The sequence below is a fragment of the Emydura macquarii genome, unplaced genomic scaffold (assembly GCF_026122565.2).
Source record: "Emydura macquarii macquarii isolate MOO-44397 ecotype Brisbane River unplaced genomic scaffold, CSIRO-AGI_Emac_v2 contig_71, whole genome shotgun sequence".
Lineage (NCBI taxonomy): Eukaryota > Metazoa > Chordata > Testudines > Chelidae > Emydura > Emydura macquarii.
Window position 1 is genome coordinate 4,475,204 of NW_027130208.1, and position 232,541 is coordinate 4,707,744.

Genomic DNA, 232,541 nt, shown 5'->3' on the forward strand with positions numbered 1-232,541 from the left:
AAAAAAAGAAAAGTAGGTCACATTTGAGGCTACCTGTCTTGACAGTCCCTTTTAGATTTCAGAGAACAAACGTGGAATGAAAGAGAATGTGACTGTCTGTGTTCCCGGAGTTTACATGGTGCTTGCCCAAACACACTGATCTTGCTTTTTGAATTCTGATATGCAGACCTAACCGAATTTAAATATGGCTGGTGGTCAGTTATATTCCAGTGCCTTTAATGAAGGGATTTGATTAGCAGCAATGCATTGTGTTTCCAGCATTTGGCTTTGCTAAGTGATAATTATACAGTGGTATTGTGATTGCTTGTTTTGAAACTTAGCCCAATTTACTAACAAGAAATAGTAGCATTAATTTTTGCTTTTAAGTAGTCAAGGGGTATTTCTTTAGCTAAATTAGCGAAATTTACTAATTACAGAATGCTCTTGTTTAAAGTACTGGAATGCTATACTCCGGAAACGAATATCGAAAAAGATGTGATTGATCTATTCAAGGGGTTGGCTTTTTAATAGGGAAGAGCAAAGAGATTGAATTAAAAAAAGAAACTGACCTGAAGCTTTGCCCAAAACTGAGCTTCAAGCAAGCCTTCTTTGGATTTTGAAAAATGATTTATTGTGTCACTTTCCACTTCATTTCACCCGAACTGTAAACTGAGGTACCAAAGGAAAACTGATATGGCTATCCTAGGTTTTCCTATGCAGCTGGAAGAAGAAAGGTAGCAGAAATCTGGAGACTATTTATGATGCTGGTGGGCCAGCTGCCAGCTCTTGTCCAGGCTGCAGGTGTGAGCAAAAAACTGACAAACTTATAGCTGCAGACCAGACCAGTTCAGCTATATGTTAGTTTTGTTCAAATGCGGTGTTAGCCTTATAAGAATGTATTTTGTGTTTAGACTCTATGAAATGCTCCAAATTGCTGCATTAATCTCAACTGCAATGTCTGTATTCCATGCTATAAGAAAATATGTAAATTTTGCTGTATAACTTTGAAAATGTTTGCTGAGAGTTTGTGAACCCAGGCGTGGTTCAAATGCTGATTTTACTGCTTGTTTATATTATGGTGCCTAGAGCCTGAGTCATGAACCAGGACCCTTTTGTGATGAGTGCTGTACAAACACAACAAAAAGACAGTCTCTGCTCCAAAGAGCTTACAATCAACTCCTTGTTAACCAAAATAACTCTGTATCCCTTAGGCAAATAGCAAATAATGGCATCTGCCCTCAATTTTAGAAGTGCTTTGGGTATCCTCTTTAGACTCTTGTAACAATGAGATTTGCCTGCATATACATCTTGAAACAGAATGAAGAGACATCTTGTGAAATCTGACTGCCTTGCACTGTTACTTAAAAGAAGATATACTGAATGCAATTTGGAAAATTAAATGCCTTAGTTTCCAGAGCTGCCAGCATCGCAAATGCCACAGGTTAAAGATGCATTTCCCTTCTCTCTTCCAAAACAATTGTCATTTAACCCATTTGAATTCTAACCACTCATTCATGAAATAACTGTTTGTCCTTTTTTCCGACATTTGTCTCTAGATTCCAGCTGTTCCTAGTTCTAAGTTGTAGCTGTCATGCTGCAATACTTTACTTCATCAGGTGCCCTTGCTCTTGAAGGCAGTTAATGTCTCCATTTGACCCCATTTTATATGCATAGAGCACTCTCTTGGAAAACAACACTTTACTGAGAATTATTCAAATGCAGAGATACTTGACTATGTCTGAGCAACGACCCAGCAATGGTTTTCTACCAGATCTGTATTGTGGGTGGTCTTTTGGCTTTATTTTTTGGTTGATTTTGTTTTTTGTAGAGGTATTTCAGCAAGACTGCCTCTGCCTATTTCAATACTTGCAGGATGTCTTTTAGGTATTAGTAAATTTCCTGTTGCAGATTGTCTCCAGGATAGTTGGACACCTTCTATTTTACGCGGGTATGTGCATGTTACACACACTGAATAAAAATGTGTGACTGTTGGCAGCTCATCAAATAATTTTCCAAAAGTCTACTAAGAATGACTCTCTCTGACCTGCCTCAGCCAAGAGTTGCTGCCAAAAGCACTTCCAGTTTTGTATGGAGGTACTTATATTTGGCCTTAGCAATCATGGCATCCAGAGAAAACCCTCTGAAGTTGTTCTGGAGCCATTGTATCTTTACTGATGCTTGAAACAAATACTGGGGCAGCTATTCCTACTTCATACAGTCATGGGTGTTAAGCCCAGGAGAGACATTCTGATCATCGAGGCTGACCTGCGTAACACAGGCCGGAGAACCCCATGCAGCGATTCAGCCATCAAGCCCAACAACTTCTGGTTGAGCTAGAGTGTCTACTCATGTCATGGGGACCTGTACCCTGTTCTCTTTCCTCTCACAGCACGAGGAGGGTCATCCATGAAGAAAGGCTACAGACTAGACCCCCGCCCCCCACGGCTGAGAGTGTCACTTCCACCATCTAACCAGCTCCCACAGAACGAGAGGTCAAAGTCTCTTCCCGTGAGTTTTTCTTGCATTGCAACGAGAGTGCTAGAATCATCGAGGACTTATCCTGCCACCCATCTGAACCATGGGCACGGAGGGCCCAAAGCTGCCTCATTGCACTGCGTGGGGTAGACACAGGAGCTGGGGTGAGGCCCCTCCTTGTCATGAAGCAGAGCTCTATGATGAGGTCAAAGTGAACCACTGAAAGGGTGGGACCACCGGAACTGAAGTCTCCACCAAAGCTCCTCTAACACCTCAGGTGCCTCGTTTGGTTCCTTGAGCAGGAATTCATATTTGCCCCAGAAGCTGATGTTTGCGTGTGGTTGCAGGTAGATTTGGGAATAGACTCGTCAATCGGACAGAACACAGCCATAGAAACAATCCACAAAGACAGTCAGATGGGTGAGTGAGCTAAGTGGCCTCTTTCCAGGAAGTAGGTGAGGGAAGTTTGATGTCCTGGGTTATACAATCCCAATGGTCTGTGCTCGCCTTAGGATCTATGAATCCGTCTCTAGCTCTTGTGGCTCGGACACGGTCGGAAGGTATCTCGTCATTGCTGGGGCATGAGGTGAAGGTTAAGATACGTCTATTGCTGAGGCAGAACATGCCACAGAGAAATATTTTAATCTAATCACTTCTGATCGCTCCTAGACATATAGCTTTTTTTTAAAAAAAACCAACAAAACCCTCATTTCCCTCTTGGGTATCTGCCAAGCGATAATATAATGTGCACAAATTTGATGACTGAGACCCACAAGGGGCAAAATAATCCTCACCAGTACGGATCCTGAAAAGATTGATGAGGGGAGCATGAGACTGAGGCCTAGTCTACAATAGAGCCATCTGGTGTGCTGAGCACCATCCGGCTCCCCAAATGTGCGTGTCAGACCCCATACCCACACACAACTGCCCCCAACACCGTCCTGGTGTCACACCCACCATTAGCTTAAACGTGCTACAAACCATCTGGTCTCCCCCAGTGCCAGTCTCTTGCGGTGCAGTGCTGCTACGGATGGCGATCACTGATGTGATTGCCCCGTCACACAGCAATCAAGCGCGTGTGAACTTTGGGTCATAGATTCAAAACTGGAAACACAAGAATACTGGGAAGGCAAAAAAAAGCAGAAGAGTTACCTCAGGATCATGTAAAATATAGAGGAAAAATATACATACGCTACTTTCAACGTTAGGCCCAAAAATGATGTTTTAATGTTACCAAAATTCCCTTTGGAACGTCAATACAATATAGATCCCCGGTAAAGTACGTTAGAACAAGCCTTTGTCCAGGTTAAGAAAACCTTCTCAGGCTGGTGCACCTCTCTGCCATGTCTCCAGGCTGAAATCGGCCTTTCAGGCTTAGAAAAGGCCTCTGCCTAGGCCAGGTTCTGAAGCTAACTCCAATTCCAGGCGAAGTCTTCTAACGCTGGAGCAGGCCGCTGCCAAAGTTCTGCTCCCACGCTCGACCCAGCCCTGAAAGACTTTAACAGGCCTTTATTCAGGCTCCCGCTATTTCCCTGCCGACTGGCTAACCCTCTCCGTGAGGGACAGTTCTGTCACAAGCCCCAGCGGCCGTCGACGGGAGATCTGCAAGCGACGTGCTGTAGCTTGCGTATCTCCTGTCGACTTACTAACGGTCCCTTACCGCGATGTCACCGCTGTGATGCGTCAACGGGAAACACCCTCCGGTCAATGCAGTGTTACTCTTTTCAGGGGGAGTGTGGATTTATTGTGTGGGCCGGAGAACGCTTCCTGGATCGATTGTGCGGGTTTCCACTGCCCGCTCAATCGATCCGGCTGCATCGATCCATGGAGCCCAATGCAGCTCCGGCAGTGTGGACATACCCTCAGTCTTCTAGTCTTTATAAGCTTCTACCGGCAACACCTGTGTGCCTTGCCTTCCCTTTGCAGCCACCCTAGCGTGCCTCTCTTCTGCATTGCTGAAGAGAAAGGGGTTGCTAGCAATACACACGCCATGGGGGCAGGCAGGGGAAGTCAAGACATGTGGGGATCTAGAACATCTATTCCTGAGGTCAGAGCCGCGCAGAAGTTTTTGAGGGCCCCGAGGCAACGTTTGAAAATGAGGTCCCCTTCCAAAAGAATTACAACTGATGGGAGGCCAGGACTGTTGAAGAGTGAGCCTGCACGTCTCACACCCTGAAGCAGCAGCTGCTGTCCCAGAGAGCTGGGCCTGGCTTCCCACTCTGGGCGTTATGGCCTGGTGGGTGGCGTTGCAGCACCACATAGGTTTGGCTGGGCAGGAGCACCCCTTGGTTTGGTGGCCCCTTTTGCCTCCCTTTCGGGGCAGTCCTATGGAAGAAATAAAGCTGCAGAAGGAAACCATGCCATGGTGGGAATGTGGGAGCCATCCATCACTGAGTGTTGACAAGAGGGGCTCTCTTGACCTGTTTGACCATCTGTTAGATTGTCTAAGAACGGCATTAATCAGGGATGGTCTCCTTCCTGAATCAGTTTTCAGAAATTGGGTTTTCTTCCATCTGACATTCAAGAGGACATGCCTGAGAAGCTCTGTAGATGGGGATGGTCACTATTTTTGCCTACACAAACAAGTCCATGGTTCTTAAGTTGACATGTTTAACTTTTAAAGCTCTCATATTAACATTTCTGCCACTTTGAATGTACCTTGACTTCTTACTCAAAGAAGAAACAGAGATAAGAAAACAATGACCTGATTGTGTTTTTCCATGCCCAGGGGCTGCCACTGGCAGTTTTTACTGCCCTGTTTTGTGGCGGAGTGAGCGAGCGAATTGGTTGAACGAGAAAGGTGGAGAAGGATAATTTTTATCCCGGTATTTGTGAATGTAATCTTTGAGAAGTGTGCGCCACTGTTTTGATGACCTAGTGAAGGTTTCATCCCTATGGAACACTATTTTGACCTCTTTAGTCTCTGTACTATTCATCACAAAGATTTATAATTGCACCTCTTCTGCATTCATTTTGCAAAGCAGAGTCATTACAGGTGTAAAAATGCAGTGGAATATAATTTAGCACAAACCTAATTTTAGTCTTTATATTCTTATTCTCCTCTTCAGTGTTTCCAATTGCAGACCTAGCACATCTGCTTGTTTGAACACAGGCTTGAGAATGTTTTGTGTGTAGTATCAAATGACCTGAGTCTCTGTTTCTTGAACTTGAAGTCATTTGTAGAGTATGATTTAAATGGGGAGCTTCGAAGCCAGGGAGACATTTCTACTACCAAGATGTCTAAGGTTTTGCATGTAAAGGCAGCAGCTGTGAAAGCCAAAAAAAAAAAAAAAAGCATTTGTGCTTCAATATGGCAGAATATGCCAATAGCCAATAAAAGATAGAGCAGACATTGAGCTCTGGATCTAAAACCAGGCTGGTCCATTGGTGCCATGTTTATCTGAGGATTTCCATCCCAGAGAGATCTGAACATGAGATGGCTCAGTGTTGAAATAGCATAAAATTACCATGAACTACAAATGTTATTAGGTGCATCCGCACGGCACAGTAATTTGTATGTCTCTGTGCTTTCGTTGCTTTTCAGCCATACTGAAACTGCCAATAAAGAATGTCCTGTTGTGATGGCGTGGTTTGGCTTAAACCCAGTAATTTATTTCACCCATGCCACCAAACAGCTATCATCTGACATCCCATCACTAGAGCCAGTTGAAAATGCTATATATTTTCCATTAAAAATTTTGAATAAAACAAATTCAGTTTCATTAAAAGATTCTGTGGATTTTCGATTTTTTTATTAAAACTCAAATCTTTTTCAGTTTTTAACCTCTCACACACAGGCTCTCTTCCTTTTTTCCTAGAAAAAAAGAACAGAAGAGGTAAATATATGTCTATATAGATATATAGGCTTTCCACTGTTCATTGAAAAAATGGAAAATTTCAACCCAAATGAAAAGTTTTCATTAAAATTTTAAGTTGGGTGTAAAAATTATTTTGCATTTGAAAAAAAAAATTATGATGATTTTATTTCCCATCTCTCTTGCTTGCTACAGATCCGGATCAGATATAAATCGGTGACCTTTAGAGGAAAGAGTCCATGAAAAATTACCATTAAGCTCTGAGCAATTCCGTTTTCCCTAGTTAAACTGTTCTTGATTCCTAGACTTTACAAAACCATATTTTTAGTGCAATTTCTGTATATATTTTTACAGATCTAGACTGTACAACTATTGTGTATGATTAGTTCCTTCTGTGGAGTAACAGTTTCAGGTATTTCAAAAATGCAAATGTTAGGACCAACAGATGTGCGTAAGGCCCAGATGGAGCAAACACTGAATGTGCTTACCCTCACCATCATGACTAGTGAAACCATTTCTGATAGGAAAATAAAGCATGTGCATCAATGTTTGCTGAATTGGGGCCTAAAGTGGGAAATTCTAGCTGCCTCGCATGTGCGGTTATGTAACAGGATGGTTTTTTTCCCCACACATCTTCTCTTCATCCTTCACTCTTGCAGGACATAATTCCATCACAAAGCTCCCATTGTGATGTTTTGATGTTGGAAGGAAATTAAACTCTGTCCCTGAGAGAGGATGATGTAAATGAGGCAAGACAAAAGGGAAATGCTCTCTGCACAAGGCTATGGCAATGCTATATTAAGAATATGTCACAAAATGATGCCAAAACCATGTCATTGTATGTTAGAAAACACTGTTCTGCTGTCAAGGAAATGTGAGTTTCTGAAACTGGTAGGATGGCATAACATTTCGGTTGCCACATAAACTTATGTTTCAGAGGGTTTAATGTAGAATGTGTTATAGAGTGAGGAATTACCTTGCATCTTATTTTTTAAATGTCAAATGGTGTGTGTTAGGGGAGTAGGTTAGTTGATGATTTTAACACCGATGGAGAGAGATGGTGGAAAAATACTAAATATGTTTTGGGAAAGATTTGGAAACACTTTTTCTTGAAAATTTTCCACACAAAGAATTACATTTTTTCAGATTTTCTCACAAAAATCACTGAAAGATTTCTTTTCACTTGGCTTTTTCTCTCCCTTTTCCCTTCCTCCTCCTCCTCCTTTTACCTCTCTGCCCCCTTTCCCTTTTCTCCCTATGCAAGTAAAAACGCCTGTGCAGCAGACTGAAGGGGGAGGAAAAACAACTGAAGAAACATCTTTTAAAAATGGGAGGGTTGTTTTGCCAAACCAAAAAAATTGGAATATTAAAAATAAAAAAAATCCCTGAAAATGTTTGTGAAAATGTTTGTAAAAAAAAAAAAAAAAAAAAAAAAGAAAGAAAAAAGAATTCTGAATAAAAACTTTCAGCCTGCTCTATGTCTGGGGAATGGTGATTTATGTGGCCATTGAACTCAAGGTGACTAAGCCCACTGTGTTTGCATGACAGGGGTTCCATGTCTTTTTGGCAAACTCCATGGGGTTTAATAGATGGGTCAGTTTGTGATGGGGTTGTTTTTTTTTTTTTTTGAAGCACAGGGGATTGAAAAGGAAGCTCACAAATGTCTCAGAGCTCCAAGGTCCGGCCAGCATCTTCAATGCAGTTTCCCTCTGGGTCCCCTTGAACGTGGCAGCGCTTCACCATCTGACTGGAAGTCTCCTCCGCCCCCCAGATGTCAGAGCCACCAGCGCGTTCGCCCCCTTCCCAGCTCCAGCGTGTGGCCTGAGCCGATGTCAGCTAGTCCCTGCATCCCATCCCCTCATGCCCCAACCTCTAGGGCTCCCCTTAGCCCCTCTGGCCCTGTGGGGGCCTATCCCTGCACCCCACAGACGGCTACATCACCTGGCTCCCTCCCAGCCCGAGCTCACCTCTCCACCCTGACTCCCCTGCTCCCCATCTTGGCTCCTTCACCCCCTCAGCTGCCATGTGAGTTTCTCACTCCCTGACCCCCCATCTCTGCTCCTGGGTCCCCCCTCCCCAGTCTCTGCTCCTCTCCCCCTGAACCCCCATCTCTGCTCCTGGGTCCCCCCGCTCCCCAATCTCTGCTCCTCACCCCCTGACCCCCCATCTCTGCTCCTGGGTCCCCCCCCTCCCCAATCTCTGCTCCTCACCCTCTGACCCCCCATCTCTGCTCCTGGGTCCCCCCGCTCCCCAATCTCTGCTCCTCGCCCCCTGACCCCCCATCTCTGCTCTCTGGGTCCCCCCGCTCCCCAATCTCTGCTCCTCGCCCCCTGAACCCCCCATCTCTGCTCCTGGGTCCACCCCGCTCCCCAATCTCTGCTCCTCGCCCCCTGACCCCCCATCTCTGCTCTCTGGGTCCCCCCCCCAATCTCTGCTCCTCGCCCCTTGACCCCCCATCTCTGCTCCTGGGTCCCCCCCGCTCCCCCATCTCCCCGCGCCGGCCCCTCCTGACCCTGCCTGCCCAGCGCGGGGCGCAGCGGCTCCGGGGCGCGGCGGGCAGGGCGCACGGCGGGCGGGGAGGCGGCAGACGGCGGCGCCTGGCGAGCCCGGCCATCCCCCCGCCCGGGCTCCCTCCTTCCCTCGCCTCCGCCCCGCGCTCCCGGCTCGCCTGTGCCAGCCGCCAGTGCCTGGCGGGGCGCGGCGCTGTGTGCAGGCAGGCAGGGCTGCGCGCAGCGGCCAGCTCCGGCCCCGGCTCCTGGCTGGCTTCCCCCGGGGCGCGCAGCCGGGGCAGCGATGGAGGCGGTGAACCAGGTACCGGGGGCGCAGCGGGGCGCGGGGCTGGGGCTGGGGGGCCGGGGCCGGCTCTGCCCGCTGCATGACCCCCTCTTGTGTCTGCTTCCCCCCCGCAGCTCGCCTCCACCGGCACTTTCCGGGCGGTGAAGGAGCCGCTGGCTTTCCTGCGGGTGCTGGAATGGGTAAGTCGGGGGGCAGCCGGCTGGGGGGGGGGGCGGCCCGGGAGGTCTCGCAGGGGCCCGGCGTCGTGGCTGGCCCGGGGTGGGGGACGGTCCCCTCTGCTGGAGAAGCCCCAGCGCGGCGCAGTGCGCGGCGAGCCGGGTTTGGAGAGCTGGAGACGTGCCCGGGGGGCGGCCGGCTAGCTCCGAGCCCCGCCCGCCCGGAGCGCAATGCCTGGGGGGCTCCGGCTGGTCTGCAGGGCGCGGTGGGGTGCGGGTGCCGCAGCCCTTCTCTCTCGGGGGGACACAGCCTGGGGATCGCCTCCCCCGGTCACCCTGGAGCGCGCAGGGGGCAGGCAGAGCCTCTCCGAGCGTGTAAACACAGGGCACATGCTCGCCCGCCCCTCGCAGCCAGCCCAGGAAAGGGGTGCAAGGGCTGGGTGCAAGGGGGGAGATGGGGGAAGGGGAAAGGGAACAGGGGCCTTCCGCCCTCCCAGCGAGCTTCCCCCGGCCAGCCGGGCTGCAAAGTTTTTGCATTCTAGCCCCCTCCCGTGTGGCTTCCCTCTTTGGCTTCCCAGAGTCTGTTCTCAGATGTCTGGGCACAAATAGGAGGGGGGAGAGAACTGGGTTGTGTTCCTGCCCCGTTCTCGCCTTTAATCATAATAATAAACAAAGCCCTTGTTATGCATTTAGCAAATTGGTCTCTGGGCTGAGCGGCGGCGGAGGCAGATAACGAGTTAACAGCCAGCCGCTGTGTCTGTGATCGTTATTCGGAGTGAAATCTGCAGGTCAAATGACACCCATTGCCAGTAGGTCTGAAGGAGGAGGAGAAACTATCTGAAGGGAAAGTTCAGAGCCTGTCATGTAGGATTAATCACGTTCTCCTAACTCTGAGTGGCTGGTAAATGATGTAAGATCCATCCATACATGTGTGTGTATGTTAACAGGCTGTGTTATGCTGGTCTTGTCGGGAGGGGTCTGTTCTCCTGTCCCATGCGTTTCTATATTCAGATTGAACATTCTGTGTAGCCTCTGTGAGCACAGCATTTTAAAGTATTGTAAGAATAGGGATTCATGTTATTTTGTTCTGCAATGAGTCTACAGAGCAGAGTGTCTCTTACGTGTGGATCTCCTGGTGTTCTGTGGCACTTTTAACACCAGATTTTGCATGGCGGGTGTCGGGGAGTCCTGCCTGCATCAATTGGCTTGTGGCATTTTTAAGGAAAAGGTGTTTTCTCCTGCCCGACGGGTATTCAATGTGATGCAGGGGGTTGTGTGTCACTGTTGTCATGTCACTCCTTCCCCCATTTTGAATACAGCTAATGTGGGCCTGTCAGAGGATAAACAATGCGACGCATTTAGTGCTTTCAACTGTGGTGATGTCTTTTGAAAGCTTCCTGTAGCTGTGACCTGGAAAGGTTGGTCACTTGTAAACCGTAGAGCTTCCCTGGTGGTGGTGACCAAATGACTATCCTCTGGTGGCTGTCGGGAGGCCTGTGGGAAATGAGGTGAGGTTCTTAGTTTAGTTTCTTCTGGACAAGTGTCCACATCACACCTTTCTTGTCAGTCTCTGTAAAGATTCCAAGTAAAGTCCAGCTTGGTCTGGAAACTGGGTCCCCCCAGCGTCAGGAGCTGATTCCTCCCAGACCATTAGACTCTTTGGGCAATGAGTGGAAGCCGGCACTGCTGCTCCGTGTGTTGTATTCGTGCCATGACTAAAGAGTGGACTTGATTTTCTAGGACAAACCAGCCAGCACAGACCTATAAAAGCTCTGGTGCTCATGGGGGTGGAACTCCTTGCCCAGCACCCTGTATACTTGCCAGCTTGTGTGTGTTCTGGAGAGACCCCTCTTGACTCTGTTGAAGCACGTTGAACTAGGGGAACCTTATGCATTGAGAGTGAGCACGCTGTAACTATTTTGCTAAAATGCCAGAGGCGCTGGGAAATGACTGTCCAAAATACGTGTGAGTATGTGAAACTAAAAGTGTCCGATTTCTAAAAGAGCGTGGGAGATTTTAAAAAACCTTGCAGATGTGACCCATTTTTCTGTTTTACCCAGTTCGCCTTTTATTTCTCCCCAACCTTTCTCCTCTCTTCATCTCCCCTTGCCGTCCTTTCGCCCTACTCTCCTTCCAGTGCTTCTGCATTCCCTTTCCCCCCACCTCTTCTGCTCACTCATTTGTTCACCATCTTAATTCAAAAAACAAAACAAAAAAACACTCCTGCAAATCCTGTGACGGCTCGCCAGTTCCTCAGCAGCTACTCAGGCCTTGGTGCACTTGATCAGAACAGTCAAATTACTGCACTAATTGCTGGATTTACAGCTGTTTCATTTTGGGGAGTTAAATGGCCTGTGAGTGATTTTTGTTTTATGCAAAAAGTGCTAACCACAGTGGAATTGATCAAAGCTGCTCTTGTTAGCAGTGATGAGTTTTTCAGGACTTTGTAGTAACAGCCTATAAGGAGGTGTTGTGTGTTACAGATTATGGAATTTTAATGCAATAAATTAAACTTTAAAGTATTTTTTTTTTTTAAGATTTCAGAAGAAAATTTGAAGAATTTTCTGGCGCCTTGTTTTTGCTTGTTTATGATGTATGAATCAGGCCTAAACTTTTTTTTTAAGCAACCACAAAGCTTTTTCCTGTTTTGTGGTTTTTTTTAACCTTAACAATATTAGGAACGTCAAGTCTGTTCTTTCCTGGTTTTGCTAAATCAGACATGTTCAATGTGTGTGGTGAGCTTTCTCACCACTGAATTGAACAGGCCCTTGGAATCTTAGACAAAAACATCCTTTTCTCCCAAATGTTGCTCAGACTAGCTAAGGAGGTGTGTTTTTATTTAAAGAAATAGACTGAAAATAGAGTTTTAAGTCATCTGACCAGCAAATCACAACCCCTGTCATTTGTTCATCTTTTGTGGTATCATAATCCCACTAGTTTTGCAGTCATGAGTAGTGTTCCAAAGTGCTTCCTTAATGTTAGCTAAGTCTGGAAGGATTTCTGCTTTTCCGCTATCATACGCGACAGCACATGCAGAGTTTCACCCTCAAAAGTGAAGTACTTCCTTGACATTTTTATAGATTGGCTCATACTTTTGTTGATAGATCAAAGTATCATTTTTAATATCTACACCCAAAATCCTGGATAAATTGCAGAGATGCAAAACAGTGAAATTGTTGCAGATTTAGCAGCCCAAAGTGCTATGATTGCCTTGGTAACCACATTTATGTTCTTTTTGTTGTTGTTAAAACCTATGTAGTAAACTCTCAAGCCTGGAGAACCAAGTGCCCGGTTGGCCTTGTCGATACTAGGCTTATTTCTGAGTTTTCCCACCAGTTCAGCTTCACCAAGGAGAGCCCTAGTGTAGAGAAAGTGTGAAGTACCTTCCTGATCTGACCAGGATAAAGACAAGACCTGGCTACCTAGAGCTCTTTCTACATGAGTATGTCAACAACAGTGGGGCCATTTTTGGCAAAAAAGCCTGGTGTAAGCAGGTGATGTTTTCCCCAGGGAGGGACTACGTCATTTACACTAAAGGACAAATCATAAGGCTAGATTTCCAAAGTGCTCAGCACATAAACCCACCTCCCCACGATGTCAATGATGCAGCTACGTCAGTGGTGAATTAATTGCTATTTTTACAGCCTGTTAATGAGTGACAGAAAACCCTGCAATGTACACATGAATGGGTATGCATTTGTGACTTTAATCTGCCGGCACTGTAACGTTCTAAAAATTTACCACTAGGTCTTTTTTTTTTTTTTTTGATGAGACAATTTGCATTTGGACATTAGAACGCTTAATGAACTTAAGATCTTTTAATGTTCCACAGTAGTTGGTCTGGTGTTGATGGCTCTTCTCTGTTGGGCAGGACCTAACGCCTTCTGTTGGAAGCCAGCATTTCACACTAATTCATGCCACTTTCCCGTCTGGTGATTTACACCGTTACAGAGGCTTACAGTGCAAATGCTCACATACTACCTTGTAATGTGGGGTACAGATGTCGTAAGTGAGATGAATACAGGAAGCCGTTTACAAGCATTCAATCATGTCTGAACTGAGCACATTTTTATAATTCTAATACCTGTTGTAACAATCCTGGTACGCAGGTGGGCCCAACTGATTCCAATGATGTGTTTGTCAATATCCAAGCGAGGCCTGGGGACCTTGGCATGAGCTGGCTCCTGGTTTTCCAGTGTTACAAAGTGCAGTTTTAAATGTAAATATGAAACCTTGTATGGTCTTTTAATATAACTATGTGACAGTCGCATGACCCACTCTGCCCCTAAACATCCTTAACTGGTTGATTTCTTACAGTCAGCATGCCATCATGCCATGGGGACTGTAAAGCATCAGGAAAAAGTACTGAGAGTTTTATCCAGGCCATTGGTGAATAGAAGCATAGAATGCTTAAATGACTTGACAAAGGTCACACGGAGGGTCACTGGCAGAGCTGTGAACTGAGCCTGATTGTTCTAGTAGTCCTCTGCTGTAGCTATTTAGACAGCACTGTCTTTATGATGTCACCATCTGCAGCGGAAACTCTCAAATCATGAGTTATTTTACAGAAGCTTTATATATACCGTTAAAGGTGAAACGACAAGTCCATTTAACATCAACAGGTTTTAAGCACACTGGACGTCTTGCACCATGCACTCAGCTTCTTGTGGGACCAGGCCCCAAGAACAGACTTAGTCCTGCTATTGGTGCTGTGACTCATGCGTACAACCTCACCTGAAACTTAAACCAGGACCCCAGTGACCTGCAGGTAGAAACTACCACATGCATTCTTTTTATTATTTGAGCAGGGCTAGTAGCCAGATCCTCCATTTAGAATTGGGACCCTATGATACTAGGTGGTGTGAAAATACATAGAAAGACAGTCTACTCCCTGAGGAGTTCAGAATCTAAGTTAACACATGATGCAACAAATTGTTACACAAATAAATTAACACAAGATGCGACAAAATGTTACAATCCATAGACAGGATTGGGGTAAAGGAGGTAAAAGCAATAAGAACACACTGCAGGGTCGCCAACTCTCAGGATATTTAGTGTTTTTCTTAAATCCTCAGCTCCTGGAGTCATGTGATTATATGAGACTCTCAACTTTCAATTAAAAAAAAAAAGTACATTTCTAGCCCTCATGGAGGCAGAGAAAAACTTGAAGACACACACCCTCAAGGCTCAAACACCAGAAGACAAATAAAAGAAGTGCAAATCCATTACTGACATAATCTCTTTTCTATGATAATCTCATGATTTTCGAACATGTGGGGCTGGCAGTACTGTACATGTTGACACAGTCTGTGTATTAACATGAAGCAAAAAAGTGGGACTTTACTCAGACCTGGCCAGTAAAAGCTGTGCTAGTTTTTTCTCGTCTGAAAGTTTCTGTTAAACCTATTTTGTCCAGGCTCATTTTGTAACAGTAACTTTCAGATGCTTTTTTTTATGATGATGACTTAAACAAAATGTGAAGGCATGTGATTTTTGGTCTGAATGGTTGCCTTTTAAGTAATTAATTCAATGCTAAACACAAAATACGGTTGACAGAGACAGTATTGATTTAATTCCTTCAGCGACTTTAAAATTAAAATTCTCTGGATACAGATGCCTTTTCCCTTCACTATTTGCTTTGTTATTTCCTCTGTCTTGAGATGGGAACTTAAAGTGCTTTCATCAGTGGAGAGCACAGTTGTCTACTGTACTTCTCTCTGTCTCAAGCTACAAAATGTTTGGAATGGTTTTTGATAGTGTTCGCCAGAGAGTCAAAATACGACCCTCAGCTTCCAACAGGAAAAAACGTAACGGGAGGACCAAAGACAAACAGTCTGCTAGAGTTTGCTATGTTCTTCTTGCTTTTGTAGATATAACCTGTAGGCAGCAACCATACCTAAGGAAATATTCAGTCAAATAAAGACTAAGGAAGATATGGTGATATACTCTGCATCTAAAAAGAAATGCATCACAGCCGAGAATAAGCATTTCTTCGAATAGCTAACTCCCTGCCTTGAATAACAGAACTAGCCAACCCAGCTATAATAGTGCTTCCTGGTGACTCCTGATAACTTCACAAATAGAGCTGGTGGTGAATTTTTTGAAGGGGCATATCAGTTTTCATCTTCCTCTCAGGTCCAGGATGAAGTATATTTTTGGGGGAGAGTCTTCCACATCTCAGTGTGTGTCATAACCCCAGAGCCAAGAAACTGTGCTGTGCGAAATAGGAAACTCCTTGGAGTTATGTGGTTCCAGCTTCATTCAGTAGGAGTTTGTCTTTGAAACTGGTGAGATCTGTTTTTGGTGAGGTTTCTTTTTGCTGGAAGAAAAGCTGGCATTATCACGATGTGTCTGCGTGAATGTTCCAAGCATTCAAAATAGGGGCTGAGAAGAGAGACTGATTAATGCTAAACGTTTATTATATATGCAAGTCAAGAGTCTGTGAAGGGAAGAACAAAAATGCTTTGACTTTCAAAGGAGCATGAAGAGGCATGGGAACAGAAAGCTGTGCCATTAGGCGTACACTACAGTAATATGTATCAGAAGTAGTCTTGCACATTTATGTCAGGGAGGTACTTCAGCCATTTCTTTCTTGTAAATTTCAGCCACTGCGTAAAAAGCCTTGCAAATTGACATCTGTGACCATGCAGATCCTGCACAAAAGGCGGGGAAGGCTGGGAAGTAAGAGAAGCTTTGCTCACAGAGCAGTCTCCTACTGTTACCAGTAGTATTTGAAACCTGAGTTCTAGATCCCTGACTTGAAGGCCCTGGTAACTTTGGTTATGTTAACATCTTTTGTGCAGTGGCCTAGCAATCCAAAGAGAAGGCATCATTTCCCCAGCCACTGTTTGTACATCTGTCACAGAGAAAGGAACCCTCTAGTCACTTTTTGCTGTAGTAATCACGTGGTGGTGCAAGAAGCACGTGATACTCTCCCAGGTACAGGACTGTGGGAATCCTAACATTCATTTCCACACTTATGCAAATGCAGCTTTTCCCCTTTTGCATCAAACAGAGGCAGTTAAATGTCCTAACAGGACTGCAAAGCAATACATAAAATACGACGCAGCCACCTTCTGTTTGGTCAGTCAAGTAACTGCTAAACAAGGGTGCATACAACTCATATATTTTTATTTTCCAGTAGTCTAAAATTACTGCAAAAAGTACAAAAGTTCACACAACACGCTGTGCGGGTGTGCTGGCTTTTAAGGTGTTTTGTTAAGAATGGCATATGTATTGCAAAATGTGACATAGTTGCTACGGTGACAGCATGGTTTTTTGGGGGGAGAAACGAGAGTATTGAACACAGGCAGACTGGAAGTTGTTGCTTCATTACATCTGCATGATTTACTCTTATGGCCATTCTGGGCACCATTTTGTCAGAAGAAGCTTTTTCACGGTTACAAGATTGTACTTTTCTTAACCAGAATGGCTGGGACCTCCCCCCCACTCCCCCTTCTTTAAGAAAGTGCTGAGAGTGCGTATAATTATGGATTTTTCAATGGCTCTAGTTGTGATGCAAAATATTCTGTTGCAACAAATTTGGCAATAGGCCACATTCAACTAAGGAAGTTGTTCCGGAGAGGTACAAGAGGTATAAATAACGAACTGTATGCTGTTTGTTCATTATCAGCCCATGTATATCTGTGCATGTACAACTGAGTGTCTGAGATGTACACAAATCAGAATCCTAGTTGTGTGCGTGCACAAAGACCCATTTGAGCATGTGCTTGGAGGTGCCTGCACCCTAGCGCACATAGTTTTCCAAGGCAGAGTTTAATAGTTGCGTGCTCACATTGTTCAGTGTACGTGCTGTCCTAGGTACCATATTAAACAAATTGAAGAATAGCAAGCCCACCAGGTACCTGAGAAGGTGCTTATGGTATACTGGTGTAAGTCAATGGTGGAATGTCCAGTGTATGTGAAAGGGGAATTGGGCCCCATATCTCTAGAACAACATGGTCTAATGCTCCAGGTTAAATACCAAAATGTCAGAGCAGAAATCTGTGGAACATAAAGATCTCACTAAATTCATGCACCGTTTCAGAAGACAAAAAGTGTACAATTCCAGAACCAATGTTAGAATAAATTGGAAATGACTGCCCTGAGAAACTGCTGGCCTGTCAACTTAATCTTTATTGCATGAGAAATACCAGAAAGTGCTGCAGACATGCAGGTAGAATATTCATTTAGAAATACATGAAAGCAAAGTATTGAGGTGGGGAGATTCCCCCCAAATTTCACAAAGAGAAGAATCCTGTCTAAAATCCTTGAGATCTTTCATACCTGAGAGGAAGATCTAGAGTGGCACTTCAGTGGATTTTTGAACTTCAAACAAACAAACAAACAAACAAAATTGGTTATATTGTATTGGCCTTCTAGCCTTCGTTTCTGCTAATGTTAATGCTTTGCCTTTATGTGAAATTCCTTGGATGATGCAAATCCAGCATTTCTGTGGTTTGAAATGATAAAATGCAGCTCAGATCTTCTCACACTGCTGTGCAGCAATTGGGTATCTGATGGGACCCAATATTTGTCTGTATGTGTTTGTTACATACTGATTTTTTCCATAGTCTCTTTTTAGTGCCATAAGGCGCTAAAGCAGGCATATAGTTCTTGACTCACAACCGGGATGTAGGAGAGTGCACCCCCTAGCATCCAGGGGAGCAGGCATCTCTGAGCTGGAAGGTAGCAGGAAGACCACTGTTGTCTTGTCCAGTGGAAAGCTAGTCGGGAAACGTGCTGTATCGGAAGATTTGCCAGATGCCTTCACCTTGTCCTTTGCTGTCCTAGCTCAGTCAACTTTGCACCCTGGTATTAACAGCTACATGTAAAGAGCTGCACACTGGGTGCCATTTGGAATGCATCCCTACTATGATTGAGCCTACGAAACCTATGAGCAATGCTGCATATTCTTGAGTGCTTTCTGCTGGCACCTCATCTGTTACCTAATTATCGACATCTACACGGTATCTCTTTTTGTTGTGCACTCTCGTAACGACGTCTGGTGGGATGAGAGATGGTGAGCAGCTTGTGCCGCTACATTCCTGGCTTGAGGTGGGTTTGTGCTCTGGGGAATCTGCATCTACTGTTCTACTGATGGAACCAAGCCTTATCGTGTCTAGCTCACTACAAAATAAATACCCTCCAAGTGTGTTCATCTTCCTTTCCAGTCCACATAGGTCATTAACTTGTGTTATGCCTCCTGGAAACCAATAAGGCAACCTTCCTCTCTGTTGTTTTCTTATGATTGTAGGTGGCTGACAGATGGCACTCTTATTGCCCTAGCTAATTATGCACATGCAGTGGTAGCATACTCTGAGTCCAAGTTGTAATAGTCCAGGAAATGTATTGTGCTTTATGTTCTGACACAGCCAACAACCCTAGTGTTTCCAGGAGCACAGGGCTCAGACAGAGCACGGCCCCTCTGGTGTGACATCTGGCAGTGGCAGCAGAACTGCACATGGGGTATGGAAGTTGGGTGGGAAGACACAGGAGCAGTTCTAGCAGCAGACACTAAATATTATGCATTTCCCCCTCCTCCCAGCCGTATATGATAGAATGCATCAGACAGGTTTAAAACTCTTTGGCTGAAAGGTGAACGGCAAATGAAGTGGGGGGGGTGTGTGTGTGTGTGTGTGTGTGTGTGTGTGTGTGTGTGTGTGTGTGTGTGTGTGTGTGTGTGTGTGTGTGTGTGTGTGTGTGTGTGTGTGTGTGTGTGTGTGTGTGTGTGTGTGTCCGTGTCCGTGTCCTTTTCTGCTCCTTTACAAGTTGGCCTCAAAAGTTCTTTTCCAAAGTTTATTTTCTCCTGGTTTTTAACTTCAGAAATATCTGCGATATTCTGTCCCAGCTTCCTGGTTTTCAGTAGAGGAAAAAAAGGAAATGGAGTGGGCTCATTTCATCTATAGGTATTGAATGGAGCTGCCATTGCCTTCTCAGCCCCCAACTGAGACTGGGCGGCTGCTGAATCATTCAGAGAGAGTTTTTCTCTCAACTGTTTGGGAACTGGAGTTGCTGAGGTCTCTAATTAAAATGCACATTCAAAACAGTGGGTTCCAAACAGTCTGACTACACAACTCCTTGGTTCTAGAGGAGGACTGGGAAATTGTGGTTCAGGTTTCGGTCTGTGGTATCATAGTGTGGTGTTGCACTAAAGGAATGTAGGTTTCTGTCTGTCCCCTTTATTGGCCTGTTCATATCAGAGGGTTAGGAAACTGCTGGTGCTTCTACTGCAGGGAGTGTGTTCTTTAGTTCAAGGGGTAATGGCCTGTGCTTCCAGTACTGAAGGCGCTGGGTTCAAAGTGCACTCTCGGTGTGCAGGGAAGTCACGTGACGTTGCCCTCGTGCCTCCAACCTGCTGAAGCATCCTCTCGCACAACCAAAACTCGGAGATGGAGATCTGATGTTTTGAATATTTTTAAAAAATGGAGAAAATAGAATAGCAAAATAAAAATGTTGAAGTTTTGTTTATGACGGATGCCGTCTTATCCGGGAACAGGGATTGAACCAGGGCCCTCTGCAGCAACGAGCATCAGCTTCTACGGCTGGCGTTTAAGAAGCTGGGGGTGAAAACACACCCACACATCATCTGTACATGGGACTCACTTTGACTGGCCGGTTACACAGTGCTTGATTCATCCTTCGGCTTGGAAATGCTTTACAAAGGACAGAAAGTGCCATTATCTCCATTGTGGTCCGCAGGGTCGCTGTGGCTTTATTGGTCCCAGGATAAGAGAGAGTCAAGGTGGGTGAGGGGATCCCTTTTACTGGACCAACTACTGTTGGTGCGAGACAAGCTTTCGAGCTTGTATGGAGAAGAGCTCTTTGTAAGCTCAAAAACTTCTCTCCCACCAACAGCAGTTGGTCCAATAAAAGATATTCCCTCACTCACCTTGTCTCTTTATTATCCCCATTATACAGTTGGGGCATTGAATGACCGAGACACAAGTGACTAAGCCAAAATCACACAGTAGATCAGTGGCAGAGTAGGGAAGTGTTTAGTGAACCAGGCATCATAAATAAGCACAACAAACAAGGGCATGGACGCACTTTTTCCCTTTGGTTGGTGGTTCCCCATTAGCCAGCTTTAGCCATTAGATGTGGTTTGCTTCAGTGATGGGGCCGTAAATCCATCTGACTCTCCACCCGCGTTTATTCTCCTCTGCACCCAGCAGCACAAGGGTCACTGTTGATTCTTGATGTTTGTTCTTTTGCCTTTGTCTTCGTGTTCGCTTTAATTAAAGTCTATGCCGGACGTGGGGTGGGCTCTTGAACGCAGACAGAAGTCTGGCTAAGACTCTGACGTGACAGTAAAGGCTGTGCAGGCTCGGGGCGCTAATGTGTGAACGTGTTTTTATCACTGTCATTCACACTTCGGAGTGCAGAAATGCTTCCACGGGGTATTGCTTCTCCCACCAACAGCTGACATGAACACGTCCGGGGTGTAAGTGAGAGCAACTTGTGAAGGAAACCTTTACCCCACACACACACTGTACCGGGGCTTTGAGCACTCTTTTGAGGTGCTGAGTGGGTGCCCACAAAGGAACTCACCCTTTGATTCTTGTAGGATGGGGCCCTGGGTGATTAGGAGTCATTCAACTGAGAAGACATCTCCTGTACTGGGCAAAAGGGGAGAAATAACCCACGGTCAATCCTGGCTTTAAGGGGAAAAGGCCTGGAACTAACTCAATACTGCCGTCAGGGATAGTTTCCTGCATTTAGCTGGGTGTTTAGTAGAGATTAAAAGAAAAAGGTACTTGTTTACTCTGGCAGTGAACTAGTGTTGAATCTGAGTGTGTGTTCTACCCTCACGCTCCACCCCGGAGCAAGTGTGATATGTGGTCAGAAGTTTGGACTGTACTGAACCCCCAAGGGAGGATATTAATATCAAGGACACAGAGGAGGCCAATCCTGAGGGAACTACATCCGAAGTTGTGGGGGACAGTTAAATAGAGCAGGGTCACAGCCCCATGTTTTTCCCTTTGGTTGGTGGGTCTCCAGTAGCCGGCTTTAGCCATTAGATGTGGTTTGCTTCAGTGATGGTGCCGTAAATCCATCTGACTCTCCACCAGCGTTTATTCTCCCCTGCACCCAGCAGCACAAGGGCCACTGTTTATTCTTGATGCAAATGCTCTGGGGCAGGGACTGCTTCTGTGTGTTTGTACAGCACCCTGCCCCTTGGGGCATAGATCTTCCTTGGAGGCTTTGGCTGCTGCTACAATATAAATGTCTGTTAATGAATTAATAATGTTTTTAAAATGGCCAGAATCTACAGTCACTATCCGAGGCCTGTAATTTGAATATATCCCTCCAAAATCAAAGGCAAATGTGTGTGTGGTTTGTTTGGGGTTTTTATAAATTAGCTTCTGATAAATCCAGCTAAACCCTCATGATTGTCATCTGCAAGGAGAGCAAAAGCGTATGAGTAGAATTTCTATCCCAGTTTGAAATAAGATGCCTGCCAACAGATTAAACAATAGGCGCCTTCCTGCTTAATTTTAACATTTTAATTAAATTCTTTGCTGCTGTCTCTTTGATCTCAGCGAGCTGATAAATGCAGTGTCTTATTGTGTTAGAACAGTGTTTTATGCTAATCTTGCATAAAGTAGCAGGGATGCATTTGAGTGTGAGTGATTCTTGGGTGCAGAAGATGACTCTGCCATGCATTGACTGTAGCACAAAATGACCTTTCAGACTGACGACTAGAGATGGGTGCATACAGAGAAACTATTCATGAACGTTTTGGAGACTTCTTAAGTAGAAATTTGCTTTGACTGCATCTTCTCCCCTTTTTATTCACTTTTATGAATGTTGCTGAAAGAAAAAGTTCTGTTTATGATGGTTTTATGAAAAGAATTCAGGCCCAGAACTGAGTGGCTCATTTGGGAAACAAAATTCATTTCCAATGGAAGCACTTTATAAAGGTTAGCTCATCCAATCGGGGAACAGAAACAATACCATGTGACTTTGATGTCCACTCATCAAGCTTGTCTATTGACACTCTGAGTGGACAGTTAGAGAGTATTCCACAAGCTGGAATTTGTTCACACAGAAAGATTAATCTGGCTACTTCAAATTGTGAACCAGTTAGTAAAAACCTACATCTGTAGATGGGAAGAAAAGGGCTAATTTCACCAAGTGAAGAGTTGGTACCCTGCTCCCTCAGCTCCATTAATGAGCAGGTTTTGCAAATGAAGGGAGAGAAATAAGCCATCCAGTAACGTGGTAAACTTTAATAGCAAAGGAAAGTATTCTAAGGGGCTTCCCAATTTCCATGAGCTGGGTTGCAGGTGGCTTTGTGGTTTGAGAGAGGCAGGGCAGTGGGGAATGTGGAAACTAAAAGAAAGTTCTTGGGAGTTGGGGTAGGGTAAGGTGGGGTAATATGGGCTGTAACCAGCTTTTAGGGGAATAGACACAGTTGCATGAGGGCTCCAGCTGGATTGAAAAGGAATGTTGGTAAATCTTCCTCCCCCAGCCCGGAAAATTTTAACAAAAACAAACTGAAAAGTAATTCATTTTTTTGTTTAAATTTTCCATAAAAATTTTCAGTTTTTTGGTGAAAATTTGAGTACCAAAATATTTTCACTGGAACAGAATATTTCAGCCAAAACAGAAATATTTCAATATGGGAATACTGCTGTGGGATTTGTCGTTTGGGTATGTCATGCTCTCATTCTCTGTAGGTGGCCTGGTTGGATTACATCTCCCATGATGCACCATGGCTTCCCCTCTTGAGGCGAGGTGGTATATGATGGGAATCCCTGGCCACGGTGCATCATGGGAAATGTAGTCAGGTTACATAGGAGACTGGGAGCATGAAGCTCCCGAACTTCAGCTCCCATAAGACACTATGATCGCATTTCCAAATGGAAATATTTTGTTTTTTGAACATTTGTTTTTTGGTGAAAATGTTGGGATTTTCCATGGAAAGCAGACACCTTATGCTAAAAAGTTCATTTAGTTGAAACCCGAAATGTATGTCAAAACCAGTTGCGCTGGAAAACTTTGCACCAGCCCTAGTTGCTGCTGTGGTCTTGCCACCTTATTCGGCTCTCCCTGTTGTATCCAGCATTGCATTCAGACGCTTTAGCTCTTTGGCTGAAATGTGCGCCCAACCTTTCTGTGGTCAGAGCAGGCGTTTTTCAGAGCATTACGGAACCAGCATAATTCAAAGTTCACCGACGGAGAATAGTAAGTAGCTTTTGTTATGCACTTTGTGGCCTGCTCCCTCAGGTCACTGGGTTTTCTACCTCCAGTGATAGGCTGTCATCCACAGCACATGGTCCAGCACAGAATCTGTGTTTCCAGACTGCTCTAGCCCTGAAAGGCAATAGATGCTGGCTTCAGGGCAGGCCAACATATGCGGGGAAAGCTCAGCTTGCCACATCACAAGAATCCTGCTGCTTAGGAGAGAGACACAGAGCTTGCCAGGGAGAAGAGATGTCATGTAAATGATCCCCAGTCTGCATTCCCCTAGTTGCTAATGCTTATTCTAGGGATGAGTGGACTCCCCTTGGGACAACTGCATGCGATATTTGTTGGGTTTTTGTTTTTTACTATGCTACACGCAGCAGAGCTACAAACAGCAAGACTGTAGCACCTGGAGAATCCCCATATCCTACAACTGCCCACACAATGTTCATAGATTCCAAGGCCAGAAGGGACCATTGTGATCATCTAGTCTGACCTCCTGAAGAACACAGACCAGAGACCTGCCCCAATATAATTCCTAGGGCATATGTTTTAGAAAAACATCCAATCATGATTTTAAAATGGTCAGTAATGAAGACTCCACCAGGGCCTTTGGGAAGTTGTTCCAGTGGTCAGTTTGTCTCACGTGGTCTCTTGTGGTTTCATGTCACTGCTCAAAGCAAGATGTTGCAGGCTCTACCACTGTACAGCTGTAATATCTGAAAATTATCTGATTAAATAAAGAGAGCAATACAGCACCCTGGCTTTCCATTGGTAACTTCTGCACTAATTAACAAAAAAATTGTTGGGTTTTTTTTTCATTTTTTTCTTTACTCGATTTGCAACTTTTACATATTTGTGGGAGGCTCCCCGGTTGCTCATGTGAGCGAGTGAGGTTTTACTGTATCAAATAAATATCCTTTTGTAAAAAGCGCAACCTCCATAACAAGCAACGGTAGTGGCCGTGCCTCCATAGAACAATTGTCACCAGCTGCTGGAATTTCCCACAGCACAATTGTCACCAGCTTTACAAAAGAGGGCACAAAGATGGGCATGGGCAGGAGAAGTACAGCAAGACCAACCCCGCATGTTAAAAATCATGCAGACAGGCATTCAAATCTTGAGGTTAAAACCCCCCAAAAATCTATTTTGCATTCTCTTTATTTGCCGTCTGGGTTGACTCTTCAGAATGTGTTTGGGTGATGTTTTCAAGTTTTCCATCTCAGCCCTGAGTGCTGGAAGAGCAGAAGTGTAAAAGAGAGTTAGAATTCCCACCTAATAATATGCCTTTAAGAATTGGGGCGTTAAGAAAAACACCAGCCATTGTGTGACTCGTGATAGAACTGTGTGAGATGGCAATCTTGGAAGTACAGAGGCTTTTGTTACAAAGCTGCATGCCATAGTCGGTGTTGCTGTATGTTAGAATGAAGATAAAAATCAAATGCATTTAGGGTGAAATTCCTCCTCTTCAAGATGCCCACGTATTCTGGCTGTATGGGGATGGAGAATGGAGGGGCAGGGACATTGAGGTTTTCTGCCTCCATAATCCACGGCCATTGAACATTCTCTGGTTGCTACCATTTGTCAAACTACAGCCCCCCTCTGCATCAGAAGGATCTGGCGCTGGAGCTATTGGCTCTATGTAAAGGTGAATGTTGTGGCCTGTCCCTTGATCTGCTTCCATCTCATCCTTCTTTCAGGATCTCTGAGGGGCTGATAAATTTCTACGGTATATAGGGGTTGTGCAGGCCCATATGCAGGGCTTATGCTGCCTTCTGCAGCCTGGGTGAATTTCACCCTGAGTGCAGTCATTATATTAATGAAACCGGGATGCAGCTAAAGAGACAGCAACATTTCCTAGTTCAGCAGTTGTGTAAGTTCAGTTGTTGTATTCTCCAGTACTACAGCTCTTACTTGTCTGATGGAGGGCAGGAGGACCGTATATCTTCAGTGCCAATAGGCAAAGCAAAATACATGGTATAACTGTGGATTGCATTTAATTTATTTTATGTCCCTGCGACAGTAACTTTATATTTGCTCCCCAGCGTGTTACATGGTTTTAAAATGACATTTTTTGTTAGTAGCAATAAAATATCCAATAACAGGTTGTTCTGATTTGGAAGCAGAACTAAAATTTGCAGGAGTCCCTCGATGTGTTGCTCGACATAAAAGAAAATTAAGGTAGTCTCAAGGTAGCAACAAATCCCAACGAGATGTGTCAGTATCTGGGAAGGAGCTGGGAAAAGGGCGGTAATTGATAGCTGGGTACAGAACAGAAGATGGTCTGTGATGGAATAGTCTCATCATTCCTACATCTGACCATCAGAGCTGACATGAAAATGGCCCAGACCAGCATTGGGTAGCACCTTAGGGATAACCTGAGGGCTGCTCCAAGTTGTGCTGGCTGCAACAGCTCGCAAAGGGCCGTTCGAGCAGCCAAGGACTGCTGGAGCGTAGGGCTCCTTCAGCCATATCTTCTAAAACCAAGCGGGGATTGAGAGGCAGAGGGGCACACAGCTGCTACAGTAACCGTACAGCACCTAGCACAGTGGGCTCCTGCTCTGTGACTAGGGCTCTGAGGCACTACAGGAATAGGAATAATAAAAACTGGAGGATTCACCTACCCAACAGCAATTCTCAGCTGGGCGTGGAAGCCGGCTCTGTCTGTTCTGTGCTGCTGGAGTGTTGCAACCAGGCTTATCGTGGTTTCAAATCCAGCCTGTAAAGTTTCCCCTGTCCACATTTCTGCAGTGCATTGTAATGAGTCACCTTGTCCTGATTAGTATAAAGATTATATAGATCTGACTGAGAAAATGGTCTTTTGAACCTAGGTTCTGAAGTAACGTAGCCATCGGTCAATGGGCGTTGTATCCTCCCTGCCCCAGGAGAGGAGGTGTCTTTTAAAGCCCCTGCAGTGTCGGCTGCTCTAGCTGTGCAGACTCGTATGTTTTAGCTGTGGCGGTTCCTGGTTCAATCCCTGTCAAGATGCCGGTTGTCCCACGTACCAGGCAGCATTGCTGTGAAAAATGAACACACCTTCTGCTTTTAGGCTACACCTGTTCCTAAATAATTTTAAATAATCAGTGTGAAGAAGTTTTGAACCGTCTTTTTTCCAAGTGTATTTTTCCTCATATTGCTTATACGCAAAATAGCTGATCCCATGGTCTCTCTGTTAGTGTAGGCATTTAAACATAGCTGTGATCTTATTGTATATTTAGGCTTTGTTAATCAGCACTTAGCATTACGCATCTCAGTCAAAGTGGTCAAGGAGTTTATAATCTTAATAAGTTAAGGTGCTTAAAACATGCAAAAAAAAAACCCTCTTGATAGCTCCTCCAGATGCTCTGTCAATTGGCACTGATGCTGAAATTAGATCAGTAGCCGAAAGAAAGCCTCCATTTACAATTGCTTTACTTCTCTGGAAATTGCTGCATTATGAGCTTACCAGGCCTCTGTCCCGGAGAGCATTAAAGTCACCCGGCCTGCACAGAAAGTCTCCGCAGACTTTCCCAGCCAAAAAGTGTGACAAAATTAAAGCGAAGCAAAGAAAACGTCATTGTTCCGACACATCCCTTGTGCTCTGTTGCCCAGCGTTCTCTCAATAAACAACTGGAAAAAACCTTCAAACCACCTAGTCTAAAGCATTGCTTCAGCTATGGGCATGAAAGTGTGCTGCGTCGTTTGAAAGAGATTCTAGCGATTTTCACATCCCACCAAGCACTTTGGGATGTTTTCAACGTCTTCTGAACAGTGCTCCAGATGAAGGAAATAAATTATCATAAATTAGAACCGATCACACTCTTCAGCATCGTTACATCTGTCATTATGTTTCTCTAACAGTTCAATTTATTTAACATTTATACACACTTTGACAGCAGTTACTGGTGTGTATGTTATAAATATTGACTAAGCAGCAGAGAGTGATCCAGTTCTAGGTAAATGTTAGCTTCCATTTACTGTTAAATTTGTAGGATGATGTGCGGAGGAGACGTATGAAAGGCACCACTTACAGTATTGCTGGAATGCTGCATTTGCCAGACGCTGGCACGCCCATATGTTACTTGGGAATGGCGTTGCTGAAAAGTACATATGGCTTCAAAAACAAAATGCTTGTTGCAATCTACTCAGTTCTTTAGTTCTCTTCCATTTGGAGTCCATTCCGGACTCTTTGCTTTATTTAGATCCACAGCTAAGAAGTAACTTCTTCTAGCATTTGAACACGTCATGGTGGATTGGCTGGATTTTTTTTTTTCAGAATGCCAGGTAGGGAAAGTTGACCACAGAAGCAATAGTTGTGTGCAGGGGTATATAACAGCAGGAGCGCCTCTTCTAGAGAGAAGTCTCTGCTCCAAAGCAAGGACTAGAACCCTTGTTTTCTAGATAAGTGGCCTCACCAGTGGGCTACCGGCCACTCTAGAGTGCAGGGAGTCAAGCAAGGAAGGTAACTCATGAGCTCCTTTCTTGGCGAGGAGTGTTGTCAGAAAGAGATGGAGAGATCGGAGGATGGCTGTCCAGATTCACCCTCCATTGGCAGCCGTTGCTAAATCTGAAACCAGTGGCTGTTGAAACACACTGACAGCCTTTGACAGCTCTGTTTGGCAGTGGGCAGGCAGATGCAAATCAGGTGCTAGATGTGTGTGTAGTTAACGTTACTTGGGAGCTTTGCACAGCAAAATGGCGTAAGTCACCGTGAAACCTCTGTTAAGTGACGTCTGGTAGGAATAACACCGAATGGTAACGGAGTGGGGAAATGCTCTCAGCACACTTCGAGATGTCGGGGCGGTGTGAGGGGGCACGTTCGCACAGCAGTCAGATTTCACTGCCCTTGCGTTTGTCAGCTGCAGGCCCTTAGCTACTTGACTCTGTCCATGGTGGGACCCTCTCATGGGCCAGTATTTCTCGGCCCTCCCATGCGTCTCTGCTGCGGGCTGGTGTTGCACGTGTCCCAGGAACTAGTCATCAGGGGAAATGCTGAAGCAAAGTGCTTAGCTCGTCCAAAGCATCTCATTCAGCACCTCGGCTGGAAACACACGGCTATGTTTTTATGCTTCTGATTCTAGGCCTGCTTAGCTTGCCGCTGTATAATGTGACACAAAGTGTGTGTGTGTGTGTGTGTGCTCATGAGTAGGACATACTAACGAACGTAAGTAACCAGTAACGTAGGTGATGTCAGCAAGTGGTTGCTTAGCAAGCTGACTGGAAGCGTGGCCTCTGACAGGGATGTGCTCCTCAAACTGTACATTGCTGAAGGACTTTCTGATGCCTCTCTATTGCAAGCTGGGAAGAAAAATCCGACAGTCGTGTAATTTCAAGACCCTTCTCTCAACAGCTGCGGAGGGGAAGCAGAGAGGAATATCTGAATGGAAACTGATTTCAATTCTAGATGGTGCACAGCTCTTGGGTATTGTAAGGAAAACGGAGTGTGGTCTGCATTTTACTTTTTTTCTTTGGAGCGGGAGAGATTTTGGTTTTGGGCAAGTGTGTTTGCAGGATGTTTGCTGATGGGCCTCTGCGTGCTGAAGCGCTGTGTGCCTCCCCCCGCCCCCATCCCCCAGGCTGAAGGAAGGAAATGCTGGACTGGGGAAAGAGGCTTTCGAAGGACCTTTATATTGTGTCACTTGGCTGAATGGGGAAATCAGGATTTTTAGAGTTGGGAAATGAACTAAAATAATCCAATTCAGTGCTGGCTTTGGGGGCTGTTTCAGTTCTCTCTGCCAACTTAAGTCAGATTCTTTAATTTTTCAGTTCAATTAGCTACCTACCACAAAGTCCTGCTTTACTCAGGACTAACCTAAAACTTCTAACAGGATTATGCATTTAACAAACACAACCAATTCAAAAAGATGCATTAAGGTTGGTACACCATAGACTTGATGCATCTTGACAGCAGCCCCAGTCTGAACTATAACCATGTGTTTCTTCCTGCAGTCAATCTATTCCAAAGTTCTCAAGAAGCCAGCCAGACATGAATCAAAATCTTTCCTGAGGTTCAAAGAAGTTCATAACTCTTTTTTTATTTTTTATTTATTTTTTTTTAAATTTGTCTCATAGCTCTACTTCCAGATACATCATGCATGGTGTTGCATGTCTGTCCTCTGTGCTTTCAGATTCAAGTAACTTTCCTGGAGACTTCTAGGAACTTCAGGGGTCCATCCAGCCCCCACTGACTTGAAAGGAGCTGGATCAGGCCCTTATAACCCAAGGAGCTGCCAGAATTTACCCTCTCATTACTGGTCAATCACCCTTTTGTGCCTTTTGAAATCAACGCCAGAAAATAATAATCAAAGAAACACCCCCCTTTTGTGTTTACACAGTTGAAATCAGTGGATCCAGAAGGACAATAAGCCCATCTGTGCTCCTCCCCAGCACCGATGCCATCAATGACATGACAGTTTCTCTTGCCATGGTGGCACTGGCCCAGTCCCCAGCCTCGCCCAGCACTCATGCCCTGGCCAAGGGCATGGAAGCTGCAGAGGGAGAGCATCCTACGGCCTGGTTTTGGCAGTGCCCTTTCAGATAGGGAAAGGGGAACACGCTGCTTGGTTTTCTTCCCTCGTGCTCCGGGCCCCCAGCTGCCCTTTGTGTTGTACAGTGGCTGTGCAGCGTTCGAGTTCTTGAAGGGCAGGAAGCAGGTAAGCGCTGAGGAGATGCTCCATGGAATTGCTTTTCCCCTCTGTACTGCTGTCCCAAAGCAATTTCGTTCCCAATCCACAACCGTGGAAGAGCAACAAGGCCCATCAACGATAAACTGCCAGCATGTGTTTGGTAGTTGATGAGAGAAAAGAGACTGTGAGTGGCTGCCTGTCTAACCATGTTGCATCTTCTTTACTGTGCCCAATCCACAGATAATGCTGAGTCTTTTGGAGACCAGATACAATGCCTGGCACCCCAGCTCATACTGTAGAGACCTCTTGGTTCTGGAGGTCCATTATTTGGTCCCTTGTGTGTTGGACAAAATGATGGCCGTAACACATGGTGGGCAGGCTTTGTTTGTTACGCTGACACGCTGACTTGTTAACGAACTTTGGAATAGATTGACTGCAGGAAGAAACACATGGTTATAGGTCAGACTGGGGCTGCTGTCAAGATGCATCAAGTCTATGGTGTACCAACCTTAATGGCATCTTTTTGAATTGGTTGTGTTTGTTAAATGCATAATCCTGTTAGAAGTTTTAGGTTAGTCCTGAGTAAAGCAGGACTTTGTGGTAGCTAATTGAACTGAAAAATTAAAGAAATTTGAGGTTTAGTTTTTTTGAGGTTTTTAACCTTTTTAAAAATTAAAATTGATCTAGAATTTGACACAAACTTGTTTTGATTCTAAATGTTTCATTTTAAAAATATGGAAATGAAATGCTTCAATTTGTTTCTGATTTCCCTCCCCCCTCCCCCCTTCCACTGTAACAATTTGGCAATTTGACACAAATTAGCAAAATATTTCAGTCGATCTGTATCTGTATTTTACAGCCAAAAAAAAACTGTCTAAAAAATGTTGCTCTGCTCCAGTCCTAAATAACTGCTGAAAAGATAGAATTTTAATTTTGATTAACCCTTTATCTTTTATGGGACAAATTCTCTAGTATATTGTTGCTTGAAACGTTTACTTTAATTTCCTGGAGAAAGTGCCTATATATTCTGTTTGTATAAACCTGCTAAATTTTAGCTTTCACAAACTCCTACAACTAGGTAATAAGGGATAAGGTAGGTGTTTATAAATCTTGCTTCCTTTTATATAATACCTAGAATTCCCCTCTTCTCCGCCCTCCTGGTCCCCCAAGTAAACTTTCAGTAATGGCATTACCTATCTATTACTCCTTTAAATTGTGGGATGTGCTTTCTCTTTTCCTATCAAAAGACCATAGTGTACTGTAGTCTCTTGGTAGGAGGGAAGGCCTGCATGCTTTGTCGACTTAGATCAATGTTAAATCTCAGGATTTAAAAATATCACGTGCGAAACGCGTGCGTGTGACTCATACAAAGCAACTTCACATCCTTTTCGGTCTAAGGAGAATATAGACATTTGTTCCTCAGATGTTTGTTCCTTCCAAGACACATCTAAGATTTCAGTTTAAAGTATTTAATCATAAATGTCAGTTCCTATTGTCCGAGACGCCAGGCGATACAGCGTATGACTACTAAATGCCGCTAGTTAATAGACCATGTAGAAATAAGTAAATGGTAATGGACCAATTTAACTCTGTAAAAAGAAAGAAATTCACTGAAGGCTGAAATTTAGTTGTGGGTGTCCAGGTGCAAACTGTAGCAAATGGTCCTCTTTTTGGCATGGATGTGCCTCATTTTAGACCTAAATACCCATACATCTTGTAGCGGCCCTCTCCAGCCTGTCACCTTCCTTAATGCCAATCTGCTTATAGGTTTTGATTGACAGGCCTGGGATCTTAGGGATCCTGCCACCCACGCAGCAGGTAAATGTAATTGGCGGTGCCTCCACCCCCTCGCTCCTTCCTGGCAGGGCAGCTTGGGATGAAACTTCTAACCACAGGATAACTCTGACTCTGACTGACTTGACTGACAGATAGTTGGAGATTCCCAAGGAATAACGCAAACACGTACACTCTATTCCCCACAGCCATCATATTAAATGGGAGATACGTATAACGTAACAGGGTAAAACACTGTTCTTAGGGTCACCAGTCGCGTGACCTGATGTAGCAATGGTAAAACTAGTGTCCCGTTGGTACGCTTTGATGGGGCCACACTCTCTTCTGGGCAGCGGTTTAGCGGTGTGGCTGACTGGTTTCAGCACAGCCCAACAGGCTCACCATCGGGATAAGGTGGTCAGACCCTCTGCAGGTGTAATGGGCAGCAGATGATCAAAATCCCCAGAATCCTCACCGCCTGGCTTGAGAACGCCGTGCAGGGAGTAGGGGTTCCCCAAACAATTTCCCTGGCTGACTAAAGGATGGTGCACTCACACGCTCCGGGGTTGATCCTCAGGGTCAGAGACGACTCTGGACTCTGCAGTCACTGCAGAGGGGCTGGTCTGTGCTGGCAGGGATCCTCTTCACGCAGGCGTCAGGCTGCTTCTGGTCCCAGGATTTCCCCTCAACGCCAAGGGGTGCAGGGCTCCAGGTGCAGATTACACCAAAAATTCAAACTTCAGCCTTCCACCCATGCGCCCTGGCGCACACACAGCAGGCCGCGGCCCTAGACTAACAGCCGGAGCAGAGTTTGCCATGCCCTGACTCTCCCACCGAGGGAGCTGGGGTCTAACTCAGCCTGCCAGGGGAAGTTTTCCCAACAACACTGTACGACTGGGGAGACACCTTGGAGTGGGAAGGGCTCAAGCAGAGGGATCTTGCTTTCTGGTCCCCAGAGGCCAGTTCTCAGAGGAACTCTGCATGCAGGCTTGGGCTCACCAGCTCCCCGCACAGCCAGTCCTGCTCCTTTTTTCCCCTGGCTCCAGACTGCCCCCACATGGCCTCTCCCCTCTGGGTGGGGCATCTCCATCCCTGTCTCTTACCAAGCTGACTCTGGAACCAGGAAGCTAGGGAGTCTCCTTGAGGGTTACAATCTCATGAATCTGGTACTGTAAATTGTTTCTCACAAATGCAGAATCGTGGAACAATCGGGTAAAGAAATGGATTATATGCAGTGGTGTTAATTCTTGTGGTGGTTTTTTGCTCTTTATTTTGGTTCTTATCCCCTTTGCTCCTGAGCAGGTAGAAAGTTACGATTTTGGGGTCATTGGGGCTGAATGATTAAAACTGTACACTCCTCTTCCAATTCTTAAAGCCCGTGCCCATTAAAATGTATAAGCATCACCGTTTCCCTGTGTTTATACGAGGTTAATATTTTAGAAGGGACTGAAAATTATTTAAATCTGGCACATGCTGCAGAGATCAAAGCGTTGTGATAAACGGGAGAATTAATACAATCACGTCAGGGAATGCTCGTCCGTTTCGAATGGCTAAAAGGTTTTTCTGAGGGATAATTTTGCCCACTTTTACTGTCTTCATTCGCCCCCACTAAAACGATCACATATATTCGGCTGCTGAGCCATCTCCATATTGCTCATCATGCCGGGAAAATGGGCACATATGCACTGGACTGATATCCATCGATTCTATGTACATGCAACCCACAGGTGAGCGTGTGTGCGCCTGATCTGCAGAGGATTCGAGTCTGTTACAGCTCAGGCTAGCGTGCCTTGGTTCTTATACTCAAAGTGGAGCAGCTCGTGCACTGAAGGTCCCCAGTGCATCAGCAAAGATGGTTACATTTAGGCCCCGATCCTGAAATCTAATCCATTCGGGCAGACCACTGCATCTCTGAGAAGCTCCATTGGAGTCAGAGGAACTCTGCCTGGGAGTTAAGGTCCCGCCTGGGCAGATCTGGAGACAGGATCTTTCATGTACAGTTTTGCATTTGTATTGAAACCTTTGATGGTCTTGCTGTATAAAAGGACGCACATCATGGCCAGCCACTGACAATACGCTAGCAAAGCATGTAGTGCTGTTTTCCTGCAATAGCATCCGTGAATTTTAAATGGAAGGATCTGAACCAGAAATAACGCCGCAAACATTTTTTTCATGTGTGGCCTTTAGGATGACTAAAAGCCTGTGCGATGTGACGCGAATTACAATTGTGCCTTAGTTGTTAACTTTTAGAAGCATTCATCTCTCCTTTGAAGCAAGCCTGACGTGAAAGCATACCACAGAAATTCATGCACCAGTCCCACCAAAGAGTTCTCATTTACGTTGCTTTTAAAAATTGCGATCGGCAGAGGATGAAGTGGAAGCAGTGCCAGCTTCTTACAGCCAGAGATTCCTGTTTGATTAATTGTTTTGATAAATATAAAGAACGTGTGTGTGTGTGTGTGTGTGTGTGTTTGCTGCTTAAATCTGCATATGGGTATTAGCTAGAATATATTTGATGGAACAATGCAAAATTAGCTTTTTAAAAAAGATTTCGTTGAAGTTTTCTTAATTATTTCATTATAATGGTAAGGTACAAAGTGGAGGAATCGGTCTGCTTAATTATTACGTCTAAATGCAGAGAAATTAGTCAGTATCTCACTTCTCTGAGGAGGATTAATCTTCCGGTGCTCTATTTCAAATGTCTCCTAAAAAAACCAAAAGGCTTATCATCTAGGAAACATATGGTCTTAATCGCACAGGTCTGGCGCATTCGTGGATTTATGGACGGTGAGTGGACTCTTACTTAGCTGGTCTTTTGTAGCGCAAAAATAGATTGTTTCCTTTTTAACCATTTTACCTTGGTTTTATAGTTGCAAACCTTGAGCCATAAACGTTGGCAGCTCCAGATTGCTCCAAGAACCGGTAAGGAAATAGTTTTGCTGTCTCCTGGAGGCATAGGACATGTGGACATAGCACTGGACTGATATCTAGAAGACGGGCTCTATTTCTGGCTCTGCCACTGGCCTGCTGGGTGACCTTGGGCAAGTCACTTTGCCGCTCTGTGCCTCAGTTTCCCCTCCCAGTGTTTGTGTTGTCTGGACTGTAGTCTAGACGGTAAGCTCTCTGTGCAGGTCTTTAGCTCCATGTGACTCCGGCGGCATGCCTGCAATACAAAAAGAGCAATAATGAATCAATCGAGGGAGACCTGCACTGCCACTGACCTGATTCTCTGGATCACCAGAGGACATGGGGGCTGCAGGGCGGTCACCTGCATAAGTGAGATCAGACTCAGTTCTTTGGGAGTCTTCATGTATGGCGCCTTTGACCTGTTTCTATAACTCTGTCCATACTTATGTCATGATAGTCCTGTGATGTCCAGCCCTTCCCCCTCAGACAATCACCGCTGAGTCCTGCAGGAACCCGAGGCACCAATTCAATGAGCTGCTTGAACTGGTAACTTGAAGCATGTGAGTGTCCTGCTGCAGTCAGTGGTCCTGCCCAGGCACTTAAAAGGACACCTGTTCCTAAGTACCTGGGTGAACCAGGGCCTTTTAGCAGCATTTACCCCAGAACTGTGGTTAATTATTATTCCTTTGGTGTAGCGCCTAGTCCCTACGCGCACTCGTAATCCAGGGTGGCACAGTACACGTGGGCCGGGGCCCAATGTCACACGTACAGTATTCCGTTTTCTATAGCTTCTTGTGCCGCCCTCATCAGGGCAGTATCTGAGCACCTTCCTTCAGCACGTCACGCACGGTGACTCTGCATCTGTCCTATGTTGTGTGTTCGCTCATCTCCTCTGCACAGGAAGAAGTGTGCGCAGTGGAGTGTCTTGTTTCGGGAGTGTTTTAAGGTTGTTCTTGGTGGGTTATTTGGTTTCTTTGTTGTTTGTTGTGAATGCCCGTCCTATTAGAGAAGGCAAGGTCAAACAAACGATCCTCGCACGTGGAGGGGAAAGCAGTGAGGTTTGCAAGAGTTCTTGGTTTCTGGGGTTCATTCCACAGCCTCAGACCAACTCCCAGGAAAGCTGTGTTTTGCAGAGACAAGCTGGACCCCTACGGTAGAGCATTTCATTAGGCCAGCGGAATGAGTTTGTCCCCCAGGGTCTCATCCCGGAGCTTTGGATGGTCTTTTCAATATCCTGGGCCCAGATGCCTGAATTTGAATATTTGTATGTAATATACAGACAGACAGAGCAATACAGTACAGCAATGTATTTACTAATGATAAGCCAGTAACAAGCCTAGTATTTAAAATGGTCACCTCTAACCCAAGTGAATGAGAGGTTTATTGGTTATATAAGAAATTAATCTGGGCTGGGAGAAAACTGAAAAAGAAAAGGCCACAAATATTTTTTCCAGTGTTTCAACAAATCCCCTCCACTTTTTGTGCTTTTTGCATTCCCTCTGTGCATTTAAGTGCATTCCCTCTGCGTTTTTGCATTCCCTCTGTGCATTTTTGTGCTTTTTGCATTCCCTGCTTATTTAAGTACGATTATTTATGCTAAATCATTCAGAGATGGTGATGCTCAACCTGCTTCCTGTGGGACGTGAAAACCAGACCTTATTTTCTTGCACCACAGTGAAACCCCATCATCCTTTGGCTGTGCGTGGTTTTTTTGTGGAGGCGAAGGCTAACTAGCTGGTTGGGGGTGGGGATGGCAGGTGCTCTGGCTGGAGGCAAGTCCTTGTAAAGGGGCTGACTGTATGGTCGGTGAGGACTGAGAGAAGCCAGTGATGGGTGTGAGGAGTTTATTAGTACCACTTACACGCCTTCCTTCGAGGGAAACACTGATGTGTGTGGAACAACAACAAAAATTAACGATGCGGTCCGAAGGGAAAGGTCAGCGTCACCATCTCAGAGCACCTCCTCCTGGCAGGAGCCAGCATTGCAGCCCCGCTGCCCCATGCTACTCCTTCAGACTTTAGTGCTCCGGAAAGCGACCCGGCCTCCAGCCCCGTCCCACCAGAAGTCAGTCCCACCTCTTCCACGCTAAAAGTGTCCGAACTCAAACTTCAGCCCTCTCCTGGGCTCCGCAGAGTTCCGTCTCTCTCTCTGCGCGCTGCGCTCTCCCTGGAGGCCCAGCTTCACTTGACACCCTGGCCCTCAGGGCTTCTTCCCTGGCATCTCTTCTCCACAGCTGCCCCCTCCCTTCAGGGACAGTCCCAGGGTCCCAGCTCCTTCCTGCATTGGTTCCTTTCCCAATGAGAGGAAACTCCTCTTCTCCTGAGTCCCCTGGTTCCATTTTGGCCTGCAGTCCTCCCTCTATAGGACCCGCCTGTCCGCTTTTCCTCAGCTAGGTCTTTCCCCTCATTACCCGGCTTCCTTCCGGGTGCTACAGAACGGGCTACCTGGCTCACGTTAACCCTGTCACTGCCAGTGTGGGGGTGCGCACTGCCCATCACACCACGCTTAGCACATGAAAGTACAGAACTTCATTGCACAGAACTACTTAGGTGTCTGCTTAAGAAGTTCTGGTTTTGGACATTCCCTCCTGTGGTAACAAACCTACAAGGATACATTTGGAAGATAACATGCAGCCTGCGCTTTACTTTCAAGACCCCAATAACAGATGCACTGATTATGAGACTCTGTGTGAAGATGCGTATTACACCAACCGATATTTCTGTGACCAGGGTCTGCCGTTCCCTCCCCCACCTATCGTCTTCTATTGTAACCCGTCTGGAGCAGAGATGATCTTTTCTGCAGTGCATCTCTCCAGCAACGCGGGCTCCCACAGGCACGGCAAACCAGTCTCCCATTCTCTGTGCTCCCTTCCAAATCCTACTGAGGTCTTTTTTTATTGATTGCAACTGGGTTTTGGATCAGGCCTTAAAGCTAAGTTTTTTGCTCTTTCAGCTGCCGAAATTGTACAATTCTGGGCCAGGCGCTAATGAACAGAATTTCAGGCAGCACTTTAAAATGCCCCGGATTCCTTTTCTAAGGACAAACTGGACTTGCATTATTTTGTGCTCACAGTTCACTGGATGACTCCATGGTCTGCCCGAGCACTGGTGCAAAAATCAGATGCTGTAACTGCTAACATTTGTATATGTCATTCCCTTTCACGTCCCCAAAAATCTGAGCACACTGGCAGACACAGATTGCATCCAGGAACTGAAGGGTTGGGCCACTCCTTGGTATATAATAAACACACCAGATAAAACACTGAAGCCCAGATAATGAAGGGCCTTTCTCTTGGGTAACAGTGGGGAAATCCAGCCTTGAGTCTTGCAAAAGAGTGACACTAGCGAAGGGGAAATGCTCGACTTGGATTGTATTACTCATGGCAGTTTTTTAATTAGTTGCTATTTTGTACTTTAGCTCAAAAATAAAACAACCCAAAGAACTCATTATGTATCATTCAGCTCCGGAAAAATCATTCTTCAGATTATGCTGCGTTCAGGTCCCCTTTGGCAATCCAGCTTTTTAAGCAGGGCGACAGTAACTGGAGGGCATGGGATGGGCTACTGATGGATCACCTGATCATGTGGCCAAAGAAAACCCTGAAGTAAATCCTCTGTTATCAGAATAAATTGGGATTTTCTGCCAACTAATGGTGGGTGAAGCTTGCAGCAATCTTAGTTTCTGCTAGTGGATGCACTGTGGAAGCCAATTAGCCTTTGCTGTGATAAAGTAAGCTTTGATTGAGCAGATTCAAGTGCTCAATGTATTACTCATTGGACATGCAAGCATATTTGTTGTGTGGAATTATAAAATACGGTATAGGTGTGACCTCTATAAACAGGATTGTTGTTCTCTGCTATTCCTCAGTTGCCCCCAACAGATGCAGTTGCAAAATCTCATTCAGCAAACGTAATGGACTGGCTTTAGGAGTTAAAATATCTCCGCAAATATTTTATGCTTCAGATGCTGAATATAATGAAGCCTGCTCTGGTGGATGTGGAAGCTGTTTCAAAAGACGTTGTGCTCTGTAACAAATCTTTGGGAGCAGAGGGCTGGTAATACTATGATCCACAGTTTGACTCAGTGGGAGAGTGATCTTGATCTGATAACAAGCTATGACAATGAATTCTTTCTCTGTTGCCATGGGCAGAGAACTCTTATTCTGCTGAATGTGCGACTCGTTCCACTTGAAGGGAATTCATTTATTGATCCAATTAATGCCCAAACTGTTTTCAATGTGATGCGGGCTGGAACGATGTCGTTAGAACTGATTATGACTGCATGTCATGGCTTTAATCCCTTGACATTTGAGATTTGGATTCCGTGGCATATCTTGCACATCTGATAATGGAACCAAGAAGTTTTACCCTCTTTTAAGAAGACATTTGATTATTGCTAAATTGTTTTGTTTTCTCTAAGAAATGTCTATCTTACTGGTAGTTAGTTTAGATATATTACATATACTAACGTAGTTTTGGTTTCTTTACGTCAACATACAAGGGGTTTGATCCTGCCCTTTGAAAATTGGTTAGGCAAAGAAAATTTGCTTACAAGTAGTAATTCCTAGCTAGCCCATATGTTGGATGTAACCAATATGTGGCTCTGGCTGTAGGAGGACTTGTGTGGTGTCTTTTGCAGAGGTCTAAAGCTCAAGAAATGGGGCAGACATCCAGCTATCCATCCCACGAGCACTCTTCCCGGGGCTCTAGTTCAACAAAGTCCTTGAGTATGTGTGTAACTTTAAGCATGTGATTAAGCAGAAAAGCGATCTCACTGACTTCAAGGTATTCAAGTTACACATTTGCTTAAGGACTCTGCTGATGAGGGCTTGGGCATGCCCAGTTCAGGGCTTCTTGGTTAACCAACCTGGCACAATCCCCAGATCGGACTGGAAGGGGAAGGCATGCAGATGAGCAGGAATACACTGTGTTGGCCTGTTTGCATCCCCTGTCTCCCGCTGCTCAGCTTGCGGGGCTGTGAGGTGAAGAGGAGCCTTCTCCCAACCTGAAACAGAAGTGAGTTTATTACGGAAACATAGCTGCTGCTCGCCATTTATGCAGCCAGGGCGGGGCCCATTGCCTCCTATACACACATTCTTCTCCCCACACGTGCCCCCTTGTCATGGTAGCAACTTGGGGATGCATGGGGGAGAGGTTGCACGGTAACTAGGCAGCATCCCCCTCTAATGACTGGGCCACATCCAGGTGAATGAGTGTGCTACAGCTGTGATTCAAAACCTGTGGAAGTCAGTGGCAAATCTCCATTTCCCTTCCATGGGCTTTGACTCAGGCCTGTAGCGCGTGGCTCTTGTGAGAGCGGTCCCAGGTTCAATTCCTGCTCATGACCCCCATTGGGTCATTACTGAGGCACTAGTGCAGGCTGTGCATGGTTGGGAGTTTTGCAACATCAGTCCACAAGGCTAGAGAGAGAGTGTGTGTGTGTGTGTGTTTTTACTGCTTCAATGCTAGGAGCAATTAACCTTTGTATTAGCAAGTGGGTAACTCATTTATGAGATTTTTAGGAGCCTAAATTTTTTCCTATTCTAGGCCACAGCACAGTGTGTACACAGTGGAATACTGGCTGTCTTTGCAGCTTAATGCTCTGGAAGAGGCAGCACAAAGGTATCCAGTGGATGATAGAGAATTGTTGGCATTGTACGGGATCGTGCAAGCAGGAGTTTGCTGCACGTGACATTTTCTTTAGCGTAGGATAGGCTAAGCGATTGTAGGGGTGTTCCATGGCTTTCTTCCCACCTCAGACCCATTCAGTCTTTCACGTTAACCAGGTACTGATCCATCCTTCAAGGTCCTGTATAGGCCCAGTTCTAGGGGCAGATAAGCAGGGTGGTTGCCCTGGTACCAGTTTACAGGGTCATTGTACTGATTAGCCTATTTTTTTTCTCAGCTGCTCTTGGGCGGGGGGAACATTTTCTGCCCTGGGTGGCAAAATGCCTAAGGCTGCTCCTGGTTTTGTGTTCTTGAATCTGCAGAGTAGGATATAGTTCATAGCGCAGTTGGGTACAGAGTCCACAAGCCAGGATAGAAGAATTTGGTTGAGATATTTAACATTTTATTGGGCAAAGAAAAAGAGAGATTAGGCTTAAAAAAATAAAAAGCTAATGTTTATCACCTTTCTTCTACACTCAATTATAATTCATGTACAATCCTAAAAAATATCAGACAGGGCCAAAATTAAGGAACATAAAAGGCACATAGTCTTTGAATCATAGCAAATTAGTAGAAAGGGTGTGACATTGAATTGTGACTTATGATTCATAAACTGATACAATTTGTGTCTGACTTTAATATACATTTTGTATTTCGAGTCTTTTAATACATTCAGTTTCCTTAATCAAATAAGGATGAGGCACTTATTTATTCTGCATGTTTCATAATGAGCAACTAGGGCACAAAAACCATCACTAAGCATCACATCTGAGTTGGCTGAGTCTATGGTCTAGCTGAGGACATGTGTATAGAAGTCGAACAGTTACTTTTCATTGAGTTGAGAACTTTCCACCACATTTCTAGCCCACTTTGATTCTCTTTTTTAAAATCCACTCTGACATGCGTTGCATTTAAGAGTAATTTTTCTTATTTTTTTTGGCTCCTGGCATACTCTTAGAGGTTAAATTTAGAGCTAAGTGAGCTCCTGATTTTGGGCCAAATTCTGCAAAACTCCCATTGACTCATTACTATAAACATCCACTATCCTACGCATTTGATGGGTAAGGTCTTTAGACAAAGTACTAGGTGGCGGTTGGTGACAAAACAGGAGTTGAAATCTTAAACCTTAATTCCTAGATTTTGTCATACACATTTTGGGACTCACGAGTTTGCATATTGGAAATGTTGCTTTCTATCTGAGATCAGGTGCACATTTTTTGAAAAGCACATATGCTGACGTGTACTCCCGTGAATGTAATGCCTAAGATATACATCTGTCTGTCTGAGTTTTAGTCTACACTGAGTTCAGTGTTTTGCAGAAGAATGTATTTCACCTGGGTATAAAGATTTTAAAGTGAACTAAAGTTTTGCTAATTCTAACAGTGTCTTGTAGGTCACTGTCCATGATTAAGTGTAACACATCTTGAATCTTTGTGTTGGAGCAAAATTAACAATTGTGGGGAACATTTCCTTAACAGAAGAATCTGGGCACAGAGATGTGTGGTGTACTGTAATGAAAGAGCAGCAGAGAAGATATACTACAGAAGGATCTTTTACATCTGCTCTCTATAGCAGCCAATGGTTAGAGAACAGCAAGTGTTTCTTTGTATAATGTTTGGCTGTTTTGGGCTCTAAGGCTTAGCTTTTCTACCCCCAAGTTACAGGGGCTGGATAATTGGAAAAATCTGACTTGTAGCTTCAGTAGAATCAGAATGTTTTCTGCTCTTGTTCTGGTTCATAGTAGCTTGGATCAAAATCACTCATGTGCAGGTTCAGCATATAAAAGTGGTGTAATATATTTAAAAACATAAGAACAGCCATACTGGGTCAGATCAATGGTCCATCTTGCCCAGTGTCCTGTCTTCGACAGTGGCCAAAACCAGGTGCTTCAGAGGGAGTGAATAGAACAGGTAATCAACCAGTGATCCATCCCATCCGCCATTCCCAGCCTCTGGCAAACAGCAATCCCTGCCTATCTTGGCTAACAGCTATTGGTGGACCTGTCCTCCATGAATTTATCTAGTTCTTTTTTGAACCCCGTTATAGTCTTGGCCTTCGCAACATCCTCTGGCAAGGAATTCCACAGGTTGACCGTGCATTGTGTGAAGAAATACCTCCTTTAGTTCATTTTAAACCTTCTGCCTATTAATTTCATTGGTTGATCCCTAGTTCTTGTGTTATGAGAAGGAGTAAATAACACTTCCTTTTTTACTTTCTCTGCACCAGTCATGATTTTATAGACCTCTGTCGTATCCCCCTTGGTTGTCTCTTTTCCTCGCTAAAAAGTCCCAATTTTACTAATATCTCCTCATGTGGAAGCTGTTCCAGACCCCTAATAACTTTAGTTGCCCTTTTCTGTACCTTTTCCAATTCCAATATTTTTTTTGAGATGGGGTGACCAGATCTGCTTGCATTATTCAAGATGTGGGCATACCATGGATTTATAATGAGGCAATATGATATTTTATGTCTTATTATCGATCTCTTTCCTAATGATTCCTGACATTGTGTTAGCTTTTTTGACTGCTGCTGCACATTGAGTGAATATTTTCGGTGAACTATTCATGATGACTCCAAGATCTCTTTCTTGAGTGGTAACAGCTAATTAAGACCCATCATTTTATATGTATGGTTGGGATTATGTTTTCCAATGTGCATTGCTTTGCATTTATCAACAATGAATTTCATCTGCCATTTTGTTGCCCAGTCACCCAGTTTTGTGAGATCCCTTTGTAACTCTTCGCAGTCTGCTTTGGACTTGACTATCTTGAGTAGTTTTGTATCATCTGCAAACTTTGCCGCCTCACTGTTTACCCCTTTTTCCAGATCATTTATGAATATGTTGAACAGTACTGATCCCAGTACAGACACCTGGGTGACCCTACTATTAACCTCTCTCCATTCTGAAAACTGGCCATTTATTCTTTCCCTTTGTTTCCTATCTTTTAACCAGTTACTGATCCAGGCGAGAACCTTCCCTTTTATCCCAGGACCGCTTACTCTGCTTAAGAGCCTTTGGTGAGGGACCTCCTCAAAGGCTTTCTGAAAATCTAAGTACACTATATCCACTGGATCACCCTTGTCTACATGCTTGTTGATGTCCTCAAGGAATTCTAGTAGATTGGTGAGGCATGATCCTTTTACAAAAACCATGTTGACTCTTTCCCAACAAATTATATTCACTATGTGTCTGACAATTCTGTTCTTTTCTATAGTTTCAACCAATTTGCCTGGTAATGAAGTTAGGCTTACTGGCCTGTAATTGCCAGGATCGCCTCTGGAGCCTTTTTTAAAAATTGGAGTCACATTATCTATCTTCCAGTCATGTGGTACAGAAGCTGATTTAAATGCTAGTTTACATACAACAGTTAGTAGTTCTGCAATTTCACATTTGAGTGCCTGCAGAACTCTTGGGAGGATACCATCTGGTCCTGGTGACTTATTACTGTTTAATTTATAAGTTTGTTTCAAAACTTCCTCCAGTGACACCTCAATGTGGGACAGTTCCTCAGATTTGTCACCTAAAAAGAATGGCTCAGTTTTCCCTCAGAATCTCCCTCACATCCTCAGCCATGAAGACCGATGCAAAGAATTAATTTAGTTTCTCCACTATAACCTTTATCTGGTTATTTAGCAGGCTTACATTTTTTATTTTTTTGGGGGGGGGGGGGGAGCTGTTACTTTTAGTCTTTTCTAGCTGTTCTTCTTTTTTGGCCTTTTTAATTTTACACTTCACTTGCCAGAGTTTATGCTCCTTTCTATTTTATCAATAGGATTTAACTTCCACTTTTTAAAGGATGCCTTTTTGCCTCTAACTGCTTCTTTTACTTTGTTTCGCTGTGGTGGCACTTTTGGGTCCTCTTGCTGTGTTTTTTTAATTTGGGGTACACATTTAAATTGAGTCTCTATTATGGTGTCTTTAAAAAGTTTCCATGCAGCTTGCAGGAATTTCACTTTTGGCACCTTTCATTGCTGTTTAACTTCCCATATTTGTATAGTTCCCCTTTCTGAAAGTAAATGCCACAGAGGGATGTTAAATTTGATTATGTTATGGTCACTGTTACCAAGCAGTTCAACTATATGTACCTCTTGGACCAGATCCTGTGCTCTGCTCAGGACTAAATCAAGAATTGCCTCTCCTCTTGTGGGTTCCAGGACTAGCTGCTCCAAGAAGCAGTCATTTAAGGTGTCAAGGTATCTTTGCATCCTGTCTTGAGGTGAAATATACCTAGTCAATATAGGGATACTTGAAATCCCCCCTTATCATTGAGTTTTTTATTTTATAGCCTGTCTAATCTCCCTGAGCATTTCACAGTCACTATCACCATCCTGGTCGGAAGTGTAGCCCTACTGCTATGTTGTTATTATTCAAGCATGGAATTACTATCCATAGAGATTCTACGGCACAGTTTGGTTCCTTTAAGATTATTTCATTTGACTCTATGCTTTCTTTCTGCCACTCCTCTACTAGTATGACCTATTCTATCCTTCTGATATATTTTGTATATTGTATATTTTGTATTACTGTGTACCATTGATTATCCTCATTCCACCAAGTTTCTGTGATGCCTGTTATATCAGTATCCTCATTTAATATGAGGCACTCGAGTTCACCCATTAGTATTTAGACTTCTAGCATTTGCATATAGGCACTTACAAAAATGGTCACTTTTTAGCTGTCTGCCATTGTGTGATGTAATTGAATGGGACTCTTTTTCACTTGACTGTTTCTCATCGGATCCTACCCATATTTTATCCTCTTCCATTCCATCCTCTCCTCTTTGCTAGGATATAGAGAATCTCCATTAATAGATCCTCCCCTAAGGGATGTCTGTGTCCGAGCCACGTGTTCCTCCACACCTGTCGGCTTTCCCTCAGCCCTTAGTTTAAAAAATGTTCTACAACCTTTTTAGTTTTACGTGCCAGCAGACCGGTTCCATTTTGGTTTAGGGGGAGCCCATCCTTCCTGTTTATGTTCCTCCTTTCCCAAAAGGTTCCCCAGTTCCTAATAAATCTAAACCCCGCCTCCCTACACCATCGCCTCATCCACGCATTGAGACCCTGCAGTTCTGCCTGTCTAACTGGCCCTGCGCGTGGAACTGGAAGCATTCCAGAGAATGCTACCAGGGAGGTCCTGGACTTCACTTTCTTACCTAGCAGCCTAAATTTGGCCTCCAGGACCTCTCTCCTATCCTTCCCTATGTCATTGGTACTGACATGTACCATGACCACCGGCTCTCCGCCCCCCCCAGCACTACACACGTGTCTGTCTAGATGTCGTGAGAGATCCACAACCTTCGCACCCAGCAGGCAAGTCACCATGTGGTTCTCCCAGTCATCACAAACCCAGCCATTTTTGTTTCTAATGATCCAGTCCCTGTCTCTTCCTAATCACTGGAGTTCCCTCCCCCAGAGAGGTGTCCTCAGTGCGAGAGGATACCCTGACATCATCTGGAAGGAGGGGCCCAACTATGGGATCTTTTCCCTCTGCTCCAGTTTGAGGTTCTCCTTCCCTGAGACTTTCATCCTCCTCATCAGTACAGAGGCGGTCAGACCAGGGGTGGGACCGTTCTACTGTGTCCCGGAAAGTCTCATCTGTGTACGTCTCCGTCTCCTTTAGCTCCTCTAGTTCAGCCACCCTGGTCTCCAAAGCCCGTACGTGGTCTGTGAGGGCCAGGAGCTCCTTGCACTGAATGCACACATACGCCAGCCTTCCACAGGGCAGGTAATCATTCGTGCTGCCTTCAGTGCAATAAACTGGATCGCCCCCACTCTGTTGCTGGACTTCTGCCTGCATTCTCTTTTGACTCCTGCAGCTCTTTCTTTTACTGCTGTTTTTTTTTTAATTGAGGGAGTGTGGCGGGGAGGTTTGTCCTTAGTTTACAGAACGTTAATGAAGTGTATCTAGCCCTCCTCTAAACTGCCTCGCAAAACTCCCCTGTTAGCTGCCCCTGCTCACTAGCTCCTCTGGTTGCTTAGCAGTGGGCTTTTTAAACCTTGGGTCTCCCTGAGTAGCCCTGCCCCCTGGTTCAGGGTTGATGGGTGCTAACGGGGTTGGGGATCAAAGCCTCGTTAAGAAGCTCTCCGCCTTGCCTAGCAGTCTGCTAGGATCAGCACACAGTCCCCCAGACAAACATATGATGATATGCATTGAACCATGGAGATCCTGAGTTCTTCGGCGGCTTGAAGATTTGGAGAAGGGCAAATGTTTTGAGAGCCAAGGGCCATTCACATAATGTGTGGATCAACGGGGTTACGTTCATTTGTAACACAGCATAAAACCGGATTAGCTCCTCAAGCCTTGAATGTTTTTTTTGTTACTGTTCAGTGCTGTGTAGTTTTAAGGTGTAGTTTTTTAGCCTGAGCAGGTGGAATGCAGGAAAAAATGATGCTCTCAAAGAATGCTTAAGTTGGATTTTGCAGAATCTTGGACTGAATTGCAGACAGAATAAACTCCCCATATAGTCCCTTACTGATACTGAATAGTTTAGTCCCATTTCATTCAATGGGAATGAAGTATTATTCAGTCTGATGGTGGCAGAATCTGTCCTCTCATTACTATGGGGGCAGAATTCTGTTTTAAAGCATTTTAAGTGTTTATGAAATTGATCATCCCTATTTACCACCTTTCACCATCATTTGCCCTTAGACCAATTACACTTTTCCCTCCTGCTCTCATTTTCATTATGAGCAGAGTCTTGGTAAAATTCCTGCCTGGCTGTTAATTAGGAGATGTGTATGTTTGCTCATCTCTCTACATGAGGATTTCAGATGTTGTATCCAGGGTCCAAGGATGGATTCAAGTGGATACATATTTTCTTCTCTAATTTGCTGAAAAAAATAAAATTCTCCAGTCATCATTGGATGCTGCACAGATCAGAGGAAATTGGTATTCATTTAGAGGTTGCAATTAAATTGCATGACCCCCTCTAAAATGCTTTAAAAATAGCATGTTTGTTAGACATTTATGCATGCATACACATAATACAAAGCAGAGAAGAACTGTATCATTTTGACGGCACTGACTGTCCTAGAGCTGTTCTGCTAGTGCGTATTTCCACCACATTTCTACATCATTTTCATGCTCTTTTAAAATCCACTCTGACATGTTTTGTGTTTAGGAGTAATTTTTCTTCTATGCTAAATCATTGCCTGTCGTCTAATTTTTTTTTGGCTCATGGCAAACTCTTAGAAGTTAAATGATAAATTCAGGGTAGCTTAGAAGAAATGCATGATCATTCAAACCTTTCTTGACATTGTTCGGTACTGAAAATATTCTCTTATGTCTTTCCATTAGGGAAAAATTATTAATCTTCACAGACATTAATTGTGTAGTTGCAGGAAGGTAAAATATTAACTCGAATGTTTTTATAATTTTATCATGTTGTCTGTTTGGTTTTTTGCCTTCAGGAGTCAAATGAGTCTTTTATATTGTCAGTGTTAGAAGCCTGATACCCGTTTCACTATGCAGCATTCACTAGATATATCACTTCTTGATTATTAGGTTTAAAACGCCAGATTCTTTTACTCAGTATGTGGCCAGATGAATTTAGCAATTTTCTTCCACCCAGCATTCTGAACAGCCTTACAAAAGTAGTGTATCGCTTCGGCTGAAGAAGGTTCTTGGTTAAATATTGGAAAAAGCCACATATAAAGAGAATATCCTTTGAGTGCCACATACAAGATGTGGATTAACTTAATACCCAGTACTAGACAGCAGGATCCTAGAGTAGGACATGGAGTGGTTGTTGCTATCAAAAGCTGACTTAAAAAAAAAAAAATCTATTAAATGATGGTATCTGAGATTGCCACGGTTTTTTCCTCTTTCCTTAAAGGCAGTTCTTTCGTAATGGTGTTGTAATGTTTGGTAAATGTTGACTTTTCAATGGCTGCCACGGTAGTGTCCATAAAGTGAAGGGACGTGCTTTACTCACTGGGCGTGTATGTGTATGTATGCGTCTGTTACAAAAAGGCTACTTGGCAGGTAGCTGTTATGTGAGTGAATTTGGCTGATGAGAATCAGCCTGTTTATGAACCAGCAACTGCTGGGACTGTTGCTGTGCTGATGCGAATGTTTTTGTGTCTAGGGAAAGACGGTCAGTTGGTATGAAAGTAGGGGCTCCTTCTAGCACAGAGGACCCCAAACTGTGTGGGTGTGCTCCCTTCGGGGGACATGGATGAACCTTTGGGGGTGGGGCCTAGGCCAGTCCCACCCCGTTGGGTGGGGAGGATGCGTCGCCCAGCCCCCTCCGGCCCTTGGCCCCACAGCTGCAGCTCCGACCCCTGCCCGGCCGCAGCTCTGGGCCTTGGCTCCTGGCCCCTGATCGCGCTTTGGCCCTGCTCCCAGCATCTGCTACCAATTGTGGCTCCTGGGGAGGATGCGGACCCAGGTAAGGAGGGGTCATGACCCCAAAAGTGTGGGGACCACTGTTCTATCAGTTGCTGGTCTATTTTGTGTGCAAGCAGAAGTATGTTGCGGGAAAAGAACATAAGAATGGCCATGCTGGGTCAGACCAATGGTCCGTCTACCCAGCGTCCTGTCTTCAGACAGTGGCCAGTGCCAGCTGCCTCAGAGGGAATGAACAGAACAGGGCAATGTATGAAGTGATCCATCCCCCGTCGTCCAGTCCCAGATTCTGGCAGTCAGAGGCTTAGGGTTGCAAAGCATGGAATTGCATCCCTGACTATCTTGGCTAACAGCGATTGATGGACCAATCCTCCTATGAACTCTTCTAATTCCTTTTCAAATCTATTTATGCTTTTGGCTTTCACCACGTCCCATGGCAACAAGTTCCACAGGTTGACTGTGTGTTGTGTGAAGAAGTGCGTATGTTTTTTAAACGTGCTGTGTGTTAGTTTCATCAGGTGACCTCTAGCTCTTATGGTGTGTGAAGAGGTAAATAACCTTTCCCTATTCACTTTCTCCACACTATTCCTGATTTTATAGACCTCTATCAATATCCCTCCCTTTTCTAAGCTGAGCAGTCCTACTGGGATTCAAATGGAGAAACAAGTAAGTTTTCAGAAACTGCTTCAATCTGAAAAATATAAGCATGTGGGAATCAAGCCAGTCTCCTGTATCTTTGACAACATGCCCTTTGCCGCAGTCTGCTAGGAGAGGGGAAACTTATGCTCTCGTACTTTGCATCTGACACAAAACAGAAATCTGTAGAAAAACCAGGTTGTATGGTTTACTGAGAAATTATTGTGCCCCTTTTTTTTAAAATCCATTCATTAACACTATATGCCCTGAAAATCTGATACCCCTGAGTCTGAATGGGCATTCGACAATCCTGTCCTGGTTACTCAGACAGGTAAACTGACTATATGCTTGCTAATAGGATCAATTTGTGTTGCTGTAGCTTGCAGAGGGCCCTGTTATGCGAGGCGCACAATACAGATAGAGGTAGACACAGTCCCTGCCCTCAAAGAGGTTGCTTAAAGCAGATACACCCTATGAACATCGGCAATTGGAAGCAGCCTGTCTGGCTTGACTACTTATTCCTTTAAAAAAAAAAAAAAAAGTGACTGTGAAATCTCATTAACTTGTACCAAGAATCAAGAGTTGAAGGGAAAGAGAAGTGAGGAATACTAAAGAGAGAGAGAGAGACCTCACTGAAAAATGCTGGGCAAGCAGCTGTTCGTGCCTCCTATTTAGTGTGAATGGAAGATCTAGCACTGATTGCAGCTGCTACCTTGCATTTTGTAACAGACTGGGCTGAGGATTACCAGATGGTTAACTGTAATTAACTTGTCTCCATGGAGCATGGGGGGGATGAAATATCTTAAATGGGATTGAACATGCTAGGTACACGTTGTTATTTTTTTTTATAATGAATGTGCCAGATTTGTTTACATGCTTTCCAAATAAAAATATGGCTGCTAGTTTGACTCAAGACAGACATCTTTACTAAATACTCTGTTGCAAAACCTTGCTCTTTTGATTGTAGGTGTGACTAATTTTTTTTTCCAAATGCTGTGTTACATTATAAAATTGGTTGACAGAATGTTGATTCCTCAGTGCAGAAATGAATTGCACAGATGGGAGTCAAAATGTCGCCTTTCCTTAGGCTACCACCACCACCAAGGTTATGTAGAGGTTAAAATTGAACTTGGAATCCCTATATTTCCTTAACTGCTTTGAAGTGGTAAAAATAGGCACCTGGAAAAAAGGGAATATAGATTAAAACATGATGTCCATACACTCCCTGTAGGTTTTACAGCAAAAGGCACAGCTGCTTATTGCAAATTCAAATTTCCACATACTTGCAAAAACTCTCCTCTTTATTCTGTTGGCAAATAGTAATGTTCCATGCCGAAGTTCTCGTGGGAAACGTAGGAAAAATTGGGGCAGAGCCAAAATACTATTGCACTAGGACAGTTTTGCACGGAGCTGGACTTCTGCCAGGAGGGCCCAGGAATGGGGTGAAGGATGGGAGGTACAAATAGGGTGACCAGATGTCCCAATTTTATGGGGACAGTCCCAGCATTCGAGGCCTTGACTTATATAAGCACCTATTACCTGCCACCGCCATCCCGAGTTTTCACACTTGCTATCTGGCCACCCGAAGTACAAAGGTGCTGTAGCCATACAGCTTAGGCTCTGGGCCTACATTTGTAAACCTGGGGGAGAGAACCACTAACTTTCATCTTACAGGAAAGAGCTGGTGCTGTTGAAAGACCCCTCTGAGACCTACCAGGGAACTATCCAGACCAGTGAGTAGCTGTCACCCTTGCCTTGTAACTGGGGTGCTTTTTACAATGCCTTGCTGCTCTAGCCTGCACGTTGGACTGCTCACAAACAACTCTCCCGCATGTAACTCACTCCCAGTGACGTTGGGGTGTGTGCTCCAGCTGCCCAGCTCCACTTTGGCTCTCACCAGCCTTGGTTACACTGCAGGGTGTACCCAACACACTCCCAGTCCCAGATCTTCTCCCAGACCTGTATGTCCTGTGCTGCCCAGCCTTCTGCTGGACAGTACAAATAGGTTGTCTGTTGTTCCTTTAAGGGAATAACACACCCACACTTTTTACCCGCAAATGGAGTTACCCAGACATGTCAACTGGAGCACACTGGATTAGGTAAAACAGTAAAACAAATGTATTAGCTGCAAAGAGCTTTTAAGTGAGAATAAGCAGTCAGGTGTAAAAATCAGAAATGGTTCCAGGAAAAAAAAAAGATAAAATGCTTATTGGTGTCTAACTTAACAAATTACGTTGGAGTCCGGGCAAAGTTTTCTCACTGCATGCTGTCAACAGTCTTACTGAGCAAACTCTGTAGGTCAGAATCCCTCCCCCAGAGTCCAACGGTTGCGTCCTTTGTCTTTTTGGGTGTCATGAATTCGATGGGCAGAGAAGGGGGTCCTTGGGGTGTTTGTCCCTCCATTTTATAGTTTCAGTCCCCCTCTTGAAAAACAGGAGACAGAGTTGCAGTGGTGGAAATCTGTTTTCTATTAGCTCATGAGCCTGCTTCATGGTTGAATAGCAAGGGCTTTGTTCAAAAGAACTGTTGAAGGGGGGGGAATCCAGACCACTTTTTCCATCTTCTTTAAACTGCTCACTCTAAAATATTTACATGAACATAACATTCATTTGAAAGTTGTTGACATTAGCACTCTGGACTCTCATTTCATGCTGTTTTAGGCTGTCAGCGTTGCTTTCAGTACAAGTTCAGCATGAACACTGTAAAGAAATCAACAAAACACTATGCCCCTGATGTACGTCTCCAGACAGCTTTAAACTTGCAGGTCCGCTACTAGATTTAGTATGAAGACCAGGTGAAACAATAGCTGAAAAATTGAAGGAGCAACTAAAGATAAGAAATGACCTGAATGTGGACAGAGGCATCCGTATAAGGAAATGTGAATTGTAACTGAATGTTGTTGATTGGTTGTCTGAAAAGAAAGCCTCAGAATATTGCATACAATATTGATTGGTTGATGACTGGTTGATGATGCCATCAAGAATTAGAGATTGGGTGGAAAAAATTTCTGCCATTTCCTCGGACGAAAAAAACCCAACCATGGAAGCTGAGAATTTCTCAGGTGCGGTACTTCTAAATGCCCTAGGTATGGATGTTCAGCACTATTTAAACAACATCAAAAGGAAATTGTCTAATACAGCCCAACAGTTAAAAAAATCTCTTCCACAGCCAACCATCAATCAGCCTCTTCTTTGGTTGATTGAAGGAGGATTGAGGGCCTAGCGTTGCAGTAACACTTGGTAGAATTCTCAGGAAATTGTCTCTCCACATCTGCATCCAATTAGTATAGGAACGTTTTAAATTTGCACTGAGCATGCGGAGGACTGATCAAAACATAGCAGGCGTTTTACACAAAAAGACTGCAGCGAGGCACTAACTTTACAAAAGCCACTTGACGGAAGTTTCAGAGGGACTCGACAGACAACAGGCTGATGATGCCATTGTCACAGTCTCGGTGGAAAATATGGCTTGATCGGCTTAACAACAAAGAACTATGAAACCACACAAGGACGAAATCAAAAAATGGTTCAAAGAGGCTGTTGAATGTTTCCTTTCCTTAGCCTGAATGACTGTTTGCAAATAGAAAGGGTCACAAATTGAGCCCAGAATAAGGAGAGGTTGAAACATGTCTGGGCTGGCTTTTCATTTCAGTCTCTCATGCTAACACTGCTTTTAATGTAGCACAAAATGAGCACTGGGAAAATTGGGTTAACTAGATCCTGATGCTTCAGAGTGGTGTGTGTGTGTGCGTGTGCGTGTGCGTGTGCGCGCGCGCGCGCGCAAAAGCTCTTCGCATTTAGCTTTTTCCCATTTAAATCAAAGGGGGTTTCAGTATTGGCTTTGGTACTGTTTGTCAGGGGATCTCAAATGGGGGGGTCGGGACCCCTCAAGGGGTCATGAGGTTATTTGGGGGGGGGGTCGCAAGCTGTCAGCCCCTGCATGTGCTCTGGTTGTGACTGTCAGCCCCATGAATGGTTGACAGCCAGAGCCCTTCAGAGCTGGGGGGCCGGAGAGCAGTGGCTGCTGGCTGGCGTGCTCTGAAGGCAGTGCCACCCCCAGAAGTAAGGGTGGCATGGCATGGGGGGGGTCATCACTTTTTTGACGGGGTCATCACAGCCTGAAATATTTTCAAAGGAGATCCTGGGGAAAAACCAGTTTGAGAACGCCTTGTACAAAGGGGCCATGTTCTTGGTTGGTCCTTAGACACTAGCATAACAAACGTGATTAATAATAATGGAAGCAGAGATAGGTCAATTTAAAAATCCCACTCGAAGTAGTGAATATTCCCAGCTCATAAATAGCATCTTTAGGTTCCCAACCGTCTTCCATGGTAAAACCCCTCTATATATAGAAAAAATTTTCGTAGGCTGAAAGTTTCATAGGCCCTAGGCACTGTGCCTATTGTGCCTGATGGATAATATGGCCCTGCCCCCAGGTGACCCTCCATGCCTTTTATTTCCCCACACCTCTGTCCTGAAATGTACTACAAGTTTCTATGCCAAAATCAAACGTTTACCTCTTAGAGGACACTGTCTTAAGGTGTCAGAATCTGTGTAAGCCCGGATGCTCTGCAGTACTGCATCAGCGCCGCTGTTACTTGTCTGTCTTCTGTTGGGTTTGAAATATACAGCAAATCCATGTTAATCAAATGCTACTGCCCTTGAAGGTAAGTTTCTGTGTCATTTGCTAGTGAACATTGTAAATACCAGGAGAAATGAAAAGAGATTTATAGCTTATTTCTTCTGCATTTTATTCTATCAGATCTGATGTTAAGGTGGGCTTGTGCAGCTCCTGAGATTTAAAGTCTCTTTAACATAACATGCTGTATAGTTTTAATTTCAAGTACTGGACTTGAAACTGAAAGCGTAACAAAAGAACAAGCTTGCTCCATGCAGAAAGCAGATAAATGTGACTTTTCAAAGGCTGCAGCTCAGTAAATAAAAAGATGCCGCCATCCCAAATATTCTTAAATATTTTTTGCTTTAACTTTGTTGCTAGCAGCATTAAAAATCCATCATCTCCATGTCATTTCATCCCGGGCAGTGCATGACATTTTACCAACGCTGTTTCTGAGCAGAGGTTTTGCCCCGTAACCATAAACAGCTTGGAAATGGATTTATGCTTTCTTAGCTGAAGGTGCAGTGCAGCATTGATAACAGTTCCCAACAAATAGCAGCTGCATGGCAAAATGTCATGTGACTAGAGTGTCCAGAATTCTGAATCCCTCAGTTGGTCTCCAAAAGCGATTAATTAAATATTCCAGCAAACGTTGATAAATGGGCATTTCTTAGTAGCAGGGTAGCAAAGCCTGTAACTAGTCAGACAATCCAGACCAGCTCCAGTTTATTCATACTGGCTGGATGCAGGCTTGGATTAAGAAAAACACAATCATATTCAGAGCTAGACCAGTTTAATTTTAAACATGCTTAAAAAGTTAACTTCAGTTGGTGCAAAAAGTGTGGCAAAAAGTCTGATTTGCCTCATCTTTCAATTACGCAGTCGCTTTTGGAAAGCGCTCGAGTTTCTTGGAAGCAAAAATTGCTTTTGAAAATTCTGCCCCGCATTTATAAGTAGTGACCACTGATCTTATGACCCTGCCCTGGCACCGTCCTATGTCAAAATGTAAGCAGAACAAACCAGAAGCTTTGCAGAAAGCAATCAACTTGCCTGGCGGCAGGCATTTGCCCTAATGTTAATAACAGTGGTGACTGGATCCATTTAAATTCAAGGTTTTTCTTGATGTGTACTGTAAAGGTGTGTCAGCATGGGAGTGTCGGTAGGAACACACCTTATTGCTGGGTTTTAAACTAGGCAGACATAGCACAGTTCCTGAAGGTAGAGAGAGAATCTCCCTCAACGGACGAGTCTATTGGAGTTACAGTTGGTAAATCACGTCTGGGGGCGTCTTTTGCAGCAAATTAATCAGCGTTTTGATCCGTAATGCTCAAAAGCACTAATATGTTTTGACATCTCTGCCCTTTACAGCAAGGCTCTTGTAAATAGCTAACGCTCTGTCAAGATACAGCAGCTCAGGTCACAGGAACAACGCAGTAGCGGCGCTGATTTAGGCTGGAACTTGGAAAACGTAGAGCGGCTTTCGGCACTGATCCGAATTGCCGTCAGGGAAAGGATCCAGATCTCGTTGCTTAAGGGCATTTCTACCGCTCTGCTGAAGCAAGGGCCCTGGCTCCAATGGGAGCTCTGAATTCTAGCCGCTGCCGAGATGCCTAAATTAGCGGCCTAAGAAAGAAGGGACAGGTCTGCTGGAAGGAATGTGTCAAACCCCAAGGGTGGGTTTTTTCCAAAACCTCCATGGGAGTTTGGTGCCCAGCTCTCCCTGGAAGTCTGTGGGAGCTTGGCTCTCTAACTCCTTTGGCCGATATTTGAAACTTCCATTCCAGACTCTGCGGTGGTCACTTACTATTGGAGACCTCACCTCGCCCTAGTCATAGGCCTGTGTTTTTTCTCCACTGACAGCGCTGTGGAATGGAAGCTGTGCAGTTACAAATACGTGGAGCCGCATCTGATCCGCATCCGCTGGAATGAACATTTACCCGGCCCACAATCCGCCCTCCCTCTTTCAGATTTACCCACATCAGCTCAGCACCAGCCCTCCATCAGCACTTCAGCCCCTGCCACCCCAAAGAGCTGATGAACCCCGTCTGCCTAACAGCTGAACAGCCCCACCCTCTCGTCTAGCAGTTGATGAACCTCCCAGCTGCCTCTCCTGTCTAATTGATGAGCTATTGAGCACTGCCAGTCGTGTAACACTGCATCCCTGGTTGGCAGCTGCTCCAGCCCCGCCCCAGAAGTCACAGCGGTCCCGATCTCTGTGACCATCTGACTGCAGTCTGCAAGAAACGGTCCGCAGATATCTGCAGATTTGCAGGGCTCTCCTGATCCAACCTGTTCTGAGCTTGGACCACACTTCCTTCTTCCAAACTCTGGAGTCCTTTCTGCATGCAATATTCCCACTGATGTAAAGCTTGGTGTTTTACCTCCGCCTGCCTTTTATGTCAAGCAGCTTCTGCAGTTTTACGACAGTGCTCCCGTTTAACGTTGCAAAAGACAGTATTGTTCACTATCGTTATATGTGGTGTATATGGCCTAATTTGCAAACCTGGGTGCATACGCCACATCAGTAAAAGTGGGTTGGCTCTGATGCTGAGCACCCGTTTTTGACTTTTTACGTGGCTTTAGTTGCCTAGATATAGGCACCCAAATTTAAAAATTTCAGCCTCGAGTTTCAAACGATCACCTGGAGCCCCATTGCTCTACTGTGGATTTTGTGTTAGTATTGTGCTGCCATGGTGACTTAAATATAGAGTGAACAACTTGGACCTCGCTAACTACCAGCTACATCAAATCCCAGCTGTTTTACACAATTCAGTAACGAGAGAAAAGATGCTTTGTTTTCCCATGTGCGCCCTACTCTTAAGGATAAGCCTACAGCTTCCAGCTGGGAGAAACATTGTGGAGCCTGGAGCGGGAAAAAAAGAGAAATTATAATCACCCCCTTCACAAAGACCGTGGTCTTCTGAAACCCTGTGTTTTGAGCCGATAAATGATGTTGTTTGTTAGGAGATGTGTACATATAAGTCTTACCATACTGTGCTCTGTTGCTGTCGAGTACACAAGGCCGGATGTTCAAAATCTGGTGCCTGTGTTGCATTGTTACAACGAGCAAGAGGTGTTATTCATGCAGATGTTTGCACACGTCCACGCTTCCATCCACAACAGCAGCTGCAGGTACAGTAGGACATGTATTTGGCAGATATAATTGAAGTGCAGGGTTTGAAAATCATTCCTCGGTATATCAAACCGTTTAAGAATTGCTGGTGTTTTCACATGAGGAAAAGTGCTTCGGGACCCAGCTGCACACAGATTCAGCATCTCTTCTCGTGGCGTCCCCTATATTAATACAGCGTGAAAATCTCATCATACAGGATTAGAGAGTTTAATTTTGCATTGTACAGTCAGATGGGTTAAGCTGTGCTCGGTTTAGCCACAAGTCTGAGGATTTGAAAGGGTTCATGACCATGCAGCCTTGGAGAGCACGGTAAGTTCCACTCACTAGCTATGGGTCAAATTTAAAAAAAAAAAATTTTGAATAAAGTAATAGGAGTGAGCAGTTGATCTGGATTAATCAGGGCCAACTCTATTAGCCTAATACAATATTAATCTGATTCCAAACTGTTAACATGTTGTTAAAGCTGCTCAGTTTTAGTATGTTAGATTGATGCAATGACATTGTAATGCTGTTTGATTCAGGAGCATCTTATCAGGGTGGCTGGCTTAACGTGACACAGCACCAATAAAACAACTAAACATCTTGAGCACAGTATGAATTAGGAGATTTGTATTACAGTGGCCCCAACTGAGATGAAACCCCAATGCCCTTGGTTTGTGCATACAGCGCACACTGAGATGGGAATCCGGAGAAGAAATTTTGCTCTGAGCAATTTGCTTAGTAATTTATATGCTTGGTACGTACAAAGGCCCCAATCCTGTAATTATTTGCATGTGGGCTCAACAATGCTCCTACACACAAACAATTACAGGATTGAGGCAGAATCTGGGAGATTCTTGCATCGTCCACATGTGTTGGTATAGCCAAAGCTAGGGTGCCAACTAGCCCCTGAACCCTGGCAGTGGTTTTTGCTGAGGAATCCATATTGTGCTAGGAAATTGCGCTGCAGAATCCACGTTTCATTACAATAAATGGTTCTAGTCCTTATGGGCTGTGAGAGAATCTTCCAAGGGCAAAAGTCGCCTAAGTGCCTTCCTGAGTCTGCAGGTAGCCTGACACAGGTGTAACCTGACACAGGTTTTTGTCTGAACACACACACTTTAAATCCTAATGATAAATGAATTGAAAACATTGATATCTGTATCACTACTGAGCCTGTTGTCAGAACCATTCAGCTAATGTGCTTCTCCTGTATTCACTAACCACCGTATATGGCTCTCTGGTTGTTCAGCAACCCAAGCCTTCAGCTTCCCCCTGACACTTCCGACAATGCAGCTAGAATTTGTGCATTGCAAAATGTTTGTATTGCAAATGCCTAGAACATGTTGCGAGTTTGAGGCTGCATAACATCTTTACAATGAATACAGATCAAAGGCGTATTGCTTGAACAGGTTGTATAACTCATTTGCATATTTCTTCCAACAAAAATCTCCAGAAGTTTAAATGTACATTCAGCTATTTCAGAATTTACAGAGGCTCTTGGGGTAGAGCTTAGCTTCAGGTTGTCACAGGGCTTGGGAAACTTGCTCAATGTTGCCTTTCAAAAGAGAAATATTTCTGGAGGAGGTGACCCCTGGTTTAATACCTAGTAACAAAGAAAGTTCTTTGTGGTTTCAGATATGTTTCAGTAATTCACTATCTATGTGAGAGGTCTGCAAAAATTTCTAGTATCCGGGGGGGTGTCTTCTAAATTGGTGTGGCAGTACTGCTCCAGACCGTCAGTGCCTTTTACCAGCAGTGCAGCTTAGGATGTTATGTAAAACAATAGCAAAGAATATGGCTGGGCTGGGCAGAATTTGATTTTTATTTCTTTTATAATTTTGGTGGATAATATTGTTTTTAAGCACTTATTTTTATCAATTTAAATTTCACAGTTGTGCAAAATTCATGGTGGAGTCAGACATAAAAAGATTAATGACAGTTGATGTTGAGATTCAAAAAATTAACGCTTTAATGACGATTTGTGTTTTAGCAACTAACATCACTCGTCAAAATATATAAAGTAAATATCCTTGCATCAAATTCCAATAAATTCTCAAGCACCATTTTTTTTTTGCTTATCAGTAAACTGTAAATACTTTTTGTCTATTTGTGTACGGCGAAATTGAGTTTTATTGACATTTACAGATAAAAATCTAATCCTTCCTAGGCTAAATATGGCACTGCTAGCCACAGCCAGACGTGTACTCTAGCTCAGGAGATGGGTGACAAGCCTGTTTTCTTTGAGGCTGCCAGGATTTCCATTCAAAGAAGGAGAAACTGCTTCTGGGAGAGAAAAATGTTAGCAGATTCCAGTATCCCAAGTTTGTCCTAGCAAAGGCCATTTTGCAAGATTTCACCCCCTTCAACAAGGACTTATTGACCAGGAAAAAAGTTACATTCCCAGTTAAATATATTTTTTCCCCATGTCAACATTTTTATCAATGGCAGCTCATATTAGAACTAAACAAATAGTTTTGAGCCCCTACACGGAGCATCTTTCATATGACACAACCGAGCCAGGATACTGCAAAAAACGTTTCCTCACTGATCATCTTCAAAATGGGCTGTGTGGCTGTGTCTTTAGGCATTAATTGTGGGCATGCTGCCATAGCACTTAGTGTCATAGGGCCTCTTTCATGTATGACACCCCTTGGTCTTTCCTCCCTGTGCTAGTACACACTGGAAAATTTTACCTCCTCTGATATTGCCTTCTTTGCAGGTACCCAGGAGGTTATAACACCTGCTCTCCAGTTTATGTTCTGGATTGTTTTTTAGAAATGTCGCATGTGGACTATAAGAGAAGAATATCTAAAAGATACTTTTTCTTTTCTGGTCATTGCTTTTCCTGGTATTCAGCTATCCCATCTATTGCTGTCTTAGCTCTTTGTGTTTGAAGCTTGCTTTGTATTGGAAATATCAATGACTGCACACCCAGTGTGAATTTGAGTGTTAGCATCAGGGGGAAGAGGGGCCATGCCTTGATGATTTAAAACCCCCCACAAAAAAGCACTTCGAAAAGGGGATGAGTGTGCGTGGGAACTTGAAGGACATTAACTCCAATCAGGACCATGAAAATTGGGCTCTGTTTTCCATTTAGAACCTGTGACGTAGTGTGTTCCAACAATTAACTGAGCTTCTCCCTCGGAGGTAATTAAAATAACTGATCGATTCTTTACTTTAATTTTTTTTTATAAATGGTGGAAAAATCATAGGAATGGGGCATGAACAAAATAAACAGCCAGTAAAGTAGCTGTCTGGAAACCCAAATAATGAAAACTCTGTTTAAATATAAACCCCAACAACTTCTTAAATTAGACAACAGGTTGTTTTATTCCTTGCTATTTATATATATATAGAAAACATCAGAACCTTAAATAATGGCCCTGTAAAGAAACACTTGAAAATTTGATTTATATTAATCAAGACGTTGGTGACACCTGGTGGTAGACTATAAAATGCCCTGTAGGAATCTTTCAGAAAAACATGTCTGCTTTTGGTTGACTCAGTTTTGCTAATGGATCCCTTTAAATTCACTTCCACAAGACGTATTATTGTTTACTGATGAGGATAAAATGAAGTAAATGATATTTCTGTCTAGGGTTTTGCGGAAGCAAAACCTGGTGTGTTTTCAGAGCTAGGTAATTGCAGGTAGCAGCTTCAGAGTTTTGACTTCTGCATGATTATTTAGAATGTGTGCACCGGAAAGATTATGTATCTGAGATTGCCCGGGCGTGTTTCTAGCTGCTTGAATTCAGATGAGCACTCCAGTCACTCACTGACTTCACAGTCTTCACTGTAAAAGAAGAGATGTGTGAGGAAGAATTACACAGAGCAGATGCTATCCTCAGCGGAGTGTAACCCCAGAGGTATGCTGGCATAGATAAATCACATTTACATTAACATCAGTGGATAACTTTTACTTCGGTGGTGAATTATGAATTCTAATGGGGGAGATATTGGGGTACGCACTCTTTTAAAAATAATAGCATGTTATCCACCAGTATCTGCTAAACGTAGATTCACAGACCCTAAGGTCAGAAGGGACCAATAAGATCATCTAGTCTGACCTCCTGCACAGTGCAGGCCACAGAACCTCACCCGCCCACTCCTGTAATAAACCCCTAACCTAGGACTGACTTACTGAAGTCCTCAAAACATGATTTAAAGACTTTAAGGTAAAGAAAATCCACCAGCAAGTGAGCCATGCCCTGTGCTACAGAGGAAGGCGAAAAAACCTTTGCCAATCTTCCGTGGGGGAAATTTCCTTCCTGACCTCAAATATGGTGATCAGTTAAACCCTGAGCACCGGCCAGACACCTAAGAAAGAATTCTCTGTAATAGCTCAGAACCCACCCCATCTAACAGCCCATCACAGGCCATTGGCACATCTACCACCAGTAGTCAAAGATCAGTCAATTGCCAAACTAGGCTGTCCCATCATTCCATCCCCTCAATACATTTATCGAGCTCAGTTTTGAAGCCAGCTAGGTTTTTTGCCCCCACTGCTTCCCTTGGAAGGCTATTCCAGAAATTCACTCCTCTGATGGTTAGAAACCTGCATCTAATTTCAAGTCTAAACTTCCTGATGGCCAATTTATATCCATTAGTTCTTGTGACCACATTGGTGCTGAACTTAAATAATTCCTCTCCCTCCCTGGTATTTATCCCTTTGATGTATTTAGTCGATGGTGGAGAAAAGGCCCTCCGCCGGGGACAAAGCTACCTCTGATCTGGGGCGCTCTGATGCGGATGGCGCTGACGCACTCTTTGAACCAGTGTTGAATGTCCACCAGGATGTTCCAGAAGCCCTTAGTGGCCTGGAAGATTCCCCCCCTCCCCCCCCGTCGATCATCCCCCTGATGAAGGCACCACCGCAGCAGTCCACGATGTGCCATGGGCAGGGCTCCCGCACATATTCCTCCAGGGCTCCAAACGGCAGCCACCGTCGCCCTGGTCACACGAGCCGGAAATGCTCCACCTCCTCTTTGCCCCGCCTCTTACGTCAGTGTCTAAGCCCTCACGAAGTGTCCTTGTGCCAGAATACCAAAGCTCCGCATCTATGTTTCTGCAAGCTGATACCAAAACCAATGACCAGGCCCTGAAGTCTCTAGTATCTCAATTTGAATACAATAATGTCAGATTTTTTTTAAAAAGCATGGAGCAAATATATGGGAGACTTTTTTTTTTTTTCTCCTGGCTGTACTTACGTACAATAGGCAGGGGGAGGAGGGAGTTTATAATGAGGTAATAAAATCCAAACTATGCATAGATTAGAGCTGAGTGCATATTTGAAACAAATAACCTCTTGGGAGAATGATTGTACACCCTGTGCGTTTGGGACTGCCTTATCTCACACACACAGGCCCGGTCTACACTGCCGGCGAAATTCGGTGCACTTGATGGGAGTTACGCAAGTGACGCAAAGTAGCTCGCGTAACTCCCATCGACTTCGTAACTTCCCTTTAGCGTGCCATCTCCACTGTGCTGTGCCGGCGGGAAATGCATACCCATTGATGCAGTGCTATGCTTTTTGCAGAGGTGGTTTTATTGAATCGACTTCCAGATCGATTGAGCGGGTCTTCACTTCCGCTCAATCCATCCGGATAAAGCGATCTGACAGTGGCGAATTTGCCATCGTCGATGTAGACATACATACCCATACACAAAACCCAACAGTACTGGGTTGAAGTACAGTTAGTGGCAGAACATTACACGTTATATATTTATCTCAGTGCGTTTGGATGTGGATGTACAGACATTCTTGTTGGTAACATTCAGTTGCTCATAATTTTGTGGGGAGTGCACACAACTGAAAAATCCCTAATTTTGCACTATTCACACACTTGTAGAGGACCTACTACAGTGTTTATACACCTCAGAACTATCGACAGCCAATCCGATTCTCCCTACAATCAATTCTATTTTCAAGGGGCCTATCACCATGAGCATTCAGCAGTGCTTAATTTGTAATGAAAGAGGTACCGAGACTCAAGCAATTTTTCTACTTTCATAACAGGTGCGATCAGTCTAGAGGTGCTGGGGCTACGAACTACTAAACTTAAAGGTTCTGGGCTCCGTCTTGGCAAAAATTAAGCCCTGGCGTTCAGCATGCATGCACTGTGGTGACGTTCAGCCCTGTGTATACGGGCCCTGCCCTGTTCCACTTAGCTCCTATTGGAAGATGTGGGCCCAGGTAGGATTTAATTGTCCCTAGGTCTTGTGGTAGACCACTGCGCAGAGGTGAATTTCACCTATCAGAATCTGGTGTGCGTGAATTGGTACGGCCTGTGCACAACATCGCTGGATTATGCTAATGAGACCAACACTCAGTAGTTAAGAATATTCAATGTGAAAATCCTGTCTACAAACATTTTGTATTTATGTAAAATACATGCATAAGCAAATGTTTGTATAATGAATGTTTTGCTGGCTTATGTAACCTTTTTAAGATGCTTACGTTCTCCAGCCAGAAACGAAAGAAAATTGGAAAGGGAGCAGCAGGGTCTATAGGTGTTTGCAGCTGCCTGGAAGTGAAAAGAAGACAGCCAGGAAGAGTAGGCCTGGAATTTGACGTGTTTTAGTAGTCGTACTCTGAGTGTCCGTGGGACTGTTATGCTGTCTGTAATCAAACCCACCAGGCTTGTGCCGAATCTTTTTTTTTTTTAAAAGGAGAAAACAATCACCACATTTCATGCCTGTCTGCAGAATGTTTTGCTTTCCTACCGCACAGCCCGATGAAGACCGTTTGTTAGCCCTTTTGAACAGGCCTGTGGAAAAACAAGTTGCCTGATCAACCATTCTCCTCCCTTCGTCTCAGTATAACCAATTCCTGTCCATCCACCATCACAGAGCTGCCCTCAGGGCTTGGGGGAAGGTTAGTGAGATGATTCTTTGGGACAGCCACCAAGTTTAACTGACTCAGTTGATGCTCAGTGTTTCAGGGCAGGGACTCAGAAGGGGTAGCACACTCCATTTTCTCCAGGGCTTTTTATGTATGAAGTTGTTATTTCCACATTGAATGTTTCAGGGGCACTGAAGCGCTGAATCCATGTAGTGCACTTTTCTTTAAATGCACGAGGGACGCTGTTAAAATTCTGAACACGGGTCTTGTTTCTTTAGGAACTGATTTTGAATTGAATGATGATGGAAACGGTGACAGGACGTTTCAATTAAGTTGGAGATGGGCTGACATTCCAACTCCCCGTTCTTAAAATGCCTATAACTTAAGAGTAAAAATGACTGACTTGTCACTCTCCCAGTAATCTCATAAACTTGTAATATCCATGCCGTGCATGGTCAACGTAAATGACAACGGAATTTAAAAGTAATTGGATTAGATTATAAACTCTTCAGCACAAATCTTTTCCTGTGTTTGTACAGCACCTAGCGCAAAGGGGAACAATCCTGACAATAATTACCAATAATGCCCATTTTTAGGGCCTTCTGATCCCCTTCTTTACATGCTGGGGAGAGGACCAAGTGCGACAGACACAGCCATGAACAAGAGGAAGGGAGCAAACTGTCTTCTCAGGACCCCAAATCCTTTGATTTTGGGGCTCCGTGGCTTTGGGGAGCGTAGGGCCAGAACTGCGGAGCGGCAGCTCTTGGTGGCATGCTTTCCTTGCTAATGGGTTACTCTTGGAAATCTGCCGGGTCGCTGCTGCTGCAGGGGGCAGCCATGCAATTTCAGCTGATGGCTGCACAATTCCTAAGGGAATCAGGCACTGCTGCACATACTAGAGATTCTGAGTTGGAAACTTGCTGGCTGCACTGTTGACTTACAATCTGCTATTGCCGCCGTTGCTTCTGCTGGTAAACTGGTGAACTGGGACATGCACAGAAAGTGAACACGGAAAGAGTGTCGGGTATTTTCTGCCAAGTTCTGTGGGGGAGGGCGGCCGGCAGCATGCTTTTAACATGCAGTTTGGCTACGGAGTGGAGAGTGTGTGTGTGTTCGCCTTTTTTTTTTTCCAGTTGCGCCTCCCTCCCAGTTCTCAATAGCTGTGGGTTCAGATCCCAGCCCCGTAGAGGAGCCGGTGTTAAACTTGCAAGGAATGATGGATTCTGTTTATCCGCTCTCTGATAAACCGAGTGATGGGCCACATTAAAATGTATATACATTCCCTCTGCTGGGCTACACATACTAACAGATCATCACATATTTGAAAATACCTGAACTATCCATATCCTCTCTGCAACATCTCGTTAAAGAAATTGCAAACTGCTAAGAGTATGTTCTGATGTGAGATAGACAGACCTCCATCGTGTAAACCCTACCATTGCCCTCAACTGTAGATTTGAAATACATGTAACATTACAAATCTGAGGCCTAAATCAGTCTCCAAGGACCAGAATTTCCAATATTCAGAAACCACAACCAGGGCCAGATTTTTAAAAGATCTCCGTTCCCATTTAGGCCCTAAAATGAATGGCTAGAATTTTTAAAAAGCCCAGCGCTTTATCACAATGGGAACTGCTTGGTGCTGAAATCCCAAATATCTAAGCTAACTCCACGTTTCTAAGGGACCTGGATGGGTGTTGCTGCTAGGATGCGGAGTTTGGAAATCTAATATTTACTCTGCAGGGTCTTTTGAAGGAACAGTGAGACTTGTTTAATCAGACCCAGAGGACGTTGGTCTTAGAGCTTGGGGATAACAAATGGCTAGTTTAATGTGTTACAGATGTCTGTACTGGTGAATCAGGACCTTGGAAAGCTTCCAGAGAAAGAAACCTTCACTTCTGAAAATCATGGGTTATAGGCAGGAGCTGGAAATCTGCTCAGTCATAATTGCACACTTCGCTATGATGTTAAATGGATCCAAACTCCAAGTCTTAATTTGAGGGATGTTTCGCAGATGTCTGTCATTAGGAGGTTTCTCTGTTTCTCTGACATTCTGTTTGCTGTTGCTTCATTTGCAATCAATTTAAACAGTGAAGGAACATATGAATAATGTAAGTGCCTCAGTTTGGAATATTTTTTTCCCTAAATTTTGATGTCATCAAAGATGCTTGCCTTTTTCTTCAATGGGGGATGAACTGACTGCATTGTGAATGGGAGCTCTTAGTCTAAAAGAGCTGACCAAGTATGAAATCAAAACAGCGCTTCTTTGCACCAGTTCAGTGCACACGAATCCACTTACGATGGACTTGAATATGGGAAAACTCAATTTGGTGTGAAGTGCAGTGCTCCCCATCACAAAGTCAGTTTGCCATCATCAGCGGCTACCTTCTGAGAACCTCCGGTTTTCCCTATATTGCAGGCGAGGAGCTACTCCTGCAGACTGTGCGGTAATGTTGACGTTTTCATGGCAGTACAAAAAGACCTCACATTCTTTCAGTGCATTGTAAGGGTGCAAATGATGTGGGATAGTGAATGGGCTTTGCTAGGGAGCAAATCTAATTCTCTGAACCAAGGCCATAGCCCGGGCGTAACACTTGAAGGTGTGAAGAAGGGAGAAAATCCCACATTTGCTTCATTTCCCCATTGCAGCATCCATGAGAGAGCCATCAATGCATCTTCCCTTCCCTTCGCTATCTACTCTCCAAACGCCCCACCGAGCTGCATTCAAGGACCAGACCGTGAACAAAAATACTAAAACAAAGCACTTGTAAAGGCACAGACGTTCCTTTTGAAGAGCAGCAGTTCCCTGTAACTCTTCCCAAAAGCTTTCTCTGTGCTGGTACGTTAGTGTGGCCACAATGCAGATGCTGTTCTGAACAGCTTCATGTTGCATCACTTGAGTGCTGATCACAAGTACATCTCCCACTCGGGATGTAAGCCTTTCACAGTTTCTCCTACTATGACTATGCAGCGTCTAGCACAGCGGGACCCCAATCTCGTTGGAAGCTAATAGGTGCAAACATAATACTGATATTAATACACCGTGGGCGATGAGGCCTACCTGCACACCAGAAGAATAGACAAGACCTGTACTTATTTGAGGAACCTCAGCAACCCAGACAGACTATTAAAGGCAAACAGGAGGATGCAAATATCAGTGTAACGAGGCTCAACATGAAAAACTCAAGCACTACAAGGAAGAGAGCCTGACCTATTCCGACAGAAGGCAGTTGGTATAGGTAACTTAAAAAAAAAATATCTGTGCGGAGGTGATAGCCTACCCCAATGTTCCACAAGGAGAACGGTGAATCAGGTTTGGAGTATCCACATCAGAAGCATGAGTCTTAGTTTTGTGCTCTTAGAAAACAATTGGGAAGGGAAACGTGCTGTTTGATCTTGCCTCCAACCAGAGCAGCCCAGATCTGGAATATTGACTATTCTCTACATAGTGCTTATGAGCAGGTCACAGACTTGTTGAAATTATTCCGCAAGTAATTTCGAACAGTGGATAAATTGGAGATGGTCACAATCCTGTTTGTGAACAGAAAGACGTGACATTCGTTGGACAAATTATTTGTTTGCCCAAATCATTCGCCGACCTCCTAAACAATCACTGGACATTTTAGAATAATTCATGATGGAAAATAAAGGGTTGGTCTTCTGATGCCAGTGGGATGAGTGTCTCAGCCCTTCCAACCGGTGACATGGGGGAGGACACATACTGTGCATGGAGCATTGGTGAATAACCTTTATGTATCAGAGGAGAAACATATGAAGGTAAGAAACTTCCCAATAGCTCTGCTGTCTCTGTCATTTTGCTCTGTGCCAAAACCCTCCTAGCCCTATGACCTGACTGGAGATGCTTTAAGCAGGGCTTTTAAAATTTCCTCTCTTCGTCTGTTTAGAAACATCTCTGCCCCATGTCTCACACACACTGTCAGACTTCGGCGAGGTCATCGGCTGTCTCTCTTTCACGTACTCCAGCAGCGAGGGGCTTACACGCCGATCCCAGACACAGAGGCTGGAATTGTCAGAAGAAGGCAGCAGCTGCAAGCAGGGCCAGACTTTCCGAAGAGTTCGGCCCTCAACGGCCTCCAAAATTGGGTCACCTTTTAGGTGCCCGAATGGGAGCGGAGTTCTTCTAAAAATCAGGCCCTGGTTGTAGGTGCTGAGCCCTTGTGAAAATCTAACCCAGAGCATGTGAAGTCTGCAATCCCTCCTGTCTCATGTCAGCCATAGGTGCGAGAGCTTGAAGTTGCCTTGAGTGCAGCTATCCCAAACAGCAGGGAACACATGACCACTAAGACAAGCCAGACTTTAGTTTTCCATTATGAAGTGCAGGAATTAAGTGAAGAATAATATACGTCATGGGAAAAAAATGAGATCACGGACCGATCGACAGTTTTCACTGACATTCTAAGTACGCTCCGGATTCTCCTAGGGGTCTTACCTCAGTTATAGCAGAATCGCCTTTCCGTTCGACGGCACGCCTCTTTGCTCTCCGACTCATTAAACCACCCCGTCTCCCCAATGTTACAGATAGCCACATCGCTTAGCTAGCACGCCGTGCTCGCTTCCCAGGCAGCTGCTGAGGAAATCAGGGTGGCAAGCCAACTGTGGATGGTTTTCACTGTTTCAGAATATACCGAGTTATTTTATTGAGGCCTGTCTGCATACACGCATTAGAGGCAGCTCCCTGTAGGTGCTCTTTGACAATGCTTAAATAGTTATAAGCATAAACTAGACAACTCCTGCAACTACCTCTTGCTCATTAGCCACTACATCTGCTGCAACCTACAATAACCCACCATTTTTAAGATCTCCCATCAGAACCTTCCCATTTCCTCACAGCCAAGGCAAGCAAATGGGCCTTTGTCATGTACCATGAAGGTTAATAAATTAAGGCCACTTCGAACCAAGGAGAGAGTGAGCTGCAAGGCGGCTGGGCTCTTGCAGCGCTAGCTGCCCCGGCCTTATAAAACTGGGGCTCCAGTGTAAGCAGCGGTGGCAGTATGTCACAGGTGTGAGGTGCTCTTTCAGCTAAGCACATACTCAAGCATTAGGTTAATTGTGTTTAAATACACACAAGCCTCATCGTAGATCTGCTCCCTCTAGGTCAGCGGTTCCCAAACATTTTCCCTGCATGACCCCGTTTTCAGATGCATTGTTTCCCACCACACCAGACAGCATGGAAGTTGCCGTTTAAAAATGGCATCCTCCCAGCCCGTGTGACCTCACATGCACTGACCTTGCACGGTCACGCCCTAAGGAGGATGCCCATTTTGCTTTACAAAACGCCATCCTCTGGACTGCATGAGCTCCCACACGTACGGTGCGGGCGAGGTCATGCTGCCTGGAGGGCGCCATTTTGTATGGAACTAGGGTGACCAACTAGCAAGTGTGACAAATCGGGGTGGGAGGTGGGTGGGTAATCGGTGCCAATAATAGAAAAAGCCCCGAATATCAGGACTGTCCCGGATATCTGGTCACCCTACATGGAACGGATCAGTGCTCTGTGACCAGGTGTAAAGGTGCTCCAGCGTGTAAGGGGTTACAAGGAAAGTCCTCTTGCATGGGCTGATCTGTGATGGAGCTATGCAAGCAAAGGAGCAGCTGCAGCAGTGATGTTCATCTTAGCACTTGGGCTCGCCCCGCCCAGCTTGCTGAAAGCCAGGAAGGCCTCTCGTGTCTTTTTTTACCAAGTGTTCTGAGTTGCTTTGCACTCATTTTGGATTCTCTCGGTGTTCAAGCCAGCCCTGAAGAAAGCATCTCAAACTGAACTGCAACTGGAGGTACAGCTTGCTTTAAAATGTGGATTTCTTATTTTAACCAAAAACTTCAAATACGCAATTTTTTATTGGCCAAAACCCTACCTGTTTTCATTCTGAAGTGCTGCCGCAGTGCTTCTTGGGAATAGTACCTGGGATGTCTCCAGTTGTCGTTCTTTACAGGCCAGTCTCTATGGACTGTGTGTCTCTGGGTGAATGGGTGTGGTACTTAGCAGGAGATCTAGTCTGGCCAAGGAGTTCTCTCATTGAGGAGAATGGAAGCATGAGGCACCACAATCAATACACAATCAATACAATAAGTTTATTCCTGCAAAGCCCCAAATTGATGCTGAAAAAGGACATTTGATGGAAAACTTTCATCCTGCCCTACTCTGGAAATTTATTGTAACTTCTCTGGCTGGTGTATCGTCCTTGTGTTCCTACGCCTAAGCACATCACATGCTGTATGTAATGTTGTGAATATGGTACATTTATGTTTAGTTTTGTTTGGCTCCTTTGCTGTGAAGCCTACAAAAAAACGCACCGAGGGTTAGGCCACTGGTGTGCAGAGTCCACTGCCTATCATGTGGACCAATGTTGTCTCACAGTTTGTTTCCTTACTCCCTATATGTCTGTATCCATCTGTGCTCTTGTCTTATACTTAAATTGTAAGCTCTTTGGGAACTTTTTGGTTTTTATTTGTACAGCACCTAGCACAATGGGCTTGTGGTCCATGTCTGGGCTCCTAACTACTACAATAACACAAATAATCTATCTTCACTGTAGCTGTTCTAAAAAAATCTAGATTGAGTGACTTTCAGAAATAAAACTTGTTTTAATGGGCTATGGAAAAACATTTATTCATTTTTAACATTGCAGTTTTCCCACATTCCAGCAGAGGGCATGTAAGCCTTTCAGATAGAGTATATCTACAGGCGTCTTAAGGTTGTCTTAATCAAGAATGTTGTGTGCAATACATGCAGCTATTAACCCCTGGCTTATCAGAAAAATACTGAAACACATTTTTCGTAGCCTCTAAAGCCATTTTATGTTAAGAGCCACGTAAAATGTGTTGTACTAATAGCATTTGACTGGTGGGTTATCAAAGTGGCACCCTGTGGAGCTGCATCCTGAAATCCAGCTGACATTATCAGGACTCGAGTAATTTCCCACTTGATGCTTTGAAAAATTCACCCATGAATATTCAAGTGTCAGCTGAGCTTCAGAGAATGATGAACTAGAATAATTTTGCCGCTCCACATAATTTTTGGCATTTTACTATGTATTCATGTGGTCTTATTAGTTATTGCAGGCACGCTGATCAAAGCTGGGGTCGTTTCATCTTGATTTTTAAAGTCGATGTAGGTGGTGTATTTCTTCTCAACCTGACTTATAATTAACGAAAGATTTCGGGTTTTGGTATTGTTTTCTTGACCTTCATTTAGAGAAGTACAGCCACCTCGTTGCTTGATTGTCCATGAAATCATCCGTAGCTTTCTCTGCTTTCTTGTGATTCAGTGAATCCAGTTTGTTTGTAGGCCGACCCTGAAAACATTCGTTTCCCTTTAGTTTATTTTAATATCACATTATGAAGCGTGTAGGATTTTCACTTAAAAATAGAGGTCTGCTTGGGCCTAATTCTTAGAGGGTTGAATTGTTTTCCAACCCAACCTCAGCCAGTCCCCGAGAACCTGAGTCAGCACTTCCACCTCCAGGCTATGGGGTTGACACCACGGCAGATGCAAGCATCAGTACCTGCATGCCCTGTTTCTGCTCTCTTACCCACCCCCATTGCACTGTGTGCTAGAGAATAGAGGTGCTGCGACTGCTCTTGGTGCACAGCACAGGTGTGGTGGCAGAGGTGGCAGAGGCAGGGCATACAGTCTTAGTGCCATGGACAGGAGGAGAGCCGACCCAAACCCGTGTGAATCTAGACTGCCCGACCTAGACCTGACGCTTGTAATCTGGTTCCATCAGTGTCGGTGTGATGGGTTTGCACCACTCACCACCGGACTGGCGCCTCCTGCTGGTCGTCCGAAGACTAGCTCCAGGCCAACGTCCATCGTCTGCGCACTGGCACTCTTCCTCCCAGTTCGCCTGTAGCCCCTCTCGCAGCTGTCGGGACCTGCAGCGTCGTCTTCATGACTCGGCCCTCCAGCCGAGCCACGATCTGTGTCTGCTCCTTCTGGGGGAGGTTTGGCTCCTCAGGAGTCCAGCCACTTTCCCTGCTGGCTACCGCAGTGTCTTGTCTTTCACTTCCTCAGTGACACCTGCAGCAACTTATTCTGCCACTCCCCAGTGGCAAGTGGGGTGAGGGGAGGAACCTGGGCCTGCCCACTACTCTGGGTACCGGCCTAGGGATCGCAATGTGCTCCTGAGCCTCAAATTCCACTCCCTACTGCTGTCTCCCTGGGCCACTTCCCCCAGCCCTAGCACCTTCTTTGGCCATCCGCAGGATCTGCTGCCACCCACTCTCAGCCACCAGCCAGACTGCTCTGGCTCCATCCCCTACCCCGGGTCCCTGCCAGCAGCCGCTCTGTCTCAAATACTGCAGGCCTCTCAGCCTGCGAGAGAGAGAGCCTTCCCTCCTTGAGCTCCAGGCAGCGACTGCTCTGCTCTGCTCTGCCCTGCAGCTCCTTTTATACGGGCCTGCTGGGCCTTGATTGGCTGTTCCTCCCAGCCCGTATGCTATTGGCCACCTCCCACGCAGCCTCCCTAGGGCTGCTTTTAACCCCTTCAGTGCTTGTGTGGTGCAGATACCCCATCACAGTTGGGTTGAAGCTCTCTACGTATAGAAGGTTTTAAACATTTCTGCATAGTGCAGTCATTATTAAGCTTGGAATGATTGGATTTTTATCAGTAAGCGTCGATTTCACTGTGCACACAAACGTGCACTACACCCCAATGGGAAAATATTTCCATGGATAATCAAAATGTACAGATAGGCAAAGTAAGAAAAATACTGTTTGAACTTATTTAAGTTTGATTTAAGGATATTTACTTTGTATATTTTGACGTGATGTTGACAATTTGTCTATTAAAGGTTATAAAGCTTTAACTTTTTCTCAGTCTCAGCATCTGCGGTCACTAAAAGATTGTCTGTCCTCTATTATCTAAGTCTCCCCCCATCCCCCATGATTTTGCAAAAATGGAAACATTTAAATGGATAAAAATAGAAAAAATGGTTAAAATAAACTGATATCCAGTGAAATTATATTTTTAAAAAATCCTAATTCTGCCAAGCCTGGACATAAATAACTGAAAACATCTTTTTTTTTTTTTTTACAATATACCATGTGCAGGTATCATAAAAGAGTCACAACTTTCAGTTAAAACCATAACTACTTAGCAACTGTTGCTGTAGTCCTTGGTATAGGAGTTTGCAGATGATACAGAAAAGGAATGTTCAGCTTTCATAGTGCAAATGTGTGACATTGCTGTAACTTGATTTAGAAGCAGTGCCGCCAATTTCTTTGAATCCAAAAAATAGTTTCTTATTCATTTTGGTGTGAAATTGCCATTTGGTACTGTAGTTAGCACAAAGCTACTCAAAAATTGCAATCCATACCGCTCTCCACACTCTTGCAGACCTTCAAAGAAATTGTTGTTGTTTATTTATATAGCAACATGAAATCTACATAGCAACAAATCAGGCAAGATTCACATCAACCTGCATTAGTGGATACCACAAATATTTGAATGCAGTCTGCACTGCCCACTGCATCGATCTGTGCAGCCCCGGCAGTGTAGACATGCTCACAGCAATAGATGTGTTGAAACAGTGCAGTGTGTGTTTATTTGTTGCATTGTTGGGCAAAGGAAACTGAGATCAAGGGAGATAATCTTTAACTATAAAAATATATAGCCAGCTCTGCAGAGCGGTGTCAAACGGACACTCAATACACAGAAATATATGGATTACTGCTAATAATTTGTCTCTCAACAACACATAGGACCCTAAACCAAGATCAGGGCTCCTTTGTACTAGGTATTGTTGTGACATACCGGGATACAATCCAGATATTACCTCACTTACTTTTTGTCTCAAGCAATACTTTGTACGAAGATCATTACAACAGCATGCAGGATATGAATACTGGTGTGTATTCTATCATGACTGTAGAGAAAGTCCCTGCCCCAAAGACCTTACAAAGGGTGGAAGAAATGGAGGATTATCCTCCCGTTTTACAGATGGGGAGCTGAGGTACGGAGAGCCTTTAGTAGAATGCCTCCATCTCCTGGAGCCCATTCATTTAGGGGAGTTCTCAGCATAATGAAAATGGAGGGAGGGGCCAGGCCTGCTCAGTCTCTGTCTTTTCTTAGGGCATGTCTACACTGCAGTTAAAAACCCACCGCTGGCCCATGCCAGCTGAATCGGGCTAAGAGGCTATTTAATCGCACTGTAGATGTTCAGGCTCAGGCTGGAGCCCGGGGTCTAGGACCCTGTGAGGTGGGAGGGTCCTAAAGCCTGGGCTGCAACCTGAGTCCTAATGTCTGCACCGAGGATGAGTCAGCTGGCCCTGGCCAGCCGTGGGTGTCTAATTGCAGTGTAGACATATCCTTAGAGTTTATTCCAAGCATTTGGGCCATAGGAATTCCTGCCCAGCTGCAACTCTGCAGTGCCAAATGAATGTGTTCAGAATGTGGGGTGGTTCTACACATTTCCAGCCATTCTCCTCCCTAGGCAGAATTGCAGCTCCCCCCCCATACAGTGCTCTTCTGTTTTCTTCCCCCCTCTGTTGTCTTCCAAGCCAGACTGCCCTTTCTCCTGGACTCATCTGCCCCTGTATTCAGCACGTCTCTGCACCCCAGAAGGCAGTATTTTGCAGTCCGCTGGATCAGGCCTTGAAAATTGAAGTAGGCAGTGGGCAAATCAATCTCAGCACATCTGTTTACTTTTTCAGAGACATGGCCCAGGGAACTAATATAACAAGCAGCTGTATAATTAGTGGAAATTGATATCACTGCTCACATTTGTTGTATAATCTCTCTCTGTCTGAGAGTTAATAGCACTAAAAGGGGGGGTCGACTCATTCCACATCATTGTCTTTGTCACTTGCCGAGTCAAAACTTATGCTAAGTTAGACACAGGTGGGCTGCTAAGTGTGGTGAGAAATAATAGAGAGCATTAGTTTTTGCCTGAAATGAATGGGTTGTCCAGCTGTAGTTCCTGTAGAGAGGAAGTTGAATGTTAATTAGATGCCAGCAGTAATTATGGTGATTATGCACTTTTTGAGTAGCTGTTGGGAATAGCTCGATTCCCATCCAAAGAGTAACTTGACGACATTCTAGTTGCTTTAAGGAGAAAAGAAAGGTACTCTTTTACTAAAGAAATGACAGTGAAACCAAGCTACCGTAAGCTACAAAGAACTGCAACAATGGCTCCATCGAATCACTTAGTGGCCGCAAGAGTAACTGCATATTGGGGAAAGTCATGGAAAACGCTTTGGTGTTGGTGCAATATGTTCTGCTTAACTCCATTCCTTAGTTATCATCTGATGGTTCCTGGAACGTGTCCATATCTGCCCAGTTTTTCGACAGTTTAACGTGTGGTTTGGATTTGATTTGGTGACTCTTTTTTAAATACATAAATAAATAAAAAGGATTGGCGGCAGCATGACCTGACTTCCTGATCTCACATGCTCAGTTTACCAGTAAAAAGAGACCTTCCAATTTCCAACCCTGCAAACTCTCAGCCTGGGATCAGAAAAGCCCCAGTTTCTGTCTTTCTGGCTTATGTTCAACAACATTAAAGATTCTGCCCTTGGAACCAGGTTAACTGTTCCATGCAGAACACGCACACAGCAGAAACGAATCCAGGTTGGTCTCTGGTCTATGGTCGTGGTGGGAGCAAAACTTTAATTTTAGGGCCTGATTCTGCAAACTTGTACAGGAGTCACTTTACTCAGGTGACCAGTTGCACTGACTTCAATGGGACTGCTTTCCTGAGGAAAGCCGCTCATAGACCTAAGTGTTTGTAAAGTTGTGCCCTTAGTCAATGAAGTAACTCCAATGGCTCTGAAGATGCTCGGGATGCAGTCTGGTGAGTAAAAGGATGGCATTTTACAGTCACTCCTCGGAGCCGGTCAGCACTTTAAAACCAAACAGCGTGCAGAAATGAACCCCTCCCCTGCCAGTTCTTAAAGAATCGAACAGAGCCCTCCTGGCTGGAACACGTTTTATCTGCTCAAGCTACGCTTCTCCAACTAAAGCTTCATTTTAAACAAGCATTACCAGCCTCGGGATCTCCTTTATGGTTCTGGATATTTGGCTAGCAACAACTTTATCAGTTGGGTTAATAAAGTTAATACAGCTCTTTAAAAAACAAACAAACAACTTTTGTCCATCCTGTTTGCAGTGATAACGTGCATCTGACTATGATACCGAAGACTTCATTAGGGGAGGTCTCTGGACTAGTGGATAGCAGACACAGAGAGGGTTCCTTTGAGGACCTCGAGTTCTCCATTCTGAGTAGCTGTCTCTAGGTCTGGTCAAGCAATACAGCAGTATAAATAGTAGTCTCTGAGCAAGCCACCTGTTCTGCTTCTAGCCAGCTGCTTCCCAGACAGCAGAAGGGAAGAGAGGGCAAAGAGTAACTCTTCTCTAGTGCTGTATGTACAAACACTTCCGTTTTGGAGAAAGGCAAACTATAGCTTCTTTAATGTGACCCAAATAAAATCTTGTCAACGTTTTTTAAAAGAAATCAACCTGTGTGGATTCTGTGTACCTTGAAGAGCTGAGTTGAGTGAAACTGTTTGCAAGTGTTCACTCAAAGACTATTATCATCCTATTCAAGCAGCACCAAGACACCCCGACCAAGATCAAGGCCCCGCACTGCGTAGACACAGCTAATGTAGACGGACAAAAGTGAGTGAGAATAAGGATTTGTTATCCCTAGTTTACCGGTGGCAAAGTGAGGCACGGAGAGATGAAATATGGTCCCTCACCCACAAGCCCATCCTTCCTTTCAAAACCACTTTGAATTTGCTTTGTTTGTTTTCAGACGCGTTTGGTGTTGCTTTTCACATTCACTGACAGACATTTTCATGGAAATAGCATTTTAAGTGAGTATGAGATAATATTAACAGAAGATGAATTTTATATTTCACAGCTGAAGCCCGATTGTAAGGCCATGTCTACGCTACAGTGGCAGAGTTACGGCGCTGCAGTGTAGACATTTCCTACATTGACAGAAGGGGTTTTTCCATCTCTCTGAAAGGCGATGGCTAGGAATTCTTCCATCCAGCTATCAGTGTCTACGCTGAGGGTTGGGTCAACTTAACTACAGTGCTCGGGGTTTGACGTTTTTCACAGCCCTGAGTGACGTTGCTAGGTCAATCTAATTTTTAAGTGTAGACCAGGACTAATAGTTATGCTTATACAGTTAGGGAACAGAATCAATACCATACAACCTGTGTGTGTAATCAAACATACTTGAAATGTGAGAGGTGTTGGTTATCGTATAATCTGAGTAAACTACTCTAAAACAAGAATTATTTGCAGAATAATTTTGCATAAGAAATATATTCACACGAATCACTGGCAAGTCACATGCAGAAAAGAACCATTTGTTGAATATATTATTGTACTGTAAATGTTCTGCTCTGATCTAATATATTGTATGTCCTTTCACAGAATAAAATCTTTCCTTAAGTTTTCTTTGAATGTGGAGTTCCGTATAATGCCAGTACTAGATGGTGAATTCTCTCAGGGAGCCTATCTCTATGAAATAATAGGAAACTCTCGAATATTATACCTACCAACATGTGCACAATTCTAGCACCAATGAAATGATTTACACAGAAAATCTACGATCGTTGAACTTGAACAAACCCACTGCTTAATAGGACAAGGACCCTTCAGGAAATGTTCTCCCTAAAGAACTTGTACCACTGCTAACTCACAAACATAAAAAATACATCCTTCCCATTCATTCGCAGAGGACATACAAGACTCGTGCACCTGATCCTACTGTTGATACTCCTCGGGAGGTTTATTCTTGTTGGTGATCCAGGTACATCCTTTCCTTTCTTTTCACCAGGTCACATTGTTCTGTCTCAGGGAGATAGTTGAGTTTCCCATACATCAGGACTGTACAGGATTCTGTCCTATGAGATTAACACTCACCCTTGCATCTCGTGGTAATACAATGTGTAGGGCAGTGATGTGTTGCATAGAATTGATATAGACATCTAACTCATTGCTGTATCCAGGTTCTGCACCCACCTCAGATCCTTCCTGGCTTTTCAATGCCCTACTCCCATCTGCCTGCTTCCTTGCAGCCCCATTTAGGGAGATCTAGTCTTTCACTGCATGTCCTAGCCATTACCTCACTCCTATTTCCCTTCCTCTTTCAGGCAAGAACCCAGTTTCCGTCTCTCTAGGGTGCTCAATGGTAAAGGTTTCCGACTCAGCTGCAAATACGACGTTTCCTAATTCCTTGCATCCAGGAAAGACGACAGGCTCCTAGATAGCTTCTTTTATTGCTTCTGAAAGGTTGAAAGAAAGGCACGTGGCAAAATAAATAGTTTGCTTTCATGTTTATAATCCCTGCACTAACCAGATTTAATCTTAACACGAACTGGTTTTTCGTTAACATGTCAATTGAAACAATATCTTACCCTGTTTGCACACAGTGTTGTTGTAGCTCTGTGGGTCCCAGGATATTAGAGAGCCCAATTGGGTGAGGCAATCTCTTTTATTGGACCAACGTCTGTTGGTGGGACCAGCTCTTTTTGTCTGTCTCACCAACAGAAGCTGGCCCAATAAAAGATATTATCTCACCCACCTTGTCTCTCTAATTGAAACAATGGGCCTTTTACATCGTCGTCTGCAAGACTCAATTCTTGGAATAGGTAAAGTCAGCCCCAACCCAAAGTTGCACGCAAGCCCTCGCAAAGACGTTTGAAAGGTTAGGATGACTTTGATTGTTTATTTTGGTAGTTACAGACCCTGTATTTTCCCTTTTCAGGCTTCTCTTTAAGGAACTGCTGTTGAATGCCGGGGAGTTCATGAAACACATGATGCCACAACAGGAAGAGCACCAAGGGATAGCGCGGCACTTTTGTTTTCTTACCTAGATAGCAGACAAGGACAGTAGGTGCTTCACAGAAGGCTATGAAGAGGAGTTTACCATCTGCATGGACACAGTGCAGACACTGAGCTCTGTGGGAGGTGGGGGGGATCAGTCACTCACAAGAAGCGCTCAACACCTTGAAGTTTCAGGCCCCAGGCGTATGTAGCTTATACGGCAAGGCCAGCATTTTCAAAATTGGCCACTGACGTGTCTGTGGGCCCAGCTTGAGGGTTAGCCTGGGCATCGGTGACCCCTTTAGAAAACGCTGGCCCAGGTCATTGAGCATTATGTGTGGTTTTTTTTGTTGGTTAGTTTTTACAGCCCAGCTACTCTCATTCACCCTCTTATTGCCAGCCAGGAGCCCTGACTGCCCCAGTTTTCCCTTTCTCCCCCTCCCAGTCCTCTCCTCCTTCTCTTATCCCCACTTGTCACCTGACACTCTGACCTAGGCGGGAATCAGATGTCCAGAGCATGTCCCTGCATCGCACAGCCAGTGACTGCTGCTTCCCGCCGTGTCTCAGCAGCACCCTCCTCCTCCTTTCCCAGTTCCAGGGCATTGATGGCGTCAGTGTGTTGAGACCAGGGTGTGGGGACCAGAGTTGTCTGGAAAGGTAAGTCTGAGGCTTTGAACTCCTGGTGAGCAGGATCCCTTCGCCGCAGCCGTTGGCGTTGGTTTTGTTAGTTATGTGATGAAGGGCTGTAAGTTCAAATCCACTCCCCCCCAGACTTCCCTTTGCAGAAAACCCAGGCTGGCAGAGAAAACCTGCGGTGCTCTTCCTGCGGACTCACTGCATGTTTTGGCTACATCCTGACGCTCAGCAGCCCATCCTTCCCCAAGCAGCCTGTAAGTTGCTCTCGCCGAGGTTAGCGCTTAATGTCTGAAAACAGAGAGTGGGGGCGGGTCAGGGATCCTGGCCCAACCGCAGGGTGCAAGGGTTAAATGCCCTTTTCAAACATTTGGGGTTTTCGTGGGGTGGGGGGGGAGGTTGAGAGTGCCTGTCCTGGTAGGTTGTGTACGTACGTATTAGGCCGTAGCCTGTGGGTTAATAAACACACGCCATTAGGGTCTGTGATAAAGTCCTAGCTGCCCAAGGCTTTGGGCCAGCCCCCTGAATGACATGCTAGTAGACGGGTTCCTACCCAGCTGTCCTGACCCCTGGGGAGGCCGGAGGTTATCCCACCCTTCCCCAGAGATCCACGGTGTGAGGGCTCCTCCATACACTCAGAATCCCTGTCTCTAGGTGAGAGAGAGCCCCAGCGAAGACAAGCCTGCAGGCCCCGTTGGCTCAGTCCGAGGACTCCTCTTCTTTTGTTTCCGCTTCTGTCCACGGGCTGCCCGGCCACAATTTAGGGCACTTCCCCTCGAGGGCACCCACTCCTGGCTTCTCAGCCGTCGCCTCTGTTCGGCAGAGACCTGCCTCTCTTTCCCTCCTAAGCAGGGGTCTTTCTAGCCTGCCCAGTTCCCTGCCCACGTTCTGTTATTCCCCAGCAGGCCAAACTGCCTGCCTTGGTGCTTTGCTTTCTCGCTGAAGGCTGTGACCAGCTGTAATTGCCAGCAGCCACAAGCTAGCACGCCACCCTTCTGAAGCAAGCACCTTTATTCGTAAGGTGAAAGCATTGCAGAGAGAACCTATAAAAACAATAAAAGAAACTACACTCCTGCTGCTGAGAAGCTCACCCCCAATTCCAACAGGGCTCTGCGAGGAGGCAGTTCTTCAAATCCCACAACGTGGTTTTTCTGGGGTGACCAGTTCACAACAGCCTGAGCTCAGAACTAGCACACCCAAGAATAGTTTCATCTTTCCTTTAGACAGCTTGGGGCTTTGATCTTCAGACTCTGGGAGCAGGTAAGCAGCAGACAATGACCCTCTCCTGAGGGCATAGCTTCAAAAGCTGGGTTTTTCATGGAATCAGAGAAGATCAGGGTTGGAAGGGACCTCAAGAGGTCATTTAGTCCAACCCCCTGCTCAAAGCAGGACCAACCCCAACTAAATCATCCCAGCCAGGGCTTTGTCAAGCCGGGCCTTAAAAACCTCTAAGGATGGAGATTCCACCACCTCCCTAGATAACCCATTCCAGTGCTTCACCACCCTTCCAGTGAAAACGTTTTTCCTAATATTCAACCTAGACCTCCCCCACTGCAACTTGAGACCGTTGCTCCTTGTTCTGTCATCTGCCACCACTGAGAACAGCCTAGCCCCATCCTCCCTGGAACCCCTTCAGGTAGTTAAAGGCTGCTATCAAATCCCCCCTCACTCTTCTCTTCTGCAGACTAAACAAGCCTAGTTCCCTCAGCCTCTCCTCAGAAGTCATGTGCTCCAGCCCCCTAACCATTTTTTGGATATCTGGAGGTGGGTAATTTGCATTCACCTCCCCCTAGAGAGATTCCAGGGAAACCACCTGACTAGAGTGGCCAGATGTCCCGATTTTATAGGGACAGCGCTGATATTCGGGGCTTTTTCTTCTATAGGTGCCTATTACCCTCCACCCCGGAGGGTTTCACACTTTCAGATTTTTCCCACTTGCTATCTGGTCACCCTACATGTGACACTGTTTGTCCCAAAAGTCCATTCTTTTCTGGTGCATTGTTCAGTGCAGTCCTTTGAAGATAACAACACTTCCCCGGGTTCACATCCCATCTCCCCACGAGAGAAGTTACATGCAATCCAGGCCCCTGACAATACAGAGCCTTTGCATTTCATACAATGGACTCTGCAGAGATTTAAGCTTAACTCAGTAAGAGTTTTCCAGGATCTAGCAGGAAATGGCCATACCTGTCACAAGCCTCGGCTGAGTTTCAGCTACGTTCATGTGTACAGGGTGCTCGGCCACTGGAGGGAAGGTTCCACTGACTGTACGCATCCACTGGAGTGAGACTAATTTCTCCTTTAGGGACCACTGTGCAGTCCCGGCTGTAGCCATTGGGAATTGCTTGGGTATATCTGAGGGCAGCCTAGAGGCCTTTGCCTGTCCCACTGACATCAGGCAGATATGAAGAGCAGAATTCTAGCCTCTTGTAACTGCAAAGAATAAAATAATAAGAAGGGGAGGTGGGATGGGGAAGAAATAACTTAATGAAGAAAGAAAAAGAGCTGGAAAAGCGCACCTGTATGGGGGAGGGGAAGGCAATCATGAGGAAGGCCCCACGGCTGCGAAGACCTGGGTGTGCGCAAACCTCTGTGTGCACTTAACTTGGTGCATGGAGAGTTGTCCCGTTGACAACACTGAGGCTACTCACAATACATAAAGTGAAGCATGTGGAGAACTCTATGCATGATGGGAGCATAACCCAGCGTCCTTTAGAATAGCCCAGCCTCACTCATGAATCAGTTGCTCCTTTAATGCTGCCACGGGATGCGGCCGTTTGTGGGCAGCTGTCCAAGTGCTGGTTGCTTGGCACAAGGGGCTTTGGCTTAAACTGTTTTACAAACTGGGTGAATTTCACCTAAATTTTGCCCTTCCCACCCCCACGAATTGAGGCAAGGTGCTTCGTTTCTTTGCCGGGACGGGCTCTATCACTCCCGCCCCACTCAGAATAAGCAACATCAAAGTGATGTAGCCTCTGTCCCGGTTTGATGCATCGTACGAAGCTCCTCATTTGACAGCATATCCTGGCCGTCTTCCAGACGAAGGATCTCTGCAGGGCAGCTGCTCCCATGCGCCGGCCACGAGGGGCTCCAAAACAACCAGGCTCCAGGGCGGGTGACCATTATTCTTTCAACAGGCCATCACCCACTCAAAGAACAAAGGCTCCTTTTGATGGGGATGGGCCGGGATGGAGAAAGTTCCTGCCCGTGCTCCCTGCTCCTCTTTTCCTGCCCTGCAGTGGAAGGGTGCAGATCTCCTTTCTTCGAACCTCTGCCATGGGTCAGGGGATATGCCTCCCCACGTTGGAGGTCAGGCAAGTGTGGGGCTAATTGTTCTGACCTGCCCCATCTGAGGGACGCTGGCCTGTCCAGCCCAGCAAACTTCTCTCTTCTAGTTTGTCCTGATCTCACACAAGGGTTGATAAACTAGCCCCTAACCTGGGCCACTGTCTGGATAAACACCTGGTAGCCTAGGCGAGGCCTGTTATGGCCCCATGGATAAATCAGACAACGACCATGTCCTAGTTCTTCCTCTGTTGCTATGAGCCTTTCAGATTCGTGAAGCCATGTATCTCTCTCCACTCAGGCCTTTCACCTTCCACCCTGCTGCATGATTTGACATGCTTTCAGGGCGGGGAACGCTGATCTGCCAGAGATTCTGCCTTCTCTTCCTCGTTCGTGATTTGTTAGTAATTTCCTTCTGTGCCCACCAGAGAGCAACCCCGGAACAGGGTTATTGCCTTAATCAATGCAGTGTGCAAGGAATTGGAATGCTGGCTGAATCCGATTCTCTGATGGCAGAGCTGAGAGGCAGAGCAGAGAAAACCAGCATCATACAGAAGCTGGGGATTTGGTTATCGGACCAAGACTCTCACCCTTTATGATCCCCTATCACTCCAGTGAATGGAGATGACTGACTTATTTTCCAAGCACGGCTGTCTACTATAGCTGGCGCCCCGGGCTCACTAAGGTTGTGCAGCATTGTTGTATCTCTCTGGAGAGCCGCGACTCAGCCTGATCTGTCTCACCCCCGTTTTGCAGTGGGAGTTTTGGGTGTGCAAGAAATGAAGGGTCGGGGTGAAAGATTTATAATGAGGTCCAGAGGTGAGAGAAGGGTTCCCGGCTTACAGCAGCAAAAACGCCTCCTGCTGGAAGAGAGCTGTAGGCCTGAGATTTATCAGAGGGAGAAAGGCTGGCTTAAACTTAAAAGGGAGGAAGCAGGCACAACGCTAAACAAGGACCCCAGCTTTTGAACTGGAATGTGTAAAGAGCTAACGTACTATGTAGGCACCTAAATAAGTGGCCTCTTTCCCGGGGGTGCTAAGCACATTCAGTTCCCATTGATTTCAGACCAGTTATTTAGGTACCTAAATCTGGAGTCAGGTACCCAAGTATGGTTTTATATGTGAGATAATATTCTAGCAGTGCGGGACTAACACCATCCTTTTTTTTTCTTTTTTTCTTATGCCCTGATTCAGCAAAGCACGTGCTTAAAGTGAAGTCCAGTTTGAGTCCATAGGACTTGAGCAGAGACTTAAGCACATTGCTGAGCCGGGGCCCTGGCGGTTGAGTAAAAGGGGAGATTGAGCCCCAACAGAGTGGGGAAGAGGGGAGAAAAGACGCATCTTGTTGGTTTTTTTCCCCCCTTAGCATCATCTTGAGGAATCTGATTGACAGGCTCTGTTATGAAGCCAATACTGTGAGTTTAGCTGTGAGTAAAATAATGTTGCCTATGTGGGAAGCAGAGTAAGAGGCAATTATACAGTAGTTTTAATAACCGCTTTGTGCTGGCTTCATAGCTGAAAACTTAAAGTACAGTTGACAGTAATTAGGTTTCTTGCTTTTAAATACCTACAGAAAATACAATAGAAATGGATTTAATTCTTATTCCACTTTGTTTTCATCCTCCTTCTGTGTGTGTGGCCTCCAGCTTGTTTTTTAAAATGCCCAATGTTTAAAAAAAAAAAAATACAGAAAAGGGACTTTATTGTGGGAACGGGCTAGGCAAAATTTTGGAACAAAACAACAATAATGAGGTGTCGGTGGCACAGTTTTGAACTTCAGAACTACAGAGGTTGATCAGATTGCCCTGGGTGGCTTTTCCAATTTACATACCCTAGATGCCTGCTAGATTTTGAAGGATATGTGCCACAAAAATAATTCCAAGCCAATTAAAATAAGTACAGCTATTAGCCATGCTCCTAAATGTTATTTTCTGGAATTCCTTAAAAATCCTCATAAATACTGTGTTTTTTGGGAGAGAGTTAGCACTCCAGTCTGCACACCCCCGTCTTGCTGGTTTGCGAATTTGTAGGCTGCAATTTAACTCCTCATTTCCATGAATAGCCCATGTCAATTAAATCCGGTGCACTAATGGAACTGGGTGAATTTTTTTGCCTGTTTAGAGGGGCAGTGAATTCAGTGTACCTGATCGACAGCTCTGCAGACTGCAGTCTGACCAGAACAGCATGAGCAGATGCAGGCAGGCACGGGGGTTGCTGATCTTGCCCATAAATGGGCCTGTTCTCTGATCCCGGAGGTGCCCCCACTACGTGGCGGTCTGGTCTCCATCTACTTTAACCACAGATGAAGAAGTTTTCAGTGCACCATCCAAGTGGCAGTTGGGGAAAACACCTCCCCAAAGGGAGCTCTCCTTATGCTTTGAGGAGACAAGAGAAGTGCAGTGCTCCCCCCTGTTACCTCAACCCTTAAGCCCTGTCAAGCCCCAGTTTCTTGACCTCTCCCCTGAGACTGTCCACCAGGATACCCGTGGTGAGGATGGTTTATGTTGGTATGAACATCAGCCCCGGAGGAGCGGGGCTCATGTCATTCCAGCATTATCACCCCCAGAGAAATCCACAGGAAGATCTGCTGTTTTCCCTTCAGAGCCCCACCCAAACCAGGGACGCTTGTCAGCAGGGATCTAGTTGTGTGGTGCTTGCACTGAAGAATGTGCGGTCTAAAGCTGGGTAGGCATCTCCCCGTCCTGTGAGTTTTCTGTCCCAAGGGACACCTGTACTTTTGCTGTCCTCCTTGTTACTGAAAGAGTCTCCCTGAATATTTTGTGTCTCGATCGTCTCTGGTACCAGTAGCAATAATAAAAACATGAATTATTTTAACTTAGAGCAGAACCTGATGAGCTAGCAAATGTGTGACATTTCAGCTGTTTATGATCATAACTTGAAAGCACCAGGCAGCATAAAGGGAAGACACCATAGGAAGATTTGCTATCAAGATTTAAAGCTCCTGAGAAGATGGCTGGCTTGAGGTTGAAAGTATTTTTTCTTCCTCTTTGCTGAATAACACAAGAGCCAGGTGTGATGAATGATTTCTTGGTCCTTGAGATTGCAACAAGATGACTAAAGGGATCAACTGCATGGTCTCATTTTGAGTGGTTCCCGGTGGGATCTTTGACACATGCATCATTGACACATGCATATTCTGATCCAGCTTCACACTCCCAGTTTCAATGGTATCCACGAACGTTACAATTTAGCACAACTGTATTATTTTTGAGCTTTAGGTTTCAACTTTAAATCAGTGTTTTAATCCTAAATCCATAAGTCACTCTGGAGTCGCTCTGAATCGGAGGTATGGGGAAGGTTACATGCCGGTGTACATTTACACCTATTTCTTGTACTGGCTGGCAAGAATAGACTATTTTTTGGCTGCGGTAAATGGTCTGGATGGCACAAATGAGAGAACTGATTTTAACCCCCTTTGTTTCAATTAAATGCAGTTCAACTCTTGAGTAGGTCCTTTTCGATGCACGTTGATTTTAATTCACTTTCCTGCCTCTATTTCTGGACCCAGGGGGCAAACCTCAAAATAAATATTCCTCACCCTCCGCCGGATCCTGGCTCGGTAACCACAGTGAGCTACTGAATCCACATACCTTCAGCGCACCCAGAGAAATTCCCCATTCTACCACCCAGGCCTTTTGCCAGGGTTTTGGGTGGCCAGGCTCTAAGGGTATGTCTTGGCTGAAAACAAAACAAAAACCTGGGGCAGCGCATCTCCCTGCCTGAGTCTACAGTTTGAGCGTGCGGGGCTCACACCACGCTGCTAAAAATAGCCTTGTCGCTGTTTCAGCTCAGGCTCTGAAGCACAGCCCCCCTCGCTGCTGTGCGGGTTTTAGTTTGTTGTTTTGTTTTGCTTTGCTTTGTTTTTGCAGTATAGAAGTTCTGTGTGATCCCCTAAAAAACCTCTCCAAGCACAGCCTATGTTGAAAGTGCATCCACTTCTCAGATTGCCACTGTTATGAATCTACGGCCTGACTCTTACACCAGTGAGAGAGAAATCAGGAGTAACTCCACTCAAGTCAACTGAATCGGTCCTCCTCATGCGCACAGCAACACGCTCATTGACAAATGCTTTTCAATTGGATGTAGGCGGGTGTCTGTGTTTACATCCTCCATGCCAAGAATCTCTACCTCAGACATCAGTTTGCATAATACCTTGAAATTGGTTCACTCATTAGCATTGCAAACTTCTAAAACAAGCTAGAGATTTGCAGAGAGAAACGAATGGGGGAATGTTTATTAGGAAAGATACCATTTCCAAAAGAAAGGCAAATGATTTCCAGTTGCATTTCAGACTTAATTAATTTTAAAGTCTTTGCAAAATTTAAATAAAAACTGAAAGAGAAATGTGGAAATATATTCCAGCCTGATGAGAATCTATTTTAATATTCCTTAGGCTCACAGGTTATTTGCACCAGCAATTCTCAGGGAACTAATACTTTTGTTCCATTAATTTACTGGGTGAGGCAGAGACATCAGCCCATTCTTTTAACAGACTGCAACCTCCTTTAATGGCTTAGTGTTTATATATATATATTTTAGGCATGGTATCTCAGACTTTCACATAGTGGATCCATAAAGTCAAAGATTGTGTGATATTAGGAATTAATTGTCAAGTATCTGCAGTGTACTAGGTATTGCACAGAACAGAAACAAGGCAAGAGGCGGTATCCCAGTTAAAATCAAGGACAAAGCTCCCAGTTACTTCAAAAGAAACATTTTTAGGTTTATGGTAACAGACCCAAGGAATCTACAATCAAAGGCTCCCCATCCTGAAATGGGCGTTTCAGTGAGACTCCACATGAATTGCTAGCAGATTCCCTGAGAGGACTGGGGCCTAAATAAGGAGTGTACAGTCCAAATAAACTTTATCCCCCAAGAACTGTGTTTTGTGAAACAACCTAGCGTGGGAGAACCTCTCACCCCCATGCTGAGTTGGGATCACGTTACAAGAACAGGTCTGAGCTTTTTCAGGCTTAAAGTTTCCTGGTCCCCTCTCCCTCCCAGTTTAATTTAAAATTGAGCAAGAGGAAACCACTAAAAATGTCTCCTTGACAGTGTGTGTGTGTTGTCCTGAACATGACATCATCTGGGGGAAGTCATGTAAAGAGGCGCATTCTCACAATGTTCTCAACTGAGAGAGGTTGTCTTTGATGCGCTATTGAGAAGGAACGGAAAGCTGACTAAGCCAACCACTAACTGGCAAGGCCTGGAAGGCCTTTCCCTAGAAACAGCTCATTCCATAACTGTCCACTCTGAGGTTTCTTACACCTTTCCCTGAAACACCTAGTCCTGGCAATGGTCAGACAGGATACACAAGTCTAGCTGGGCCGTTGGTCTGGTTTGGTGTGGCACTTTCTGCGTTCTTACCTGAGGTATGTTTATACTTCCCCAGTCAAAGCAGCAGGGTCCCGGTAGATAATCTGAGAGGCTGGTTCTTGATTCTTGATAGTATTTACTAAAGATAAAGAAATTACATAGGCCTAATGTAGACGTGGGCTGGGATTTTCAAAGGTGCTTAAGGGAGTGAGTTGGGGAATCCCACTGAGCCTGTTAGCTGCTTTGGAAATGCCCAGCATCAAGAGCATGGAATAGGAAGGTCTTCATACAGTCTCATATTGTGACCAACGTGGGAGCTGTAAGAGCTGTACTTTGCCCTTAAGGTAGTCCACTTCCCCTTCAATATTGTCAACACCTGGTAATTAGGGTGTATCTGAAAAGCAACTAGATGAAGCCCAGTGATACAAAGCTTCAGAGTGAAATGCTACAGGAGTTGCAGCTTCCTGCTGCATGTGGTTCGAATGTCCGTGAAGTGAAAACACATTTGCTTTCCAGTTGTGTTAAGCCACTTGCAGCCTGATTCAATAGGAATTCTAGGGCCTCATCACTTCTGAAAAATCAGGCTGCTGGTCTTTGTCATGACACTGTGGCCTTGTTGGATGGCTGTCTAAATGTTGTGCCACTACTGGAAAGCAGGGGCATGGCATACCTCTTAAATCAGTGACAAGCTGGCAAATGCTACCTCCAGAACACAAGATGGGTTAATTTTTATCCTGCTGCGTCCTCTCTCATATAATGATGGAATCCAATTAGGTTACAAGCCTGCCAGTTTTACAGCATGGGTGCAGAGGGAAAAGTGATGGCAGATTCTGGACCCGTCTCCACAGAATTGTTTAATGAATCGTTTTCAATGTTTTGCAAAGTTTTCGGGAGGCATGAATGGGCTTTTAAGTAACAAAAACTGTAGATCTGCTGCTTACAATCCAGAAGTTAAACAACAAAAGGAAAAACAGCAACATCAGTGCTATTGGAGTTTAACACTGTAAGATGCAACCAGTTTTCAGACCAGCAGGAAATCGGAGTAGTTCATGAACGTAATGAAAAAGAAGGTGCAGCAGCAAGATCTCATCTGGGAGTTCAATTAACTCAAAAGATTGGGTATCCTCCATAAACAACTGTATATGAGAGAGCTTTATAAATAGTAATGGAAGGACATGGATTATTTCCTATTCAGTTACAGAGGGGGATTGTGGATGGTAAGTTTCAGTTGTTCCTGTGTCACTTCTTCACATCGTATTGAATATCCCTGTTTCAGCTGTGTTGCAGTTTATTACTGTGCTTGTTCAGATTGCATGGAAGCGGCTTCCTTTTCAGTCCATTTTGAATGCCGTGTGTGAAGCCGTCTGTGTGTTGTCCAGTGTGCACTCGTTAATTGATACTACGCCTCAGTGCAGTTATCCGGTTTACTAATGGATTTTCTGTATTTCTTTCAGGTAATGGTCATGTTCACACAAAATCTGCCCTTTACAAAGCCTACTTCTCTCTGTGTTTCAGAGATGGCAAGAAGGAAGGCGGGAAAGAGAGAGAGAGAGAGAGAGAGAGAAATGATCAAGCCCCAAACTCCTATGGGTTCAGGGGAAAGGAAAGAATTATTCCCCAACGCCCATTACTCTCATGTCCTAAAATGCTCACGTGTCTAGTTAAGTAAGAATGCACTTTCTGTGCCTGCATTGTTTAGATCCTTGTCAGAAACTGTATTCAGGCCATGTGTAATGTATCGCTCCGGATTAGAAGGCTGTTCAATGTGCTCGCAAGTGCTGCAGATCAAAGGAGTTGAGATGCCTGGGGTGCCAATTGCCAGCCTACATTGTATTGGTCCAATACTTCACTTACCTTTTAAATACGCCAAGCGCTGGAGCTGCATTGAAAGCCTCTCCCAAGAGAACTTGCTGCACGCTGTATTTCCCATAACAATGTCATTGGCCAACCTAGCCGCTCATCATGCTGTGCAGCTGGGAAGTGCTGTGCTTTCATGGACCGCGCTCTCCGAAAAGGCAACATTCCAGACTGCAGCATCACTCACATTTACATGGAAGGGTCTGGTAGGCAAAAGACCTACCAGACAACGAACTTTTGGGTGTCCCCTGTGTTTGGAGTTTACTTAGGATGAGACCTGAGAGTGTGCATGAATCAGCTTAAATCTAATCATCCAACTACGGCTGCCTCTTCATTTTTGTCCTCTAGAATGTAAAGAGGGGGCCTGATTGTCTTCTCATTCCAACCAGTGTAAATACAAAACCACTCGGGGAAGTCCGTGGGGTTCAGTGGCCAAGGTTAAGATAGATCAAATTCTGCTCTCTGTTACACTGATAACCCCAGTGACTTCAGCAGAGTTTCCCTGGTTGTGCAGAACAGAATCCGTTTCTTTGTACTGAAACCATCTCTTGGCCAACTTTAGGAAGCAAATGGGCTTAAATCTAGTTTAGCAGACTTTTGTCGTCACACTGTTCATATTTCCTATGTAACATATAACAGTGTATCTCTTGTCCTCAAATAAAAGAGTGTGTTTTCTTTATTGGTTTGCCTTGTTCTTCTGTAAAGTCACAGCAGCGGGTGTCCATATGTGTTTGTGGCAGTGCTCAGAGAAGACTTCAGATACAAAGGTTCGGGGAGTAATAGGCCCACGCACGAGGTGGGGGAGAAGCATGCTATCAAAGAGCCATTCGCTATTGCAGTCTGTGTAAAATGCCACTGTTGTGGTCTGGGAGCATTTTACACCCACTCTGCACTGATATAAATGACAACACAAGATGAACGGTTGGAGAATCACCCCTACAGACTGTGCAATGAGCCAAATTCTTGTCACAAAAGGACAAGATCCACAGATGCTTTATACTTAGCCTGTCAAAGGTTAACAGGCAAGGGACAAAATAAAATGCCCAGTGTAGGAAGTTCAACGGATATAGGCTGGTTTTCTTTTTGTTCCTTGTTTCTCTGTGGAGAGGGAACAAATGTGAGGAACTGATGCTTAGGTCAAAGAATGGCAAGTCATGGGAGGAAGAAGGGTCTGAATCCTGTGCTACAAGTCATGGGAACTATAGATACATCGACACTGCAATAAAACGCCTGTGGCACCAGGTCTCAGAGCTCGGGTCAATTGACACAGGCTTGCGGGGTTCAGGCTGCGGGGTTCAGGCTGCAGGGCTAAAATTAGCAGTGTAGATATTCTGGCTAGGGCTGGAGCCTGGGGTCTCAGACCCACCTTCATCGTGAGGTTTCAGAGCCTGGGCTTCTGCTCAAGCCCAAATGTCTACACTGCCATTTTTAGCTGAGCCAGAGTCAGCTGACGTGGGCCAGCCACAGCGCTGCCTCCGGTGTTTTATGGCTGTGTAGACGTACAGTGTATGCCTCTTTCCAAGAGAATCCCATGATAGTGCCATCAAAATCCCATGTATTCCATATATTGCTAGTTGTAATTAACGTACAATCTTCTCTTTCCCCCCTTTGTTTATCTGGTTGGCACAGGTACAGAATGAATGTTTCAGGTTTTGGAGAATGAATTGATTTCCTACTTCTCTTGTACCAAGGAAAAGCTGTCAAGAAAAAAATAAGTTCTATTTATACAGTCATTGGGATTGATCCTGTAACATACGGGATAACCTCAACACCCATTAAAGCACAGCACTTTCACGACTGGTTTCCTCTATGTCTTCAATGTGCATGAGAATCTGTAAAGATCTACAGAATACAGATCTGTCTAGAGGCTGTAAATGTCCAGAGAGGAGTGTTCCCCATTCACAAATCTTGATTCCTACCAAATGCTGTTTTTAAACATGATTGATCTGAATTAATCTTCAGGCTTAGCACAAACTCAGTAGAGAAGAGTGAAGGCTTCTTTCCTATAGCATGTTCATTTAAAAAAAAAAAAAAAAAGCAATCCTGCGCTTACTGTGATCAGTAATGAGCTACATCTTATAGCACAGCATAGTGGTAACTACACCACAACAAAGCATTCTTCATCTCACCAAGGGGAAAGTATTAGATTTCTTTACTTAGACTGTGGAGTCATTGTCTAATAATATGACCATTTTGCCATCCCTCTGCAAATAAGGCTGAGACTGCTGCCTGATTGGTATATCATCTCACTTTCTCTCAGCATTGATTTTCTTGCTCTCCGTATTTGCTTCATAAAACTGGAGTCAAGGAGCTGGTGCTCTCGCTACTGAGAAGCTTTTGGGAGCCTTTATTTTTAGCATGAGACAACCTTTGCTTTATTTCAGGAGCAGGAAGTTGGATTATAAATCCTTTTGTAAATGTGTATGGTGATATTTGCTCCGGTAAGTGAAATAAATATACAGATTTGTGGAAGTGTACTATTTTGTGGGGGGTTTAGAAGATTTTGAAATCTCTAGTTATATTAGGTTTGGTTTCTCTTCATTCACATTCTGACCCCACCTGATCTGTGTGTTTCTTGAAATTCATGTACATTAAAATATTTCCATTTTCTATTTTGCTTCTCATAGTGGAGGAAACTATTTTGGAAAACTTATTCTGCACTTCATTATGATGTGGAAGGAGTGAGGTTGTAATAGGGAAGCGATTCTGATTGATCATTTTACTTTTGGCATTTCAAATCAAAGGATCTTTAAAAATGCAGCTATGCTTGAGGGCTTTAAAAAAAAAATCCATTAGAAACTATTCAATACTGATTGAAATGAAGCCTGAGAGCACCAAACTGTACTTTATGAAGATGGTAAGAAAAATCTTGTTGATTAACAATGAGATGTTGCTGTTTTTACCAAGGTATTAATGAAACTTAACATAATCCTTAAAGTAAATAGCCAGACAGCTTTCTTCTTGCAGAGTGTAAATCTTGCATTACACAAGTCGGTATACTGTTGCTTTGACTTTACTGTTTCCCTGTCCCAGTTTGCATGTGTGTAGCAATGATTGTCTCATTCCTTAGTATGCTGTCTTATTCATATACCTCTTTGTTCACCTGTAAATAATAAGACATTGCTTTTTATTCGTCTGTGAAGTGTCATTCACGTGGCTGGTGCAATATAACCAGTGATTATGGCCATGGAGATGCTGAGCAAGACAAAAAATGTTGACCACTATTGGAATGATGATGTTGCATGGTTAACTTCTGAATTTGTAGCATTACATTAATTTATTCATTGGTCCCATGACTCTTTCATATTAGAATTTGCTAAACATGAGTCATGCTTTATTTGATGCTTGGTGTCTTGAGTCTCGAAAAAGTCCCGATTAATGGTTATACAACTACAGGCTGATTGCTGTCATAAGAACATATATGAAGACATATATGCTTATGAAATCAAAATATTAGTTCTGGTATAACCTCATTATTCTCATGATAACAGTCGTGCAGTGATTTTGGTAATGGAAATGAAGAGCACAATTTGATGGGATGTCAGAAAAACACAGGTGGGAGTATGTATTTCCAGTGAAAGTTTAAGATACCACATCTATTAGTCTCAGGTGAACGCTTCCTGAAAGGAAGTTCAGTGAGGCAATAACTGTTTTTCAATTTTAAAATTGTTTTTGAAGTTATTGAAATGTTTTTCATGATGAATTAGTTACTCATTCCTTCTTCCTCTGTATAAACAGAAATCAATATTAATTTCCTAAGGTTGCCACTGTGCCACTTCTACTCAGAAATGTAGGGTTTGCTTATTGGTTGGTGTAGCATTGATTTTGGAATAAAGCATTTAGCAAGAGAAATGATGGTGTACAGGACACTGAAAAATACAAGCAGAAGCTGGGCAAACCCATGTGTTCAGATTCTGATTCCTTTAGAAAATCTAATATATACCATAGTATATCTTTTGAGTTTTATCATAGTAACTTTTGAGTTTTAGCCTGTTGCATTTTATCAATACTGTACACATTTATACCTGCTGCCCATCTTCCCATAACTGCACTCTTACAAGCATACTCATTTCTTAATGTTATAGAAGATGGTGTATATCAAAATAAATATCCAGTCACCTTTTTTGGAATCATTGTTTCTTCTGCTAGGGATGGCACGGGCGTTTCAGCAGTACAAATCAAATGCATGTTGTGGAAAGCAAGGTGAACCAAAAGGTAACATTCAAGGAGGACATTTGGTGGCAACTGGGGGGGGGGGGGAATGTCTTGGTGATGTGAAACGCTAGACGGGGTCTGCACTTTGAATACCCTCAGAAGGAAGGATATCTAGAATTTAGGATCAAATGTGTACTATCTAGCCACAAAACTTAGCCATTGCTTTGAAGATGATGCTCGTGAAACACCCAATTGAACGCCCTGGAGACTTAGGATCTCTATATACATAGAACAGCGGTAGCGGGGATAGCATTAGGGTATAAGCTCCACCAATTTGGTGCAACCCTGTCCTAGAGGGATACATGTAGGGGTAAAAAGTTGACTAATTCCTATTCAGCCACTGGCTTCTCTATCAAGTGAAAGTCGTGACACTTTATGTGCAGAAAAGTCTTCTCGGCTGGTTTTCGTGGCTCGCTCAGCCCTGGACAGCTGGCTACTAAGCCACCTGGCTTTACCAGGGCAGGGGTTTGTCCAACTCACCTTTGTTTTGAAGTCCATGAAGCCATGTTAAATTAGTGTTTCCATAAGATACGAGGCATATACTGAGTAATGGGGGAGTGGAGTCCTACAGCGGTGTTATTGGCCCCGCTTTCAGCTCAGTCATGGCTTGGTCACTCAACACATTCTTCACCATCCCAAACTCGCCCTTTAAAACCCTCCACACCATCGTGTTCTCTCTGACACAGGCTTTTATAGAATTATAGAGAGATACGGCTATCTAGACATATATCTATAGCTGTGGGTATGCAGATAGAAGCACGTGTGTATCCATTCTTCCAGTAGAGTAGCTGATTTTAATGAGATTGTACAGTTTTGCCAGCGGCTCTGCTGCTTTGCTCTTCTCTGGGGTAAATAATACCCAGCTCTAGTGACTTTGTTTCTCAGCCTTTAATTTATCTGTGTGGTCCAGCATCTTCACTCTTGCCGCTGTAATCTCTGACAATACTTCATCTTTATCTACTGGCAAACAGTTGGGGCTGGGATCTGCTTCCCGCTAATCTATCCCTGCCAGGAATGCTTCTCACTTTCCAAACCTCTGAGTGGTTTTTAACAGCTGCCAGGAAAAAAATATTGCTTTCTTTTCCCCCAAATTCCCCTGGGCTGACGTGCATATCAGGATTCTGTCCTAGATCAGGGACAGCTTAACAGCTCAGTGCTTTGCAGTCCTTCAAGGATAGAAGTGTGAATTTTATACCACTGGGGTTGGAAGAGTCACACTTTCTATCGCTGATGGGTGCAGAGGTACCACTACGCAGGGGAAGAGGGGAAGTATAGTCGGCAATTTGTAGAGGTTTCTAATGTGTTAGTTAGGTTGTTCTGTTCTTCTGATCCCTGTCCCGCTGGCCACGTGATAACTAAAGGAACCTGGAGAGATGCAAACAAATACCAAGAGCAAAACATTCAACTCTAAAATTCCTCACAGAATTGTTGCCTGAAATATGAGGCACGCAAAGCAGACGGCCTTGTCCTGGAAACACTTACGTATGTGAGCGATATGGCTCATGTGCATCGGTCCCATTGAAACCGGTCGTTCTATTGCACTGAGCCAAGCTATTTAAGTGCACAAGTGTTTGGAAGATTGGGCCCGTAGGATCCACGGATTCCACACGAACAGCCCCTGCTGCTTCCAGATGGAGCCTCACTGGAGTTCTCTCCTTGTGGAGTCCATTGCCTTGCATTGGGATGTCAGGTTGGGAATTGTCTCTCACTACGTGTATGTACAGCACCTGGCGCAACCGGGCCCCAATCTCGGACTGGAGCCTCTCAGTGCTTCCCCAACACACATCATAAAGGGTTAGTGCTGTTGCGGTTTCCTGGGCTGTGCTATAGGAGCAGGAGCATAATTGACTCCTGGCTCCGTCACGCATGAGTCATGCAGCTGTCACAGATGCACGCTGATAAAAGGTTTATCCGACAACACCTCATTGTGTGCGCTCTCACCCTGGCCATACACAACACACGCAATAGACAGCCTGGGCAAGACGACAGCAATTATCTCTTTTTCATATGTTAGTGTGAGATGGAGTAGCTCTGGCCCTGCAGGAGTTTCCCGTGCGTATGTGTTATGTGAATGATATACACGCATCCGGTGTCTATACACACACGCCTAAACTAGCAGAACTGGTCAGTACTTGCTTATTTTTGTACACTGTTTTCATGTGTCGTTTCGATTTTCTTTCTAACACCCACTTGACCTTCATTTGCAAACGTGGAAAGTGCTCATCCCATGGGAGGGGACACAGAGCGTAAGGGATTCACGTCCCTCCTCAAATCCTCCTGACTTCAATAACTGGGAGTGCAGGATTGGGCCCACAGAGACCGCAGGACGTTATAAAAGTCTTACCCCTTCTGCGTTCCTCTCTCATCATGTGCAACTTCCCAATTTTGCCACAACAACGAAAAAAACCAACAACGGGCCAAACTGCACTTGTGCAAAAACAAGCTGAGGGGTGTTTGCGGAGTGTGGACACGCCCTCCCCGACAGTTTGCTTTCTCTGTGTTTTGCTGATCTCTGTCCTTTGTCCCCTGCCTTTTGACAGCGTCGAAGGCCTGAGACATCGTTTAAGGTTTTCTGTTAGAAGCTTGGTATATTGATCACAAGAGTCGTTTTAAAATGAACGCAATTGTTAATAACCTTCCTGCATAAACAAAGCTGATGCGCTGCAGTGGACTCACAAGCCTTTAACAAATGGGCACCAGCAGCTCATTAACTGACTGATTTAGTCTAGGGGAGTTGGAAGATTAGAGTAAAATGTATCTTAATTAAAAAAGGAGATCTGACTTGCATGGAGCCGCTGTGTAGGAAAGATCCTTGCTGGCATCAGTGGCTGAGTTTCGCTAGAGTGGTGAACGGGGCGGTCCGTACATACGTTTTGTGCCCGGATCCTGGGGCTCTGGCTTTCATGCACCCAGTCCAACGAAGGCGGCAAGGTGGCTTTAACCCAGTCTCTTTGCTTCCTGAACGTGGGACCATCAGGCTAGCTACTCCGCTTTAGAGAGATGGTGATAGTTCAGTTGTGACATTAACAAACCAGAAACTGATAGAATCATAGGGCTGGAAGGAACCTCAAGTGGTCATCTAGTCCAGTCCCCTGCATTCATGGCAGGACTAAGTAATATCTAGTCCTCCTGACAGGTGTTTGTCTAACCTGCTCTTAAAAATCTCCAGTGATGGAGATTCCACAACCTCGCTAGGCAATTTATTCCAGTGATTAACCACCCTGACAGCTGGGAAGTTTTTCCTAATGTCCAACCTAAACCTCCCTTGCTGCAGTTTAAGCCCATTGCTTCTTGGCCTGTCCTCAGAGGTGAAGAAGAACAATTTTCCTCCCTCCTCCTTGTAACAACCTTTTATGTACTTGAAAGCTGTTATCGTGTCCCCTCTCAGTCTGCTCATCCCCAGACCAAACAAAACCAGTTCTTTCACTCTTGCCTCATAGGCCATGTTTTCTAGACCTTTAATCATTTTTGTTGCTCTTCTCTGGACTTTCTCCAATTTGTCCACATCTTTCTTGAAATGTGGTGCCCAGAACTGGACACAATACTCCAGCTGAGGCCTAATCAGCATTGAGTAGAGCGGAAGAATTACTACGCGTGTCTTACTTACAGTACTCCTGCTAATACAGCCCAGAATCATGTTCGCCTTTTTTTGCAACAGCATCACACTGTTGACTCATATTTAGCTTGTGGTCCACTATGACCCCCAGATCCCTTTCCGCCGTACTCCTTCCTAGGCAGTCATTTCCCATGTTGTACGTGTGCAACTGATAGTTCCTTCCTAAATGGAGTACTTTGCATTTGTCCTTATTTAACTTCATCCGATTTACCTCAGACCAATTCTCCAGTTTGTCCAGATCGTTCTGAATTATAACCCTATCCTCCAAAGCACTTGCAACCCCTCCCAGCTTGGTATTGTCTGCAAACTTAATAAGTGTACTCTCTATGCCATTATCTAAATCATTGATGAAAATATTGAACAGAACCGGACCCAGAACTGATCCCTGAGGAACCCCACTTGTTATGCCCTTCTAGCATGACTGTGAACCACTGATAACTACTCTCTGGAAATGGTTTTCCAACCAGTTTTGCACCCACCTTATAGTAGCTCCATCTAGGTTGTATTTCCCTAGTTTGTTTAAGAGAAGGTCATGTGGGACAGTAACAAAAGCCTTACTAAAGTCAAGACGTACCACATCTACCGCCTCCCCCTATCCACAAGGCTTGTTACCCTGTCAAAGAAAGCTATCAGGTTGGTCTGACATGATTTGTTCTTGACAAATCCATGCAGACTGTTACTTATTATCATATTATCTTCTAGCTGTTTGCAAATTGAGTGATTAATTATTTGCTCTATTATCTTTCCAGGCACTAAAGTTAAACTGACTGGTCTGTAATTCCCCAGGTTGTCCTTATTTCCCTTTTTGTAGATGGGCACTATATTTGCCCTTTTCCAGTCTTCTGGAATCTCTCCTGTCTTCCAAGACTTTTCAAAGATAATCGCTAATGGCTCAGCTATCTCCTCAGTCAGCTCCTTGAGTATTCTAGGATGCATTTCATCAGCCCCTGGAGACTTGAAGACATCTAACTTGTCTAAGTAATTTTTAACTTGTTCTTTCCCTATTTTAGCTTCTAATCCTGCCTCATTTTCACTGGCATTCACTATGTTAGACGTCCAAATGCCACCAACCTTCTTGGTGAAAACCGAAACAAAGAATTCATTTACAATCCCTGCCATTTCTGCATTTTCTCTTATTGTTCCCCCCCCCCCCCCCTCATTGAGTAACGGCCCTACCCTGTCCTTGGTCTTCCTCTTGTTTCTAATGTATTTGTAGAAAGTTTTTCTTGTTACCTTTTATGTCTCTAGCTAATTTAATCTCATTTTGTGCCTTGGCCTTTCTACTTTTGTCGCTGTTGTGACCCGTTTGTGCCTAGGGTAGCCACCTGAAAATGCCAAGGTCAGGGCAGGCTGTAAAAAGAGAGCAGATTCTCCCAGCACTGGTGGGTGACACTGAAGTCAGACTTCCCAACCAGCCACAAACAGTGTTTCTGATTCCCCACACTGGTTATCAAGAAGCCAAAATACAAATATACACAGCCCCCTTCACTGCATTCCAGTCTTTGGCTCCCAATCAGCCACTAGGTCCAGTAAAGAGACCAGTTATTTAAACTCTATGCTCTTTACCAAAAAGGTTTCTCCTGACCCCGAAGGGTCGGCCACAGCACCAGATCAATATAAGTTTAGATCTTACCCAAAATACCACGCTGCCAGCCAGTCCTTTAGTAAATAAAACCAAAGATTTATTATAAAAAGAAAGAAACAAACTATAAGAGAAATGTTAAAGGATTAAAGCAGTCAGATACATACAAATGATTTGAAAGTCCATATATATCCGGTTTTTAGTAGAATTGTGGAGTTTGCAGGCTTATATAGTCCCTCTGGTATACATCCAGTACCTGGATGGGTTTCAGTCCTTTGTTTCACAGCTTAAGTTCAGTTGTAGATGAGTTGATCCAGAGGTAGGCTTGAGACTGAAGACAAAATGGATGTCGTGCAGCTGCCTTTTATGTCCTTTGGCCTTTTCTATGCTGCTTGTGGAATTTTACAGTAATAAGATGGAGTCCAGAGTCATATGAGTAAGTCCTGGTGACTCATCAGGTATATCCCTGGCTTCTCCCCCTGTACCTGTGAATTTCTTAATGGGCCAATAACGAGCGCCCCTCAAACCAGCCACACAAAGAGATCCATTCATGCGGGTGATAGGCGTGGTTTTGAGTTGTATTTCAGATTGGAGAGGAAAACGTCTGTCCTGGGAGCTCTTCTTATGTAGAGAGCTGAAGGGACATCAGGGACTATGAGCTGCTTCTCACAAAGATCGAGGGTGCCGGAAAAGGAGTCAGTGAGTTAGACCCATTGTGTTTGCTGTGTGGGGGAAGCACATGGCCTGCCATTGGAAATTCTTAATCCTTATTTGAAAATAGAAGCAAAGTCCTCAAAAAAAAAAATATGGCGGCATCTGTTTATTTGGCGTCATACTTGGGGTTTGCTTCAGGCTATTGATGCATTTATAGTCATCCTTTTTCCACACACACAAAACATCCGCTGACATCGGTGGGGGTTGTGGACATGCATTGATGGCAGCACATCGTCCTTGAGAAGCAATGAACTTGGCTATCCGTTGGGGCAAGGAGAGTATTTTGTTACCACCTCGCCACCCTTGAACACCTGAAATAACTTTGTTGACTGTTCCCAGTCTGGCTTCACGCAGTCAGGGCTGTCTCATGCATCTCATGTTATTCCACTGGAGGGTGGAATTCAACTAATCACAATCATCTGCTAGAGAACCGCTCTAATTATAGTGATGAGGAAGTGCTACGATAGTTAAGGTTGCATCGTGAGATCTTTTTAAGGTCAGCCTTTATAAGTCCCCTAATAAAATCAACATGCTTAGTTGGAGTTCTTCAAAATTTGCTGTACCTCCGGAGGGCTCAGGGTCGGGTTAGTGACCCAAATTTGGAGTCATTTGACCGAGGGGTTCCAGAGAGAGAGCAGTTCTTAAAAAAACATTTCTAGGTGTCTTTCCCCCTTTCCCTCCTCCCCTACTGAGCTAGAGATCAAACTACTGGTGATCTGTGGAGCAAACTGGTCTCAGTCTGTTGAATTTGCGTGGCAACTCACTAAATCTTTGGGGGCACCCAAATTCAAAACTACATTTAAAAAAAAATGTATCTTTTTACACTGCGCATTCGCCAGTGTAGAAAAACAGCGAGAGGCTTCCATTCCTGCCATTTTATCTGCTTTTTATGTGCTTTAAAGCGTGATTCTTACGTGCTCTAAAAGGGTTAATCAGATTGCTTTGAAATTTGGTGTATCTCAGGGAGGCGTGGGGTCGTGTTAGTGGTCCAGATGCGTGGGGTCGCTTGACCCTGAGTTTCCTGAGCAATAGCCCACCCCATAAACGACGCGTGTGGTCAGGTGCCCCCCCTGATTTCTGCTCAGCCTTTTGGACGTGGGGGGAGAAAGGGGCTCTGTCCTTCTCCCACTGCTCCTCCCCTCCAGCACATTCGGCCCCTGTCCCTGGCAGCTGGGCCTGGGCGGGGAGCGGACGGGGCAGGATGGAGCCACTTTTCACGCCGGCTCAGGCTGGTCACTGCTTTGTGCGTAGTGATGGCTGCCTGAGAGAACTGGACTGGGGAAGGCGGTAGCGGCCCGCCCCCTCTGCTCCACACCCAGGCCCGTTTGCCGGGGACGTGGGCAGAGCGAGCCAGAGCCTCCCTTCACGCCCAGCACGTTTCTGGCTCGCTCAGCCCCGGCCCACAGCAGCCGGGCCCGAGCGGGGAGTGCAGGGGGCAGGCCTCCACTGCTGCCTCCCCAGCCAGGCTCCCTCTCCGGCAGCCGCCACATCGCACCGTAGCAGCGGCCTGGAGCGGCCACCTCCAGCCGGCGAGAGAAGCCGCTCCGTCCTGCTCCCCGCCTGGGCCCAGCTGCCCGGGAGAGCCGCCGAGCGAGCTGGGAAGGGGCCGGGAGGGGAGACGGACGGAGTTCACTCAGGCGCGGCAGGGAGAAGTCGACGGCCTCGAGCTGGGCGCAGGGTGAGGGGTCGCTGGGCACAGGTTCCCTGGCCTCTGCCCAGATGGAGGTTGGGACATCGCCTGCGCCTCCCCTGCTGAGTGTCCAGCCTTATTTATTTATTTATTTGAGCAGCGTTCGTGACATTTTCCTCCGTTTTTCCCCCCACGCAGCTCCACCCCCCCCCCCCCACCCATTTGGTTGTTTCTGCACCTGTGCCCATTTCCAAAGCTCCCCTGCCCTCCACCCCCCCCAGCCCCGATGGCTGGCCTGGTCTCCGTTGCCATGATAACTTCCGCTCGGTCTTTTCCTGGCCCTCGTTTTCCGTGTCACCCCTTTGGTCCTGTCTCTTTCCCCATGGTTTGTCCAACCCAAAATCTGCCCTTCTCCTCCCACAAACATCCCCCTTCCCCCCTAGGCACATTGCCTCTCGCCCCTGCCAGGGGTGAGACGTGAACCAGCCGTTCAGGGCCTGGAGGAAAGTGAGTGAGGCAGTGCCAAGGCAGCTAATGCCTCGTCCCCATTGCGTGTCTCTCCCTCCCATTGATCTATCTTGAGACATGGGGGTGGAGTGTGAAGGAGAGACCAGGCAAGAGGAGCAGTAGGAGAATATGGAGACGTTCGTGCCTGGCAGCTCAGCACTGGAAGGAATAGCCCCTAGCACCATCATGGGGAAATACTGTGGGGGAAACCCTAGCATTTTAAGCGGAGGGGAATGATAGAAGGGACAAAATGTGTGACTGATACCATTGCCAGTGCCAACCGTTCACAAGGTGTGCGCCAGGCGCTCAAAAATCATGATTTTCAAACAAATAAATGTGGGGGTTTTAGTTCTGCTAGTTTCTGGGCCTTTAGGATCCATCTGCTTCATGTTTTCAAGTTTTTCTCTGCAACCATGAGGACTGGAAACTTCCTTTTTTGTACTAATGGAGGCCAAAATTCTCATGGATTCTCTTGGTTCCAACAACTGGGGCTGCAAGGAAAACACCAGAATTTGTGAGACGCATGAAAACGTTGCCGGAGTTGGCAAGAGATGAGCATCACTTGGCAAATTCAGACTGGAAACATTTTCTAACCGAGAGTGTAATTAGCCAGTGGAACAATTCACCAAAGATCATGGTGGACTTTCCACTGACCATTTTAAAATCAAGAGTAGATGCTTTTCTAAAAAGTCTGATCTTGGAATGAATGTGGGGAAATTCTCTGGCCTGTGTTATGCCGGAGGTCAGTCTAGATTATCACAATCGTCCCTTCTGGCCTTGGAATTTATTAATCTTGGCAGGTATGTCAGAGGGCTCTCTGGAAGCCTAGTTATTTAATGATCGTAGAGTCCTTCTGAGACCTTCAAATGAAAGGGGATGTACCCACGCTACCATTTGATTGAGCTCTGTGTAAATACCTTTGTGTTATCTTTTGCATTTTAGTCTAGTTCTAGGTTTCCCACCCCCTTGTACATCACTTACATACATTGTCTTAAGCTTCTTTGATAAATGGAAAAAAACAAGGAAGGAGAAAAGCAGAAACCACCAAGTTGTCCGCTGCAGCAATGCGAACAGCTACACGGATGATTATTAATGGCCTCTAATGTGCACTGCCCTGATGTTGGGCTGGGACAATAATGAGGTTAATTCTCGTTCATTCATCTAGAAACATCTTTGCTGAAGTATAATTTAAGATTGCCAATAAGCAATGATGAGCTCATAAATAATGCACTATGATTGAAGGACAGTGGCTTTTCCTGTAATCAGAACTTTTTAGTCCATTTGGGACTCTGAGAGTGTTTTTCTTTTATTCACCCATACTGTGCGTTCTCGTCAACAGAGAGACTAGTATCACTGTGTTTTCTAGTTAAAGTAACACTGCCCCTCATTTCTGCTCTAAGCATCTGGTGGCATAAAATGTTAACAAAAGTACAAGGTAATGCTGGGAAAGATGAAAAGAAGCTAATGGAAAGAACAAAGAAAAATAGATAATGAAGTGATTACAGCACCCATCAGGTTCCATTCCCTGGGGACATTATCTGGCTGGAAATGCATACTGGACTTCCCAAAAGCACAGCAGTATAACGCTAAAGTAACCCCTCTGTTGCTGTATTCCCAAATCTCAGTAGAGCTGCCGTGCCCTTGTGTCCCCCATTTCTGTGCACGAAAATCAGACGCCCCAACCTGGGAACTCCCTGCATAACTCCCTATCTTCAAATGCAAATGCCAGTTTGTGCACAAACATGCAGGGTTTTGTGGGTGGAACTGGCATGAACTCATTGCTGCGGGTGCAACTGCTGCGGTCATGTTTGGGAAACGTGGCTCTTGACATGGAAAAAGTGAATAGGGCATGTAGTCTAACCCCACCCTGCAGTATACAGCACTGCCCTTCCTGGTTTTTATTAACTAGTGCCTCCGTTAGCCTAATTTCTGTCCATTCTCAGTGATGAAGCTTCTTGGTAGATGTAGTCACATCCTTAAGATCATAACATGAAATTATTTTTTTCCAATCTACATTTCCAGGTAAGGTTCGTGTGCAATTTAATGCTCCTCATCTTTTCTTGTGGCATCCTGAATGGTGCTTTATACCTCTCTAACGTTTGCAACTTTCAGAATTTTACAAACTCCTGTCACATCCAGCTGCCATCCATGGTATTTGGACTTCTGCAAGGAATCACATGGATATATTTGGCTTTCATTCAGCCCGTAGTGTTCCGCTAGCCAGCCACCATCATAACAGCTTACGCTTCTATCGTGTTTTTCATTCCAAAGCACCCATTTTGTTTCGCAAGCTGTGGACTCGATTCTGCCCTAATGTGAAATCCCTAAAAACAGCAGAAGGAGAAAACACACACCCTAGAAGTAACGTGGATCGCATGCAGCACGTGTCTGTCTCATTTTACGTTGTGATCTATAGATAACAAGCAGCCCTTCAAAAAAAAGGAGATCTCCATTTGCGGTTCTGGGTCCAGGAGGGCCCCAGGTGGTTTGTGACTGGCTGGAGATGATCTTTCCCCTTGCATATGGTGCATGTGAGGCTGATTTCTCATGCTAAGACTAATGTATATACAGCAGGTTGGTGCTATTCATTGCATTTTACTTAGAAAGTTTTCTAGTATTTGATACACAGTTTTACCAAATACTGCACAATAAATCCAACATATTATAACTCCCAAAAAAGTTATGAAAAGCCCTCTGTTTTCAACTGGGAATTGTGAGGAAATTTTTTTATGCATAGATATGTGCTTTTGTAAGTTCCCAGTGCTGACAGGTTAACTACATGGAAATGACTATTGCATTTTAGAAAACATCTCATTTGCAAAAATATTTCATTTCACATGGCTTTGAACTTTAAAGAAGCGTGGGTGCGTGTAAAATCCAATAACAGCCATTCACTGCAAGGTTACAAGTAACTGCAAATGGGCAAATATTGCTACTGGGTGGGTTACACTAAACTACCAACCCCAAAATGGTCAAGTTGTAACAGTTTTGGTGGGGTAGAAGGTGCAGTATTTCAGTCTTAGCCCTAACACCGACTCCAGCAATGTAACTTAATTTTTTCTTTTGAGTCACCAGTCTAGCACTAGGCCTTGGAACGTTTCCATCTTATAGAATAATTTTATTGCTCTACCAAAGCGCTCCTGTTGTGTGCCATGACCTCAAATGCTCAGTAGCTAGCTGTGCAAATCTGCGACGTTTAACCCTTTTTAAAAGACCAGTACACAAGAATGTGCCTGTAATGATTGCATGCGAAGAGCTGTAACCTCTACCATGCTTCATGTCTTGAAAAAAACTGAACTTCATTCTATGAACACTTCAATTCCAACACATTGTAGAAGAGTTGCCAAATGGAATAACTGTATATATGGTAGCTATCTACAATGTGCATCAATAGATCTGTGAGTTTTTTGGAGGACTGCATACTAGTGTCGGAGTGTCTGGGTAGAAAGCCACTAATGTAGGAAAGGAAAGGAAATGGAGCACAGAAAATCTGGTAGCTTGTAGACGTCTTCAGGTAAATTAAGCATTTTGTGTATGTTACGGAGAGGACTGAAACAGCTGATAATTTTGTACATATGGTGTAATTTAACTGGATTTATTTTATGGCAACATTTTAATTTCACTAAGTCCAGGAAAATGTTCTTAGGATATCTTCTAAGCATGCCTTTATTTTCTGCATATTAACTCTCCTGGGTATACTGCCACCTTAGCATTAGCATTCAATTTTATGGCTGACCCATTAATACAGAATAATGAAATATATCTCATTAGGTTGCATTACATTTTGAACTTAATAAATGGGAAAAGCAATACAGCGAGTTCTGTCTAGCCACCTGAAGGAACATTATTCTTTCTCTCAAAGAATGGGTATGCAATCTTCTAGTATATAGTTGGGTTTTATTCTATTAAAATATAATGAGAAAGGACTCGTATGCCATAATGTAGGGGAACTAAATGGATTTTTTAGAATCATCAATGGAAGATGATTGAGAAAGATAAAGTTTTTCTTCAAAGGAAAAGGGAAAATTCTCTCCTGGGGAGTAAGGTATAGTAAAGCAAAATTACTGTATCCTCTTTATTCACTTAAACCATCCGCAACTCCAGTCCCACAATCCTTCCATTAAGAATCAAATTAAATATTTTCATTTTAAAATTGAAAGCACCAAAGGCTGAAGTAGTTAGAGCAGAGACCATTTTGTAGTTCCCTGTGCTTGGGGGGGTGCATTAGGATCACAAAATGGTCCCTAGTTTTACCCCTTGCCTTAGTGGGGACATAATCTGCACCAATCCTATGCATCTGTGCTGATTTAGCAGCACCGACCTGTGTCTTGAGGGAGGGGAGGGGTTAAGGCTTTACTGTGTGGGGGGAAAAGAAATAATCATGCAGAAATTATGTTGTCCACTACACTGCAGCCTGCACTACAAGAAGCCTGCATGGGTGAATATGTGGGCACTTTTCCCTCCTGTCTAGGCATGAATCGTGACCCACTGTTTTGCCCTAGGAGGTCTTTAAGAATGACCCTAGATTGATCAGCAGAGTTTGCAGCTGGCAAGTTCTCTCAGCTCTGTGGAACCTGGATGCCTAGAAGGAAAGGACTCTGCCCCCTTGCATAGCTCCACTCACTGCTCCTTCCAGGTCATAGTTTCTATTAGCTAGACCCCCCGAGGCAGTGACGGCCGGAGAGAGGACCCAGGGCGTGGGCTATGTATTCACCTCGAGCTGGTGGGTGAGAGTCCAAAGCCCACGCAAACATCCTCACGCCAGCCGTATAGCTGCAGTAGCACAGGCAGCAGTGGCAGAAGCCAGCCACCCCGAGTACATATCCCTTGCAAGCTTCTACCTGGGATAGCTAATCTGTGATGCCACTGCCGCGGCTGCGCTAGTGTTTTTAGTGTGCCAGCGCCATGAGACCGTCCACACGAGCTGAGAACCCCACCCCCCGCTCCGAGTGCACGTGTCACCGACTGAGCACGGCTCCAAGCTGCGTCGAATTCAGGAGGCTGGCAGGCTTTGGTTTCCCCTGCTTGGATCCTTGTTGCCCACAGAGCTGCTCCCTCCCAGTTGGGGAAACTCAGATGAGCCCCAGGCAGAGAGGGAAGAACGTGTCATGGAGTCAGCGCCTTCCTCTTGGAGCGCAAAAGGAGTTGAGTAGGGGCGATGTTCCACTAGAGGAGCGCGCATGCCACACTAAGAGGAGACAGTCCAGCCCAGTGTGGCCTAATTTGTAAGCGACTGAGCACCTCTTTGAGATTAACCTGGGACTGGGGTCTAGTGGGAGAGCTTAGGGCACTCGGCACCTCTTCTGCGCTAAAGCCATTGGCCAAGATTCTCACAAATGGCTGATTTCCGGTGCCGCCATTTCTGAATGCTTGAATTTCAGAGGCTGGGTGTCTGACTTTTGGAAAATGTTGGCCTTTTACTTTAAACTTAAGCTAAGACTGGCTTACTATAGTTGTTTTAATGCAGTTGGCTCAATAGAATGATCATCGAAGTATGAGAATTGCCAGATGGGATCACCAAACGGGACAAACTAGTGCAGTATCCTCTCTCTAACAATGCCCACCACCAACAGTGTCAGAGGAGGGTCTTTGAAACTCTGTAACGGGTCTGTGGACGTGCCCCGGAAAGCGGGGAGCAGCGTCCGGGTTTCTCCCTCTCTGGGTCCTCCTCAGAGGGGGACCACCCCTCCCGGCTACCTCCCACCGGGAGTAGTCCTGAGCCCCGTTCCGGTCTAGGTTAGCAGTCTAAGCACCAGGCCCTCAGGCAGGGCTGGCCGGGTAAGCAGGCTGCTCTCTGGAGCAGTATGGCGGTGAGGTTCTCTCAGGGTTGTTAGGGAAGGGGGACGCAGGCCCGCCCGTCTCCACTGCCTTCCAGCCCAGGGCCCTGGCAGTGGCAAAGGCGTTTGCCACAGGGTCGGCGGGGCTCCAGCCGCAACACACCGCTTGGGTTGCCCCTGACTCAGCCACTAACTTGCGGCTATCCCTGGGCTTCTTCTTCCCCGAAACTCCCGGTACCTGCCTCCTCTCGGTCGCTGGGGCCTGGTAGTCCCGCTAGGCCCTCCTCGTCCACAGATGGCAGCTCGGGCAGCTCCATGGGCTCATCCTCGGAGGGCAGCTCTTCCAGGTCCTCCGGCCCCCAGGCCGCGGGCAGGGCCGGTAAGTTCTCTGGGTCCCAGGCTCTGTACTGCTCCGGCGGGCCCGCCTCCGGGTCCCAGGCCGTGGGTGTCTCAGGGGGGTTCTCCTCGGGCTCGCCGGCAGCGGGAAACCCCGATGGGCCTTCTTCCGGCTCCCAGGCAGCGGGGAACTCGGGTGAGGCCTCCGCGGATCCCCAGGCTGGGGTTAAGGCCGGCCGCTCCCTCTCAGTATGGCTCTCCGGCCCGGCCTTAGCTGGGAGCTGCTGAGGAGGAGGAGGAGGAGGAGCGTCCTTCCCCCTCGGCCATCCTCCTCTGACTGAGCTAACAGGCCTGACTTTTAAAGGCCGGGCTCCGCCCCCCTGCTTCCGGTCAGGTGGGGACCCTGGGGCCTTTAAAAGCCTGGCTCCGCCCCCCTGCTTCCGGCCAGGGTTTCCCCTTGGGGGCTCTATCAGCCAGGGTGGGTCTGGTTCCCTCTCTGGGTCCTCTTCAGAGGGAGACCACCCCTCCCGGCTACAGGGTCATTATGGAATAAAACAATGGTTTTAAATTTGTGAATCCATCTGATATTGCAAATCCACATCAGTTAGTGCTCCATGATGGAGAATTACTCAGACCTATGCTGTCACCAAAACTGCAACTATCTGACGTGTCTTTTTGTCCATAATGTGGCTGTTTGTTTAAAGATGGCATGTGTAATCCAGGCAGTTAGTGGACAGTTGCTGTAACGCTTTATTTCCCACTAGGATAAAAATTATGTCAGCAATCTATGTGGATAATTGTGGGAGGAAAATAATTCTTACCAATTATCTCCCTCCCAGCACTGAACAAATGTGAAGATGCTATCTAGTTCTAATTTATCAACCAGTCAAATTCATCTCATTAGGAATCCCAAAGTCAATAATCTGATCATCTGCCCTGCTTGTGGGATAACTGATTCCAGGAAGCGCACAGCTCAGATTGTCATGGGAAAAGTGCCAGTGTTTAAAAAAAGGAACAGGCAGAGATTTAGATCAGAAGACACTCTTTAATCTTTCACCCGGGATATATTTTGGGATGTCAGCCTGCTTTAAATGTTTCACCGTATATTTGTTCAGTTCTTTTGAATTTTCCCATTACTATCTTAAATTGAATTGCCTTCATATTTAACTAAACAAATCAAACCTTAATCTAGATATTGACACTGTGAGATAGATATACTGTGTCAGCTGAAAGATAAATGGTAAAGCCAAGTGTTTTCAATGGACTACATGCAACATCTGGAGCCACATACTCTTCTGATTTATTCTCGTGTAGCCCCATTGGCAGCAAGAGGGACAGAAGGTGTCAAGCGGCATGAAATTTGGCAAACGTGTTGCAATCTCTTTATTGTAGAGAATTGGAAAAGGAAATATGTATTGGAGCATTGTGCCAGAAAGTGCGGTGATGCTGTAAAAACATTTTAAATAGATAAAAATCACTAATTAACAAGAGCAAATATTTAATGTATTTTATGTTGCTATTAAAAAAAGGCCTATGGTCCTTTTTGGCTTCCCAGTTTTAAGCAAAAGGGAATCATCAGCTGGAAGGCGTTTCATTCAGTTTTAGCACTTTTGGCACAAAGTACAAGTTTTAAAGGCCAGTCTTGTTAAAGTGAAAGTGATACCAAAGCTGCACCAGTGTGATCGGGGTGGGGGATGAGGGGAGGAACAGCAGCTGATGGTTCTCGTGACTGCATTGCTTGTAATCTGTTTTCATTTAATTTAAAAAAACTCTGAAGAAGTAAGTACCTGTCGGTATAGGCTGGCATGGACCTCATCCAGTTCAGATCAGTGTTCTCGGAGGGTGGCCCACAAACCTCCAGAGGTTAGCAGAGCTCCTCCTCGAAGGAGTTTGAGAACCAAGCTACAATTGACTGAAGCATTGGGAAAGAGGGGTGGCCTATGAAAGAGTTGTCTAATGACGAAGGCACTTAACAAAGATTCCAGGGAGCCATTCCTCTAGATGAAGCTGAACAAGCTGAAGGTCAAATATGACAGTTTCAGCTTTCTTGGGGTAGGCAGGATGGCGAGATTAACAGATAAAGCTGAAATCTTACCTTTCCGCTTGGGAGGAATTTGTGATCTATACAGAGGCCCACTTTGTTTTTCACATTTCACACTAGACCTTGTACTTCATAGAGCTGATAAGACCGGCCAAAGTTACTGCTATTACACAGACTCTTGCATAAAAGAGTGCAAAAAGCCAGTGGTTTATATAAATGACGTTCATCAATTTTAAATGGCAGTTAGCTTCTTAATAGGATGCTTTAGCTGCCCCATGCTCTACATACGCCTTTTAACTTGAGACACATGAGAAATCTTTACTTTCTAATGGTTCAATGAAAAAACCCATATCATTAATCAGACCTTGAAGAAAATTCTTTTGAAGCCAAATCCAGTGAAGGGTAGGATGACCAGATAGCACGTGTGAAAAATCGGGATGATTTTGGGGGGTAATAGGTGCCTATACAAGAAAAAGCCCTAAATACTGGGACTGTCCCTATAAAGTCAGGACTTCTGGTCAGTCTAGTGCAAGATAATCTGTCCCTCTCCCCCCCCCCCATTTTTTTTTACACATGGATGAATGATGGTTGGGGTCACATGATAAGGAAATGCTAACTTTCTCATATATGGCTGGGACTTTAAAAAACTTCTTCAGACCTACATTTTCATTGTCTGCTCTCTCTTGCTGTGAATCAAATATCTGGAACTCTGAACTTTCAGGAAGTTTAAGTGATTTGCGAATACAAATGCATGCATCCCCAAATCAGACTGATAGCCATCTAATGACTGTCATTGCTCTGGCAAATAATACTTATGAGTATTATGTAAGCCTGAGCATAGTTGCTTGCAGGAGCAAAATTAGGGGCTGGATTGTCATCCTGTTGAAGATTTGGCCTGATCTCAGACTAGAAAAACACTGTAAGTCCTTTCAATTGATCCAAGGTAATCAATATCGAACGCTTGCGTCTCCTAAGCTTGCCCTAATAATACTACTGTGAGAAGTAAATGGTCTATTGGAAGGCGTGGCTTTTTCCCCAAAGCAATTAGTAACAAATGAATCTTAAAAAGATGGAGTAAAATGAGTTCTGGGAATGTATTGTACATGGGAGACTAGTCACTAGACACCAGATAGTTGTTAGTTTTTATAGGGCTGTAACACTTTCCAGGTATAAGGTAAGACAGGCTGGGTCACTCCCCGGAGATTTTTACACAGATAGCACAGGTGAAGCCTCAGATGATGGAGGGAGTGGTGGGGTAACAAAACAAGGGAAGGGGGACAGGGGGCAGGCTCACAGGCGAGCATGTTCTTACCACCACATCGCTGAGCTTCCTTCTGAAAGAGGCAAGTCCACCATATTCTAGAAGGGATTAAGGGGGTCCAGCGGCAATAGCAGCTCTGCAACAGACTTCCTGTCTGACCTTGGGCAAGTCACTCAGTCTTTCTGTGCCCCAGTTCTCTCTCTGTCGAATGGGGATGAGAATCCTTTCTTGTTCCACCCCCCCCTCCCCCCCCCCACGGCCCTTGTCTATTTAGGGCGTATCGGTTTTGGGGCAGGGACTGTCTCTTGTACACCAGTGTGGTGAGGCCCTGATCTCAGTTCAGGTTCATGAGAGCTACTGCGATACAAATGACAATTTTCCTCCTGGAACAAATGGGCTGGGGTCATGGCAGGGCACATTAATCATTAAATCTTACAGATACCTGAGATGCCTGGGAAACTCAACAGATCCCAGGCCACGTTCTCTGTCTGTGGCATGCACTAACTTCGTTTCCTGAGGGCGTTCGTCTAATTCTGGTGGTTGACCGTGGCGCATGGGTGCCGGGTGGTGCTTAGTGGCCTGTGATACAGTGGAGGTTGAACAAGATGCTCTGGTTCTGGCTTTAAACTCTAGGACACGCTCTGTGTACAAGGTCTCCCATAAGAAAGAAGCCAGGATCCCTCTCGGCCTACTGCCCAGACCCCCTCAACAGCAACTACTGCTCCCTCGTACTGTCCTGAGAAGGGAACGTTTCTGACCCAGGGCAGCTCTTCTCCTGACTCCTCCTCCCTCCTGCTGCTCATGGCTTCTTCAGCCACACGGAGTAAAGCTCTCACGTAAGACAGTGTGACTCTCCCTAACATGGCCAGCTAAAGCAACGACCTCCCCACCTCTGTGGCCATGGGCTGGGGCCCGGGTGGCGCTGCATTCGAGGTGCTACTTCACTGGCCGCAATCAGGAAGAGGCAGGAGGAGGTGGAGAACTGCCAGAGAAATGGAGCCTCATCTCTGCCTCACTTCTCCCATGCATCGGCCCCAGGACAGTGTGGGCACGAACTGAGCAGTCAGCCACACCCTTTCCAGGGTTGTACTCAGTGATTGCAGGGCGCGGGACCCTCCGAGTCATCATTTCTCATGGAGCAGTGCTGCTTCCCCATCACCGCTTGCTCAGGGCTGAGTCTCGAAGGACACAATCCAGTCCATCGTGGCTAGTAGCAACTAGGTGGTCGGAAGAAGATTTATTTAGTATTAAGAGGAAATGTGGCATGCCCCCACGGCACAGCTGGGAATATTGGTAAGTGGGGATGTATGGGTCAGGAGTGAAGAGGTGCATAAGGAAACATGACTTTTGCCCATAAGCGTTTCGCTTTCAGAGGGGCCACATTCAATACAATTCTCGTCCCGATGGAGCTTTTATTGAATCTGGCCCATCCAGTTCCCAGTACAGGGACAACTGACACAAATCCACCTATAATAAAATACAGTAGCCCTGGTTACAACAACTGTGAAAAATTACAGTGCAAGCAAAACCTGATGGGTAAATCTTGGCCTAATACGCCATATACTGAACAGACAGCATAAAGCAGCGAAAGCAGAAAGGGAGCCCGGGAAAGAAGCATTTCTTGAACAAAAGGAAGACCACGTTTACAAGTTTGCCATGATACTCGGGGAACTATCCGTTATTTACAGCCTCTGTTCTTCCCCTCTGCCATGTGACATGTAGAGCTTCTCCCAAAAGGTGCCGTTTGTGTATTTCCTGCTGCTGCCGCTGGACCAGCTCTGCTTTGTGTTATCCACTGTCCATTCAAGGCATTAACAATAGATGCCCCCTCGAGCAAGAGACAAAGCAATACGAAATGGCAAGGCAAGCCCCAGCTTTTGCGGCACCTTCTGTAAAAGTCAGGCAGGCAAAGTCTCGTCCAGCTGTCTTGTCACCTGTGGCCGGCAGCCTTTCCCTATCCTCCCCCGGGCTTCTGAGCAAGCCCAGAAAGCTGCCGGATGTGGCGTGGGAGCTGGCACGCAGTGGAGTTAGGCTGTGGCAGGGGGCCAGTGATGGATAAGGAATTTAAAGAGACTGTGCAGGGTGCGGAGAGAGTGAGCGTCTTGATGTGGGGCATGAGACCCTCCCAAAGACAGGGGTAGCCTGCCCTAGACTAACTCTGCCACTGAAGAGAATGCACCAGAAGAAGAGACCACTTAGAGGAAAAGGAAGGTTCCTGCTCCCTCCTGAGTAGTAATAACTGTGGTTGTGGAGGGCAAATGCTTTAGGAAGAGATTTATAGTTTCATGGATTCAAAGACCAGAAGAGACCATCTTGTCTGATCTCCTGTCTGACAGAGGCCTGAGAATTTCCCCCAAGCAATTCCCAGAGCAGAGCTTTTAGAAAAACATCCAATCTTGATTGTCAGCGTTGGAGAATCCACTATGATGCTCGGTAAATTGTTCCAATGATTAATTACTCTCACTGTTAAAAAATGTATGCCTTATTTCCTGTCTGCATATGTCTAGCTTCAACTGCTAGCCATTGGGTTGTGTTACACCTGTTGTCTGTTAGAGCCCGTTATTAGGTATTTGTTCTCCACGTGGATACTTAGACTTGTAATCAAGTCACCCCTTGATTAAAAGGGGCTCCTTGATTTTAAAGGGCATGGATGTATACTATCTTATAAAGCTTTAGCAAAACCGATCTACCTTGAATGTGTACATTTCTTTTAACACGGTGCACCAAAAACAGAGCAGCCCAGCTGACAGGGAAATGGAGGAGATGCTACTGTGTATTTACGGTAGAGCTATCTCTTCCTACACTCCTTTAGCTCTCTTTTTATTTATTGTGGTCCATTAATCTTTGTGGCTCCCTGCATATCTGCAAAATAGTTGCATTTGTAACTCCATGAATTAAGCCAGAAAGCTGCTCAGCTCCGGCATTTCTCATTCTCCTTAAATATATTGTTTTCTGACTTTGCCTTACAAATTAAAACAGAATGATTCATGCCAATTTTCTTTGCTATTCTGTATGTAACTCAGTGAGTTCCAAGTGCAGAATAACCTCTATGGGAGGAAATGTTTGAGCCTCATTTACTATCAAGGCCTATTATTCGAGTTACGGTAGCAACATCTATAGTTTTGGGATAAATATTTAACAAGCTAATCCACAGCAAATCTCAGCTTTCACCTCCTTAGGTTTTTAGCCAGTCTGACATTTAAAAAGTGAGTTAATAAATGTTGTATTATTCCTTTCTGTTACTGCTGCTCATTATTCAGACCACAGTGGCAGCAGGAAGCCCAAATCACGGCTCCATTTTACTAGGTGCTATACAGGCCTCTAACAAAAAAGAAAGACTGTTCCTTCTCCAAAACACTTATAATCTTACGTCAAGACGAAATAGGAGGGTAAGAGAACTGAAAAGGAGGGATGACCCGGTAGTGGTGAAATAAGTTAATGCTGGGTAGTAAGCAGAACTTGTCATTCATCACTAGCCTATCTCTGGGCAGCTGGCAAGGCTCTGTCGGTGAATTTCTAAAGACTCTGCCCTAAAGGAAGTGAATTAATGATCTTGTTTAAAAAATCGTCTTCTCATCGATGGTACTTGTATGCCCCCCCGTAAGTTTAGTATCTGAGCATCGCAGAATCTTTTTAATGTGTGGATTTTCACAGCACCCCGGTAAGGCAGGGAAATGCTATTGTCCCTGTTTTACAGATGGGGAGCTAAAACAGAGGAGCCAGATTTTTATAAGTGTTCAAGTGCCCAAAGATGCAGATAGAGGTCTAGTGGGATTTTTAAAAGTGCCTAGGCACCTAACTCCCGCTGATTTCAAGCTTTTTTGAGTAGGTCCTGTCTGTATTTTGTGTCTTGTACAGGGCCAAGGATGTTGCTGGCACTTAACAAGTGCTTAATAAAGAAGATACCATATGCTAGTGTTGGGATACCTCTGATTCCTCTCTGTGCACAGTCCACAGAAGATAGGAGTTAGCTACAGACCCAGCTGTGGAGCCTTGGCTCTTTAGCTCAAACTGTAGCAACTCTTAGCTTTATCCGTGGAGGCCCCTTGTTCAGTCCCTGTCATGATGGCCAAGATGGCGGCTGTCACACTGGGATGAAGAGAATACGTCTCATCCCCCGTCACTCATGTGGTACAGCCATTGGATCTCCATTCCAACAATGGTTATTGCAGATTTACTGGAGTGTCACCTGATATAACTTGGGGGGGTGGGGACGGAGGTTGTAGTTTGTTTTGGCTTTAAACTCTTTCTCTGCTCAGGACTAAAATCACCAAGAACCAGGATTTCCTTTAGAATGTAGTTAGGAAGTTTTTTGTCGTCATTGCAGCTTAGAGATTTTCCTTTCAGCTCCCAGCCATCACTGACTAAAATCTCACTAGGATTTCTAGGAATTAGACGTAGAGGCTGCCATGTTGGGGAGTTATGCCTTATTTATTATTAATTATGATTATTATTTCTATTGTGATAGTGCCTAAAGACTCCCGTCAGGGAGTCCAAAGTCTCTGCACCGGAGAGCTCTCTCTCTAAGAATGATAAGCCTTCAGCTTCATACTTGGTTTGTTGGGAGGCCAGGCCCATTTTGCTGGGTCCAGGGCAAACTCATAACATGGGCCTCCATCCCATCCCGCACAGTTAGAACATAATCGCCACACTGGGTCAGACCAATGGTACATTTAACCCAATATCCTGTCTTCCGACAGTGGCCGATGCCAGGTGCTTCATAGAGAATGAACAGAACCGGGCAATTTATCGAGTGATCTGCGTCCCCTGTCGTCCACTCCCAGCTTCTGGCAGTCAGAGGCTTAGGGACACCCAGTTTGGCCTGAATTTTTTCCTCAGGGTGGTGGGCTTGTGGCTTTCTGGCAGGCCACCCCCCTTGGACTAGGGCTGGGTAGAGTGTACGTATTTCCCCCCCCCACCCCCCCGCTTTACTTGGGGCCTGAGACTAGACGATCTTGATCCTTTTCCTCCTGTAGGCCTGGATCTACGTGAGTTGGGCTGACTCCATGGATGCAGGGGCCCACGTGTCACACACGTCACTTGGGGAGACCGTCAGGGGGCAGATGCCTGTCAATCACTTTGAGAGGCTCAACAGGCTGCACAGTTCCTCACAGGGATCTCCAAAATGGAACTGGAGTCTACCCCGGTCTCCATGGTGATGGGGGCAGGAGACGAGTGGAATTTTGCAGGCCCTCTGCAGTCCCCTCCCCAAACCACCCCTAGGTACCATTGCTCATTTTATTTATTAAGGCCGGGGCTCCAGTGCCCATCTTCCTCTCTCCTGCCGGAGTGACACAGGGCCACAGCTGCCCTAGAATGGGGTAACATGGCCTCAGTGGAGAAAAGAGAGGGGAAGCAAGATCCATAGAAGGCTGCTGGGGGAATGGATCAGGCGCCCCATTGCCCATCCCACCCCCAACCATCCTACAATCCAGTCTGGGCCTGACATATCTGACTGCAAGGAGTTACCTTGCTCTTACTGCCCGGTCACAAAGGCCCAGGATTGGGCCCTACATCTCTCCCTACCAGTAGGCACAAAATATTACTTGTTTGGGAAAAGGCAAGAATATCCGCCTGTCGGTCAGTCTCTCCAGTTATCACTGGTGTTGTGCTTCTGCTTTCTTCTTCTCCACTGGTTGTTCCTCTTGTGTTGCGTGCTTCCTTCCCGTACAATCTCAAGTGCCCGTACAAATGCTGTCACGTGGCTTTGGTCTGTGTCACGCCCAGCAAATCACCTTGCACCAGCAAAAAGCTTTTTCCATTCCAAATGCTCAGGAACAGGCCACATCACCTGGCAGCATGCGGCAAAAATTGATGTCTATTGAGTAAACCCGAAGACAGAGGAGGATAACGCAACTTCACCAGGTCAGTTCCCAGACTACTGCACTGGGCAACACAGTATAGGAAGGAGATGACCTGCCCTGAGTGGTGAAAGAACAGGTTCAGGACTATTTAGAAAAGCTGGACATGCACAAATCCATGGGGCTGGATGCAATGCATCCGAGGATGCTGAGGGAGTTGGCTGATGTGATTGCAGAGTCACTAGCTATTATCTTTTGAAAACTGTTGGCGATTGGGGGAGGTCCCAGATGATTGGCAAAAGGCAAATAGAGTGCCCATCTTTAGAAAAGGGAAAAAGGAGGATCCGGGGAACTACAGACAGTCAGCCTCACCTCAGTCCCCAGAAAAATCATGGAGCAGTATAGTGTAGGTTGTGGAAGATGTTGTGACGCCTTGAGATAGTGACACAGTGGGTCTGGTCAGGACCGGTTGAGCAGTAAATAGGTTATGTAACCTGTTTTGCAATTTGTTATCTGATTGTGTTTTGTGCCAAGGAAAGTGAAAGTGTTAGCCAAGCCACCTGCTGTAAATAAGCCAATCCCTGCTATTCCCTAGAGAAAATATGTCATGCTGTATAAAACCTTGAAATGCGAGCTACACCAGGAGACCCCACTGTGAACTCACCCTGAAGTGTCTGGCATTCCCCTGCAGCTGCTTCACAGAGCCCTAGGGTCTCCCTCTGCTGTTTGGAGCGTAAGACGTGATTAAAGATAAGTGTACCTAATTGGAGTGGGCGTGTTTTTATTCCTTTCCTGGAATCCAGAACCGACAGGCAGCACTGCCTGGTATAACAAGCAGGTCCTGAAGGAATCCATTTTAAGGCACTTGGAAGAGAGGAAGGTGATCAGGAACAGTCAGCATGGATTCACCAAGGGCAAGTCATGCCTGACAAACCTGATTGCCTTCTATGAAGAGGTGACTGGCTCTGTGGATGTGGGGAAAGCGGTGGACGTGATATACCTTGACTTTAGCAAAGCTTTTGATATGGTCTCCCACAGTATTTTTATCAGCAAGTTAAAGAAGTATGGGTTGGTTGGATGAATGGACTATAAGATGGATAGAAAGCTGGCTAGATCATCGGACTCAACAGGTAGTGATCAATGGCTCAATATCTAATTGGCAGCCCGTATCAAATGGAGTGCCCCAGGGGTCGGTCCTGGGGTGAGTTTTGTTCAACATCTTCATTAATGATCTGGAGGATAGAGTGGATTGCACCCTCAGCAAGTTTACAGATGACACTAAGCTGGGGGGAGTGATAGATACGCTGGAGGGTAGGGATAGGATACAGAAGGACCTAAACAAATTGGAGAATTGAGCCAAAAGAAATCTGATGAGGTTATACAAGGACAAGTGCAGAGACCTGCACTTAGGACAAAAGATCCCATGCACAGCTACAGACTGGGAACCGACTGGCTAGGCAGAAGTTCTGCAGAAAAAGATCTGGGGTTACAGTGAACAAGAAGCTGGATATGAGTCAATATTGTGCCCTTGTTGCCAAGAAGGATAACGGCATATTGGGCTGCATAGGAGCATTGCCAGCAGATCGAGGGAAGTGATTCTTCCCCTCTATTCGGCACTGGTGAGGCCACATCTGGAGTATTGTGTCCAGAAAGGATGTGGACAAATTGGGGAGAGTCCAGCGCAGGGCAATGAGAATAAATGATTAGGGGGCTGAGGCACATGATTTATGAGGAGAGGCTGAGGGAATTGGGCTTATTTAGTCTGCAGCAGAGAGGAGTGAAGCAGGATTTGATAACAGCCTTCAACTACCTGAAAGGGGATTCCTGGGAGGATGGAGCTAGGCTGTTCTCAATGGTAGTAGATGACAGAACTAGGAGCAATGGTCTCAAGTTGCCGTGGGGGGAGGTCTAGGTTGGATATTAGAAAAAAGTTTTGTACTAGGAGGGTGGTGAAGCACTGGAATGGTTTATCTAGGGAGGTGGTGGAATCTCCATCTTTAGAGGTTTTTAAGGCCTGCCTTGACAGAGCCCTGGCTAGGATGATTTAGTTGAGGTTAGTCCTTCTTTAAGCAGGGGATTGGACTAGATACCTCCTGAGGTCCCTTCCAACCCTAATCTCCTATGATTCTAACTCCCAGTTTGGCTGTGATTGTGCCAGGAATTGGAGTGATTGCTGGGGTGAAGGCATGCTGCTGTTATTGACAGTGCTTATTAGGGTGTTATGTCTTGAATGGAGTTACAAAACTCTCTACTTTTCAGTTTCTTGTCTCTTTATATCTTTAGAGCAGCAGTCGTTTTTTTTTCATTCTCCCTCAAATTTACTTTTCCTCTTGCTGCCCGCAGCTGACTTTTCGGTCCCTACGAACAGACTCTGCTTTACTTGACATGTATGTGTTGTGCTTGTATTCCTCCTTAGTCACTGAGTCATAGTTTATTTAATTGTTAATGTGATCATGACATAATCTAGACAGCCAAATTCCACTCTCATTTATACCAGTGTAGATCTGGAATAATTCCATTAAAATCAGTGGGGTTACTCGAGATTTATGCTGGTGTGTGTCAGCATAATTTGGCCCAGGGTGTGATTTTTATAGAAGAGACAAAAATAGAATCAAGTGCCTGGCCCATGCCACGTTTTGTTTTTGCAAAGCATTTTAAATGGAAAATTGCAAAACCAATGCCAGTTTTGTCCTTCTGTCTTTTAAAACAGAGATGGACAAAAAAAGAAAAAATATCACTGTCACCTTTGCCAGACATTCATGCATGCATCTTCGGGAATTACAATAAAGTTGAACCTGGATTTGATCCACCTTAACTTTTGCCGACGTTTAGTCTGACACTTGAATTCATTCTGTCACTTGCTTTGCTTTCCTTTTACTTAGTATTGATTTATTTCATCCCCACAGCTATCTCCGATTATAATAATGATTAAAATAACCCAATAAATAAGGTTAGTTTTTTATTCAAGATCAGACATGGCTTCATTAAAAACTGATGAAGGATAACGTGATAATGTAGGGGGTTTGCATGTTGTGGAAATATATCTACATGAACCATGTGTGTGCCTCTATCATTCCTTCAGAATCCCTACACTGGCTTCTCAGAACATTTCCCAGTGCTTTTACTTACATTTAAAGACGTTTAAAATGGTCCATTGTATTGGTCAACCTTCATTTTTTCTTCATAGTTCTAGTGTTAACTAAGGTCCAAATTGTCTGGTTGTAATTTGTGGAGCACTGAAAGCAAGAGAAACTTATAATTATGCCTCCTATTATGGAATTCACTTCCTATTGCTATTCAGAATAACCAATCTGCGTTTGTATTAAAAACCACCTTGAAGTAGTAACTGTTCTTGACCACTCTGAGTTCTTGATAATCTCAGGGAGTTACTTGTGCAGCGACCTCTGGCTCAGTCTAGAAGACCGCTGCCTAGATACATTTGTTCTTGTCACGGAAGTAAAACAAAAATGTCCTTTGTTTTTGGCAGCTTTTTGCGATCTTTGCATTTGCAACATGTGGTGGTTATTCTGGAGGCCTGCGGCTCAGCGTGGACTGTGCAAACAAGTCGGAGAGCGACCTCAGCATTGACATAGCCTTTGCCTATCCTTTCAGGTAATCCATTTTGGTTTTTGGCAGTTCCTGTTCGGGGATGCAAATCATCGGGGCCTGATCTGGATCCTACTGTCTCCGTGGGAAGACGCTTGTGGAAAATAAGGGTGGTATTTTCAGAAGCACTTAAGTGACATCGTTGTCTAAGTCCCATTTTCAAAAGCAATTTAAGAGCCTAAGACTCACTGAAAAATCAATGGGATTTAAGCTCCTAAGGGCCAGAATTTCAAAGGTATTTAGGCGCCTAAATGCAATTTTCAAAAGGATTTAGACAGGTTAATCTAAAGGAAGTTCAGTGCTTGGGTACTTCTGAAAATCCCACTAGGCATCTATCTGCATCTTTGGACATCTAAGAATATTTTAAAATCTGGCCCCATATCCCTTTTGAAAATAGGTACTTTTAAAATCTTACCCTAAATATAAGAGAGAGAAGGTGGGTGAGAGAATATTTTTATTGGCCCAGCTTTTATGGGTGGAAGACACAGAGTCAAGCTTTTACGTTACACAGAGCCGAAGAAGATCTCTGTGTGACTCGAAAACTTGTCTTCATCTTTGCTGCCAACAGAAGTTGGTCCAATAAAAGATCTCGCCCACCTTCTTTCTCTTATATCCTGGGACCAACACAGCTACAATAACACTGCAAATTCTAAACAGAAGAAAGACATAGTGCGACAAATAAAGTTAAAATTCTGTTAAGGATTCCAATGCTATAAAACTTTGAGTGAAAATGACACCCGCAACGTCACTTTTAAAATATAAATTGGGTCCACTCTAGGAACCTGTCTTGCATTTCTATACAACTGTTCTCTTCAAGAAATCTTGAGATGATAAAAAAACAATGGAAAACGTGTAACCCTGTCTAAGTTAAGTACCCCATGACCCTATCTGAAATTGTTATATTGCTTCTGGAAATCATATGCTGTTTTGCTTGTGACTTCATTATGCATAAACCAGAAATAATGTGTTAAGCATGACAGAACTAACTGAAAAATAACATCTACCAACCATTGCACACTGTTGGTGATGTTCTTGAATTGCTGTTAATTTATGGTATATTTATATTACTCCAAAGAGTCATATTTTCTTTATACAAATGGGGTTTTGATTTTACTGTTCTGCACAGGCTTTCACTTCTTTTTAGTATGCATGAGATGGGCTCTGTAAATTGAGTTATGTGAATTTATAATGTGATTCACTTCCAAATAGGTCATTTCATCAGCATTCATTATAGAAGTAAGCATAGAAAAGAGCTTTTAATTTCAATGATTATAAAACATTATTTTATGTAAAAAGTTAATAAAGCTAAATGGTAATACAATATCTATTGGCACTAAAAGAGAAATGTTGAGTATTGCTTTGGGAAGAAAACAACTAGATATAATGTATTATTGTTCATTAAGAAACAATTACTTTGCAATTAATTTGCGAATAACTGCTGAGTAATTGTACCTTTCTAACAAATATGAAGGACAACTTGTCAATAGGATACCACCGTAGCAAGGAATTCTTCTAACAGAATTACTTTAATTATGGGTCTACACGTCATAGTTCCATATGAGAAGGGAAATGCCATTTATCAAAGGAGAATTTTGGGACAGATATTGAAGAAACTCAATGTGTTTTTGCAAATCAGACATTTGTGTGCAAACATCAAGTATTCGTGTGCATAAATAAGGTACTCAGAAACATATGCACACAGTCTTATCTACTAACTTTGAAAATCTGTCCCTGTGCTTCCACTGGAAGTCCATTAGCTTTCATTATGTTTCACTTAACAAGTCCTTCCTATTCTGATTGTTATTTACAAGTGTTTCCTTTCCTTCCTCCTTTCTCTTTAATGCTCATGTCACACGATTTGTGCATTTGTACAGGCTGTCGAGATGGCTAATGCAACTCCTGAAACATTGGCATGCAATCTGCTTTCTGAGCGCTCACTTATTTTCATGGCCCTTTCTTCCGTTCTCTCATCAACCTGATTCTGCAATTTGAACTGCACAGGCAGAACTGTGACTGCTGACTTCTATGGGACACAGCAGGGGTCCACCCACGCAGATCTGATTTCAGGATCTCTCACCTTCCTGCTCCCCACCCCAGAGAATGTGGGCTTTGTGCAAGTAGGGAGAAGTTCCCTCTGATTGTTCCCTCATGTGTCCATGACTGAATACGTCTGTATTCACACAGCAGGTTTTATCAAGCTGCCTCTGATTTCTGATTATTGGCTGACAACTGGAGGAGGTGTGGGTGGAAGTCAGAAATGAGAGATGCGGCACAGAATCTCACTGTGCTCATAGCTGTCACGGCTGTCAACAATAGCCTTGAAACATTTGAATAAGGGACAGCTGTATTTTTAAAAAAATCTGAGCTTTGCAACTTAACTTGAAGTGATAGAAACATGCAGGGGTGGTTCAGCAAATGCTTTCCTTCCTATGGCTATGGGCACCGCAGGATTTCTCCTTCGTTTTTTCTCAGAAGTGGGAGCAATCAGGCCAAGACTGTTTCGTTTTCTAACGGATAAATGTGAACGGCTTTCAACAAACAAACAAAAATCAAGACTCCTTGCCCGAGAAAGGCAAGCAGGATTTGGCTTTGCAAGAGTCAGCAGGCCAGCTACTCCTTGGCAAAGGAGGAGATTTCAAGGCAAACAACTTAAAAAGTTTTGTGAATTTATGAAAGTGGTTTGAAGTTGAGAGGGAGGATAACATTTTCAAGGATGCCTGAGTGATTTAGGAACATGTCTTTGTTCCAGATGTTACTTAGGCACACTAAGGGTACTGCACTCAACACGACACCACCTGGCTGACTTGTGAGCTAAATCTCATTTTCATAAGGGATTTAGGCACCTAGGAGCCAAAATTCCCATTGACAGCGGATGGTATTTAGTCTCCTAAATCACTTTTGAAAATGATGTTAGAGATTGTCAGCTGATGTTGCATTGTTTAGAGCAGCAGTGCCTAAATACCCTTAAAAATCTAGGCCTTGGATGCCTAAATATGCAGGTAGGTGCCTGGTGGGATTTTCAAAACCACCTACTAGGTGCCTATCTACGTCTTTAGAGGCCTAAATCCCTTTTTAAAGCCAGGCCCTTAGGCTCTTTGAAAGAGATTTTGGCTCTTAAATCATCTAGAGGCTTTTGAAAATTTCACCCAACACGCTCACGCTAGGGCAGGCTCAGAAGATTTTCAAAGAAACAAAGGAAAGTCGGGTACCCAGATCGCATCGGAAGTTGGGCACATAACTCCCGTTTCTGCCTTTGAACCACCCCCTCCAGTGAATGGGATGCTTAGGAGTACATTTGGAACCCAGGCAGAACTACTACGAACCCAGGCTTTGCCATTTGGGAATTAGCTCGCCTTCAGGTCTGACAATTATCCTGGTGCCTGGAAGCATTAGCTCTCGGCAGCTAAGAACCTGCCAAAGTTGCCATTTTTAATCCTGTTTTTATTTTTTATTTTTTTCAGATTCCAGCTACATTTTGTAATGAATTTTGCTGTTCATCAGTGTCCCTTTGAAATCTGGTGGTTGAGTAATAAACTCTGATGGACAGATATTTACTACTTGATGTTGACGGGTTTAGAGTGCATTGGATCTGTGTCCAAATGATGGAGCCCCTTCAAAGTTGCTACACCCATTGTCAGCCACATAAGCTATTTCTGAATTACTATCTTTGTGATGAACACTGTTACTTCACCATTGTCCGCATAACAAAATGTATTTAATGTGTTTTTCTTGTAAGTGTCAAAGTCGCATTTCAATGATCAGGCTTCCTCAGCTGCTGATTTCGATAAAACTTTTCATAGCAAGAATGCTATGCAGTAATATTATTTATTGTACTGAAATGGCATTATCTCAGCCAATCAGAGTCCCGGGATGCTATAAGTTAATGATCCACAACAGTATGATTATCTCTCAGTTATGGAGATCTCAGTACTGTGGCTGATGGGGAACTGACTTGAATAATGATTGTGGTTATATCTCAATAAACAATATGCAAATCTCTGTGCTCTGGCTAGCTATGGGTCATTAGCCAATCAGAGTGCAGGAATGTATATAATAATGGCATAGCTGTTTCATGCGAACTGATTGGCTAGTGAACCAAAATGCTACATTCATGTGTGCACAACAAATATGGTTGCCTTTCCTTCCGACCTCCCTGTCTACTCGGTTATGACACCCACCCCTGCTCCTCTCCTTCTCAGGGACCTAAATTAAATTCTTTTTTAATTTAAATCCTGTTTGTTTGAAAAGCTCTCTCCAGCCCCCAGTAGTAGTTGCACTGACAGAGGAAGAATCTTTTACCCTTCCCCAGTCAGTGTGTTTAAAATAAAACTTTGTTCTGAGAAGGCACACAGCAAAAGCAGGAGAGGAGTATGTTGTGTTATGCAATGAAACATTGCAAATGATCCTCCTGAGAGTGGGGCAGGAGGGCACGTTTCAGTAGGATCATTTAAACGTACTGCCTCTGAACCCTTGAGTCAGATCCTGGACCTATAAACCTCTTTGCTTTCAACGGTAGGATTGCGTGTGGAAGCCAGAGACAGCCTCTGGCTGTTAAATATTGTATAGAAATCTATTTTTGGCCCCCGTTATTCTGCAGTACAAACTCAATCCTGCAAGGTGTTGAGAACATTGGTCCAACAGAGCACGTACTTAAATCTCAGCACGTGAGGAGCCTCGCTGAAGTCAATGTTAAAGTTCAGCATCTGCAAAGTGCTTGCAGAGTGGGCCCAGTCTGGTGACAGAGGATGTGGAAAGCACTGAAGTACTCAATGCTTTTTTTATCTCTGTCTTCACAGACAAGGTCAGGATAGGAATCTGGCTAGATCATTGGGCTCAATAGGTAGCGATCAATGGCTCGATGTCTAGTTGGCAGCCAGTAACAAGGGGTCGATATTGGGGCCTGTTTTGTTCATTATTTTGTTCTTCATTAATGATCTGGAGGATGGGGTGGATTGCACGCTCAGCAGCTTTACAGATGACAATAAACTAGCGGGAGTGGTAGATACGCTGGAGGGTAGGGATAGGATACAGAGTGACCTAGACAAATTGGAGGATTGGGCCAAAAGAAATTTGATGAAGTTCAACAAGGACAAGTGCAGAGTCCTGCACTTAGGATGGAAGAATCCCATGCACAGCTACAGACTGGGGACCGACCAGCTAGGCAGCAGTTCTGCAGAAAAGGACCTGGGGGTTTCAATGGACAAGAAGCTGGAGATGAGTCAACAGTGTGCCCTGGTTGCCACGAAGGCTAATGGCATATTGGGCTGCATTAGTCAGAGCATTGCCAGCAGATCACGGGAAGTGATTATTCCCCTCTATTCGGCATTGGTGAGGCCGCATTTAGAGTATTGTGTCCAGTTTTGGCCCCCCACTAAAAAAAGGATGTGGACAAATTGGAGAGAGTCCAGCGGAGGGCAACGAAAATGATTAGGGGGCTGGAGCACAAGACTTAAGAGGAGAGGCTGAGGGAACTAGACTTGTTTAGTCTGCAGAAGAGAAGAATGAGGGGGGATTTGATAACAACCTTTAACTACCTGAAAGGGGTTCCAGGGAGGATGGAGCTAAGCTGTTCTCAATGACAGATGATGACAGAACAAGGAGAAATGGTCTCAAGTTGCAGTGGGGGAGGTCTAGGTTGGATATTAAGAAAAAGTTTTTCACTAGGAGGGTGGTGAAGCACTGGAATGGGTTATTTAGGGAGCTGGTGGAATCTCCATCCTTAATGGGTTTTAAGGCCTGGCTTGACAAAGCCCTGGATGGGATGATTTAGTTGGGGTTAGTCCTGCTTTGAGCAGGGGGTTGGCCTAGATTACCTCCTTGGGTCCCTTCCAACCCTAATATTCTATGATTCTATGATACTTATTAGTGAGATAGAGATTTTGATGGTCACCCAGCTGTTGTGGAAGGCCTGGGAAGCTGATAAAAGGGGAATATAAAGTTTTTCTGTTACCATTTCCATTCATCACAGCAGTGAATAAAACAAGCATTAATTTTTTCCTCACACTTGAATATCTTTTCAGTGAAATATTCAGTGCCTCTCCAAATAGACCTGTATCAGCTTATGAAGTCAAAGAACAGAAAACCGTGTCTGACTGGACTTTTTTGTTCTCTCGCTAAGTATCTCATTTGAATAAAAAATTCCTTGCTGAGTGCTCTTTAAAGTTTGTATCTTGTTGGCACATGAAGGCTGGGCTAGTATTTCTATTGAAGTATGGAACCCTGGCCCAATTACCAGATCAGAAGCCACAGATTATTATTAAGGAGACCACAGGTAACTCAATGCATTTTTTTAAAATCTACTTTTCAAAAAGTCTCCGTATTATTAGCCTGTTTCTGTCCCTAAATATTCCATTTTTTTTAGGTTTCTCTTCTTCCAAATCAGTTCCCTTTTATAAATGTTTTTTTTTTTTTTCATACCTTTTCAGAATTCACCAGACAGCATCGTTTTGTCCCAAAATTTCCTTTAAGAGAGGAAGGCCAAGAACTATCCACTTCTGGAATTTTACTGATGCTTTTGAATGTGACAGATTGTTAGGGGATCATTTGTTGTGCTAATCTGTGGGCACCTAGAAGACTTTCATAAAGGTCTTGATGCTTTTGACCTGCTGAATTATTATTTTTCAAATTAAGAGCTATCTCCCTTGTGCATCTTTGCAGAGAACTGTTATTTCTGGGAGTATGATCATGGCCAATGAGAGAATAGTTGCAGAAATGTCACTTCAGAACCAGGTTTGCTGTATTGTACCTACGGTGGTCCCAGAATATGAAAGAGACAAGGCGGGTGAGGTAATATCTTTTATTGGAGTAACTTCTGCTGGTCTCTTGAAAGAGCTCTGAGTGGCTTGAAAGTTTGTCTCTCCCACCAATAGCAGTTAGTTTAGTAAAAGATATTACCTCACTCACCTTGTCTCTCTCACTTTAGAACCAAGACAAATGAATTAATTGAGTGCAAAACCTTTATATAAAGGCTGTGTGGCTGTCAGGTGAGGTAAGGCCACACCTGATAACTCCCAGCGCTGTGAGACAAGTCCAAGAAGAACACTGAGAACAGTATTTATTATTTGTATTATCATAGCCCCTAGGATCCATAGTCATGGACCAGGACCGCATTGTGCTAGGCGCTGTACAAACAGCAAAAAGATTGCGTGTGCCCCAAAGAGCTTACAATCCATGTGGTAGCTTGTGCATTCTGTTAATTAGGATATGTCATGTCCTTAAGGGAGTGGAGTAATCCGTCGAACAGAAGTAACATGGGCAGGAGGATATGAAGGAATAAATTGTTCTCATTATTTCAACTCACTGCTTAGGACTGCTCATTAAACTCAGCATCTTCCGATCCTAGTTCACTTTTGAGGGTGACTGGAATGGGAGAGTGACACTCTTGAGTGATATGGCAAATAGCTAGCTTATTCATGGGAAGACATGGGGTATGCTAAACATATTGCAGAAGTTCCCTCAATGAGGCCATTTTTCAGATTATCCCTAATTTCAACTGGAGATGGTTCTGATTCAAATTTCAGAACTACCACCGATATCTGATTTGTCTCCAGTCTGCCTCTTTTTTTTTTTACCAGCCACATTCCATCCTTAATTATATTCCTGGATAAGAGTCTGACAGTACAATGCCAGCCTAGGAAGCAGTTGAGCTTACATTTCTGTCAGTTTGGTACTCGACAGGATGTAATGCAAATAGGACGTTAGTCTAGAACAAAGGTACCATTGATATCACAATCCCTGGAACATTTCCTTTGAATCACAGTGAATTTACACTTTGAGCACCCAGGTTTGTTTCGTGTCCCTTAACAAGATCTTGCAAGGTATTTCATTGTGGGATTCTGGCCAGCCCAGGAGCTATAGTATGTAACTAGCTGTTATACTAAACAGTCCTATTTTATTTTGTGTTGCATCTTTCATACAAAGGGAGCCCCAAAATGTCCTGAAGAATTAAATGCAAAGCAGTCAGGGCTACATGGTATAAATTACAGAAAACAATGGGATTAACACACCAGGACCAGTCCTTAGGTCTGGCCCAGTTCTGCTCAGCACATTTCCAGAGTTTTCACTCCCAAAGTTCTAGGACTGACAGGGATTTGCTGCCCAGTGTATGTTAGAGCAGCCTCAGGGTTACTCTAAATTGTGCCAGATGGTAATACGCCCCCTACTCCCAGACCCTCCTGGGAGAACTGGTTCACAGGGAGGTAACAGAGCATCTTCTTTGCTCAACCCCAGCCATTCCACAATTGGGAATCCTAACCTGTCTGGTTATAGCAGTTTTGTGGCATTGCTGAAGTAGCAGAAAGGAGCAGCCATAACATGGGCTGGGACCTGGTCCATTGCCCAGTGAATAAATTAAAGCCATCAAGGCAAGAGAGAGTGGAATCAGCAAAGATGTAATTGTTTGAAGATGTTTCTCTTCCCCTGATGAGAAGCAGTTCTGCCTTCGAGACATTTAGCAGAAGGTATTTGGGATGAAGCCACGGGTTTGCTTGGCCAAGACGAGCCGCTTGGGCGAATGTGGAAGGTTATTAAAGGGGGTAAAGTATATCCCAATGTCCAGCTGCATCTCCTCAACATTAAAGTGGTAGTTAGGGTGGAAGGTAGAAACAAGATGATCCAGATCAAAAGGGTGAGAAATCAAACACTGCACCCACTGTGACTCCAAAGAGGAGTGGTTTGTAGTGGTAACTGGAGTGATAAGAAAGGGCTGTTTTCTCAACCATTTTGCTGAGAAGTGTAGATTTGGGAATTAGTGCAGGGACAGAGAGAGAGGAACTGTTGGAAGGGATGGATAGTGGCAGAGCTTAGAGAACTCGGAAGGATCAGAGTAAAGGAGCTGTTAGCCATCCAGGTAATGTAATGGGTAGAAGTGAGGGAGATGATGATTAACAAATAGAGTTGGGTGAAAAGCTTTGGCAGACAGTAACTTCATTGTAAAACGCATGTTTGGGGCACACTAAAACTATTTGCGACTTTGGGTTGAATTTGGCAAATGCTTTCAGCTGGAAAAAAGAATATGGAAACATCTAAACTTTTTGTTCCGACATTTTGAAAACAAATGATTGCAACATTTCACTTGAATTGATATTTTTTCCAAACCACATGTTGTTGTTTCAGAAAATTCAGTTATTTGCTCAGATCTATTGATAAGCAAAAGAGGAAGTTGATTTTTAAGCGACTAAGTTCTACCAGCAAGAAGCAAGCAGGAGAATGGAGAACAAAGAAGAGGGGTTAGGTTAATATTTCCCCTTACATCTGTATAAAATAAGCCCTCCATTTATTAGTAAAATACTTTGGTTGTATGACCAGTATGGGATTAGATTTAGCCACTGTTCTGTACAAAGCACATTTCTGTTAAGGTGATTTCTGCCTCTGCTTGTAAAATTTATTTTTCTGATGGTTAGCAAACTAAAAGGCTGCAGTAACTCTACCTCCTTCCGACATGATCAAGGTTGTTCTTGCATCCTGGTGGTACACCCGTCTGTAAGTAATAATATAAGCAGGTATCCTAGTGAGAGCAGTCTCAATCAGTAATGATGAAAGACAAGATTGTGTAAGTTACAGACTGGTAAGTGGGTGTTGGCAAGACCATGTCTAACTGGTGTAATTTAGAGGCTGAAGGACCCACAGGAGAGAGGTGTAGCAGTAAAAGCAGCTAGCAGGAGGGTGTATGTTAAAGTGGATCACGCACTACTTTCACTCACACCTCCTCCTGGTTCCTTTGGGTATGACGCTCACTTGCCTGGCACCTTGTGCAGTCATTATACCAAATCAGAATTTTGTCACTCACTTTGCATGGCTTTAAGTGATTGCACAAGGCAGAGGTGAATCAGCTCTTCTGTGCTAAGGCCTTGTGTTTGGGAGGGGTAGGGAGACAAGGGGGGGGTTGCACTGGGGTAGCTGTGCCGGTGCAAACCCCCAGTGTAGATATGCTGCACCAGTGTACGATGGAGCTTGCATCGGTGTGGCTTACCCCAATAGGTGACCAGCGCAGATCCCATTTTCAAGTTGTGCAGTGGGCCTACGGCAGGTGTCATGTTACCTAGTCTAGACAAGACTCAAGACCAATTCAGACTGGAAATAAGTTGCTTTTTTTTTTTAATGAGGAGGGTAATTAACCATTGGAGCAACTTACCAAGGGACGTGGTGGATTCTCTTTCACTTGAAGACTTTATACCAAGATGGGATCTCTTTCTAAAATATATGCTTTAGCACAAACACAAGTTATTGGGCTGGGTGTAGGAATTACTGGGTGACGTTCTCTGCTCTGTGCTCTGCAGGAGGTCAGGCTAGATGATCATAATGGTCCCTTCTAGCCTTAAACGCTATCAATCTGTGAAAGTTACACAAATTTAATCTCCTTTAAAACTTCTTACAAAGGTGCAACCTCCTTTCGTATCACCTCCGAACTATGCCCAGTGACATGACAGGGGTAATATCAAATCCTTTAAGGCTTCGTGCTCAATAATAGATAATAAAGCTGGAGATTTTCAGCTATATTTTTTAATTATATACCATTCGGACGGGCACTTAGGAATAGGTCACTGCTTTTATTATCTTCATCCACAATTCAGCTTCATATCCTGCTCTCAGTAATGCCTTTACTGCCTAATTTTGGCCCTCTGGGGATATATTTGCCTAATTGGGCCTTTTTTTTTTTAAATAGCTGTAATACAAACTGGAAGTGAAGTGAAGAAAGAGCATAACGTTGCATCCCATTGTGCCAAGTTCAGGAGGAGAATCCTTCTGGGTGCGTGCTGCTCTAATTGTGACATTTTAACAAGATGATTCCCTTCTTGTTTTTAATGTGGCCTAATAATACAAAGCCAATTTCAGTCTTAAGTATCTTGATTTTGCACAAGAAGACCTGGGCATTAATTTATACTTTTTTCATTGAATTCTGAGTCAGATACTTTGGTTATGTATGGTGGTGTTGGAAATAGGAAAAGTTTTTTTTTTTTTTTTGATAGGGCATTTAAAGTGCTGACATGTTTTCCATGGGTGCTTACAGCCAAACAATGATGACAATCTATGGGTCATCTGTTTGCAACTTTTGTAAATCAACATGCCTTTGTTGAAGTCAGCTTCAATGTTCATTGACTTCAATGTAGCTATGCTCATTTCCACCACCTGAGAATCTGGCCCCTTGCTTTTGACTGTGATAATCTGTCTATGTCTGATTTATAAATTCTGCTGAATGTTCAATTGCTGTATCATTTAGTGCATCAGTGTGTGTGGAAACCACCATTTGCTGGCAGGGCTGTAGCGTGTGTCTCCCAGAACAGAGAAAAAGAAGGATCATTAAACCTTGATGGCTCAGACGGAAGCAGCTCAGGACAATGATTGGTGAAGCCCAGGAAATCCAGTCCAACCAAGTTTCCCTGAAGGAGAGGCCTGGGTTTAGAGCAGAGAGGCTCAGGGAAGTTTCAAGTTAAGCATGTGGTTGAGTGCTTTGCTGGACTGGAGCCTTAGAAAAGGCCTGTCCAGGATTTGCAGATCTCTAAGGCTCGTCCGTAACTGTCTTGCTACTAGACACAGATAAACTTCGAAGAGCAGCCTGCCCTATGCCAAAGAAAGCTATCGCTTGATTTACATACTGAGCATGCTCAGAAGAGTCCATTGACACATAACTGGCTGTAAAGTGAATGGGAAGGAAAATGGTAGCAACATCCTAGAGGCAGTGTTTTGTTGCAGAGGAAGGAAAATTGGGTTCCTAAATCAGCACTAAACTGTAGGTTTCTCTCTTCTGGCACCCGGAGCAAGTGAATGTTTGATGGATTGGGACACTGTTCCATGCCGGCTTCTTTCTCTTAACAGACATGATATTTTATGCTTTTTTATGGTGTTTTGGTGCCAGAGGAGTTTTCACGAATGCTTTACACATAGTGGATTCTTCAAGTGTAAGTAATCCTTGGATTTATTAATGTATTCCACTCTTTCCCCGTTTCCATTTTCATATATATTCATGCAGGGTCGCTGTGGCATTCTACATCTTGTGCTGTTTTATCTGTGCCTGTCATGAGAACTTTTTTCTGAAAGCAAGACTTTCCAAAGTGACTTGTCCGGCAGATGTTTTTACAAATTATAATGGTTTTCTAGAATATTTTTGAACATTTCAAGCCCTGACTTCAATGCCAGGACATAGGCAGCCAATGCAAAAAAAGAAACCAGCCCAGCCTACTTTACTGATATTTCCCTGAATTCCCACTGAGATTATGTAGTGAGTAACTGAACAAATTGTCCCCGTTTTCCATCTTCCTTCAAAATACATATTCACAATGCTTCTCTAAAATACCATGTTTGGAATTTCCACATATGGAAGAGTCTACAGACCCGTTTGTAGAGCTTTCACAAGATTTTTTTTTTGTCTGTTCTGCTTTTACCCCGGCTCAGGCTTGAACTTACTCGCCTGTGGTTTAGTGAAATATTGTACCAATATTTTTATCCATAGTTGACAGATAAATTGGGAGTGTATGAATGATTTTTGCTAATATGGCCACTCTCTTGTATGAAATCTGGTACTGATTCTGAATTCCTAGGCAGGGGTGCTGGGACAGTTTGTACATTGAGGTGCTGGGAGCCATTGAACCAAACTGTGAACCCTCTAGATGACGGAAACCACTTCAAGCCACGGCATGTGGCAACACCCCTAGCTCCAGCACCTCTGCAATTATTGTAGCACTTCAGACAGAGCCTTAAAAGTATTTAGGCACTTAACACCTATTGAAGCCAATGGGAGTTAGGCACTTACATACCTTTAAGGATCTGTTCTCAACTCCCATTGGTTTCAATAGGTGGTAAGTGCCTAAATGCCTTTGAGGATCTGGGCCTTAATCCCTTCTTCCATCAGTGGTTGACTTCAACCATTCCTCTCTGAGGCTGACTGAAGTTTATCCATGTGCTGTTACCTGTAGACTGAACAAAAGACCGACAAGTCTGCAGGTGTACGATCCTGTCTTTGGCACGGACTGTGTCATATGCTCACCCGGCTCACTTCTCTCTTCAAGTACGGTGGGCTGCAATAATGGTCCTCCCTTGGGGTTTGGTAGAGAAGAATGGCCTAATGGTCCAGGCCACGACCTGTGACGGAGGGAGGGCAGTTGTTTGTGGGAGAGGGGATTATCGGTATCCAGGGTCTACTGGTGGGAGAGAAGAGGAGATACTTTCCTTTCTCTGATTATCTCTGGGGTGGGTCCTCCCTTTCCCCAAGAAGGGCCCGTTTGGGGCAGCTGTTCCAGAGTCTCTAGGCCTGGCGCTGCGCGGCGCGGCACTGTTGGACCTGTGGGCTGCAGGTCTGCTCTCTACTACCTCTACTGCCCAAATGAGCTCTTTCTCTCTCTCTCTTTTAAATGCACCACCAGATGGAGCATTTGCTGCAGGTGTGATGGGGCGGGGCCAGCTAGGCCCAAAATAATCCCTCAGCCTGTTGTTGCCCTGTGTGGGGTTTCTACCCCCTCATCACAGCTACCTAAAAAAGAAATACAAAAGTTTGCTTGGAACAACGTGAAATTTTATGGGGATTCTTGTTGGAATCCCCTTGTAAACCTGTACAAGGGCCTAAAATGAATTGCTTCCAGTTCTAAGTAACTTAAGCTTTGTTTTCAATTGCATTTAAATGACAATGTTTCAGGAAAGAATATTGCTGTGGTTTCATTAATCTCATGCTCATATGAGCTGCTCTAAGATTTCTGGTTTCTAAACCTAGGCCAAGTTCCAGGTGAACTCATCCTTTCTCCCATAGGTTCTGGCAAAGGATTTTGTGGGAACCTGGCTCTGACTGAGCTCCCGGCAAGCCTCTGTGGCTTGGGCTGAGTTTCACAAGGCGAGACTCAAGAAGTGTTGGCTGGGTGTACATGGCATAAGTTAGATTCCCTTTCACTCAGACTCGCTTAGACCCAGGTACAAGAACCCCTCTGTTACATTGCAGCTGCAGTGGAGACGAAGGAGGGGTACAGCAAAGAAGGGAGTTGAGTGCTGTGCATCTCTGAAAATCAGGCCTAAGTTCTCTCAAGATGAGTCCCCTAAAATAGAGGCCCCCAAAATTGCTGGACACTTGTGAAAGTGTAAACCACACTGAATAAATAAATAAACATTCTCCCCTGTGGATGAAGAATTATATCTCCAAATAGAGCTGTGAAGAGCAGTCTTATCCATATCAATTTGGAGCAGGGTAGGTAAAGATGGGGGAGAAGAACATTCAGGCAAATGTTAGTAATTGTTTTATCTGGAAAAGAAATAGCAGAAGACACACAGGAGAACAGGGTTAGAGGTGAGAGCCTAAAATAGTTTCATAGCATAACAAATTGGAGAGAAGTTCTTTCTTTCCAAGGGGGGTATTTTTGAGAAGGGGATGATACGAGTGTTGGAGGAGGAAATGCGAAATGGCGTATCCCCTGAAATCACCTACAGGGAACTTTTTTTATCCTTCCAGCTGTTGGCTTTACCATGCCACACCTACACAGAATCCTCTGCTCAATATTATAATTGTAGATATTTGACCCTGGAAGGACAAAGAGAACTTCAACTCTGAAAGACTTTGAAAAGATCAAATTCAGTATAAAAATTTCATCTTTCTTTGAAAATAGAGCCGACTTTGATGGTGCAAAGTAAGTGGTGTGATTGGAAGTCACTGGATAATGGTTATCATTGGTGGGACGTGGCAGAGGATGGCAGGAACCATCGAATAGTCCACATTTCTTAATAACGTTCAATTTGGAAGTGTCCGTGTTATTTAAGAGAACCTTCTGGAAGCTCTTATTATTGCTTCAGTTCTGCGATTAAAGATTTCCTCATTGTAAGGAATCCCTCTTCAAAGGCTAAGTTTTAGAACAGGAATGAGGAGTATGGTAGGAATTCCTGTCCTAGCAAATGGAAGGTCTAACCTGCCCTGCTGTTCAAAGGTTACTCTTTCACTAGAGATCAAATCTGAGCCCAGCATGGCTCATTGCAGGAAGCAACCGGGTTAATAAAAGCTCCAGCTAATAATCACAATAAAGAGAGTGCAGACAAATAAGTCACACAGCTGATGAATATGACCTCTTATGAGTGGCGGCTGGCCTGGCTGGCCAGATCCATCTACCCGCCTGATTGCAATAATAAAACCTGCTTCTTAGCTTGCTGTTATCAGAAGGCCTTTCAGATGTCAAGGCTTTAATCCTTAAATATGCAGAGAAGCCTAATACCGGAAGAACTTACTTTCCTGCTCTGTTAAGAACTACTCTCCTTTTGGCTTCCCTTTGGAGAATCCCGCTATGGAAAGCGTTGGTGCTTCAGAAGATGTTGGCTATGGAACAGAGTAAATTCTTGTCAGAAGCATGGGGACCATTCCTTCCCAGTCAGATCTGCACTTTTAAAGTATTTTTCATTCATCAAAGTAGTATATATAAGAAGCTGCTCCTGGGAAATGATTTAGTCCATTAGAGGAAGGGCCAACAGATGTAAGGTCAGCATATTCCCAGTAAATGTTTTTCAAATGGAGTTGATGAAAGATTTCATACGCAGCAATGCTTCTCTGTATGCACCATTTCCCAGAGAAAGAATGGCTAAAGTCCATTGTCTGCCGGAGGACGTGATGGAAGCTTAATTATTTCCTAATATATCTGAAAGAAGTTTCTTTACTTTGTTCACTAGAAAAACAGAGACCATTAAAAATCTTTTTTCTCTTATCTCACCAGGGAGTGTGCCTAGCTATATAGCTTCTAGTCATTTCAGGAGGTGACTTTTGTATTTCAAAACAGCACCAGCCCTTTTTAAAGATTACCAGCCTAAAGGAAACGTTTTACTACACGTTTCTACAAGAAGTGCAGTAACTAGTTTCCGGAGCTCTCTGTCTTTTTCTGATTGTTGTTCTGGCTGTGTTACTGTGAATACGTCTCTTGTTTAAAATTGCAAAGAAAACTGACAATTTGTGTAGCAGGTAAAAACAAATCGGTGGTGGGGAATAAAGCAAAAATGCAAGGAAGGAAATTTAATACTGTTTTTCCACAGGGATTTTTGGACCAGAGCAAGAACATTATATGAGCATGCGATGGGGTAGTCTTAAGAGCAGCACTGCCTACTGGCAGCCTTCCCCATCACATCATAGCCCTTTAAGCATTTGCACTGACCTGATACACAAAGCCTGAGAGAGGAGAGGGGTCCTGGGGGGACCTAGCATTCAGAAGGAAGCCCCAGGGCCTGGGACCTGGAGCCTGGCAGCGGAGGGTGGTGCAGGGCTCTGGTCCCACCCAGCCAATAAGGAATGAGCTGGGAAAAGGGTTCAGCATACATTCTACCTCCTCCTTCATAACAGAGCAGCTGCCTGCAGACACTGGAGGGAGTAAAGATGCTCCTGCAGCACCGGATTTAGCAGGGAGCAGACACCAGCAGCAGGTGGAGCAGAGGGAGATAAATTGCCACCCAGCTCCAGAAGGGGAGCTGGGGCTCCTGCCATGAGCAGGGAGGCAGGGAGAAACCCCTGAGGGGACTGGGGACGGAATCTGGAGAGGAACCCTGAAAGCCAGAAGTACGTTTAATTTATTCGGGACCCTTTGTTATGTCCCTGTAGGAGGTTTTGTAACAAGCACGCCCTAAGGAGGGTATTATTGAATCAAGCATCAGGAATGCCGGAAGTAGAATTATTGGCTTCCTTAGAAGGGAAACTGAGGCAGGAAGTCTGTGCAGCCCCACACTGGTTCAGCAGGAGGCGCTACATGGCAGGCGTGGCCTACGACAGGGTGTCACGCTGAATGTGTGGCTGTCACGTATTGTGTGTTGGCCAGTTTGGAAGCTGTGGTTTTAAGAAAATAGGAAAACTTACCAAATCCTACAGTGGCGTCCATGCTGTTCGTTTTAAAGTGGCTGCTTTTCTGCTCATGTCCAGTAAACACACGTTACTGAGCATATACACACCCCGCTGTGCGTTGCACAGGGTATAAACTCAGGTTCCCGTTCATCATTTTTAATGTTTGTTTGTTAAGCAGCAGCAGTGTGTGTGGGGCACTAAGAGACACAAAATACAGACGGTCCCTGCCTTCTAGAGCGCTCACGCTACTTTGAAAAAAGGAAGTTTCTAGCATTTTTAGTGAATCACTCTTTTCCCTAATGAAGAGCATTTATTTCTGATGTGGCCAGTCGTTTTTACTTGAGATACCCAGCAATCAGTCAGACTCAGTCTTGCTAGCCAGCAACGTGCCTGACAAACCCACGCAGAAGTGCAGAAGTACCTGGTTTTATTCAGAAGTGAGTTTAATGAGAGAGCGAAACGCTGCAAAGAATAGTTATCGGTGCCGTAAACACTTGCAAATTGCAGTCTCTTCCTGTCACTCCTTGTGCTGGAGAACTCGGTCTGGCAGGGCAAGGACTAGTCCAAGTACACATGTGAGAGATGAACTTCAAATTGACATGAAGCTGAAAACAATAAAAGATGGACGGTGACACTGAATGTTGGCAGAGTGATTAAACTGGGAAAGATCCGGGTCTGTGTGGGATCAGGATCAATAGTCTAAAATTTGTCATTGCTTCATTGTAGGCAGTCTTTGAACCTGGATTTCATCTGGTTCTCTTGCTCAACACCACACACTAGGGGCCTGATCTTCTGGGCAAAACTGCTGAAGCCAGCTGGAGATTTTCCTGCATAGGGACTGCAGGGAGAGGATTCTTAGCATCAGCTGGAAAGAGAGCCAGGTCCAAGCCTCAAAGTGTCAGGGGTGGCTGGAGCTGGGCTTTCAGTCCAGCACATTTAGAGTCGGAGCCTGGATGCTAAGTCCAGGTACAAATCAGAATTTCACCAATGTTTCGGGGTGTCTAGATCTGGGGTTTCAGTTCAGACCCGTCCTCTCTGCCTAAAAATAATTGGTCATATGAATTTGCAACATTGGGTGGAAGGAATTTATGGGGAGGTTGCTGGGACTTTGCAAGACAGAACGGAGCCTTGTGATCAGCCTCTCTCTCTTTGTTGAGCATGACGTGTGCGAAGTATCGATGGCCTTTGGATAGTATTGTAAGTATTGGCCTTTGCCAGCCCTGTTAGGGCAGAAAGAAGAAATAAATTACAGAAATTAGGGACTCGGAGGATAGAAAGAGAAGAGGAGAAATGCCGCGGTGCCGTTCTTTTTCCCTCTAGCCCCTGTCAGCCACCACCTTCCCCCATCCAAAGTTATTTTAGAACTGGAGGGACAACAATTCACACTTTGTCCTACCCGGGCAAGTAGCATTGAACGTTACCTGTGCTGCTAGTGAGCTGCTGCTGCTTTTCAGGAGGTGGGAAGACGAGAGTTACAAGAGAGGAAAAGGTGCAAGAGATTGTCCGAGAAGCAGAAAGGGGAGGCTGCATGGCAGGAGAAGACGGATGAAAAGAGGGGAAGGTGGGGCTAGGTGTAGAGACAGGAGATCAGAGGCAACAGGGGATGAACAGAAAACAGAAGGGCAGGCAGAGATGCAGCAGAAGTGAAAGGAAGTGTCTTTGGGAGTCCCAGACAAGCAATGTACCCCCAGAAAAGCTGAATCAGGTCTCCAGCAGTGGTAGGACATTAGAGAAGAGTTGGAGCTCTCCGTCTAAAACAAGAAAATGTCATTAAAGAGCAGGGAGGGGGTGAGCCTCATTGATAACCCTGACTCTTTATTTTTCTGTGGCTGGGGCCCCGTCCCACTTTAACAGACATCCAAAGCAAATCCTGCAATGGTAGGTATCCTTCCTAACCACCCGAGTGCTTGGATCCTCCTCCTCCTCTTAGATCTGAGTCATGGTCTATTTTTGAGCCCTTCTGCACAGCTGAGCTGTAGATCATTTGTTTGGGTTGACGTGAGGTGGCCACAAGTGGCCCCGTTTACTGATGGCTCTCTTAATGGCTGGAAATATCTAAACATAGATGCTCACGAGTAAAAATAACTTAGGGAAGAAGGCTGGTGTGATCACAACGTCTCCAGTGTCCCTGTGAGACGCTTGGCCAGGAAGGTACTGCCAGAAAGATCCAGTCCCTAGGTTAGAAATTAAAAACAAAACAACAAAACTTCTGGCCAATCCTGATGTAGAGTAAAGGACATAGTAAGGGTGAATGGAGGGGGAAAGAGGAAACCAATATCTATGAGTTTTCAGAAATTCCAGCAAGCTTGCAAAGGACCAGATCCTCAAACTTCGATGGCGTGAAATCTTACAGCAGCTGAAGATCAAGTACTCCGTTTGCCATGCATTAGAGGACACTTTGCAGGACTGAGCCTTAAATGTGATGAGAATCATGTACTTTAGTTACTTTCCTTTGGTCAGCTGTTTGCTTTGGTCAGGTCAATTGACTGAAAATGCTATTTCGGGACTGCAAGAGGAAAAAAGGTCTGGAAAAATATTTTAAACTGATAAAATATGGGCAGACCTGATATTACCTCTTTATTCTTCCTCCCCTTCGTTGTTTTTTATTGTTTAACTGAGCACAGTTCAATGATGCTTAAAAAACTAGTGCTGGGGCTGCAGTGAAATTTACAAGACATGGTCTTGTTCATTTGCAAGTCTGTTTAACAGGTTTTAGCATAAAAACTGCCCAGATGGCTCCCATCCTCAGAGCAAAGCCAGTCTCTTACTAGTTTTATTGGTCTCCACTAGAGGACAGAACCTTCACTCTGCCCAGATGGAAATATACACATCAAACTCCCACGGTGGTGGCCATTAAAACATCACCACAGTTGTTTTGGAGTCTTATTTGAGATACAGCAATATTTCCTGTGGTATTTCAGACCCATAAAGTCCTAGACAAGCATTCAGTAAACTGAACTTGGATAAACAGCTGTCAACTTGCTGTCAGGTTCAGAGGGACTGAGGACCAAATGGGCATGGAGATTGAACTACTCCTAGCAGTGGTTTCACCTGGTACGTGAGAATGAAGATACATTGGCAAAGTACCATTGAGGAAGCTCGGAGAGCAGCTAACTGCACTGTCCCAGGTCCATGGATAAATAAAGGACTTCCTCTCTAAGAATGTCAGTCTAGCACTTTTCACAAACGTAATTATCCTGATTGTGGAATAAGAGGATGCTCATGTTTATAGGTACAGTAAATAAGCAAAGCTGTGCAAAGAAAGTGCTGGCTGGAGATTATTTTTCTGTCCATGGCCATACCAACTTTGGAATGCTCTCTGTAACCTGGGTAATGTTTAAAAAGAAACTTTTGTCTCCCGGACTTGCAGAATCCTAGAGACAGGCACTAGGAGATTTTCCATGGCAAGACAATAAACCCTCCTGAAAGTGTTTGCATAATACAGAGAGAACGCCTTAAAACCGAGTCAGAGAACTGTCTGAGTATGTTTAGTTTCTCTGTCATATGTTCAGTTTTAATCAGACTTCGTTGGCTGATGGGGGACAAAAGAGTCAGTTACTGTACATCTCCCGAATGCTGCAATCGAAGGAGACAAATGAATTTTTTGAGCCATACCAAAGTTAGAGCAGCAGGAGCTCAGTGAAGAATGTCTGCAGCAAGGAAATATCTTTATGCATCAGCTGCAAAGAGAGAGTGAATTTGGTTAGCTTTCGTTTGAGTTAAGAAGAGGAAAAAGCCATGCAATCCATCGACGTCCATTAATCTACCTCGTGAGATTTCTACTGTGGCTAACTTGTTTTCCTCTAAGGGCCTAACTCTCTTTCGTTAGTAATATATTTATGACTGCTGCTGCCTTTGGCAGTTCCCCGCATTAATTACCCTCGGTACAAAGAAATGTCTCCCATAAGGCTCAACCCTTTCTTTAGCCTCAGATCAGAACTGATTTTGGAAATTGCTGCTACCTTTCTAATAGCTGCATCACCTCCATTCTCTAGACCCTCAGAACTGCGCCTGCACCTCTGTCTGCCTTCCTTAATCTGCTCCTTGACTGCATTCATTAGATGAGCTCTCCTGCCACCCGATAGATCTCAGCCCAGAACCCCTAATTCCTGATACTGATAAATGTCACAGACTGGGGCATGCAGACTTCAGGTGTGGTTTTTGCCAGCTCGTGCTTGCAGCATTACGTCTGACTGGTGCTCTGTTCCTGAACTCAGATGTTGGCTTTCCGAATTACGATCAGACACTGAGTCAATGGGCTTCGGTTTCTGTCTGGACCCGGTGCTGTTGTGGTGACTTGCCGTCTGTGACCATTGAAGACAAAGGCACTGCTTACCGTTTCACTTTACGTTGGGCTACTTTCCATTCCATGAGCTGCTCAGACCCTACTGCCTCATTCGTCAGTTTCTTCCTTGCTGTCGGCTAGCCCGGTGCAAAGAGTTATTTGGAGAAGAGCATTCTGAAGTACGTCACACCACAGGGTCGTCTTCCCAGGCCGCAAGAAAGGGCTCTCGCTGGCTTTCCCGAGGCAGGCTTAAAAAGCTAGACGTCTGAGTGACACTACATGGCTCACTCACGTTCAGTCCAGCCCGTGTCAATCTGTCAGAACTGCCCTGCGCAGTGACCGGATTTTCTGCTTAATGGAATCTTTTCAGATAGGTTGTACCGGAGTCCTTGCCACGGGAGACTGATGGGAACTGTGCGTGAGCTATGCCAGTGTTCGGGGTTGAGTGTCAGCTGACGCTTTTCAGCCTTCCCGATCGGCTCTCACACAGATAATGTTGGAGACCGATGGGCTGGCAAAACCACGGGGAGACCTTTCCGCTGGCATTTGTTGGGAAGTTTAATATTAAAAATAACCCACGCACACAAAGTCTATGCCAGTGGTGACTAAGAGAACCCAATGCATGAAGCCAGGGGGAGCATTGGCTCCTCGATGTGCTTCTCCCTGAGCCTGCAGAGATCCTTCCATGGCTGCTAGTCTTGGCATTATTGTAGGAAGTTGTTGGGGGTTGAACTTTCTGGCTGCGTGGGAAGTGCTGGGGCAGTTTAGTGCTGAGTCAGCAGTGACTGGTTTGGGCTCATTATTGCACTTTCTCTCACACACAGATTTTCGGCTGCAACCACATTTCAAAAGTCTTTTAGATTAAAAATCCACCAGAAACCAGGCACTATTCAATTCACAGAACTGAACTAAAGACCTGAGCTTGCTTTAATGATTTATTAAAGCAGCTAATTGCATGGTCTTTGTCTTTCTTTCTGGATTTGATCGCAAGCAGTTTTGTGCTGTATTCATTGTTCTTAAGCAATCAAGAATCACCAGGGAGGTTTTTAATGGTATCCTCTCCTTAATTGTTGCAATAGCAAAAAAATCAGGGATTTTTTTTTTTTGCTTACATGAACAAGAGTAACTTTTCCTTTGCCCTACAGGTCTTCACCGTTCTCATAGATGTGTGTGCAAAAATGTTGAAATATTCTTACTTAAATATATTTTACAATTCAGTTGATTTAAAGGCTTTAATTTATGTGATTAAGTTCCCACTCTTGCAAACACTTGCACATGAGTAACCTTAAGCATGTGAAACCTTAAGCAAGCTCCATTGAACTCAGTCAATGCGACTACTCACATGCACATGTGTTTATAGGATTGAGACCTATAGATGTCTGCAATTAGAGCAACAAGAACACCTCTCATGTGTCACCATATCACTAGTAGCTAATAAATCCCTAGACCTTTCTCTCACCTCTCCTGTCTTCGATTTTTTAGGTTGCATCAGGTGAATTTTGATGCTCCCACCTGTGAAGGCAAACGACGAGAAACACTCTCGCTAATAGGGGACTTCTCTTCATCTGCTGAATTCTTCGTCACTATTGCGGTCTTTGCCTTCCTCTATTCATTGGCAGCGACTGTTGTTTACATTTTCTTCCAGAACAAGTATCGTGAAAACAACAGGGGGCCTCTAATTGTAAGTGGGCATTTTCGATGTCCTCAAATCTGTGTCTTTTTCCTATTGGATTTTTGGTGCTTGGAGTTGTCTTGTTGGCGAGTTGATGGGTGTCCCGCTTCCTTGTGCAGCTCTTCAAATACTTCCATGTTTGAATGTTGATTTAATTCTTTAGGAGCATGAGATTAGGGATGCTGCAAACCACGTGGCCCATATCAATATAATTTGGTCCCAATCCTGTGAGCACTTGTGTAATATTATGCCCATTGACTTCAAAAGACTTTTCAATTGTTTTGTAAAGTGTTTTCAGGATTGGGCCCTTAGTGATGAAGGTACTGGTGGGATGTGGGTTAGTGCTGAATGGATGGTCTGGGAAGGAGAGACTACTGAGGCCAGGAAGAAGTGTGCAGGTGGAAAAGGACGGCGAGAAAAGAAATCGCTAGGAGCAATGTTTAGAGTGACCCTAACATGCCACTAAAGCAGTTGTTCTCAAACTTATTTGATCGGGCCCCTCCCCCTTCTTTGTGTCTGTATCATTTATGCCTCCCACCTCCACAAGTACATATCCTGTCACCCAACTCCGAAGGCAGAGCGGAGAGCAGCAGCTGCGGGCCGGGCACCCAGCTGTGAAGGCAGCGTGGCACCAGCAGCAGCACAGAAGGAAGGGTGGCAATGTGCAAAGTGAAATTTGTCAGTATCCTCCCCGCCTCCTGGGGCTGACAGCCAGAGCTCTTTAAAAAAAAAAAGGTGTGCACACAGCTCACGCCTCCCTTGACACATTCCCACGCCTGCCTTGGGGGGCCCGGCCCATAGTTTGAGATCCGCTGCACTAAAGTGATGCCTCAGAACACAAACTTAATCTTGAAGACTGCTTGTTTGCTGATTTAGCAGATTCATCCACATCTACGTTTTAGACCCTCATCTGCTGCAGATTTGTTGAGAAGGCCACAGGGGCCTAAACTTGCTGTACAGTCAGCTAAAATTCTTTTGCTGTCTGGGGTGAGGTTCTGTAGGATTATTTGTGGAAGGTTTCTGGGGCTGGTTTTGCAGCATCAAAGTGTCCTCCATGCTGGGTTTCCAGTGGGTGCACAGTCCCACACTGGATATTAGTTTACCCCACTATTTAAGCTAACAGCATTGTGCAGCTACTGCTTCACTGAACTGTACCTGTGGTGGTTTCTCTACAAAGGCTGAGTCTTGAATAAAAATCAGAGTCTATTAAATAGCCGCTTTATTATAAATCAGTGTTCTAGGGTCCTTTTCTTCCTGGATTCTATTTGCACTTGGTGATCATGACTCATGAGATGCTCTTTGGTCTAGATTTTCAGATAATCGCTGCATGTTTGAGCCTCACACTACATTCCCATTTCATTGGTTCTCTGAATGTGAACATTTTTAAGGGAACCCACTTGTGTCTTGTCTCCTTATTAACATATATAGCTCTGCCTTTCAAAGACCGAAAATGGGGAGAAAAATGTTACACTAGGGTGAGTTGTGAAACCCAAGTCTGCAGCGAACAATTAAATTAGAGAGGGGCTTAAGGGAGAAAATTCAGCTCTGGATTTCAAACACCCCAAAGTTAATGGGGACGGGCGGATCCAGGCGATTTGGTTCAGAACTGTCTCTACAGTAACTCATAGTTTTACATGCATAATAAAAACACAAGGTAAATAAAAGCAAAATAATTTACCGATATAGAAAGGATGTACCTGTGAAACGAAATATCTAGAGTAAAAGTAACGAAAGAAGAAAAATGGGGAGGTAGCATTAATGCCCTTTTTAGTGCTGACTGTAAAGTTTTTCTTTTAAAAAATGACTATTTTGAACTATTCAACATTTTATTTTTGCAACATTCAGATTTTCCAGCATTTTGACAAATTGACTTGAAATAAAAATACATTCGTTTCATTTCCCTTCAAATGAAATACAAATGAAAATGTTTTGTGTTTAGGGTTTTTGTCTCCCTTTTCCCCTTTTCCTCACTGGGGAAAAAAAGGTAGGAGGGAAGGAAAAACATTCATTGGAAAAGGTGAGGGAAGAGGAGGGGAAAATCCCTAAAGAAGTGGAAAAACAATGTTTTTTGCTTTGATTCCATTTGCTTTGCTTTGAATTAAGTAAACTTTTATGTGAAGTTATGTAATCAGAAAATCTGAATATTCCACAGGAACAAAGCTGAACAAAATGAAAAATTTTGGTTTCAATTTTTTTGAGGAAAATAATTCCAATTTTTTGACCAACTGCAATCACTACAGAAAATAACTTACCACAGAGAGAGAGGGAAAATCATACTAAAATCTCAGAATACCATGCAGTTTTTTGTTGTTGCATGATACTTTACTGATAAGAATATTACAGCCATATTGGTTCAAAAATGCATTCAAAATCCATGATGCAGTCTGTCACAGGTAACAGTTGAGTATTCATTCACTGTGTTCTATTTAATCTATTGTCTGGGGTTAAATGTAATAGGCTGCTGTGGCTGATGTTATTATTTACAGTTTTTCCATCTGTAAAACGAGGATAATTTACATTACTCAGAAGGGCATTCTAAATGTGAAGCAGTCTGTTTGCATGGCGTTGTAAAGATGTAACCAGCTGGGTATTATTATGAAATGTTCTTGTAGCATCATACTCTGCTGGTTATCTTAATAATAAATCCACATGAACATTTCAGAGAAGTTACAGTAACTTGCTGGGATTTTTTTCTGTTGGAAATATCATTAAATGCAACTTTTAACTAGCCTGTCCACTTACACAGCATCATTGGGAACATTGTAACCATGACAAGATTTATGATGACAATTATGGATCCTGTTGGTTACCTCACTGAGTACTTGTACTCCCCTGACTGTCTATATCCATGTGTCCAGCTCCTCAGGGCACAGACTGTCTTTATGTTCTGTGTCTGTCAGCGCCAAGCGCAATGGGTCCTGGTTCAAGACTAGGCCTCCTAAGCACTACCATAATATAAATAATAATAATCATATGTAATAATTTGTATGTGTAGTGAGATTCATTGGAAGCATTTGGGTGCTGGCAATAGAAGGTTCTTGAAGAGGTTTCTAAGAGAAAATAAACTAGTTCTTACTCTTCCCTGCCAGTTGGATAGACCGATCTGTATTACAGAGATAACTGGGGCTGCACAAATAGATACTGAGTAAAGTAGCCCTGCTCTTCCCATTTCAGCCAGAAACACATCGAGTCAATAGTGGAGAATCTGCCCCTTCCTCAAGTCGGCGGGAGAAAATAGGAGTGATGCCTCAGTCACTACGCCCAGTGGAAAAGAGAAGTGATTATGAGACCCAGTAATTTCAAATATCTGTAACTGAAGGAGATAGTGTAGGGATGAAGCTAAAAACGTCAGCAATCAAGTGGCCCATCAGTCTCAGCTCTTTTCACCTTCAGGCATGGTTGCTCCTCCTAACCATCTATCAGTGCCAAAAGAAGGCAGACGTTGTAGTAAGCCAGCATGTGGAAGGAAGACCTAAAAATGCCTGTTCCATGTAAAGGCAAAATACCGTCAAAACAGAGGCCAAGAAACCAAGAGGCAGAAGCTACAGAGGAAGAAAAAGCAGGTGCAGCCAGACCTAATTCAAGGGCCCATATCATCGGAGTTTGCTTCGCAGTATGAATATTAAAAGTGCAAACCAGCATCCTGTATTGCACAAGTCCATGTAGCCCTTCTAAGGGAAGCAACACACTGTGAAATGCAGGCAGTGAAAAGCTTATAACGTGTCCTTCAGCTCCAGGTCAACGTTTCAGTGGAACGTTGTATCCAGGAAGACATATACGGATATCTTTGCTCCCTAAGACTCTGACCCTCCCAAAGAAAGTTATTCTACAACTCTAGAATATTCTGTGCAACTCAGAAGCAATCTAAGAGTCCTCCTGCTTACATCGCAAGAGATACGCAGACCAATTGTCAATTATTTCCTCTAATCATTGGGGACTTGCACTCCTAGTGCCATTTCTATAATGCATTTCTCCCTGCTCCTTGGTGAATCATTAGATAGAAGATGATCATGTCTTCAGTTTCCACCTTTGTTCTTGTCCCTGATCTCAGGTAGACATTGGGGAAAAAGAAAAAAAAAAAACCTACCTCTTTTAAACTTCACTCTCACTCTTGAATTGACTTTTGTTCATTCTGTGATTACTCCAGCCTTTAAACTGCACCCTTCTGGGAGCTGCTTTTACTCCTGAAGATTTTTCAGGGTTTTTCAAATACATTCTATAGGAAAAGTGGGGGGAGGGGGTAAAGCTGTGTCACTTGACATTTTAAAAAAGGACAAAAACTGTGAAACAGATAATAGGAGCACTGCCAGTGACTCAAATCATATTGAGCCTAATTTAATGTGAAGTATAGTATCAATAGAACAAATTATATATTTTTAATTCCCTGGCAGGAACAAGAAAATGACATGGCATATATTTTGGTAATTAAAGGTTTTAAATAGTGTGAAAAAGCAATATTTATTATCATAGCAACCCAGAAATCATCAGATAGTATAAATTATTTATACAAATGTACACATTTTTGTATTAAGGTTTTAAATAAGCATCACTTTTAATGAAACCTTACATTTTGTTGAGAAGGACAGAACAGTAAGAAATCAAACATTAGTGTGGTCAAAAATATTTCTAATAAAGGAAGATTTTAGTTCCCTCTGAGCCAGTCTAATAATGTTGAATGTTATCACTCTGCCAAATTTTCACCATTCAGATTGAAATTTTCCATTCAAAGCATCTGCCTGAGGTTGATCTTTTTTGGAGCGTTTCAACACTAATGGTTTAATTGTTTCTGAGACCAATGTTATGAAAAGATACATTCTTTGTCCATTTCAGTGAGAAGCCCTAGCACTGCCACACTTTGGAAAAGAGACTTGAAATCTGGCAGGGAAGTCACCCTGGTGCTAGGGTTGTGCCTTTGTGTCGCTCCTTTGAAGAGCCGCCCAAATTAGACCAAGTTATAAGCCGCTGAATATCTGTTTGCACCTATTCAGTGGAGACTTCTTAGTGCTTGACAGCTAAATTATCTGAACACTATATCTGAGAGCCTGTGATGTCACATGGGTGTGGTAGATGCACAAAGTAATCCACCATCTGTGCAGTCTCCTTTAGACAGCCAATGAAATTGTTGCATTCATATTAGCTGTAGAGTAAGGGTGGTGATTGGGTGACTTATCTCTGATATCACAGGGGTCTAAGATTCATGGCATAGGGTATATCTACACTGCTGATGGCGTTGTTGGCAGTGCAGGATTGATTCTGCTGGATCAAGTGAGTGGCAGTGGAGACCCAGAAGTTGACGCTGTTAATCCACCCCCACAAGAAGAGTAAATCTGTGTAGACCGGAGTGCATTTCCCATTGGCACAGCGCAGTGGAGATGCCGTGGTACGTAGAAGTTAGGAAGTCGACGGGAGATACGCAAGCTACTCTACATAACTTGCATATCTCCTGTCGACTGCCGCCAAAATCCACCAGCAGTTCAGACCAAGCCATAGAATAGAACCAGACCTTACTATAGCCGTGCAATGCACACATGTAATCTGGAAAGGCAAAATGTCCGAGAACTTAAAAACTGGACAGCAACAGACAGTTGATCCCAGGGATGATTCAACTTGATCTTCTAAACAGAAGAGCTCTCAGCCACACTCATAGCTCTTTCCATCGCTTCATGCTGACAACAGATTTTCTGGGCTTCAGAGTGACATCCGGTGACAATCCTGGAATTGTATTGCATAGAGTCCAACTGCACTCTTCATCTCCCTTCACCTTCCTCATGCTGACCACACGGTGCTGAGGCTTATCCTAAACAGGCTCTAGCCCAAGGTTGAGCTGGACTTCCTTTGTAATTGCTTCCTCCGACTGTGGTACCAGGCACAGGAACTGAGAGCAGGGAGCCTGTCTCTCCTGTTCGCTCAATGTTTCCCTTGCCCCCATCCAGGCAGTGTGGAAGCTGGGTGAAAAAACAAGAGGGGGAGGGATAGCCAGGACTTGGGGACAGGAGCAGAAGATGGGGCAGGAGGGACAAAAGTAATCTTAATTCTGGCATTTCTTAATTTTTGAGTGCTTGACTTTTCAACCGTAATGTTCTTTTAATGTTGTTTTTTTGGGGTACCCTGTATCTACAGTATGTGTTGAGCTGTTTGTTGTTAATAATAAGCACCTGTTTGACTCTTTAGATGAACTCGGTTTTTCTTCAAAATCCTAAGTAACCCACACATTCTAGCAATAAGTATGGGGCCGTGTCAAGGAATGAAAAAGTAGAGGAACAGACATAAATGAAAAGCTATTCAAATGACGGATTAGTATTCAACAGCCAGAAATATTTTGAAAGGAATTAATTATACAGGTGACCCTGAACTCTAATGGGAATAGAGTCTCATATGGAGATTTACATAAATAAAAAGTCATTCTCTGAGACAACCATTATTCGGGGCATGTATCTAATCTGAGATTGATGGCCCTGTTTCTGAGCACATCCAGCACAGTGACTCCATTATCTCCAGGGCAGTCGCTCCTGTTTTACATTGGTCTGAGATCAGAATCAGACTGGATAACCTTAATGCATTCCAGCCTCATCTATTTCAATAATGTACTGAAGAGCCATATAGTCTCAGTCATTCGCAAACAGATTGCAACCAATCCAAGTAAACCATACAAAGCTTTCAGGAATGTGGGGTAGGCAATGGATTATCTCCATCCTCTCTTGCATGGGAAACTATTTGGAAGAACATTCAAAATCTTTGTCAATCAGTACATATCACTCAGTCTCCTTGTTTCTTTCTTCACGAACTTCTCCATGTGAACAATCACTTAGAATATGATAGCTATATTGCATTGCGCCTTCACCTGCTTTTACTGTTTTCTGGGGGAAAGTTATAGATATCCTGAAAAATCACGTACATTTAATTACCATTGACCGCAATTTTGTTAGTATTCAAATCAATTACTATAAAGGCACAAATTACTACAAATATTAGAAAACTGATAGTTATGAAGGCTATTAAAATGACTATACAAAATTGAAAAGAGACTTCGCATGTGCATTGTGATTGATGAATACAGCTCATTACGCATAAAAATGAGTGGATGTTAGTTTCTAAATGTAAAAGAATGAGATCTTAAGCATCTGGAGTTCAGTGAATAATTAGAACAAACAGGAGGTGATTAGGTATTCTACATATAGTATGTAACAACTACTAATATGTACATTTAAAACAAAATTCTTATTTTTCTCTTCCTCATAAGGTATCCTCTACTCCATATTTTTAAAATGTTGTCCCCCTTTTGTATTTTAGAAATCAATAAGAAATTTCCATACTTGAAAAAAATTCAGAGAAAGAAACAAATACACAAAACAATGACTGCCTTTTTACAGTTTAAAGCTACCAAGAATCTTAAAGATTCTGTGCATTTCAAAATGATATTTTCAATCCACGTTTGTCTTTTCCTTTTTAAAACACAAAACTGTTTCACTTTGTGCTTTATTAAAATAGACTATGCATTGCCTCTTCAAACCAAGTATCTGTCACATTCTTAATGTTCTAAACTATCTTGATTTATCATAACAAAGTTAAACTACCGCAGCTAAATTATTTTATTTTACTGTTTAAAGAAGTTTCACTCTTGTTCAGTCTTCAATTAGCCTAAATAGTTTAAAACAGGCGTACTTTGACAAGGGGCAAGAGAGAGAATAGACAAATGCATGTCTCGCATGCAAAAGGCAGAGCCTGGAAAGTCTTCATTTTCCTCTTAGCTGTTCCTTCTGTACTTTGAGTTTCCATACCTGAATATGGCAGACTGCTAGCTGGTTCCATCAGTGAAAAAGCAATATGATGCTGGTTCAGGGGCTTCCTCATCCTGAGAATTTGTTGGTAAACAGACAGGTATCAATTCTGACTACGGGGGCGGGGAACCTAAGGATTGGGAATATAAATCATTTTTCAGACTTTGTCAACTCCGCTCCAAGCGTTTGCCTATCCCTAGACATATAAATCTTGACAAAACTTATGCCAGATCTAGAAGTGATGTCTATCCATCACGGACAGATTTATGTGGGAGGGAATTCATCAATCCAGAAAGTATTTTCAGAAAATTTTATATGACAGGATGCAAAGCAGGTAGCCAATGTACCACATTAAATTAAAAAAAAATAGGCTTACTGCCTTCTCTTAAAGGGAAGGTGAAGACACAAGTACTCTGACCTTTGGCACTGAGGAATGTGACCACACACATTAGGGTGTTGTATATTTCTTTTCTGAAGAGCTGGTTCACGTTTTTTAAAAAGTAGTCTGAAAAATTGATAGAGTTACATTGCAAACCTTAGTAGAGGTTGAAATTGTGCTTCATTATGGAATCTAAGAACAATGGGAGAGAGGATGTGGAGAGTCCATTCTAAGGACATTTTGTTTCGGAACTATAATGTTTCAAAATCAGAGTAATATTATGACATTCTGATAAGTACAAATAAAGCCATCTGCTGTCCTAGAACTTTACACAAGAATCTATGCCCAGGTTAAGACTTCACTTTCTAAGTGTCCATAAGAAAGCTATAATTTAGAGCTGAGTCACAATCTTTTCTAAAGAGAAGCCTCTCAAAGAAAAATGCTGGTAGGCGTTATTATTTGTCGTTAATTTGAATTACAGTAGTGCCAAGAGGTACCAACCAAGACCAGGGCCCTGTTGCTGCACTTGTATGTAATAAGAGACTGTCCTAGCCCTGACGAATGGACAGTCTAAATACACAAGATATAGGCTGGGAGAAGGATAATACTATTAGCCTCATTGTACAGAAGGAGAACTTGCACACCCCAAACTGGAACACGCTAATCTACAGCTGACTTTGCCATTTGTACTCCCTCCTCTAGAGGGACATTTGACCAAAACACATTTAGCCTGCACCACCTTAAACCCTGTTTGTGTTAATACGCTCCCAACCCAAAGCATCTATAGAGCTGCAAAACAATCCCACAGGATTCCACAAACTGCAACACAGGGATCCAGCACATTTCAGCTGACGGTGGTGGTAGCTCTCGTTCCAAATGAAGTGAGAGAAAGTAAAGGGATTAGCCAATACACCTGATGGATAGTCAACACTGCATTGGCTCTGAAAAGTCTCCAGCTGTAGCCACCTGCATGAAGTGCTTTGCCAGTTGTTGAGCTTTCCTTTCTTAGCAAGTTTAATGTTCATTATCAAGTTAGTTTTACTCAATTTGCCTCTACCCGCCTCAAATTTCTACCCACCGTTATTTAAGAAAGAAAGAAAGAAAAGCTGGGCTTTCTCAGCTTGATTTAATTTCCGAGGTATTGAAATTCTGGTACCATTAGGAAAAATGAATTATGATTAATAAAAAAAAAGGCTTGGATTGGCACCCCATGTGACATTGTATGTGCAATTGGATTATATTCCAGGCGCCCTGACAGGGGATCTTAGTAAATAAAATACGAGTTGCACTCAATGTCAGTTTAGCAAATATCTCACCATATTCAGTTCCAGTTATGATTGTTCAGGAAGATATTTGCATTTAAACTGTACCTCTAGCTAGGTTGTGATTTTTTTTTTTAAACTGCTAAGGCTCCACAGAATAACTTCTTTGGATTGGAGGTCTCCTTGAGAATCAATGAATTGCACTCAGGCCTAGCGTTTTTACCCACCCTGAAGCCCTTTGGTGTCGATATATTTGTCATCAATTCCATTGCACAAGTTTCAAAATAATTCCTCTAGTTAGCAAGAAGCGAGGTCAGTGTAAAGCATAGCGGGGCCATTTAGCTGCCACAGCCCTGTGCGTCAGGGAAGTTTGTCACTAAAAAAGTAGCTAGCTTTTAGCATTGCGTTGAGGCACAGTAAATTTACTCCCACTTGTGAGGGTAAAGAAATCTCTTCCTCAGTAGTTTGCTTGTAAGGGTGGCTTATGGATTGAAGTGGCTTCCAGCATAAAAAGGAGTCGGAGGGAGGGAACCACTGAAGACCTGATCCGCTAACTCTAAAATATCACATGTTTGCACAATAGGGTGATTGCTTCCCGGGGGTCACATATGCTTTGCATATCAGCCCACCACACTGCACTTTTCACTGAGTTTTTTCACTTCCAGTCATACCTCCCTTATGTGTTAAAGGAAAGGAAGGAAGGGCAAGAGAGGGGAAAGCAGACTACATGGGAGATGATGAGGATACCCAGACACGAAAATATAATGAGCGGTACATTAGACTTGTGTCCCGTCAACCATCTGCCGCAGATTGACAGATGGGACGAAGTATGACAGTAGAATGGCTCCTTCGTTTTAGCAGGACATAAAAAGCTTGAAAAATAACACTTTTTTTCCCCCCCTGAGACCCACACAGTAGCAATGTCATTTGGTCACTTGTTCCTGTAAAAAGTGAGAGGTGTATGTAGGCACATATTCACGTCTGTAACAGAAAATGGGCAGAGCAGTTCAGAATAAATGTACTTTTGGTTATTAGACCCATAAAGCCCTGAAGTTCCTTCTCTCGTGGCTACACAAGTAAGTAATGGAGGAAGTAGGTAACTGTGACCCAATGAACCTCAGGGGACCTCAGTGCCTTGCAACGCCACGCCCTGTGAATGTTTTTGTTTGCTGCTTACAAGTGGTGAAGGACTAGTCGGTTTCAGATTGCACTCAGCTGAAATACTGATGCTCTGTGACAGCATTTTGCAAAGTCGCCCCGAACACACGGCCTATAGTAACTGAGTTAAAATTAAGCCAGGTGTGTAACTGCTTTCAGGATCAGGGCCAGACTGTCCGAAGATTTTGACTCCTACCCACATATATAGATAAGGGCCCAATTTACAGATTCACTTGCCACCCAGCAGCTTGCATGATGGCACTGATGGACAGATTTTCATGACAGTTCAGCATCCAGCAGGCTAGATGGATTCTTCTGAAAATCTGGCCATTGAATGGGATACCTAAATTCTATCTGAGCTCATTTGATGTCTCTACCTGTTCTTGTGAAAATTCGAGCTGTGGGTTATTCAGACAATCATAGTTTTGGCAGGAAATCAAAATCTCTCTTCCTCTGCTCTACGTCTGAAGTTTGATTTTGACATATTTCACTGCCCAATAGACCCGTCTATCTAATGCTTCTGTCTAATCTGGTTTTATAGGACTTCATTGTGACAGTGGTCTTCTCGTTCTTGTGGCTAGTGGGTTCATCGGCTTGGGCGAAGGGACTGTCTGATGTCAAGATTGCCACTGATCCAGATGAAGTGCTGTTACTGATGTCGGCTTGCAAACAGCAGTCTAACAAATGCATGCCGGTCCGCAGTCCCGTTATGTCAAGCTTAAACACTTCGGTTGTAAGTAGATTTTTTTTTTAACTGCTAGACGATGATGCGCCTCTTTTCAGCTCTCCGGACACACAGATTGGGCTAGATCCTCACCTGCTGTAAATCCATGTAGGTCCACTGACTTCTTTGGAAGTTCCTAACACATTACCAGTGATTTGACTGAAAATGCTGCCTCAGTGAGATAGTTCCCATGGAGAAAAATTACAGATTGATTCGCAGGCCGTTTCATTGAACAATCAGTTCAGTTTCATAGTGAACTTTAGAGACACACCTATAAAACAAGAGTGATTTTATGAATGTACCTCCCATATGTGTGGTTCTCTCCTGTACTGAATATTTATGCCATACGCAGGTAGAAATGGTCCTTACCCCAAAGATCTTACAGACCAAGACTTTGAGCCCCCATCAGGCCATTTCCCTTCCTGTGACACTCCAGCCTCTGCTTATCTATCCATCTGGATGCCCATCCCCCATCCGCGCGTTAATTAAACCAGACCACCAGCACGTAAGAGCATTCTCTCATACACCCAACCAGTCATTCACTTGTCTGCTTGTATGTTGCCTTCTCCTGCAAATACATTTCTCCAGTGGCAGTGAGCTCTGCAGGTGGAACAACACAGCCCAGGATAGGGGGTATAGTGGCAACATCAGGACGAGACATATAAAAAGCAGAATTAGTGCGGTGCAAGCTCCTGTTTGCTTTCGACTTAACTCTACCATCATGTGTCTGAAAAAGGAACACCTGAGTTTGTCTTAATAGAGCCAGGAGGAAAATGGTCTTCCTGGCCTGGGAAAATGTGCAAGATTTAGACATTTTTTCCCATCCCACATCAAGTTGAAAAGTGAAAATCTCAAAAATGTTCATGAACAGATCTTGGGTCAGCTGAAACTTTTTATGTTTACTCTGAATTTCTAAGCAAAGTCATTTCAAGATGAGAGGCAGAGCTGCTGATTTAGAAAATGGCGGTGAAAATTTTTTTGACTATTTCCAAAAAAATGCTTTTAGATATTTCAAAATGGAAAATTTGTCAAAGTGACCCGGTCCTATGAAAAGTTTAAGTTTCAGCAAATTGGCAATTTTTGACGGGAAAATATTTTGATGAAAAATTTCCAACCGGCTCTAATCTTATTGGGAAAGAAACAGCATACTAAAACCACATGGGTAACGTTTTCAAAAGCATCAACATCTCATTTTCCAGAGAGAATTGGGCACTGGGAGCCTAAGATCCATTGACTTTCTGTGAGACTAAAACTTTTGAAAATGTGACTTCTGAAAATTTTACCCATCATCTTTTTGCAAACTGTTTTATTGATGTATTTAATTTGTTTGCTTGTTTAATTTATTTGCTTATTTATTGCTGCTTATCGCAGCATATAAAAAGGCGCCTGCCTGCTACTGTGTGGCTTTAACACTACTTCCTATTACAAAGACAACAGCAAAACCTTCAACCCTCCAACACAACAAAATAGGCAAGGCTTTCCCCCACCTAACTCCCATCCCCCATAAACAACCATCCCCATCAAGACCCGGTCCATTTAGCTACCTGGGCAAAGAGATGCAGCATCCTCGGATGGTCAGCTGTCCCTGACTATTTTGGGCTAAGTGCGAACCCTTGTTTTGCAGTTGAGGGTTCTGCTTCCTGAACCTTTTGTCTTTAAATATCCTAGGCTCATTTCATTAAATAAAGTGTTTTGGATAAAGTTGAACATACATCTATATATATCTGTATATATCTATATAAATCTATATAAATATAGATATATATAAAAAAATGAAGCCACCAAAATCACATCTGTGTACTGATTAATTACTTTGGTTCTTGTTTAGGTCTTTGGATTCTTGAACTTTATTCTCTGGGCAGGAAATATTTGGTTTGTTTTTAAGGAGACTGGGTGGCATTCCTCAGGCCAGAGGCACCCTCCAGACACCATGGAGAAACAATCAAGCAGCTATAACCAAGGTGGTTATAATCAAGACAACTATGGCCCAACTGGAGGGTATAACCAACCTGCAGGCTTTGGCCAACAAGCTAACTATGGCCAGGTGGGTGAATACGGCCAGCAACAGAGCTATAGTCAGAGCGGGCCCACCTCATTTGCCAATCAAATTTAGCATTCACAGAGTTTGCATTCCCCGCATATGTAGGCAGTTTAACAACACTAAGTTTCAGTGGCACCAGATTTTTAAAGAGTTTAAATAAATGAATACTCCAACCAAGTGTTTAATGTAAATCAAAGATCTAATAGTACCTATTAAGGCAGATGGGTGGTGGCTAGTTTGTTATTTTTGTGACTAGACAACTGATGATGATGTATTCATCACAGCTGGTGAACTGGAGTAAGTATTGTTGTATGTATTGTATAGATAACTTCCTGGTAGTTTGTACGTGCGCTGAAATGGTAGGAGCCTTTTGTAGCCTCACGTCTGTAGTATGTAATATGCATAACATAATGAAGTAGAAATGAATTTTTCTTCTGCCTTTTGGTGAAAAACAAAAGTGTTTTATTATGATTTCTAAAGATTATTCAGTATATCACGATGCATGTAACATTGTTCCTGAATTTTCAAAACTGCCTGTTTGTGACGCTTTAGAGGATTCTTTTTTAGTATATTTTTTCTCTCAGATTTTTTTTATTATTATTCTGATTAATCAGTTCACATGTGATTTCATGCATGGATAAGCAGTTTCACACCAACACGATGTTTTGGACTGTGTATATGGAACTTTTCAATTTCTTCCACTACTTTTTTTGTTAAATGTATGTTTAAGAAAATGTATGTATATTTTATATATTTTGCAGAGGTGGATATATGGCTTACCCAAGTTCTGAATGCTTTGTAACTAAAATGCTTTTCCTTGAAAGAGCAATCAGTAGCGTAAACGGTACCTGACCAATGTTTATTCCAGATAACTAAGCTAAGTATTCATTCTATAAATCACTATTTCTATTGATGTTTTGTGAAACTTTTAATGTGAGCTGTGAAAACTAAGGACCAAGTAACTGTGTTATATGTTTACAAAGGTATTTATTTAATTAGGATAACAGAGGTGCAGATATCAGTAACCAAAACTATGTGAAAAATATGCCACATGTCTAATGCCTAACACAACAAAACATGGCAAGGACATATACTGTTGTTTGTCAGCATTAGAAAGCTTAATTATTCCTTTTTTCTGGATGGGAATATTTCTATCTATGCTATTTGAAAATCATTAAATGACAGTTCTGTTCCATCGTTGTGATGAATACTGGTTTTGGAGCTATCAGTAAATGCGAAGAAGCTGGCAAAAAACCAAAATCTAAAAAAACCTCATCTTAAAATGTATGAAGGCCAGATTCTTAGCTGGTGTAAATTGGCATATCTTCACTGAGCATTCGGACCTTGCTTCCTACAGTGCATGGGAGTCTGTGAAGCCCAAAGAGTCAACCGAAACTCTTTTCTTACTCACTTTGAAGCCTGAAACACAGCATCATAATCAGAACTGATCATCTGCATTTCTAAATAAAAGTGTATCCGTATATAATATCATTGTACGAGCTGTAATGTTAAAAGCATCTTAGCATAAACAGCATAGTCTTATATGATTGTTGTAACCAATTTATGGCTACTCAGTGGATGAATCTATATTGTGATATCTATTTGACCCTAATAAAGTTATTGCATAAAATGTACATTTGAAGAGTATGGTGATGATATAACAGTGTAAAATATGCTTTGGCTAAACAAAAGGTTGATAATATTCCATTAACTGGGTTCGGCCCTTATAATTCTCATTTTAAGGATTTTCCAACATTTTTACAAGGATTGTCCAAACACACATTTGGAGACATCTTCATCTCTGGTAAGTCAATGTCACAACATAAAAATAGCCGATGTTACACAGTCCAATTTCTGTGTGTTTGTCTGTCTCTCCAAGTGTCAATAAATAGATTCTGTGTTGTTCAATTGTCCAGAACGAAACAAAGAACTGAAGGGTGGGGGTGATCCTTGTATCTTTTAGCTTTGCCCCTTTAGTTTGGTGCCCCCCAATTTCCTGAACTGAGGCATTTGACTCTCTCTAGGCATTTTGACTCTCTGTCCTGACCTGCCTTAAATTTATAACAAACTTCTCTTATGTGGCCATTTTTCCCGCACGGTAGCAGGTCCCAGCCCAGCATCTAGGACCCCTGCAGCTCATCAACCACAACGGGACGCCACCAGGATTAAAAAATCACGGGTCAAGACCCCAAAATCATGAGATTGGCTTAAAAATCTGAGATGTATTGAGGTTATTTTTATGTGCTTTCTCTTTTCTGAAGCACTCAGATCACGTTTCCAAGCTTTTCTCCACAACCATGAGGTTAGAAACTTACTTTTTTCAATACAAGCTGAGTTTCTCCCAGAAACACGGGACAGCAGAAGCTGGGGCTTTCGCGACTCGTGATAAAATTGCAAGTTGGCAGCACTGTTAACGGGGTCTGCATTAGCAAATCCCCGTGCAGGATTCGGGGCTAAATGAATAACACAATCAACTGTATTTTGGCCTGACTCTGTTTGTCTAAGCAAATGGGAGGTAGCATGGCTTAGTGGCTAGAGCACTGGACTGGGACTCCAGAGAACTGGTTCTGGTCCCAGCTCTGCCCCTAGCACTTTCCCCTTTCTGTGCCTCAGTTTCCCCACCTGCAAAGTGAGGATAATCCTGACCAGTGTAGTTAGAAGCTTTGAGGTCTATGGATGAAAAACTGCTATGTAAGAAGAGCCAGGTATAATTATTATATTTTCAAGTTTAAGCAAACATTTTCATATGAGCAACGGGACTGAGGGAATGACTTACCAGGCCAGTTATAGAACTGAACAACATGCCCATGTTCAAAAAAGAACTTATACAGAAACATGTTCCAGGAAGGAGTATGACAGACAGCCTCTTGACTTGTGCTTAGCAGTAAGGGTATCCGATACATCCTCTGCCTGGGAACTATAGTGTCATTGATGGGGCCTGGGTTGGAAGGTCCAATAAGTTTTTTCCATCTCCAACTTCTCTGATTAATATAACGTAGCAGCAGCAAAAATGAAAAGAAAAATTCATGCATGCTTTTGCCTCTGTTACAGCTGGAGAATATGCAGGAAGGTTACCGTTGCGTTAAAGCCATGGTACAGGGCTGACTATATCACAGGGGAGCACCAGGAGAAAAAAATACCGAGTTTGGTATTTCCTGATTTAAGGCAAATAAATGGCTCTGTAAACTCCAGGTTCCTCTTCGAAGACCTGTGTGCACGCTGCTGGCGGACCGATTCCTGAGTTAGTAGTGGGTGTATCTGCTAGTTAGTTAAATAAGCAGGTCAGCCTGGAACAATGTGCGTGTCCCTTGATGTTCAGCGCAGTCCTTCCTGCTCATTTATAACCCTTCCCATGCGTTGCTCTTTGTAGCCCATTCCTCCGCTACCCTAGATGTTAGACATGTTTGCTTTCCCAGGTATACAGGCAATGGGGGCTTTGATCCTTTTATCCATTTCCCCCCGCACTCCTTTCTCCCCCAGGTAGCTGGGATTCTGTCCTGAAGCCTCATGGACCCCTCAAAGTCCGAGGCTGCATGTGTGTCTCGGTGCTTCCCCAGGTCCCCTACAGTCTTACCCAGCTCCTTGCCTTCCAGAGCTGCTCCACCTCCCCCCTGCCCCCCAGACATCTGCTTAAAAGGCAAGATATCCCAGCAAAACGAGGGCTGAGGAGAGTAACCCAGGGGTGCATTACCCTCTGTCCGGGTAGTGATGGACATCTCTCCTGCCTCGCTCTGGGCTGGCCCTATCTCCAGCCCCGAACGCTTGGCCTCATAGACAGAGGGAGATGTGGGACCTGGAGAATGGGCAGCAGAGCCACTGAGGTTGCTGATTCCCTCCCCCAGATTTATCTTGGCCACCAGCTGCAAAGCGAGAATGAGGATCCAGTGGCCTTTTTCAGCCCTTTACGAGCCCATTTTTTGGCTGGCACCAGGGAGGAAACTGCTTTGGGCTGGTATGTCCTACCCCTGCTTTTGGCATGCCAGGGGCAGCAAGCTGTGCAAAGCGGCCACATTCCCTTCCCTAGCGCGGTTGGTCTGTATTTTATTGAGGGCCGGGCAGAGTCATGGAGACATTTACTTCCTGGAGCAGTAAAGAACCCAGGAGAGTGACGGTGCCTGCTGCATTCACAGGGTTGGCCATAAGCCCGGTTGGGTATTTTCTTTAGCTTGAAGTATTTTCCCGTAAGTCTCTGCAGATCAGTGGTCATATCTTGTCTCCTGCTTGGCAATGGGTCGGCCTGTGATAAATCCTAAAGGTTTGGTCATGAGTGAGATGCAAGTTGATGCTGAAGGTCTGTGGCGTGGCTTTATATTGTGATCGTTGGACCCAAGTAGCTTAATTATTTCCAATTTGCATATCCTCTGAATTAAAAGGAGTTGTTTAAAGCTGAGCGCTAGTCCTGAATTATGCCTGGCCAAGTCTCTGGAGAATTGATGAAAGAAGCAGCTGCATGCAACATTCAGCACACCTGTCTTTATTCTGCCACGTGCGTTATCTCAAGAGCATAACAGTTAATATTAGGTCTTAAGTACCGGATTCCACCTCCCCCATTGTTCTCAATGCACCTGGATACCTATAAGATACCTCTGTGTTACCTATTTTCTGTATTACTGCATCTGAAGAAGAGAGCTAAGTCTCTCGAAAGCTTATGTCTGCAAATATTAAATTTGTTAGTCGTTAAAGTGCCACAGAACTCTCGTTGTCTTAGTTAATATTAGAGAAAGTGAAAAAACCCACCCCAAATAATAATCGTCATCTTGGTCTGTTTCATGCCTATCTGAAATGAAAGGGAAATATTTTATACGCATCGGGTGGTTCCATAGCCCACTGTGTCATAAGCCTTTAGTCCTTCTTTTAAGCCAGATTGATTCAAAACCATCTCTCTGGAACTGATGTGCTCTTTAACTTATACATTTCCCCTGATTCAGTCTATTTTATTCCTTCCTTCGAGGAAACACTGTAGCTTTTTCCTTCTGGAATTCTTCCAAAATCAGGAATAAACTACATTTCAATATTAATATCAACAGCATTCTTTATCTGAAATATATATCTAATATCAAGTTTTCAGTGCTCCAACATTAAGTTTTAGTGGTATGAGGATTTCTTGTTCTTGCCTTAGCTACCATTTTCTTTATTTACATTTTCACCCTTGTGTGTCTCTTTCTTTAACAGGAATTCAATCTTCTGAGGGGTACTGGTACATGCCTAAGAACCAGTTTGGTGATGTATTTCTAGTAATGGGTTTTTTTTTTCAAAATTTCCTTTAATAAAATGCTTGTGGGGGTATGTTAACAGGTGACTTAGCTAGATGAATAACTGTACCAAAGAGAGGTGTGTGTGTGTGTGTGTGTGTGTGTGTGTTTACCCTTACACCTGATATTTTCAAATGAGTCAAAGGGAGTTAGATGCCTGAAGTTATTAGGATTCTACACCGGCTCCATAGATCAGAGCCCTCCACTGCCATGGGTTACAGAGCAGAATTTGATCCAAAGTGATATACCATATTCTGAAAAGTGTCTGGACTTCAAATGACATTCCCCTGCAGACAGAGATGGATTCTAATAGCTTTTCAAAAATGACTGACATCACCGGCTTTATCTTCTGCAACAGGCTTCATTAATATTTGATCATTAATGACCACAGAGCTAAATTCTACTCTCCGAACTGCACGTACTTACTTCTGAAGAACGAATTCAGGGAAGATTGTGTGGGGCTAAGTTGCTCAATGATACACCACGGGATTCTCCCCGATGCCCAAACAAGCCTGACTCCTGATGCACAGACTTACTGGTTGTCCAACATGGGGCAATCTTTTGTATTTCCCTTTGGCACACTGGTGCCAGTCACAAAGACAAACAGAATAGTGTCCGAAAAGGTAAATACTAGAGCACTGTTATGCTTGGGAAGTGAGAACGAGTTTGAAAGCTCCCATTTCGGGAATTGGAACCAAATGTAGATGATCTGGAATTAATCAGATTATAGAAGACAACCAAAGAGCATCAGATGAGTATTTTAGGCTGCAGCAGACTTAACAGAAGTCAATGCCAGGTGCTTCAGAGGGAATGAACAGAACAGGTAATCATCGAGTGATCCATCCTGTCGTCCATTCCAGCTTCTGGCAAACAGAGCCTAGGGACACTTCAGAACATGGTTTTGCATCCCTGCCCATCCTGGCTAATAGCCATTGATGGACCTATCCTCCAAGAATGTACCTAGTTCTTTTTGAAACCCTGTTATAGTTTTGGCCTTCATAATATCCTCAGGCAAGAAGTTCCACAGGTTGACTGTGCATTGTGTGATGAAATGCTTCCTTTTGTTCATTTTAAACCTGCTGCCTATTCATTTCATTTGGTGATCCCCTAGTTCTTGTATTATGAGAAGGAGTAAATAACACTTCCTTATTTATTTTCTCCACACCAGTCATGATTTTATAGACCTCTATCACATTCCCCCTTAGTCGTCTCTTTTCCTAGCTGAAAAGTCCCAGTCCTATTAATCTCTCCCCATATGGAAACTGTTCCATACCCCTCATCATTTTTGTTGCGTTTTCTGTTCCTTTTCTAAATCCAATACATCTTTTTTGAGATGGGGTGAGCAGTTCTGCACACAATATTCAAGATGTGGGTGTACTGTGGATTTATAAAGAGGCAATACGATACTTTCTGTCTTATCTGTCCCTTTCTGAATGATTCCCAACATTCCATTAGCTTTTTTGACTGCCACTGCACATTGAGTGGATGTTTTCAGAGAACTATCCACAACGACTCCAAGAACTCTTTCTTGAGTGGTAACAGCTCTTGGGTCCAATTTAGGAACATTTCTGCTCCCATAACACTACACCACAATGGTTTAATTGAAGAGATGTTAGTGCTATAAATTCTGAACGCATTAGGGAAAGAGTAGCCCTGCCAAATCCATTATTCTTGTTTGGGCTTTAAATTTTAGTGGTAACTCTAATCGTCTCTACTAAGCTATTAGTCTTTGCTCCTAACATGCACCCTCCCATACCTGGGCATGCCCATGCATGTTTATCAGTATTGTTGCGTTCCTCTGTATGGAACCCAGAACTCTTATTACATGGTACATATTGTATTAGAACTGTAAACCTTCATGAAGCTTAGGAATTCTTTAGTGTATAAAAAAGGAAACCTGTCTGGGAGAAGGCCAAGAAGGAAATGCATAGCATGGTCTTTTGCAGCTACAGTTAATTTAAATGATTGCATGAACAATGTATGCAGTCACATGTTCGTGCATGCATTATTGTGGGCATGTGAAATCTGAGCCCACATGTGCTAAAACGTGTCCAGGCATTAATAATTAATGTTTTGCATATTTCTAGATAGATATCAAGATAAGAACATTTGACCGGCCATACTGAGTTAGACCAATGGTCCATGTAGCCCTGTGTCCTGTCTTCCGACAGTGGCCAATGCCAGGTGCTTCAGAGGGAATGAATAGAACAGGTAATCATCCCGTCAGCCATTCCCAGCCTCTGGCAAAGAGCAATCCCTGCCTGTCCCGGCTAATAGCCATTGATGGACCTATCCTCCATGAACTTAACTAGTTCTCTTTTGAACCCCCAAAAGGAACTTTACTTTCCCTGTGCGAGGGAAAAGCTGGAACAAAACTCCACATCAACAGAAGATGGCTTAATATCATGAAAACTGATCATTTAAACATGATTCATGTTTTCCGTTCAATATGTAAGTTTTCATATAATATCCTTAACACAGAACCACAGACATGATAGTTGGGAAAAACCTGTTAGTTCATGCCCAGTTCACAGGGTTGCCCTCTTTCTGCTGTTTATCTGTGTGTTTCAGTTATGTGTTTACAAAATGCCAGATACTGTTGGCGGAATTTTAAATAGCAGTGGAAAGTGCCATGAGCCCTCGCAACATTCACAGCTACTCTACGCGCGCTAAGAGTAATTCAATCTCACGCTGCAGAGCATGACTTGATTGTTTGCAGCATGTAGGCGTGGATTTATCACCCAAATGCAACATGGCACAGTTGCTGCATGATAGAGATTTTTCATCTTCCTCTGCCTTGCGCTGGCTACCGCTGGAGACAGCACGGTAGAGGAGCTGGATCAAATAGGCAGGAAAGGTGAGCTCGCCTTGATACAGGGCCGATTTGGTCATGTGCAAGCTAGTGAGGTCTTGACTGGCCTGTGTCAGAGGGTGGAGAAGCCCTCCATTAACTGCTAGGCTAGCCCTCCCAGGCCAGAGGAGGTAGCAGTTGTGGTTGGGCGCACATACACCCCTGCACTTTACCTGAGTTTGAGAGGGTCTGTGGTTATGGAGGCAAACAGAGTTTAGTGGGTGGGTCCCAGTGTAGAGTTCGGGACAAGCAGTGTTTTGACACTAGGCACTTTGCCCATGCCTGTTTCCAGGCAGATGAAGGTGAGTAAACAGGAGAGGTAGAGGGAGAATCAGTGGAGTTACTGGGAATTAGCCAGTCATCTCCTTTTTTTTTTTTTGGTTTGCGTGTGACATGACTTGATGGATCACCTGTTCCGTTCATTCCCTCTGAGGCACCTGGCATTGGCCACTGTCGGATGGACCACTGGTCTGACCCAGTATGGCCGTTCTTATGGCCTGGTTAGCCCTCGGTACCTAGGGAGCACACGTCAATGCATGATCAGCCTATGGGAATAGTCCCCTGGCATGTGGAAATATGACAAGTAGAGGTCATGTAAAACCCGGCATGAAGCCATGCAGGTCAAGGAATGAGTAGCAAGAAGTGGTGCATATCTGAGTTGTGTTCTGGGGTGAAGGGGGTTTGCTGTGCTAATTTGGGGCTGAAATTCACCCCAGCAGAGGCTAGCACAAGGTCCATGAGCCCTTTAAATCCCGCGTCAGCCCTGTTGTGAGGTGTTGCTTAGGCCGTGTGCACAGGGGCGAATATCGCTCTTTACGCTACCCTGTCAGTTACAACCCAAGATTCCTATGCACAAGGGGCACTTGCTTATTGACAGGATAACATACCCCACGGCTGTCTCAACTCATTTCTCTCCCAGTGAGGAAGTCACGCACTGCTGGAGGTCAGCGCTCCCTGAAGATGGGGAAGCTCTGATAATATAAATGAGGGTCCTCAAGGTATGTATAGTGAAATCTACCCATTAAAAAAGCAAGTATGACGAGGTCTCCCTTCGCTCTCCAGACCTCGCAACACTTGTTGCAGCTGAGGTACGTGCATCCAGTTTCCTCTTTCCATCCATATTTTCACCCTGGACTCTAAGACCAAATGTTCTTAACTTCTTGCAGATTAACCGAGATGTGAAACGTTTTGTGCTTTGGGTTTTGTTCTATGGTTCTAGAGATGAAAAAGCGAATTATCGCTTCACCGCGATAAAGGCTTTTGGTTGGTTTTTTTTTTAAATGGATGGCATATTACTAAGCCCTAATTCTTGTTTAATTTTAGTGTGTTAATTGATGGGATAATGAACAATGATTATATGTGTTTTGGCTGCGTCACTGCAATTCCGACGCAGTTTTATTCATGAGCCAATCCCAAAGAACGCACTGGCGAGTTAAACAGCTTAAAGCTTTCAAAAGAGGCTCTGAACTGGCTGAGTAATGACACTCTTAGATGGAAAATTAGGGGTTCTCTCTTCCCAGGCTTTTAAAGATAATTAAAATCCAAGAACAGTAAGGTGGTGAACATTCTTAGTCATTAGCCTTCAGTAATTTAGCTTCTACTAAATGAGGAAAACATTTTAATTCTCTGGACCATCTGTTGTCATCTCCTTTGAGTGTCCTGTTACGTAAAGTCTCATTCTGAGTAGTTTTGTCATTAGTGTCGTACCTTGTAGCAGGAAAAGTGAGTTGGAAATTGTTGAAGTCGTCCTATTCAATGGCCCACCGTAGGGGAAAAAAGGACCAAGAGGACTTTCAGGATAAAGACATATTGTCTGTAGGCTTGTAGGAAAAGCAGACAGAGCCGGGCTGAAAACAATGTTTACAGAACGTTGACAAGGGCTATGTAATGTGTGCCAGGGTATCTTCAAACATCATCCGTCATGCTGAGAAACAGCAGAGTTGGTAGGCGTTCTCACAGTTCTCAGACGAAGGATTGATCTATCATGTGGCTCTATGATTTTTGGGAGCGGACGCAGTCCACCACAGCCCAAACGAAATGCATGGAAAGACAGAACACCTCCTGCTACGTAGAGTGTGGAAATAATGATTAGAAGGACCGCAAGCGCTAGGAAATGACCACTGGCCTGGGAGGCGAGTATTCCCACTTTCTAATCCTGTGTATGACACTGATTCACTGTGTGCCCTTGCACAAGTTACTTAGCCTCCCCAGCCTTGTCCACACTAGGAAAATTGCCCAGGATCCACAATGAGGTGCAGCTGAACCAGTCCTGTGGCTTGGTTTCCTTGATTGGGAAATGGAGTGAATGAGAGAGGTTCTCTGGCCTATTCTGTGTCCTGTACACAAAGGGCATGGAAGGAGCATTAATGGCTCCCACTTCACTCTTCTCACAATCTCCACCCCAGAGGGCATGTCAGGAAATGGGAGGATGCCTGGCTGGTGTGTTCAGGGGGCGCGCACTCCTTTATAGACTGTTGTCAGCTGGCACAAGCTGGAGCAGCCCCCAAGATGCTCTAACTTGAGCTGGGCCAGAGAACTGGGAAGTCAGAACTGGCTCCCTCTTGGTCCCCCGGCTGTGCTGTGCTGTGCTCAGCGGCGGCTGCGTGCAGTGGAGATTCAAGCCGATGTTTCCTGCTTACCTGCCCCACAGAGGTGTTGTTAGCATTGACCGGTTACTGTTTGCCCAGCACGTGGAGAACACAAAGCCCTGCAGTCACATGAGTACTGTTACTTTTAAAGAGGCTAAACCAGTCTGGAGCCAATTGATTCTGGAGAACAAGAGGACTCCAGGAACAAGTTTCAGTTAGGTTTAAGTGTGTGAGAAGGGAACGCTATGCAGTCAATCAGTGCCAGCAAACAGCACTCGGGATGTCAAGAGAAGCACTGAATAGACGGCAGGTGTGCTGTCAGCTGCCAAGTTGAATCCTTTTCATGCTAGCAAAGTAACCATTGATGGCTGTCATGCACGATTGCTCAGGAGAGCTTTGTTGGTCAGTTAGTTTCAGGTCACCAGGAAACTTTTGCCCAAAGAAGGAGGATAGCTAATGGCCTGATCTTCACTGGAGAACCTGTGTGTGCTGAATAACATCACGGGTCCTCGGCATGATGAAATCCGACACACACATTTGCTACCAATGTTCTAAAGGCAGCTTTACGCTATTTACATTAGGCCTGCTGCAGAACGGTCTGTGGCCTTATCTTGACTAAGATTTTATTGTGTGCTAGCTGACACCTTCTAATACCACACTTTTAATCAGTAGTGTAGACAAGACCTTAACATGCACGAAGCTGATCAGATTGAAGCCTGGCATTTAACACTTAGGGCTCGTCTATAAAGTGTTGCAGACGGTCTATAGTGGGTGTGAATTGCAAGGCACTCTAACAGCCCCACGTAGACACTACTGGCACAAACTTTAAAAGGTATCTCGTTCGTGTGGACATAGTCAGTACTAAAAGCATGAATCAAAACCCTTTAAAGATTCCAATTGAACGCAATGGACTTTGGTTCAGACCTCAGTTGAATCCAGTTCACTTCCTCTTAGTCTTACATAAAACAAACAGCAACTTCGACTCTCCAATACTTCTGCATCATCTCAGACAGGTTGCTCCAGAGACTGATTTATTTAGCCAGCTCCTTGTTCACTAAGTAGCATTTACATTGTTGATAGGGCATGTTGAAGACAGGCTGTGCTCGCTTTCCCCTTCACAGCAGGGAGTTTGAATTCGCCTGTTTGCAGTTACTTGAGTTGCTTAGAGATCATAAACAAGGCCGTTGTGAAGGATGTGTGGCTGTACTGCCAGCGCTCAGAACTCAGAACTCGAGTCTGGAAATCAACCTGCTGTTGCTTCAACCAAAAAAAAAACATCAGCTGCAGCAAACATGCCGAAAAGGTAAGTGATCGCTTTGTTCTTCACCCTATAGTAATCCAGCTTTTGTTTTAAAATTCAGTGTGCTGACAGATTCGTCAGTATCCATCACAAGAGACAGATTCCCCAGCATGATGGCTCATCTATAATTAGTTTCCAGCACTTTAGCAAAAGTAATCAGGCTTTAAATTGTAATAGAAAGTAGGAAGAGGCCTTCTCACCAAAATGACTTCTGGTAAAAATAAAAGCCACATATGCTGCTCTCCAGAAGTGGGAATGGTGGAGCGGAAAATGCATTGACCCTGATGTATTTCCCCAGGGTGTACTCAAAACCAAGTTTAAACTTTTACAACTCCTGTAGTACTTTCATGCTTTGAAAATGTCATCGAACAAATGATATTAAATGAGCCTCTGTTACAGTTTGTTCCACTTACTGCATATTTCACACAAAGTCTGAGGCTGAGAATCAGAATAGGTCCACTGTTGTTGTTTTGTGATAGTAGATTGTAAAGAGTATTGATCTTACTAATATGGAGGAAACTCATTCCCCTTTGAGGAGCCCTATGGAATATTAGTGTGGAATGGAATAAAATAAATAGAAATGGATCAGTTAGTTTATGAAGAAACTAGACATGCATGGGTTCACCAGTATAACTGCATTTCTCGTCTCTTGTTACCAGCATACCTATATCCAAGCAGCTGGCATCTGTAAAAGGTAAGGAGAACTACTGTGCCAAGTTCCTTGATCCTTTTGGGTTCTGATTTTCAAGGGAAAAACGTCAAATGCAGGAAATAATGGAAATTCAGAGGAGACCCCAAAATCCCACTGCACGGGCCACAGTCAGAGGCAAATAGGATGGGAAAAAGTGTGTGTCCTCTGCCCTTCATTGCCAGGGTGTCTGCAGACAGCAGCTTCCTCCAGGGACTCCCTTTTTAGAGGGATCCCCGTTACACAGTGAGCTGGGCATGGAAAGGTAATTAACTTCCGGGGGCTCTGCACAGAGAGCATGGGGGAAATGGCGCATCTTGCACCTTGTCCTGCCTCCGGGCTGCCCCTTCCCTCCTGCAGACCTCAGGGGGCGGGACAGGGAGGACTGCTGCCTCCTGAGATTACGGGCACCACTTTACAAATGGGAAGCCAAGGTCTGCAAAGATCTCCAGGCCATGACAGAGCCCTCAGTGTTTCCTCAGGGTGGACCCAGGTCTTTGGGTCCATTACAGCAACACTCAGGCTCAGAGGAAGAGCTAACCCCTGCTCTGCAGAACTGGGCAAAAACCCAGCCTGGGAGGGAAAGGGGAGCAGGTGGGAAAGGACATGCCTACAGCAAGTCAGGAAATGGGCTTTTTACCATGACAGAGTTTGAGGTTTTTGGCGAAAAATCCTAAGCCAAAATATTTTGCCCAAAACCAAATATTTCAATTCTGAAATGCCACCATGGGGCCTCGTTGTAGTTTCATTTTGGGTGCTTCATGTACCCATTCTCCCCTGGAGACTGGGCTCCCTCCTTAGACTACATCTCCCATGATGCACCATACTGGGGAAGGCAGACCATACATTGCAGCTGTCACATGGCTGCAGTGCACCCTGGGGGATGTAGTCCAGCCGGGGAGCATGCCCCATGGAGGAGAATGGGAGCAAAAGGTACCTGAACAATGACTCCCATGGGACATCACAGCAGCATTTCAGAAGCGTAATACTTACATTTTTAGTCAAAGGTTTTCAGTCTTTCAATGGAAAAAAAAAATCAAGCTTCCCTGCAGAAAGCAGACACCTTCCACGAAAAATCCTCTTTTGTCAAAACTCAATTTTCCATTAAAAAAAACCCAGTTTCGCTGGAAAAATTGTCACCAGGGCTAGACATAATGTAAGAGAATCTAGCTCTACAGATTTAGTGCTATGCCAGCTACACAGGACAGCTCTGTCCTCCCACTGCCACTGCCTTTGGACTAACGGACCCAGTGACATGGACCCACAGCATTGGTTATACCTGGCTCACTTTGCTGGGTGCCTTTGTTTGATATTTATTCATCGTCTATAATCTTAACTGCAGGGTGCACTCGGCATAGCATAGAGCGGCACGTAGCTACCTCACGCATAATCAATTCTGGGCCAGATCCTCAGCTGGGACCAATTGTCAGAGGTTTATTAACTAGAATGGAGCTACACCAGCTGAACGTAAGGAGAGCTGGTCGGAGCTGGTGTCGGAACCAGGGCCAACCATAGTCAGGGTCCAAATGCCAGAGCCCAGCGGACTCAGAGACCAAGTCGGAGCCAGGAATCAGAGGCGATTGCCTGGAGTCAGGAAGGCAGGAGCACAGCTGGGCCAGGAGCGGAACAATGCTAGGTGCAGGACAGGAGCAGAGCGTGGAGCAGGGTACACACGGGCAGGCAAAGAATCTGCACTGGGCTTAAGAGGCAGCCAGCTGATTGCCTTAGCCCATCAGGTGGTTCTGCCGTGGCCCAGCCGCACTGGTTTTGCATGCCTGACGACTGGGCAGGCACAGCTGTGGGTTCTCGTTCCTGACAGGCTGTTTCTCGCACCGTGTTCTCGATACGATTGCACACCTTGGCATGTAACATTTTCTTCCCGTAGCTCTAGGGAAAGGCTCAGACCTTGAGAAAGCATTTGCCACTGCAGCCTTGGTGTATTACAACTCCGCTGACCCTGAGGGCAAACTCAGCAAAGCTGAAACCAAAAGCCTGCTGCAGACTCAGTTTATGAATTTCATGCAGGTAAGAGCATTTAGAGCGGGCATCTAGAACCATGCTTGTGCTAGGTCACCTCCAGGACAAGTGAGCACCTTTGGTCATTGCTGCCCAAGGCACTGTCACCGTGCAATGGTCACACAATCACAGCAATCTTCCACACTTGGAACACGCATTGAACAGACTGAGCTCCCTGCATCCCAGACTCCTTTCAGTGCAAACCCTTTACCACATGTCTGCCTCTCACCTAATTACCAACCAAGTTATTCCTCATCCTGGCAAGGCACTTTGGAGGTTGCAGATACAATGTACATATTGTCGCCTTGCAAAGCCCCAGTGAGATTTTAATGACTCTGTAAATAAATGCTTGATGGATTAGTTACCTCGTCTGTATTCCTAGCCACCTCCATATGCAACAGGGCAAAGAAACTGAGAAGCCACTGTTAATGTATCTTCCTGTGTTTTCATGCAGAAAGTAGCACAATTACAAGGACATACACAAAGACTGGCGACAATGTATTTGTGGTAGGAAGAAACACGCACACTTTTAGTTCGGAGTCTGCCATTAGATAATAAATACTGAGATGAGAAGCAGACTTAGACCCCCAAGACAGCTGGAGCAAGATAAATTGCAGAGGTTTAAATGACATCTCTGTCAGACAGAGAGCTGAAAGCATCATGTTATCACTCCTGTTTTTGAGAGTGTTAGGTGACAGCTCTACACGGGGTCTTGTCATCCCAATCTTCCTGGTTCTGTCTGGAATAAAAATACATATGAGAGAAGGAAAGGAATTCATCGGAGATTGAAATAAGGAAATGGCCAGATTCCATGATGCACACAGCTTCCACTGGGTGCAGAAGAGCGTGGAGGTTATTGACAAGCCAGCTACAGCTTCTTGATTCTTTATCTGGCTCCAGCTCTGGGCATGGTTTAGAGCAGCCTTGTGGCTGCTCTAACATGCTCTACTTAGCAATTATTACCATCCCTGATTAGGAAATAAAGATCAGATTTTTACCAGCACTCCTGGCCAGCAAAGTTCAAGACAAAAAAAGATATATTTCAAGTATATTAGGAACAAAAGAATCCTAACAATGGTACTGGTCCGTTACTAGATGGAAACAGAATTGTCAATAATAATGCAGAATAGGCAGAAGTGTTCAATAAATATTTCTGTCCTGTATTTAGGAATAGGCAGGATGATATATTTGTATCTGATGATGAAATATTATCCATTCCAACAGTATCTTGGGAATATGCTAAACAGCAGCTACTAAAGTCAGACATTTTAAAATGAGCAGATCCAGTTAATTTGCATCACAGCATTTTAAAAGAGCTGGCCACGGAGCTCTCTGGACTGTTAATGTTGGTTTTTCAGTACGTCTTTGGACAGTGGGGGGAGTTCTAGAGGACAGGAAGAAAGCTAATGTGCCAATATTTTAAAAAGGCTAAAAAGCACTGTCAGCCTGACATCAATCCCAGCCAGAATGATGAAGCAGCCGATACAGGACTTCATTAATTAAGAATTAAAGGAGAATGAGAGAACCAATGGCAATCAACACAGGTTTATGAAAAATAGATCCTGTCAAACTAACTTGATATCTTTTTTTGGATGAGATTTCAAGTTTGGCTGATAAAAGTAATTGCTTTGATGTAATATACTTAGTCTTCTGTAAGGCATTTGACTTGGTACCACAGAACATTTTGATTAATGAACTTGAAAGATAGAAAACCAACATGGGACCCAGTAAATGGATTTAAAACTGGCTAACTGATATGCCTTAACATTTAATTGCAAAGGGAATAATTGAGCTGGTCTGTTTCAAGTGGGGCCCCATAGAGATCGGGAAAGACTGAAGGAGCTCAATCTATTTAGCTTAGCAAAGAAAAGATTTCAGTGTGACTTCATCAAAGTTTATAAGTATCTGTATGGAGAACAGAGATTTGACAAACACAGGGTTGTTCAGTCTAGCAGACAAAGATATAACAAGATCCAACGGTAGGATGATGAAGCTAGACAAATTCAGACTAGAAATAAGGCGCAAATCATTAACAATGAGGGTAATCAACCCGTGGGCAACTTCCCAAGTTTTGTAGTGGATTCTATATCAATGGAAATTTTAAATCAAGATTGGATGTCTTTCTAAAAGATACACTCTAGTTCAAACAGGAATTAATTAAGGAAAGTTCTGTGGCTTATGTTACACAGGAGGTGAGACTATCTGATCACAACAGTCCCTTCTGGCCTTATAATTGTTAAAATCTTGTGAGGCATGCAGAAATTTCAATGACAGGCGTAGTTACAAGAATCTGGATGGATGGATAGAAAGGCAGAAAATGCATCCACATTTACATAAATATTTTACTATTTTATAAAAGACTCTGTAAACAGGAATTTCATGCTAAAAAAATTGCAATTAAAATTCTCCACAGGGCCAAGAAAGCAAACCAAAATACCAGGAAATCGTCTCCGCCCTTGAAGAGGATAAAGACAACAAAATTGACTTTGAAGATTTTATGATCTTGCTCCTCAGCCTCACTCTGATGTCAGACCTCCTGCAGGAGATCAGAAATGTGAGAACCACGAAATGAGCAGTCCGATACGAGGAGACTGAAAAAAATAGCTGTGTACATAGTAGAAGGAGCAGCCAGGTGTGGGAAACCGGAGATCAATGACAATGTAACTATTCAGATGCACTACTATGATTTTAATTTAAGTGGAATAAAGTCTTGTTCGTAGATGACGAAACTCACCCCTGTGCAGAAAGTCACTATATTGTCAATGCACCACTGAAATGCAGCTTAAGCGGTGCAAAAACTTAGTACTGACTCTCTGCACAGGGGTGAATTTCACCCATAATAGGTACCATGATGTCTTTACTGCATGCTCTTTCCTCCATAAAGTCAATTACATTCCAGAAATCTCTTTTTAAACGCCCACAACTTGTTTCCTTTAGATGCAATGTTCTAGATTTCTTTCAGTGATAATTGCTGAAGGAATTGTGGATTCAATATTCAGAATGTGTCTGTGGCTTCTTTATTGGTTTAACTAGTAGAGCAAAGGGAACATTGTATCAAGAACATGCAAATTGTCACACGGAGGTCATAAATCAAAGCCACGGCCATCCTGGGAAGTTAGAGAAAATAACCTATCAAAATATTAGAGCCAGTTAAAAGTTTTTGGCTGTTAATTGATTGATTGATTCATTCTTTATGGAAGAAACCAAGAAAAAGTTATTTCTTTTGAAATTTGCCACTTTTTGGATGGAAAAAACCTAAAATGATTTTTTTCCAGATTTCAGAAAACAATACATTTTCATTTTTTTTGTTTATTTTAAAAAAAGGGAACATTTTCTTGAGCATTTTCCCAAAAATCTTTAAATTTTCTTTTTAAAAAAATTAACAGAAAACACCATTTTCCAACCATCTCTACAAGTGACACATAGTAGAACCTTCCAATCCTAAAAGTCTAAAAGGAATTTCCATTTGATCATTTACATAATAATAATAATAATTAATAATAATTAATAGTGAATAAATCTTAGCACTTATATGTAGCACTTTCCATCCAAAGTGCTTGGCATTAATGAATCTACACTATCTACTTAAGAAAGAAATATTTTAGTCATTGTGAATAGTTCTCTGAAAACACCACTCGTGCAGCAACAATCAAAAAAGCTAACAGAACGTTGGGAACCATTAGGAAATGGATAGATAATAAAAGAGAAAATATCATAATGCCTCTATATAAATCCATGGTATGCCCACACCTTGAGTACTGCCTGCAGTTCTAGTTGCCTATCTCAAAAAAGATATACTGGAATTGGAAAGGTACAGAGAAGGGCACCAACATGATTAGGGGACTAGAACAGCTTCCTTATGAGGAGAGATTAAAAAGACTGGGACTTTTCAGCTTTGAAAAGTGACAGCCAAAGGGGGAATGTGACAGGGGGCTATAAAATCATGAATGGTGTGGAGAAAGTGGAAAAGGAAGTGTTATTTACCTCTTCAGATAACACAAGAACGAGCGGTCACCCAATGAAATTAACAGGCAGTAGGTTTAAAACAAACATCAGGAAGTGCTTCTTCAAACAACGCACAGTCAAACTGTGGAGCTTGTTGCCAGGGGATGTTGTGAAGGCCAAAAACACAACTGGGTTCGGAAAAGAACTGGGTAAGTTCATGGAGGATGGGTCCATCCATGGCTATTAGCCAAGATGGTCAGGGATGCAACCCCATGCCTTGGGTGTTCCTAAGCCTCTGACTGCCAGAAGCTGGGGCTGGACGACAGGGGATGGATCATTTGATAATTGCCCTGTTGTGTTCATTCCCTCTGAAGCATCTGGCACCAGCCACCATCGGCAGACAGGATACCGAGCTAGATGGACCATTGGTCTGACCCAACATGACCATATTTATGTTCTTATCCCCACTGGGAAAAAAGAAGTCCATGGAGAGGTGAAGTGACCTAGTCCATGGTGCTCTGTGAGACAGTGATAACGTCCTAAATGGACCCCCAGGTATCTTGACTCTCAGCTGTGTGCTCCATCGCCTCTCAAAATGTTACAGTTGAGATCACGGAGTTTCAATCACTTGCTTTATGATTCTGTGCAGGAACAAAAAAATTTGAAAACGACACTGCTCACAGCTGACCAAGGAGTGGGTGGGGAGGAGTTCTTTAAAAGGTGGTCTATTGAAACTGACACTAACCACCTAACTCTGTGCTTAATTAAGGCCGGATCCTCTACATAAGTATGCATAGCTTCAGTTTCTGAGTCATCCCAGCTGCGGCTCTAGTTCACACTCAATATGTAGCCTATTAAAACACCTACTCTCCCATACCCCATCTAAAATCCACAGCATTTTTAAACAGCCTGGTACTATACAGAGAACACTTCCAAACTCCGTGCTATGGTACCTTTGATCAGTTTTTACGTGGGGGAAGTTTCTAAAGGAGGAATTGGAAACGAGAGATTTTTTTCCGGCAGGATCTTAACACACCCTTAAAAGACCACTCCGGTGACAGAGAACAAAGATGTTACAACCTCCTAATTTTCTCTCTTCCCTTGCCTGAAAGAGACAAGAGGTAATGATTTAGCCTTGACGTATTCTTACTTTCTTTAAGCGGAAAGAGAACAAAAATTAGCCCATTCATTGTTAACCTTTGATTCTAACAGAGGAGGGGAAAATATGGTCTTAGGAACTAGATTTAGCTCACTGACATAAAAAGTGGTACTGTGCTTCCAAACGCCACCAGGATTTTTCACAGCTGATATCCCCCACATATGAAAGATGCACAGCAGCAGGGGGCCAATGATCGGTCATTTCAGGAGGGGCGGGGTTGCATCCTGACACAACATGAGCGTGGGCTGGAGAAACGTGGACAGAGCTGAAAAAGGCAATACAAATGGGAGTGTTAAATTTGGGAACGCAGCTCAGCAGGTAAGACTGGAACTGGTAATAAATCAAGTTCCATGGTTTATCCACTGGCCTGGCAGGATTGAAATCAGATTCAGAGCAGAGAGAGGGACGTTGTGGAGCTGATCACTTAAACCAGCCTTTCCATTGAAGGGAATGAGACTCTTCACGTGATTGAGTAATTGACCTGTGTATCTTGCACTAAAGTCCTGCTTGAAACGCTTTCTCGCAATACAAGAACCAGAGCCCACCCAGTGAAATCAATAGGCAGCGGGCTTAAAACAAAGACAAGGAAGGACTTCTTCACACAACGCACAGTCAACCTGTGGAACTCCTTGCCAGGGGACATTGTGCAGGCCAAAAGTATAACAGGGTTCAAAAAAGAACTAGGTAAGTTCATGGCAGGTAGGTCCATTGATGGCTATTAGCCAAGGGGGTCAAGGATGCAACCCCATGCTCTGGGTGTCCCTAAACCTCGGACTGCGAGAAGCTGGGAGGGAAAGTCAGAGGTGGATCTCTCCAACTGCCTTGTTCCATATGCTTCCCCTGGAGCTCTGGAACTGGTTGCGGTGGGAGGCAGGTTACTGGGCTAGATGGAACCACTCTGGCCATTCTTATGTGATGCCCACTCACTGTAAGTGCTAGCAGACATCCATTACAGGGAGGGCTGTGGACAAATATGCAGCTTCCCTACAGAGGATGTTCTCATGTGAACTTGGACTTTTTGTGGTTGGTCTGACAGCTTAGAAGCCTCACCCGACCTTTACAGTGAATGGAGCTGGATCTTCAGGTGTCTGCTTAAAAGCTTATCTTGCTTAAAAGGCTACTGTCATGTTTCATTTCAGATCTTGTCTTGATCCTCTTGAAGACAATAGGAGTCTTGCAATTGATTTCACATGGCAGAGGATTAGAGCTCCGACATTTAAACTAAGTACGCCCAAGTAAGTGCTAGGGAATCTAGAGAGCGTCTAAGTGGATGTAACTTACAACTTCTTCTGCTTTGTCAATAGCACATCAATATGGAATCCCTTAAGATAGCTAGGGGCTCCGGTAGCATTAAGAGCAGGTGTTTAAAACCTGACCTGTTTTTTACAGCTGCGCTTTGCAGAGGCAAATAACTGCAGCCACATTTTAGGATGTTGAAAGGTTACAGGGGGTTGATCCATTTCCCAAGTATGCCAACAGGAGTCTTTGCACTGACTCCAGCGAGATTTGGATCTGATGCTACATGCTGCCCTGAGAAGTCTTAATTATACCTGCAGTTATCTGCACTTTCAAACTGGAGGTTAGGTCAGGCTAAAAGTATGGCCCTCAAATTATCTTCCATTTATAAATATTTGATCATTGGAACAACATCCATTCTCACCCTCCTCATTACCTAGCTGGTTTCTGATATATTGTAAATTGCTAAGTCTGTAACAGCCGCTTCCCCTGAAAGTATTGATGGATGCTAATCCCTGTGACATTTAGTACGGACTGCATGTATTTAGCTCGCTGCCAGGAAAATAGAATTTCCATTTTCTCTCCAAACTCAGCCAGACAAATGCAGGCGCTAACGTGCAGCTATGCATTATTCAGCAGGCACTTCTTGCCTGATGTCTTCCCCCTGCAAACATTTCTTCTTAATAGTTTTCTGTTCACACTTCCATATGCCAAAGGGCTCAGGCTCTCGGTCAGTAAGCACAGTTAAAAAAAGCGCCCAGGTGTTTCAGTGGCCTCAGGGAAGAACTTGATTTATTTTTAGCATGTCTCAGGGTGGTTACCTGAGAAGCATGTACATGAGTTTAATTCATCAGCTGTAGAAGCTTATTGTAACAGTCAACTGCATTTCCTTTTTTTCAGTACTTTTCAAATAGAGTTAATCTTTGGAGAGAATTTGTACAACCAATGTCTTATTTTACCCAAACAGAGAAGTTCTTTTCCTGAGGTTCAAGTAGCATTTGATGCAGTCCTGGCCACATCAGAATGAATGAGAATTTAGCCATCGACTTCAGTGGGGTTAGGATTTCACCCCATAGGGCAGATCTTGACCTGGTGCAAATTATCATAGATCTGTTGACGTCAATAGAGCTAAGACAGCTAAGGATCTACCCACTTGTCTTTACTTTCTAATTCTTCCTAATAAAACACCAGAAGGCTGATTCTCATTTACACCACTCTGGGAGTGTAAACGAAGGTGGTAACTGTAATTTAGACCCAGTTGAAATCCCATTACACTGTCCCATTAGTGCAAATATGAATTAGACCAGAGTCCTTCACAAACTGAAATAAGAAGAGCGTAACACTGCTGATGCCTGAAATTCACCCTGGGAGGACGCAAAGATGCCTCTTTCACCTATCTGGATCGGTTCCTACTTGCTGGTTCTATCACAGCGACAGTGGCGTGGGAGCTGCCTGCTGGCATCCGGTCTGAAGTGGCAATGTGATTTGTCTGGCTCTTGAGAACCTTCCTGTACAGTTTTCACATGGGGGTGTCCAGTCATTTTGAGTGTGTGATACAAGGCATCCAGGCTGCACTGACAGCTCTGTGTGAGCTCTGTGTGAGCGTCGAGGTCTGCCGCATCCTGAGTGCATTGCGGGACCAGGGCCTACAAAGGCTCTGCAGTGTATGGATTGACTGCTTGAATTGATTCTGTTACACCCTGTGTCGTCTGCTGCCGTCTGGGAATTGGCTGGGTTAATTCCAAGCCAGGTGGGTCAGTAAAACACTTCTATTTTGCCAGCCTCTGGACACCTGCTCTTATGTTCATCAGTAGTGCTTGAGAGCAACGTCCTCTCAGCCCAGAAATGCAGCCTTCTCTCCAACCGCCCAGTCAATGCGCCTCAGGCCTGATCTAGAGGGATCTCATCCCTATGAGGTAGGAGGTGGGGCAGCCTCTATGTCTCTTCATGCCCTGGCTTCTCTGCTGAGGTTACCAATGAGGCCAACCAGCCCCCATCCCCCCAGATCTGAAATGCACCCACTGTTTGGCTAGGGTGAGATTGGAATCTCAGCACAGACCTGAGTGCACACTTCACAGCTGGCATCAGCTGTAACGAGCTGGACCAAGCGCCCAGGAACTAGGAGAGGTTTGAAAATCCAGTTTTGGCCCATCTCTAAACATAGCAGGTTCTTTTGCACATTGGACAACACTTTTTATGCTGGCCCCTGGTGATACCTGCCCATCCTAATCTGAGTTGAGCGTCTTGCCAGAGCCCCGAGTCTGAATTCAAGACGCATATCATTTTGCACATATGTGTTAGCAAAGATTCAGTGTGCGCTCTGGCCTGTGTTGCTACCATTCTCTTTTCTGTGAGCTGCACCTTGAAATAGGAGAGGTCTGTCTGCTGAGGTGCAGGCTTGATAGGGAACAACTGAGCTAGGGAACTGACTGAGACAGACGTCCTGCTTGAGCTCTCATTTCAAATTGGTGCTTCGTTGTTTTCTTTCATCTAAAACCAGTCCCCTGGGCGGTGAGTGCATTCTTTGCTCTCTTGCAGCAGGGGAACGTGACGCACACACCACGATAACGGCTTGCGTTTGTGTCTTCTTCCCGAGGTGCATTTCTAGCTGCCTCGTAGTGAGCGGGAAGACAGCGCAGCTACGATTCACACTTTAGAGTAACCTGGGCACCATTTAAACCCTGGCTTCATTTTAGGGCCATTCAAAAGCACTGGAATAAATCAGATGGGTAATGCGTTATCTTGTGAGCGTACTATTTTGTGCCGAAAGCACAGTATTTCTGAAGCATTATACTTTAGAGGTGTTGTTGTGAGCCACAAGGGTGCATTCGGCAATGCCGGCCTGAAAGAGATCTAGCTGTTGGTCTGCTTCGAGGCCAGCCAGGCAAGCTGACTAAAAAAAGAGCGAGGGTTGTTAGTGCTTTCTGAACTGTCGGTCTGCAGTTAATTCCTGCCCTGATTTTGATTACATCCATCAGCTCCAATGGTTTACAGTGCAGCCATAAAGCCTTCGCTGCTCACGTGGTTCTCCAGATGTTCCCCTACCACAAGTGCTGATAGCCGTAGCCCTGGGTGCATGCCCAGAAAAGGCAAACAGCAGCATGCGATGAGCCAGCCAGGTCAGTCATCTTGTCTCATATCCGCCAGTCAGACAAATCAGCCATCAGGCTGAGACACCAGGGGTACGTCTACACAGCAGCCGGGAGTGAGTCATCCAGGCCCCGGTAGAAGCTAGTGTGCTAAAAAAACAGCAGTGGGGATGATGCATCTAAAGCCTTAGAGCCATGCCATACACACAACTATTTTTAGCACACTCCTGCAATCTGTCTCCCCGGGCCGGGCGGCATGTTCACAGTGTAGGCATACCCTCTTAGGGCCAAGGGAGTATTTTTTAATCACCCTTATGGTATGTATTGCAGTTGTGTCTAACATTCCCACAGGAGACGAGCACCCCATTGTGTTTGGGGTATCCAGAGTGAGAGACAATCTCTGCCCCCCCAGGAGCTTACAATCTAAGTAGGCAAGATAGGATTGTGATCCTGTAGGAAGGCGCTGCGGCCTTCCTCGGAGCCTGGGCCCAAGGAAGTGCCGCAACGACCAGGCCAGACAGGAACAGGTCCGGCAGGCTAGTCTGCCCGGCAACAGAGGAGCCGGGCAGTGATAGGTCCAGCAGGCCAGTCTGCCCGGCAACAGAGGAGCTGGACAGTGATAGGTCCAGCAGGCCAGTCTGCCCGGCAACAGAGGGGCGGCGCTGCCGCAGAGGAAGGAAGTATAAAAGGCAGGCCCCGCCACTCAGTAGGGGACAGGCTGCTGCCGGAGGCAGACGTGCCATCCCGCTGGCTGCAGTGTAGGCCTGACCCCAGCTGGACAGCTGCCCTGAGCAACCGCCTCCCAGAGCTGAGGTGCCTGAAGCTGCCCGATTTACCAAGCCCCGGGGACTGGACCGGGCTACTGAGCCCCAGGGACTGGGTAGGACCTCCGGGCCCCAGTGACTGGACCAAGGCCCACGGGTGGAAGATACCCCCCTGAGGCCGGCCCAGACCTGGAGGAGCTGCCCGACACCGAGCCCCCGGAGCCCTGTGACCTGGAGGAGCTGCCCTCTGCAGAGGAGCTCCCCGACTTGCTGCCGGTTGACGCAGAGGGACTGGTGAGCCTGCCGGGTGCCGTGTACCCCAGCGATCCCAAGGACACGGAGGACACAGGTACCTGGGGACCAGGGGGCGGAAGTGGCCGAGGGACAGCCATAGCCAGTGGCTGAGTCAGGGGCAAGACCCCCGTCAGTGTGTTGCGGCAGGAGCCCCGCCGACTCAGTGGCAAAGGTGTTTGCCACTGCTAGGGCTCTGGGCTGGGTCGCAGTGGAGACGGATGGGTCTGCATCCCCCTCCGTAGCCACCCCGGGAGGAAGTGTTCTCCCCTACCGCTACTGACAGCGGACCCACTGCACACCAGTCTCACCCCACCTGGGGGTTGGAGACCACAGACTGCTTGCCTGCCTCGCCCTGGCTAAGGGCCAGAGGCTATAGACTACTTGTTGGCCCGCCCTCCCTGAGGGCTGGGACTAAGACTTGTGCAGAGACACTAAACCAGTGTTTCTCAATTGGTGTTCCACGTAATCCTGGGGTTCCACAGGAACACTGTTAGGGTTCCGAGAGCAGCTGTTCTCCGCGCCACCGAAAAAGGGAAGATGTCCTGGATTTTTTAGCGGAGGGTATTGAGTGTAAGTGTAATTTAATTGAGAAATGCTGACCTAGTTGTTTGTATATAATTTGCTTATTTCGACATTTTTTTTTGGCCCCATATGTAAAAATACTGTTAAGAGTTTGGGGGGTTCCACAATTATTTATCGAGTTCAAAAGGGTTCCGTGGCCAAATTTAATTGAGAAACACTGCACTAAACCATTCCCCTTGAAGGAAGGTGCTGTGGCCTTCCTCAGATCTTGGGCTCGAGGAAGGGCCGCAACGACTAGGCCAGACCATACCACCGGCCTACAGATCCCCATTGCAGAGCTGGGAAACTGAGGCATAGAGCAATTGGTGGGTTCAGCCAACATCACCCCCGGGGATTCTATAGAAGAACCACAAACAGCTCGCAGCTCTCCATCGGCCTAGCCCAGGACCTGTGCCATAAGGCCATGGCTACCCTCTGGCTACTTAGCCCACCTTGAAGTCCAAGCCAATTGATAGGCAGGATTGCCGCTGGTAGAGCGGCTAGGGAGAGAAGCTCAGCATGGACGTAGCCCCGGCAACCTTCTCCCCAGGAAGACGGGGTTCCCCAGCACACAGGGATTGTGTGGGAGACTCAAAGGACCTGGCGGCAGCTGGGTGACTGCTTGCCCTTGCCCCTGACTGTAAGCTGCCGGAGGGGGGTGGTCTCCCACTGACCTGGAAGGAGAGGCGTGTAGAGGCGGGCCCAGCTATGATGGGGTATGTTGGTCCTTTAAGAGTAGAAGGGGCCGGAAGTCCTCATTGCGGGGAGATGGAATGCCCAGAAAAGGGCCTTGGAGGGAAAGAGAGGAAGTGATGTCAGGGAATTAGAAGTTGGACTGGGGGGAGGGGAACCCCAAGAGCCTGGGATGGGGAGCCGTGCAGCGTAAGGTGGGGCAGGGCGCTGTTCTCTTCCAGCCAATCAGGAGGAGCTCTCTGGAGGCGGGCGCTATATAGATGGTCTCTCTCCCTGGGACAGGGCCACGGGGGATGTAGGTGAGAGAAGGACGCTAGGTGGCCAGGCTCCAGGGAGAAAGCGACGGGATGCGAGCCTGTGGGAAGCCAGCTGTGGCTGGGGAAGAGCTCTGGGCGGCTGGCAGAAGAGCCAGTGGTAAGCATGACGGCCCATCACTGACAGGGCCCTGGGCTGGGGTGCAGTGGAGATGGGTGGGCCCCCTTCCTACCCTGACCTAGGGGTGATCGCCCGCTGAGGGTCAGAGCCTGTGCCCTGCTGCCTGCCACGCCCTGCCAGAGGGCTAAGCCTGAGACTGTTTCCTCGCCCCTCTGGGGGCTAGAGACCGTTTCCCCCATTGCCAGTCTGCCCTGCCGGGCCCAGGCCTGAGACCACTGCCTCGCCCTGCTGAGGGCTGAAGGCTATTTCCCACTGCCCGCCCGTCCTGCCGAGGGCAGGGCCGTAGACTGTTTGCTCGCCCTTTGAGGGCTGGAGACTGTTCCCCTTTACCAGCCCGCCCTGCCTAAGGGTTGGGGCCCTGAACTGCATACTCGCCCTATTAAAGGGCTAGAGACCACTACTCCATTTGTCTGACTCACCCCTCCACCCAAGGGGCAGGACCTGAACCCAAGGCTCGCCCTGCTAAGGGCTGGAGCCGACCCCCTTGATTTTGGACTCCCACAGGGCACAGGCGCTGAGAGGAGGGCCTCCCTTGGAGATGAACGGCGAGGGAGAGCCCCCCAGTGCTGCCCACAACAGGAACATAAGGGCTCAATCTGGTGGTGGTTCTACCTGGGAGTTCAGGAGTCTTCAGACTAGAGGAAAATAAGCATCTTCCAGACTATTTGCTTTTAACCCCCCTCCCTGCGTCGGGGAGGGTGAACCCCCATTGACTACAGCAGGGCTGCAGGTGGGTGGGTGCAGAAGTCTGCCTGTGCAGAGCCACTTGCAGGATCAGAGCCCAACCCTGTGCTTATATAAACAACTACAAAACTTACTGACCTCTGGGGTCCCAGCAAACCCACTGACAACAAACCGGGGCCAACTGGCATCCCGCCACATTACAGTGGTTGGATCAATAGAGAATTAAGTGTTGCAGTAAATGATCCCTGTTGCAAAACGTGCCTTACTGTATATTTCCTGTACGGCTTGTTTAGGGATTAAACAATGTCACGGAGCTTGCAAAATACAATCTGTCCATCACGGAGTGTGCTAGGCAGAGTTGGAACAGCTCTTTGTCCTAGTAAATTCCTAAAGCCCACGTCACTGCTCCAGTTTGGGTAACACAATGGCAGAAATGCACCAAGTCCCAGCGATTAATTGTGGGTGCAGATGGCCAGGCCTACAATCTGACACCACCATGTACAGAGAGACCTCCTCACTCCTAGTACAATGGCACGAGCCCACAATCACTGCTGTTGTACCAACGTGGGATGCAGTGTGATGAATCAGCTAGGACGACGTCAAGGGACTCTGGAGAGTGGGGGTACACCAACTGTGATGTCAACCTCTTAGGGCACGTCACTTCATCACTCTGTGCCAATGTTTGTCCCTCCCGCCCTTTCTTTGCCTCGTTTGATTAGCTTGATAAAAGGACTGTTGTTGCATGCAATGCCTATCACAGTGCGGCCTGACCTTGCTCTCCATGGAATAAATTCTTTCTCAGTTGTTTTTGATACAGTGGATAGTCTTGGGTGTGCTCTATTTACTCCTGCCCATCCTCGCCCCCTAAAATGGCTAGGGAGGAGAGGCTGAGGCGTAGATTCCAGCAAGCATATATCAGCAGCAATGTGTCCTAAAGATGAAGCCCTCTTGCTACTCCAAGGATTAGGCGTATCCAAACAGGGAGAGGGGGAAACTGACAAAAGGAGAGGAACTGGGGGGGAAGGGAAATGCTTATTCCACTAGTGAAAACATCCGGCTGGTTTGATATTGGTTTTGGGTTTTGTTTTTTAATAAGCAGTTAGGGCTGGGACTTTGGGGCTAACCCTGAACATGAAGACTATTGTATTCAATCCTGCATTTTCCAAATCCAGTGGATCATTTGCTTGGCCGCCCCTCCAGAATCAATCTAATTATTGTGTAGTCTACATTAAGGGCTGGATTCCGTAGAGTTGCCCCGTGAAGGGTGTAGTGTGATTCAATGGCTGGCAGTTGAAAGTAGACCAATTTAGAATGGAAATAAGGCAAAAACTTTTAACAGCGAGACGAATTGACAAAGGTGGTGGTGCATTCTCAGTCACTGGCAATTTTTCAATCAAGATCGGATGTTTTTCTAAAAGAGCTGGTCTAGCATAGGTGCTGGGATGTGGGGGTTGTTATCTGGCTTGAAGTGGTTTCCATTATACAGTGTTTACAGTTCAGTTCAATGGTTTTCAGCACCCCCCTCCCGCCCCCCATTATAAAAATTGTTCCCGCACTCCTGTGCTCTAGGGATTATTTTGTGGCAGTTCTCTGACCTCTATTACACAGGAGGTCAGACCAGATGATCACAATGGTCCCTTCTGGCTAGGGTGACGAGCTAGCAAGTGTGAAAAAGTGGGACATGGGTGGGGGTAATAGGGAACCTATATAAGAAAAAGCCCCGAATATCAGGACTATCCCTATAAAAATGGGACGTCTGGTCACCCTACTTCTGGCTTTGGAACCTATGTATGAAAGAATGAATGTATGGAATCTCATTAGAACTACACACATTAATACAGATGGCAGAAGGAGTCCCTATATAATTTTTAAGTCTATATGCCTCTAGCAATGTTAGTGCGGTTTCGAGGTATGTAAACTAGACTGGGAGCAGATCCTTGGCTGGATCTGATTCCTTAGAGCCATGAAGCTGAGACAATTTACCCTGACTAAGCATCTGTCCTCTGCAGTAAGAATTTCATAGACTTTAGTATAATTAAAGAAAGCAAATAATAAAATGGTTTCGTTCCACGGGAAATGTTCTAATTATTCAACTGATCTCAGGTTGGAAGTAATGGTCTGATTATTTCATTGACAGGCTTAATTAGGCAGCTACAACAAACTAATAAAGAACTCAAATTAAAAACAGATAATACAGTGTTCAACAAAGCAATTTCTAATATTAATATCTCATTCCATATATAACAACGGAATGCTATGGATGAGATAGAATATTAGGGTTGGAAGGGACCTCAGATTTTTTTTGGCCCAATCCTCCAATTTGTCTAGGTCACTCTATATCCTATCCCTACCCTCCAGTGTATCTACTACTTCCCCCAGCTTAGTGTCATATGCAAGCTTGCTGAGGGTGCAATCCATCCCATCATCCAGCTCATTAATGAAAATATTGAACAAAACCAGCCCCAGCACTGACCCTCTGGGGCACTCTGCTTGTTACTGGCTGCCAACTAGACATTGAACTGTTGATCACTACCCATTGAGCCTGATTATCTAGCCAACTTTATAGCCACCGTATAGTCCATTCATCTAATCCATACTTCTGTAACTTGCTGATAAGAATACTGTGCAAGACTGTATCAAGAGCTTTGCTAAAATCAAGGTATATCATGTCCACAGCTTTCCCCACATCCACAGAGTCACTCATCTCATCATAGAAGGTAATCAGGTTGAATCCATGCTGACTGTTCCTGATCACCTTCCTCTTTTTCAAATACCCCAAAATGGATATTCTAAATATTTTTCCCTCTGGAAAAAATATAGGCTATTCCTTAAGGAAGAATAGTTTTATATATAAACTTGATATTAATAAGCAGACCATGTAGTATTTAGCATTAGTCTAGTATCAGCAACGGCTCTCTAACGTTATCATTTGATGTGTTCCCCCATGCCTGTACTGTTCCAATGGATTTGCCTTTATTTATTTCTCTAAATGTTCCTTTTTGGAACTTGTGGCTCAGTGCAGCACATGACCTAAAGTTACTCGTGAATTCCTTGGAGGAAAAAGCTGTATTAATTACGCATATATTGGCCAATCTCCTGATTGCATGTTGTGGGATTTTGGTTTTGATTTTTTTACTCATTAGCATTCAAAGTGGGCTGAGCTGAATACAGAATCCAATCTGAGATACAATTTGCATACATAATTGTGAGTGGAAAGGCCACACAAACTAGAAATTTTAACGAGCACCAAAGCCTCATGTTAAATGTACGCTGATGAGAAATGTTTCAGCTGCACGTGTGGGATAGAATGGTTCCAATTTACCACAGTGTATTTTATTTTTTCTAAAAATAACCCTTAAATATTTGCAGTATCTGAAGCAATACAACAGAACTAAAACATTTCTTATTCACTGCCTTGAGAGAGAGAATACACATGAAAACAACTTGCCTCATTCAACTCAACCCTTCAAGAGAGAGGCTTTGCGGTACGCTCTGAAATTCAGCAAATTTGGATTCTGTTGGACATGAAGGGAATGGAAGAGTTCTAGAACCAAGATCCATTCAGTCAAAACCCACTACTCTCCAAGGGACACATCTAACGACTGTCGGACCACTGACTTGTCCATTGGAGAGCCATAGCGGCCAGGTAATAGTGCAAGGAGATGAGGCAGTCTAAGGCGCTGGTGGTTGGTTTGTTTGTTCAGAGGTGTTGCTCACCTGCAATTCCCATTGACTGTAATTGGAATTGTGGGTGCACAACACCCAGACGTATGTCTGCACTGCATTGTAAACTCAGGTATGTGGAAATGAACTTGGTGTTTCCAAGCCCACACTGGAACATCCACACTGCATTATAAACCTGGGTTTACAATTGCTGGACCCAAGTCCAACAGCCAGAGCTGCGTCCACACTGCAAAATGACAGAGCTTGGACTGAATCACAGCAGAAGTTGGGCCAAGACTCATCTCCCTCCCTCTCTCTCCCCCCCCAGCAGGTCCTAGGACCTGGGTCCTGCATGTTTGCTGATCCAAGTCAGGCTGATTTGAATGTGGATGGAAGGCGGGGCTGGGGATCAAATCTAAGTCAGAGACAAGGGTTCGTGTCCAGTGTAGACATAACCTAAATATCCATAATGGAAACTCTTTGGATCCAAACCAATACATTGAGTTGTACCTGGAAACAAAGAGGAAGCCAGGTCAGGCAGTGGAGCCCCAGCATGAGTCAAAAGAATGGCCTAGAAGATAGAGCACGGAGGCCTCAGAAGACCTAGTTGAGTTCCCAGCTCAGTCACAGACTTCCTCTATGTCCTTAAGCAAGCCCTACACTGCCCTGTGCCTCTGTTCCCCATCTGTACAATGGGTACAATACTTCTCTGCTTCACCTGGGTGCTATGGAGATAAAGCCCATTAAACAATCTGTCTTAGGCCTTGTGCTGCTGCCCGTCACCATGGTATCTGAGTGCCTTCCATGTAAAATCAATAGCAAAGTCCCTAGTGGATGTAATGGTGTCTCTGGCATTTCTCCCTTTACCGTGTGAGAGCTCTGCTTGGAGTAGCTTGACTGGGGACTGGGAATAAACGCTGTTTTGAATTGCGAGCATCACTTGTGGTGGAAAGGCTTTCTCGAGGAGGGAGGCTTTGCCATGTTTCCTAAAGATGGCCAGGCTGGATTCATCTGATGTCCTCTGGAAGGTTGTCCCCTTGCCAGCTCAGTGGAGGATGCTTTGTTCCCAGCTTTCACATGCTATGTCCTGGGCTTCATGACTCGAACGGCCCCAGAGGTGCACAGCTGTCACAGTGCAGAGCAGGTCAAAATTTGGTCTTGTGGGGCCTGAGCCGGTCTTTGCTTTGAATTATTGACTGTGAGGTGCTCAGATACTATGGTGAGCAAGGCCATGTGAGGACCTAGATTGTGCACAGCACAGACAATATTGTGCTACCACGAAGGCCAAGTCCTGCTCTCAGTAACACGGGTGTGGAAGGTAATGGAATGAGGTTGGTGGGTTCAAGGCAGTGATGGGAAAGGAAGTTCTGGATGTGAGTATCAGCCCATTTAGTTACGGGAGTTCGGAAGGCTTTTATTGATACCATTCTCCATTGTATGGGTTATTTTAAATCCTGGACTGCTTCTGAGTATCCATGTAACAGCAAAAACAACGAGAGTTCTGTAGCACTTTAAAGACTAACAAATTTAATTTCTGCAGGCATACGCTTTCGTGGGCTGTAACCCACTTCATCAGATGTTGTTTTTGCTGTATACAGACTAGCACGGCTACCCCTCGTGTAACAGCAGTAAACCAAAGCGCTTTCATTCATCTTTGCTTTCTGTTGCATTCAATGGTCTGCTCCTGGCTTACACTGGTGTAAATGCAAGTGAAATCTGATCACAACTGAGCTGGCCAACCATGCTAATGGAGCAGGGGGCAGATCCTCAGGCCCATTAAGGCTGCTTTGCCCTGAGAGTATCTGGCATAAAACTTACAAAATTCTATACACCGTGAGGGCAAGTTCAACCCATAATGTCTGTCACTTGCTTTAACTTCCTTCCTTCATTGTTCACCCAAGGTGGGTGAAATCCTGGCCTCAGTGAAGACAAATGAGAGTTTTTACAGGACACAGACTGTGTACAACATTACCTGTTGAGCCAGAAACTACCTGGTTCTTGGATTAACTGAGAAGAGTCACTGACTGCAGGAACACTGAAGTCCCCAAGGACTTTCAGCCTGGCCACGAAGCAGACACTGCTCCCTAGGGACTATGAGATGGAGAGGAACGTCATCAGCGCCACCAAGGTATTTGAGGCACATCAGGACAGTCTGTACATGAGTACTGGTGTGTCTTCCGTAGGCAGCGTGTTGACTCTGCAAATGAAATGGCTCTCACACTAGAAACATTTAGCAACATGCCTTACATCATTTTTTATACTTGTCATCTAAGAATAAAAGGCCTGAGATTTCAAGAGTGGGTAGTGATTCCTGGGTGCTTCCATTTTGGAGTGATAGTGATAAGCTGGATACACCTTTAAGGTTACCTGATTTTTCAGAAAGTGAGTAGCACTTATCCTCTGAAGGTTAGATCCTTCCAAGGTGTCTCAATTTGGGCATGCAAAAAGGATGCATCCAGACTAATTAGACTCCTGGAAAAATTAGAGCCAAAAAGAAATAGGAGTCAGTGCTTTTAAAAAAGCATGCTGAAGTCCTTTTGGTACATTTTTAGCATGTCTAAAATGATTTGATGTGTCTGAAGCGGTGCAGCATTTTGAACTCAAATCTAGTTTTCTTGATGTTTGAATTAGCAAACTGAAGTCACTGCAAAACCTTAAAATAATCTCTACAATATCATATGGGCTACCATTATTGCTTTACAATTATATGAGTGATGTCTTTCCCATTGCAAATTCTAGCTGAAAATGAAAGGCAGACATTCAACTCCCAAGTGTTCCAAGTAATTTTAGAAGAAATCTGGGTATGTAGAAGAGGCAATGATAGTCTTGCAACTGGGTTTGGAGAAGGATGTGGGAAGTTTGTTGAACATGCTCTCGTCACAACAAAAGGAAAATGCAACAAAATGCATCGTTTAATGATCATACAAAGTAGGTGAAAGTGGAGCAATGTGGAACTATTGAGACAGAGTGGGTCGCAGGGCTTGAGTCATTGCTGCTCCACTTCACATTTACAGTGGTGTAAAACTAGTGTGATGCAATGGATAATCTGACCCACAGTGCTTACACCACACCTCTGTTGGTGTAAATCAGCAAAGCTCCACTGATGTCAATTGCACTGAGTTTAACATTTGAGCTTAAAATTAAGAGGTAGGACTCTGAGCCCTTGAGTTGAAAGGACGTTGGAGACAGTAAGAATGTCCTTGCGCTGCTGAATGAACTGGGAATTTGTTTCTGTTGGATTAATTTTTGTGCTCCTTACGTTGAAACATGAGATTCCTGCCAAGATTTATAGTTAATCGAATGAGTGATTTAACATGAACTGAAATATTTAATCTATTGGTTTAAAATACTAAAACAAGGTCCATATCAGTGAGCTAAAAATGTAAAAGAGCTGAGCTGGTTTTATTTTTGAAGCATTGATGGCATCCATCACCATAACATCTGTGTTCTTCATGCTAACATAAAAGCAACACATGCACATGCTCACCATAATGGTAGCTCAATGAACAGTTGTAGCTAAGGGAGTGTCATTATTTGTCTCCATGACTTGTTGTATGGCTGTGATGAAAGTTGTCTAATGAAGCTGGACTGCACACTGGGCCCTGAAGGCCAATTGACTGCTACGTTTGAGTTCTGTGTCTGGTGGCTGGTGAGTGGACTAGGTATCATGGATCCTTTTGAACGGTGGAAATAATCCATTTCCATGCAGGAATGGTTTACCCGTCTGATTAATGTCATGCAAGTCCCACGAAGGTCCATAGGTTCTGTTTTCTTGCTTAATGGCGTCTTATCCAAACTTCTTTGTTCTCCAGTTCTGGCCTGAAAATCTCTGAAGAATCGCTTCTCTCATGAGACTTCTAGCGCTAAAGGGTGTTGGTATGGGTGGAAATGCCATCAGATCAGCTTTGCTCAGATCTCAGTCTCTATCATCAGCTGGTACCAGAAAGTTGTGAAACAAATCTCACCAAAAGGTCAGAGTTTCCAACCCACCCCGGTCACTTTTGAATTATTTCTCCGTGTCCACAATATCTCCTACTTTAATATAGTAAGTTTATTATAAGAGTAATATTTTTCTTTTCTCTATAAAAACAGCAGTGTTCCTCTCTGTATATTAATTTTGCTCTTTTCCATTTTGTCTGTAATAAGCAGCTGAATTTTAACTACATCAAGAGGAGGATAATTACTGCAGAAAAATGATCTAGTTCTTCCCAAGAGACTACCTGTAACAGGTGTGCACTGGGTGAGCCAAATATTTGCTATCAATCCCATATGAGCTATGCTAAAGTGAACTGAAGGCTGCATCGCCGAAATAAGATCTCTGTTAGCCATTAGCTAATGATTCTTCAGGGACGTGTCTGGGATTTATATACTTACCTGGGAAAATAAAAAGAGAACCAAAAATGAGTACTTTGGATTCTTATGTTAGTAAGAGTATGGCCGGCTGCCTGGTCTGGGGAAGCATCACTGCACTGATCAAAAGAAGAGTTGAGATGGTTGCTTGACATCCCCATTCTAGAGTGTTTTCACATCAGAGTCTTCTGCTTGGGTCACAGCCTCAACGCTCTTGTCCACCATCACAAGGTGATGGACCTGGTGGAATGGTCAAGTGACCAGTTGGCTGAAATTTTTCAGTCAACCGGTTTTCATGTCAATAAATGGGGTTTCTTTGTCCAGGAAACTTTTAAGGGGAAAAATGTCACTTCCTCAATTTTTCAATGGGACTTTTTGCAATGAAACGAAAACTTTTTCAGTTTGTTCTGAATTGAAATTTGAATGTCAGTTTTTGAATTCGTTGCTGCGTATTTTCTTTCAATATACGGGAGCTCATCTGGTCTTGCCCTCCTCTTCTGTGTCTGTTCCAGCTTTAAATATCCCAAATAATAGGAAATTATTATGCATTTCCCTGTTAAGAATGGGGCACGGGGCACTTGCTGGTCGATTCTCTGTACCTTTAAATTCTTTAAACCTTTAAAGTCTTTAAACCATGATTAGAGGACTTCAGTAACTTAGTCCTAGGTTAGGGGGTCTATTACAGGAGTGGGCGGGTGAGGTTCTGTGGCCTGCGTCGTGCAGGAGGTCAGACTAGATCAGCGGTTCTCAACCGGTGGTACGTGTACCACCGGTGGTACTTCGAAGAAGGCTGGGTGGTACATGAGCCGTACCGTGCCGCCGAACCCGCTGCCGAAAGTTTCCCCGCCCCCCGCCGCCACGAAACGCCGCCGAAAGTCCCCCCCTCCCCTTTTTTTCCCAAGTGGTACTTGGGTTAGGTACAGTCAGGTCAAGTGGTACTGTACCTGACCCGAGTGGTACTCGGGGGAAAAAAGGTAGAGAACCGCTGAACTAGATGATCATAATGGTCCCTTCTGACCTTAGTCTGAGTCTAGGGAAAAGAGTCTGGGAAAGATTTTTTTTTTTTCGGTATGATCTGAGGTGTGAATTTAAACCAAGATTGTTACACAGATATAAATCCCATGTAGACAATCTCATCCAATGAGAATGGCCTTTTTCGGTTTAGCTTAACCCCTTCCCTCCCCCTTCCACTTAAATGGACCAAAAAAGTCACTCTTATACTGGAATAAGTGTGACTACACAGGGGATTATATGAGGACAACTAGTAAGTGTTGTTTTTTTCTTATGTAGACAAATCCAAAATTTCACAATTGTCCTAAATTCTAATCCCGTTAGAGCACCTTACAATAATCTAATTAATGAACTATTATTGTTCTCTCAATTAGCTGACATAGTCATTATTTGACCAGCAGAAGCATTTAACTGCACATTACCTGGATCTCTTGCTTCTCCATCAAACCTAGGTTCATATCTAGTTGTTTTCTTAGCAAGGAAACTTATTGTAAGTACTCTATAATAATGAGCCTATGGACAAAATTCACTCTGCTAGTGGAATCCAGGCTACAGGGCCTGATGGAGGAAAGATTCCCCCCCCCCCCAACACACACACACACACACACACACACACAGTGCCATAGAAAGGAAAGAATAAGCCACCTCTGTGGTACCATTCCTCCTGTCCACATATCCCACTGTTTTAAGTACTTATCTAGCCACCATTACCTGAGCATCTCATAGTGTTTGATGAATTTATCCTCTCCCCTGTGAGCTAGGGCAGTGCTGTTATCCCATTTTATAGCTGGGGAAACTGAGGCACAGAGAGACTAAGTGACATGCCCAAGGTTACATCAATTGTAAAGGGGCAGGGACTAGACCATTCTTCCTCTCAAGGAGGCCTTCAGGCTCAGGACCCACAAGAGGCAGGGAGATATGCGAGCCTCAGTTAGTGGGGATCCCATTGTCTCCCCACTATCAACACTAGTTCTCTCAGGCCATAAAGGGGATGCTGTGGAGTGGGGTACGAGGCCTCTGGTTTGAAGATACCGAAATCACCAGATCCGGTTTAATAGGTTTCAGCCAACAAAACTGCATCAGGTGGGTGAGTGTGGGCAGGCATTGAGAACTACATCGTAACTGGTATTAACGCAGCATGAAGGTCGAAACATGGAGCTGTCAAAAGGTAGGATCGCTCTCTCCAGGTTAGTACAGCCATTTTGCTCCTCCTACAATTTGTATTGCTAACCAACCATAATACAGTAAAGTTTAGGGGGGAAACGCAATAGAATATAGACATAAAAACTTCTGGGTACTTGTCTCTAGCCTATTATATTGATGCCAACTTTTATGGCTTGTAGATTCCACAGATATATTTCCCCCCAACTGCCTTCCCCCAGCAATACTGCAAATTCCTACGTCTGGGCTTATTCAGCAAAGGTTTCCCATGGACGATTGTTAATTCCTCCATTTTGTTTCTAATGATAAAGGCTCTGCAGTCTGGAGTCTCTTTCCCCTGGGGAGTTTACAAGCTCCCTGGCCTATGAGCTGAAATGGACGATGCTGTGATACAGAGGTTTCAACTACGAAGCCTGCACAAATACCAACAAGGTTCGATTTAGAATTACCCAAAGGACAAAAAAGCTTGTTTCACATAATGTCATCCTGACACCAAGGACATTTACAATAATTTGTATAGCAAGTAACACTTTTTTTTTTTTTTTTTGAGAAATGGGAGCCATACATTCCACAGTGACTATGTGCTTTGTAGCTAGGCATAAACCAGATGAGGGGGACGCAACTGAATCAAATCAGAATCTAGAGGTTGTGAAACAAGGCTGACAACAAATGAGTTTCTGATTGTTTTTGCTGCTAACTTTTTACCTGTGGTTAATGACAGGAGCTCAGTGGAGTCTCCACTGTACCCTTCTCTGGCTCAGGGACCTTTCCACAATGTGCAAGCTGCAACACTGTGTGTTGGCAGGAGGAATGATTGATTCAAAATGTGTTATGGCCATCATTAGTGGTGCATCATTGTTTCCTTAATTAGAATTCCACCAAATGGGGAGACTGGTGTGCTAAGTTCCAGGGCGAAGTCGAAAGTATCACTGATTCTCAAATGTCAGTGACTGAATACCAGATGAAGCATAAAGGTTATCTGCCTGCTGGATGAGTAATGGCACTTCACCTGTGCCAGTCACGGGTACCCTGTTGTGCTTGTCTCCTGTAAGAACATCCTGGGGAGATGGCTGAACTAACCTCAACTTTTCATTAGCTCCGCCAAATTACAGGCACCTTTATTCAGCACGCAGGCGGCTATCCAAAAGCATGACTGCCCATCTCAATCTCTGTCTCTGCTAGGAGCCTTATGCTTTCAGAAAGGGCCGAGGAAGCTTATTTTCACACAGGCAGTAAAGTAAGTAGCTGCTCTCATCAGATGCATTTTCCTGCTGTTTCCAGATGGGGGTGGGGATCTTAGATGCCACAGTTACTGCCTATTCTCATAGCTGCGTCAGTCAAGGGTGTGAAAAAACAGCCCCCCTCGCTGACGTAGCTATGTTGGCAAAACCCCCAGTGTAGATACAACTATGCTGACCAAAGAGGGCTTCTGTCAGCTTAGCTCATGTAGTTCGGGGAGGTGGTGTTGACACCCTCAGAAAAACTCCTGTCGATATATGCCACATCTATAGTAGGGGCCACTGCTGATATGTCTGCATCAACAAAGCCTATGCAGTGCAGACTGGCCAGAAGTGTGTGAGGAAACTGCGGCAACTCGGATATCAAAAACTGCTTAAAATCTTGGTGTTTCCGGTAATGAACTTTACCATGGTATTGCCTGTATTCCCTGTACTCGTGATAGGGGCCTGGGCCCTGATCTGGCTCCAGTTGAAGTCTGTGGTAAAGTTTCCAGTGACTTTATTGGTGCAGAGTTGGGGACCAAAGGACGAACGTTCATTCCTTGAAGGTGGCCCTGTAAAGACTGTAGTAGTGACCACAGCTAGCGGCAGACCTCCAGCCAAAGCGCAAAAGACCCTGAAAAGATTCATTTCACCCCCCTCCAAAAGAGAGAGGGAAAAACAAACCGGCTAAGGGGAGAAAGTGGCTTTGTGACCTGCCTCTGAAACAGCTGCTGGTCCCTGCACACTCCATCGCCGGCTTGCTGGAGAATCAATGCACGCGAGGAGACATAAGTGCCCACTGGAAGGGTTGCAACTTGTAATCAGTAAACCTGTTTCTTTTGTTACATTAATCCCGTGTCTGCAAGTATTAATGAAAATGTTCCCAGGAACCTGGGACGCAACAGCTCACACACTCTAAAATACCAAGTGAGCTGCAGATCAGCTCACAGTGTGTCCGAAACAACAGACAGCCGCAAGGAACCCCTCGAAGCATCAGCCATGGCACCGCCTCGTGTAGCTCACTGCTGCCTCTTGGGCTACACAACTGAAAAAGCAGATTGAGAAGCAAGAGGGATGGGCCGCTCTTCTTTTTCCCAGTAGTAAATCACATTGGTTCATGCAGTCCTATCATCTTTATCTCAGTGTGGACAAGGCAAAGATTGAGGCTTATTCTGGTAGCGTCCAGTTTATTCCTTCTTGGGCCAGGAGTACATGCCAATTGCAAGGATGCTATTTCATCCTGAAGAAGTCATACTGCATTTGCAGGTTCCCCTGTATTAGCATCATTGCTCTGTAACCCTGGTTCACTGTAATTTACAATGCATATCTTACAGTATATATGTACATGTCAGGTCACAGATCACTTTTTGAGTTGATCATTCATCAAAATATATTCAAATGCGTGTCTGTGATAAGCCAGGTTGATAGGGAGTTGGAGTAATTTAGAATAATGTAGGATTTCTTTTTATTATGGGGAATTTTGTTGAGGGTAGGTTTTTCCCTCGTGATTAAGACAGGACTGGGCTTTAGGACTTGATGTACCAAATTGGTGGTTTCACATCTCAAGAGTTCGTGCAAACATTTCCTTTGCTTTCTAACCTCAGGGGTTCCCAACTCCCCTGGCCACTAGTTTCAAGTGGAGCTGCACTCAAAACCTCTAGGCAAACCACCACATCCTGCCTAGTTTTACATCAAGCCTGTGACCGTAGTATAATCTCATTGCAAAACCCACATCTGCCCTTCCGCAGGGGCAGTCTCACTGAGACAGCTCCCTCTGGGCAACCCTAGGAAGCACATCACCCAAAGGAGGACAGAGGGGAGCCCCAACACTCCAGTGGAAGAATGGTGCAGTGGCTAGGGCAAATAGGCTGGCATGTGGGGGAGACAGGTGCCATTCCCTGCCCTGCTACAGACTTCCTCCGTAACCTTGGGCCCAGATCCACACAGGTATTTAGTCTCTGAAGTTCTATTGATTGGCTTAGAAGCTCAGGACCTAAAAACCTTTATGGAGCTGAGCCTTGGTCTCTCTGGGCCTCTGTGTATCATTAAATGAGGCTAATAGGGTAGTGCTATCTCACAGCCATGTTCTGTAGACTGTGAGATACTCCGATACTCCGATACTAGGGGCTACAGAGGCACACTAGGTGGCCGGCTACCCCATCGCAAAAGACGAGTCATTTCTGCACAGTCCCTCTGTGCAGCAGACCATGAGGCACAAGCTTTCCTTGAATTTGCTTTGAAATGATACATCTCTCCTAAGGCAGTTTACCACGATAGGTTTTCACTGAGTTCCTCGCCCCATTCTGGTCCTTCAAGTGCAATGCAGAGTGTGCTGATTCTGTGGTCACGAGCATAAATGCAGTTCTGAATGTCTCCTTGTTAATGGAGAAGAGTAAAACTATCTCCTAAAATCATCGACCCAGTCTGTTTGTACTTGTCTAGTTCCCCTGCATCTATTCAGGATCAAATCCTTGCCTGTCCACACAGAAGCAATAATCTGCTCTGGAAAGAATAAACATTCTGTCTATAAATTATAATTCTCATTTGGCTGTTGTCACGTCACTGAAAGTAACTTGTGTGCTGTTGATTTTTCTTTGTCCCCAGAGGCCTGCATGAGGCAATGTGACTTATTACTGGAAGGAAAATGTACAGGAAAACAAAGTATTTTTAGATTGAATATCAGCTCTCAAACTAGATAGCAAGTGCATTACATGATGAATGACTTTTTGCACTAAAACTTGGTAAATTTAAGCAGCAGTTTTCACCAAATAGGAAAGCGGACTCAATTCTTCATGAAAATAACAATGTCCAGACTTGCTTTTCATGGAAGCCTGGCCAAAAAAAAAAAAAATGGCAGCAGTTTGAATGGGACATGTAAACATGATCCCTAAATTTACAGCAGTTTGAAACAAAAATTGCAGCAGTTCCAACGCTGCACTGTCTGTAGTGAGGAAAGGGGTTGTTGGTTTTCAAACCAAGGAAGGATTTGGTAGTTTAGAGTTGAAACACTTCTGTTGGTTTGCACAGTGCTTCAGGAAGGCTTCTTGCACTCAAGAATCACAAACCACTGTAGACAGAATGGGTCTTGTTCTGACCTCAGACATAGTTTTACACTGGTGTAATCCCACAATTTCAGTACAAGCTCAGAAGTGTGTCTGAAATGTTCTAATATAGAATAAACGCAGAGTATTTCTAAAGTAGCTTAAAAACAGTACCAGCCACATGGCAAGCATTTGCCAATCCCCAAAGAAACAATATCCATGACTCACCTGTAGCATTATAAACATATGGCATAGAATGCCCCATCTCTTCATTGTAAATGTGAACAACTTCTTTTTCCCACGCCCAGTGGACCTGCGCATAGACCTTCCTTGCTCCCAGCCTGATTCACCTGGCTGATAGGGCTATTGGTTTTACTAAGCAAAATAAAACCACTTGAATCATCTTATTGCAAAATAGGAGCAACAAGCTTTCTTGCCGATAATGGTAAAATGAAGGCAATGCACTGTCCCTCAGTTCTGCTATGGAAGCCTAAAAAAGTAATAAGGGTTAAAAATGCAACAGACTTTGCACATTCATGTGAAGAGACTGTAATTTTCACGTTCAACACTCCGTTAAATCTAATGGAAAGCAGGTATTTTTCTGTAGGTGTGAAATTAACCTTTCAATAAAACTAAAAAGCTATCTTGAGTATCTTCAATATGAAGTTTAAAATAGAGCAATTATGAAACTTGCTGAACGACTGCCAAGTTTTCTTGCTGAAAACTATTGTAAATTAATTGTGTTTCTCATGTGATTCACAGCACAATGTGAAGGAACTTTAGTTTGTGTTTTTAAATCTGCTTTTCTGAAAAATTATTTGCAATTTAAAGAATTCTTTTTCACTCAAAAGCTTTTGCCAACTCTAAATGCACAAAGATGTCAAACTCTATCAGAGAAAATTACTTTCAATATTTGAGATCATTATACATTGATAAAATTATATAGTTACCTAGACACAATACAAGGCAATTGTGTTTTCTTACTTTAAAAAATTATAAATAATTTTTTTTGGAAATTTCTGTTTATTAGAGAATTTTGGGAGCTTGAAATACTCTTTTCAGAATGAAACCCAAAAATTTCAAAATTCTTCATGAAGGAAAAGTCCAACAATTTCATTTCAGATCAACTCAGTGTTTTTTATTTTGACAGTAACAGAGACAAAAATCAAAACAACTCATTTCAATTTAGCTTTTTTATTTTACTACACTAAAAACTTCAAAGCAAAACCCATTTTGAAAGGAAAAATCAGACCATGGGGCTCTGAAAATGCTGCAATGCGGCATTTCAACTTTCCCCCCGTTTTTGTTTCTAAAATTAACATGCTTTTGTAAAGCATTTCAGTGTTGATGGAACTGCATTTTACACTAGAAAACTGTTCTATCAACATTTTTCTGACTGACTCCAGTTAGCTGGAGCCCATTTCAGCTGATGACAAGAGTCATTCAGTTAAAACAACCACAAACAAAAGTGCTCTGAGCTGATGTGAATCCCGAGTCAGGGGTTAGGCATATCAGAATGTGAGTCGAGAGAGAAGTGTTAGTAAAATGCTGTTTATAATATGTTGAAGTTTTGTTAAATGTCGTTATTTGTTACGATTAGATATATACATTCAAACGTATATATCTAATATCCTGTATGTTTTGCTTCTTGACCTGAGGGGACTGCATTTTATGGTAAACTTCATTTTAGTGTTCTTTTGAACTCTTTTTAAGTTTGTATTAATTAGCTTGTTTCTGAGGTGTGAATGAGGTATGTGTGTGATAAAGGAGTGAAGAAGCGTCAACCCTATGTCTCCATAGCAATAGAAAGGGAGTGAAGGTACTGTCTTAACAACCCTGTTGGCCAAAGAACGCAGATAAAGATAACCCCAAAGTACAGAAGGATCCACCCCAAGGACAGGAACAAGACGGAGTGAGAGAGAGAACAGAAGCAGTCATGCTTGTAACACAATGGGGGATTAACAACCACACCAGGATGCGAAAGCAGCATGCCACAGCAGGATCCATAAACGTACATGGGAACTGACCACCATAAAAATGGGGGGCGAAGATGGGGACTTGGAGTTCGTTCTGCAAACGTCCAGGAGCATCAGTTTGTGACCAACAGAGGCCCGGCTCCCTCTCATGTTCAGTCTGCCTGGCCTGTAGGCTGGCACGAGCAATGCATAGGCTGGTAACTATACTCCGCCTGAAGAACTCTGTGGTGTGTGTGTGTGTGACTGTAACAGCTTTCTGAAGTTTCTCTATTCACAATAAACGCGGCGTATTTCCTTATCCCCTGAATAAGATCCTCCTAGTCTTTTCTTTTACAAGTATAACAAGAACCCCTCAACAGGACTGGGCCACGCAACTCTCTGTAGACTTTCTCTCGCTCCAGCTATTCCTTTAATTAAAACGCCGTCCTAGTGCCAAATGTCATCCGCACAATGTCTGAGTGGTACCAACCCATCCCCTCAGACCTGTCCGAGCCTTGATTCTGTCTCCTTTGGGGGATGGCCACCAACAGTATGACACTCAAGTTCTTAGTTGGGCCAAAATCCTGTATATCGGCTCTCATCTTTCCAGCCATGGGGGATCCCTGGCTGAGCCAGGCGAGGACTGGATTTAGGGAAGAGAAGATGGTACCCTCAGTGTGGTAAGGAGACCAGTTCTGGGAGGGCTGGGCTGAGCCGAGGGCAGAGAAGCTGCTGGTATGCCTCGCTCCACGGTGAAAGAGCTGTTTTGAGCTGCAGAGGGCTACGTCAGCCATTGGGGAAGTGAATTCTTTACCCTGCCCCATGGAAATGCCCTGCTTTGCTGGACTCTGAATTTGTCCCTACTTCCAAACCATTCCTTGAATGCTACCACGCCATCCCTGGATTCCAGCGGGAGTTGGGGAGCGCCTGGAATGCAGGATCAGGCCTTTGGGCTGTGATTCGAGGCTGAGTCTAGCTCTTGGGAGATGAAACATCCGCTTTACTCGCGTTGACTCCTTTCCATGCCAGAATCCTGGCGGCAGTGGGAATGAATATCTTATCACTTCTCTCCTGCTGTTTCTGGAATGGTGAATGACTAACTCGCTGGTATAAACACGGGCCTGAAAGGGTTGGGCGGACCAATGTTCACAATTCTAGTGGTAGTTACTGGTCAGGGAGGAAAAAGTGAGCCCTGTGACTCTGCAGAACTACAGCACACCATACCAATCGAGTGAGCATTAGCAAATGCCAACAAGCATGCAGTGAAGAGCTTGGCCTACGTTCAGTACCATGCTGCAGCCACCTTTGGCTGTCCTGCCTGGGCAGCCCATGGCATGTGCCTCCAGCGTGCAAGTACTCAGCAGGTGAAGAACTGACGTAGAGGCCCTCAGTCCATTGACCCTACCTGCAGCCTTAGCGAGGAAGGGGGGACGTAGCTGGAGAGAAGACGGGGCAGTTGTGGGGATGCCCCTGCCCCCCACTAATGCTTGCCAGCTGTTTCAGACTCCTGTGGCTGTTACACCTGGGTCTGAGGTCTGCACTTCCAGTGCTGGGGGAAATGGGCTGCACAGAGCAGCAATAGGGTGATGCTAACGTGCTTTGCTGAATATTGACCAGCTTAATCCCCTGATTGAAATAAAGCAGCTGCCTAACAGCCTTGCTGGATCAGGGTGCAGATTAGGTACATGCCATAATATTATAACAGGTGCTAACAGCCTCAGAACTGAGAGGGTACAAAATGGAAGCTATGGAAAGACACGGCATGAGGGTCTGTAAAGTATTTACAGAGAGTGTAAAGGTATTGAATGCACCATCCATTAAACATGAACTGTTAGAAAAGAATTGGACAAGCACTTGTAGGGCAAATCTAGCCAGCCAAGTGCCCCACCATACATTCCAGTCACACAAACACAGGCGCAAATAGTTAACCTGCACAACACCAAACTATCTCTTTGCATGATGTCATTTAGGCAAAATAGTCGGGACCCAATCAAATGATGCAAATAAAAACCTATGTGCAGTGCAGAATGTTACCGTATCTCAGCTATAACAGCTGCAGCAGAACAGGAATGAAAGCTGGTTCACTGGCCAATGTTATGGAAAATGGTTGAAGACAATGAGATGGGATTTAATTTATTTTAAGCGTCTGGCATTTGAATCACAGGACCATGGAAACAAGATGGGCCTTCAGCTAGGGTCTGATAAACAGTCATGGAGTCCACTAGACAGGCTGTTCCAGATGATGGGATGGTGTAGAAGAAAAATGAGCTATCTACAAATCAGTGAACACTGAAAGCTTACCTGAGGTGAAGGATTTATGTCCTCATACATGGAAACCATCATTTTATAGGTATTGCCAACCACAACATTATTTGGGTCTTTATTGTCCAAGTCTTCAGTGACCTTGAAAGATAGTGACATTAATAACATAGATGGTTAGTAAACAAAATGTGAAATTATGAATTTCAGGCTAAGTGCAGCTAAATATTCCATATTTAGATCAAAAGTCAAATGTAAAATTTAAGGAACATTTTTTAAAAATTGCATTATGAAAATTTAGCATGAAACTGACAATCTTATCTTTAGTGCCACTAAAAGATCCCAAAGCACTTCACACACTTTAACAGCCTGAGACACACAATATGAGCTAGTCTCAACTCAACCATCAGTGCAGGGGCTGTTATGTGTGTGTTTGTACAACGGGACCCAACTGCCTTATGGCCTGAAGCAGAACCACGATATAAACGTTCATTCGTAATAAAGAACTGCAAGTGTCTCTGAGCAGCAGCTGTGTAATTGTGCGCACAGCAGCTAGCACTGGCAATGAGGTTGCAGTAGAAACTGCAGGTAGAACTGGCAAAAGGTTAGAAGACATCGCATCCCATGATCTAATTGAGAACGATGTGGGAAGGGATTTGCAAATCATAGCTCACCACCCCCAGACTGAGTACACAGGAGAAGGAATTTCTATGGTTGATTATTTTATTTTGATACGATTTATTTTGAAAACAATGCTTGCCCACGGCTCTTGGAGCCCGAATGCACCATTGACAACACAATTAAATCTCAGCAGCCCCTGATGTGATGAATTCAATATGAACCCAGCCAGCTATGTACAAAAAACCCCTTTCTGTCCCTTCACCATTGTAGGGAGTCTACCCCATCCCCGTCCAACATCCCAAGCATACGGATGTCTTTTGCAGCATGTCCAGAAACTCACCAGATTCTAGCTGTCTCCTCTCCACCAAACAGGACATGGACCATGACCATCTTACCCTGGACATCAGCATCTCAATACAAATCCACAAAGAAGCTATGAGGATATCTCGCACAGCTTATGAAGATTGTGGTTGCCTTTGTTAGAATGTGGCCATGACAGCTACAGTATGGTCTAATCTATGCTAATTTGTACCCTTATAGGACTCGGGGAGACCCATCCTGGGCTAGAAGGGTTTGAAGGCCAGACTTGGGCTCAGGTAGCTACACCCATTGCACTTGTGTTGGGTTTGGTCTTAAAAAGAGGGAAGTCCAGCAGATAAGACCAGGAAGGGGAAGGTGCAGACAGGGGCTAGCAGCTGCTGGGAAGCAGAGAACTGGATGGGGACTGAGGCCATACAAAGCTAGCTGCTGAAGACAAGGATTGAGCCAGGAAGATAGTGACTGAACCTGAGCTGTCTGTCTGCAAGGTGCAGAGCCAGGGCATCATGGCTGGCAGTTACTGTTAAGGCCGCCCTCCCTCCCTCCATTCTTGGTTCGCTGATAGAAGCAGAAGTCCAGAGTCCAGCAGCAGGCAATACAATGTGTTTACTGGGATAATCATGCAAGCATCTATTCCAATTCCTCACACCAGTAATTTTTTCCCCTCTACTTGCTGTCTGACCTCAGTTTTTATAGTGTATCTTAACCAATCATTTTCTTTGAAATATTACAAGATAATTCTTTAACCAATCCTAACATAGTGTAACATAGTTCTCTAACCAATCATACCTCACCACCTTAACTGATTACAATTAGCTATGGGACAGACAGAAACAATCAAAGAATCAGACAGAAATTAGCAAAACAGTGGGTACCATAATGACCAAACACTACGAAGTGTAGATTCTACAACCACAACTGTTGACAAGTGTTTAAAAACCAGACAGAATGCTATCAGACAAAGTTTTATTTAAGCTTTCTAGGGTCTTTTCTTTATCTGGAGACTGTATCACCATCTAAACAGCCAGGTATTACCTGGTTTTAATGTAATTTGTTTGGAATGTGTGGATGTGAGCACACGCTTCCCAGTCTATGGCTGCCCCTGCTGTTTTTGTTTTTGCTTAGCCAAAGTACAAGGCCTCAGACTGTCACAGTGAAATAAAGCCCATAGACAGGCAGCGTGTGAATTTGATTCTTTGTTTTTATACTCCTGTAACTAGCTAAGTGATAAGAATGTACTTAAAAATCATAGGCTTACAGGCAGGCCTGAATATCTATATTCTAACAATTACGTACAGTGCCTGGAGGTACATCCTAGCTGGGCGGCAGATTTCTTTGTAGCACACCTTTTGAGTCTTGGCTTTCCTAAGGACTCCTTTCACCTGGAAGGGACTAGATGCATGGAGGTCACTTGGCCAGAGGCTATGCTGATGTCATGGCCAGATAAGCCAGAGGATGAAGGGTGGGGGTGGAGGCCAGGGACTGAGACAAGGCACTCACAGGGGCTGCAAGAGGGCACACTTGGGGGTTGGAACCTGGAACGATTTACTTCGTGTCGCTTGCATTGCTTGTAAAACTACTCACCCAAATGGAATTTTCAGCCCTGGGAGTGTGGCCTGGAAAGGGTTAAGAGGGCCCTGGGGGAGCCGGGGAGGCTGCATGAAAGGCAGCCAATAGGAAGGGGCTGCATGGCAGCCAATCAGGGCCCAGGAGGCCAGTATAAAGAGGAGCTGCAGAGCAGAGCAAGGGGAGTGATCCCCAGGCACTTGAAGGAGGACTGTCAGCACCCTGGATGGAGTAGTGGCTGGCTGCTGGGACTCAGCAGAGCTGAATGCCCTGAAGTGAGGGCAGAGAAGGTACTGGGGGAAGTGGCCCAGGGAGGAGTTGGGGAAGACGCAGTGAAAGGCTGCTACACACATGGTCCCTGGGCTGGGACCCGGAGTAGCGGGCAGGCCTGGGTTCTCTTCTCCCCACTCCAGTCATTATTGGAGTGGTGTCAGCACAGCGGTGGCCACAGTGGGAAGTAGCTAGAGCAGAATCCCTGAAAGGGGGAAACAGGGATCGTGACACTGCCGGAGGGCCAAGACACAAGAAGAAGGGCCAGCAGAGACAGAATGAAGGGCGAGACACCACAGAGAGGGATGTCTGCCCGGCTGAGAGCTGATTCCCCAGGTAGCGAGCAGGAGGTGCCAAGGCGGTGAGTGGAACCCTGTTATAGGGACCCATTCAGAGAGTTTCCCAGCACTGACTGGCCTGCGATGAGGTGTGTCATGAAGCACATCTGGGGAGATGTCCTGCCTGTGACATTTCAGCTCCGTACTAACTGAACTATTTGCAGTAACCTCAGTATCCATCTAGCTAATTAAAAAGAAGCTGTTAAAATGTCAAAGAAATGGGTGTTCTAGCAATAGCTGTAATTATCCTCAATAAATGCCCATCAGCTCTGTTAAGGCTAATGGATTGCCATCCGTTCAAACAGATATCGGGCCATACCCTCAAATGAAGTAAACCAATGTAGTTCCACTGATGTCTGTGGAGCTAAGAAGATTTACAACAGCTCCAAATCTGGCTTGTGGAATTTAATACCTAGTAGGTATCTTTTTGCAAATTTCCAGTGAGAGAGTTTCCTGGGGCTACAAAAACACAGTAAAGCAAGCGGCTGCTCAGTGTGATGGCAGGTTATGAAAGACTGATTTTGATCGGTTTTACATCAGTGTGACTGCTACATTCATAGGAGTTTTGGGGCTTAGGTTCAATGCTGATCCCATTGAAGTTGGTGTAAAAATGCCCATGGACTTGAATGGTGTAGCATCCAGCCCTGACGTCCCAGTTTGGCACAGCCCCTGTCTGCACACCCTCTTGCAGCTGTGACATTGGGCCAGAAAGGATTAAGCCTCACAGGCCGAAATAACTCAAAATCAGCATTTGAGAACACGTTGAGAGGAAATGCAATAGTAGTTAAAGCCATTCATTGTAAATGAACACAAACTTTGAAGTTTAAGCTTATATTTTTAGAAGTTGGGAAGTAAATAATGGGTATCCATGTCTGTATTTACCTATAATCATGTTAGTGATTGCCAGTGTGCGTAAATAGTTCCTGTCTATTACTATTGTTCTATTATTCAGAGAGCAAAATGGAATAGTAACATTTAGATGAACCTTAGTAATGTTACTTTCACTGTTTTTATGTCTCTTCCAAGTTAAGCAGTAACTACCTGTGAATGGTGGTAAATTGCCGATTGCCTTGTGCTAATGTAGTTAGTTACCAGTGTCCATAGACAATAGGAGATGTTACTTCAAAGCCACAAGTAATTACCTATTATGCACCTGAGGATTATCTGCCATGATATCTGCTGTCAAGAAAATATCAATAGGCCTGCACAGATCTATACAAGACTCTAGGGTACTGATCCTTTTTATCTTAGGACTGCTTGGATTTCATCGGGGGAGACCAACCTGAGGTCCCAGTCATGAGACTGGTTCACCCTTCTATTTCTTATAGAAGAAACTATACAGACTCTGTACATGGACTATTTGGTCTTCATTTCCTGCTTCTCTTCTCTGGACTAGATTTCTAATGAGGATGGATGATCCTCAAGCTGTTTGGGTACTTTTCAGAGACTTTTGCAACTCAGCTAACATCTGTACTCTGAACTGACCTGTGAACTTTATTCCCATCTGTATGTATATGAACTTTTAACCAATATCTCTTTTATTACCAAAAAAAAAAAAAAAAAAAAAAAATTAATTTAGTCAGCAAGCATTGGCTTTAAGTGTGTATTTGGGTAAGATCTGAAATATTCATTGACCTGGCTAGTAATGTGTCCAGTCCTTTGGGAATGGTAGAGCTTTCTTTTATATATAATGGACAAAGGTTTTCAGTAATCTCCATCATATTTGACTTGGTTGTCTAGGTAGTAGCCAGAGGGCTAGATGGCTTTAAGGGAACTGTGTTTTTTGTCTTCTGAATAACCAGTGAGGTGATCAGAAGCTGTTTGTTGCTGGCTTGGTATATTTTGTGAAAGAAAAACCACCAGTACTGGGGGTCTGCCTGCCCCATTCCTTGCAGTTTTGCCCTGTTTAAGATATCTTAGTGTGGCCAACATCACAGCAGTGTGAGGACCTTAGTCCCCTTAGTCCACTAGTGTGCCTAATGGGAGAATCAGGTTCATTGTCTGAAGTATTTGGGGCATCTCTGGTATGGCACAAATGTCCAACACAGATTATTTTCTTTGTTTTAAGATAAGGTTTCCTGCCTGAAGAGCTTTTTCCCTCTGCTAAGCTAAGGGGTGGCTGTCCCCCACTTGGACAGGAACACAACCACAAGGGGCCTTGACACCTGAATTGTCAGTTAAGCACTGGTAGTTGGGCTATCTACTGCCATTGATTTTTTGGTTCCTGCAGACCAGAATCCGTTTAGACTGATTTAATCCTTAAGCAAGCAACCCAATGACCATCAAACCAGCAGAGGCACATATAACATTTATCAAATGAATACAGGTATCTCCTATGTTCTTCACCGGTCCTCTAGGTGCTACTATAATATAAATAAATAATACAGAGAGGATGAATATGTAAAAAGTGTTTCCTCATTGAATAATGGATAATTACACTGAGATGTTTCTATTACTGAATATTAAGTGTGCTGCTCTCCAAGGGATAGTACGCAGTGCTCTGAATACTGCATTTGCAGGTAGCATTCTTTCTCAAATCTCTGGCACGAAATAGATCAAATGAAGGGAGTGAAGGGAATGGCCCAAGTTTCTCCAGATGAGATCATTTATTCTAACTCAACTCGGGCAAGAAAATGCCTTTTAAAAATGATTTTGAAAAGTTCTATTTTTAACAAGGCCAGAAAGGATGAATATGTGAATCCAGGGGGAAAACTAATTAATAGGATTCATTATTATTAAGGCAAGACTATAACCTCTTTGAATGGTGGGGAAATCACAGCTGTGATGACTGGAGCCATTTGCCCGTGTGGAGGGGGAGCTATTTGGAAGAGTCTGAATTCACCAGACTAAATCACACAGAGGGAAGCTTTCTTAATTTCCCCAAAAGTTGGCAGATCCTGGAGGTCTCTCAAACCTGTGAATTCTAGGAACGCTCCATGCTGAATTTCTAAAGGGAGTTTGGAAAAAGCATTGGGCCCATTAACCAAACAAACACTTTGTCTCAAACTCTTAAGATTCCGATCCGCCAGGGTCCTTAACCACTTGTCTTACTCAGCAGTCAGCAGCAGAATAAGTTGACTACTCATGTTTATAGTCAGGCATGGGCTTTGCTGAACTGGGCCTTCATGTAAAATATTTTAATCTCTTTGGTCTTGGGCAAAAATTGAATAAATAAAGGTTTTGTGCTCATTGCAGACTAGTGTCTTTATTAAACTCTGACTATTTACTCAATATTATGGCTGTGGAGTACAGTAAAGTGGGGTGCAATGGAGTGTACACCTCTTCAAGTGTCAGCCAGAAGTTCACAACCAGAACAGCCTGGATACCATCAAGGAGGCTCCGTGCTCTGCCCTAGGCCGGACCTATTTAGAACAAGAACAGGAAGCTGAGAAGGGGAGAGGGAGCTGGCATCACCCAGCTTGCAGTAATCATCTGTTCCCTCTGGTTCTAGATGACCAGCCTGACCGGGCTCAGATACCTTGAGGAGTTTGAAGAGCTTGTAGACCTGGAGTCCTGGGGTAAAGGCCTCCTGAACTGTTATTACAAATGCTCCTTCCAAGAGACCGTACTGAAGGGGATGTGGTTATGTTTATTAGTTTGTTTCTTTTGGTTTCTCTTGCCCAGATCCCTTTCTGGGGAACTTTGATGCCCCCAACTGGGAAAAACTGAGTTAGAATGCTGCAGTGCCATAGCTGCCAGCAGAGGCTGCTACAGGGCAGGTATGCTTCTCTGCACGGGTTTAAAACAAATAAACCCTTGAAGTTCTCCCCTTGAAGGGTTCTGTCTATGACAGGTTCTCTAGTTCTTGGATAGTTTCAAGTTCATGCTGTAGCAGGCTGTAGAAATGAAATCCTATCCTGAATCTCTCTAGAGAAGACCCTGCATACCAGACTGTAGTGTTACATTTAACCGGCACAAGTTTAAAACAAAAAATAAAAATTGTAAATGGCACTTTAACGTTAATGCATATACTAAATTTTTCTAACTATTTGAAAAGAACTACAACTTTTTCTGTCTTATTTCTCCTAGTACATTACCTTTTGGTTGCACGTCCTTGCCCTCAGCAATTCAGGTAGCTTCCCTTTCAGGAAAATAGAGACATTGCAACCCCTGGGATATGTTAAACACAGATTGATCTCGGGCTGAGGGTTTTCCTCCTCCTACACTATCTCCGCTGCAAAACAGCGATGTAACAACTTTGATCAAAGCAGTGTGTCAGTAAAGAGAATGTATTAGAGGCAGAGAGGAGTGCTGTGTGCATCTGCTTGGCACGCAGACAATAGTGATGTCAGCCTGGGGAAAAGTTTAGGTCCTTTGCTTGGATTATTCTGTGAAAGGGAGAAAGCTACTATTGTTTAAACAGAAACAGATCCGGATTCTTGTGCAGAATAAGTGAACAAACTCAAAGCTTTGCAGGTTGTCTTTAAGACTCTCTTTTGCTGTTAAAATATTTTTGATACCTGGAGATGACCTGGTACCAAGGCAGCATGGTTCCAACATGCAGCTTTCATCACTAAAAAATTAATCCTGCAGAAGTGGAAAAGTCGATCCCAACCAAACATTGATGGCTGTCTGAGTGATGTGACTTTTCTCGCAACTAACCACTGACTGGCCTCCTGTAGCAAGGAAATGCCAGAAAAATTCAAAGCAAACTGGGCTGACTTTTTAGAAGTCTATGATTAATGTAAACCCTGAAGATATTGCTTTCCTTCCCCTCCTTTATTCTAACCCTCTTACTTACTTGGTGTTTTATGATGAATCTGGTATTTTTGTTATATTTGTATTTGGAAAAATTAATAAAAAGGAAGTCTTGAAAAGAACTACTTTCAGCAGTTTAATATGGTTTTAGATTGGTAATGCTGTATATTCTCATTGAGAGGCTTGATTTTCTTAAAAAATCTGAGTAGCTTTCTTTTTATAATTTTTTTACAGTAAAAACATAACCTGGATATTGTTGGAGTGGATGCTTTAATTAGGTATGTATAAACTGAGTATATAAATATTTCAGGCACTTGACAGAATTTAGTCTATTTAAATCTCTATTAGGTTTGACTTCCAAATTCTACCAAAGAGAGGCAGGATTCCTTCAATCCACTATGGCCGTTTTGTGCTGCTGATCAGCTCTAGCTGGTTTTCCCATTGCACACCTATTTTTGAGTTTGCAATTTTTTACTATCCCAAAGTGAGAAGAAAAGTAGACATTTTTGAAAAATCTTTCATGGAAACTTTTTTTTTTTTTTTTTTTTTTTTTAGTTCAGGTCAAATAAAAAACTTTACTTCTGATCATCTTGAAACATTTTTGTTTTGATTTTGACCTTTTTTTTTTTAACTTTGTTCAGTAATTAGCTTAAATTTCAAAATGAAAAGTCACTTTGAACAAGAGTTCTCTTTTTTTATTTTTTAAATGTCAAAATGATCATTCCAACAACTTGGATGCTTTTAGGAGACGCATCAAAACTGACCCTGTTTGGTTTTAATGAATCATCTTTTTTCACTGAAAAATTGCTTTTTGGGGTCAGGTTCTTGATCTGCTCTACCCAGGATATAACCAAGACTGTATACTTCATGATGTAGACTTCATTTACGCTGTCCTATGAGAGCACTGCTGCCAGCTGCAACGGACTAAAGTCCATTTTAGTCTAGCAGGAAAAGGCATAGCCAGAACCATGGAGTGGAAGCTGCTGTGCAAAAAGAAACCACTGTAAATAATGTTTGTGTCCTAGTAAGGATAATTAACTGTTAAAACAATTTACATCAAGACAGGGTGTCTCTCTAAAATATATGCTCTAATTCCACCACAAGTTATTGTGCACAATGCAGGAATTTAGGTGAAATTCTATGGCCTCTATTACGCATTTGTCCTTCTATCCTTAAAAATCTATCAATCCATGGACGTTTGTGATCCCAAAATACAGGAAATAAAGATCCATCCCATTGTTGCTTAACTTATCTCTTCATGTATAAATCAATATTGAACATTGGTGCCTCTGCTGGTGACTGCAAATTTATAACATTGAACCTTTTTAATAGCTTGTGGAATCCACCTAGAGGGAAGCAGAATACATTAAATGATTCAGGACTTTCACTGTGATGTGCAAATTACATGTAGACTCTCCACTCAACTTGAAGCCATTCTGTGCGAGCGTGGGGAATTGTTTCCCAAAAACCAGTTTCCACTGCAGCATAGCTTAAATTCCAGATCATCACCAGTGAGCCAGAACAATGTCTCAGTCTTGTTATATGGGGACTACATTTTAAAACTTGCAACAAACTAAAACCCTAACAAAAAAGCCTTGAGCTTTACTGGGTCATCACTTAGTATGTGATATACAGGTGAGGCAAGGGTAATCCTGTTTCGAAATTATTAAATGTCTGACTCTATCTGTATATAACATAAAAATGGTGGGAGGGTGACCAGATGTCTGGATTTTATAGGGACAGTCCTGATATTCAGGGCTTTGTCTTACATAGGTGCCTATTACCTCCTACCCCCTGTCCTGATTTTTCACACTTGATATCTGGTCACCCTCGGGGAGGGTTTATAGTGCTCATATTACATGTATGTAGGGCCAGACAATGGGCCATATCTGTGCAGCAGTGATTCCCGTAGCCCCGTATAAAGTGGCAGTGTGGTTGGCTGACCCATAGCATGGGTCAGAAAAGCTCTGTGCCTAAGTCACAGACAGGCTGTATGAAGCTGCTGTTTGGGAGGAATCCATCCAAATGATTTATTTGCTACTGCCTGCCCTGTACTGGATGTGAGACTGTACCAAGAGGTTTGTAGATTCTTCCAAATGCCACTGCAATTCTCTGAGGTACCAGTACCATCATGTGTCTCCATAAAGGTGTTTAGCAAGGATGATAAACACACAGACCCAAATCTTGGTGCCTTTATTTAGTGGACATTTTCCTGAATGAGAAGGAAGCTGAAAAAAGGCTTTGACCAGCACTACTGTATCTAGCACAGTTCCATTTACCTTTTACTCTCTCATTTCCAGATCGAAAGACACTGCTGTAGAAACTGCCTCAGTGTCATCAATAGTAAACCCTTGGTCTATTGGCAAAATCTCTGAAGTAATAGACAATTAGGGGAGAAACAGGCATTACAAACACTCCTGTGTGCATACTTAAGCATCCCTCGATGTCCACATTTTTTAAAAAAGTTTAAAACTGCATGCAAGACAGTTAAATAGCATGACGTATTTAAAAGCATGTAACTTGCTATCAGGATCACTGACCCCATTTCTAAGCTGTAAGCAAATTCTTCACTAAAACTAGTCAAAGTTCTCATGTGAAACTAAATATGGTGGCAAATGCTGCAGCAACCTGGGTTATGTCTTCACTGACGGTGGCAAAGTCACCGCCATCAGATCGACTTCTCTGAGCAGTCAGTGGAGACCCGCTCAGTCGATCCAGAAATCGATGTATTAAGACCACCTCCTCAAGTGGTATAACATTGCGTTGACGGGAAGGTGGTTCCCGTCGGCGCAGTGCAGTGAAGACAGCGCGCAAAACAGAAGCAGAGAAGTCGACAGGCGTTACGCAAGTTTTTTGCATAGCTTGCGTAACTCCGGTCAACTGCTGCCAAATCTCCGAGGTAAGTGAAGACAAGCCCCCAGTGTTGTGAAATGTTTTGTGTAAAATTTCTCTGCTTTGTACTGTAATAAAAAATGAGTGGTTCTCTCTCCTTTGTACAGGAGAAGATTATTCTCTCCTTTGTTGCACAAACAATCCTACTGACTTCAGTGCAACCACTCGCAGAGCAAAGTACTAGTCATTGGTATAAGGGTATCTGATTCTGGTCCGTGTGAAATAAAACGTCCTGTTTTCCTTGGGTATTAACCTTAGTTCGTATCGGTAAATCTCACAGTGCTTTACATAGGAGTATTGTTGCACCCGTTTTTACAGATGGGGGAGGGAGGTAAACTAAGGTGAAGGGCCATGATGTGACCTTGCATTGTACTTCTATGTTCTGATAACCAATTCTGACCTTTATGTCTCATTACGTGTAGTCACTTAAAATCTATCTTTTGTAGTTAATACACTGGCTTTATCTAAGCCAGTGCGTTTGGATTGAAGTGTTTGGGGAAACTCCATTGGAGATAACAGGACTTGTGCATCTCATTTTCTAGTAATAAATGACAGACTTTATATGAGCTTGTGTTGCCCAGGAGAGGGATGGGCAGTACAAGATGTACACCGGGGGGGAGAAGGTCTAGAACTGGCAATTTGCTGGTGTTACTCCGCAGTATAATTCATGAGGGGCTGGTTATAGCTCTCATACAGTATAACAGGGAGTCATTGACGTGTTGGACACTGGGTGGGAGCAGACCAGGAGTGGTAACTGTCCCAGCAAAGCAGTGTAAAAAACACCCCAACTTGGAGGAGTGAGGGAACACAGCTATTTATCAGCCCAGATAAAAGAGTAAACAGTGAGGTGGCAAAATTTGCAGATGATACAAAACTATTCAAGGTAAAGTCCAAATCAGCCTGCAAAGAGTTAAAGGGCTCTCACAAAACTGGGTGACTGGGCAACAGAATGGCCAATGAAATGCAATGTGCATAAATGCAAAGTAATGCACATTGGAAAACATAATCCTGGTTCTGCCCTCAATGAACATGTCATTCTATGGTCTGTAGGGGGGCTACTCTAAGTCAGTGAGTACCAGCTTCTGAGCAGGTATAAATCAGCATAGCATTAATTATTCCACTGGAGCCAGGCCCGTTAGCACTAGCTGAGGTTCTGGCCAAATGTCAGTAAAGGGTGGGAGACTCAAGCGCTTTGTGTTAAATAGACATCTTCATTGAAGAGTAAACTTGCAGAAATGTCATGTAGGACATTCTAGTGAGCACACTGAGAACTTTTTAAAATATTTTCACGGTAGTTCTCTTCCCAAGCACTGAAAATACCAATTACATGAGGCATGTACAATCCACGTTTTACATGTGCCTATGTAAAATTACTTGCTACAATTAATCGTGTCAGAATTAATAGCAGGGTACTTCTTCAGTAATGAGCACTGTGATATAGTCCTGTGGGAAACATTTGTGTATTCCAGTGCAAGAAACCCCAGCTAATGTTCTGAGGTTCAATAAAAGGCATAAACATCCTATATTATAAGTGGAAGTGAATAAAGCTACTCTCAAGGCTTAAAATTCGGGCCAGACGGATAACCTCACACACATTGCATAGTACCTTTATACCAGGAGTACTCCTACTGACATCAATGGGCCAGCCCATCTATGAGGATCATAGTTGTGTGAGCAAGGATATTGCAAACTGGCCCATAGCTTTTTTTTTTTAAAGCATTATTTATTGGTGGTGTTATAGCACTTAGGAGCTGCAGTCAGCATGAACCAGGACCCCGTTGCGCAAGGTACTATCCAAATACGGAAGAAAGTCAGTCCCTGCCCCAAAGAACTTGCATATACCCAGTGATTACTATTGGCCACATTTTCAAAGGTGTGTAGGCACCTAAAGGGATTTTCAAAAGTGCCAAAGCAGGGATTTAGTTGCCTAAATTGGCTTCCAGATGGGAAGAGATTAAAAAGACTGGGACTGGTCAACTTAGAAAAGAGACGATGGAGTGGGGAGATGATGAAGGTCTGTAAAATCACAAAGGGTGTGGAGACAGTGAATAAGGCAGTGTTATTTACCCCTTCACATAACACAAGATCCAGGAGGCCCACCCAATGCGACTAATAGGCAGCAAGTTTAAAAGAAACAGAAGGAAGGACTTTTTCACTCAACGCACAGTCAACCTGTGGAACTCATTGCCAGGGGATGTTGTGAAGGCCAGAAGCATAACTGGGTTCAAAAAAGAATGAATAAGCTCATGAAGGATGGGTCCATCAATGGCTATTAGCCAGCATGGTCAGGATGCAACCGCATGCTTTGGAGGTCCATAAGGCTCTGATTGCCAGAAACTGGGTCTGGACGACAGGGGATGGATCACTTAATTGCCCCGTTTTGAGTCAGAAATCTCTCTTATGGTTTTGTGGTGGTGGTTGGAAATCACCAACCCTCCTCATGGAACCCGATCAATCTCCATGAAACTGTCTCCGGTCCAGACTAGAATTTCTGGGGGGAGAGATGCCCTCTGCCAGCTTCAGAGGAAAGATTTGAACCTGGATCTCCTAGCTCCTAAATGAGTGCCGTAAGCACTGGGTTACTGGCTGTTTCGGGATAAGCCGCCTGTGTCATGTTTTCCAGAGCATCTCATTTTCCTTCGGCTATAAAACGAATTGTGATGCCTTTAAATTGTTCATGAAATGGAATCTTCACTTTTCAGCCAACCCTGATCAGCAACTGATGCTTCGGGGCTTCACCCAGATCAGGAAGGGGTTCTGAAACCAGCTGCCTGCTCTCAGCACAATGGTCTTCCTCTGGCTTCTACCAGCCTGCTTACTGCTGGCAGGGTAACCCCAACAACCCTTCCGTCCCAAGTCTCCCCAAAATCATCCCCTTTTCAGCGTCTTGTCCCTCTGGCTGTACACTCACAGAGGTAACACCAAGTTCACCAAGTTCACTGCCTCCACCAGCAAGTACACACCACAGCAGGGAGCTGCTTTGTAGTAAAACCAAGACAAGTTTTATCAAGACAGAACAGAGCTTTAAGCGAGTTCAAGCCTGAGTCAGGGATGTGACAGGGTTCCCAGCAAAACAAAAATCACAGGCTTCCCAGTGTCTAAAATGTAATCCTAGCAACATATGGCATTGCCTACCACAGCTCAACACTCACACCAACTTGGCAGCTTTCTCCTGCCTGGGTTAGCAGGCCCGATCTTTCATAGGTACAAAGTGCTGGCTTCTTTGTCATCGCAGGTGATGCATTCCCCCAGTTCCTTTCAGCAGTTCCTTTATCCCCCAGGGAAAAAGCATCCAGCTGGGAGCTGACACCATGTTAATTTTACTGTCTCCTGTGGTTTACAATGCAAATGACCTCCCTGCAGCCTTCAGTGCAAACGAAGAGCCATTGCCCCCCTCTCTGGTCACACCTGGCTTGATTTGCAACTGAGCTAAAGAGGCGCTGGCCTTTCCTTTCAGGGAAAAAACCATGTTTTGCCTACTCTCTGTTTTACAGACTCTAAAACTGCATAGTAGAGACTACCCATCATTTCACATACAGCGCTGTTACAGACATTTCACTGCAATGTTAATGGCCAGTGTGGTGTGAGTTTTCAAATGATACATTTCACAGTGTACGAGGGATGTTCAGCTGGTCAGGCTGGCTGAGATTTACTGTTACCTACCAGGGGTCCCCTTGCCATCTGGTAATGGAGGGCTTCTAGGGTCATATAGGGCCTCAGCCAACTTTTGTTTCTTTTTAACCTCGACTTAAGATAACAAGGCTTGACTTGTCCCCTTAAAGGGACAGAACTATCTATACAGTGTCCACCCCAATCAGACTTGCTCGAAATGAGGTTAAAATAAAACGTTGCTTTGAGAGTAAGAGATCTTCTCTGTTATTAACTATAAAGGCAAATCAGTCTTAGCTATTTTGCCTTGCACACTTAATAGCATTGCACAGAGTTTGCTTAGAGCATGTAAATACTTATGCATGCAAATAGTCCAGAGCGATTGCATCTCTGCAGAGATGCAGTTTAAAAGTCGATTCTCTTTCATTCATTCTTTTTTTACCCTTGTCGTACAACAGTTTGATTCTGCAAATATTCAGGTTTAAAAGTTATATAATATTAGTCATTTGTGACAAAAGCTTTATGTATTGTGTGTTAGAAAGTGAATAATTGAATTAGCAAAAGTGTTTACTGTTTTTGTTTTTAAACAACAATAAAACTTAGAATATATTCATCTGTTTCAGATCTCAAGCAGTAACTAACTAAATGAAATCTCCACTCTTACTTATGACTTCTCATTTATAGGACTTGAGTGGTCTGAATATTGACTTTTGCTCAGGGCTTTGAAGATGCAAAATGCTAACGATGAAGTATTTATTATGACCTTTTGAGGCTCTATGGAGAACTTTAACTACCAGTATTTTAGCTAGTGATGGCTAATGTATGTTATGAACTTGTATGCCACCTTGTGGATGAGATAGCTGGTGTGATATTAAAGCACTAACTTGTAATTGGCTTACTCTGCAACACCTGTGGGCCCAATTCTGCGCTATGTAAAGCATTCATTGACTTCTGTTGGACTGCTCACATGAGTGAAAGGTTGCAGAATATGGTCCTGTGTTTAAATATGCTCTCGAATCAAGCTGAAAGAAAGAAAAGCCATGCTAATGCTATGGCTTTTAGATCATCCTCCATTTGGAGGTGAAGGGAATAGTCCTTGTACCTACCATGTTCAGGCACCCAACACTTTTCCAGAAGACAGTATGATCATGTCTGCAATGAGACTGAGGAACAGACATGGACAGATCTATTGTTATTGTCAGCAGCATGCTGCGTAAGACACGGAGGAAAACATGTTCACTGCCCACAGTGAACCCTAACCCTAACCCTAACCCTGAGCTGCACATTGACGAGACCAGCGGGGGTTGATGAGAATGACCTGATGAGCCCCAAGATTTCCCTGCCTAAGGAAATGCCCAGGCCCAAAAATTGGTGTGTTCAATAGGGCCTGACTGGAAGCCACATCTTCTAAGGGTCAATATCCCTTAGACACATGATTGCATCCTGGAGGCCAACAAGCCATCAGCTTGTGTTGAAACACAAGACACCTAGTTGTGCAACAACCATAATCCCACTGCCCTCGCTATCTGGCTTACTAAGGAAGAGCCGGGGGACTATGCCCAAGAGTTCCATAGAGAATCTGGATTTCTCAGAACCTGTTGGTGACGCTCCATTTTGTGTGATGCAAGAGACGGGAGCGAATGCAGCCTCTTGTCCCGAGTAATAACCTTGCACGTTACTGGACATCGGCTTCAATCAGAAGAAACTGACTTCCAGACCAAATAGGGCCAAGTTGCTACTCCCTTCCATGGCGGAGGAGAGCGACTCTACAGGCATGGCCTCGCTAAAGCCGTCAGGAACAAAAAAAGTTCCCGGGGGATGTAGTGAAATCTCCACTCTTCTTAGCCTTTGGCCTAGTACTGGGCCAATAGACAGTCTCTCCAGCATTCATTCCAGAGGCTGCATAGCTCCACAGTCTCCAGCTGGAGCTAAGCCAGGAGATAACAGCAAGCAGGCTAAGGAAACGGTTTGAAGCCAGGCATCGGAATCACTCCCCCACACACACTTTCCCTATGGGGAAGGCTCCTCTGATCTTGCCATCTAAAGGATAGGGAAGCATCGCCAAGGCTATGGTGATGCTGGGTGCCAAAATTTCAGAAGGACTGATGGGATGAATAACCTGGGTCAAAGGTGAGCAACAGAGCAGCCCAGTGTCCTGATCGAGGGAGTCCTTTGCAGAGCACCGGCTGTCAGGTAAGAAACAAAGCAGCACAGGTTTTTGTTTATTCCAAACAAATGATTGTTGGACTCTGAGAGCCGGATTCTCATCTCACACCTTGATGTGAACATCCTTGATGTGAATAGAGTTATTCCGGATTCTCTCAAATGTGAGATCAGAATCGGGCTCATGGCAGCCACGTTATTCACGCCTATCTAACGCTCCTTGAAAGTTCTACAGACTTTGGTCAGGTTGAGCCAGGGCTCCAGGGGAAACGTGATTCTTTTCACATCGGCAATCTGAACAAAGTTTGTCCAAGAAGCTGAACTCCCCTGAGCATTAGAAGTGACTGAAGTGCAATTGTTCCAAAACCCGGCTAGGGTGATTAACTGGCCAAGACAGAAGAGTTACAATATAAGAGAGCTGAAATCCAGTAACGTGTACTCATTAGCGCAAAACACATCGTTTAAAATCTTGACCTACCTCACTCGACAGGAAAGACAAGGAAATGTGTTTTGAAATTGTGTATACAGAAAACTAAGAGCTTTATTTCACCTCTTTTTTTTGGCTTGGGTACACAGCCAATGGGGTCCAGAGCAAACACAGAGGACCTGCTCCTTTTCAAGTCAATAAGCGTTTTGCCATTGAAAAGAATAGGAACAGGACTGGATCCAAAATGGGCCCCTTTTCTCATTTTCCTGGGTTCATTTTCTCATTATGTATTCTCAGTACAATTTATGTGGCTAATCGCAGTCAGAGCAACAGACAGGTAGCAATTTGATTATATAACTGGACTGTTTCTTGTCTCATTTACATTGATGTATCTATATAATCAGTTCATTTCAGTTCGTTACTGCTTTTGCTCTGTGAAATTGCTATTCTCTCACTTGACTGGCTGCCCAGCTCCCCCTCCTCAACTGGATGAGTAATTGTAAAGCAAACAAGCAAAGGAAGGAAATTTAACAATGGATAATGATAGGATAACACAAAAATAGGAAGGTAGATTAACTTTCTAACACAGCTCAAAATGTCAAGACAAACACTTAGAAGGATTATTTGCTCACTTTCTTTGGCTCTATTTTCTCTCTGTGGTGTTGGTTTATATAAAATCTACTCAGTTTCTCTCAACAGCATATATTTAATATGACCATTTTGTATGTTCATATATCATCGCTGATGTTGCAGAATGTTATTGAATACTGACATGATAAAGGAAATATGTCCGCAAAAATGCTTGTATCTATATTCATTCTGAGATGTGCTCCTTTGATTGTAGATTTTGAACCTGGTGACCCTAAAAATACAATTTATTTTGCTTCCTTGACCATTTAAAGCATGTCAGAGTTGATCTGAATGTACAGTATGAGTAGAGCTGGGGGAATAATTGTATGTATTTGGTGGCCAAACCAAAAAATCCAGCAAGAGAATCATTTTGGGTCAAGCTGATCTGAACCTTCTTAACTTTTTATCACTGAAACAAAAGCTAATTTTTTTTTTCATTTTGTGTGTGGCTTTTACTAACTTGTTTTGGTTGTTTCTTAGTTAAATTGTGCTAAATATTCAAACAAAACATTATTCTGAAACAAGTCAAAATATTTCACTTTGAACATGTCAGAACAAACGTGTTTGACTTTTTTTCTGAAAGTTCCTGCCAAAAGGGAAAAACACCAGCTGAATTCATCCCAAGTTTGCAAACCCTTTTGGTTGACCTCACCCTGCAACTTTCAGCAAATGAGCCACTGGCCAAAAATGTTGTTCAGCTCTAAGTGCAACCTAGTTATTCAGCTATTTTGGAGTAATAGAGACTTGTGGTCGAATAGATATGCAAGTGCTCGAATATATATGTGGGACATATAAATACATCCTTTGGATTTGTAGCTTTGGGAGTTACAATAAATGGATATACTGCTGGGTTAGCATTCTCAATAACCTTCTCTCCAACTAAACAATAGTGAAGAGAAACAGTGGCTGTGATGATGGTAACTCCTGTACGCTCTGGTGCATTTTCTGCCAGAGGCCTAGGATTGGCTCCTTGGAATCATGAACTCGTCCATTTCATGATCACTTTCACCCAAGCTGTTTTCCACTTTCAAATTCTCAACCAGTTCCTCCCTATATGTCAAAATCAAATCTAGAACAGCCTCTCCCCTAGCAGCTTTCTCCATCTGCTGACATAACAAATTGTCTCCAATACATTCCAAGAACTTGTTGGATAATCTGTGCTCTGCCGTGTTGTTTTCCCAACTGATGTCTGGGTAGTTGACAGGGCTTCCACATGGGGGAGGGGGGAAGGGTACATTTTACTGGGGCCTAGAGGCCCTGCGGGGCCCAGCCCAGCCTGCAACCCCCATGGTATGTGTGTGGGAGGGGGCCCGTGTTAAAAGTTTGTACTGGGCCCGAAAAAATTATGCTTGGGCCCTGGTAGTTAAAGTCTCCCATCACCATGAAGTCCTGTGCTGTGGATGATTTTGTTAGTTTAAAAAAAGCCTCGTCTACCTTTTTTCCTGGTTAGGTGGTCTGTAGTAGACCCCTACCATCACATCTCTTTGTTTTTACCCTTTTATCCTTATCCAGACACTTTCAATAATTCTCTCCTATTTCCATCTCAACCTCAGACCAAGTGTACACATTTTTAATATATAAGGCAGCACCTGCCCCCTTTTTTTCCTGCTTGCCCTTCCTGAGCAAGTTGTACCCTTCTATACCAATCTTCCAGTCATGTGTATTATCCCACCATGTCTCTGTGATGCCAGCTATGTCATAGTTGTGTTTATTAACTAGCATTTCAAGTTCTTCCTGCTTATTCCCCATACTTCTCGCATTAGTATACAGACCTCTAAGATACTGATTTGATTTCCCCTGTATGCTCTCTCTTCTCTCTCTACACCCTGATATTCCAACCCTTCTCCCAGGTCTCCATGTTTTTCATCTTGTTTACATATTACTCAGACCAAAATCCCTCTTAAGATTTTTAAATTTTGCCCTGTATGTTTCAGGGGTAGTCTGAAATCATTTCAAAACGATTTCTTTGAAAATACAATAATCTAAAGCATCCTCAATTGGCATTTCATTGACTGTATTCAGCGCTTTACCAGTCAACTTTGCAGTCAGGGTGGGGACTCTTTCGTCGGCAAGAACCCCATGAATTGCACACAGCCGCTCAAAAATAGTACAATATTCTATGACATCATCTGTCTTTGTATGCAAGACAAAAACGTTCCCCTTTGTGGATTTCTGGGGAGGTGGAAATCAGTGGGTGGGGCGGTTCTGGTTCTGCTTGTCTGCCAGATCCAGTTGATGTTTCCTCTCTTTCCTCAGCTTCTTTGGCTTGTGCTGCTACCTCTAAGTACCTTTAGTTCTAAGGCCTTCTGATGGCCGAACACCTTGGCTGGCTCCAAAGCCCTTATTTCTAGTTTTTAGCTCCATGACCCTTTCATGTGTGACTTCCTCTTTGGCCTTTTCTGCTTCTTTCTCCTCTAAGGCTCACTGGTGAGCCTCAACCTCCTGCTGCTTTTGCTCCAAGATTCGGTGGTGTTCTTTCTCTCCTTTTCTACTACTTGCAGTCTGTCCAGCACTAACCTTGCAGCTGCATCACTCTCGCTCATCTTTCTGCTTTTCCTGCCGTTCCTACTTCCCTCGCCTGAAATAAGCAAACAGCAAATAGCAAACCTGTAACCTTCTCTGTGACTGTTCTCCTCTGTCACACTTAAAATCTCTACCCCGTGTAGCAAGTGCAAATCTCAAGACGTGTCTATCCTGTCAGGAGAGACCAAAAAAGGGGAAGGCTGTGTTGACCGGAGGGCATCTCCCGTTGACACGGTGCAGTGGAGACGTGGTAAGGGAACGTAAGTAGGTCAACAGGGAGACTTCAGCCCATCTGTAACTTACAAAAGTAAGGGAAAGAATCAGCTTTCTTAAGAGGACTATCTCGACATTAGTCCTGAAGGATCTTCTTCTTGTAGCCAATTTAAGATATCACCTGACATGCACATTCATAGTAGCAAAAAATTAACAGCAAAAATTTACCAAAATAACTTTTTTATTTAATTATCCCGATAATGTGAGAAATAGAATTGATCTGACAACGTTAATTGGATTCATGGCGCATGAATCAAAACATCCAGTTACTGACCTGGAGAGGAGTCCAGCCACAGAAGAAGATGAATGTGAAACACAGTACTAAATGCTTCCCTCTGAGGGGGGCGGATTTATATTTGTATTGCAATCACTTCACCTTTGCTTGACTTTCCACACAGTAAGCGGAACACAGCACTTCCACACTGGTAGTAGGAAATGTTGTTCTGAACAACACGGTTTCCAGGTGCTCTGTGTACAGTTGCCAGCTACACTTGCTGCATAAATAATGAAGTTAGTGGTTAAAAGTTGACACCGCTTTGTTAGTGTGTGCGGGGAGGGGCTGTGTTTGTTAGTGTGTGCGGGGAGGGGCTGTGTTTGTTAGTGTGTGCAGGGAGGGGTTGTGTTTGTTTTATGTGGCTTTTTTTTTTTTTTGTGAAATACACTACAGGAAAATATTTGACTTGGAATACTAGCTGACACAACAAAATTCTACACAGCTGCTTAAACTCAACAGATCAGTTTTACCTGATTTAGTGTAAAATGAGATTTAAGTTTAATAGCATATTTTATGTAAGAGTCCTTGGAAAGTCATTAGCAATCAACCAGGCCTGGTAGCTGATAACGTATATGCTATTTCTTGTGCCAAAAGGGTGCTAATGAGGCTAATTTGTTGCATAAAGGACAGGATATTCTTTCCACTATGTACCTATGATGTAATACTATTATGTTAAACAACTGAAATTTTATTCTTAAAGGCCTGATCCTTGACCCACAGAGATAAAAGTTTTAAATTATCCTGGCAGTGAAACCTTTTATTACAAATTGGCACTGCATAAATATTTATCCTTAGTACAAGAGCAATTTTTAAGTGTACGTCCTGGCTTTCTCTGTGTCATTTCTATTAAAAATATCAGAGCGCTCATTCAGTGAAACTGGCTCAGCAACTCTCAGCCAGGCGTCCTTAACATTGTACTGCAAAGCCTGTATTTGAGTGGCCCCCGACTGACAAGATGCAAATGGCCCTGTCTTTATTCCGTGCACACACACCAATGGGCCTACTCATGAGTAGAGTTATGCATATGCTTAAGTGCCGGTAAAACTAGGCCCTTAGCAAGTTCAAATTCCGTCTACATCAGCTACTGCACCTTCAGATCTTAAACGGGGAAGAGATGGCTCTGTGGCCTTAGGATAACGTCTGAGATGCTTGTCTCCTTGAGAATAGTTCTGTCAGTAAAGTGACTCAGCCCTTTAGCCTCCAGCGGTAGCTGAATTCTTACTTCACATTTATGTTGTGCCCACAGCCCGCTAGGGGCTCTACAGGCTAACAAAGGTCTTATCGTCTAAACACACTTGGATGCCACAGTTTTCTGTGTGTGGAGCTTCCAGAGGAGACTCTGAAAACCAAGATCCTATATGCGCTGTGTGGACATCAGAGAACTCGTGGTATTTTCATAACTGCAATTTATATATATTGCTGTAGGGCAAATTTTGTTAAGGACAGTATCTCCATTGTCGTGCAGTTCTACCTCAGCTCTACCTACTGCACTTCAGTAAAGCTGTTTGTATGCATACAGGCCTGGAGCCTATACAGATAAACTTAACTCTTTGAGGTCCATGGACCTCAAAGGGACTAGTCATGTATAAATTAAGGATATATGTACATTTTGCAGAATCAGGGCCATAGTTTGTAAAGGGCCCTGGAAAAGTCATAGAATCATAGAAGATCAGGGTTGGAAGGGACCTCAGGAGGTCATCTAGTCCAACCCCCTGCTCTAAGTAGGAACAAGACCAACTAAATCATCCCAGCCAGGGCTTTGTCAAGCCAGACCTTAAAAACCTCTAAGGATGGAGATTCTACAACCTCCCTAGGTAACCCATTCCAGTGCTTCACCACCCTCCTAGGGAAAATGTTTTCCTAATATCCAACCTAGACCTCCCCCACTGCTACTTGAGACCATTGCTCCTTGTTCTGTCATCTATCACCACTGAGAACAGCCTAACTCCATTTTCCCTGGAACCCCCTTCAGGTAGTTAAAGGCTGCTATCAAATCCGCCCTCATTCTTCTCTTCTGCAGAATAAAAAGCCCAGTTCGCTCAATTTCTCTTCATAAGTCGTGTGCTCCAGCCCCTCAATCATTTTCGTTGTCTCCCACTGGACTGCCTCCAGTTTGTCCACATCCTTCCTGTAGTGCAGGGCCCAAAACTGGACACAATACTCCAAATGTATGCCAAATAGAGCTTCCCTGGAGCTGCTGGCAATGCTCCTTCTAATACAGTCCAATACGCCATTAGCCTTCTTGGCAACCAGGGCACACTGTTGACTCGTATCCAGCTTCTTGTCCACTGTAACCCCAGGTCCTTTTCTGCAGAACTGTTGCCTAGCCAGTCAGTCCCCAGTCTGTAGCTGTGCATGGGATTCTTCCGTCCTAAATGCAGGACTCTGCACTTGTCCTTGTTGAATCTCATCAGATTTCTTTTGGCCCAATCCTCCAATTTGTCTAGGTCACTCTGTATTCTATCCCTGGCCTCCATCTTAGTGTCATCTGCAAACTTGCTGAGGGTGCAATCCATCCCATCATCCAGATTATTAATGAAGATGTGGTACAAAACTGGCTCCAGGATCGGCCCCCTGGGGCACTCCGCCTGTTACCAGCTGCCAACTAGACACTGAGCCATTGATCACTACTCGTTGAGCCCGATGATCTAACCAGCTTTCTATGCGCCTTATAGTCCATTCATCCAACCCATACTTCTTTAACTTGCTGGTCAGAATACTGTGGAAGACTGTTTTTCGCATGTCCACGACTGTTAATATTCAGGGATATTTAGTTTTCATTACATTTTATGTCATAAACTGGGATGTAAATGTTACACATTTAATTGGAATTGTTCATAACTGCTGTGCTCTGCTTTTGGTTTTCCTAGTTTTTCTGCATAACGCATGTTCTGACTTCAAGCTGGGATTATGCTGACCTTTGGTGTGAATAAAAGGCAGAAAGCATTATAGTGATATTTGACTTGACTTATTTCTTGACTTTAGCAAAGATTTTGATACAAACACCCAGGAACCACTTGCACGACGAAAACCATGGCAATGTTAACCTCTGCTGCCACCTGCTGGCACTGGAGAACCAGTGCAATGTCTACTCCTGAACCGGAGAACATTGAGGCTGATTGGCCCCTTACTCTGGTGTTGAGTTGTGCGAAATATTCACATTCAGCTTCTGCTCTGACTGAACGTGGGCTTCTGGCTCGCTACGTGCTGCATGTGTGGCTGCAGAGTTGGCAGCTAAACGAGCAGTTACTCTGGGCCAACCCTCCTCGCTCCCCACATCAGCCGTTGTCTTCACCAGCAAGCCCTCTGTGCCCTCCACCTTATTTCAGACTTCTTCTTCGGAGGGAAGCCTATGGCTTGCTGGGCGGCATGTTTTGGGGTAAGGGATCTAGTAGGCAGGGCCCCCACATGGGAGGGGAAAAGGGTGCACTTTACCAGGGCCCGGAGGCCCCGGCCCAGGCTGCAACCCCCATTACCATGAGGAAGAACATTTTCATGGCTCATGACACTGTAGGTATGGGATGACGGATGGCGGTATGTGTGTGGGAGGGGGACCATGTTACAAGTTTGTACTGGGCCCGAAAAAATTATGCTTGCGCCCTGCTAGTAGGCGGGCAGATACCAGAGACTGCAATTGCTTCTCCCAGGAATGACTTTATCCGAATAAAAGCTATTAGAATTGGGGACAGTGCGTGCTGATCCTTTCTTAGCTCTGGATGTTTGTTTGTTTGTTTTGTTCTTTTTACATATTTTTATGGGAAACAAATCTTCCAGTAGATGCTAGCGAACTGCCTGCCCTGGGAAACCAACTGGCCAGGTTCATCATAGATCCTTTAAAGTCAAGGAGCCAGACCCTTAGCTGGTGTAAACCAGCATTCTGTGGTGGGGCAGATCCTCAGGGCTTTTTATCATGTTTTGCGAAGGCCACTTCGCAGATGTATAAAGGCCCCGTCTACAGTCCCTTGGGAGGAGCTGTCCCTCTTGGCTACTCCACTTTCAGCTAATTAACTGACGTTGATTCCGATTGTCTACCAGCACTATCTGCAGACTTTCATCCCTGCACCCAGCTCGGTCCCTCCCATGGCACCTTGATTGTAACCTTGGTTCTCATTCTCTCTCTCTCTGAAACTACCCCCATCCCCACCTTCTCTCTCTCCATATTCTTGAAATCTTGAAGGAAGGTCTGAGGCCCTTCCACCTTCCCTCCAGGAGGGAGCTAATCTTTAGGAAGCAGCCTATAGCATCCTGAAACCATCCCTTCCCTTCCAACATCTTGACTGAAGAAAAGCTCTGTTCCTTCTTTCCCTTCTGAATGGTTTTTTCCTTTTTTGGTGCATGGGGGAGGTCTCTCCAAGCTGCACTAAGCAGCTCAGGGCTTTGTATACCTCTCAAGATCCAAAGGTGTGCCTACCCTGCTCCTGGTAGCTCTGATTTCCAGGGCCGGCAGAGAGACTTGCCTGGGTGAAGCTAGCGCTAACTGTTCAGCCCCTGGGTCCAAGTGTGTGTGGTTAGCCTACGCGCATGTGAAGCAGCGTGCACGCGGCTTGTCCACATCTTAGCATGAGTCTGTCTACCCATGCGAGGGAACACACCCACCCCCCAGATGCAATGCAGGGGTGAAGACTCCCTGGGTATCTTGCCTTTGTAAAGTCTGTGAAACCTTTCCCTTTGGAAGAGCCCTCTTAAGTCCCAGGTTGAGCGGTGAAAGGGATGTGTCAGGCTCTGTCTACACTTGGAGCTAAGGAAGTGATTCCCAGCTCAAGTAGACACACCTGCACTAGTTCTCATTGAGGCAGCACACTAAAAATAGCAATGGAGTCACAGTAGCATGGGCTGTGGCAAGCAGGTGTAAATCATCGGGGGTGGGAGGGGAAATTGCTGTGTTACTAACATATTGTTAACTTGCTGGGTAAGGAATTCACCACAAAACGTTTAGCTGCGTATCATGGAATTTCCCATAGCTCTGACAAACTTATTATCAGCCCTAAGTTACTTTAAGCAGGACATTTCTCGTAACGATGAACCTAACACATAAAGTTAATGGGCAGGAAATTCCTAAAACTTGGCTAAGAGAAGGTCTGAGACAGAAGCACCCACTTCAGCACCTGCAAATTGATTAGAAAGTCTAAAAGTATCTCTGTTAGGATGCTGAGAATCTGCAATTAGCTTGCAGTGAATTAACTATGCACCATAGGCAAATGCATTTTTCTGACTCTTTCAGGATCTATGGAAAAGAAAAACACAATGATTAAAAGCAGCAAATCAAAAAAGAAAAATGGGATTGAAAGGTAAGTAATACTAATGACTTCACTGCGGCTCTATTTCATGATCTGGTAGAACCCAAGGAGGTGGTTATAATACTTCAAAACTTGGCATAGTATGTGTGATGAATTGGTCTTTAAAGGGAGACAGCCATTATATAATTTTCATCTTGTGCTTTAAAACTAAGGAAAAATCCCTCTGAGTTAAGGCACTGAGAATGCATACCAAGGTAGTTGGAGAAAATCTCCGATCATACTGAATTGCAGATGTTAACTGGAATGCTTTAATTCAAACAAAACAGATCTCTTTGCTTCCTACCTGAATTCAGTTTTTAAAATTGTGTTTTAAACTTAAAAATAAACTTGCATATTGAGTTGGGATTAGACATTTTGTCTCCACATCATGCACATAAAGACTGGGGGGGATCACAACCATGTTTTATTATTTTTGGCACAGTTTATAATGTGAAACTTTATTTAAAAAAAAAAAATAAAAAAAAGCCAGAGACAAAGGTAGTGGAGATGTTACACTTTCTTGAAAGGTGATTACTCTCATGTAACAACCAATAGTTCATCACTAATTAAACACTGTATTTATTTACTGTCCTGTTGCAATCAATTCAGAACTTTTTGTGTGACATGTTTACTTTTTTATTTGCACTTAGACTTGGGCATGGACAGGAACCCCTTTGTTCTAGACCCTGGACAAACATGGAATAAAAAGATGGTCCCTGCCCCAAAAAGCTTAAGGATAAGACAGGAGAGACAGATGCAGAGCAGAGGACAGGTTTAAGCTAATACCAGGACCATTCTAAATTCACAAAGAAGCAACTTGGCTAAAAGAGTTAATGCTGACTGTGTGTTTTGGAGGAGTTCAGCTAATTCCCAACGTTACTTTTTTTTTTTTTAAACCTTTTAAACCGCACAAATATTAAAATGCCTGGTAATAAACAGTTACAAGGTCTAACCAGTTCCCTCTGCCATTTCAACCTTTATCCTCCCATCTGGGGAGTTGGTGCTAGTCACTCTTCACTTTGCCCCTAGCGTTTTTTGGAAATGCGAGTAAACATCAAAACTACTAAGGTTATTGTGGCCCAGGCTGTCACAACAGGTAATGGGAAGAGAGAAGGGAAAAGTAACAAGACTCTGCCGTTGTAAGGTGAACATTCCTCCGTGTAGAGCCCTGATGAAATACTTCTGAATGTACCGCCAGGCCAAGCGCTTGCTCCAGCCTGGTCCAAGCGCAGCAAGAAACACTTGAGGTTGAGTCAGCAGGAAAGGAACCAAACAACCTTAGTTTATATGCAAAAAAACAAACAAAAAAAAAGCTTTCCTCTGTAGACAAGGTGTAAGGCCTGGTCCACACTACGAAGATAAGGCGACCTGTGTTAGGTCGACTTACCGCCAGCGCATTAGTTACTGCAGTGGCGGATGCCCACACGACCCCCCTTTGGGTTGGTGGTGTGCGTCTTCCCAGGAGCGCTTCCACCCACCTCAGAGCGGCAGTGTGGGGAGATGAGAGTTCGGCCCGCTGACAGCTTCCTGCTGGGAGCCCAGCTGCCCCACGGACTCCCAATGGGCGGCCCCCTGCCCACTCCCCGTTCCCTGCCAGGAGCCAGAGGAAGCAACCTGGGTCCTCTCCCCTCCCCATTCCACAGCGGGGGAAGCCGCTCAGCTCTCTGGGGGAGCGAGGGGCAGTTGGGCTCCAGCAGAGCTGTGAAATGGGCAGGAATGGCAGCTGATAGCCGATGTAAGGAACGCAGCGTCTACACTGATACCGCTTCACCCTAACTACACCAGCACAAGCCCTACGCCTCTCCTTGAGCTGGTTTTATTAGGTCAGCAGAGCAGGGGAGTTACATCGGCGGGAAGAGCATTTCAGTGTGTGCCCCTCTGCTGTTTTGTCGACAAAAGCTGACTTTTGTCGACAAAACTCTGTAGCATAGACCAGCCCTCAGTGAAGGTGGGAATTTAAACCGCTATATGCCAGTGTAAACCCCTGTTTCTCCCCCCTCCCCCACTGGGCATTCTTAGTCTGGTGTAAGAGTGGCTTTTTTGGTTTAGCTCGAATGCCTTCCCAAGTGGTGGTTTTGCTCAACATCTTCATTAATGATCTGGAGGATGGGGTGGATTTCACCCTCAGCAAGTTTACAGATGACACTAAGCTGGGGGCAGTGATAAATATGCTGGAGGGTAGGGATAGAATACAGAGTGACCTAGACAAATGGGAGGATTGGGCCAAAAGAAATCTGATGAGGCTCAACAAGGACAAGTGCAGAGTCCTGCACTTAGGATGATAGAATTCCATGCTACAGGCTGGGAACTGACTGGCTAGGCAGCAGTTCTGCAGAAAAGGACCTGGGGTTAGTGCACAAGAAGCTGGATATGAGTCAGCAGTGTGCCCTTATTGCCAGGAAGGCTAATAGCATATTGGGCTGCATTAGTAGGAGCATTGCCAGCAGATCGAGGGAAGAGATTTGGGCCGCCCACTACAGAAAGGATGTGAACAAAATGGAGAAAGTCCAGAAGAGGGTAATTAAAGATGATTAGGGGCTCAGGCACTTATAAAGAGAGGCTGAGGGAACTGGGCTTATTTAATCTGCAGAAGACAAGGCGGGGGATTTGATAGCAGCCTTCAACTGCCTGAAAGTGGGGGGGTTCCAGGGAGGATGGAGCTGGGCTGTTCTCAGTGGTGGTAGATGACAGAACTAGGAGCAATGGTCTCAAGTTGCAGTTGGGGAGGTCTAGGTTGGATATTAGGAAAAACTTTTTCACTAGGAGGGTGGTGAAGCACTGGAATGGGCTACCTAGGGAGGTGATGAAATCTCCATCCTTAGAGGTTTTTAAGGCCTGGCTTGACAAAGCACTGACTGGGATGGTTTAGTTGGGGTTAGTCCTGCTTTGAGCAGGGAGTTGGACTAGATACCTCCTGAGGTCCCTTCCAACCCTCATCTTCTATGATTCTGTGATAAACTAAACCAGCAAAAAGCCATGCTAGCTAGCCTTGTCTGAACACACCTTGTTGTCAGGCTCTTTACTTGTCAAAAAAGAGGAGAAACTTTCTAGGCCTCAAAAAAGAAGAAAAGGAAGGGTTGGAAGGTGCAGTACCATTAAGCTTTCCATCTGTCACATCTGAAAATGTAGATACTTGTAATACAAATAATTAGTAATCTCTCTAGTTCTATGTCACGTGCCTTAAGCCTATGTTTGTGCAATTTTCTTAGATGCAGTTCGCTATCTTCAAATTACCATGGATTCACGAAGGGGTGGTGATAGTATCACTTGGCGCTAGGGTCACCATGACCGCTTATTCCATCTGTGCATCAAGTTACACCATGTGCTTGTTGTTTTTTATACGTTAAAAATTCTGCCCATGTTCCCTATCTATGCCTCATATTCAAATTGCTCCCTTTCAGCTATCCAGTTTGCATTAGAGCACAACAACTTATTTTTTAATTTAAAAACAAAACCC

At 44.3% G+C, this 232,541-nt stretch overlaps 2 protein-coding genes and 1 long non-coding RNA gene across 3 annotated transcripts; all 3 read left to right on the forward strand.

Annotated features, from left to right (window-relative positions):
* Nucleotides 1-8,767: 8,767 nt before the first annotated feature.
* SYNPR (synaptoporin) lies at nucleotides 8,768-158,625 on the forward strand. The gene is made up of 6 exons (XM_067541613.1): nucleotides 8,768-9,080; nucleotides 9,179-9,244; nucleotides 120,794-120,918; nucleotides 143,460-143,658; nucleotides 154,768-154,959; nucleotides 156,779-158,625. The coding sequence occupies exons 1-6, from the start codon at nucleotides 9,063-9,065 to the stop codon at nucleotides 157,061-157,063; spliced, it is 885 nt and encodes a 294-aa protein (XP_067397714.1). The 5' UTR covers nucleotides 8,768-9,062; the 3' UTR covers nucleotides 157,064-158,625.
* Nucleotides 158,626-168,875: 10,250 nt separating this feature from the next.
* Nucleotides 168,876-174,554, forward strand: SNTN (sentan, cilia apical structure protein). Its single transcript, XM_067540142.1, has 4 exons — nucleotides 168,876-168,985; nucleotides 169,642-169,676; nucleotides 171,556-171,695; nucleotides 174,100-174,554. The coding sequence occupies exons 1-4, from the start codon at nucleotides 168,876-168,878 to the stop codon at nucleotides 174,256-174,258; spliced, it is 444 nt and encodes a 147-aa protein (XP_067396243.1). The 3' UTR covers nucleotides 174,259-174,554.
* A 35,214-nt stretch (nucleotides 174,555-209,768) lies between these two features.
* Nucleotides 209,769-213,561, forward strand: LOC137147787 (uncharacterized). Its single transcript, XR_010918350.1, has 3 exons — nucleotides 209,769-209,837; nucleotides 211,252-211,295; nucleotides 213,318-213,561. It is a non-coding gene; the product is annotated as an uncharacterized lncRNA (long non-coding RNA).
* The last annotated feature ends 18,980 nt before the right edge of the window (nucleotides 213,562-232,541 follow it).

Bases quoted from the DNA above. Each gene is read 5' to 3' on its own strand.
- SNTN (XM_067540142.1), top strand. From the start codon at position 168,876: ATGTGTGGCTGTACTGCCAGCGCTCAGAACTCAGAACTCGAGTCTGGA. The intron at 168,986-169,641 runs GTAAGTGATCGC...TCTTGTTACCAG, and splicing joins GCAGCAAACATGCCGAAAAG to CATACCTATATCCAAGCAGC. The intron at 169,677-171,555 runs GTAAGGAGAACT...TTCTTCCCGTAG, and splicing joins GCAGCTGGCATCTGTAAAAG to CTCTAGGGAAAGGCTCAGAC.
- SYNPR (XM_067541613.1), top strand. The intron at 120,919-143,459 runs GTAATCCATTTT...TCGATTTTTTAG, and splicing joins GCCTTTGCCTATCCTTTCAG to GTTGCATCAGGTGAATTTTG. The intron at 143,659-154,767 runs GTAAGTGGGCAT...CTGGTTTTATAG, and splicing joins ACAACAGGGGGCCTCTAATT to GACTTCATTGTGACAGTGGT.